The sequence below is a fragment of the Parasteatoda tepidariorum genome, chromosome 1, assembly GCF_982258835.1.
Source record: "Parasteatoda tepidariorum strain Cologne lab strain chromosome 1, Ptep-v5.0, whole genome shotgun sequence".
Taxonomy (NCBI): domain Eukaryota; kingdom Metazoa; phylum Arthropoda; class Arachnida; order Araneae; family Theridiidae; genus Parasteatoda; species Parasteatoda tepidariorum.
In genome coordinates, this window is record NC_141755.1 from 64,278,723 (window position 1) to 64,567,080 (window position 288,358).

At 28.5% G+C, this 288,358-nt stretch overlaps 11 protein-coding genes across 18 annotated transcripts in view; 4 read left to right on the forward strand and 7 right to left on the reverse strand.

The window, feature by feature from the left end:
* Positions 1–638: 638 nt before the first annotated feature.
* Positions 639–14,111, reverse strand: bora (aurora kinase A activator-like protein bora). Of its 3 annotated transcripts, none has more exons than XM_071179712.2 (10): positions 13,840–14,111; positions 12,955–13,216; positions 9,668–9,747; positions 8,161–8,264; positions 7,047–7,118; positions 5,439–5,495; positions 5,116–5,254; positions 3,246–3,330; positions 2,917–3,022; positions 639–1,197 (listed from the first exon to the last, which is right to left on the reverse strand). In XM_071179712.2, the coding sequence occupies exons 2-10, from the start codon at positions 13,204–13,206 to the stop codon at positions 761–763; spliced, it is 1,332 nt and encodes a 443-aa protein (XP_071035813.1). In that variant the 5' UTR covers positions 13,207–13,216; positions 13,840–14,111; the 3' UTR covers positions 639–760. The 3 variants fall into 3 exon arrangements, with proteins under 3 accessions (XP_071035813.1, XP_071035814.1, XP_042894667.1); XM_071179713.2 differs by having other exon boundaries at positions 13,489–13,884; XM_043038733.3 differs by having other exon boundaries at positions 13,500–13,857.
* On the forward strand, positions 14,100–24,564 carry LOC107440745 (uncharacterized). The gene is made up of 6 exons (XM_021146090.4): positions 14,100–14,289; positions 18,286–18,402; positions 18,544–18,685; positions 20,262–20,338; positions 22,490–22,594; positions 24,455–24,564. Exons 2-5 carry the CDS (start codon positions 18,288–18,290, stop codon positions 22,591–22,593), a joined length of 438 nt encoding a protein of 145 aa, XP_021001749.2. The 5' UTR covers positions 14,100–14,289; positions 18,286–18,287; the 3' UTR covers position 22,594; positions 24,455–24,564.
* Positions 24,565–47,685: 23,121 nt separating this feature from the next.
* On the forward strand, positions 47,686–112,756 carry Pisd (phosphatidylserine decarboxylase). Of its 4 annotated transcripts, none has more exons than XM_016053756.5 (8): positions 47,686–47,958; positions 101,887–102,053; positions 105,613–105,818; positions 106,923–107,159; positions 108,451–108,579; positions 109,247–109,391; positions 110,305–110,465; positions 111,907–112,756. In XM_016053756.5, the coding sequence occupies exons 1-8, from the start codon at positions 47,888–47,890 to the stop codon at positions 112,135–112,137; spliced, it is 1,347 nt and encodes a 448-aa protein (XP_015909242.1). In that variant the 5' UTR covers positions 47,686–47,887; the 3' UTR covers positions 112,138–112,756. The 4 variants fall into 4 exon arrangements, with proteins under 4 accessions (XP_015909242.1, XP_042894664.1, XP_015909244.1 ...); XM_043038730.3 differs by lacking the exon at positions 47,686–47,958 and adding an exon at positions 100,724–100,857; XM_016053758.5 differs by lacking the exon at positions 47,686–47,958 and adding an exon at positions 100,729–100,861.
* A 9,728-nt stretch (positions 112,757–122,484) lies between these two features.
* LOC107440747 (uncharacterized) lies at positions 122,485–128,558 on the forward strand. The gene is made up of 3 exons (XM_016053760.2): positions 122,485–122,640; positions 125,276–126,111; positions 128,036–128,558. Exons 1-3 carry the CDS (start codon positions 122,596–122,598, stop codon positions 128,349–128,351), a joined length of 1,197 nt encoding a protein of 398 aa, XP_015909246.1. The 5' UTR covers positions 122,485–122,595; the 3' UTR covers positions 128,352–128,558.
* Positions 128,559–139,417: 10,859 nt separating this feature from the next.
* Positions 139,418–147,759, forward strand: LOC107440748 (uncharacterized). The gene is made up of 3 exons (XM_016053761.5): positions 139,418–139,631; positions 144,297–145,099; positions 146,488–147,759. Exons 1-3 carry the CDS (start codon positions 139,584–139,586, stop codon positions 146,825–146,827), a joined length of 1,191 nt encoding a protein of 396 aa, XP_015909247.1. The 5' UTR covers positions 139,418–139,583; the 3' UTR covers positions 146,828–147,759.
* A 6,051-nt stretch (positions 147,760–153,810) lies between these two features.
* Positions 153,811–163,745, reverse strand: LOC107440750 (uncharacterized). Its single transcript, XM_043038729.3, has 3 exons — positions 163,675–163,745; positions 157,302–158,431; positions 153,811–155,103 (listed from the first exon to the last, which is right to left on the reverse strand). The coding sequence occupies exons 2-3, from the start codon at positions 158,351–158,353 to the stop codon at positions 154,788–154,790; spliced, it is 1,368 nt and encodes a 455-aa protein (XP_042894663.1). The 5' UTR covers positions 158,354–158,431; positions 163,675–163,745; the 3' UTR covers positions 153,811–154,787.
* A 13,976-nt stretch (positions 163,746–177,721) lies between these two features.
* LOC107440751 (uncharacterized) lies at positions 177,722–195,195 on the reverse strand. 2 transcript variants are annotated; one of them, XM_043038727.3, is made up of 3 exons: positions 194,898–195,195; positions 181,552–182,366; positions 177,722–178,432 (listed from the first exon to the last, which is right to left on the reverse strand). In XM_043038727.3, exons 1-3 carry the CDS (start codon positions 194,922–194,924, stop codon positions 178,108–178,110), a joined length of 1,167 nt encoding a protein of 388 aa, XP_042894661.2. In that variant the 5' UTR covers positions 194,925–195,195; the 3' UTR covers positions 177,722–178,107. The 2 variants fall into 2 exon arrangements, with proteins under 2 accessions (XP_042894661.2, XP_042894662.2); XM_043038728.3 differs by having other exon boundaries at positions 195,071–195,155.
* A 15,411-nt stretch (positions 195,196–210,606) lies between these two features.
* Positions 210,607–218,238, reverse strand: LOC107440752 (uncharacterized). Its single transcript, XM_043038726.3, has 3 exons — positions 218,020–218,238; positions 214,675–215,498; positions 210,607–211,769 (listed from the first exon to the last, which is right to left on the reverse strand). Exons 1-3 carry the CDS (start codon positions 218,041–218,043, stop codon positions 211,388–211,390), a joined length of 1,230 nt encoding a protein of 409 aa, XP_042894660.3. The 5' UTR covers positions 218,044–218,238; the 3' UTR covers positions 210,607–211,387.
* Positions 218,239–241,498: 23,260 nt separating this feature from the next.
* On the reverse strand, positions 241,499–262,180 carry LOC107440753 (uncharacterized). Of its 2 annotated transcripts, none has more exons than XM_087165511.1 (3): positions 261,589–262,180; positions 249,174–249,997; positions 241,499–241,891 (listed from the first exon to the last, which is right to left on the reverse strand). In XM_087165511.1, the coding sequence occupies exons 2-3, from the start codon at positions 249,872–249,874 to the stop codon at positions 241,519–241,521; spliced, it is 1,074 nt and encodes a 357-aa protein (XP_087021637.1). In that variant the 5' UTR covers positions 249,875–249,997; positions 261,589–262,180; the 3' UTR covers positions 241,499–241,518. The 2 variants fall into 2 exon arrangements, with proteins under 2 accessions (XP_087021637.1, XP_015909253.1); XM_016053767.3 differs by lacking the exon at positions 261,589–262,180 and adding an exon at positions 258,977–259,524.
* Positions 262,181–270,442: 8,262 nt separating this feature from the next.
* On the reverse strand, positions 270,443–276,417 carry LOC107440754 (uncharacterized). The gene is made up of 3 exons (XM_016053769.5): positions 276,271–276,417; positions 272,968–273,791; positions 270,443–271,109 (listed from the first exon to the last, which is right to left on the reverse strand). Exons 1-3 carry the CDS (start codon positions 276,328–276,330, stop codon positions 270,713–270,715), a joined length of 1,281 nt encoding a protein of 426 aa, XP_015909255.1. The 5' UTR covers positions 276,331–276,417; the 3' UTR covers positions 270,443–270,712.
* Positions 276,418–284,939: 8,522 nt separating this feature from the next.
* LOC107440755 (uncharacterized) overlaps positions 284,940–288,358 on the reverse strand; it is a 5,910-nt gene continuing 2,491 nt past the window's right edge. Inside the window, exons 2-3 of the mRNA XM_016053770.4 lie at positions 286,350–287,338; positions 284,940–285,466 (exon numbers count right to left, since the gene is read on the reverse strand). Coding sequence (XP_015909256.3) covers positions 285,193–285,466; positions 286,350–287,257 — 1,182 coding nt within the window. The 5' untranslated portion in view covers positions 287,258–287,338 and the 3' untranslated portion in view covers positions 284,940–285,192. The remainder of the gene's footprint in view (positions 285,467–286,349; positions 287,339–288,358) is intronic.

Here is a 288,358-nt window from a genome sequence, read left to right on the forward strand (position 1 = left end):
AAAATGTGCTTAACTTAAAATGTTTTAAATTATAGGTACACCACTAAAAACCCACCGGCATGTAAAGATTTAGAAAATATTATCTATGCACAAACAAATTTAACTGTAAAAATAGTTTTAACTGAGTAATAATAGTGTTTATAAACAATTTGAAATCTTATACATAATTTAATGCAGGAAATTAAAACATATTGTCAGATTGCCTCGGTTTATTTAACTACTAATCATGATAGCAGAAACCCTGCACATGGCAGCAGGCACTGCAGATTCTTTTCATGTCAGATTCCTAACTATCTACAATTATAGTTTATATCTGACTTTGTAAAGGTCATAATCAAATTTGAATCAATGACGATTGAGCTGCAGTTTGACTAGACTACTTCTAAGAGAAAAACTTAACTTTAAGAAGATCTGAAACAAACCATAATAGACATAACAATAAATCAAGTGGCACTATTTAATACAGAGTTTGTCAAATTATATTTAAAGATGAACTAAATTAATAACAATTAACAAAATGTGTATTGGATTATTAAGCATCATAAAAATTATTTGTGCTAGTTTTTATGCCATGCACAGAAATAAAAAACTTAGCATTTAAGACAAAAGATTAAAACACATAAGAATGAACACATAAGTGAAAAAGAATGAACACATAAGTGATATGTTTAATTTATAAACTATTAGATTCATACAAGTAAATTTTTGCCAAACACATAGTACAATATACACATAAAAAAATAATAATATTAACAATGAATCACACATTATGAAATCCTGGAGCAGGAGTGGAAGAACATGTTGGAAGCCATGGATGTGTTTTTTCAGTGCACGAGGTAGTTTGTCCAGTTTTAAATCCATCGAAAGATATGCTATCACAAATCGATGGACAAGTATTTCTGTACGACATATCACAGGCAGAGCTTGAAAGTTCACAGTCCTCCATGAGTTCTGTAACAGGAGTAATTCTGGATACAAGTGCATTGTTTACTTCTGAAAAATTCATGTTTTGTGAAGAACTTATACTCCCAGTTACATATCCTGTATCCTGCTTTTCAGAAGTGGATGCAGGAAAAGAATTCACTTCTTGAGATTCAGTTAGAAAACTCATTGCAGTTTCTGGTGCAGCAGGACAATTTTGGGGAGAATAATAGATTTCACTATTATTTTGTTCATCAAATGACTTCATTTGGACACCTGAAAATACCAATTTCCAAAATGCAGGGTTCATTCAATAATATTAATCATAATGAACATGTGACATTTTTTGAATTTTATTATTTGACATATTTTGTATAGACCTACTCTCACACTAATTTACCATAAAAAAAATTAATCTTTTTAGTCAATTTTTAACTGCTCTTGTGACAGTTGTATCAAAAGAATATCTTTTTGTTGATTAGTTCAATTTAAATTCGACAATTGGTTAGGAACTGAAAAATAAGTTTAAAAAATTTTGTTTGAGTTTAAATAATTTAATAATAAAAAGAAATGAAGAGAGAATTTCTGTTAATTTGAATTTTTAGTTAAATAAAATATTTTAAAAGCGGTCACTGAAATTGTGGATTCAAATTATTTTAAAAGTGGCCAACGGAAATTGAGGATTCAAATTATAAAAAGTTTCGTTGGTAACATTTAAACAGTTTTTCGCAAGTCCCCGATCGACAGCCATGACTTCAAACGAAAATGCACTGGCCGCATTTATTTTAATTTTAAAATCAACGCAGGGATCTTCGAAAAATTGTTTAAATGTTACCAATGACACTTTTTCTGATTGAAATCCACGAATACCGGTGGACATTTTTAAAATGAAATTCACGAATACTGGTGGCCACTTTTAATATAATTGAAATCCACGATTTCGGTAACCGTTTCTATATTAAATATTTTAAAACAATTCAGCGGTGATAATTTTAAAATAAAACAATTTAGCGTGACTAAAAGTCATTTGTCAACTCAAAGTCGGTATAATAACCATAAAAAAACCGCAGTGAAATCCAGCTCGATTCAAAAGAAATTTGCCAGAATTCAATAAAAAATTTGCCTTTTTTTTATTAAACATTAAAAAAAAATATTATAATAATAAAAAAATCACATATTAAAAATTGGTATATATATATATATATATTTTTTAAAATTAAAGAGGGTTTAAAGTGTTAGGAAATTTAGTTAACTGTTTTAATACGTAATAAATATAATGTAGAGTATATTAAGAAAAATTCGAATTCGCCCACATACTTTCGCGAGTTTGAAATTTGGGTCCATTTCTTTCTATAAGTTTTTGTTTTAAGTTTGGTGATATATATTTTTTAAATATATAAAATATAGAATATATTAAGGGTACTTTCGCAGGATCAAAATATGTTTTTTTTTTTTGCAGAGCTGGGTTTTTTTTAAAAATAATATATATTTTATAACAGATTAAGGAAAATTCGAATTTGCCTGTTACACACTTTGTTCGAAATTAGGATTAGGGCAGCATTTGAAATTTGGATTTTTTTTAAGACATTTTATTAATCAACCTTTTTTTTTTAAGATATTTCATTTTGCAACTTTTTTTTAAAGACATTTCATTTTTGCTCTCAAAAACACTTAATTTTGTTCCAGATAACATTTAATTTTGACTCGTTTGATTTTTTAAATATTCAATAAAAAGTCCAAAAATCCAAATTGAGAGTTTATTTCTGGATGAGTTTCAGAATCTTGAATTTCTAACAGTTTCGGAGTCTCTAACAGCTTCCGGAGATTTAGAGCGAAATATTCAAAAATGATGTTTTTCAACACTCGTAAACATTTTTTACCCACTGTAGTACTAATCAATTATGTTAAAATTTCTTTCTGAAATAAATAAAATCACTGGCTGGAAGCATAATTTTTTTTTAAAAAAAAAAGTACATAAAAGTAAGAAATGCATACTTGTACACAGACGATCTGCAGTAATGGGAGAAACTGGCGGTGACGACAAAATATTGCAGGATTCACTACAATTTGGTGGAGTTATTGGGCTGGATGAGAGCACATCCTATAAGGATACATAATTACATGTGCAATTTAATTAATAATAAAAAAAGGAAAAATGCTTAGAATATATAAATAATAGAGTTATGACACCTTATGATTTTCACAGATTGTATACAGTACGAAATGGAATAAACACAAATTACATTGGGTCATGCTTTTCAACTTGAAACTGCTTTAAAAAAGATATATTTATGACATATTAGGGGAAAAAAATAGATACATACTGAAGCCGGTGTGGAATGATTACTGTGCATTTTCGAGGTAGGTGTACTCCACAATCTAGCTCTGAAGAGATTTTTATTTTCTGTCCTAAGTTTGAAAAACAAAAACATGCAGTTGTTTTTATTAGAATTCAACTCATTACATAAATAGTTCCACTTTTAAGAGAAATCCTGTTAAGTAAATAAGATAAAAGTAAACAGTCACATCAGTCAAAAGCCTGGAATTTCAAAAGTAAATAATTAACAGAGAATTTTATGCATAAAATGTGCCCAAAGACATTGAATTTAAAGAGCAATAATTAACTTGAAATTTTATATATTGGCTGATGAAACAAATGCATAAAACATTGTAATAATTTATTTAGAACAAAATCAGAAATTATTGACATGGTAAGACACAGAAAGGACATAACTGGAAAAAAAATATGTATCTATATCCTATAAGTTTGCGAGCATTTAATCAACACCTTCTAGAAGAGAGGACTTTATATGGATAATTTTAGTAGTCTGAAGGAACAAAGTTGAAAAATAAGAAAGATGTCACAATGTTCAGACTACTAAAGAATCGGATTACTCATTTATCGTAACCAGTGTTCTAAGAAGTATTGGTTTAAAGCATCGAACGAGATGAGTAATCAAAACTTTAGTTTAATGTTAATGCAGTTTGTGAACTGAGTTTTTCTTAACATACAAAATTGTACTTAAAATTTACGGATCTGGGGATATCTGCTTTCAAATATAAAATTAAGTGAGGTTCTCATTCAATTTCAGAATTAAATTTCCCTCATTATTCCAGGAAAATGTGTACAAATTTCCAGATCACATTTTTACTATAAATGGCAAGATTTCATACAAAATACAGCATTTTTTACTTAGAAGGCAACAATACAAGTCACATATAACATTGTTTAAGAAATATAATTTCACTAGGATAAAGGTTTACCATGTAGATTTTGTAATACACAAGTACATAGACTACAAATAAAAGCAATATTTTGAACAATAACTGCAAAAATTCACAATGATATAAAGTTTATCAATAGTTCTTTTGCCACCATATATCTCATTTGTGATTAATATTGCTAAGAATCAAAACTATTTTGCACAGAAAGTATATTTTTAAAAAAAAAAAATAAAACTATTACCAGTCATTTTAAAAATATCTTTGAATTACAAATATAATTAGGAAATATTTATATTTAAATAAATAAATTTTTAGAATGGAGTTACAGTAGAATTTTCACAAAATATAATTATAATAGATGTCAAATTTATTTACTATAAACCTTAAAAGTTAATTATTGCCGTGAATTTAAAAGATTTTTTAATTTCCAGGTTTATAAAAGATTTTTAAACAACTTTTTTTCTCCCAAACTCAAATTTGCTGATTCTGTAGGAACCAGTAAAAAGTGGATTTCTCTACTTTTATAGAGAAATACTTTCACATGGAGCCATTCTTAAATGATGTCCAACCTTTTTCAATATTTTTAGTGCCACCCCCTCTTTGAAACAAAGGGCCACACTTCAGCATGCCCCTACCCTCTGTCACTTACGACAAGTCTTAGGTGACATTATATAACATAAATATATGTTTTCTGTCAAGAAGCAAAGCATTGTCATAAATATTACAAACTTTATTTAAAAAATTAACTATGCTTTCTAGTGACATTAGTGAATATAAAAAATAACAATGATTTTGTGAGTAACGTTGATTAATATTTCAACCAAAATGCGTTTAATCTCACTTCTTGTTAACCCTTTCACCCTGTTGTCCCAGTCTCACAATATTCCTCCCCTAAATTGTGACATTTATAGACGACCCCTATAAAACTTGAGATCTTTTCATTATTTATATTGAAGGTTCTCAATATACCTGGGTGGAGATATACATTCTTCCTCAGTTGTAAAAAGTTTCCGCCTTAAAGAAGAAGCACTTAAAACTTCTACTTCCTCTCTAGAGTTTTCTCGACTAGAGAAACTTTCTTCTTCATCGTTAAATGTGAAGTATTGACCTATTAGAGAAAAATAAAGCATTATAATACAAAATAAAAATCGTTGAATGCCAAAGCAAAATATCTGGAAAGAAATTAAATTTTGTAAGATTATTCTCTAATTACTAATTTATGTAATCTCATAAAGATATACACAAAATTGTTCTTAAATTATAAACTAGTAATAACTAAATAAATTGAATACCTAATATCAACTTCAGATCTACATCAGGTGGAATGCTTATAGCAGTTTGAGTGGCAGCTAAAAAAATAATTTGTTAATACAATCAAATTGTACTATAATCTTTGTAATAATTATTTAATAATTTTTTTAACAAAAAATCTATAATAGAATAAAAATAATAATCAAAAATAATCCTTAATACATCAAAATCATTAAAATACAAATATAAACAAGGTTAACATAAAACAAAAAGTTATTAGCATTTTAAATCCTTTAATTAATTAGTGAAAAAATCCATATTAATGCAGAAACCGTTACATGCAGTTAAAGAATATAAAAAAATATATATTTTATTATGAGGATAGTAAAAATTTGGTTAAATAAAATCTAGTGCACAGAAATTTTAGAATATATTGAAACCAGCTTTTGAAGTCTTAAAATTCTAAAGTCATCCTTGTATAACAAAAATACTGGATAAAAAAATATATAAAATAAAAATCTTACTTTTTTTTAATAGTTTAAAATGTATTTAAAAATTTATATAGCTAAAATACAAGATAAAGCATACATCTTATTAGTAACCTTTATTTAAAAATAATTTTTAAAGTCCTCAGCTAACTCTCTCAAACTTCATACGTTTCAGTCAAAGCATTTTTATCATTTCAGCAGCAAAAATCCTTCAGCCAGTATAAACTATGACAGAAATTTTTTGCAACACATAGAAAGTTCATCATATTGATTTTCGATAAGCACATATTTATTGCTTGTCAATAAAGATAAAACTTAAGCCAAATATGGACTTTTTTAGTTTTCAAGCTCATTATAAAGTTTCTATCATTAAAAAAGAATATGTAAAAATTGGCTTGATTTGGATTTATAAGGCAGGGTCAAATCTCAAAAAAAAAAAAAAAAAGAGATTTAGCTCATCTTTACCCGCTGATCTAGCAGCAGAAACATTATTCCACAGAAATCAAATCATAACTATTTTATACTTTACATGCAACTTTGTTGCAGTAATTAATTTGACAATCTTACTCCAGCAAGATTGCCACTCATCTCCAGAAAAAGAAAAAAAATTCCCTGTACGTATTACAGAGAATATATTAAGAGGAAACAATTACTGTGCTCTTGTATGAGCTATATTGAGATAACTATATTAATTTTAAAAATTGCTGGAAAAATTTAGAGGAAAAAAGGATCAGCTAAAAACATACTTAAATAATGCTATAGTAAATGAAATAATTTAGTATAGTTGAAATATCATCCTTCCATACCATTGGTCACCATTTTTTAAAAGGCAAAAATAAAATTCCTTGTATTTTCCCAGTTTGTAAAGAAAAACTCAAAATTCCCAGTATTTTCAAGGTTTTCCCTGTGGAGTAACAACCCTGTCCAGAAACATATGTCGAAATCATATTTTGTATTTCATTTACATTTATTGCATTCTTATTCAATTCAGCAACATGATTATTTTTAATGTGCAAAATATCTAGAAAAATTTTACAAAATACACTTGCAGAACTTAAAAACTTATTGCAGTCAAAAATAAATATAACTTCTATGATAGTGTGATGACACCTGTCCAAAATAATTTTTTACTTAATATTTTATTATGAAATGATAACTCACTATCACAGCAGCTAGTTACAGGTCGGTCATGCACCATGTGATTCATTCTTCTAACTTTCACATCTAACCTTCCTAAAAAGAAATGAAAGTTTGATAAAATAAAACTGCACAAGCAAATTTTAAGTATACATACCTAATATTTTTTAAAAATTTTTATATATGTATTAGAGTTAACTATTTTCAGATTACTATTTTGGAAGAAAAGAGCAAGCAATATTAATTATGCTCAATTTACATAATACAATTCAACTATATATTCACCAACTAAAAACATAAAGGAAGATAAAAATTTTAATCTATTTTTATGTCCAAAGGCATGTAAGACCTCTAATCTGGTTGTCGATTTTTCCTCTCAATCTCAGAAATTCAAAAAGCCTGGTACTTTTCGGTATAGCGTGATGAGCAAAACAATAAAGATTTTTTATACTTAAAAATTGCAACATGATAAATAAATCTATTGTTTTAAAATAAACAGTTTCAGATGTTGCATTTCTCGAAAGAGTTACTAAAAAGCTTCACTGAAACTCTTTTTGGTTTGTTTTTCCAGTCAACAATTCTCCAATTTTTCTTAAAATGTTTTGGGAAGGGGTCTGCAAGAAAAGCTGATTCATAGAATTATTAGGAAAAAAGCCTGAGAGTTGATATACAGAGTAGTATAGAGTATACAACTCTGTGCATTAGATGAAGTAGATAATATAGAAATGTATATTTTAACACTGAAATTTACTTTTAGCAAAATTAAATCATTTTATACAAGTTTGATACTTTAACAACACATATATTTAACACGCCACAATATATGATTTCAAATTTTTTATTGAAATTTACAAAGTTGCAAAAGCTGAACAATCATCAAAATCTTTAAATTTTATAAAATTACTAAAGTGCAAGGATATATTTAGTAAAAACAAGAAAATCAAAACAAATTTTTTAAATCCATATGATTAATAGCTACAAAAATAGAATATATATGATTTTTGATGTAAAATAAAAATAAAAGGATTGCATATGAAAACATATACGCTATTGTTTTAATAATATCTAGAATACCAAGAAAGTACTGGGGAAAAAAAGTTAATTTTAAAATCATGGAAAGTGAATAACCAAAAATTACCTCCACTATCAGAAGGATCACTCCAAGGAGATGGCACAATGCTGTTTTGAGAAAAAAATGTATCAATTGCTTCCTGAGCTTTCATTTCTTGTTCAGCATCAACACTACACCAAAAAAAAAAAAAAAAAAAACTTACATTAATATTAAATACTGCTTATTTTTAAAAACAAAACTTCAGCAGATTGCAAAAAACTTCAATTGTTTCAAAATATGTCATTTCATAGATGTTTATAAGAACGAGAAATCTGAGAAAGCCACAGAAAGAGTTTAGCTTTAATTTTCATAAACATTTTAAAACAGGTCAAGTTTCTAACCCTGAACAACATCAGGCCACAACTTTTGGGAGTATCCGTTTTATCAAGTAAACACTCAAATGATGGTTTAACATTGTTGTTTGTGATTGATCATTGATAGCCTACCAGTGTGAGCTTCCATACTGACTTCTTTATAGTCTTTACAATATGCATAGTCACCAGTAGACTTGGTAAATAACAATAAATAAAGGCTCCTCACCGAGCTTCCATGCTGACTTCTTTCTGGTCTATAAAATTTGCATAAAGTCACCAGTAGACTTGATAAATAACAATAAAGCCTCCTAACGGAAGTCAGTCTTAATTACTGAAAAAGTTTCTATTGCAGACTTTCAAGTTCTTCATAAAACCCATTGTGCGGCATGGTAACTAGCACAGCATGCAAAACATGTTTTGTGAAATTAACTATCCTCACTTTCCAGATCCTCAGAGACAGCTGAGTAGCTATGCGTACTAAATTGATTCCTTCCCTTTCCCAATTCCAACCGGTTTAAGTCCAGTGCAATGTGTATTTTCCTTATAGTAAAATAAGTAATCTTATTTTTCAGATAGATGCTTCAAAGCTCTTAATAACATAATATTTAAAATTAAAAAAAAAAAAAAAAAAAAAAAACAATTATTTTATTTCAGTGCATAATTTTATCCTTTTTTTTGGTACCAATAAAAAACTTTCTCATAATTTTTTCCAAAAAAAAAATTCATCTGCAGGAGTATACTTTACTTGAATGTCGAAAATTAAAGTCCTCAATTTTTTTCTAAAACAATTTAGAAAAATGGGACACAGTCAAAATAATAATAATGACAAACTTAGTAAAATATAAAATTCAGTAGAAATAATAAAAGTAATAAACTTACTTATAAGCAGTGACAGAAAGCACAAACTGGCAATTAGTATTTTAATGACTTAAAAGGGTAAAGACATAAAAAATACAAAAATAAAAAGGAATTAAAAATTAATCTCGATATTTATTATAATTAACTAAATGAATTAGAAATGATTTAATAGCATCAATATACAAATGTCGATAAAAAATAATTAAATAGGTTATTTTGACAATGACTAATATAAAATTTAAATAAAACATTAATTAGTATAAATTATTTTGTGAAGAACTTAAACAAATTCTAATGGTTAATAAAGATTGATAATAATGATGATGGATTTTAGGTAAATAATGATTTTAAATAAATATTACCAAATGTCTGGCATAGAAGTTTCGTCAATATCAGCAGGACAAAGAACAGAGAGCTGTTCTATAGACCATCGAAATGTTCCCTAAGTAGGATACAAAAATTTAAGATAAAACCTCTAGGTATTATAAAATTTGCAAACAGAAACAGTTGAGCTACTTAACAGTTTTTTTAAAAAAATGTCATAATAATCTTTCTTATTTTAACATTCTGACAAAAAAGTACTCATTTACAAAAAAAAAAAAAAAAAAACTGTAATTTTTTTTACATCAATAAATGGTACAAAAGAGATTTCAAATTTAAAAATATAACTCAATGGCAGGTTTTATGTGTGTCTTAATTTTATTAAAGAATATTTTAACTATTTTTTTTTTTTTTTTACTTAAACGACTTAAAACTCCTCATGCACCACAAAGTATAGCATGAGGCTTACAGTTGTAAGTAGAAAACAAAAGGAGAAAAATTTACAAATTTACAAAAAACAAAATTCCGCAAGGCCGCAAGACTTTCAATACTTTTGACCAGTTCTGATAAGACAGGTGGCCAACAAATAGAAAGACGTCTCAAATCAGTCTTTAAATTCATTCGGGCACTCGCATACAGACTACAGTGAAGAAGAATATGTTCAGCATCACCGCAAGCACAAATTCCACTGGTCTGCAGATGGAAACGAAATAAATATCTCTTAAAATTTCCATGGTTTGTTAAAATTTGGGTCAATTTAAAATCAGTTGCAAAGAATTTACATTGCAAACGGTGAAAAATGGTTGGAAAGAACCATTTCGTCCAAAGGGACCGAGGCGAAGCAAGAAATTCAGCATTCCAGCTCGCAATGATTTTATCTCTAGCGATGCGCTTCCAGTGAGAAGCTGGAACAGACACCCTTAAGTCTATTTCACCACACGTAGCTTCCCTAGCCAATTGGTCTGCTCTTTCATTGCCCAAAATACCGCTATGGCCACGAACGTAAGAAAAATGAATAGTTACGTTTTCAAGAGCGTTCAAAATCGAGTGAATTTCCACCACAAGATTCTCAGTAGAAATCGTGTCACGCAAAAGAAGAAGTGAAGAAAGAGAATCTGTACAAATGAGATATTTAAAAATTTGGTTTTCACTAAAAGAATTTTGTATCCACTTAACAACCAGGTTTATACACAAAAGTTCAGCCTGGAAAACAGTACATTCATTATGTAGTCGGTGCTTGGCAGTAACCTTCTCTGTTCCATTTTCATAAATTACAAAAGCAAGACCAACCCTTCCATCAAGCTTACTACCATCCGTAAAGCAGATAGTTTTATATTCCTGAAAAACATTATTTACATAAGGAATAATTATAACAGGTTTCCTGCATGCTGGGTGGGGCAAACATGAAATAGGAAGCTTCCCGTCCAAGGTTAGACAATCGTTGTCTTTTATCTTCTCCTTTAATTCAAGATTATTTAAGATAATTAAATCAATAGGCGGAAGACCAGCGATAACAAAGACCACATCATAACAGTTCTATATCCCCAAATAATACGTAGAAGAATTCTTCTAAGGATTCTAATATTTATCTTCTTTCTCAAAGAGTTTCCCCAAGATCCTGAAGTATATGAAATAAGTGGTAACAATACCTTGATTATATATTAATTTAAGAACATCTGTTTTAACCCCATAAGTATTTTTTGAAATTCGCAATAAAGCAAGAAGAAGTTTTTCACTTTTACTGGATACATAAGATATGTGCTGCTTAAACTGCAGTTTATTATCAACAATAACTCCCAAATACTTTATCTGCTTTACTTCTTCAATAGGTTCATTCCCAAGAGTCTACTGAATAACCCCATCCGGTATCGACTTTTTATGTATCATCATAACTTTAGATTTCAAAGGATTGAATTCCAGCTTATAAAGTTTCGACCATTCAAAAACGTAATCCAAGATATTCTGAGAAAGAACATCAGGAATAAAGAGCATCATTTTAACTATTAAGAAAATAATTTTTTTTTGAAACTAATATGAAAAAAAAGAGCACAATATTGTGGAAGAAATATCTTAAAAAAATTTCTTTACAGTCTTTCTTTCTCATTATATTTCTTCAGCAATAATTAGCTTCAGTTTTATAAACTTCTATGTTAATCTTTTACAGTCATATATTGCTGTGATGCAATAAAAATTGATAACTGAAAACTACCTAAACTATCATAAGAAGATTAATTTAAAAAAAAAATCTTTACTGTAGACAGGGAGTATATAGAGGCAATTGTAAGATAGAGAAGGAGCTAATGCAGACAATTTTTACAGATTTATATAAAAAGACATGTGTAATATACTTCTAATTTGCAAAATATTTTCTTTTCTCAAAAAAAATAATTTTGATGGAAAAAAAAAAGAATCATTATGTCCTCTACCACACATAAAACAGTAAATAAAAAATAAATGCACACCAATTGTACTCTTCACATTAATGCCGATATGAGTTCTGGATTTTGTCTTATGGCATCTTAACAGATAATTTCATGCATACCTTAGTTTAGTAAAATACAAACAAATAACAGGGGTCTGTTTAGAAGAAATTTGGGTCCGTTAACTGACCTTTCACAAAATATCTTTTCATAAAAACGGACCCTTCACAAAATATTTTAACTTAAAAACGGACCCTTCACAAAATATTTTAACTTAAAAACGGACCCTTCACAAAATGATTTTTCTTTTAATCGAACCCTTCACACATTTGTTTATCTTCATTATTGTTTTGTTAATTGAATAAACCCTTTCCAGGGCAGAAAACAAGAAAGATGGATGTAAACGAATTAAGTTTTGTCTTCGGCAGACGATTCTTCCATTATTCGTCCGAAATTAATATTCTGCGTTCAGCAGTATAGGCTAAATACCAAATATTTGTATGTTGCATCGCTAATTTAGAAGCAGCAATTGTTGTTTATTTTTTAAAATTTAGTTTTTTTAATTATAATTTTACAGTGTTGAGCATAATCTTGTATGTCTTTACAATTCAAAAACTCCTTGAAAAAGTTTTTTTTTTTAAATAACGGACCCTATTTGCACAAATTCATAAAAGCGGACCCTGATTGAAAGAATGTGAGTAATTTTTTCACAATTTCACGAAAAATGGACCTTTCATAAAATGTCTGGACAGACCCCTGAATAATAAATACACCAAATATTCAGAATGTTCATGACTTCTATTAGATATTATCATAGACATAGCTAAGAATACGGAAGTAGAATACGGACTAATACGGAAGTAGAATACGGACATAGTTAAGAGTACGGAAAATAATAAAAATCTTACATCATCTTTTTTATTTCTAGACAGGGTGGCAAAAAATGGAGAACATGAATGGAAATATAATGATTCAGCTTTAACATCAAAAGGATTTCTTAGACGAGGTGTGTTAGTTTTCTCCCTCTCAGTTGAATTCTCTTCAGAAATAGACATCATTGCGGACGTTGAACCTTTAAATGAAGCTTTCCTTTTTGGAGTTAAATCTGAAGATGTATTCATTAATATTGAGGAACAAATCTGCTTGTTTGCATTATTCATAGTATTAAACCTGAAATAAAAATTAAATAATGTTTTAACAAAATATTATAGGAAAATTCAACAAAAATATTCACATTAAAAATCTTCCTACAGCTATAATAACAAACGCCCCTGAAATAATACAAATAAATAACAATAGTATAAATAAATAACAATTTACAACTATTAATATCTTTAGCAAAAAGTAAAAGCATATTAAAACTAAAATAAAAAAGCTAATTTCAGTACAAAATATTATGAACATATTTAATATTAGCAACACGAAAAAATTAATGTCGTTACTTAAAGCATACAGGTAAAGTGTCAGCAGTTTGGAGACTGGATATGGAGTTCCGAGATTTTAATAGCAGAAAAAAAAATATTATATCTTCACAAAATAAAATGTCTGCTTGTAATCATAAAATTATTAATTCTGTAAAAAAAATTCGTATTTGAAAGTATAAGCAAATGAAATAATTAAATAAAAATCAAATTTTAAAAAGTCAACCAAAGCATGGAAGAATTAAAATGAATGATTATATAAAATAGATATCAACAAATCAAATCAGAGAATTAAAAAAAAAAAAAAATTCTTCGGAAAACTTTCTCAGTAATAGGAACACAAATTTAAAACCAATAAAATAATGTAAAAACCTGGTGAAACTCGAAATCAGATTTTCAAAATTTGAAATTTATGTTGATTTCACGCGACTATAAGTTGAAGTGTTTTATTTACAAAATGAATTTTTCAGCTTTAAACCATCCAAATTTTCGAACATGCAAAAAATAGTGACTTTAACTATTTTATTCGCAATCTCTCCAAAACTATCTTTTTTTTTCCTTTCTAAAATAATAATTTAATTAATCAAAATCTTAAGGAAAGAAATTTAAACTTAAAATGGTATGGCAACGTCAGAAACAATAACAATGCTCTGGCGCTTGATTTGACAACAAATAACGACAATAGTTGACTTTTTAATAAGATTTACTACTTTACTTTAAATGAGAACAATTTTCAGATTTTATAAATTATCATCAACAGTGTATATTTGTTTTTTAAACAAAGTTTTAGTTGTGCGTTATTAACATTACGACAATTATTGAGTAAGACTTTTTTTTAATAATTGCATTATGTAGAACATTCATTGCAGAAACATTTTGAAATTTGTATATCAATGTAAACATTATTTCTTTGCAATCGACTATAAATGTTTCGCTAACATAACAGTTCATCTCAATTTAAGAGTGAGAAGTAAGATTTGTACAAACACATCTATAATTGGTCCCAAGATAAGTTAACTTTTTTTTATAGTTTTCAATTTTGTTTGTTTAAATTTATTTTATTAAAAACAGTTGATTGACAAAACTTGGTCGTGATCTGTGACAGAATAATCACCATGTCTTGCACCCCCCCCCCAAGTCAAAAGGTGTTTATTTTATTTGCCTTTGACTAGAAATAAAAAAAAATTGCTATATTTTGAAAACAATTTTTTCAATCTATAGCAAATTCTAATATTGTTTTAAAATATTTACAAACTTTCAAAATATTTACAAACTTTTTAAGATAAAACTATGTATAGTAAAATATAAATTAGTTATTTATTGTAGTAATAAATAGTAATTTATTGCAATAAATAATAATAATAAGACACAAAAGCAGTGAAACCTTATTTTTAAAACAGTAACAGAAAATAACTTAAAATTTCCTCATTTACAACAAAGTCAAATGAAATATTTTTCATATTTTATAAAATATTTATTAGATAATTTACTAGTTGGATTAATATGAAATATAATATTTTTCATATTAATCCAACTAGTAAACTATGTAATCAAATTATTTTTAAATAATAAATTAATAAAATAGAAAAGAATTTGAAATAGTTTACAATGCATTGACAAAACACTAATGTGATATTACCAAGCTTTAGTGTCAACACTGCCTAATTTTCTTTTAAATCATATTGATGTAAAAACTGTTGAATTTGTTACAAAGTAAAAGTTAAATTTTTTCCATTATACTGCAAGAACTCACATACATTTCCCTTTTCTTGCATAAAATAAATAACACCTTATGTGAAACCGTTTTTATGCTAAAAGAATAATACAATTTTGTGTGGAAATGATGCCCTTCCTAATTTCTAGCACCCTGTCTTTTTTTTAGGTTTAAAATTAATGTTGTTCATGTTCTCTAAATTTTCAGTTGTCTCACCCTGTAAATAAGAGATATCTATAATCTCTCAGGATAAGAAATTATATATTATTTTTCGGTAATGAAAATCCTTTATTGTGAAAAAATGCTGACTAATATTAGCTGAATGTGTGTGAAATATGAAGCATTTCTTCAATGTCGTTATGAATGAGTGCCAATCATAATTTTGTTTTAATTTATTTTCAGGGATGAGATTTTTCCGCTTTTTAGCGGAATTCCGCTTTTTTTACTTTTGTATCTCGAATATCCGCCTTTTTATTAAAAACTGCGATTATCTAAAAGTTTCACTTTAAAAAAAAAATTTAGGTAAATATTTTGCCTTTTCGAAAAATTTAGCCGTTGAATTATTGTATTTATTTCTGATTTTCAAAGATAAACAGAAAATTCAACCTACATATCTGTCAATCCTTCCACATTTTTACATTTGTGCTATTTTCGCCACTTTTAAGCGCAGAAGATACGATTTTCATCATTCTTAGCCCGCCAGATGGTTCGTATTTTCGTAATTCAAACGTCGCTGCTTCAAACAAGCTTTTTAAAAGTCTCAAGCCCGGAATTTGCTAACATTTTGATTCTTATTCACGCAATTTGAATATTCTACAATATAATTCGTATATACGAGATTTAAAAATCCAATATCACTATATGTATTTACACGTTTTTAAAAACATATGTAACGATTCGTATTCACTGGAGTTTAAAATCAATTATCGCGATTCTTGTAAGAAGTAGGTTTTTTTTTAAATTAGTTGCTATAAATGTGACTGTTTTTCTATCAACAATTATTAGTATACGTATGTAGGCATATTCAAAACTTGCATTCTGTGCTTGCAAAGAAGAATGTGACAGAGGCAGGTAAAGAAAGAGAAAATAGGATTTGTGAAAAGATGTTTGAAGATGGGCTAACGACTAAATTAATCACCAATCTGTTTCCCCTCATTCACAAGCTGCATTACGAGAAATTTGACCTTGTTAAAGGATTTTTTGCTTGTTTTGTGAAACCTAAAGCATTTGCAGCAAATTAAGCACAAAAAAGAAACAAAAAAAAAAAGATTTAGCAAACAAAAGCAATTACTTAAAAAATTATTCAATTTTTTGTGGAAAAAAAAGTTTATTATTAACTCAGCACCAAAATTTAAGAAATAATAATGCTGCTGTTATTTATGATATAAAATGCGAAATTCTTATCATATGAAAAATAATTATCTAAACAGTTGCTGATTATCATGTAATTTTTTCAAACTAAAATAGCAATTTTTGTTGTTTGTTATCTTAAATTGTCAGGAATTTATTATTAAGCGGTTGCACACGCGTAAAATTTACTCACGTGGAAATTCAGCTTTTTTGTCTTTTGGCCAATCTCATCCCTGTATTTTTCTTGAAAATCTGGCTACAAACCCTGCCTGATGAAATTTTTGATCTAATTTATTTTTAAAAAAGAAATGATTCAAAATTTTTTAATGTGAAAGAAATGAGTTGCTTTACAAATTATAATATATAATTATAAATTCAGCAAAATTTGATTTCTATTATTTTTAACAATAATGCTAGTTTATTCAAGAATTGTATAAGTCAAATGTGTTTTTAACTTTTTTAAAGAAATTTTTTTTAACCATATACAGTCAATTAGCTATAACTCGAAGTACAACTCGAATATTACTATAACTCGATTTTTTTATGAGGTCCCGACCCTTTTATCTTCAATTTCATGTTAATTATTCTCGATTACTCGAATTTTACTCCCTCTAACTCGATTTTTTTTTGATCTTTTAAAGCAAGAAAAAAAGCCTAGGAGCTGATATCTTGCCCCTTCCTTTGCAACACACACACAATGTCTTTCGCATTCTTCATGGAGAAGCTAAAGCTGTCCCTCTTGAAGTATGTGAACAGTGGTTAAATGAAACGTTACCAAATTTACTTCAAGGATGCAGATAAAATAATGTTTTCAATATTGATGAAATGGGCTTATTTTTTACATGTCTTCCAAATAAGACTATGTTAAGGATGAAAACTGCTCAGGGGTTAAAATGAGCAAGGAACGTTTGACTGTCCTAGTTGGAGGAAATGCGTCTGGGACAGAGAAATTGCCCTTACTTATTATCGGAAAATACCGAAATCCCCGATGTTTCAAGAATGTAAAAACGTATCCTTTAGATTACAACTGTAACAAAAAGTTTTGGATGACATCAGTTTTAGTTGAAGACTATGTAAGAAAATTGGATCGGAAATTCTTCGCTAAAAAAAGAAAAGTGATACTCTTTATGGATAAATGCACAGCCCATAGAATTTGATAGCCCTACCTTATTTGAAAGCAGTAAACTTGCAGTTTCTCCCGCCAAACACAACAGCAAAGTTGCAGCTGATGGACCAGGGTATCATAACGTGCCTCAAACAGTCTTATCGTAAATGGCTTGTCAGAAAAATGATCTTAAATATTGTAAGCATTTAGAAGATTTGTAATTAATAAGCATTAATGAAATAATCCGACAATATTTTGAAAGTCCAAAACCGAAACTAACGGTAAGTCGAACTTCCGATATGTCGAAGTTTTTCGTCAGTCCTATCAGATTCGAGTTATCGCGAATTCACTGTACACACTTTACTAAAAATATTTTGAAAAAGTTTTTGTTATTAAGACAAATCCCAAATGTTGGGATCAAAAAAAATAGTGTTCAAGGGAAATATTAGGCTCTGAGAATTTTCTGCACTCCAGGTTATTACGACTTCTTAAAATGCCTTATCATGTTTTTGAAAATCTAACTAGTGTGTTAAACTTTTTCTTTCTTTTTTATAAAAATTTATTATTGTAATTTGTTGAGAAATCCTTATACGAAACAATATTTATGAGCATGATTTCATTAATATTTATTCTGAATTTAAATTTCTAGTTATGGCTGAAAAGTTCCAATCTAAACTACCTCTTCTTAAGAAAAGCATTAATAACAAATGGAAAAGTAAATGTATTGAGTTATTGGACGATTTGGAAAGCAATTTGTATAATTCTGGTAAGAAGTATATTTTACTAATGTACATGTTATACTTGTTTTTCAAAATAATTTATGCACATATATTTGTGAAATGTATAATTTATGAATTATTTTTATTGATTATGAAATTATTTACTAAAATATGTTTATTTAATATAGCTCTTGATAGTAATACTAATGATTTGCTGCAAACTAAATTACAATCTGAGTCAAGTTTTTGTGAAATTCAGAAAGAAATTGATACTCTGCAGAAGCAAATGAGTGAACTTGACACTAAAATACAAAATAAGCCTGATAAAAGGTTTGTTTGACATTGTTATGAATTCTGTATAAAATTGAAATAATTTAGTTTTTCTAAGTGAAAAAATATTGCTTAACTTCTACCTTTTCTGTTATTATTACTAATTTGAAAATGTCTTCTATTTTGTATGTCGTTAATTAATCCTTATAATTATTAAAGTATCAAATTGAATAAAATCTTTATTAGAATAAATAATTTGACCAATTTTTTTCTTTTGAAAACAAATCTTAAAAAACTTTTCAAATATAATTTAAGTTTGTGTTAAGTTTTTAAATAAATCATGTGACTAAATTGAATATTTTTCAATGAGATTAAAGAAAAGCATAATAAACATTTATTGATTATTTCATTATATAGACTATGCGACTCAGTAATTGATGTCATTAAGCGAAACGCGAAACATTATTTATTACTCATATTACTAAACACAATTAAGTAAAGTATAATTTTTCCTAATAAAAATTTAAAAACTTGTTAATCATAATTACATTTTCATAAAAAAAATTTATAAATATATTACAGGCATCATAATATAAAAACAGATAACTTTAGTTTAGGAATAATAGTTACCCTATTATAGAATACTAAAAATTAATTCACTTTGAATTTTTGAGTGTAGTTCATGCTTTGGTTTTAAATGACAGTCTAATTTTATGAATTTTGTTGCTCCTTCAATTCCTATATATAATAGGATTTAATTACTTTATCCCTTGAATAAAGGAATACCCTTCAGATGTGACAAATTAGAAATAAAATGTAGCTAGAAAATTGAAGAGATCACTTTTTTAACAAATTGAATCTGAATTTGAAAATTTATTTAAATGGAAAATGTAATCAACTTATATCACTTGATTTATTGCAATAATTTTTCCTTGCTCACATTGAACGCATAAACGATTTAAAAGTAATCTAGTCATCTGTCTTAACCTAACTATGTTTTTCATTTGCTATTATTTTTTGTTGTTAAAATATTCAAAAAATGTATTTTATATACTTCGAAAGTTTTTCACAATTTTCTCATAATAATTCCATGAATTTAAGATTTTAATCCAATTTTCTAATTTATGGGATTTATATATATTTTTTTCTTTGATAAAAATAATTTTATTAATTTATGAAATACTGTTAACGTTTAATAATTTTTCTTCTTAATTAAGGATAACTTTAGCCTTCAATTAAGTACTATACTTCAAAATTTTTTTTTAATTTCTAAACTAAATAATTATTGAAAGATTAAGTAACTAAATAATTATTGAAACATTAACTCATTATTGATATCATTAACTAAATAATTATTGAAAGATTAAGTGAAAAAGAAAATTATATGGAATTTTATGTAAAACTAGTTCAATGTAAATTTTTGTGGTAGATAATTATGTCTAAATTTCACAGTTTATCTCATTCCCATTATCTATAACATACACAGTTAAAAAGATTAATAAATAGTTTTGCAAAAGTTAGAATTATATTTTCCTTATTTATGAATTTTTTTAACATCATATTTCTTAATATGATATTGTATAAACGATTAAATGTTAAACATGAGTTTGATTCAATTGTTTTGATTATTTTCTAGGTCGGAACTTGCTTTATATCAGCTCATAACTAAACTGAGATGGGATTTAGAATGTCCAGAAAATCACATAGTAGGATGTATCCTTGAAGCTGATAATTTCTTTTAGATAAAGACTAGTTACATATTTTTATAAATAACTTCAGTTTTGTAAATAATATTAAATAAACCTTCAGAATCTTTTTCATTCAATATTGCTTTAAATAAATGTTTAGATTTAAATTTAAAAAAAAAAAATTATGGTTTAATATTTCATGGTGTATTCATTACTTTTACATAATACTCAAATCAAGCTTTTTCTTTTCACAATCTTTATAAGCTGCAAATGTTTATTTATTTTATTTTATTTATTAATTTATTATTTTTTTTCAATCTTAAAGCAAGACATTTATAATTTAATGGCGACACACAGTATTTGAGGGAAAATTTAGGAAAACAAATTAAAAAGTCTGATATTTCTCTTTTTGTGCAGTCATGATATTAAAATCTAATTAAGAAATGTATATTTTTTATCCATACTCATAATGAATATTGTTCTAAAATTTTTACAAACCCACTTTAAACATGTAATTAAGTTGACTTTATTAGTTTTTTTCTGATTTCATTAAATTTAGATAAAAAGAATGATCTATAAGGAACAAGTTTCTAACTTTTACATGGAAAAAAAATGTACTTCTCTTTAAAAAAAAAATTTTTTTTTTCATTTCAATTATCAAAACTATTCTCCCTTACAAATACAATCAAATTGATATTCATATTTTCTAATTAAAATTGATGTTAAGCATCAGTATTTATTAATTTTGCCAAGTTAAAATATGCCCAATGCAGATTTATTTGTGTTATTAATATTTTTTTAAATCATCATGATAATAGCATTGTTAAATGTGCCGAATAAAAGCTTAGTGAATGAATATATAAAAAAAATACTATCAACCTAGCCACTGTGCTGTAATGTATCGGTACTATTTTCCTATAGTGCTAAGAGGTTAAATCATCGCCTTTGTGAGAAATCTAAGAAAGCAATTGCAAATTTCAACTGGTATTATCTCTGTAATGATGTTCTGATTTCCATGTCATTGAAATCATGGCTATGATTAATGCTACTTTGCAACAATGATGTTGCGTAGCTTTTAAATAATTATGTTTTTAGTAAAATTCTCCATATTGGATGCTCTTTCTTTACTTGATAGCAAAATAACACAATAGAGAAGCTTTGTAATTTTTTTTTCAATTATATAATCAAATAAATTGCAACCTCTGTAGCAGAATTTACAGGGTGGATCTGCTGCACTATTCAAATTTGTCTGTGACCGCAATACAGTCAAACAGCGGTTATTATTGAAAAATTTCAGTTGAATCTAATATACATACAAAATTTGCAGATATAGAGTCCTGAAAAATTATGCATAAAAACTTCGCATTGGTTAAATTTAAGTTATGTATGTATACATCCCTTGAATACTAAAACAAAAAAATGAAATAAATCTCTATACAGATAAATCTGTAATCAAGTAACAGAAAGAAAAATTCTTTACTTTTTGTTCTTTGTGGTGGTATCTCAATTCAGTTTTTGAATTTTTATTAGAAACAAATCTGGAATTGTTTTAAATAGGAGTCTCAGTAATTTTTCTGTTTCTTTATTTGCTTTTTAAAATTAAGAAGAAAACTAAGTGAAATATAATCTGCAATTCCTGCTACTCTGCTAGACAGTTTCTATTACTGGTATTGCAATGAATCTAAATATTAGGATTGTTATAGTTTTGTGCATCCCTTTACTGATTAAAAAAATATAAAAGAAATCTAAATAAGTCGAAAATACATTAGAATACGATTTAAACCTATATTAAAGTTTAAAATAAAAACTTCCTCAATGAAAATATATATTTCTTTTTAGAACTGTCATATACTTTATTTATTTCTAATTTTAAATTATTTTAGTTCAATCTTTTTTTGTTTTGTTTAAATTGCTTTATTTTTATTTATGATTTCTGTAGGTTTCATAGTTTTGAATCAGTACTTACTAGCTCTGTGATGAAAATTACCTTACCAATATTATTGCTAATATAGATTTTAACTGTATTTAAATGTAATATATTATAATTATCATAAATGAATATACTTGCAACTGGTATTATGAATGCAGCAATAGTTTTAGAAAATAACTGTAAAAACCCTGACATATACCTCAAAAAACATAACTTGTGTTCATATGTTTCTTAACTTGCATTCAGTTGTTGCAGGAAAGCGTTTCCAGACTTTTGACATGGATACAATGAAACATTCTGAACAAGAAATAGTTGATAAACTGTGGGCAATTATTGATCCAAAAGAATGAGGTAATGTTTTTAATTTTAAAATTGTGTATAATGTCATTGATTTAAAAATATTTATTTTTCATTTCATATTTTCAATTTTGTGCAAATTTAAAAACAATTAATAGAGTACTGTAAACGAACAATTAATAGAGTACTGAAGTTCTTTCCAGCATTACTGTAGGTAACTTACTTAAAATAAGTTTTTGAAATATCACTAATTGTTTATATTTATTTATTATTTACTTAAAACAATAAGCTGCTAAGTTTAAGATTATAAAATTCATAATATGATCAAATATCCATGCACAAATAGTACTGTGTGAGAAGACATGAATTAAATAAACTCAAATAATGCCATATAAAAACCCTCATACCAAATATACCTCATTTTAATACCAAATATATTTTCTGTATTTCACAAGTTATTTTAATCTTGAAAAGAAATTTATAAATATCTGTCTATAGGAAAGGAATTTATACTTTAAAAATGGAAAAAAGAAAGAAATTCATGTTAGTAAATAAGAAAAAATTTATATAGGAAGCATTCATTTATGTTAGACTATAATATAATTTGACTAATTAGTTGCCTACAGCACAAATGACAGTATATGCAGTTAGGTTTCTTGCAGCATGTTGTTGATGTCTACTTTAGGCTTAACTTAATTTTTAAATAATTGTAAAAAATAAACACCCATTTAAAATCAAGTTAAGCACAAACTTAGCCTTGGAAAAGCTAAGATGTCAGCTGTACCCAAGAATGCTTGATATAGAAGTTTATTTGCTTCAAAAAATATGAAGACGGTAATAAAAGTGACATATTTCAAGCACCCGAAAATAGACTCACGGTCTCAAGACTAGCTAGTTGTTCATGTCTGAATGAGAATTGGTGTTTATTTAAGTGCTCAAAGCATGTATTTTATTACTAGTTTCATATTTTTAAGCAGATGAAGTTTTATAACATCAAATATATCTTTCTGCTTCAGTTTCTTGGGATTCTTCTTTAATGCCTCATGCAAATATAGTTTAACAATTATAGTGCATGCAAATATAGTATATGCAAATATAGTTTAACAATTTAAAAAATAAATTTGTCTCTAGCTGATTATTACTACTTTTGATTTTGCACTAATTTTATAATAGTTAAACTTATGTGCTGGTTACACCTTCAAGTAATTTTGTTTTTTGGTAGTTAAAACTATTCATAATTAGTTAGATAGCAAGCACTCTTCCAATAAAATGTCCTTCCCTTTCAACTTTTAGAAAAATAAAAACAATTTTAAAAAATAAAATTTCTTTATTAATTTGTTTTCTTAATTTTATCACTTAATCTTAACTTTATATTTTATGTATAAATTACTTAATTTTGTATTATATACAGTACAGAACCCGTTATCCGGAAATCAGAAAACCGGAAAACCAAAAAACCGGAACGAAATTCGATAAATTTTCCCGCCATTTTTTAAACAAAATTTTTTTTTCCTCATAAGATTTTCGGATTTTTCTTTCTTTTTTGAAAGATGTTCACCTTACCATCATTTTGGAAATAATCATTAGTGTATTATTTCATCGTTTTTTCTTCTTTTTAAGATTGTTTCCCAAAAAGAATTTTTTTTTAGTTGGGTTTAACAATAAAAAAACGGCTTTTTGTAGCGATTCAGAAAACCGGAAAAATCAGTTATCCGGAATAGCGATGGTCCCGATCGTTCCGGATAATCGGTTCCCTACTGTATTATATTATTTATATTCTATTATATATTATTAATCTTAAGGAATTTTATCCACTACTGGTTATTAGTGTTTCTTTTAACATAGTGCATATAGTTTCTATAAATATATTTCCATTTATGATGTATTTTAATGTATATTGTTTTTAATTTTCAGGTTACTCTGGCTCTGATCTGTGTCAAAGTTTTATGTACAGAAAGTTTTTTAGTTTTTTTAATATTTCATATTACTCATATTTACTTCAATAAAAATGTAGTTTTATTTAATTATGATGTAGTTTTAAAATCTTTTCTTCTCTGATAGCAAATCTACATATTTTTCAGTATTCAATGCTCTCCTCTTTATGTACCACATGCAGTTAGTTTTTGTTGCAGACTCATTGTATTTTAAAATCATGTGTCTCATAAATCATGTGGGCACAGTTCTTATTTAATATATATATATATATAGAGAGAGAGACAGATAACAAAATCATGTATTTAGTGACATAATCTTGACAAAACTTATGAAAAATTAACATGTAACAATTTAAATCTGTCGAAAATTGTCATGTCTTCGAAGTTGTTTATAAAAGATTTACTATTTATTTATATTTTAAAAGTTTACAGCAATATAATTTTTTAGATCCGAAGTCAGTTTTAGTTTTTTCTTAATTTGATTTTATATAAATCTTAAAGAATTTTAGCCACTACTGGTTATGTAATATTTCTTTTAACGAAGTGTGAGTAGTTTCTTAACATATATCTTTGATTGCTAGATGTGAATTTTATCTGTAGTTTAAATTAGGACAATATTAATTTTATTTAAATATTGTTCTTTAAGTTCATATATTATTACCATTTCACTCATATAATAAAGTTTATCTTTCATATGCCATTATAAGTTGTAGTCTGATAAGTTGTAATTTAAGTTGTTTTTAACAATATTTTTAAAATTATTTTTTTCAATTTATATACATAATTAATGTTACTATACCAATTATACTTAATTACTTAACATATTCTGGAAATTTTGTTAAAATTTATTTTTAACAAATGCTACTACTTTATCAAACTCAGTCCACTTATTGTCTGTTTAAAGGAATAAAAAAAAAATAACTGTATATCAGTATTGCAGATATCTCAGTTGGCAAAGTAGTAATTGCTGTGAAATGCAGCATCCTATAAAAAGAATTTTAGAATGTCAAGATATTTATTGGTATTCTTTTTCAGTTTTTGGTTGTAACTTGTTACCAAAACATGTTAATAATTTAACAATTTAAGTAATTATTTATAGTAGTTTATTATTTTAAAATAGAGTGAAAGTTGAAACTCATTAAACATGTTTGTGTCTTTACACATAAATTAGCTACCGTTTTTTAATAGAACTTTTTTTAATAGCTAAGTTGTAATTTAAGTTGTTTTTAACAATATTTTTAAAATTATTTTTGCAATTTATATACAAAATTAATGTTATTATACCAATTATAATTTATTACTGAACATTTTCTGGAAATTTTGTTAAAATTTATTTTTATCAAATGCTATTACTTTATTCAAAATCAGCCTACTTATTGTCTGTTTGAAGAAATAAAAAAGTGACTGTAAATCGGTATTGCAGATATCTCAGTTGGCAAAGAAGCAATTGCTGTGAAATGCAGCATCCTATAAAAAGAATTTTAGAATGTCAAGATATTTATTGGTATTCTTTTTCAATTTTTAGCTGTAACATGATACCAAAACATGTTAATAATTTAACAATTTAAGTAATTATTTATAGTAGTTTATTTATTATTTTAAAATCGAGTGAAAGTTGAAACTTATTAAACATGTTAGTGTCTTTACACATAAATTGGCTACCGTTTTTTAATAGAACTTTGCTTTTACTTTATTTCTTATTATTTTATCTCATGTTCTATTTTATTAAATTTTTTTAAACATTTATTTTCTACAAAATAGTATTAATCTAAAGTTTTTACTCTCATTCAAAATTTTAATGAATAAATAAAAATTTAAAAATAATTTAGGCAGAAATAAATAAAACAGTGAGAAATAAGTAATTGGTCACTGAAATATTCTTTTTATATTTGTTTGAATAATATGTTCTTTGAAAAAGTGCAATCCAGAGCGTAAAACATTTACTAGATAAAAACTTTCTTTCATAAATATTGTTATGGAACTTTTAAAATCTCTCCAGGATTTCACCTGCCTAGCTGACAAATTTCACTGTATTTAGTCCAGTAGTTTTCTAGCAACAAAGCTCCTGAAACTTGTTATTTATTACATTTTTTTTATCACCCTTTGAACCATATTTCTCTATAATGCTAATACAAACATGATGAATACATAATTAAAATCACAAAATGTGGTTTAAGAAATTTACTTTTTTATTGTTAATTTTTGAATGATGATTGTTCTTGTAACAGCAGTAACTAGAGAGACCAGCCACAAACTTGTAGCACTCGCTGACTCCTTGATCTGATTTCATTGTTAGTTTTTGATTCTTCATTAAATACTACTGTATTTTATCTAAACTTTGTATAAATTGAGAGACTCTTTTTAAAAATAGGCAGTGTGTAATTCACAACTCTAAATTGCAGTATTGAGTGGCACAGCTCATACGTTTGAACTGTTTCACCATATTGTTTGGCGCAGCATGTCCTCATTTGGACCTTGTGCCACTAAACCCTACATTCAATCAATTGAGTGGCACAGCAGTTTTAAGTCCTTTATTGTTACATGAACTTGTAAAATAAACACGAACCAAGGAAAAATCTAAGTTTATTTTTATTGAAGAAAGCATACTGACAATGTAAATAAAAATCTATGTATTCCAGGATTAAAAGAAAAATTTAAGTTGAATCGATAAGCAACGTCATTCAGCAGTAGATCTTAATCGTTTCATAGTAACAGTCAGTACAACATATCTATGAGCATTATCATAACATAGTCATTTGAAAATTTATAAAATTTTCCAGCATGTACTATTTATTTTATTTTATTTCATAACCCACCTTTAAAAGCTGACCTAATTCTGAGTTTATGACCATCAATGTTCAACTCCATAGCCTTCTAATTTTGAACCCAATCCAGAAGACAAAGATACTCCTTGATCAAGTATTGGGAGAAATTTTGCCTTCTTGGAGGGCGTTTTGCTAGAACGAACCCGCATTTGCGTTACATGGAGAGGAAGACCACGAGAACCTCACAAGGTTAGCCTTACGGCTAAGGGACTCTTAACTCTATTCGTCTACCACTGAGGATATTTCGCGTCAGCCCTGTGGTCGGTACAAGCCGGATGCGGATTCGTATCGACGAGCCACTGGCGGGTTTCGCACCCGGTTCACTTCATTGGAAGGCGAACACTCTACCCCCTGAGTCGTCACGGCTCTGGTTCAAACATTGGGACAAACTAGTCTTTGTGAAGGATTTTTTTTATGAAACTAACCCGCATTCGCTTTGCTTGGCGAGGATAACCTGCCACAGTTAGCACAATGGCAAGGAAGACAGCATTAATAGAATTAAATGATCTCATCGTTTACAAAATTTTTTTCGGCAATATTTCTGGCCAATCTCAGTTGAGTCTGCAATCATTAAAATGCCACTTTTTTGTAAATTATTAAGCTGCTTTAATACTAAAATAAGCTCTACATTTAGTATGAACCTGCGTAAATTAATAAGCAAAATTTTAAAAAGAAATATGTTTAAATGAACAGATCGTTTTAATTTTCCATTTCTGACCTACTTATAGCTCAGTCAGGTGGCCGAGTGGTTAGCGTGTCTGACTGCGGAGCCAATGGCCGCGGGTTCGAATCCCGCTCTGGGCATGGATGTTTCTCTCTCTGTGTTGTCTTCTGTTGTGTGAATGAGTGAATGTGGCCCACCCTATGAACGGGTTTGTGGCAGTATGGCGTGGGTAACGTTGCTCGCCTCCGTGACTTTGGTTCACAGGTGCCCACTGGGTAACGCTAAATGAGTAACAATTCCGGCATCTTCTATGGCGAAGAACGAAAAGTTCAGTGCCTGCCGCTATTAAAAAAAAAAAAAAAAAAATAGCTCAGTCTGTTTTTCTCTTTGTTGTCAATGTAGAAAGGAAATTGTCTCAGTTTAGTGACCACATGCATACTTTAAAGCGTTTTAAGTAACGCAGATTATGAAAAATTACAGCTTTGTTCAGTCGCCAAAAGATTTCGAACGCTTACTCAGGCTGTGCCATTAGAATGAAAATTTAACTTTTTTAAAGACATTCGGATTAAAGTTTTGCTAAAAATAAAGACTGTAAACGTATTGCAGTTTACCTTATCCTGTGAAAACCCCTTTGTGAAATGATGACAAGCTATACATATAACAAAAGTATTTTTTAAAAAAAGTGTTAGATTTAATTGCGTTTTGACGATAATTTCTCTTTGAGTCATGTCATGTAAAAAAAAATCATTTTAACCCATTTGTACGTCCTTATTAAAGAATGGCTCCTTTTTGCAACTTTTTTTTTTTTTTTTAGGGAACCAGATTCCTTAGTAATTCGTAAAGAACAAACATCATTCGAAAATTAATGTTGAAGAAGTGAATTTCTTAAACATCGTTTCGCGGTTTTTAATTATGTATTAATCACTTCTATATTATCATTACCATAGAAAAATTTAACACAGCAGCAATTTGTCGTGCACAGTTTGTCGTGAGCACAATTCGTCCCGGTAACAATTCATTGAGGGTTCAATTCGTGGCTGCATAATTCAGCATGGCCACAATTCGTCGTGAGCACTATCTATTATTTCCGATGAATAGTCTACAGGGTGGCCACCCACCTGGAAAACCTTGAAAACCTGGAATTATCAGGGAATTTTTTTATACTGGAAAAAACCTGGAAATATCAGGGAAATTTGGATAAAAACCTGGAAAAATCAGGGAATTTTAAAGAAAAGATGGAAATTTTTTCATTGATAATTTTTTTAATTTCACTAATTTAAATTATTTACTAATTTTCTTAATTTAAATTATTTCATCCATTATATCCACTTTTTTAACGGAAATGTATCGCCAAACAGTTGAAATATCATCAATTTAGCTATACTTTGCTTGCATCAAAATTTGCTCCATTACAGCTGTTAAACTAGAATGCCACATAAAATTCTCCTACTGTTGCTAAACGAATGCAGAAACCTTTGACCACTATGGGACTGTGCAATTTAAAAAAGATTCTGGTGTAGGTGGAAAAAGATTTAGGATATTAGCTTCTATTTTTAAATACTGTCTTTGGGCTGAATCCATTTATGGCTCAAGTTTGTTCCGATGCTTTGGTGGTAATTTTTTTTTCTATTTTGGCGAAATATTTTTGTATTTTTAACTTTATAAAATTCTCCAAAAATTAGTTGGTTATAATTGATAATAGATTTTGTATTGCACTCTTTTTCTGAAATTTTTTCTACTCCCATTCAAGGAAATCTGTGAATTATCTTTTCTCAGCAAGCCAACCAATCACACATTTTTTTACCATCACTGACAGCAATGTTTGTCGATAAATCGTTACAATTGTTGCATTAATGCTAATTTTTATATAACACATTTTTGAAAAATGGTTTTTTTAAGAACCAACTATATATTAATATTTAATTTTACTCTTTCGTTGGTCAAGATATGATTTTTGATTCAAAATTTTGTACCAAAACATTTGAAAAATAAATAAAAAATCTTGCCAAATTGTCAAAATAACATTTTGAATAAAATATTTTATAATATAGACACTTTTCTTGTACACATCCTACACTTAATAAGAAAAAAGAAACAAAAACCTGGAAATTTTAAGATTTTTATCTGGAAAACCTGGAAAAGTCAGGGAAATTTGAAATCTGATTTGAGTGGCCACCCTGAGTCTAGTAATTATAGCGAAAAAAAAAGTGATTTTTTCGTAAATATTTATATCTAAAATTTTTCTTGACAAAACGCTTTATGTTATTGTAAAGAGACCTGAAAACTCTCCTCTGTACACTTCCTCTTTTTTCAGGAAAATGAGAGGGATTTGAGGGAGATAATTGAATTCCTTCTTGACAAATAAGTGAGGCATTGTTAAAGATGCAATTTTTCACACTGAATAGAATGAAATCAATCTCGAGACAATCGGACCAGTAGTTTAAAAGTTATAAGTGTTTTATGTACAAAAAGTACAGTTTTATGTATAAAAAATTTTACTATAATTATACGCTTTACGTTAATATCCTCATACTATCTGGACATGCAAATTTTACGATGTAATTTTTTACTCTAAATTAAATGTAATCAATCCCAAGACCATCGGACTACTAGTTTGAAATCTTTCACTGTTTTCTTTATAAAAAGTGCAACTCAAAAATAGTACTTTTATATTAAAAACTCCATTTCAACTTTTAAAATATAATCCCTTTTCTTTCATATTTCGCCTCATTTCATTAAGTGAGAAAAAACGTAAAAGGAAATGATACCTCACTTGTCTGTATAGCAATAATTGATATAGATGCGTAATTGAGAGCAAGTTGAACACAAAACCCTTATAACTTCCTAACTACATATTTACCTTACCGATTCCTATTTTCTACCGATTCCTATTTTCAATTCAACATGGAAAACTGTGTAAAGAAATATACCTTGCCTGTTCAGATAGTCTCTGGATAACAATGTAAAGTGTGTACCTAAACCTCATTCGATTTAGCGTGCGTGGAAGAAAAAAATGTTGGAAACAGTGATTTACTTGTTTAAATAGCAATGTCAGATACGTTAACAGATAAAAGTATAAAATTGTATGTATACTTTTTGCATATAAACTCGTATAATTTCTAAACTATTAGTCCAACAATCTCCGGATTGGCCTCTGTAATGATTGATTGATCACTGAAAGACGAGTTGATCACGTGTCTAATTAAATAGTTAAAGAAGTATGAGAGTAGAAAGTATATTTAATCGTAGGTGACCAAAAACTTGAATGCAGTTTCAAGTTTTTGGGTTTCAGATATTTGGTTGAGTAGTTTCTAGAGCTTGGAAGAAATTCTCAAAACTTATAATTTTCATAATCTCAAATTTAATTCAAATTCGAAAATTTTTAACTAAAAAATATGTTAAATATTTTATGGTAACCACAGCTGCGTCATTTGTCTTTAATTACACTTTTTTTATTAATTACAAATCGTTAACGATTTGTATTTTAATTTACTCCAGATTGTAGGGGAGAGTGGGGTCAATTGTAACATTTTTTACTTAACTACTTTTAACTAACAAAAAATCCAACATATTATTAGTATTAATTGACAGACGAGTAAAGTAGACTATCTTCTACTAGAAAAAAAATACCTTATTTTAAATGTTATTATATCAGTTATTAACAATTTTTGACAGTCGTGCACTTGTTACAATTGTCCCCACTTACGGGGTCAATTGTAACAGTTCATAAATTCAACTAAAACATAGTTAATTGTGCATATTATCATAGTTGTGATATATATTCTTTATTGATCAAAATAGTAGTGATATTTTAGGAGTAAAAATAATAATGAGCAGAGACCTAAAGGGTTAAACTTTTAACTTTAAGGGGTTAAAAAATTTAATTTATGCTGTGAAAGGTGACAAATAAAATAATGCACATGCAACATAATATAAATGATATAGAAAACTATTGGGGGTTCTTAAAGAGTTAAGTAATGGTTTGTAAACATAAGATTATTTATTTTCAGCTGTTACATTCGTCCCTTTACTTATTGTTACAATCGTCCCCAAGACGCCATTTCAGCTTCATTTGTTTAAAACAATGCTAGTTAATTAACAAAACTAATCTTTTTTTTTTTGAAATATTACTTAAGGTGTCCACTTACATATTCGGTTAATAATTTTTATTTGTTTAAACAAAATTACTTTGTTACAATATAATATTCTAATACCAAAAAAAGTACTTAGGTAGCATGAAAATATCTTTTGTGATGTAACTCTTTCAAAAGTACATAAAAATGGTTGCCAGCAGGGGTGTACATGTAGATTTATTAAATACACCTTGTGCGCCACCTGGGAACCACATCTAGAACCCGACACTCGAAATTTTTGCTCTGTTACAATTGACCCCACTCTCCCCTACTATTTTGACCCCACTCATCGTAACAGAGCTCTAGAATGCTTTTAAATACCTTTTTTTTTAAAAAAAAAAAGATTTTCATAGTAATAGTTACTCTTTTACGTAATATCACGATTATTACTATTACGCCAAAGATGCATAATACAGATATAGATTTTATTCTAAATACTAACACATCTGTTTCTTACAATCGATCTGTTTTATTTATATTTTTCCTAATCACTATAAGCTATGTTATATTTAAGATCTTCGATTTGTCTTAAAAAGTTAGTACTTATATTGTTCTCATTCTAATAATGACTTATTCTTCCTTCCTTTCTTTCTTTACTTTTAAATATCTTTATCGAACGTATGGTATAGGCCCCAAATGATATTCGTGGCTGAAAAATGTCTACTTTTACTTTAAGAATCACATACCAGTATTGGAAATCGTTACTAATGTACTATAAAGTTTACTTTTCAAAGGCAACTAAGCTGGGCATTTAAAAGTTGGCAGTTGTCCCAGTTGCTTTATATACGCAATATTCATAGCAGAAAGAAGAGCAGATATTTATTGATTAGGAAGGAATGGTTATTAGTTAATGCATCAAGATTTATCTAAAGAAAAATCTTTTGTTGAAAAAAAAAGTGATTGTAAGGAAATTTTGAAGTAATAAAAGATTTATCTAATAGCTTGGTCAAAATTTATTAATGCTAGTATTTTATTTTCTGAACAGCTGACTCAATTTTGAGTTTACGATTGCAATGGGATTCTAACCCATGATTCGTGAACCTCTGAGGATATCTTGCGTCAACGCTATGGTCGAGGCGAGCCTAGAGCATAATTCGTATCAGCCAGCCACCGCTGGGATTCGAACCTGGGTTTACCTAAATGGGGGGCGAGCGCTCTATCACTTGACCTACCACAGCTTTGGTTAAAGTAATTTATTTTCATTTTATGACCGGCGTTGCAGCAGACACAATTCTGAGTTTACGACTATCAATGTTCAACTCCGTAGCCTTGTAATTTTGAACCCACCCCAGAAGACAAGGGAACTCCAGAATCAAGCATTGAACAAAAATGCCCTCATGGAGGACTCTTTGATGGAAACCTCCCGAAGTCAACTCGACGACAGGGTGACTGTAACTGTAATCTGTCACTGAGGATATCACGTCAGTACTGTGGTCGGTGCGAGCCGGGAGAGGAATTATAATTAACCAACCACCGCTACGATTCGAACCTGGGGCACCTCATTGGAAGGCGAATGCTCATTCCCCGAGCCACTGAGGCTCTAGTTTAAGTATTCGTCACCCTTTTATTATTAATTTTTTTAATAGTTTTTTCAATAATATAATTAATTAGCCACCTGCACCAACTAGCTGGTCCGCATCAGGGCCTGATTATTGCATAGGGCCCACACTTTCTGGGGGCCTCAAAAATTATTAAAAAGTCCACAATATTACTTTTCTTTTAAAATACTGAAATAAACAGTTTTTCTCAAAAAGGCATTTTTTTATTTCAAATTTTATTTACATTGTGATAAATCAAACTCGTGTAAACATTGCACTAATCAAATTCAAAAGGGGCCGAGCGGTATCGCCGGTCCAAACGCTCTGTTAAGCGTGGAGGTAGCGGGTTCGAATCCCGCCGTAACCCTGGATGTATTCTTTGTGATGTCTTTCTCTGAATTGTTCTATCTGTATTTTCTACTTGACAATGACTTATAAGCCTATATTGAGCACACAAGTCAGCAAATGTATGTAATCTCAATAAATCAATCAAATTCAAAAGTATAGCTGAATTTTAATGGGTGCAATTTTTACTCCAACGGATTAAGCAAATGCAACGAGAATGCATTTTCGCAATGTCTATTATAAATGATTAGTGTCAACAAGAACTAAAAGCTTATTTGTTTTCAACATGCATTTCGTTGATCGTGGAGACCGCCTCGTTTATTTATTTGAAAATACTTTTTGGATTATAAAGTAGAAACAGCGCATAAAGCAGATCTAATACAGTTAAAATAGGCAGTCATCTGTTTCTGTACCATAAAAAGTATTTTATGTACCATCGATCGAGACACAGAATGTAGAGTTTTACAAATTACTTTTATTTTATTTTAAACACTTCTTGAATAATTAGGTACGTTCAACGTATAAAGCTGAAATAATATATTTAAAATAGACCGGCAGTCGTTTCCGTACTGTAAAAAGTACAGAAATGGCTTCTTTCAAAAATATTGTCGGTTTGGACATTAATTCTTATATTGCTTAACGATGCTAACAAAGGGTACATTTTTTAGCGACCGGGAATCGAGATATCTTCGAATATACACGTGATGCGTGATACTTTATGGTGTTTATATTTTTGGGTGGCGCAGTTGGTTTGTCATCGGCCTTCTGAGCCCAAGTCTGCTGGTTCGATTCCCGGCCCAGACACCGGATTTTCGGGATGCAGAAAATCCTCAGCGGCCATGTCGAATGATTATGCGGCATGTAAAAGATCCCTGGAGTGCCTTATTGGCTCTTGGCATTTCCGGTCAAATTAAAACTCCTAGTGCACTTTAGCATCCCAATAAGAGTCTCGGTGCTGCCATCTAGTGTGGCAGAAACTAGAAGTCCAAATTAACATGACCAACGGTATCTCACCCATTGTGGTGGTCCTGAAAGAGTGGATACCACTTCTGGAGAACGCACTAGGTCTGCTCATGTGTGCGCACTTGTGCAGCTCATTGGAAATAAAAAAATATATTTATTTTTGATGTGACCTATGGCAGTGGTCCCGGTTTTTTTTTTCAGTTGACGATGTCATTCTGAATCTGTTCTTAATGTTCCACTAGATTGTATATTTGTATTTTGAGGAAACTACATTCTTTCAGGCACCTAGAGCCGCGATCCTGACGGAGGATCCAAACGATAATTTTTTTAACCAGTAATAATTATATTCATATCCAATCATCAATCCATAATCTTTGCGGTTAAAGTAATAAATCCTGTCATAATTAATACTAACAGATCAATATTAATAACAACAGCTTCTTTTGGTCAAAGTGAGAAATATCGCAAATTATTCACTATAACCGGTTATTATTAATAATAAACAATGAAGTTTGGTCAATGTGATTTAACGGTTTATATAGCATTGGGACATGGGTGTACCTCTTTGTATATGTGTTACGGTTAAAGTGATAAATCCGGTTATTATGAATACTTACCGGACAAAATTAATAATAACCGCTTCTTTTGGTCCAAGTGAAGAATAAAAATTTGAGATTTTCGTATCGTGATCTGTGGTAGAATACTAGCCCAACTTCCGGACAACGGCCCACTAGAAACTATGAAGAAGAAAAAAAATTACAGTAAGGGAAAACTCGGAAAAGGGATAGTTAAAAACAAAAAAAAAAGAATCCTTGATCTTGAGTTGAAATTTTCCCGAGGAATAAAAAACTACGTAAACTAAAAATTTTATTTACGCAAATTGATACAAATATAATTTTTTGAAAAGAAACTTTTTTTTTATATTGGAGTATTTTTCCACACAAAAAAATTTAATAATAAAGGCTTTCTAGAAAAAAAATGGAAATTTGTGTTTTCAATTAGGATTGCAATGAAGAATATCTATTTTTTATCAGTTCCATTTGTTATCAGTCCTCAACACGAAAAGAATATTACATATTTTTTATTCTTGTAAATCGTTTTAACAATTCGTCGAAGAAATGGAAATGCAAATCTATATCAAACTAAAAAACAATAAACGCTATCGAATATAAATCAAAGTTTAAAAGATAAGCTGAAAATCTGTGTAATGATTCAAATGCTCAAACCCTCGTTTTTTTTTTTTTTTTTTTTTTTTTTTTTTTAAATTTCATTAGTCATTAAAGTTTTGCGTCGAAAGAAAGTGCTAATTTTGATCACTAGGAAAATACGCTTAAAAGAGAAAAAAAGCCTAAACAAAATAGCATGAAAAAACTAATAAGTCTACATCAAACTATCATGAGTTATTGAATTTTTAGTTGTTTCATTTTCTTAAATTGATATGAGGTGGCACTCATGGACTCCGGCTTTTTGCTATTAAAGTTATAACTAATGCTTCTTCTTCTACGGCGCTACAGCCCACAATAGGTCTTGTCTTGCTTAACAATTGTTGTTTCAAACTTTCCTGTTTTTAGCCTAGGAGTTTCAGTTGGCAATTTTTATTATGGTTATATCTTTTATTACATCATCTACACATCTCTTTTTGGGTCTAGAGTTCGTGGGCTTTTAATTTATGATTTTACGTAACTAATGCTAATATTGTTAAAAAGTCGAGTAGGCCTTACTTTACCATGCCATGATAAATTGAATGAGTGCTTTACTTTAAAAAGGGGAATGAAATTTTTTAAATTCTTAATTTAATCTTAATAATTTAAGAGAAGTAAATATAATGATTACTAAATATATTACTGATTTATTAATTTGGATAGTAATTTTTAGCTAATAAAGTGTATGTTTGATGATGAAATTTGGCTGTAATAAAATTATTTATTATAAATTAGAGGATTGTTTATTACATATTTCCTTTAAATTATTTATAAAGAGTGAGAGATTCAAATTCAGAGTCTGTGGTACTATTAATTTTTTTGTTTATTAAATATCTACCTATAATACGGTAGCCAGTTATTTTGAGGCGTGTATTGATGTTACTACGCAGATTTATGTCCTGTTTGGTACTGCTTTTCTTTCGTTACAACCGTAAATTTCACCCCCAAAATAAAAATTAATGAGCAATCTGAAATATTGTAAAATGTGTTTTTTTTAAATAAAACTTTTTTAAAAAAAATAAGTTAAGTGGAGTGAAAAAGAAAATATAATTTTTCTGAAACCTAAAATGAAAAGTATAGGGCGAACTTCCGAAAGACGTAGTGAGGAATGTTTGGTAATGATTAGAGCCCGGATTTTGATGACCTAAAAAATCTCAATTAATGCCCTTAAAAAGTGCAAAAAATGCCCTTATGAACTGCAAAAAATGCCCTTAAAAGTGCAAAAAATGCCCTTAAAATGCGAAAATTGCGCTAAAAATGCCTTATGACATGACTTAAATAGAAGTAAAAATGTTGAACTAAAACAATGTTTTACTCTTTAAAATTATTATGAGTCGTTTCAAAAAATATAAAGCAATGCAATACTTGTTCTACGTTCATTAAAGTTTGACAAATATGTTTTATATCCAAAAATAACAACAAAAAAAGGAAAATATATTGACTCCAAAACATTTTCATTTTGTATAGAAACTTAAATGAATATAACAACTTCCATCTCAGAATATTACTAAATATCAGAATTACAGTGGATTATTAAATTTTTTTTAAATAATATTTTGAAATGTAAACGAGCGTCTCTTGTCTGAAAGCAAATTTTTATACCAGGAGAAGCTTCTTTCAACGTCTACTGATGTTATTGGTGCGTACTTGAAAAGGACGGTCACACTTACTGACAATTCTTCTTCAATTTGGAAAGATGTTGCTTCACCTGTTAATATCCTAGAAATTTTCTTCATTGTTTGGAAGCCAGTGTAATAATAAAAAATTATAAAAAATAATAAAAATTAGAAAAAGTTAGCAAAAAATTTAAAAAATGCTTTAAAATGCAAAATACGCCCCAAAATTTTAAAGAAAATGCCTTATAAATCTCAAAAAATGCTCTAAAGGACAAAGAATGTCCAAAAATGCAAAAAAATGCAAATGTCATCAAAATCCGGGCCTTAGTAATGATAATTTTTTATTTCACTGGTAATAAACTACTTGAAAGCCGTAATTTTAATTTTTTTTAAATTATTTATTTTCTTCCTTTCAGTTTTACGTCTGTATCGAAAGTAGTTGAAGATTCGGATGATGATGAAATGACGTTTACTTTTCCTAGCATCATTCAGAAAACAATTTTAATTTGCATTTTCATCAGGCGCAGTGCTCCGATTAAATTTTCTGCTTTCTACTTAGTTCTTAAATGGTCGAACTTTAAATTGGTGATGAATTCTATTTGGCGATAATATGACAATAAATTATTCTTATAACTGTGAAGAAACGAATGAAACTTGTATAATCTCCAGACACAGGGTTTTAAATGAAATTTTAGGGCTCTAGCTGATCAGAAATTCGTCAAAATTTCGATAGCAAGATTCTTCGATCGCAGTACTAAACTATCACTAAAACAAGTTTTAAAAAAAAGCACTATAAAAATACATAGCAGCATAAGGTTCAAGATTTTATTTTATATTTGTAGCAAACTGGTATTTCATGACTATTATATTATAATTTAAATAAAATATATCACAAGCTAGCATTTCTCATTTACTCTATCTTTAGGTTGGAATCAACCTTGAATACATAAGTAAAAAAAAAAAATTGTTTACCAACAAAGACACGAGATAAAGTGATAATCCTGAAACAATAAACAAATGAAATTAGAGCTAGAAATTTTCTTTTGGCCCTTGAGCTTTAGAACTACGAAACAATATTCTTGAACCCGTTTGAGTAATTACTTCTGTCGCCGTTTACTAAGCTACTCTTCTATTAAAGCTAAGTAATTAAATGTTCCGTGGAGTGAAAATAGATCGCCAATGACCATTATTTCTACTTTAATATCTTAAATAGAAAAGTTCAATTACGTGTACAAAAAGTTTAGGCAGAAATGCTAAAGTTAACTTTCTTTTCTGCTTAGAAGGGAGAGATTTTGATGTCTGGTTATGCTTTTGAAGAATTCTCTGTTGGCATTAAGTATTTATGCTTCATCGATTGTTTATTCATCTTACAATCAATTTGTTTCTCTGAATATGAAAGATCAGTTTGAAACTACGTTTTATGTGAAATTAGATATTCGTTTATTGTCAAATAGATATCAATAAAGAAATTAATGCAAAAATATTTTTATGGCCAAATAATTTAATAGGATTCGTGACCATTTTATATTATACTGCTTCGTTGCCATTCAAGGAATGCAGATTTAAAATATGAAATTTCTTCCTACATATGTAACCTCTCTTTTTTAAAATAGCAGTACTAAATAAAAATAAGGGAAAAAGAATATACAATTTATAGGATACGTGCGACCCTATATTAGTTTTCCTGTGGCCAACCATTTAGTTCTTTTACCATTCAAAGAACATATTCAAGAAACAACTCTTCTAAAACTTAATTTTTTTAACAATTATTTACTACTAAGAAAATGGCGCCTGAATCTGCCAATTATTCTAATGGAACTAAATGAAAACTTAATAAATAAATGCCTGGTATTTTCAGGCTCCCGCTAGAGGGCGTACTCAAGCGTTGCGATCGCGAACAAATGTTCGCTGTTTTTTGCAATTATATTCGAAACCTAACATTTTCGTAACTTTTAAAAGGTGAGAGTTATAATAACATATCATAACAGAAATGTTTTTACATATTCTTGATAAAATTTTTGTGAAATATAGATGCAGAGGAATTAAAATTATCTTGGGATTAATGGAATAAGTCTGCGCCAAAGGCAAACAGACATTAAGTATTCTAAGCAAGCTGATCAAATGATGTTTTAAACCGAGTCTTTTAAAAAATAAGCTGGCTACCTCGAAGTCGTGGAGTCCGTCTTTACCTAAAGTATTTTTTTTATTTTTAACTGTAGCTCGTGTTTGCTATGTAGTCGTGGCAGCTATTGCAAGTTTTTCCTCTTAAAAAATCAATGCAAAAATTCTTATGTTTTTTAACTCCTTTCATTTTGGAGACCAAAATTTAAGAGATTACTTTAAGGAAGGAAGGCAATTTATTCATATTCTTTTATATATATGTAATATGAAAACGATGATAAATGTTGTTAACTTCAGAAAAATGAAATGAAATAAAAATAGTTTACTTTTTCAAGTGAATTGAAAGAAAGAAAATTCAAACGAAAAACTTTCTGTGCATACTACTTAGAAAAAAAATTTAGATACTGATTTAAGTCTATTGCAAAAGTGATGTATCCCACGTTTTAAGAATTCAATAGGTATGAAAAAAAACAAAAAAAAAAACAGTGTTTAGAAACCACTTTTCAAGTTAACTGGAAAAACACGAAGCTAATTTTATTTTGAACACACTTAAAAAGAAAAAAATCTTTTGATGCCTTACTTTCGGAAATATGAGAAAAATTTAGATGATGCTAGAATCCTATTGCAAAAGTGGTATACTCTAGGTTTTAAGAATATATTAGGTTACTTTCGGAAATGTGAGAAAAATTTAGATGATGCTAGAATCCTATTGCAAAAGTGATATACTCTCTAGGTTTTAAGAATATATTAGGTTACTTTCGGAAATATAAGAAAAATTTAGATGATGCTAGAATCCTATTGCAAAAATGATATACTCTAGGTTTTAAGAATACATTTGGTTACTTTCGGAAATATGAGAAAAATTTAGATGATGATAGAATCCTATTACAAAAGTGATATACTCTAGATTTTAAGAATATATTAGGTTACTTTCGGAAATATGAGAAAAATTTAGATGATGCTAGAATCTTATTGCAAAAGTGATACACTCTAGGTTTTAAGAATATATTAGGTTAGTTTCGGAAATATGAGAAAAATTTAGATGATGCTAGAATCTTATTGCAAAAGTGATATACTCTAGATTTCAAGAATATATTAGGTTACTTTCGGAAATATGAGAAAAATTTAGATGATGATAGAATCCTATTGCAAAAGTGATATACTCTAGATTTTAAGAATATATTAGGTTACTCTCGCATATATGAGAAAAATTTAGATGATGCTAGAATCTTATTGCAAAAGTGATACACTCTAGGTTTTAAGAATATATTAGGTTAGTTTCGGAAATATGAGAAAAATTTAGATGATGCTAGAATCCTATTGCAAAAGTGATATACTCTCTAGGTTTTAAGAATATATTAGGTTACTTTCGGAAATATAAGAAAAATTTAGATGATGCTAGAATCTTATTGCAAAAGTGATACACTCTAGGTTTTAAGAATATATTAGGTTAGTTTCGGAAATATGAGAAAAATTTAGATGATGATAGAATCCTATTACAAAAGTTATATACTCTAGATTTTAAGAATATATTGGGTATGAAAAACAAAGTGTTTAAAAATCACTTTTCAAGTAGAAAGAAGAAACTAATTTTATTTTTGACTCGCTTCAAACGAAAAACTTTTTGCACATAACTTTCGAAAATGAAGTAACATTTTGAATGATGATCGAAGTCTATTAACCAAACAAGAAGTTCAAGAAAATACATTATCTATTTTAATTTAACATCATATTCCCTGTGTGTGTTTGACGTTTTTCATCAATAAAACCTGTGTAAACCTCATATATTTCTCATAAAATACTTCACGATGAGATTTTATGCCTTTAATACAATCTTTTTCATTCGGACAAATCACGATTCGATATAGATAAAACCGTTATACACATTTTACAACATTGACCTTGCCCTTGTCCTCCAACAATCTATCAATAAAGTAAATAATTTTGTTATAAATAGATTTATAGCATTACACAAAATTTTAAATTATATTTATTTGTAAAATTTTTTTAGAAAACTGTGAGAATCCTGTAACATTATTTTTGTTCTTAGATATCTAAGATAACCAATAAAAAACATGAACATTTTTCGTGAAATTTAGCATTAATCCCATAACTGAATAAATGCCAAATATTTTTATTATTGATTATCTATATGTGCACGTGTAACATATTTTATTATAAGTAATAAGGATAATAATGGGAATCTATCAAAAAATTTTGCAATATGCAAAAGTTTAAATAATATTTTTTTTTTATTAAATAACCATAAATGTCTTTATTTCTAACGTCAAACGATAATAAATTTTACTCTTTCTTTGTCATTATTTCCTTTTTATATTTAAATTTTTTAAAATAAATTAGCCTTTTTTTTTAATTAGACATATTCTACATTATTATACAAAGATAGTAATGGGAATCTATCAAATCTTGCGCATTTTGCAAAAGTTTAAAAATTGAATATTTTTTTTAATTCTTTTTTGGAATATTACCACAAATGTCGTTATTTATTTCTAACGCCAAACAATAATAAAAATTTTTACTCTTTCTTTGTCGTTATTACCTTTTTTTATTTAATTTTTTAAAGAATAATCTAGCCTTTCTTTAATTTGACATATTTCACACTAATGTACAAAGATAGTAATGGGAATCTATCAAAGCTTTCAAATTTTGCAAAAGTTTAAAAAATGTATATTTTTTAAAAATTTTCTTAGTATATAACCACAAAAGTCTTTATTTTTAACGTCAAACGATTATGATGAAACATTCTACTTTTTCTTTCTTATTCCACTCGTCTATATTTCTTTTTTTTAATTAATATTTTTAAAACAAATTAGCCATTGTTTTAATTAAACATATTTAACATTATATATTATATTTCATTATTATACAAAGTTGGGAAAGATGGAAATCTATTAAAAACGGTACATTTTGCTAAAGTTTAAAAAATGAATTTTTTTTATTAAGTAGCCACGAACGTTTTATTTAAAACTGCAAACGATAATGATAAAAATTCCACTCTTCCTTTGTCTTCATTTCCATTTAATATTTAAATTTTTTAAAACAAATGAGCTTTTTTTGAATTTATTTAAAAACAAAAGGGAGATAAATATGTAAAAATTTCGAATTGTTTCAAATTAAACAAGTGTTTAAATTCAAAATTAATTAAATTCTTTCGGTATTTGTTACTTCAAAAAAAAAAAAAAAAAAAATAGGATGCAATTGTGCGAGATGCACATGTTTTTTGCCAGCTCAAATTACATATATTTCTTTTTAATTTATATGAAAACTTAATAATTACCGACAAAAATTGGAACTCAAAAATCATGGATCTCGATTGTTTCCGAAGCACAATTTTTAAAACCGTGGAAGAAGCAAATGTGTTTTTGTCCTACGCATAAAAGTTTCGAAAATGAATCGTGCAAGTTTTGAAATCAAACTCTTGAACTAAAGTAACTCTTATTTAATTTGTTTTTCAATAACAAATTAAAAAAATTTAAAAATAATGTAAATGAGCTAAATGAAAAAAAAAAAATAATAATAATTTTATTTTTGTCAGACCTAACACAAAACACGCAGTAGAAATCTTCAACAGTGATAGGAATTAATTGCGAAAAATATACCTCCTGAAAATTTCATTTTGTGTGTGAACAATAGAATTATTTTTCTTTCCTTTTTATAACACTTAAGAAACGATAGCTTTTAAAACTTTTATATTATTTTACTATTTTCTTCTTCAGTTTGTAAATGTCGAAAAGTGGTAAAAATTTCGAAAAACCATAGAGGTCAGAAAATGAATGAAATTTGTGACGCCATCTAGCATAAATCCCCAGTTAAAAATTTGAGTGCTCTAGCCAGTAGGAAAGTGGTCGCAATTTCGATTGACGATAAATTTCCTTTAGCGATTATATTGAGATCAACACTGCTTGTGACAGTCAGTAAAGTATTGAAACTTGCATTGTTCTTAGACAGAGAGCTTTAGTAGAAATTTAAGTGTTCTAGCTAATGGGGAAGTGATAGAGATTTTTATTGCAAGTGAGAAATCACACAGTTGCGTCGATTTCTGTAAATGATAATAGAGGTAACGATTGTGCAAAAGCAAACAAAGATAAGTAATAAGCTTAAACTGTCAACAAACGAAAATAAACGTAGACTTCGTATTATTATTCATTCCGTGGTTTTTTATAATCAGAGTTAATTCAGAGAAGACACCTACCTCGCAACGTGATAGATAGTTTCATTGAAAAGAATTCTTTTTTTCAGCTGATTCATTGAAACATATTTCGGATATAATGTCACGGATTTAGGTAGTGTTGACTCAATCTTTTTTTTTTTATCTGATTTTTACTTCTTTTTTCAAAGGTGGAAAATAGAGACTGATTACTTCTAGAAATATGTTTCTAGAAAATTGCTAAAAGATAATTTTTTTTTTCAATTTTCAAGCATCATTTAACATGTTTTAGCGCCTGAATTTGATGTGTTTAATTGTTTATTACATAGGTTCCTGTCTATCTATCAATCTATCTATGTATATATATTTAAATAAGAATTCGCTTTTTTGCGTAAATACTTCAAAAAAACTATAGTGATTGAAAAACTATATTGCTTAATTAAAACAAAGATAAAACTTTACATTATTATTTTACACCGTTTATGTCAACGAGATCCGTGTCTGTAAGGGTGGTATTTTACAATCGAAATTTAAACTTTTTTTTCAAATTAGGTAGAGTACTCTACAGGGCCGGATCACCCGTAGGCCAGACTAGGCCATGGCCTGGGAAAATGGATTTTTTTGAAAATAAATTTTAAAAAATTAAGAAAAACAATGATTTTTTAAATTTTTTCAAAATGTTATGATTATTTTTTAGTTCTAATTTAATAAAATAAAGTAAAATTTAATTTATTATTATTTATTTTCATTTTAAATATTCTTTTTTAAATGAAAAGATATATAAATACTTTTATATTTCAATAAATAAATAATATACGAGAAAAAATTTAATCTAAGGGCCCCAAAAATTTAAATGGCCTAGGGCCCCGCTTACGCTTAATCCGGCCCTGGTACTCTATGCGTGATAACAATTCTAGTTACAACGATTTCCAACCGCTACAAGTAAAATTTATCGCCACAAGGAGTTTATCGTTAAAATTTTCGCGACTTTCCGAATAGCTAGCGCCTTATATCTTAACCATAGCTTTGTGCTGGTTAACAATGCTAACTTTTATCGTTTCGAGGTCGCATTAAGAAGAATTAATCACCCTGTTATAACCAAAAGGAATTAATCGCAAGACTAATTTTAATTTTGACGAGAGTGCTTAAATTAGGCGCTATGCACAGATCAAGCAGCGAAGCTCTGTGACAGATTGCCAATACAGGTTACAATTATTTCTAATATGTTGAAAACAAAACATAACAAATTTGATCATTATTCGCCGTAAAGTAATTGAAAGACACGAAACTGAAAAGAAATAAATGATGAAATAAAGTTTAAAAAGATTAAACTGCATTTTTGCGATTGGCGAGAAAAAAGGAAAGATTTGACTTTACGACCAATGGTTTGCACACTACATGCTAAAAAAAGTGTTTTTCATAGGGTTTGATAAATGTTTTATAATATGAGTGATTTGTTTGCTTGAAGCTCTAACCTAGTGGTTACCAACTGGAGGCCCGTGAACCAAAATATGTTAGTAGTCATTTTTTGAGGACAATTTTCGGAAAAAATTTATATGGGTTTAAAATACTTCTAAGTTTTATATCTTAATAATTTGATATCTGTTGCACATTAATTGCTTAATACATAGGTGCGCATTAAAGTTATTGCAGTCAGAATTATTTAATATGCAATTAAATATTTTTGAAAATCTACTTCTTATTTTAATTTGTAATTCAATACTTTGGTTTTGTACAGCTTGATAAAAATCTGACAGTAATATTTAATGTACCTTCAAACATAAAAGAGTCCTATATAAAATTTCGACAAAGTTGTGGCCCGCCATTTGACTGGTGTTTTTAATTGCGGCCCCCGGCCTCATATAAGTTGGAAACCCCTGCTCTAATCAATCAAAAAATCTTTTTACGACGCATTTTTATGAATTAATTATCTTCTTCTTATGCTAGGTTTTTACTAGTAAAATCAAGACAATAATTTCGTAAAATATGGTGATGACGTCAGCGAATTCTTATTTTAAAAAGTATATGAAACCACTTGTTTCTTATACTGATGCTTACGTTTTTAATGAGCGTTTCTGTAAACTTAATTAATAAGAACTCAATAAGAATAAATAAAATAATATTTAACTTAATTATGAAGCCATAGGAAATAGCAAATTTTTTAGAGAGTTTGAACTTCTAACATACAAATAAATTACTTTGTTCAATAAATTTGTACAATCTTTATCATTTCTAACACATTACAATAATAATATAATATACAGAACATCGTTCATTATTGCAATTTTAAATTGTTTCGTTAACAGTATTTCTGTAGATCACAAAATCTCATTCTTCCAGATAATGGAAACACTTGAAATTGAACTATAAGCTAATGTTTATGTAAATAATTTATTTTCAACTATTTTTAACCACTTTTTAATGTATTATTAGTTTTTTAAATAGTTTTTGCGAAATTATTTTTAATATAATTGAACAATTCGTAGATCTAGCAGGTTTTGGTTTAATGTAACTAAGGATTTTCGTTGAAGTGGTTCTATTTAGTAATTTATGTATTGATAAATGAATACTCTAATAATAATGAAACTTGTTTGTTTACTTTGTTATAAATAAACCGCATTCTAACTCAATCATAAAAATAAGCTGAATCATTAAAATGACAAGCTGAATCAGAAAAATTAATTTGCGCGTGGTTAAGTTGATCTAGTTGAGTTTATGCTCGTAGTGGATGGCTCAGAGAAGAATGCAAAAACTCTACATTAAATCTAATAATTTTCTTTTAGATGCGAAACTTAAAGTTTTTAATTTAAAATCCAATGTGTTTGTAGCTGCATTTTCAAGAGGTAATTAATACGCTATTCTTATCATGTTATCTTACATCATTTTAAAATCACTTGTTAAGAATCCCCATACTAAATGCATATTTTATATTATTGTAAAGAATATTGCTTTTACACTCAACTAATTTAATCTACTTATTAATTATTCTATTAATATGAATATAATTTTTACTTCTTTTTTCTCTATAATTATGATTAATTTCATTTAATTATTCATAAATACTTAAGTAAATTTAAAATAAATGAATGAGCTAAAATTTCTTTTCATGTGAGCTCATGTATTTACAAATGAATATAGCGAGAAATATTAATAAAATTAAATGCACATACATCATACAGAAACAGAGAAAATAAAATTAATTTTTTAAAATGGATTTTGTTTCAATTTAATTTATTTTTATTTTAGAGTTTGGATAAATAAAAAATAGCACACATAAATTTTTTTTTATTGATACAAATTGTTTTTCTGCAGCTTAAGATTTCTAATTCTAGAAAAATAATAGTAAAAAAAATATTACGCTATTCTTTCATTTTCATTTACTAATAAAAATTTCATTAAAAGGTGCACACCGGATTAAAAATAATCGAAGAAATATTTATTTTTTTTAATCAATAATCTGATTCAACTTTAAAAAATGATGTAAAAAAACTCATGATATCGCGCGAAAACTTCCAGGAAAAATAGGCAACATAGAATAAAGATTAGTTTCTTATCTCGCCAAAAGTAACCTATTCCGCCAAGAGTCAATAACGAAACTTTCTAAATTGCCGCTAGGTTACTGTTTCCTTTTACCATCGGGAATCGCATCTGTCAAAGTTATTTCACTGTTTAGTCAGCGTTGGTTCTGTTTTTAGCACGTGTGTTCGGCGTGCGTTCTATTGTCATAATAGATTGTGACCGTCTGTCAATCAGTAAACATAGAATAAGATTTATTTACATCGTTTTATTCCATGATATCCTTGTGGTATTGTCCGTGGTGGGATCTTAGAGAAAGAGAATGAAATCGTGGATGTTAGCTGTGATTGTAGCATGCAATGTGCAATTAGTACACATATCTAAAAGTTCTCAGTAAGTTAATAAATATATATTTTTTTCATAAATTAATTATAATTATTGTGACCGTATTTCGATTTTATATATTTCTTTTGTTTGTTTTTTAAAAAAAATTTACGGGTATTGACCTATTTAATGGGTGTTTACAAAAATGAGAAAGATGTTTTATTTTTACAGAAAATTAATTACTGATAAAAATTATAGCTCTGTTTTACAGAAATTACTTGAAAAAAAAAATATAGCTCTGATTTTAGTAAATTAATCTGAATCAGAAATATATATCTCTGTTTTACAGAAATTTAATTAGAATAAAAAAAATACATATGTTTTACGGAAAATTAATTGCAATCATAAAAATATCTCTGCATTACAGAAAATTATTAGAATAAAAAATACATCTCTGTTTTACAGAAAATTAATTAGATTATAAAATATATCTGTTATGCAGAAAATGAATAAGAATAAGAATATCTATATAGATAGATCTCTATTAATAGAACAATCCCTATTATTTAAAAAAAATTATTTTTGAAAAGTTATGAGTTGGATATTGTTTGAACCAAAATTTTCTATTTTTTTAATGAATTTTTTTAAGGCGTATTGAATTTACACCTGCTATATTTTTTACACGTTCAACTTTTTTATTACTGTAGAGTATATCATTATTAGTTTCATAAAGTAATACCTGGTATTTATAATTCTTAAAAAAATAAATTATAATTTTGATTATGCTATTCTTAACAATAATATTTAAGTTATCGTGGTTTTGAAATATATCATGAAATTTCATCGAGTTAGGGCTGTGTAGTTGTATCGTAAAAATAAAAATTGAAACAAATGTTATTACATTAACTTTCACCATTTAGTAATATTTTAATTCTCTTAAATTAAAATTTAAGATACATTAAAACTAAACTAAGAATTTAATTTAATTTCAAATATGACAAACATCGACTAGTGACATTATGGATAATTTGAAATTATATTAGAGTATTCTTTTCAATATATTTACATATTTTAATCACCACGCACTTTTGTATTTTGTATTTGAGTAAGAAAAAAAATAATTATATTAAATATATATTATATCAGTAAAAATGACTGAAATTATTTTGAGCTATATTAATTTATTAATGCGTAAGAAAATAAGTTTTATTTTTGATGAAAATATGTTAACTATTTTATCAAAACTTTTAAATTAGTTATAAATTGAAAATAAATAAATGAATAAATGGCAAGTTCAGTAATATTATTTTTCATTCAGTTTCATATTTACATTTAGTTTGTTTACATAGTTTTAATTATATAAATTGGAAGTATTTAGAGATGTATTACTTTGATTCGTATGTGAAGAAATAAGTTTTAAAAAATTACTTACTTTTTATGAAATATTACCATAAAAAATATTATATTATCAGCCTTGTTCCATTATTTATTAATGAAGAAATATTTAGAATAATAATTTTTTTTTGTTGCGCATAATTTTAGATATAGCGCATGAAAATATTTTGAGTATTATTACTTTGATTCCTTAATTGGAAAAAAAATTACTTTAAATGTTTATGAAAACATGCAGAACAAAAATTTTTTTCTTTAGATTCTTGATGACTCTTATTTAAAATGACTTTATAATCTGAATATGATCCTCTCTTTTCTTCAATCGCGCATCATTTTTCTAAGAACGCATCCTTTTATGTTAATCACTTTTTCATAATTTTATGTCCATGAATTTAATTTCGGGACGATAATTATATTTTAATTGTTAAAAATATATCATATGTAGTATAATTTATATGTATAGTTAAATATTTGTTAAAAGTTATAATTATTTTTCGTAAATTCCTTCGTTTTTCTCTCTTTTTCTTTTTATCCTTTTTGTCTTTATTGTGCTAGTGTTCAGTGATTATTCTGTTTTTTCTACCGATGATACCAGGACCTAACAATATCCACACCTACTGTTAAAAAAATTTGTTGTAATATATTTTAATTATTTGGGGGGAGAGGGACTAGTTGTCTCGACCTGCACCGCACCTTTAATTTTGAACTTTGTCGAGTAATATTTTATTAACCCTTACAATGTATCAAGTTTTGATTGATGGATTACACTGGGGGACAAATTTATACAAATGCTTGATCTTGCCTAATTTGTTGAATAATTTAAATAACGTATAGGTGGACAAATTTAATACTGTTCTTTTTGGTATTGAGAAAACAGCTTTCGATTCGGTCTAGAACAGGGGTTTCCAACTTACATGAGGCCGGGGGGCCGCAATTAAAAACACCAGTCAAATGGCGGGCCGCAACTTTCTCAAAAATTTATATAGGACTCTTTTATGTTTGAAGGAATATTAAATATTACTCTCAGACTTTTATCAAGTTGTACAAAACAAAAGTATTGAATTACAAATTAAAATAAGGAGTATATTTTTACCAGAGAAATTAATTTTTTTGCATCGTTGGTATGTTAAATTTCACAGAAACGACGAAATTAGGTTTTTTTAAACGAAAGAAAAGTATTTTAAACCCATATAGATTTTTTTACGAAAATTGTCTGCAAAGAAATGACAACTAATATATTTTAGTTCGTGGGCCACAGAAAAAGGCTTCGCGGGTCGAATGTGGCCAGCAGGCCGCCAGTTGGTAACCACTGGTCTAGAATATAAAAGAAACTACATTATCAATCTAACACTTAATAAGGTCCGTCGTGCATTCAGTCTAAAAGAGTTAAGATACGTAATTATAAATAAAATTTTAAAAATATGCACGCATTGTATGAACTTACAAAGCATGGAAACCTTTCTTCAAAGAGACCATGAGCTTGGTTTAAGAATGATTTAGTGGAATATTTATTTTATTTTATTATATCCGTAGTTGAACAGCCGACTTAATTTTCGGTTTACGACTACTAATGTTCAACTCCGTAGTCTTGTAATTTTGAACCAATCCAGAAGACTAAGAAATTCCTGGATCAGTACCCCCAGAGGTAATGATTTGTTATGGGAAAATGGAGGACTTTACGACTCGTCAGATTTAACGTGCATCAGTCACCATTTACTACACCGGCAGGCGGGGATCGAACCCACGATTAGTGGAATTTTCTCTATTCTCAATCTCTATTTTCGATTGAGAATAGCGTGTCTTGTGAAAGCGACAAAAAATTTTTTCTCTCGTCCTCTCGTCAGGGGATAGAGCTTTCGCCTTCCAATGAGGTGAACCGGGTTCGAATCTCAGCGATGACTGGTTGATACGAATTCCGCATCCGGCTTGCGCCGACCACAGTGCTGACCTGAAATATCCTCAGTGGTAGACGGATCATGGGTTTGAGTCTCCTTGCTGTCAGGCTAACCGTAAGAGGTTCTCGTGGTCTTTCTGTGCATGTAACGCAAATGCGGGTTAGTTCCATCAAAAGGTCCTCAGCGAAGGCAAATTTCTCACAATATTTGATCCAGGAGTACCCTTGTCTTCTGGATTGGGTTCAAAATTACAAGGCTACGTAGTTGAAACATTGGGTCGGCTGTTCAATGACGGTTATAAAATACAAATAAAATCGACTTAAGGGAATGGTGTCTGGATGTGGATGATCGGTACTTTTTATTGAACGAGAAAAAAAGGGAATGATATACATTTCATAAAAATTCAAGTTGATATTTTAAATTCAATTTGATGTAAATGTATATAGAAATTATTTTGTGGTAAAAAATTTATTTTACCCAGCAAAATTTTCTTAATTTTTCTTTTGCAAAAATTATTTTTAATTTTCCTTCTCAAAAATTATTTGATTTTTGTTTACCTAAAACTTCATTATTAAATTTGTTTGAAAATCATGTTTTATTCTTCATAAAATATTTTGCTTAAGCTAGCATTTAATTAATAAAAAATTTAATTTCTTCATATATATATAATACTAACAGATTCAAAGTTTTAATGTGATCAGTCGCCGATACGATTCCTCCTTTAATTGATGCCCTAGGCTCTAATTTACACAATCTAGCAGGCTTAAACGACTCTCTTTTTTTTTGGGGGGGGGGGGTTCTCTTAGTTGTAGCTGGTTAAAATTATGATACAAGATTTTATTTCTTTTAAAATGTTTACCTGATTTAAAATGTTTACCTGATTTAAAAAAAAGTCAAGAATAAAGTTGCTTTTTTTTTTTTTTTTTTTTTTTTTTTTTTTGAAGAAGAAAAATGCCAAACATGAGAGCGAGCTGTTAAATACCGTTGTATTGGAAAATCGTTCCTCGAGCTGTCGCCCCCGTCCCTTACCTCTTGGCCCATTTGTATAACTGGTGGGTCTAAAAGACCATAATTTACACTGAATATAATGTTAATCGTATTAAGCCATCAACATTTACGGACACAAATAATGTCAAAAACGAACGACAAGGTTACTTAAACATCGGCTTCCAATTTCTTTTCGGCTACGGAAGCCTGTATGATCAACCTTCTTTTTCGCGGAATCCCTAATTTATAATTCATGAGTTAAATAATAATTGTGAACGTATTAGCCGAAGAAAAATATTTTTAAAACATTTATTATGAAGTATTAAGTTTTATCTTTGTTTAAGCAATCGTCAATAATATCCAGAATAATAATCATCAATAATATTCATCTTGAGTTTATAAATAGTCTTAAAATTACGTTTAATCTGACATTTTGAATTCACAAGTCGACAGCAGCTTTCAGACTAGTTTTAAATATCTTTTTTTAAGGAAACATAAGCCAAAGAAATAAGCTTTTAGGAAAAGAATTAAGAATTTCGTTAAAACGAAAAAGAACTTAATCGATGCTCCTGTATTGTTGAATTTAATTAATTTATTTTGATATGTAAAGTTAGATAAGAAACACAAATCTAATTTTTCACAGTTTATATGACTTTATAATTTGTTACATTCTTTTTTTTTCACTTAATTTACTTAAATAATTTCATAAAAATAACCAAAGAATGAAATAAATAATAAATACAAACAATTATAGGTTTTGAAAATCATTGCTAGTTTAAAAAAAATATCCAAATTCTCGGAGCCCTGTGACCCTTCCCTGGAACCCTAAGGTTCCACTGAACACCTTTCTTGTACCACTAATTTACAACACAACTCAATTTGCCTAACCAGTGAAACTCGAGAATCACTTCGATGAGATGTGTTCTTCATCCGCCGTATTTACCAGATATTGCTTCTTCAGACACTATTTATGTAGTGAGGTTCATTTCCCATGCAAATGTCAAAAATTAACTACGTGGGTTGCAACTAAACAACCAGACTTTTTTCTGTTTTGTTTGGTATCCAAAGAAGCAAACGGGTGGAAGATGGAATTTTATTGATATAGATGGTAAATATTTTGAATAATTCGTTTTTTAATTTAACGACAAACTAATGGCCTTTTTTTTAAACAGAAAAAAAATGACGGAATCCTATCAATACTACTAGAATAACAAAATATAAGTTCGAACTAACTTTAGTGGTCCCATGACTGAAGAAGCCTAAATTTACGAAGAAAAAAGTTGAGATTTAATATTTCCATCTCAATTTCTTATGTTCAATAATTTTGAAATTAAGTTATTTTTACAATTAATTTATTTCAGCAATTATTTTAACTTTACAAGCATTTTATTTTTTAATTCATTTTATTTTTGCAAATATTTTTAATTTTAATAATTAAAAATAATTATCTTTTTTAAGTATTTAATACAGCACGTTTTAAAATGGGATGTAGCGTGCTATTTTTTCCTATTTTTTTGAAGATTCATGTCAAAATAATTATTTTTAGTTAACTCTAACGATGTAAAAAAATTAAATGAAATAAATGAATAAATAAATGAGTAAAAAACAGTAGTATCCTATACTATTTTTATGCAATTATGTACGTTGTAATCACATTGCATATTTGCAATGTACGTTGTAATCACATTGTAACACGCGTAAATTTGCCATTTACTTTTTGAAGATAGATACCAACGTTTATCGAAACCTTTAACTGAAGTTCTATTAAATAATTATCTTTATATCGTTTGTACTTAAAATTTACGAATGTTATCTTATTAACGATTCTAAAAAAAAAGTTGAATCTCGCAAACGATTTAAGCGACCAGGATTTTTTGACCTCAGGTTGCATTAAATTTTGCGCAATTTATTTTTGTTGATTTTACTCGCTATGAAACTTAAATTTATTAGTGGTTACATTAAAGTTCTCGCATTAATATTATATTACAAACTTTTTTTGTTGTTGAAAAATTAAAAATTTTGTATTTGAATGTAGTTTCGCCATTTTTAATTTTGATAATCAAAATTAATTATCTTTTTAAAAACTTAATGCAACACGTTTTAGAATGGAAAGTAGCTTTCCATCTAAGACTTCATTCAGTTTGTTTTTAAAACTTGAATGTAAATCAAATGGTTAAGGTGATTGATTATTGCACAAATGAATCTGAATGCATATCAGATCAGACTTGTAGATCAACAGTTGGAATGTTGAAGATTTAAACCACCAACCTTTGCAAAATGTTTTGTTTATCATTGTCGCATGCGTCCTTGGATCTATATTTAAATTTGAATTTGTGCGTAGCATATAAATTAATTAACTTAGTTAAAATATGTATATTTGTGAAACATTCTTTTTAACAACTGCTTTATTGTGCAAAGGTTGCCTACAACTAAATGATTGTTTCATGAAATTAAAAGTTCTTAAATTTTATGACTTTCTTTCATTTGTAAGCTTTGTGTTTGTTTGTGATTTATTGTTTAAAGACTTTATAAGCAATGCGGTAATTTATCCTTGGGCAATAGGAAGAAAGCTAACAGGCAAATTTGTTATCAGGAGATATAGAAAATTCTAAACAATAGGAAAATTGGTCGGATAATTACGCCGTAATATTCCTGATTTATGTCAGGGAATTCTATTTCAATTTATTGCATAAATATATGCGATTTCAATTTATTGCATAAACTTTACGATGCTTGTTATACATATCCGTGTTACAAAAAAATTATCTGTTAATTTATTTTATAAATATGCGTTTGATTTGCATTTTCAGTGTAACAAAAAAAATTAACAATGAATTAATTTCTTTAAACAAATATGTATCAACATACTAAATTATACAATATACGAATAAAACAACTCTGGTAAAATTATCGTACTGCTTAGTAATGACATTTCTGATTTAAAAAAAAACCCTACATAATTCTGATGATCAAAACCAATATTTTATGGTATTTAAACCATTCATTTGGTAATTCTTCTGTTCATATGGTAACAGTTTACTAGAAATTCTGGTTTTCAAAACTATAGTTCTTAATTACCACACATTCAGTAAAAAATACAAAACTGAAAAGTAAATTTAACTAAATAAATTGCTTTTATGTCATGCTATAAGGTAACATGATAAAATAATCAAATGTTGCCACATATACTAAATTTAATCATACATTTAAAACTATATTTTATTATTAATTTTACCAAAATCATTATCAAATCGCTTCGGTAAAAATTTCCATTCTGGTAGTTTTGACTATACTTTTTTTTCAGTGAAGATGTTTCGTTTTTGAAGGAATTTTGTTCATAGATCCTTATAAAATTTAATCATTAATTCCAATTTTATAAAACAATCTATTATTAAACAAAAATATGAATTTTTTATTTATTACTTTGAATTTATTACTATTCATTAAACAAAAATTAATAAATAAGGGGGATGATTGCTAGTTTCACTATTTTTGAAACATCTAATGTGTGCAAATCTGACTCCCAAATATTTTTTTTATTTCAATTAAGCTGAGTAAGTTAAAAAATTAGTCACAGAATTCAGTTATTTGTTATTTATTTTGAATTGAAATTCTGTTTCAGATATATGATAATATTTTGGCGAGGTTTGAAGAAAATATGTTTGGCACAATTTCATGTCACGTGTCGGACAATCAGATACTATATTTTGTAATATAGCTTAAAGATTTTTATAAAATTTTAATAAAGTATTTTTAATAAATTCACGTTGAGTCCAAACATATGTCAGGTACAGATACTTTTTTTTAACTAGATTATATAGATATTTATTGTATATTGTTTGAAATTTGCCTTTTGACAAATAAAGTAAAAAATTTCCGGTAGGACAAACCGGTGGGACAGAAAACTTAAAAACTAGTTTCATTGTCGTAGAAAAAAATAGCAATGGCGTCAATTAAGAAAAACATCAGGTTTCCATAGGCAATCTAACTGGTTTTGACGATTTCATCTCGTCTTCCTCACTAGTGATTTAATAGCTTTCGATAGCATTTCTCTTTCTCTCTCATTTTAATATTTATGTACGATCCTTGTGTGTATAATTTTTTTTCAGTTTTAAAAGTATTTTAAAAATATACATACATTCCCGGCGGTGATTACATAATACCCCATTTATACGATTGAATTATACTTAACTCATTAGTTATAAGAATACTTATATGGTTACTGTTTTTTCTTGCGTGATCGGACTTTGTGTTCCGCTATTAGTTTTAGTTATAATAAATTATTTGAAAATATTTAATTACGACTAGTTAAATTACTTTAAATACTTTTAGTTTTATGTCGTTGCTGAAGTTTTTTGTTGAGAAGTGTAACCTTTACATTTTTTGTTTTAGTAAAAAACACTAAATATGAAATTCCATTTAATAGAAAATAGAAAATTGACGTAGTAAGAAATGATCCATAAAATGTAAAAATTTCTAACTCACTCTTATCAGTTACTAACGCTGCATCTCTGAGTAATTTTTCGTGTTACCATGATAATCGCATTAGTGTAATTTGTGCGTGCGAGTTTCTTGGCTTTTATGGATTGGTAACTAAATATATTAAATAAATAACAATGTTTTAGCGCTCTATGTCTTTTAAATACAAAAATTAGCTGACTAATGGTAAGTAAAGAACTAATGTATCTGGTTTGATTCTAAGAGTATATGTTATTCTTATAGTTTGATAGCTATATAGAAATAATATAGTTTTATCGAATATTTTTACGTTATCATGTATAGTAAGATAGTTTAAAGATTGAATTTGTAAATTTATAATTGTAATATTTTATGTTAATAAATGCTTTATTTGAAATGATGTGTAACTCCAGAACAAAATAAATAATATCTCATACAAAATATATATTACATCAAATGTGAGACTTAAATCTCTTCTTAGTATATAATTGAAAATTTTATACTTAAAATATTGATAAGATAGCTAACTTGAGGCGACCCTTAAATTCACCCCACTCGCTGCTAATGTTAGACTATTTATCATCTTAAAAAAAGTTCTCTGATATTTTTTTTTGTTGCTTTTTTTAAAATTAATGTTCAAATAAATAAAAACTGAAAAGTTTAGAATAATTAACATTTATATTTATCAAATCTACTTGCGCAATTTATCAAATCTACTTGCTGTATCAAATCTACTTGCGCAACTTACAAACCCGTGTTGAAAAATAATTTGGAATCGCAAAACTTAATTATTTTTTAAATTTACAAAGGTTTTTTTTTCTCCATAAGTTAAACATAGCATCTTACATAGGTATTTCTCATTCCCCTCCACCAAAAAAAAACTCAGAATACGGCAGTGATCTTGATAATTTTCATTTAAAATAATGTCGCCAAATTGGCGATTTTTAAAAAAGTTGAATAACTTATTTGTCTGTTCTAAATCCCAGATAATTTTTCATGGCAAGATCATATCTTTAGTCTAAATTCATCGCATTTCTTCAAGTGTAAGGCACTTAAACTATAGCTTTTTTATTTTACTTCGCGACAGAGCTACGAAAACTGCGTTAAAGCAGAACTACTTTCGCCAGAATCGAAGTACCTGATGCCACCGCACTACTTTCTCTTACCCCTCTCTCCCCTTGCATCCAACATAATAGGTGCCATAAATTGGCAAAAATAATTATGGTTAAACAGACAAGATCGAACGTGAAGAAACAATTTTTCGCTAAAATAAAGAAATTTTTTAATTTTTATTTTTCTGGCAGGGGTCCGAATCACATGGGCTGCAGCATTATCCTATTAATTATACAGGAAGTTAAAAATCATGTTTCTTAAAATTTTGCATTCACATTTAAAAGTAAATGCAACATAGTAATATGTGCCTATTTTTTTTGTTATGGATAATTTTTAGGTCATAGTTTAAAAAATTATCTTCAACTTACTTAAAGACTTGAATATAATAGTAGTTTGAAAGAAAAGTTCTAAGCGAATTTTCCACATTCAAGCGCACTTTTTCCGAAGTCGTACTAACGTAAATAAGAAATTATCCTTTTTGATAATGGGAAATAAAACGCATGTTTTTTTCAATTTTATGCCAATTTTTACCTGACTAGAAACACGAATTCATTTATCTTTTTTCTAAAAAGGAAAATTATCACCGTGACCAGTATCATAGCAATCGTCCTTGCAATCAAATAACCATCTACAGTCCATTTACTACATCCGCTCGAATGAATCATGCAGACGTTACTTCTTGTTTCTTCATATTTTTTATTTTACTCAGTCACCAAAAGCACCCTTTTGAATGTGATAGCGTCGCGTGATTTGGAATGCGTCATTTTATACAGGCTCTTGACAAATTTAGATACCTTTCCTTTTACTTTTTTAGTTGCATTATCTTAGAACAAAAATGATATAATACTATTTTTTTTGTGTGGTTCTTATGAAATATGTCTTAATACTGGTGCTTAACTTTATCCGGGTTTTAATATCGGGAAGCATCGTCAGGAACAGTTGTCCGAAGTAACGCTCTACAACAGGGGTTTCCAACTGATTTTCTTGTGGCCCGCGAACTAAAATATATTAGTTATTTTTTTGGGCACAATTTTCGTAAAAAATCTATATGGGTTTAAAATACTTTTCTCGTTAATTAAAAACTAATTTCTTCATTTCTGTAAAATTTAACATACCAACGGTGCAAAGACATTTATTTCTCAAGTTTTACATCCAAGATAATATTTATTTAAATACAAAAATAATCGTGTATGTTGTTCTTTTTAATTTAACTTTCTTGTATTTTGTGAATATAATTTAGAATGTGTGTATCAGAAATTTTATCGAAGAAATTCTCGGATTTAAATTTTTGAAACCACTCATTTTGGACAAAAATATTTACACACACATTTGTAAATTTAAAATGTAAATATCTATTCTCTGGTGGTTGCAGCAGACAAACCTCAATTTTCTCATTGAATATTTTGTGTGCTACTATGTAAGTTTTAATTACCAACCTTTTCAAAGTTTTATCTCTTAACAATTAGATATCTGTTGCACATTAATTGTTTAACACATAGGTGCACATTAAAGTTAATGTAGCCCGAATTTTTATTATTTATTTACTATTTTTAAAAATATTATTAATAACAATTAAAAATCTACTTCTCATTTTAATTTGTATTTCAATACTTTTGTTTTGTACATTTTGGTAAAAATCTGAGTAATATTTAAAGTTCCTTCAAACATAAAAGAGTCCTACATAAAATTTTGATAAAGCTGCGGCCCGCCATTTGATTTGTGTTTTTAATTGTGGCCCCCGGCCTCATGTAAGTTGGAAACCCCTGCTCTACAAGTACTGAAACTAGAAGCTACTTTTTTTCGTAGTTTGTAGTGTAGTGTGCTATTTTTTTTAAAAAAGCAGTGTAGTGAGTTATGCGATACAGAAAGAAAAAAAACAGTCGTAAGTATTTAAATTCACATATTACAAACATTTTCATTTTACGAAAATAGATAATTAATCACTTTGCTCACACTTTCACATTCGAATGCACACTCTTGAAACATTGATGTTATTTAAAAGGAAGGAAACGTATTTTCGGTGTACTTAATTTCTTAGAGGAAATAAAAGAGCTTTAAACAATTAAGAAATTCCAAGTGTTTGATAATTTCGCATTTTTTAAATTAATTATTCGCTGTCGATAAAGGCATAAAAAATTAAAGGTTAAATGAACAAATTGGAAAGAATTATTTTTTTTTTTTTTTTTTTTTGGAATCGGAAGCTGGCTTATGTAAGCATGAATAAATATGTCTTAATCATTTCCTTATTTTATGTAAGCCAATTTCTTATTCAAAACCATTTTGAACATAGGCGTAAATTAAATTCTCCATCAAAGTTGGTCTTCTTAAAGTAGCGACGTAGTTACTAAATTCCAAAGTAGTTTGTTGTCACTACATTTTAAAAAAAAATAGTTGAAGTTGTAGTTAACTACATTTGTAACAAAGTAGTTAAAGTAAACTACACAAAAAAATGTAGTTTTACCGACCACTGGTCAGGAATTGTCAACAATTCATGATGCACTGCGATATATCTCCATTTCATTTAGTTTAAACCATTTTTTTGAACCGTATTGAATTTTTATCGTTGGCGACAATTTTCGCAATATTTTCATTTTTGATAGTATATGTTCCTGATAATGATCACTATATTATTGTATTTAGACTATTATCCTTTTCACTCACGACATTATCGTTCACATGATAATCACGTAATTATTGATGATAATTATCATACATCCAAGACCCGCAGTGGACTGATCGTTAAGACATGGTTCCCAGCAGATCACCGAAGTCAAGCATCACTGGCTATAGTCAGTGTGCGGGTGGGTGACCACTTGGATCAGTCTGCGTAGGGACCGAAAGTGAGCGGTATCGGTCCTCATTAAACTGTTCTACCGTAAAGTGCTCGAGTTCGCGTGCAAGTCGTCGGGCTACCGAACCAGGGGTGCCATCCCCTCTGCAAAGGTTCAAAATTGTGATGACATGTCTTCGGATCATCCTCAGGGATATTTCCCAGACCGTCGCCATTAGCCCATTGTGCGCTCTAGTGCGACGTAAATGAACTACAACTACAATTATCATACATTCGATATTTATTATAAAACATAGAATCAACGATATATCATGAGAATACATTTTCAAATGTCGTGATCCCTTCGTTTAAAAATATTGATATTTCTCAACGCATCTCGATATTTGTCTAGTTTAATTAATTAACATTATTTTTTACATAATTGAATATTTTCGTCACTCATTTGAAATATATTAGCAGTTACGATAATATAGTATTCCGCAATTATTGTAATCGATGATATGATAGTGTCGTTTTGATTATTAAACTTCGTCGAAAATTATCATATATTCGATACTTATCTTAATATATCGTGAGAATACGTTTTCAAAAATCGCTATTTCTATTTTTACAAATATTGATACTTCACGATATATCGTTCAGTTTATTGAAGATGCATGAACTTTTGATTTTAAGATTCTGAGGTGGTAGGTACTATATAGAGTGAAATTAAGTAAAAGTAACACAATAACAAATTGCAGAATAACACACACAAATAAAAATTTAAAATTAAGAATTTTTTTTTGGCGTTCAAGTTTTTATTAGATTTAGAGAAGTGGAATAACTGTGTTAAATTTCGTTGAAATAAAGGTATTGATTACACGTTGCACATTTATTGGAGTTTTGGAAATTCTCCAAAACTCATCGCATCGATACGGAGTAAAATTAGTATGAAAGAAGAATTAGTAAGGAGTAAAATTAGTAAGAAGATTATAAGTTTCTGTTGAAATACTATCGTAGTTCTAATTTTTTTACATTGTTTCAATAGTCTCTATTTATATGTTAAACCTCTAGAAGATTCCATTGAACTATCCGTAAATTACTAATCAAATTATATTGAATTAATGTAATGAAGTTTACAGAACCATTGTCCATTATAATAATAAAATACACACAGTGTTTTCAGATGTAAAAAGTGGCCATTGGGTAGCGACCGGCTGATAAACTTTTAATCGCCATTCGTTTCATTCAATCGCCTTCTTGCCGGTGACGACTGTTAATTTTACCTTATAACGTGTGAATTTAAGTTTTCATTTAGCTATTTAAAATGAGAACAGTAAATATATAAGTAATGTAACAGTAAATATATAAGTAAATAATACATAATACATAAGAACCGTAAATACATTTATAAGTAAAACAGAAATTTTCATTCAAGAGAATAAAAATAGCTATAATTATTTTTCTAAAACTAATTTTATATTTTATTATTTAAATTTTTATTCAATGATTATTTCTAATAAGCTAACTACAATAGTGAGAATGTAAATATTTATTCCTAAAAATTAAGCTGTTTTTTTTTTAAAATTCAAAGTTACTTTTTAAATTAGTCATTATTTTAACTATGATCTAAGTTAATTTAAGATATACTAATTTAACATATAAGGCATTCCATATGCATCAGTTCAGTGAAAATATATAAGGTTCCGTTGAAAGAATTGCCATTATTTATTTCACTTAAATGAAATACATTTAACATAATTCCATAAACATTTTATAAAATGTATATTTTTTTGTTTAGTTTGTGATTGATAATTAATAATATGTATTTTTGCATAATTCATTGGAAGGAAACAACTTTTTATGTAATATTTTTTTTTTTTAGTTTTTGATATTTTGCCATAAGTTTTATTAAAGAAAAAAAAACTTTTATTCTACCGATGTTCAAATGTTTTGAATTTCAATTATGTTATCTTTAGAATATTTGAATGTAATATAAAGTTTTTGTTACACCCCTTTGTTAGGAATCTTACGAAAGAATTTTCTTAAATAAACATGCAGTTTGTCGTAAAACAGTTTTTTTTCCTCCGGAAATCGGTAGGTAGATAACTTAGCTTTGCATTCCAAATAAAAGAATGTTCATCAAGCAAAAACTGTTTTTCCTTTCAATCTCATTCGTGTTCGGCGTTCCACAAAATAAGCTGTTCCGCGATATATCCGTTCTTTTGACATTTTTTTAGAAGTTTGTGTAGTAATATCCAAAAGTGGCAGACGATTTTCACTGTAAATCATTTGACCAGAATCCTTTTCATAGAATCCAAGGATCGCTCCATTTCAACGGGGAGAACAAATGGCCATCTGCCAAAAGGTTATTAACCCTTAAGTCCCAAAATCATTTTAAAAGTGAGTGGGTAAATTTCTGTATAAATCGAACAATAGGAAAACATAATGGGAATATTATATTTACAAATATAGAACTGCCTGAGTTCGTATTTAAATTAGTTTCTATCATTCTTTGGAAAAGTATCCGCCATTGTTGAGATATATTTAATTGCTGAAGCTCTTTAATGTCTTATAATGTTTGAAGTTTACTAGAATATAAATACTTTATTTCTTTGCGAACCGATAAATGTAGGTTTATTTATAAATCACGATAAATTTCTTTAAGTGTGAATAAGTTTGTGAATCTTGCGAAACTTCTTTGTTCTGTCATTCGTTGTGAATTTCATTAGAATAAAGTATGTAAAATTTATTTCAGAGAATTTGTTTCTCACCGTTGTTTTATTAGAACTGCTTAATGTACTATTTTTACGCCAGAACAAATCTGCTTTAGGATTTCTAGACATTGTATTCCAAAATGATATTATCACGAAGGAACCTATTTTTTCTTCTACCATTTTCGCAGTGAATTAATGTATTTAGTTGGAAGCTTTAACGAAATGCATTTATGATTCAATTTTCTTTTAAAGGAACTTGAATTAATGGGAAATAAATGTTTCTATACTGTTACTTTATGTGTCAGAGGCGTAAATTTACTGAGAGGGTTAATTAGTGATTAATATTTAATTAGTAATTAACCTTCTCAGTGAATATAGCTTCTCAGTGAAGGTTAATTGTAGTAATTAACCTTCTCAGTCATTAATAGTGATTAAATTTATATTTTTACTTCATTTTTCATAAGATTAATATTTTGATTCAAACTTTTTAATCACATTGCTGATTTCAAAGATGTCCTTAAATCTTCCGAAAGTTAAATACACACTTTAGAAAATAATTTCTTAAGTAAATTGTTTAAAAAGTTCTTTGCAAACGCTTGCAATGTAAAATTAGTTTAAATTTCTAATTTCTCTAACATCGAGGAAATATTTCTGTATCTAATAAAACATTTTAATTTGCTGTCTGACATATGATTTTTTTTGTTGTTTATTTTGGAAATAAAATGTTTGTAGGAAATGTTTAAACAGCAAAGCTTGTTTTTCAGCTTTGAAATCTTATAATTATACTAGTGGGCTGCGCCCCCTGCTCGCTAACGCTCGCCAACCCCCGAAAATTGCTACGCAATCTTATATGGTTTGCTTCGCGTACCAAGATCGCTTCGCTCTCTACTAACTTAGGTACATTGCAAATGCACACAATTCTAAGAATTCAAAACAATCATTCAAATCCATATAAAAAAATTACATCTTTTTAGTAAATACTAAGTCATTAAAATAAATTTGAATTCAAATAAATGACATGTAATTCGTTGAACCTATTAGAAATGTGCTATAGTATAATTCGTGATATAAATCAAAAATTGTCAAATAAATTCGTAATGAATAAATTCGTGAAAAAAAGCGCTTTCGACAAAATACTAAAATAGAGATCTATCGACAAAGACTACTCACTTATGCCTAGCTTAATAGTATGAGATTGCCGCAGTTGATGCTCTCTGGTTATTTCAGTTTCCGTTTTTAAAAGCGCTATATGTTGAGTCACCTCAGATAGATTTGGCATGTGACATTTTTAGCGGCAATCATGGGTCGATTCGCCGTGTAACAGAAATAGTAGCGTAAGCAAAACAAAGCAAACGTTGCCACCGGCGGAAAAGAAATACAGCCAAAATTTGGGAGCCACGTAAGAGAATTATATATATTAGATATTTAGATCTATTGGTAAACAGAAGTGATTTTTCTAAGTAATCATTTTTTAATATAACATTTATGTTCTTATAACGTTATATTGTTGAAACAAATTTGATGAGTTCACATCCGTAATTTAATATTTTCGCTTACCAAACGGAAGGATAGATTAACAACTTTTTTGTTGTTGCCTGCATCTCATTGTGCATGTAGCTGATCGTTAAGTTCTAAATCATTTAACAGATCTCTTTAAATGTAATTTATAACAGTATATTAATGTTATTTGCTCAAAAATAATAATTGTTAGACCACCTTTCTAAATAACTTTATCTTAAAATGTAAGGCAGATTTACATTATAATACTAATAAAAAAACAGCAATTCTCTTAGTTTTAAACTCTTGAATTAAAAGCGTAATAATAGCAGTACGGGAAAATAACTTTAAGTTAGGGATTCAAAAATATTTATAGAAAAGCATGACTTTTATTAATTTTATGCTGACTACAACCAAAACAATAAGGAGACGAATGAGGAAAAACTGGATCACACCACGTGATTTTCTGGCCAATAAAAATGCACCGACAACAATGGAAAACTGCGACATCATCATTAGAATTTTATCTATAGTAAGATTTTATGTTATAAAATATTTTTGTCTTCTTACAGATTTAAAACGAAAATTAGTACAAATTTCTAATTTCTTAAGTTGTAAGCAACTATTACAGCATCAAACTTAACAGCCAATTTTTCTGTTAGACTTATGGAGGGGCTCATTGGACTTACTTATTTTGGCTGACAAGGGGGTGGGGGCGCTTACATAAGACATTAAAGTTTCTTTATTGTCAAAGATCCCTTAAAAATTTAAAAAATAATTAATCAAAAAAAAAAAAATTTAAAATTTGAAAAGAAATATAACAGTTGAAGAAAAAAACTTTATCAAAATTTTTTTCTATATTTCAATTTATTTTCTTCAGTCCAACATTATTTTTCAATTCTATGTGGGGCCCTTCATGGACACACTGAGTCCTCAAGATATTGGGAAGCAAGAGAACTTTTAAGGCAATGACTTCGGTCATCTTTCTTTGTTATTCTACGTACATTTGTATTCGTTATTTATTTCATCTTTCTATTTGTCCATTAGAAAGAAAAAAAAAACATTATTGTTCAATTAGTTTTAACACTATTCTTATTGTTAGATTATTATTGCTAAAAGCTTCGCAGTTTGCTTATTTTCTCTTACAAGGGAGATGGGATTTAAAAAACACCAAAGTATCCGAACGGCCCTTTAAAATCGATGTGTGATTGTAAACAGAAGTGTCACGGAACGAATGAATGATGCATCATTTTGTATTTTTATTTCCTCATTATTTTCGTATTCATCACCGTCGCTTCTTTTAAGAAATTTCTAAGAAACTTATTTTTTAAAACTCGAACAACATAGAAAGATTATCAATTTATAGTTTAGTAGGCGTTGCTGTTAAACAAATACTACCTTAAATGTTGATATTGATTGTATCTCAAATTGATGTTTTTTTCCTTCTTTATATAGGAAATTAAATTCGTCTACCTTTAAATATACAATCTAAATTACTCTTTTCTTCAGGTTATATTAAAGTTACAGGTTAGTGTTTTTAGTCACGAAAGATCCATTACAAAAGAAAATTAATTTATTTTATTGAACCTGTTTATTACATGTTAAAACCTTATTTAGTTCTGCTTGATTTTTATTGTTTAAACAATCCATAACTTCAAAATCATATCAAAATAAGTAGTGTTTTTTTTTTAGTATTTAAAAATTAAGTTAATTAATACCCACGGGTTTTATTAAAATATGTTTTTGAAATTGATTAGTAAATGTGTTGCTCAAATTTTATTATGTAAGTCACGTAAGATACTTACGATAAAAAATATATTTATTGAACATGTTAAATAAATGTTAAAAATTTGACCTTTTCCTATGCGCTTTAACTTTTTTAACGAACATCTTTTCGAAAACTATACATTTTCGCAATGGTTGTTTATTACCCATAGGCAAAATGGTTCTTGGTTTAGACTTCATGGCTTTCTTACTTTTCAACTACAATAATCAAGAGTAATAGTAAACAGTGCGCATGCGACCGCTACTGTTTGATATTTTTTTTAGAATTCTTTTTTTCTCTTTTAATTTTGTTATGCATTAAGTTGGTGAGTTTATTTTTGAGATATGGGACCAGAGAGATCCCATAAATACTTCTTGAGTTGTGAATTAAACAGAATTTCATCCTTTGAACGATATTTTTGTTTTTATTGTTTTAATTAAGAATCAGAAATTCTAACCTACAGTTCAAACTGTATCGTTTGCAATACTAATTCAGGTGAATATCACAAATAAAGAGGGTCCAAACTGATTGACGCGGTCCCAAAAGTTAGAGTTGGAACAAGAAAAAAGAAAAAAACGATGCCAAGGCCTAACTTTCCGAGGTTGAAAAAGCCAAAGCCAAAGAACGTTCCAAAAAAAAAAAAAAAAATTAGACAACAACCATTTTGCCAAAGGGTAACAACATGTGATCGCCTTGCGGGGATCACAATTTTTTTCATTTTGTAGTGAATCGTATTTGTTTATTATTATTTTTTTTTGCTATTAAAAATTTTATCAATCTTTATTGATAACTATAGATTTAATAAACATATGTTTTTGAAAATGATTAGTATAATGTGTTCATAATTTTTTTATCAAAATCATCTTTAGTTCCTTTACAGTAAGATATTTATTTGTTGAAACAGTTCATTACATATTGAAGCGAGTAAAAAAGTATGGTCAAAACTACTGAAAATATGTTTTTGTAAATGATTTGTTTAAAGTGTTCATATTTTTTCAAAATCATTTAAGATCTTTTAAAGTAAAAAATGTATTTATCGAAACGGTGTATTACCAATTAGAAATCCGTCTTGACCCTGCGTGTTTAAACATTTTTCAGTGATCCCGCTTTTTCAAAAATATAAAACTTCTAATTGTGTAGCAAATATTCATTGCAATAAAAAATTACATCACTCAAACAATTACAATTTATATCAAGCTTTATTGATAACCATAGATTTTATAAAAATATATTTTTGAAAATGATTTGCTTAACTTGCTTATATATTAATCAAAATCACTGTAAAAATTTTCCAATTTACGGTAAAAATTAATTTATTGAACAGGTTTATTACATATTAGTAATCCGGCCTTTAAACATTTTTAAGTGATCATTTTTTAGAAAAATATAAATCTTCTAATTATGTAGCATTTGATTTTTTTAAATTAAAAATTACATCAATTCAAATTAATATAACCGTAGATTTTATAAATATATGTTTTTGAAAATGATTAGTATAATGTGTTGTTCATCAGTATAAGTATAAGTCACTTAATACCCTTTCCTAGTACAAGTCACGTGAGATCCTTTCGCAATAGAAAGTATATTCATTGAATCAGGCTACTACAGATGAATAACCTTTAAATATATGGTTTATAATGTTTCTATTACATATTACACTAACCAGTTTATTACATATTAATACAAGTGCGTAATTTGTTTTTGTGATTATCAAAGTAAATAGTATCGATTAAAACTAAAAACTAACATATTTTGAATATCCCAACGATTCATAGTTTTTTTTTAACAATAAAAGCATGACTACTTACCTAACTTAAATGTTAAAATGTAACTATTGCATTTTAAATATTTTAACTAATCTGTTAAAATGTAATTGTAGTTACATTTTTAATTTATAACGTGTCTATGGTAACTACTATTTAAATTCGTGTCATGTTTTAAAATACATCATGCATTCTATAGCCATAACCCTCATTTAGAACTTTTCATTTCCGTATAAACCAGACCATTTGAAATTGAAATCTAAAGTATGATTCAGTAATGGCTATATTCACGTATTATGTTCTAGTTACCGTTGAGTATGTCTAGAAAAAGTAATGGTGGAAAAGCATTTTTATTTTTATTCAACGCTACGTGTTGTTCTGAAAAAAGAAAACTTAACTATGAGAGCTGAATATAAAGGGATGAGCTTTCTAACGCCATTGTTTTAGGTCAAGGATCGAATATGGTAATATTAAGTAGTGAAATTCTATTGAATCTTCGCCCTTGGCGTAATATGTTCGTAAAACCGTCGCCAGAACGTCTATCGTATTCGAAAATCCCATTAAGGAGTATAATTATTGTTGTTTTCCTCATTTCCTTGTTTATTGATGATGTCACACTTTCTTGGTTCGCAAATGTCAACCCCAAAACCGGTTTTCCTAAACACTTATTGTTTTTGCTGGGTAAACTCAATAGCCCTTCTAAACCACTTTTTCTTTTTCAACCCTTGTTTATAAAATGCAGCTTGAAAAATTTATCTTTAGTTAGGGTAGAAGTTATTGTTTTTTATTTGTTAAGGCTAGACTAAATTTCTGAAAATAAATTCACATGAAATGATTGATTTTCAAATCCTTTTAAGGTCTGTTCAAAGATTTTTAATCTTGTCGAAAAGAAAGTGGTTGATAATATTCGCGTTACAAAAATAAGTAAATGGAATGTATGATGTTAATAAATAACATTGGAAAAAATTTCCCTCGAACGCATATATTTTTTTTTTTGAGAATAACTGCCAAAATTTTAGTTTGAGTTTATGTTACACGAGTATTTAATCAATAGTTCTTATTTATTTTCAACTTATTACTGGTTGATCCATGATTATTATCATTTGAAAGAAAGAGGATTATAGAAATAAAATATTACTTTTCCGTTAATTAGTATCAACATATTTATTTTTAGTTTTAATATTTGAAAAACGTAGTTATTAAATAAAACTTCTAACGGAAAACATACTTTTTGAAAACAAACAGAACATACCTTTTTTTTTAAAGATGCGGATGCAGAAACTCTAAAATTAGGAATTACCAATAATTTCAAACTATGGTTTCAATTAGCTTAAGTAGAGCAGAGATTACGAGACGACATACCTATGTTTAATTCTTTTCTATGTTTTTTGGGTAATATCAACTAAATTAATTGTGCAAATTTAAAGTTGGTTTCATGGAAAAAGTAACATTTATTGATTGTTTAGTATCGCTTTAATAGGACACCTGCAAGTGACGTAGTGTGGATCTCGATACTGATTGGCTGTTGAAACGTAGCATTTTGTTTATGTTTGCAACTGTTCTTTCCATTTTATTTCGAGTAAGCCCTGCCCGTCAAGTATGAATTCTCTTTGATATATTCTATATTCTTTCACAAAGGTTTCAATTCTTTCACTCTATATTTCTTACTTAACATAAAGACTGGCACGAAGCCACATAGAATGTAAACAAATTAATTCTGCATCGAAGTTTCCAGGTACACAAAACAAAAATATATCGCGGTTATAATAAAATAGGTAAACAAATTATAAATCTAAGTTAAGTAAAAGACGTAAACAAGAAAGAATTATTTATCAATAAATTCCATGTGCGATACGGCGCTGTACTCAATTAACTTCAAAAATATGGTCTCAATAGTTTAGCAAGGAGAGCGGTCGAAAGATCTGACCCCCTATTTTTAAAGCATAATTTCGAATAGAAATGTATTGATTAACAAATGTTTTAAACTGAATTGTAAATTTTGTAATCTGTAGCAAAAATGTATTTTATTTTTTCTGACATAAATTAGTTTTTTTTATTAAAGTGTTAATGTTATATTGCTGTAAATTTATTTCCTTTATCTGCTAAATACACGTAAATGTAAATTCACGAAAAATTCTTGATGAATTTTTACAACAATTTCTTTTTAATGTTATCATACATTTAAAAAACAATAAACTTTATCAGCCTAGACTTTAGAAGAAAAGAACACTAATTAGACTGAAAGAATGAAGGGAAGAGTCAAGCGATACTTAATTTAAAGACCTCGTAAAATTCAAAAGACTAGAAGTCATAATTTCTCAAGATATTTTTTCTGGAACCTTGTTTGTATTAAGTTTTCAAAATAAAGGATCTGAGGGCTTCCCTAAAAATGCTATCTTATAAATTAAAAAACGTATGTGTCTAGAACTTTTATACATTGATTAATGTGTATTATATATTTCCAATTCAACAAATAAAGATAATACTTAATTAAAAACATATCATTGACTTCAAAAATATGCAGCTGGAATAAAAAGTCGATATGTTTCAAGCGCTCAAAAGTAGAAGCCCATTCTCAAGACTTGTCAGACGTAAATGATTTGTAGTATATAACGAAATATATAAAGTGATTTGAAATATATAACGTTAAGTTGCTAACGAAAAATGGAAAATAAAGGTGAAAAACAAAACTAGAAAAACAGCAGCAGCAAGAGTGAAAAAAAAAACAAAAAAAAAAAAAACAGAACAATAAAAACCGAGGGGTTACACTTATTTGCCCCTCTCGGCTCCATTTTTTTTTTCTGTTCTAATTTTTTCATTTTTATTTTTGTTTCACTCTTTGCTATTGCGGTTTTTCTAGGTGTTTCACCTTTATTTTACGTTAAATCTATAAGGTCTCAAAGTCCTCCTTGTTCCCATAACAAATCAATACTTCTTGGGGTTCTCTAGTTCAGGTAAAAATTACGATCTGTGGATGAAATAATGGGTTGGGACGTGTATGTGGTTAAAGTCATATTTTTGGCCACAGATGGCGCAACTGAAAAACGAAAAACGAACCCACTACCTAAAATAAGCTTGGTTTCAAAAGCAGGCTTGCTGGATTGGCAAGTGGCACTAGAAACAACAGCAAAGAATCCACATTGCAATTATTTTTGTATGTATGCAATAATTTTATTTTTCAAATCGAAAACCTTATAACAAAGTTATACTTAAAAAAGAAATCAAGAACGTCGATTTAAATTGAAATGTAAAACATATTTAGATTTTTTCTTTCATTTTTTAAAGTTGCGAATTTGTTTAACGCTTATTTTCAATTTATTATTATTATTTTATCCGAAACAAGAAAAAAAAGCTTTAAACTTTTTCTTGCAATTTTTACGTCACGTTTTATTACTTCACTAATTGAAAACAGAGCATAAAAGAATTCGAACAAATAAATCGAATACTTTCACGTGAAGGTACAACTAATTTGCGTGCTCTGTTTTCGCATTTTTTATTTTTAATAATTTTTTTTACTATTCTTGGACACGTCATTATGCATTGAAACAACGATTTCCGTGTCAGTTCGACAATCATATTATATATTATTCAAAAGTTAACTACATAATTTTTTTTTCTGTCTCCTTTTTTTTCCTTGAGTAGATAGTTTATTAATGTTTGTATGTCGCATTTATAACATTGAAATAGTTTTTAAAGCGTTGGAATGTCAAAGGTCCTCATTACATTTATTATTCGATATTAGTCTCCCTAAACGGAGTGTTTCATAATCACTGTCCTTAATATATATCTTTTACAATCCTTGTCAAAAATGAAGTACAAAACGATGATCGTAAATTTATACATTTACGTTAACAGAAGAGTTATCTGACGAACAACTTTTGAAAAAAGCAGGAATAAAAATATCGAAACATACTTAATTGAAATTGGAAATGGAGGGGAGTTTCAACTACAAATTTTAGCCGGCAATCAAACTGGTTTTAATATTTTAAATTTCTTCCCGAATAAAAATTCGTCAGATTTAGACATCGCGTTTTCTTTTTCATTGCTTAAAAAATAATTTGTGACCTCATCAGAAAAACTCCGTTGTAAAAATAATTGAATTTTAGGGAAAATTGCACTTTTAAATGGGATAGTGTAGTTTGAATTTTTTTTACCTGTCAAGCGAGGAGGCTTGGTACATGGTACTTTTTATTTACGTTGCACTAGAGCTGCACATGAGGATGATCCGGAGACAACATACATATTTCACATCCAGTTTTTATAGGGAGCACACATTCACACACTCCATCCATCCGCAGATCGTAGTTTAGACCTAAACCAGAGTTCGATTAATCTCCGATCTAGTACCCACTGAGGTGTTGATTTGATATGGGAACTTGAAGGACTTTGTGACCCGATAGATTTAGCGTGTGAAAGTCACCATTTTGTACGTACCTCTCGGAGTTTGGCCTAACGCCCTACCAACCAGGATACTCCGGCTTCAGTCGAGGAAATAGATCCTTCGTTTTATAACAATTAAATAAATTTCCATTACTATTTTTTAATGATCAGTGATCGACAGGTTATTTTTGACGGTAGATACGTTAAAAAAAATTTGTGGCCTAGTACATAAATTTGTTTCTTTATAGTTTTTATCCTAATTTTCTCTAATTGCGATCGATAGAAAATCATATTTTAAATAATTTATTTGATTAATTTGTGCTTAAAATTTTTTTTTTTGCTGGCTCTGTTTTTGATTTCTTTACGCTTCAGGCCTAGACCGCTGTCCGTCAGTTGCTGACCATTAATACAGATCATAACCTAGGCATGGCTATTGAAGGCAGTTTTATAAGTCGCGCACCAGAAAACTATTAATCGAAATTAAAATCATAGAAATAGGAAATGAGAGATATTTAAACATTTGTTGATCAGTTACTCGTATTTGAGCAATGCCCTTAAATGGGAAGTTCCTCATAAAACTCAGCGCCCGATATATCATTGTTAAAAATTGAACAATATTTCAAGATTTGAAATTTTTTTTTAAATGATAATAATAATTTAGGTGAAATATTAATGTTTTTCTAAATTATGAATTTTCCTAGGAGTTCCTAGGGGGAAAAAATTTAAAAGACTCTACTTTTATAAAGCGACATCTCTAAGAAAAGGATAGATCCAAAATTATTCTTACTTAATATTGGAACAGCCATGCACAAATATTTTTTTTAATGCAGGTCAAATTCATAATTATTAAGTCAACCCAGCTCAGCTAACGAGTCCGTCCAATTATGTACTCGTGTGGGCGAGTTAATGTAATTACTATTACTAATTTTCTTACAGTCTGCTTTCTCATATTATAAACAATACGTGCATTTATTTAGAAATAAAAAATATTTTAAAAAAATTTCAGAAATACTCTTTTAAGCAGATTAATGTGGCTTTAACCAATAGACCATTCAGACATACATATCTAATGAAGTGTGGTTTTAAGGTTTGTTTTCGAAGGATGGAAAGTTTTCGTTATTTCGACATGCGAATACTTATTTTCGAGTTCACTGTTATTTTTGCTTAACGTTGTTAAATCAAGTGTAGTATCTTTTCGAAAAATTTAGAAAATTATTTTTATGACGTAACACAAATTATTTGTCATTTCATGAATCATAACAAATTGAGCATTAGCGATTATCTATCTTAGAGCTCTCAGATATCAACAGTCATTTGTATGGAGCTTTTAGTTAGTCTCAATCTTAATTTTTAGAAACTTACTAAACATTATGTCAACTTCACTCGGGCTGTATAAAAATAATTATTAATGCGTGAATGATTTCAATGGAGTATAGGAAATCCTGTATCTATCACTAAAATAAGTTATCAAGAGCGGTTAAAGTTAACCCCATCTTTACCTTTACACGGTCAGTCATTTCATTCTTTTGCCAAAATCAGAAACCAGTCATGCTTGTCAACTAAAGCATCTAAAAAAAGTTCGAAGATATTGTTCAAGGTCGAGATGAGTAGAATATTTTCTTCTTTGTCATTTAGTTTCCTACACAGTACACCAGTTTTAAATTACAATAAATAAGTGAATAATTGTAATTAGCGTTTGCTATTTCCAAACGAATTCTTAACTTCATTTTTATAATCGTTTTCAATTCCATTCAATGAATTACAAATTTTAATTACAGTTTAAATTTACAACCAATAAAAGCTCTATTTTTTTTATGTTACAAAAGGATTAAATATTTAATCACTTCTATGATTGAACGCCTTCTGGGTATGGTTGAATGGAACGAAAGTAATAAGAGTTTGGATTGAGTGAAAATTTTAATTAGTAGCTTTAGGATAATGATGCAAGAATCGATATTCTCCTTTCTCACATCCAGCAGTTTTTATATACATTAGGTATGAATATGTAACAGAACTACTTTGTAAATCATAATAAAAAAAAATGAAAATGATACATAATGACAAAACATAACTGTAACATAAATAATGTTATTCTAATGATCGAAAAATGAAAGAAGAAAATAAGGCAAACGATTTTTACTCGTAGAGATTACAAGTTTATTTACTTCAGGAAAATGTGTATAAAATCACAGCGAAAGTGAAAGAAAATAGGTCATCTTTTTTCTACCCTGCTTAGCTTTTGTCACTGAGCCACTGGGTCACAGTTTGAAAAAAAAAGAAAAAACTCAGTGTAATAATGCAACCTGAGGGGATCTTTTTTTACGTTAATATTTTGTTTATTTTATTTCAAAACAAAAAGCAAAAACTCCCCAACTTTATACGGTATACAAGTGACCATTCTCAAGGTTGATTGAATTATATTTTGAGTTTTTGATGATTGAAAGTTTGTGACGTAATAATATTCCTTCTTCATTGTTCCCAAATGAAGGTTTTCCGTTCCTATAATACATCGACTATGACGTAAGAATTATTTTTGTCTGTTAGATACATCGTTTGGAATTCCGGTATCTCTACGTAGTTATTCCTGAATTCCTTCCGAACATCTGCATGCTGAGGTGTAGGATGCTAGGAAAAAACTTCTCATATTGTTGCCTCTGAATAAAAAAAGTGTAATCTCTAAAAGGGTGAAGATCTCATTAAATTAAGAAACACACAAACATTGGAATGATGTAAATATTCATAAAAATTTAAATCCATATGTTAATTTGATTCTTTGTAAAATATTTTTTTGCGAAATTGCAAGATTAAATTTTGATTTTTCTAAATATAAAATACATTTAACTTTTAATGACCTAAAACTTGATTATTGAATTTGTTTGAAAACTAGTATTTTTTTCCATAAAATAGTTCACATAAGGCAAGTCACCTAATAAAGAATTTAATTACCTAATTAAAATAATGCTAGTAATCTAGAAACAGATTTAAAGTGATAATGTAGTTAATCGATTGATTGGATGCCTGAAAGAAGGCGACAAAAGTAAATAACTTGATTATGAAAATAAATGAATAAATAGATAAATAAATATGTAATAAACATAATAGTGTTTCAAAACCTTTTTAGAGAGTATTTAACTCAAATATAAAATATCTCAGCGAAGATTTTTTCGCTTCTGGAAAATAATTGTACGAAAAACCTTTTACGTGATATGTTAGAGACAGTTATATTTTCAATTCTTTTTCAAATAATTTCTTTAAAATATTTTATTTCTTTGAATGATGCTTTTAATTTTATATTTTTGTACTTTATAGTGTCAAGTAATGCTTATTGTTTGAAAAAAATCATATGAAGTCCCTTACGCCTTCAATTAAAAAAAAAAAAAAAAACTCAGCGGAATAGCACAGAATTTTGTAATTGTGCATCGGAAGTTCTTTCTAATAAGCAATAACTACAGATATTTTTTAAGAATAGTAAATAAAACGTTAACTTCGAAAACATCGTCAAAATTGATTCCATTCTTAATGGAAGAACTTTCATATTCATAAATTTTTCATTTAAATATTACACTTGCATTTTTCTATTATTTTTTTATTTTCCTTTTCATTTTTGCAGACGACATTTCCTTATTGATATGTCATTTCGTAAAAATAATAGTAATCAAGGCTTTATAATAGTTTTCTTTTTTAGTCTCTTTTATCATCCTTCTCTCAATTTAAAATAGAAAAGATGCATTATAATGTTTGCATCGAAAAATATGTTAATTTATATTTCGTTCTGAGATTTTTAATATTTATAAAATGTGATAAAAGGTCGGACGTGTTGAGGAAATTGTCTGACTCTGCATTTTAAAGCCATCCTTGCTATTTTTATGAATAATAGATTGAAAGAGATTATCAATATTTAGATTAAAATGTCATCTAAATGCATCACTGTTTTTTTACAGGTGTTTATAACGTTATCATGTTTTTTTACACGTTTATCTATTTAAATACAATTTTTGATATTAATTCTTAGAAATACTGCTGAATATTCGTGAATTACTCGTATATTAAATTAAATGATACTTTATTTTAGGGGTGCATTACCTTTTTGAATGAAGGGCCACTTGCTCAACAAATGAATGGCGGTAACTGCCGAAAATAAGACGGAAAATAACTTATATCTACGATGAAATTTGCACAACTTAACTGCTTCAAAAAGTGTTTATTTAAATGAGGGATTAGAAACTGGCGTGTGGTTATAATATCGTAGTTAAAGTAACGGGATCGGATCGTTGAAATCATGTGAAAAACATCGCAAAATTGCAATAAAAGAAATTGATGAGAATTATGATGAAATTAACAAAGGTAAAGCACGATCTGTTACGAAATCAGAAGTAAAAACGTACTTTCACTGAATAAACATACCCATACGGAAACTCTAACGGAAAAATATAGGCAGGAGAACAATTGAAAACCATCACAAAGAGTTGTAGTTTGAAATTTTTATTTTTGAGGAATTATTCGAAGGATTACTTTTCAAATTAAGATTAAGTTTAGATTAAGATTTAGATTTAGTTTTCGTAAAAATTTGTATACTTTACAATTAAAAATTTATTCGACCATTGGGTAAATTAAATAATAAAATATAAAAATAGTTTATTCTATTGAATTATCTAGGATAAACAAGTTTCATAATTGTGTACAATTTTTTTAAAATTAATTTCATTGGTTGATGAGACATTGCGAAATGCATAAGAAGTCAAATTAATAATAAGGGGAACAAATTTTCGATCACTCTCTTGCTTAAACTATTGAGACCATATTTTATAGATTGATGCTGCGTTCCTCCAAATTTTTTTAGTATCTACAGTACGAATTTGTCGAAAGAAAAAGATGTTGATCCAGATAATGTTCTTCCGTTTGATTTCGTGTCGTAAAATATCGTCTGCGCAAATCAATTTGAATATTTAAGGTTTTCCTTTCGTTCTTAATTTCCAATTCTTAAAATTCAGATAATTAGATCAAAAGGTATTTAGGATGTTTGTTTTTGAGCACTATATCGATAACTTAAATATCTCAACTACATATAAATCACTAGCTAAAATTAAGCTTGAATTTCATATTTCATAAATATTAGACATCAGAGGAGATACTAAGTATCTCAAAGAGTAACGATTATACATCTTTTCAATCTCCATGTTTTTTTTACAAAAACATTCGGCATACATACCAATTTTCCACTAACTTTCTAAGTCCACTAACTTTCCACTAACCTTCATAAGTCCACGAACTTTCTAAGACTAAAGTTTGTGGACGGTCTAAATTATAGAAAAAGTAAACAATGATGAAACTACAGTAGATTCAATATAACATTCGAATTTAAACATCTGCTTGCTATAATTCTTCAAAAATTATCTTAATTAATGGTCCCACATAGAGGAGAGCCGTGTTTCTATATTTTTTTTTCCAGTGTTATTACAATGTTACACCTGTTTATGATTTATAATTTAATTGTGCTAGAGTCAAATGCGTCCATACTTGGTAGCATCGCAGTAAACTTATATTACATACACAAGGTAACAGTATTAGGTCTATGTCTGACGCAAAAAACAAAAAAAGTAATTTGAGGAAAGGTCACCAGGGCACCTTGCATTCATGGAATTTATTTAGCCCTTTTGAGAAAAAATAAGGTTTTACATAATTTTCCATCTCAGTAAAACAAAATCATTATTATTTACCTAATTTTTCATCATTATGATTAAGTACCTAAAAAGTTTACATATTTTAAAAAATTATGTATTTTTTTTTATATTATAATTTTTTCCCTTTTTAAAAAAATACTGGTATTGTAGTTTTAAATGCCTCGATAACTTTTAAAGTGCGATGTAAAAATGAATAACATATGTGACGAAGTGTCTCGGAGCCGTTTCTCCGAAAATTGAGAAAAGCTGCGAAGGTTCCGGAAAATTCTGAATGAGAAATTTACAGGAAAAGGAAAATGTTAATCTACTCCTGAATTTTTTTCTTCAATGGTGTGTGACCGGTTGTTGCCAGGGCAACAGAAGTGCCTCACGGTGCATAGAAGAACAACATAATGGTGACATCATTTTCTTGAACGATTAATTTGTGAGCCTCCCGAAATAATGAGAAGTAGGGGTTCGTAAAGAAATAAATAATAACCGGTATCCCGTCGTGGCTTAAGTATTTTTCATGGAACTAATTGTGTCCCATGTGCCATGATCGGCAAGTATTGTTCCTTTTTATTTCCGGAAATAGGACCTTTTACCATTTGAATTTTATTTCTATGCATTAAAACATATTTAATTATACTGTAGTTCATAAAGTATTAACTTGATGAAGGTACTATAATTTAATTTAAATAGTTTTTTTTTTTTTTTTGCATTGCAAACTATCATATAATTCCGTTTCTGTTATGAAATGGATTTTAATTCGAAACGTAGTACTTGGTAATGCGTAAATCGTAATAATACTTTGTTATACAGCGAGCTAAAAATCGAATAATATTTGGTACTAAATATAAATAATACTTTGTACGATTGAACTTTATACAAACGAACTTTGAATTCTTAATTTAATACTTTGCACTTAATGTAAACAAATTTAAATGTGCAGATTTCGTTAATGCTATAAAACCTTCATTTGCATCAAAATATTATGAAGATGATAAAAGTCGACATATATCGCGTTTAATAGTTTATCTTTAATAGTTTATAGTTTATCGTAAATCGTTTATAGTTTATCGTTAATAGTTTATCGAGCGCTTATAAAGGTACGACTATATTTCCCAGATTGCGGCTACCTATATTTTAAGGGTCAGAAATCCAAATCAGTCGAAAAAAAGGTATGTTTGTACAGAGAGAGTACGTTTTGTAGCTGATTTCGTAACTTAAAATATTGTCTGCCCTAGTTAATTAGCATATTTGACATTATCCTTTTGAATTATTAAGAATGAGACCTATAGAATGTGAAGATCTGATCATTAGATACTAAGTTCGTTGGTATTTGTCTGTTTTTTTATTTTGCATACACTTCATACCATGTGCAGTTGCAGAATCATACTGTGAATAATTTAGTAGAAATTTGTAAGAGTAAGAAATTAGTTGTTATACAAAATTTCTCTTTACTTTTTTATTAACATATTTCATTTTTAGAATTTTAATTAAAGATGATAAGATGTTATAAATTATACGTTTTTTTACATATTTTGGTATTAACTTTTGCTCTGTATACTTTCAATTAACCAGCAGTAGGCATAAGCAAACACTAGACTTCATGGGGCTAGTGTGGCAATCAAATTGACCTCATCGAATTTCCAATGGAAGAATTGGTTGAAAATTTGTTTGTTAATTTAATTTTGTTGCGAATTGTTTTAATTGCTCCAGTATGGGAAATATCGCTAGGCCCGCACCCAGTGTGTTGTCCCTTCTGATCATTTCATCATCATGTTAAAACTATGGTTATTAAAATTGATTAAACCTAAATTTGGCACCATGCTATTAAATAATTCAAATTGAATAATGATTTTCAAATCTATTGATTCACATTCAAAATGTCTATCTTAGTATAGTTAAATACTCTATTGCAAATTAGCATTTTGATTAAAATATGTCAATATTTATTTTCCAATAATTTTTAGATTGAAATCGATTTTATTTTGGCTGTAGATTTACCTTTCTAAGTTGAAAATTAATTACTACCTAATAAATTATCAAGTTTGTCCACACTAGCCTCATAGTAGCTTGTCTACTTTGCTCCGTGTAATGGGCTAATGTGGACAAATCAGCCTTTTGTTTGAAAAAAAATTATTATGGAAAAATTAAACAATTCTGTTATGAGGGATATAAAGCAGAAATGCATGTAATCCTTTAAATTATTGTTAGCAAAAATACTTCACGAATTGAAAATTAGATTTATTATGTTTTTTTATTTATTTATTTTTTTTTTTTGCAAATTTATAAAAAATGCCCACATTACTCCCCCCCCCCTTCTCTATATTCGATGCAATATTTATGTTTTTTACTCGGAATTTTAAGTTCTTGAATACCAAAAGCCGTGATTTTAGTTCATTCTGTGTCTCATTTGATAAATATATTAAATTTTAAGCAAACTGTAATATGATTAAAACATTTCATTCCATAATTCCTTATTTGTTTCTTTTCTTCAGAAGTAGAATAATACATATTTTAAAACTTATAAATATGTATTATTTGAAATTATTTTCTTTACGATCTACAGTGTCTAAGCTTATTTTAAAAAGAAAAACATAAATTTTTTTTCTTCACAAAATAAACAAGCTCGAAATTGGATTTTCAGGCCTTCTGTATTAGATTTGCAAGTCAAATGCTGCTTTTCTAACAACAGAGCTGTCAGAATTTAAACGATATCACGTAAATTTTTTGTATATAATTTTATGAAATGTTGAGTTCAAACAGTACATCAATATCTCCTCCGCTTATAAAGGTGCGACTTCGATAAAAAATTTATTTTCGAACAGAAAAAGTTTAATTGATTAAAACCACTCTAACATTTTATTTGGTTTAGTACAGTTGGTATTGTACAGTATTTTATGTAGTCGGTCATTATTCTCGAAATGTTCAAAGCGATATGTAATCAAATATTTATAAGAAAATGCAAATAAGATAGAAAAACAGTATTTACGAAAATGTATTTCAGCAAAACTATGCTATACACTGTAAAAAAAATTACGGATCAAATTCTCGGTACTTTTTACTGTTATATCAATATTTACCTGAACATGTTACGAAAAAAAAATCTTATATACCGTAATTTGTATAGTAATAATTACCGTAAAATCACTGAATAACTCTACTTAAATAAATATTTCCATAAAATTTACGTTATAATATTTTTACGGTACAAATTAACTTGACGGATGATGCACCCAAAGTACTAATACTTTATACCTTAATTAGATCCGGAATTTTTTAATTTGTCTGCTTAAGGAATTTAATTTTTGAAAAAGATATGCATTTGTTTTCGAAAAACAGTAATGAAATTGAGGAAAAAAAAAGTATTGATTGAAGTGTGCAGCAAAACTAAACTGAAGAATTAAATAAGTGACGTAAACATTTAAGTTTTTTTAAAAATATAAGGCATATGTTACCGAAAAACTGTAATGAAATTGGAAAAAAAAGTGATGAGGGAAATCTATTGTAGAAGCTATAGTAAAAAATTGAATACAAAGCGTAAAAAATTAAATTTAAAAAAGATATTGTATCTGTTTCTGGTAATGTATAAAATTCCGACATTGTATACAATGCCTGGCGTTTTTAGGCGATGTATGATAAAGGGGAACTAATTTTTTTTTTACTTTTGGATTGTATGCAATTTGTCAAATGTTCTTTAGGCTTCGCATGATAGTATGGTTTGGTAAAAGCAAAATTACATGGAAACACGCAGTATTCCCCCCCCCCCTTAATTTTCTTAAAGAAAACATTACTAAATTGACGAATAAAGAAAAATAGCATTTCCTTTTTACAAAAAATAAATATTTTATGAAACACAAATTTTACTTTAATCGGCTTATTTAGTAATGTCTCAATAATATCCAATTAGGAAAAACTTCAGTGTAAGTAATACACGACAATGGCCCTTAAACTGGAAAAAACTTGAATGTAAGAATTTCTTTTTACATTAAATAATTAATACTGTCGAGAATATGGCCGCTTACCTTAAAAATACATCATTGCACACTGTAAAGAACTCCGAATCATATTACGGTATAAAGTACCGGACCAGCACTTCGGGTGCATTATCAATGAAATCTATTTTTTACCGTAAAATATTGTACCATAACTTTTTTAGTAATATTTATTTAATTACAGTGATTCAGTGATTTTACGGTAACTATTAGGTACTTGAAAAATTACGGTAAATCAGATTGTTTTTTGTTCCGTAACATGTTTCGGTAAAAATGGATATAACAGTAAAAAGTACCGGCAGTTAGGGTACCGGTATTTTTGCTGTAATTTGATCCGGCATTTTTTACAGTGCAGGACATATAAGCTATGACCCACACATCTTTGCCGGGTTATTAATCTAGTTATTCCGTTGATTACTAAAATTTTATGCATTTAAGAAAACAAAATACAAAATGAACCTGTTTATTACACCAAGAAATTGCTTTTAACCAATACTAATAAATCATAATCATGCTGATAAATATGAAATAATCATAGATCATACAAAACTTTTTCAATTTAAGGATTGTTAAGCTTGTTGGCTTCTATAATTGTATCCAGGGCTCGAAAAAACTCAGAAATTTTACCCGTCCCCGAGGACGGCTTGTCCAACAATGTACCCGTCCTCCTTTGAAACTAACCCGTCTCTTCTAAATGAATAAAAATATAATTTTCTCTTATTTATTGCAAACATTTATATAAATTGCACAATGAATTAGTAGTTACTAGGATTACAAATACTAGGATTACATTATACAGTAATAAAAGAAATACTAGGTTACTAATAGTAAAACCTAGCATTTCTATCATGAAATAATTTATTTCTTTGATGAAATAATTTAAGTAACAAAGGTTAAGTTATCTGTCAATTATCATGTCAATTTATGCGATGGTACTGTGTTTTTTAAATGAATCAAATATGACGTTTGCCAGTTCCACAATCAAGCCAATTATTTACAGAGGTTTCTGCACAGAAATCTGAAAGAGGTTTTCCATTTAGGTAGATGTTCATAAATGCGTTTAACGCTTCTTGTTTAAGACCAGTAAGTAATGGTTTTTTTTGTAAGTTCATTGCTGAAAAACCCCTTTCAAACCGCTGCAGTACTCCCCTACAGAGAAAACATCAACTCCACCATGCGCAGTATGTTGCTGTATTTCGAGATTAGAGGGTCATTTTAGAAGTGAGGCGCTAGACTCTTGTAAGATAGCAAAAATTTAAAATGTATCCCGAACATTAACGGGAAAATGGCAGTCCGCGCAGACATTGGATTCGAGAAATTTGTTGTCCGCGGGAAATTTTTGACCGCCGAGGACGGGCGGTTTTTCGAGACCTGATTGTGTTTTTTATTTAATTGTTTTTGTGTCCCTTATAGGTTTTTAATTTCAGGACTGTTAAGCATGTTTGCCTATTTGTTTTTACATTTATTTTGGGTGTAGTTTTTATTTTATTGTTTTCTGTCTCGAAAAAATTATTCAATTTGAGAACTGTTAAGCATGTTCGCTTATTTATTTGCTTTAGTTTTTAATTGTAGATTTTATTTCATTGTTTTTGTGTCTCTAAAACTTTTTCAATTTCAGGATTGTTAACCATGCTTGCTTATTTGTTTGTTAGGTTTGTTTTGATTGTAGCTTTTATTTCATTGTTTTTGTGTCTTTAAAAAATTTTCAATTTTAGGATTGTTAAGCATGTTTAGCTTATTTATTTGCTATACTTCGTGAGTGTAGCCTTTATTTTATTTTTTCGTGTTTTTAAAAACTTTTTCAATTTAAAAATTCTTAAGTAAACGTGTACTCAATAAAATAATAGCGTGCAATAATGCATGCGATTTTATCATTAACTATATATTTGGAAACACACAATAAAAGTTGATTGGCAGTTGCATTAAGAAAATTTCTTTTGTGTATTGCATTAAACTTAGTATTCCCGAGATTAAAATGGCAAAAACTTGGTTTATCCATGCACCATATCTGATATCCTAGTTACCAAGTAACCAAGAAACAACCAATTGACCTTCAAAGGGAATATAAAATGGAAAATATTTCTAATGCAAACTAATACGCCTCCATGTCCAATAAATAACATCGAAAAAACTAAACAATTCCTCGGCATCTCAACTCTATATCCGTTGGAAATGTCGTACTTCCGGAGACGGCAAAACAAAAAGAACAATTTTTTATTGTTTTCGCTATTGACTATGCCATTTCTCGGAAATAGATTTCGTTTTCTCAGACTCGATGGAATTTCTTTAAATCTGAAGTCAAAGAAAACTCTGCACAAAAAAATTATGAAATGTAATCAGATTAATATTACAAATAACTTTGTATTTATGTGAAAGTGACAAAAAGTTCTTGTTTGTAGTTATGGTATTTAATGCGAAGTTCGAAATGTGAATTTTAATGAAGCATTGGCTTGAAAAATATTGTCGTAATTTAAACTGTTAGTCAAATTTATATTAGTATAGTATTGTATACATTAGTTTAGTATTATAGTGGGCCGAGATAGCCTGGTTGGTGAGACGCTGGTCTCCTGCTCGTGAGAACGGGAGTTCGAATCCAGTCGGCCAAAGAATTTCCGTGTATTAAAGTGACCGGTGCACGTTAAAATTTGTCGTGGTCAAAAAGGCCTCGAAATTCCTATAACAAATCCAATACCTTTGGGGATACTGAATTGAAGATTGATCGTTCTCTCGTTCAGGTAAAAATTATGGTCTCCAGATGGATGAAAGGTGTATAAATGAGTCCTCCCTTTGAAACTGGTTGTGACGTATGTGTGTGGCAAAATCGTATTCTTGGCGATAGATGGCGCCTCTGAATTACAAGAAGTGCTCCCTCTGTCTTAGTACTTCCTCTGCCTTGATTTCAAGCAGTGAGTCGTTGGTATGTTGAGTCGCAATGGCTCAGGGGATTGAGCGCTCACCTTCAAATGAGGTGAACCTGGTTCGAATCCCAGCAAAGGCTGGTAGATTCGAATTCCGCTTACCGCTTACATCGACCAGAGTGCTGACGTAAAATATCCTCAGTGGAAGACGGATCATGGGATAGAATCCCCTTGGCTCCCTCAGGCTAACCGTGGGAGGTTCTCGTGATCTTCCTCTCCATGTAACGCAAATGTGGGTTAGTTCCATCAAAAAGTCCTCCACGAAGGCAAATTTCTCCCAATACCTGATCCAGGAGTTTCTTTTTCCTTCTGGATTGTGTTCAAAATTACAAGGCTGCGTAGTTGAACGTTAGTAGTCGTAAAGCCGAAAATTTTAATTTTATTGTTTTTTTCTTTCTTCTTTTTTTATGTAGATTATTAATTTTATTAACAGTCTTTCGTGGTAAAGAATTTCAATTCCTTTCTCGTATCTAGAATTTCAAAATCAATAACTGAAATAACACTATTTAAATTTTTGGTTATTAGTATGCGATTTTTTTCAAGAAGTAAAAATATTATTTAAGAATAAATTTGAAAAATGGCCCATGGAAGAAATGCTATAGTTCTTGGCAAAACGTTGTGTAGAATAATGAGTTAAGAACATTGTATTAAAAACAGCATATACTGTTGTATAATGTTATAATTGAGAGTTAAAATTAAAGTCAAAAATTTTTCTTTTGAAAAGGTTTTTTTTTTGTTTTTGGAAAAGTAAATCATAAAAAAATATTCTTCTATTGACGCACACGAAGTCTTTTGTGGCGTTGCATGTATTATTTATGAGTGTTATTTTAAAATAGTTCAGGAGAACCGTTCTTTGTTTACGTTTCCTATTCTTTCCCTTTTTAAGAACTGAATAGTTTCGAAATGCTTTACAGCCATGGTTTTTTCTTTACATCTCATGTTTTTTGTAGGCAGTTTTTGAAATTTCTAGTGATGTCACGTTTATACCTTTCATGATTAGAATAAATACTTATTATTATGCTATGAAAAGTTATTAAAATCTGTAAATGTGATGAAAACAATTAATTCTTAACTTAAATTTATTTTAAAAAGAGAAAGATATTTGCTATTATTAATATACATCAGAATGGCATATTTTAATTACTTATTTGATGTGCTGTTTTATCAACGAAATAGTATATTGTTTTTCAAAAATTTTAATGATACTGAAATATCTAGATATTGCGAAGCAAATACAAAGTGTACTGTGATCAGCACCCTTAATAAATGTTTTTAAAATCCTTGTGAAATATGAACTAATACAAATATCCTCTTTAGGGCCCGCAAATGAATGTTTAAATGAAAAAGAATGAAAAACCTTATCGAAATTTTGTCCAATCACTACCGAGTAAGACAAAATGAAAAACATCATACGTAGTTTGATTTTATTTTATAACCGGCATTTTTATGTCAGCACTGTGGTCGTTGAGAGCTGGAATCAGAATTCATAACAACCAGCCACCCCTGGAATTCGAACCTGATTGGGAGGCGAACGCTCTATCTACTAGCCACCGTGGCTCAAAGTAGTTTTATTGCCCGATGAAACTTGAAAGAATTTTTGAAAACTCCTCTGGCTATTAACTCCTTAACGATCGGTTAATTTTCAAGAAAACGGTCATAAAAGTGACTATTTTTTTTCTCACATATCACAAATACACGTATTTGATTAGTGCTGATATCTAGTTTAAAATAAACTATCTACAATTACCTTAAAAATATCCGGGTACTGCCATCTGGTGTGTAAAATGAGAAATAAAATGTTTTCCAGCCGAAAGAAATGAATTAGTTTTATTCTTATTGGCGCGTTACTACTGAACACTCCAGCCGTGAAATCACACGGGAGCGAGAAATAGAGGGCGAAACCTCACCCCGTCATTTTCACGGGAGCGAGAAGGAAGGGGTTAAACAGGCTTTAAAGCTGTTAGTTTCGCTTGTTTTCTCAGTTGCAAATAGTTTGTTAGATTTTGATGATTGTTTTTTTAATTCCTAGCATTCATAACAATTTAAGACCAGTCATTTGCATAGTTTTTTGATTGCATTTTCTAAAAACATTCCATTAAATATGTATTAAAAGTGGTGATTACGGTACATCTTTAATTAACGAGATTACATTTCTCATAAAGCCATGCCATGACTTTTCCATGCCAATTTAGATTAACGCGATATTATGAGACATTTATTCGATCGTTAGAGTTAATAACTGTAACTATTGCGCTTTAAAGTTAATGCTGGTTATAATCACTTAAATAATTTACCTTATCACCTAAAACCTAAAATTAAAAAAAAAAAGGAACACAACGGCTTATTGCTAATCTGACGATCAAATTTTGTTATCATCATGTTTTATACTTGAGATGTACTAATTAATGTGTGATAATAATTACTGAAGTTAACTTGTAGGCTCCGTTCACCGAAGCCCATGATTGCTTTTTATTCATCATAGTATTTTTTTTTAAAGTTTAATGTTTTCCACGAAAACAAGGAATTCAAGCTATAAGCACCACTTCAAATATTTACCTCTTCGCTAATTTCACTATCTGTTTAATTATTATACTTTTAAACCTAAAACCGCAATTTGCTACATGCCGGTAAAATTGATTACTTTTTACTTTTATTTCATAAATTTTCAACTATTTGTTTTTTGCGATATCGACACATATAAAGAATAATTTTTATTTTAAGATAATTATTCTTTATTCAGAAATATCGCATTTATAGCAATAGATGTGTCTTGATAACGACTTTTGCTTTTACCATTCTTGTTTCTCTTGAATTTAGTTTTTTTTAAAATTTTATTCATGTTTTTCATGTTAATTTGTATATATATATATATATATATATATATATATATATATATATATATATATATATATATATATATATATATATATATATATATATATATATATATATATATATATATATATATAGTGTTTTAATAGATTAATCATCGTGAAATAAACGTGGATTTGGAAAATAATTGACTTAACTTGAAAATTTAAACTTTGGAATACTGATGATAGGTCTCAATTAGGAGGAATAAATGAGACAAAATTTTACTCGTTAACAAGGCTTGCATCATTATAACAGTTTAAACTAGGTAGCGGTTTCTATTTTTCTTGAAGTAGGATTTTTTTTTATTTTTAAAAAGTTCAATATCAATGTTGAGATTTGTATTTGCCAACATAGAATCATTGTATTTTGTATCTAGTATTTTGTTTGGTACTTGTTTTGAATTGTGGCTTCATTGAGTTTTTTTATTGTTTTTAAAATAATATTTCTGATATTTTTCTTAAGTATAAATTAGAAACTCCGTGAAAACTTTTTTTTACGAATTATTAATAGATACAAATATTTGATAAGATAGACTTGATTGGATAGACAGGTTTCTAATAAAAAGAAAGCAATATGATATTTTTAGTATTAGTAATGTCAGATGTACTCGCTCACATTTTACTTGTACTTTTTTTTTTAAAGCTCCCCTACCCTACTGGTTTTAAAAGTTAGTGAAAAGACAGGAGCATGCTCCAACCTTATGGTGCCAATGCACCATAAGGTTGGAATGGTTGGTAAGGTTGGTAAGGTATGGAAAACAAAAATTAAACTAGCTTTGAAACTCTAAAACAACATAATAAAATATTATCAAAATTTAAGTTAAGTATATGAAGAGAGCGAAAAATCATTGTTAATTATTCTAACTAGATTCTACCTTACATAATAAGTAAGTGGCATTACTAAATTTTAATTTGACTTAACTGTCAGTGGGAATGATATGCCAGAATTTGATAACCTTTTATTTCTTTTCTCTGGTTTAAATAATCATTTGAAAACTGGTAAAATGTATCTCCTTAATTTTAACAATGATTTTAAAAATAAATGTTGCTTGCAGTGAGAATTGGATATTCAATATTATTTACTCACTTGTTTTGGTATACTTTAAACATTAAAAAAAGAAATTCATTAATGTATTTCTGTCTTTATACACCAGTGTTTCCCAAACTTATGACTTTTGTGTTCTCTTTCTAAATTTTTCGTAACGCTGTTTAACACTAATTAAAAAAAAAAGAATGTATTTTTTGCTATAAAAAATTGCACAAAGTTAAAAATCACAACTGGCTGTTGACACCACTAATTATTAACTGTCTCAACTCTGTTAACAAAAACCAATAAAAAAATACGTAAACGTAAATTTTCATGGCTAGCTTTGCTTTTAAATAAAAATTTTTTGAAATTTTCGTTTGTTGCAAGATATTTTGCATAAGAACGCGTACCCCCGCTAAAATGTTTCCGTACCCCTGGGGGTACGCCTACGACACTTTGGGAAACACTGTTATACACAAATGTATAATTTTAAAGATTTTTGCACAAATACATATTGATATTGAATATTGCTTTTTATGCATACCAAGTTGAACAGTACTATTTTATATTATACTAGGGGCAAAGCCCCCTGCTCGCTACCGCTCACCAACCCCAATGATTGCTTTGCAATAATTGTTTTTTCTTGGCAGAAAACAGTTTTTCTACTAAAGTTAAAAATATTCACTTAACATCTATGTACTAAAAGGAATTCTGTTTACTTACGCTCTTGCGCCTCTACTTCCCAATTCTACTGCGCTGATTTAGATCTCTTGGTGAACAGAAGTGATTTTTTTAATTATCATTTTTTTAAATAACATTTATATTCTTAATACATTATATTGTTCAAACAAATTTGATGAGTTCTCAACCGTAATTTAAAATTTTCGCTAATAATAGCAGTACTGAAAAATAACTTTAAATTAGGGATACAAAAATATTTAAAGGAAAACAAAACCTTTACGTCTTTTGTTAATTTTATGCTGATGACAACCTAAACAATATGGAAATAAATGGGGGAAAACTGGATCCTACCACGTGATTTTCCGGCCAATAAAAATGCGCCGACAACAATGGAAAACGGTATCAGATCATTATGATTTTATGTTATATAGAGAAATGAATTCTTCTAATTGACTTGGAAGAAGCTAAAACTTTATTTTTAAACTAGCAAAAACTAAATTTCAGATAGGGTCATAAATTGGGCTGCAAAGCAGTGGCGTAGCGAGCTTAACTCGCGCCCGGGGCACAATACCCTTTTCGCGCCCCCCCCCCATTCGAAAACCATATAATATTATATGTAAAATATATATGGTTTATATATAGGCGACTTGGATTATAGCAAATTAATAAATAAATAAAGTAAAATAAATAAAGTCATAGACTCAAGCTAGGCTTTAAATTTGTGACAAAAAATGTAGTTGAGAGAACAAGACTAGATTTTGAAATGTATATGATCATCTAGAATTAGTTCAAAAGATACCTATTATTTATTTTGCATATTTATAAAGAAATATTTTTAAAACACGCAGTTTTTAAACAATAAAAAAGTAAATATTTATTATCTCTAAGGAGATACATGTATTTGATAATCATATGATTATAATACATTAATAAAACTATTACTATGTCTAAATTTTCTGTGCTTTTGATGAAGAAAATGTATCAATAATATCATCAAAATTGATCATTTAAAATTTTTCTCTTTCCACTCTTAAAAATGCTAGGTCACTTAGGCGATCTGTCAAAATCAGTTTTAATTTGCTGAATGAACGTTCGCAGCTAGCAATTGATACTGAGATAGTCAGGAGTATTTGAAATGCCGCTCTCAGATTTGGAAAAACATCTTCTTTATTCGAGATTGATTATAAAAGTAAGAAATTCTAATGGAGTTTTAGGTTTAATTTCTTTTCTACTGCGGAGTAACATTTTGCTGTCACATATTTTGATAAAAAGTTCTATTACATTGAAATCTGTATTATAAAATTCACCCAGATTTTTACAATTTTTTTTCAAGGTCGTTATCAACATTATCCTTGTTATATAAATTTGACTAGTAGAAATCCAAATCTAGGAATAGAAATCCTAGAATAGAAATAGAATAGAAATCCTAGGTCTAGTAGAAATCCAAATTTGAAATTAAGGTCACTTAATCGTTTAAATCGTGTATACATTTCTTGGAGACGATCAAGAGTGCTTTTCATAACGCGAGAAATTTCACTTTCTGCGGAAAGACCACCATAGCCAATTCTCGAGGCACGTATTGTTGTATCCATATCCCATTTTTCACAAAGAGACTCTGCTTTTTCTATTACCTCTTTACAGAGCTTGTCTCAAATTTCGGCTAGTTCAGTCGCTAATGATTCAAGATCATGGAACACTTCTCTAAAATTCATTCTAGGATCTTGTAATCTGAGCTGCACACGATCAATCCTTCTTAAGATTTCATACCAGAAATGAAGTAAAGTTATAAAACTAAAGGTTAGTATATTTTGCAACAGAATTATAGCTTCACTTCTGTTGTCACTTGTAGTGGTAGTGTGCTCTGCTAACTTTTCTATTAGTTCTTTTATATTCTCTAGCTCATAGATGATAACGATAACTGCTTGAATTCTAGCGCTCCATCGCGTTTCAGATGTGTGACCTGCCATCACGGCAACATTATCGTAACATTGTGATCTGCAGTTTGTTAATGAAATTTCATCGTAATTTAATTTCTCTAAAATTGTATTTTCGATCGAGGCTGCATCTTTAGCATGCATTTCAATGAAACTCAAAAAAGATTCTTTGATGGAATCTTTTTTATTGATAAAATCAGCATCTACATACCTAGCGACTTGGGACATTTGTTCTCGATGAGAGATATCAGGAGTTGAATCAAACAAAAGTCCATAATATTTATTTCTTTTGATATCGTTTATTAGTTGATTTCGAACTGTAAATGCCAGAAGATGAATGAATTGATTTTGTATCTGTGGTGACAAATATGAGAACAAAAAATTTTCTGTTAACAAATTTTTTCATACTCTATTCACTTAATAATAGAAGCGTCGAGTAGATGTAGTAAGTAATCTTATTTGATTTATTACTTACCAAGAATGCCTTGAACTTGAAAGGTAGTAACATAGTGAAATGTACAATATAATTTATGCTGACATTTAACTTATATATAATATTTAATAACATTTCATTTTTATTCTAAGCAGAGCGCGATGACAAGGACGTGAGTTAAATATTGAAATATATTTAATATGAATATGAATTTAATATAATATTTAATATGAATTAGATATTAAATAATATGAATAATATTTATGAATTAACATTTATTATATTTCCCTGGCACTAATTTAAAATATATTTTCCAGAAATCAATTATAATAAAGAAAAATTATCCAGCAATTTTTTGTTTTGCTGACCATTTGGCGCCCCTTTGTGAGTAGCGCCCGGGGCATGATGCCCCCCCTTGCCCACCCCTCGCTACGCCACTGCTGCAAAGAGTAACAACTATCAATAAGACTAGAAAGAACTTAATCTCTAGGACGAATCAATCTTTTTTAAACTTCGTGATGGCAGTAGTAGACAGTAGACATCGTTCAGTTTCCCAGGCATTATTAAGTTTTTTTGATGATGTCACTCTGGGCCTTGAATTTGTTCAGCCCTTGGAGATTTCCTACGTTAGACTGGACTATTCTCGAAGCCTTATGTTCTGTGAGATTAAATTGATCCCGAGAGGTTTGGATTTTTTAAAAAGAAAAAAAAGAGTGAGAAGGGATATTGCCTTTTCGAAAAACTGATTGGGTTGCGATATTTTGAATCGTAACAATGTCTGCTGATTCCAGATTGTTCGATTGAACTAAAATGCGCTTTTTTTTCTTTCCACTTTGAAAATTTGATTTTATCTTGGCAAATGTTTTGTTTCGTAAAGTATTTTTGCTAGATTAAATGATTTTGTTTAAAAAATATTTTTGCTGTGCAGAATAAGAATACGAGGGATATATATTTCGAGATATTTTTATGTTTGCGTCCTTAAGCATCACTGGCAGCGGTCAGTGTGCGGGTGGGTGACCACTTGGATCAGCCTGAGTAGGGACCGAGGGTGTGGAGTATTGGTCCTCGTTAAACTGTTCTACCGTAAAGTGCTTGACTTCGCGTGCAGGTCGTCGGGCTACCGAAGCGGGGGTGCCACCCCCTCCGCAGAGGATCAAAATTGTGATAGCATGTCTTCGAATCATCCTCAGGGATGTTTCCCAGACCGTCGCCAATAGCCCATTGTGCAGCTCTAGTGCGACGTAAATGAACAACAACAGTTCAATCACATAAGCAAACATATTCAAAATTTTCAAATTAGAGTTTTAATGAATAGGAAGAATATTAAATACGAAATCCAGAAAACAGCGTTACTTAGAAATGAACTAAATACAAACAAAATTTACAAAGAAAATAAACAATATCAATCAAAAGAGATATTGATGTTTTACGACTACTAATGTTCAACTACGTAGCCTTGTAATTTTGAACTCAATCCAGAAGACAAGGGAACTCCTGGATCAAGTATTGGGACAAATTAGCCTTCGTGGAAGACTTTTTTGATGCAACTAACCCACCTTTGCCTTACATGGAGAGGAAGACCACGAAAACTTCCCACAGTTAGCCTGACTGCAAGGGGACTCTAACCCATGATCCGTCTACGGGTGAGGATATTTCGCGTCAGATCTGTGATCGGTGCAAGCCGGATGCGGAATTCATCCCGACCAGTTATCGTTGGGATTCGAACCCGGTTTACCTCATTGGAAGGCGAACGCTCTATCCCCTGAGCCGTTGCGGCCAACTCTATGGTTGCGGCTCGCAAATGACTAATTAACCTTTTCCGAACCGTGATCGAGCGATTCTCCATTCACGACCCACGGTATCATATATGAGAAGAGTTTTTCTGACTCGAGCGGCCCATGCTTACGTGGACACGATCTCAATTTGGTACTGTCGTATTAATACGTGACGCGTACTCTCGGAGCGTACTAGCCTGTGGTAGCGCTTCTCTCTCTTTTCATCAGTCCTCAACTGGTTAATATTTTTGAATAATTGTTTTCATTTTATTCTTTGAAATGTGTTAGACTGAAACTAGTTACTAATATTTGAATTTTAATGTTGTAAGGCTTTTTTAAATGTTAAAGTTTAAAAAATATTTACAACCTTAAGACTTTGCTAACTAGATTTAATAGAACACATTTCAATAAAAATGGAACAAAAAATGCTCAGAATATTAACTATTACTTAATAAAGAAGGAAATTGCTTTCAAATAATTTTCCATAGGTTAACAGTAAATCCCTTTTTTTTTTGTCCGGGGGGGGGGGAGATATTTAAAATTGAATATACTCCGTCTTTCAAAGATTTATATTCAAGAAATATATTTTTAGGTTAAGTAAAATGTGAAACATTTTTTTAATTTCAAAATTATTGTAACGCTATTAGCTTTGCAATTTGAATTTGCAATTTTTTCTGAAAATTTTCCGTCACTTTATACATGTGGAAGAGAAAAGAGTGTTGATTAAAAAATTGTTTTAATTTAAATTTTTTTATTTTTGTGGTTTTATTTAACAATCACGAAGCTTATCTAGCCAACCAAAGAATGCATTAAAAAAAGTTCAAATTTCAATAAAAATTTTTATGAAAATTCTTGGCAAGAAATTTAAATTTTTTTAGAGCGACATTTCTTAGGTCTTTTAAACTTAGTCGAATAGCAATTTGAAATAAGCGTTGTCTATCTAATGCTGTTGAATAGTATTGCAGCTAAAACAGAAATATAATTCCATAAATTTTTTTAACCCTAAATTTCTAAATGGTTCAACTATTAAATTACGGTTCAAGGTGAAAGAAGAGCTAAAGAAATTCTTTCATTCTTTTTTAGAAATCCAATTTTGCTATAATTTCATTTCCTGACGTCCTAGTCTTAGATAAGTTCAAACTTATTAAAATAGATTAAAGATAAGACCTGTGATGAATGATTTTAAAAGAACATTTATTCTTAAGTGAACTAAATGCGGAGAAGCAACAAGTTTTAAATTAATCTCGTTATGCAATTTATTGTTCCGGAATCAGTAAAATTGTACGATTTAGAAGATAGGGAGTTATAATTTGTTGAGAATTATTTAAACAACTGATCCAGTTCAGAAACATTCAAAGATAGTAATTTTATTGAAGCTGTTTGGTATATTATCTTAAATTCAGAAAAAAAATTCACTAAGTTAATTGGTGCTTTCTTCAGGGTTTCGAATAATTGGAACAATACTTCGATAGCTAAATACTGTTCAGTGTTTAAGACACTGAACTATCCATGTGAAGGACTGGGGTTTGATCCCCAGAAGTGGCTTTGAAGCTCACACAGTTTCAGATTGATGGGTACCAGTTTATTTGGGAAGTAAAGGCAGCCTGTGCGTATAATGCTGACCACATTGCCACACAACTATGCCGTTGGTCACGAAAATATGGAGCCTTAACCTCCAATGACCTCTTGGTCCACAACCGGCTGTTGCGAAAATGCTTTGCTTTAAATTGCGTCTTCAAATGTAAGTGCATTTATGTGAGCTATTCAAGTAACAAAATAATCTGTCTAAACTTTTCGCTTTATCATAGATTTTTTAATTTATATTTTATGCTGTACTAATCAACAAGGTGATCCATAACCAACGCTGTTAATTCATATTTTTGAAACCTTGTCAAATATGCAATCTAAGAAATCTACATATTTGGAGTATTAAATTTATATTTAAGAAAGGAAGAGTAAATTTTTTTTATCAAAGCTTGATGAATGATTAATAAGGATTTTTTAAAAAAAAAATTGATTCAAAAGAGTATTAGAAACCCGTAGAAGTTTCATCCAGCAGTTAAACTGGTTTTCCATAGCCACCTGTAGTTTGCGACTCCTAATAAGTATATTTTTTTAGTCTTCATCAATAATTCTAAAAATATGTGTTAAGGACAGTGAGTATGGAACATCTTGTACGTGGTGTCTAGTAGTAATTTTCCGTTCTTTATTTCTCATCCCATTTGTTTATTAAAAACAGTGTAGTTAGATCAGTTCACACGTAATGCATTTGTCACTAGATATTAGTTGAGCTTTGATAAACAAATAGTCACCATCATAATAAGTTCTGACAGTAAACATCGTAAAGGAAGTTTATCGGCATAAATATAATTTCTCAATCTTAGACATATACACCTTGATTGTTAGAAAATTTATTAACTATTTTTTAACTCATTTTTACAATTTGACCAGGCAGTTTAACACCTCAACAAATATTTACCGATATTCTGTTTTTCTACTCCAAAACCGTCACATGAGAGTTTCCAAATCGGGAAAAATTTATCATCATTTCTGATCGATCTTTAAATATTTGATTAGAAGGCTTTGATCAACTTTTATGGGTTTTCCTTTATTGCGGCCAACCATTTTTACGAGACAGCGAAGTAACATTCCAACTTATGTAAGTATTGGAACAGTTTCCCTGAAAGTAGAATAAATATTTCCTCTTTTTTTTTTGCCGTCTGGAATTTTATGCCACCAGCATAAAAAGAATTTTTATTTACTACTTACGTCTTGGCTCCTTTTTAGCAGCTTTCAGATTGACTTGATAGCCTTTGGTACTTAGGATTGGTGCCTTTGTGAATATGCATTTTCCTTCAAAATTTTCAAGATTCAAGTGATGTTTTCAATTGAAAAGTATAGTTCGTTTGGGAAAACGTAAACTACTTTATGTTTATCTTTTAGATTTTTATAAGTTGTCAAGATACTACAAGACTGAAACATTTTATTAAAGCAGATTCAACTTTATAACAGCCGAAGATTTTATTTTTTTAAAAACCGAAAAGTTGATATAGTTCGCCTGCGGGGAAAATTTAAAGAACTACAAAGATAAGAATTATTAGCAGTTAATTCAGTACTTTTTTGTCTTTCTTCAGTGTTAATTTTGCTATAATATAAATTACATATTGTGATATATTATTGTGATATATCAGCATTTTGAGTTTTGCCAACTGAAAATAAATTGAAGGTTCCGTTTCTTTTAATATGGGATGCATAGTGATATATATATTTTACTTTGATATATGTATATATTGTGATACATATGTACATATTGTGATATATGAACATACTGAGTTTTGCCAACTGAAAATAAATTGAAGGGGGGGGGATATTTTGTTGTTTTTTAATAAAATTGTCGTTTCAAATGTTCAAAAAATTTCATATGCATTGTACAAAACGCAAAATAAAAAAAGGTATCACTTTAAGTAACTTTTGTTCTAACTATCAGATTTTTACCAACGAAATGCGAATCTTAGTAGTTTAAAAGGGTGACCTCAATTATGTTAATTTAATAAATTGATGCTGACCTTTAACTATTACAAAGAAATAAACACAAAAACGAACATTCCCAGAATTAACATAACTTTTTTTTAATAGATTTTGATTTTTGACTTTCAAAATGGAGGATATCTGGAAATTATAATAGTTCCAGCAGGAAAGCTGTCGAAAGTTCCCCTTAACCTCTTCATTACCTCGGTTCACATACGTGGACCTTCGCTTCTTATCTTCTAAAAGCACGCCATTAGAAAATTTATAGTTTTACTATCACTGAAAAAATTCGTAAGCATTTAAGCTTTCTGGTGATTTCAATAGATGCAGAACATTCAAGTTATTTGGGTAGAATTCCACATAAGTAGAAGGGTTTTTCCAAAATTGACTATAAATCCATACGCTCGAAAATGTAAATATGTTTTAGATATTATATAATTTAGTTATTCTGAAAATAAATATTTTTCTTTTGAATAAATAGTTCTGTGATCTGTATGAAACTTTTAAATTTATATTTATTTAATAATGCAGTCAAGAATATGCAGGTCCATATGTGTATGACTGTGAAGTATTAAAGTGAAATCTCATAGTATTATAAGTATTTAATTTTATAGTTTATATTTAGATAATATTTTTATGTGTATTTTAATTTTTTAACATCAAGGTACATACATACATTTAATAACTTTGGAGTTTTTGTGTTTTTTCCCCATGATTTTGAAATTTTATCTCCAAGAATTAAATATTTTTTTATAATTAATATTAGATTCGTTTCAACAATTATTTATTTTGCGTGATTTGCATAATTAAAATCGTTTTGAAACTGAGATTTAATGCAATATTTCCTTTTACTTAAATTAAACATTGTAGTTTTTAAAATTTATTTTTTATTTTAATTAATTATAAAAATGTATTCATCAGTGTAACAATATGTATGTTTGTTCCTACTTTAGAATAGAAAAGAACAAAATATTTGAATTTACCATTTGAAGTATTTATATTATTTTTTTTAACCCTATTTAATAAAGTAATAAAAAATTGCAAAAAAAAACTATTAAAAATTATTTTTTACATGGGTAAACTAAATTTATAATTGTGTTCAAAGATTGTTCTATCTTCTATCTGTGAAAATTTTTGCTTAAAACATTCCCGCGATATGGTGAAATACGTAAAAAGTGCGGTTAACATTAAGGGACCCAAATTTTCGACCCCTCTGATTGAACTGTAGGGAACAGATTGTGGCTTTCCTTATGTTTTAATCTTGGCGAACAAAGGTATTCTTTGGTATTCTTTGGCCAAGGTTTTAATAGTCAAAAACTCAAATCCTTCGAAAAAAAAAGTATGTTTATTCAGAGAAACTAGTTTTTTGCTTGTTTGTCAGATTCCGTAAATTAATAAATATTTAACACTAATTAATAGTATATTTGATTTGAGGTTGCCCCTTTAAACCATTATGATTAGTGTTTAGTCATTGGAAATCCGATCATACAACAAAAGTTATTCAGAAAGATGTTTATTTATTTATTTTTTATTTATTTTTATTTTGCATATCATAGAAGAATGATTCTTACGTGTAATGAAGGGGTATAGTGAACTACTCCAAGAAACTTATATTCTAAAATAATTTAATTTTTATGAACTGTTGAGGCTTTAAAAGTTCGAAGGGCTGAAAGACGCATCTTAAAATAGAATACAGCAATCCAAAATTTCAAATAAAATGTTGACAATCATGACTTATAGATATGGAGAGCTGCTACACGAAAGAATAAAGCGTTTTTCTTGTTCAGAAATAACTTGAACATTGCTGTCTAATTTAATGTTTGGGGGATCAGAATTGGTCTCACAAAATTCAAATCATGCGATTTAACGTAATTAGATTTTTGTCTTTTATTTCTTCTCTTTAGCCCTGATTCTAAGGTAAGCCCACAAACCTACAATCTACCATGATTTAAAGGATAAAATTGAGTGTATCTTAAATATGCTGTTTCATACATAAACCCTCAGGGGCGGCATTATATCTAATGTTTTGTGGGTATCTCTTACTATTTATAATTATTTTAATTTTTTTTTAAATTATTGACAAATAAATTTATTTTGCAAGCATATTTCATAAAGAAACAAATAAATAAAATTACTTATGACATTCAGATTCTTTAAATACAATTCAATTTATAATGTAGGAACTGGTTTCTGCAAATTTTAGAAATCTGAAAACGAGTATAATTTTAAAAATTATTATGACAAAATAACGATGACCACCAATTAAATTCATGGAATAATTTAAAACGATACTCCCCATTTCCGTTTTTTATTTCATTTTTTATTTATTTATTTTTTTGTCATATTTAGAATTATTATTATATACGGAATTCAAAAAGTAAATTTGCTTTCATTTATTCAAACTCGTTTATCTAAGAATAATTTTTACAAAAAATGATTTATGAAATTTTGAAAAATTATTTATGAATTTGAAGGAAATAGAAATTTTTTCAGGTATATACAAACTTTCATCTTTTTTTGAAATGTAACGTAATTTAAAATGGCAGAACTAAACATGAGAACTAAAAATTCAAAAATACTATTTTTTTTAAAATGTTTTCTTCTTTTTCTGGAGCTATTATATATTTTTTTATAATCATTATTTATTTTTCACTTTCAATTCAACAAATATTTTTATTTATTTATATGGTGTCCAAAGAAACGTTATCTTAAATGACAAATTCCAATATTTGAAGTAAATCGGTTAAATTGAATCGAATCGAAATAAAAGAAAGAAATGCTTTTCGTACAACATATTTTATTCTCATATATTTATTTTTACTTACTATGGTTTATATTTGTTCGATATTTAGTTGACTGGAAGCTAGATACGAAAATTTTTACAATAATACTCCTTAATTTGTTAAGTGAAAATCTAAACTTGAAGCATTTTAAAAATTCTGAAAATGTATGTAAACTTATATAGAAAAATTTTTTTTTTTCGAAAATATATCAATTAATAAAAGGAAATTATTATTTATTCATATTATATATTAAAGCAATTAATGTGTCGTTCGCTCATATAAGAGAATTTATAACTTGCAAAGTCACTTTTCTCCAATGTGTTCGCCAAAAAATCTTTTTATTTATTGAGCACCGAAAAGATATTTCGAACTAAATTCGAAAAAAAACTATATATATAAATAAAATAAAATAATGAAATTCTTTATTTTTCATACCTTTTGCCTAGATGGCAGCACATTTCAGAATTAGAAATTTCACTACTAGGCAGTTCGAAATATAAACTGAATGTAGCTGAAAAACGGAGATTTAAAAGTAGATATTTTTCTTATGATTTCTTAGTATTTAACGAACGTAATCTGAAAAAACTTGAAACACGGAGAAAGAGTAATTAATAACTTGTTAGTATGTTGACATTTTTTAATTTTATTTTGTTTTGAGACTATATCTTGGTCACGCGAAACTCATAAGAAAGTGAATTATCTTCATAATATTTTAAAGGAAATCATTTGCTTGTGATATATATCAAATTGAGTATAAAAGTATTGTGTAATTACTTTTTCTCAACTTTACTCCTTCGAACTTTCAAGGTTATCTTGTGTTGCGCATTAATGCATGGTTATCTATATTGGCAAAAAGTGCTTTAGTTATCATTCCTCCATCATTTTTGATCATTTGTGTAACAACGAATTTTATTGACTCTGTGACTAAAGTAATATTATTGATGGAATTCCTCTTTAAACTAGTTCTATAACATTTTATTATAAATATACTTTTTATTATGAATTGATTTTGAATAAGTTTATAAAACTTATTTAAAATCAATTTTTTTTTACTCTGTTACCATTAGCTAATATATCTAAATTATAAAAAGTAGTAAGAAAAGTAAAGGTGGAAAATTTCGTTGCATAAAAGTGATAGTTAATATTTTTTATTTATTAATCTTGTTTATCTACCTTGTTTGAAGGCAACAAAAAATACTTTGACAAAAAATAATTTGATTTTAATAGGTGATTTCCACTCTTTTACAATTAGCTTATAAAATGCTTCTAAATACTAAAGTTAGTAGAGAAACTAAAGTGACTTACTTCATTATATAAAAGTGATTGATCTTGTTTTTTATTTATTAATCTGCATTTGAAATTACATTGTATTGAAGTTATGCTCTATGTTGTCTATCTTTGCTTTGAGCATGCAAATATTCATGTTTTTCCTTTTGATTAACAAATTAGCTTATAAAATGCTTCTGAATTAAGAAAATTAGTAGGAAGAGTAAAGGCGAAAAACTTCATTAGATAAAAGTGATAGTTCATATTTTTTATTTATTACTCTAGTTAGGAATTATGTTCAACGTTGTGTATCTTTGTTTTGTGTTATGTAAATATTTATGTACGTACATCTGATTAATTGTTATTTCTGTCTTTTTACAGATTAAATTACCATAACAGTATGTTTGCTGTCTTCTCTTATCCCAGTTTACAGACTTTAGGAAAGACATCCTTAAGTACAAACTGTATTTTGTCGCCTTATTCAGAAGTTACTAAACGCCTTTTGATTGATTCCTCTCTGTCATGTCAAGCACAGCATTATGCAAGAAGTAAGTAGTATTAATGTGTTTGCTACTGCTTGTACCTGTAGTGTTTTGAAAATTTGTCTCTATAAAACAATTTCTGATAAAAACACTTAGTTCTTTTATTGATAAAAATTATCATTAACTGATTGCTTTAAGAGAAAGAGGTAGCATATTAGTTAAAAAATTAAAGAATGGTTGCATAAATTCACCAAGAACATTTGACTTAAATACTTAAATTTGTTAATGGAAAAAGAACACAGTTTCAGGGCAATGTTATTTCAAACTAGAGAAAGGGAAGCGGAACGAGAGCAATTTTAAACTAGGAAAAAGTAGTTTAAGTGTTATGTAATTTCAAAATGGTTAGTTAGTGTAATGTTGTGGAAATCTTTAATTCATTCAAAAAGACATTTAAAAATGTCTTTTTTATTGTTTTGAAATAAAATTTCAGAAATTAATATCTGTGTGGTGTTAAAAAATATGATATATATTTCAAATATAAGTATATATGAAGAGCTTTGGGAGAAATAGGCTTTTTCCAGTGAAGAAATTGAGGAATCTCTTTTTAAAAAGTATCAAATATTAAAAAATGTTTTTTAACTATTTATAATTTCGATTTAGCTTAAAAAGTAGTTTAATTTCCGAGCTATTTTTTACATAATTTTTATATGAGTGAGAATTGAAAAGCAATAATTAGAAAGGAAAATAAGTTTTAATGAATTTTTTAAAGAAATTAAATCAACTGTTTCTTTCAATAATTTTTTGCAAAGAATTAGGGTAGAACTTAATTTTATAATGGTATAAAAAAACTGTTAAAACATCATATTCACAACTACAAATGGAATATTGCATTTGCAATTAGAATATTAATTTTTATAACCAAATGCTGTTAAGTATGAAGCATCTCTAAAATAACGTGCTAAAGATATTTCTAAATTTATTTTAATTAAAAGTCCCTAAGTGTATATATGAAATAACGGTGGATCCACACTGATATTTTTTAGTTAATTACGAGTCAAAACAGCATGATTAATGAATATATATATATAAAATAAAATTTTATTTTAATAATTTTTCTTCTTTTTTCATTAATCTTTATTATAATGTTTTCTCTATATTTTTAAATTGCTCTATGAGTTCTATATACTTGCAGCTTATGCACAGTAAATAAAACTTATTATTTTTCTTAATTTTCTTTGTTTTGCTCTCTTTTCTTTTTCTTCTCTTTTCTTTTTATATATATATATTTAAAAATAGCTTTTATCCTAATTATTAAAAATTATTACAATAAGTTATATAAATTTTAAAATTTTATGTAAAACAACTGCTAAAAATATCAAAATATTTTTTTTAAAATAAATGGTACAAAAAAATTTTTATAATCTTTTCTAACTTTATGTACCTTCTTATCATTTACATTTAAACTATTTTTATATTACTTATAGCTAAACAACTATTGACATTTTTAGTTTCTTCCATTTCAACCAGTTTTTTCAGTTTTATTTAATTTCTTCAATTTGTTCAATTTTCTTCTGGTTTTTTGCACTTTCTACTTGTTTTCTTTTGAAGTTTTTTCTGAAAGAAATTACGACCCTGTCTGAAAATATGGTATCCAATGAATATTATTTATCATCTGAAAATTTTTTTTCGTCTTTTCTTAGCTTCAATATTTTCAAATTAGTTCTTTATCGAATAATAAAAAGCTGGATTATTTATTATATAAAAAAAAAAAAAAACCTGTTATTTTTAGTTGACTATTAAATGTTGATCTTTAAAGCTATTTATTAATTTAAACCTTTCTCTTTTTATTAATAAGAAAAAATACATAAAATGTTTGTTATTACAGAATAAAAATTAGAAATATTTTGGTCATATTTTAGTTGCCCTTAAAGCATCAATTTCATTAAATTGTCTATCTATTTAAAAAAAAACAATTAATCAAAATATAATGAGATTGTAATAATAAATACAATAATGAAATTATAAACCGTGTGAAAAGAACATATAAAACATGTAGTACTTATTCTTCAATTTATTCTATAATTTGCAACAAGTTATTTTTAATTAGTGTATTTTCATAAAATATTTATTTTTTTCTTTCTCTGCATTATGAACAGTTATATAATGATAATTACTTAAATTATGAGTCATTTTAACAGTTAAATAATGATAATAAATGTTTTGTCACCATAAATATTTTTCAATTTACTATATTTGTTTGGATTTTTGTATTTTAAAACTTTAAATAATAAATATGTGTTTGTATATAAATTTATTATCTCTGTAGTTAATATTTATAAATATACTTTTCTTGAAGTAAGAAATATTTTGGATCTTCATAATCAAGTACAGTATAATTTTGAATATTTACTTTTAATTTACTCTCTAAACATATGTTTACATTATTTGTTTACATCTCTGACTATATTTAGAGAGTGTTCTTGCAACTGTGTCTTTTATTTGTAAAGTTACTTATTTTGCATATCAATGACCTTTGAACTATCATCATATTAGTCCCAGTTGATTTTTTGCTGACTTCTGTCTGCATTTTAGTCTTTCTTTCATGTTTGTAACTCTTAGTGAGAGGCTGTCTAAAAATTGTTCTCTTTAAATTATCATGATTGCTACTAAAATTTCTATGTGTTGGATTATATCCACATCTTTTATATTATTTAACCCAGGTTTGTAATTGATTTACATTTAAACTTGTCATAAATGAAGTTTCATGCATTTGTTAATTATAGTTAGCAGAATTGGTAGTAAAATCTTTTTATAATATTGTCAATAAATGTTTTCTTTTTGATTTGATACTATCTGGGGGAAAAGTTTTTTTTCTTTCACTCTCTTAAATAAAGGGGAATAAAGTAAAGTTCCTTTTAAAATTTTTCACTTTTTTGTGATTAAAATTTTTATAAAAATTGTCTATCAAGTTTTTTTTTCTTTATCTACAATACAAAAAGTATTAATATTAAGTATTATGTGTAAAATAATAAAATGGGCAAATCAACATTACCTTATAAACTGTAATATAAAATAATATGTGTATAATCTCTCATATCAGCAACATTATTTGTAAAAAAACTAAGCAATGTCTATTGGAAATAATATAGAATCTTTGCATTGTGATTTATATTACTGAGTTAACATCTTTATACATAAATTTATTATTTTTATAGAAATGTGAACCATAATGTTTATTATATTTGTAAAATGTTAGTTACATTTAGAAACAAAATAAATAAATAAATCAAGAAAGAGACAATGATGAGTAGAGATTAAGTTTTATGATTGAGAGTGACACATTTACGTTTGTACTATAAGTGAAATATATTTCTTTTTTCCCCGTTTTCTTATTACAGATATGATCTTTAGTGCTTAAAAAGATCACCTCTTAATAGATGTTATCGAATCTTTGGTGATCTGAAATAGTTTTTATTGGATTAGCAAATTTAAATCTCAAAAGTTAAATTTTTATATATTTTTTTTTCTCCTTTAAAATTGTTAATTTAAAATGGTGTATGTATTTTATAAATTTTTTTTTGTTGTTAATGCTGAGATTTGTAAACATCTTTAAATTGTTTTTTAGAATCAAGCACAACAGAGCAGGCCTGGCAGAAAGTGAAAGTGAATCCTTTAGTACATTATATTAGGACTTTAAAATGGACACCCATTCCTCTTGGGTTAGGATTTGCTTTCATAGCTTATCAACAGTTCAGACATGTTAAGAAAAGAGAGACTGCAAAAATACTTTCTTCGCCCCATCCATCTGATTTATTAGCTTCAGATGTACATGTAAGATTTGATCTATGTTTTTTAGCTTTTATATTTAATTTAATTGAGAACCTTTAGTGAATTAGTGCAAGTTTTTAAGGCATGTATTGTTTTTCTGTAATAATATTGACAAGAATTAATTTGTTGTGACAAAAGGAAATCCTTTCTTTACTCATTCTAGGTAGACAGACTTAGAAGTTTTGATAGATTTAGTTAAATATTCAGATTTGTTTTAGAAGTTTTCATTGAATATTGTTGGTCTAATTTTTTTTTGATCAACTTATTTATAAAAGGTTTATGCGCATGCAATTTTTATTTAAATTTTACTTAATTTCATAACATAATAAAAATTAATAATTAAATTAATAATAAAGAGAGTGTACCCGAGAAAATATTTTCTGATTAATTAGTTTGATGTAAATGACAGATGCTTTATTTTAATAGTTTACTGTGTAGAAATAAATATTTAGTTTTATTTAATGAGTTTAATTTGCTTAGAACTTTGATGAATATGATTTTTTTTGTTTTGCTTACTAACAACATTGAGTTTATGAACTTGTGTTCATCTATAAATTGTATAATTAGCAGATTAATACTTTACTTCTCAATTTGAAGTAAACGTAGAGTTTTTAGTTATGAATATGTTGAGTTAAATGTATATTTGAATTACAATAAATTCTTAGCATTTTTTTTATTGTATTCTGCTGTGCAATGAAAAAACAACTTAAGTGCTTCATCATAGATTTTGAGAAAATTGGCTTAACAGCTATTTTCTCTATTGCTAATGTAGTAACATTAAATTCAAATTTCACATAACTAATAAAACAAAATTTATTTTTGGAAAAAAAGAAGTTTTTTTTACAATAAGTAGTTTATTTTATACAAAAGTGCCAAATATTTAAGAATCTCAAATTTTAACTTTTGCCGTTTATGTTGATTTTTGCATTGCTGCACAGCAGGATTGTTCTCTTTATCAACTTTTCTTACATCTATAATCTTTCTCTACATCTTCAATTTTCCTTAATCTTTCTTTTCATTCAAAGTATATGTAAAGCAATACAGATTTCTTTCATTCTGATTTTATATGATTATAAATGTGTAAAATGTTCAATTTTTTCTTTTAAGGTTTCTATGTATACAATGTTACCTCTTCGAGCTGCTTCACGTTTTTGGGGCTGGTTGCACAATTTTGATTTACCAAAACCAATTCGCAGACCACTTCTCAATGTATTTGTTTCTACATACAATTGTAATTTAAAAGAAGCTGTTATTGAAGATATTGATGCTTATAAAAGCCTTGGGGATTTTTTTAGTCGTCAATTGAAGAAAGAATATAGACCAATATATCCTGGAAAATGTCTAGTGAGTTATTTTTTTCAGTTACACATTGCTAATGAAATTAATTTTCTATAAAAAATGCTATTCTACACCATATTTTTACTTTGATTTCATTGACATTTTGCTTTCTTTTCCTCTTTGTCTTTGTAATTTTAATTGTTTTTAATGCTTTGGGCAAGAAAGAATTTTTAAAAAATTTAATTACCAATTACACAAAGTTTTTCACATATTATAGCAAACGTAATATAATGTTTTTGTGTAGTTTTTTCCCCTTCAATATCGAGAGTAAAAAAAAGGTGAATTCTTGAATTTCAAAAAGTAAAACTTATAGGGTATAAAATGTCTGTTATATATATATATACACATTTAAATTCCACTTTTATCCTCCTTAATGCTCTTCATCTTAATTTACACTTTTAATGTTTAAAACTTTACATTGTTACAAAAGTTTGCATAGTATAATTTACCTGTTTTATTACCAAATAGTAACAGTTATTCTTACATTCTCCCAACGAATTTATTGACAGTAGTACCAATAGAAGTATGATAAAATTAATTTAATTAATATTATGAAATCAATTTATGTTACCAACAACTTGTCTGGGCAGTGTAGGTGGACAGGGTGCAATTGTGACCACATAGCCTTAGTATCCATGACCATGGCCCTTCTTCTTCTTGCTTGAGCTTGTCAGTGGCACCTCTGCACATGTTGCATTTTGTACCATGCTCCAAGCCCAATTTTTCCTAGTTCCATTGTCTTGGGTCGCCTACTTTATTTATATAGTCTGACAGTCCCTTAATGGAATTAAGGTGAAGCTCTTTATGATATGGATTGCCTAAGGTAGTGAGGCGCGTAAGGGTGAGGGCATCACATTCGTATAGGATGTGATGTGCTGATTCTACCGCTTCACGGCATTTCTGACATGACCATGGCCCTACAACTGGTTGTTGCAAAAATGATTTATCTTTTAAACTTTCGTTTCAGATTTTGGGAACTATCTTATAATATTGCTTATTTTTGCAGCTAAATTATATTTGAATCAAATGCTTCACTAATTCCTATCTAGTACATAATATCAAACATTAATTTTTGCTACTTTTATTTATTTGATTGTATCCTGTTCATTTTACTATAATTAGGAAATTTTTTTTAAGGAATTTTATTTTGTCAATTTATTTAAAAATCAAAGTGCTCAAGCTATCAGGTTTAGTGAATATTGTCTTTATTTCTGCTTTAATAAGTAAAATACTTAATTATAATTACACATCTTTTAGACCAAAATTACTAAAGAACAGAACTTTTTTATTTCGTCAGGTCAGTCCTTCGGATGGTGAAATTTTGCATTTTGGCAAAATTGAAAATGGATTAATTGAACAAGTGAAGGGTATAACTTACTCTTTGAAATCTTTCCTTGGAATGAAATCCATGGATGCAGAAGATATGGTAAATATTAAGTTAAGCTTTTTCAATGAGAAAACAATTTTGATTATTATAATAGGATTAATTTGATTGTGTGTAAGCTTGCATATTTATAGTTTGGTATGCATAATGTTACTCACGCAGTAGTCTTTTTTGAATTTAAATAAAGAGTTGACTGAACTAAGATTTAATTTTATTTAATTTATAAAATTATTTATTTAAGTATAATTTGAATTTTTTTTTTAAATTCTTGCCTGAAAGTTTACTTTAAGATCTATGAGTGATCTCATTTTTTAAATGATACATAAAAATACTTGTTCTCTTGCTTATATTTTTTCTAAAAATGATTTATTTACCATATATTTTTGATACTGAATATCTTATTGCTTTTCATTATTTTTGATTGGATCAATTTTTGTTTTCAATAAATTATCTTTTAATAGTTTTTTTTAAAAATTATTTCTCTTTACAGTTAAAAAAATTATTAGAAATATGTTATTAATTTGAACAAAATCTATTAAATTTTGGATGATATATGAAGAATTATTTAGGAATTTAAAAACAAATATTAATAAAAACCACTACTGAACTGTACTCTTGTCCCTGTAATTTTTGTGTTACTGGATATGAAATGTTAGGACCCGAAATGTTAAAACTCTTTCCGACTAATTTATTTTTAAATCTTTTACAGGTCACTGATGAAAAATATCATAAAAGTCTGCTTCACAACAAAGACAATGTTTTGTATCACTGTGTTGTGTACCTTGCTCCTGGTGATTATCACAAATTTCATTCACCCTCAGAGTGGACCGTTCACCATAGGAAGCACTTTCATGGTAATTATTTCTGATTAATCTTTATTGTCTTTAAAAACCTGTTCATTGTTTCAATCTATTGAAATGTAAAATTATGCTTTTTGTAATTACAGGACTTTACAGGAAGTTGGAATTCGAACATAATTCTAAACATTCGAACATTATTCTTAACGTTTAAACATTATGCTTAATTTATTCTAACAGACCTTTATTTTTTATGAAACATTTTTTTCTCTGTGTAACTTCGTTCAATATGACTTCGGGGGAATTGTTCTCATAATGAATATAATTTTTAGTGCAAGTACTGCTAAATTCATGTTTTTTTAAAAAAAAGTTTAGTTGAAGTTTAATAACGGACAATGATTTTTATGGATTTTTAAATTTGGATACAATTTTTAGCCCAAAATTTTACAGTAGCAAAATTATTTTTGAATACATGGGGAAAATACGTGTAAAAATTTACCTTATTTTTCGTCGATTTTAAAATATTTTTAAATTTCACAAATTAAGTCTAAATTTTAATAAAATAGGTACCTCTCATAAAAACCTAGACATACCCCAGATTCAATTTACGCAGTTTTGTATGAAAATTTAGTAGCTATTCAGGTTTATTTAGGTAGTTTCAACAATTATGTGAGGCATGTGACCTTTTTTTAGTTAGTTTTCAGATAATTATTAAAAAAAGAACAGTATTCCATATTAAAGTATAAGAAATAGGTATTACAGTATTTTTTCAAAGATTTAGAATTTCTTCTAAAGTTAAGTTAGATTGATAGGAATATATTTACAGTTCTCAATGCAAAACTTGAAACTTTTTTTATGGACTTAACTACACATCATCTCATATGATCAAATCTTAAAACATTTTTTACTATTGTTATGTTTTTTCCTTCTTTTTTCATAACAAAAGTTTAATATATTTGTTCTATAATAGGTGAATTATTAAGTGTTCATCCTGGAATTGTAAGCTGGATTGCTGGACTTTTCAATATCAATGAGAGAGTTGTATATACTGGGGAATGGCAACATGGCTTCTTTTCACTTACTGCTGTTGGTGCTACAAATGTTGGTTCTATTAAAGTCTATTTTGATGAGGTACAGGATAGAAAATGATTTTTATTAATAATATGTTATGCTAAAGTACATGCTGCATGCTAAAAACATTATTTATTTATGTCAGAGAAAGTCTTTTGATTTAATTGTGTTTAATAAATGCACTTTTAATATTAAGGAATGATTTCTTCTAACAATAAAAATATTTTTAAAAAAATTAATGGGGCAAATTTGCAAATATTGTTTGGATCAATAATAATGAAATAAAAAAATTATGTTCTTTAAGTAATAAATGTATTTTTTAAAAAAAAATTCAGTGTACTAGCTTGTAAATGTTCAGTTTTTGGATTAATGAAGAGGTAATATAAAATGAATGCTAATACTAAAAAACTATTCATTTTAAAGTTGATGGCTATGCTTGAGTTCTTTGGATCTAACAAAAGTATCAATAACATTGATTAGTATGAAAATTTATTTTACTAGCTTACAATTGTTTATTTTGATTAAATTTGTTAATTGATTGTTCTAAAATAGCCATCTATTCTAATGGATAAATTAATTTATTTATCATATTCTTTTTTGAAAATTACAAATACTTAATTGTGCAATCCATAATTTTTTATTAATGATTTTTTATCACCATCCTAAAACAAACTTGTGCTTTTATTCAGATACAAGCAATCGTTTCCACATGATAGTCGTTGAAAGGACTAGACATAAAATTTATGTGTCCACTGGGGCAGGTAGCTTTCCACTGTTAAAAGAAGAAAATTTAAAAGATGTCAGCAGTTTTTGGTTGGCAAAATGAAACAATAAATAAAATAGATAATAATTTCTGGTACTAGAATAATATAAATAAAAAAGATTAATACTGATGCACAAGACAGAACATGCGAGTTCGAATTCAAAAAAAGGAATTTAGAATTTGAATATCCTGGATTCTGGTGACTCAGGGGATAAAGCGTTCGCCTTTGAGGTGAATCGGGTTCTAATCCCAGTAAGGCTGATCGATATGAATTCTGCAACTGGCTTGCCACAGTATTGAAGTAAAATATCCTCAGTGGTAGATGGATCATGGGTAGGAGTCCTCTTGCCGTCAGGCTAACCATCGGAGATTTTCGTGGTTTTCCTCTCCATGTAATGCAAATGCGGGTTAGTTCCATCAAAAAGTCTTCCTTGAAGGCAAATTTATTCCAATACTTGATCCAGGAGTTCCCTTGTCTTCTGGATTAGGTTCAAAATTACAAGGCAACGCCGTTGAACATTAGTAGTCATAAACCCAAAAGTTGGGTTGACTGTTCTAACCACGGTTATTAAATATAAAATAAAACATCCTGGGTCCTAAAGATTCTTAGTTTCCAAGTCTAGCATAATCACTTGAATACAATTATAAAAGTTTCTTAAAACTGTTATGGTACTTTATTTTGTGAAAATATTATTAACTTTTTGAATTAGTAAAAATAATGACACAATTATTTTTCAGACTCTTCAAACAAATCAGAAGAAGTGTGTGAAAGGTACATTTGAAGAAAAGCATTTTAATCCTCCAGTAAACATGACTGAAAAAGGTCAACCCTTTGGTGAATTTAATTTAGGTTCTACTATTGTTTTAATTTTTGAAGCACCCAAAGACATTACATTTAACATTGCAGCTAGACAAAAAGTAAAATATGGTGAACTCATTAGTCTATGTAATAATTTTCAATCATCTTAAAACAATTACTTCATACTATTTAAATGAATCATATCATCAGTTTTGAGAGTGTTAGCTACATCTTTTTGAAATGAAAAACTCATTAAAAATGTATATGAATTTCTTGAGTTTACTTGCTTTCAAGGTTGGCAAAAAATCATGATTTTCCCTTTTTAAAAAAATATTTTTTTCTTCCTATCAAATTGCTGATAAAAAATATTAGTAATGCTTAATACTATTCTAAAATAATATTATAATTAAAATATTTTATGTTTCCTACTAAAATGCTTACAATTAATTACTCACTAGAAACTAACCACTGCGTAAAATCATAATAATTTTCATTTAAGTTTAACACCCATATGAATTGCAATTGAATTTCATTATTAATTTACACTAACTACATATTTAAAAACACTTGTATTTAAATAAATTTGAAGCAAAATGGACTTGATTAAAACATGTTTTTTTAAGGTTAATTATTTTAAAAATAGATAGTGAGAATTTATAATTTAAAAATTTCATGCTACTTAAATCTAAAAAAATCCCCTTAAATCTAATTAAATTCAGCTTTTTTATTTATTATTCAATGTTGATTATCAAATAATATTTTAAAATAAATTATAATAAAAATTACAACTTTAAAGATACGGTAGAGCAGCGATTATCCAAACCCTTATTATCTGAATGTCCAACTATCCAAACTATGTCAGAATTCGTTTTTTAAAATTTTTTTTTTTTTTAAAGTTAAGATACTTTCAACTTATCGAAACATTTTCTAAATTTAGAAGAAAAAGTAATAACCATTACATCTGAATACCATATTTAATTTACAACCTTTTTTAGCAGCTTTTTTATAGTAGCCATGTTATATTATACATGTATACATACATACATGTATTGTTATACAGTTAAACCTACATACCCCTGTAGCTCTCTTCAACTGAAAATTATCTTCCAAGAATGCGAGCTTCATTTTGATAGTCTACAATGGTTGGAATGCGGAAGAAAATAAAGAAAAATGTGATAAAATCAGTAAATTACAAAAAAATTTTAAAAAGCCTAAAGATGATTTAAAAAAAATTCAAAATGAAAAAAATAAATAAATAAATGAAAAATACTTAAAAATTGAAAGAAAAAAAAACTTTTAAACATGCCAGAGCTATTTTAGACAGTACTACCAGTCCTAAATCTGGAAAAAGTGTGAAGGGAAGTTATAATAATCATTTAAACTAGATTTTAAACAACTTTCCAATTATCCAAACCACTTTCGGTCCTGAGCAGTTCAGATAATCAACGCTCTATTCATAAACTATATTGTGTAAAAAATTAAGTGATTTAAATCGCAATTTAACTCATGATTTGTATCAAATGCCGACCTTGCATGCTTTTGGTGTAAAATTATGTAAATTATTTTTGGAGCATCTTATTAGGTAAAATTGGGAGCACTTGGATGCTGTGAATCACTTTTGGGTCAGTAAAATTCACTTTTTTTATATTTATTGTCGTCAAATGACTGAAATTTTCATTCTCTACATATTTTTGTAAACTCATATTGTATGTGCCATCGCCTTAGCTCATCTGTGATATGTACAAGTGTTGTGTCTTTATGCTTGCCTAGTCGTTGAAAATGAATTTGAAAAAAAATAATAATTTTGTGTTGTATTTCAGTTTTGTCACACAAAATATTTGTGAAGTTTGTTGAAATATTGTTAAATTTAGAAATTTGTTTTGTGTTGTATTGAAGAAGGTGTCACATCTCAGTGAAAATACTTTTAATTTGTTAATAATTAATTAATTTGAAATTAATTAATTATTAACAAATATTAATTAATTTGATTTAAATTAATTAATAAATTTTTTAATAATAATTAATTAATTTAGCAAAATTAATTAATTAATTCCGAAATTAATTAATTAATTTTGGAATAAGCATGCTTTTTATGCAGCAAAAATCAAAATGCAATGTTGCACCACGTTTTTAATGTTAAAAGTTTGACAATTATATGCCTCAGTTAATAATATTCTAAAACTTTGATTACCTGTATCTGTATAGTTAATTGGCCTGAATGTTAAAAATGCTGGAAATAATGATTTCAAATGTAATTTAATTTTTTAAAATAATTATTTTTTTTAAATTCATTATTGTATATATTCTGGTTAAAGTTTATTAAAGAAAATCATTTAGGATAGTTTTTTTTATGATCAAAAATGAATTTAGAAACTGAATTTTTATTCCTTTTGCTTTGTTATCTTGGTAACAAAGCAAAAGGAATAAATGCAAAATTTTAATAAAATATTGTTTTAGTATGTTTGGATAAGGATTTCAAATTTTAATAACATATAACATTTATTCTATTAAGTATATTTTACATAACTAATTGGGTAAATAATTTTTTATTTATTTTTTAAGAAAAGTATTTTTTTAGAATAATAAAATTTCTGGCTTAAATTTATTTTTAAAATTTTAGTTCAGTTACTTCTTTTTGTTGCTCGTCATTATTTCATTTAATAATGAAAAGTATTTACTTTTGATGCTTAAACAAATACTAATTGTGCATGTATATTCCTGTTTCAAAGGCCAGAATAATTTTTGTATGCATTTCTTACTGTATATATGCATGAAAGGTTTAACTAAGGAAACAAAAGAAGATGCTCTTCTTAAACCTTTTTTAATTTTCTGATCTTCTTGTTGCTACAAACTGTTTTAAATCCTGATACTTTCATTAAATTTTAATAAGTGGCTTTTTAAAAGATACTATTTTTTTAAACAAATTAATTTCAGCTTCTATTTTAATTCATTGAGAAAATGTTTAGCGTATTCTTTGAGTTGTTATATGTTATTTTTGTTTGTTAATTAATATATATGCTATTATCATATAATATTAATATATGATAATAGCATATATATTAATTTTAAGTGTTTATGATTTTTTAAAATTCTTTTTTACTAGTTTCTCTTGACAGGTGAAATTAGAAATTTTTACTCTTTGAATTAAAGTAAAAAGAACTAAATTTGAATTCCTGCTTCTTTTTTTTTAATGATTATTTTTGTTGCCATAATAAAACCATTAACAATAATCTATTAATTACAGTGACACTTGAAAATGAACTCAATTGTAATACGAATTATAAGTTATGTGTAACTAATCATAATCGAGTGAGTATTTAGTTCATCCGTAATTTTGAGATTATTATGATAATTTTTATGAAAATATTAAAAAAAAAAAAAAAGGTTTTTGTTAATAACAAAATTTTTAAACAGTTCTTATCTTTTCAATCTAACAATTATTTTCTTAAAATTATTTTTTTCAATTAAATATATTTACACAGAGAAAATACTATGATCTATGTAAAGTGTATCTGCTGTAAATACTTTTCATTTGAATATTTTGTTATTTATTTCATTGTTGATTAAATGAATATTTAATATGCAAGAATCAAAAGAAACAAAAAAAGAGTATTTTTTTTTGTTTTTGTTTAAGCTTTATTATTTGAAATTTTAGTATAGTTTTTATTAATGATCATTAAATCAATTTGCTTGTGAACGATTTTTAAAAAAAATTTAATTTTAAAGTTTAATTTTTATCAAATATCAAAGTTGTTGTTTTCTTGTAGTGAAAATTGCCTTTACCAATAAGTAAAAGTGGTTCAGAAACTAACAAATTGGTGTACTATTTTACACAGATGTTTAACATTGTAATATTGAATATTTACACTCATGGCTTTGAGCATTTTGTGCTTTATAATTTCAGCAAAAGCCTGGGCTTGCACCAAAACTTGTTTGTTTATCGTTTAATACGAAGAAAAAAGGTCTTACCTTTTTGAATTTTAATTATGCCCCCCAGCATTCATCATGTTATGCAAACTCTTAGGTTAAGATTTTTACCACTTGCCTCTTAATTAAAAAACGGACTAATCAGAAATATAACTTAAGAAAAATTAAACTTTACTCAAATATATAACTTCCAAAATATAACTTCAGCTTCTCATATTAGACAGTTTTTAATGCATTAAGAGATGTTTCATTTATATTAAGTTGTGTTAATTATTACCATGTGTATATTTTCCATACAATTTTGTGTAATAAAAATAAGTGCTTTTAAACACATTCTTGAAAATTATGTCTCGGTTTAGTGAGCAGCTGTAGCATTAGCTTTGCTTATACAACTGAATGAAGTAAATGTTATTATTTTTATTTCAGTTCTCGATTTACCGGTTTTGTTTTCTAGTATTTGCTCAAATATGTTTTTTTTTTCTTTTCTTGTTATAAATTATATAGTAAGCATTAAACAGTATCATTAGATTTTCCTTTTTTTCAGTATTTTTACTGAATTTAGTTTTTTTTTTTGTTGAGGAAAGTTTCTTTTTGTGTTTAAAAAACCCTTTTAATTCATTAATTCACTTTAAGTTTATTAATTGCACATGTGTTGACGAACATGCTATTTTAGAGCAGTATGATCCATGTTTAATGAGAAGCTCTGGAAGCTTTCCGAATCTGCTTGCTTGCTGAATCTGAATTCTAGGTTGATGCAAAAAATTTTCTTCCAGATATTTTTAACTGGGAATTGAAAATATGTATTTTTGTAAGAAATAACACGATTGAATGTTGATGTTTAGCTTTATAAAATTTTGTTTAATTTTTGTTGTAAAGTACTTTAAGTATTAATTAAAGATGTTTAATAATTTTAAGTATTGATAAGTGATTTTTTTTTTCAAAAAAGTTTTTCTTTCTTTTTGTTGATATTTTATGCTTTAAGTGTTTTTTAAAGCTCTTCAGTGAAAGTAAAAAAAAAAAAGCCGCGAGTGTCTTAAACTTGAGGCAGAGCTTTAATTGAAACTATAAGTACTACTGAGCCATAAATTATAATCTGGGCTTTAGAATAGGCAAATAACTTAAATATTTTAAAAATCATTGAACTTTTTTAAAAATTGCTAATTTAGGGATTTTTTTCATCTAGATAAAAATTATCAAAATGAATAATTCTCACCTTTTTGCAAATTAGATCTTCAAAAATTTTGTTTACACGAAACGGTGGCGTTTCTTCATTGTGGTGTTTTGTGCCATTTTCAGAATTAGTATGGAGGACATTGACTGAAAATAGGCTTAAATTGACCTAATAGTCATGAACAACTGATTCAAATAGCATCGTAGTTTTGAAAATAGCATATTATTCCACCGGCTGAAAATAGGCTTAAATTGACCTAATAGTCATGAACAACTGATGCAAACTCATATTAGTTTTGAAAATAGCATATTATTCCATTAGCTGAAAATAGGCTTAAATTGACCTAATAGTCATGAACAACTGATGCAAACTCATATCAGTTTTGAAAATGGCATATTATTCTATTATTTACTATGAAGATTGTTATTGCATTTTGGAAAACAGCCTTTAATCTGAGAAAGGGGGGAGTTGCTTACTAAAAGAGTACACTCTTAATCCACTTATAATATTCTCTATAATAAAAGTCTATTTTCCACATTAGATGTGGTATTATATGTAGGTTCCTTCTGTGTTTTTATTTTAATTGGATAACATGTTTGAATGCAAGATGGGTTGGAATCAGTGTTTTCAAATTGTCATAATTAGTAAAGAGAAGAAAATTGTATATAATAAATTGAAATTTATTTGTTTCTGAATTAAGAGTTAAATGAACATTTTATTTGACTTAAAATGAAAAAGCAAGTTTTTGACTTTGCAGCTGTGATGTGCATTTCGTATTAAGAACCAGAGTTCCTTCCTTTTTTTTGTAGTAGTTTACATCTTTATAAAAGTTGACTGCTGAAGCTATTGTTATCTAGTGCGAAAGATTCGAATTCAAATATATTGTGACTACTAGTACTTGTCCTAGTTTTATGTGAATATGACTTAAATTTCATTTGTTTTAATTATAGTAAGTATATGAATTTAAGTTTTTATTAATTACATTTTTTCCCTCTTTTTTTTAAAAATGAAAGTGCATGATTGTTGTTTTCAATAAAAAAGAAATTGATTTGAATCTTTTGTGTATTTTTACAATTTTGTGAATAATGTTACCTAATGTGCACATTTATATTTTTTATTTATGTTGATACATTTATAACTGACATTTGATTCATTCCTTTTTTGATAAGGAAAGATATGTATTCACTAAGTGAAAATAAAATGTCTGCTAAATTTTGTTGAAGCATTATTTTTCTCTCAGAACTTCCTTTCATTCAAACACTAGGCCTAAATATTATAAGATCTATACATTTGAGCTGGGAGGGGATGCATTATTTTTGTACTCTAATTCTAACGAAGATTTCGAATATTAAAGAAACTGATACAAAAATTTTAAAAATCATTAATTTCTTCTACAAAATGATTTCATTCTTTACTGTTCATTAATTTCTAATTACTAGTCCTGCCACATATAGAAGCACGCATTAAGCAATCATAAAATATAAATGAAGTAATTTTTTATTTTTTTCTTCAAATTCTAAATTATTTGGTTAAGAAAATTTCATGCACCAAGTTTTACTAAATTGAACTTATATGGAAGAAAATTTCTCCAGAAAAAATGAAAAAGCGGTACAAACTTTTTATAAAAATGACTATAACTTAACCAGATTTCTAATTTAAATTAAATATTAATTCATTATTTAGATGAACCATGAAGGTAAGTGTGTAAGATATAAAGAAAAAAAAACTTGCTTTTAATCTTAATTTTAAGTTTACAAATGAGCTAATAATTATCATTTACTCTTCTAGGCTGTATCTTTCACAATATGTAAAATGCAAAATTGCCTTAAATCATAATTGAAATTATATAGCACGTTATATAGCGTTTTAGAATTTTAATGGGTTTTAAGTCTCAAAACTATGTAATTTTGTACTGAGCATTTTTTGAAAAATAGTTTATTATTGCACCCTTGTCTGTTTCTAGATTTTTAATATATATCTTTGTTTTTGCGTAACTAACGTTATAAGAAATTTTTAGCATGAGATAAATTAGTTTAATCCATTTTAATAACAAAATAGTAAATTTTAAAACATCTAAAAACATTCAACTGTAAAGTATAAAATTGCTATCCGCACAATTTATGTTATACGCTTTTAAGAAGCCATCTATTATCTGAAAATCTTATTTCTCCAAATCAAATTGAGGCAAGCTTTCAAATTCCAACGGTATAGTGCTGAATAATAATGACACTCTATCAACTTAAAGTTTGTTAAGAACAAACATTAAAAAACGAAAATCAGAAATTTCTCCTAAAATCCCGAGATGACGTGGGAGCTTCGTTAAAACTCTTTTAAGTAATTTAAATAAAAGAAGTTACTAGATAAAAATTTAGTACAGATTTAACTTTGACTTCATGTTTTTTGTGTGCTCTAAAACAAAATTTAATGAAAAAAATTCGATAATATTTTCTAAAATAGCTAGCAAAATAAAGAAAATGTAATAAACAATAAAAAGACGAATTTTAAGACACTGTAATTTCTCTAAAATTTTTTTTTGACATTATTAATTTCAATTTAAAAACTAAATAATTAAAGGAATGTAATATGTTAAATTTTAAGTCGAACTTCAATCAATTTCTTATTTGCTTATCTCATTAAGAAAAAAAAGCCTGTTGTTATGACCAACTTATATATTTGCTAAAATACAAATTACATAGTACAGATTATTTTGTATGCCTCATCTTAAGTAGAATTTTTTTTATCACTTTGCGCTATACAGTTATTTATCATTATGAAAGACCTATATTTATGCAAAAATGATTCATATACTTTTATTTTTAATTAGTTTGTTTTATTTTAAATTTTATTTTCTTAAAAATATATAAATTTAAAAAAAGTTAAAAACCGCTACAAAAAATGTTTATAATTTACAGCACCTGATTAATTCTAAAAATAATCCATGAATTCTTATGTTGCATGTTGCTGTATCGTGACGTGGGCGACGCTGCTCCACCGCCGTGGCTCCGCCACAGGTTCCCACTGGGTAACGAGAAGAGAGTAGCAGTTCTGGCACTCCTGGCCAATGGGACAATACATCCTAACTGCCTGCCATTAAAAATATATATATATATTTTAAATAACTGCGGTTATTCACAAAATTTAAAAATTTTTTCCGGAATTTATTGACGGCACTTTTAAGAGCTCATTGTATTAATCGTATCTCAACACCAAAAATGAATTCAACTACTTTACCCAAAAACGGTGTAGTGAAACATTAACTATCTTTGGTGTTTCACTACGCCAAGTGTTATTGAAAGACCAAGCGTGATTTTTATACTACTTGGTACAGTAGTCGCCCCAATTTTTGTTATTTAGTTACTCTAAAATTTATAATTAGTCAGTAAAGTTATTTTTACGATACACTATAAAGCAAGAACCTAAATTGCATGCATGTATGAATCATTTTCAAAATGAGCAGGCATTTAGAAAAAAAAAATTCTTAAAAAAATAAATATTCGAATATTAACTTTTAAAACTTTTAGCAGCTATTGTGATGATTCTTGTCCATAAGAAACTGCATGTCAATTTACTTGAAGAGGTTCAATCGAAAAAAAGGAAATGTTTACATACGTAAAACTGAAAAACGTATTTTGATTTTGCCATTAAAAAAGTCAAATAAACATTAAAACATTATGATGGTAAGTGAATAAAATATCCTTACCTTTGTCAATGCTTTATTTTTTTTAAGAATACATCAAATAAAATGACTTTTAAAATGGCTACCTTATCCGAAATAAGATCATCAGGGCTCATTTTTGTAAAGTCAACAGAAATGATTTAATACACTATTTATGGCAACAAAAAAGACCATAATCCTCGGACAACATTAAAATATAATGGTTACTCAAAAGTAATTTTAAAACTGTAAATTTGATAAGCTGTGCTGTATATTACAAGTAACATAATTTTCCCAACTAGATAAATTAAAATTAATTTCAATGAATAATTGATTTAATTTCTGTAAAATAAGAGACAAAGAAAGCTGGGACATTAAGCTGTATCAGACATATTAAAAAGGTATACCGCAGGCATTATGTATAAGATACTAATTTCCGTGCATCTATATTTATTAAAAATATATAATAAATTAATTTGAATGCATAAAAATGTTATTTTGACTTTTATTTCAGTAATTAAAAGAACTTAAAGTCATGTGATATCAAAAGTGCAAGTTTTATGAAAATGAACCATCTAAAATATCTTTTTAAATAATGAATTCATGAATGGAGTGAATGCATTTGATCTTGGTGTAAGCCTTCTCATTCATTTGGGTTTAGATTTAACAACACCTTTTAAAGTGTGTATGACAGCTCGATTCTGTATTAACTTGTAATAAAATACAATTTTTTCTCGTCAAATTCGGAGAAGTATTATACAGTTTTTGCATTGTAAATTTGTAAATCTTATTGCTTTAGAACATTTTGAATTGCAATGCCTTTGATGACGACGTTTCACATCACTTCTTTAATGTATAAACAACAACTTTAATTCGTAAACAACAGTAGAAAGATATTAAATGTTCATCCACATAGTAAAATTTTCCACAACTCCTCATAAAAAATGACTACCTGGAACGATTTATTGCAAAAGATGCATCAGTATTTCAACTTTATCAGTATTTCTATCTTAAGTTTTATTCAAGTTCTATCCTTCAAACGGTTAAGATCGTAACTTAATACAAAAAAAAAAAAAAAAAAAAAAAAAAAAAAAAAAAAAACGAAATTCTAAGTTATTTTGGGTGTACAAATTTTAATTATCAACTTTATGATCATGTTGATTAAGATCTTATGCAGATGCAATGGGATGCATTTGGAATGTTTGATTGCTTGGAAAAATTTGGTATAATTTAAAAAATTATTACGTTTTATTTTGTAAATATCGTTTAAATTATTCATTCTGTTCTCTTTATCGTTTAAATTTTTCATTCTGAAAAATGATTACAAAATTCAAAATAATTTAATACTTAAGTTTCCGATATTTCAAAGAAAATAGCATAATACATATTGCAGAAACCAGTACTTAGCTAATTAAAAGTATGTTCTATCCCGAATTAAGTTCGATTTAAAAAAGTTAGAGAAATTGAAAACAAAAGAGCATATCACAAATCAGAGAAAATATTATTTTGGACAATTATTGCCAAAAAATGCAATAAATTGGAGCTGCCCTAACAAAATATTTTTGATCCAGGTTTAAATATGGAATAATTTAAGAAATTTAAATTCAATAAAACATTTTGATGAACCTAAAATTCTTTTTATCAGAATGCTTTTGTTTTACTTCCAAAAATAGATCATACCACTATAACGATATATATCTCATTTCCCCCCTACGCTTTCAATTGCATATTTTATCAACACCTGTACTGATGTATGTAATGCAACGGGCTTATCAGCAACTGATAATTATTGAAAAAGAGAGATGAATGTTCTACACAATGCAATTTTCACTTTTCAATAAAAAAAAACTTCTCATTGTATGAAAGACAACAGAAATGAATGCCGAAGGGTCTACGCCACCACAATCACCAAATTTTGAGGTATATGCACTCTTTTTTTTACTTGTCTTGTTATTATATTTGTTCGCTAATTTTTTAAAAATTCATTGTATCTTCTTTTGAAAATAATATTGTTGTGCAGTTTTAAAATTTTTCTTTAAATTTTACTATATCTCACTCACGTATTTCAGAAGTGATGGCGATATAGGGGTGGAAAATGATTCCGAAAGACCTAAAAGGAGTCATAGGGAAAAAAAGAAAAACAATATTTTTGAGAGTAATCATGCCAAACTTAATATTTTGAAATCTTTAGGGATTTAGTAATGATATTTCCGAATTAAAAAATTTATTCTTGGCATGCCTCTCTAGGTCATTACTGCAAACATTTTGCGGAAGAGCTCCCAAATTTTCATCACTGCCTCTGACATGTTTATCACATGTATTCTTATGTACGAGTAGTTTGTAATTTGCAAAGTTCTTGTCAGGCTTGTCTTGACTTATGTTTCTGAAGCTTGGACAATTACAAAACTGGAGGAAAATTGCATCTCAATATTTGAGAGAAAGATTTTGCGGAGTATACTTCAGTGGCCCCCATCCCCCCCAAGCTCTTGGGCGCATTCATCCCCCCAAAAAAAATTTGCTAACTTCCTCCTTCCATGTTAGCTTGTTCGAAATAGTGCTACTTTGCTTGCTCATAATATGACAATGCTTCTTTTGTTTATGTACTTAAAAAAAATTCTCTCGTCTAAATTCTCCCCCAAACTATTCGTTTTATTTAATGTAACCCCCCCCCCAAGCTTTAAGTGGGCGCATCGTGCGCCCACCTTCCCCCTGATGGAGGCCCCTGGTATACTTGGGGGTATAAATGGAAACAATAACTGGAGAAGGAGATTTAACTTTGAACTGTACAAGATTTATAAACAACCTGATATTATTAAATACACAAAAATAAATAGAAGGAAGTGGATGGCCTACGTGATTTGAATGAGTGATGACAATACAATAAAAAAGATATTGCTTTTTAGACCCACTGGAACAACAAAGCGGTGAAGGCCGCTGTTGAGATGGGCTGATTCGGTGGAGTCTGATTTTCTTGCAATTAATGAAAAGAAATTGGGAATGAAAGATAAATCGGAAGTCTTCATGGAGAAATCTTTAAAGGAAGGCATTGGCCCACATTGGGCTGTCTGGCCAACTATGATGAGGATGAATATGTACGTGAAGCTTGTTATTTTTGTCACTTACAGTTTTTAATCACACTCCGTTCCCTTTGCTCCTCATACTGTTAGAAAGAGTTTCTCAAAATTCAGCAAAAATGTGTTAAAATAGCTCCAAAACAAATAACAGTCGAATTTGAAAACCCCATGTATTCAAAATTGAAACAGCATGTACTCATTTTTGAGCAAAAGGTTTTTTCTCAAAGGTGATATGAAGGGGAAAATGTGTGAGAGAGGGTTGATCGGCTGCCGGCAGCACTCGAACCAAGGACCTCTGAGCTCGTAATTTGATCTAAACATTATAGTTGTACCACCTAGTCCAGGGAGAATTAGGAAATTTTATATAGTAGCTGCATTAATAGCACATCATGACAAACAAATTTCCAATTTCAATGGTATAATTTCAAAGGGTTGCAATTTGGAAAATATGATCCTAATAGCTTAGTCAGGAGATTGGCAATTTTAATTTCACTTTTTGCTCATTTCGCTATAACTTAAATACTTTAAGGCGAATGGAATATATAAAATTTCCTTATTCTCCATATACAAGGTTGCATAACTATGGTGGTTAGAGCATCCTACAACGGTTTTGGTGGTCTTGGGTTCGAAACTTATCGGCAGCCAATGAACGTCTCTCTCTCACCCACATCAATGTTTGAGACTATGCTTTCGGTTCAAAATTTAGTATATGCTATTTCGAATGCATGAGGCTTTCAAATGTTTCTAATTTGTTTCGAAGCTATTTTGATGAAATTTTGCTATTTTTTCAGAAATATTTTCCTTTACAGAATTCTCCATGAATGATGCGCAGTCATTTTTTTCTAGTTGTGAAATAAAATTTTTCTTCGAAAAACAATAAAAAAAGTTTAAAACCCTTTAAAATAATTTATTTTATTATAACCCTAACCCTTGATAACTTCCTTTTGTAATTTTAAATTTAACTCAAAGGACAAGTGCTGAGTTTTTTTTTTCTTTTTATATTTTCTAGAACTGGATGACATACAGGTAAACAGGGATAGACAGATTTTCAATTTTATACTATATAAGCATCATCTAGACACCTATAGAACAGCTTTTTTTTTTAAAATAAAAGGAAAAAATTATAATTCAAAAGGTGGAATAAAATTTTCTAAACTTCTTACGCTTTTGAAGAGTTAATTTATATCATAGTATCAAGTTTTTTTAAGCTTAAATATGAACATGCTCTTGTTGTAGCTTGTAAATAACAAAATATTAGCTTATTATCAAATATTATAATATTTAATTTTTAAAAATAAAATTTTAGAGAACGGATTTTGTAATACTGTTCGTAATAACAACTCTCTCAAACCATTTTTTATAGAAATCTGTTTACTGATTTTATATTTATATTTGCATTTAGGCTACTCATACTCAATTACAATATTACTTTCGATTCCTTTTCTATTTAGGAGATAAATAATATTTTTTCTTTCATGTAGGTACCATTTTCTGATGAAATCTTTCGTCCCAGAACCATCTCAGATGTTGTGAGTCGAATTAAAAAAGATAATGTTAAGAACTCTGTTAGGAGCTTTAGTTATGACCCAAAGTCAAATGAAGATTTGGCAAAGTTGGGAAAAGATCTGAGACAGATAGCTGTTGATTTTTCCAACGAATCCAAAAAACACGTCGATGGCGAGAAGAGTGCTAAAACGAAAAGAATCCTCCAGGATTTAATCCCCCTGGTGAATGAGAGATATGGAATATTTTTAAAAAGAGTTGAGGATTGGAAAGAGTTAAGGGTGCCTCTAATTGAAAAGTTAGATAACTACATTAAAAAGCTAGACAGAAACTTCAAATGGAGTACATTTGTTAGATTGATAGCATCCACTGCTGATGCTACAGGCTCAGTTGGTGGCTTACTTTTGCATCCTGATTCATCATGGGCAAAGTATGCTTTTAATGCTGCTTCTGTTTGCGGTTTGTGTGGACTTATTTCTACAGTTTGGGAAGTTGCTTCATCTAAACAACTTCTTGATGAAATATGCGACAGTAGAGAAGAGGATTACAAGTTGTTTGAATCAGTTGTTCGCTGGTTTGAAGAGAATAAAGATTTAGACTTTGCTGTCCAAGACATGTTTCCTTACGGGATTGATAAGGATGTTGCTTTGCAGGTTCAAGAAGCTTCGAAAGAATTGGAAGAGTACATTAAAGTGTTTGAATCAGCACTTGTGTCGAACGTCAAAAAGGATGCTGAATTGTTGGAAAATAAAGATTTCCTTTATAGCCTTCAGCTGTTTTCTCGTAGTCACGTTGCAAGTTTGTGGTGGAATAGGTATATGTAATATTTGTTTTATTGTTAGCATTTAATAATGTTAAATTTGCTTTAGTTTTTAATGTCCTTCGCATTAATTACGAGGCCGTTAACGAGTTAACTATTGCATTGACAACAAGCATTCAAAATACTGTTTACTTTATGCTGTTTTATTTGGTTATACTTTGCTGTGTTATTTAATTTCATTAGGATTTTTAAACTCACAAAAAAGCAAACATCAATAACAAATCATCGCAAAATTTTAAAAGTTTAAAAAAAAGGAAAAAAAAAACTAAGATGCTTTTTTTTGTAAAGTGCGCTTCTTGCTAACAGTATGTAAACACGAAACAACTAAAATGTAATTAAGAAAAAGTGAATTTTTTTTATTTTCTGATTTTATTAAGTATTTCGTCTGCTCCTATTTTTCCTGAAATCACTAAATATAAAGAAATAAAGTAAAATAAAAATACTGACAGGCAAATATTGCTTTGCAAATAAAAGCAATTGTATACAATCACATTTGCCCAGTTTTATACAATTACATAAATTTTTAGATTCGATTGCATTCTATTCGATTGTAAACAATTGTATTAAAAAACTAACGATAAAACTACGGTAAAGGTTCTAAGAATTCATGTAGCAAGACTAAGACTAAGTAAGTTATTCAGGATTTTTAATTAAAGATATAAAACAACTGACTGCAAAGAATGAATGTTAAATTTAAGAAATTGACTAAAGATCAGAAGCGGGAGTCTGTTTATCAATCAAAATTTTTCTCTCTGTTTTGTGCCACAAATGTTGCCAAATAGGATTCTTGTGCGTCTAAACCCTCTACTTAAAATTTTTATCACGTGTATTTCATTATAACAACTGGAGGGTCGGGGTGATATAATAATAAATTGTTTAGGAGAGTGTTTTTAAAGGGCAATTTTGGCGAAAACACTACGATTTTCATGTTACACAATAAGATGTTTCTGTGTGTGGTGATGTTGTGTTATCTAGTGGATATTCTTGAAAATTAACTAACTTACAGTACTTAACTGGTAGGAACAGATCAGTTTTATATAAAAATGACTTTAGAAAAAGTGTGGCTTAACACGACAGGGTTAGCCTAAACAATTTACCTTGTTTCAGAGGACTGTTTGTATACTAGTATGCGTCGTTCAACGACGGATGTTACTTGGAAAAATGCACACACTCACCAATTTTCTGATTCATACTACAAATTTAATGTGTGCGCCTTTGACCACCCCAATGATAAACCATAGTTCTGTCCATACGTTCAATAGTGTATACGTTCTATAGTGACGCGTTTTTGCAGAGTTGTTTGCATTGAGGGAATATAAGCTTATTCTTTACAATTTATCATTAGGAAAACATAGCTTTATACCTCAGAGTTCGGCATTGGAGACGCATTAGCTTTATTGTCCACAATTTGGCATTGGGGGAACGGAAACTTAATCCTTAACACTATATGGTAGTGGGAGAACGTAAGCATTGTCCTTCACAATATCAAGTGTGAAGGACAATCAAAGGAAGAGGAATCACAAGTGTTTATGTATTCCGAATATTAACAACAGTGTTGGAATGCTTTATTGCTATTATGACAAGCATTATTGATAAAAACGTGCCATACTGAACATACATATGAACTGAGTTGGTTTACCACTGGTATATGCGCTGCGTGAAAAATGTGCCCACATTAAACATTTGTTGTACATATCAGAAACTAGGTGAGTATTCAATGTATGGTTCTTTTCCATGTACTTCACGTCTTATTAGTTCGTTATATACTTGTAAGCAAACAGTTCCTTGAAACTGGATGAAACATTACATGCATCATTTAACATATCTATGTATAGTCAGAAGAACTTTAGTTTCAGGAGGATTCGTTTTTTTAATTTACCATAATGATATTGTATTTTACGAGTTAATTTATTTTCAGGATAATTTTTCGAAAACATCCCATTCAGCTTGACATGAACAGGATGACATTGCAAATGGAGTTCGGGCAGATGCAATCACTAGTTTTGCAAAGCATTCCTGCATTGCCATTGGAGCAGCAGAGGCTGACTTCGCTCCCAGTGGCAGGCAGAATAATGCTCAACTGCCTCACCATGTATGATTCTTGGACATACATCAAACAAGGTTCGAAATCCATGCATTCTGATAAGTTGAGAAAACTCCTTAATGTTATGAAAAGAGAAATGGAAATCATTGACGATGTAGTTGAAAAAATGAAACCAGTTGATTTTAGTTGATCTAGCTTCCCATTTGGAAATATCTTTTAGTGCGTTTTATGGTTTATTTTGTCATAACAATTAAACTTATTGTTAACCTTAACATGATTAATATTCAGGAGATAAAACTGTGATATGAAATATGACTAATCTCAGCAGATAAAATTGTGATTCAAAACACGTCTGTGATAATCTCTATATAAATAAAATATTTCATTTATTGAGTAACTGTTTTGAAAATAAATAATTCTCTTTGATTTTTGTAACAGAAAAATCGTGCAAAGTTTTCAGATAGCCATTTTTATTTCATTTAGTAATTCTGAATATTTCTTCCTACCTTTGTTATATTTCTAATAAGGCAGGTTATATTATGCTTTGTTACATTTCTAATAAGTCATAAGGCAGGTTTACAAATCCCACTGAACAACTGGGGGTTCTATCATACAGAATTTGCTAAATGCATCTCATTGGTGTGCATGAATCGAAAAAAAAATGATAAAGTACACAATTTTGTCCCTTGTGAAATTTAAAAAAATATACTAGCTCATCTTTAACACTAGAAAGACTGAAACTTAGTATACTGCCCAAAAGTAGTCAAAATGACTGGATTGAGAATGCGTAAAGAAATTTGTTTAAAATTAATTTTTAATATTTTTAGTATTATTTACTGCTATACAACAAGTTATTAGTAAATATTAACAATAAAAAAATTATATGTTGTATGAAAAGTCACAAAATTCTAAGAAATTGCGTCATTATATACGTTATTGTTTTTCTAATTGAAATTAAAAAGCAGTCAAAATGATTTTTTCGAGCAATCTAGTGTTAAATTGATTGAAATGATAACAAATATAATGGTAATGGTAAGTATAAATTAGATGAACGTAGTCTCATTAGTTTTAAAAATGTGCAAATGAAACATGATCGTAATTGGTCTTAACTGTCCATTCCGCGTTTCTTTTAGACTCAGATTTTCTGTTTTTATTATTTTTAAGCCCAGTTATAAAATATTTCATCTTCATACTATAAATCATCAATATTGTTTCATCAATATTAATATAGTTTTTCTTAAATGTGCAAGATGTTCTATAACCACCGCCTTTAGTCTATATTTTTAGAATCCCAATCAAATGAAGTGAAGAGAATATAAATACTCAAAAATTAGAATTATAGCGAAGGGAAAAAAAACGAAAATGTTATAGAAAGGTAGTGAATCACAATTTATAAAAACAAGATAAGAATTATTAAAACCAGTTTGGTTGCTAGATGAAACTTGAGTGTTCGCTTTTCGTATCCTCTCAACTTCCTCCTTAACACAAACAGGTTTTAATTATTTTAGTTAACAATGCATCCTCTTTTGATGTTGTTTTTTTTCCTTAAATATTAATTTGCGAAGTTTCTAGTATGCTTTTTTTTCTTCATATTCTTCAAAGGTTCTAAAAATTACACATTGAGATCGGTCATTCTTTAACACTCCATACAGAATAATTTAAAGTATGCTTTTGGAAAATCACTTAGAACTGAAATTATTAATTAAATTTTAATAATAAAATTGTGTTGAAATGATTCATTGAAATTTAAGGATATAACTGAAATAACTGTGAAATTTAATGATATAGTTGAAAAAGTGTTTAAAAAGTGTTTAGTATTTAAACCTAATTTGATAGAAATATGATATAGAACCTAATGAAATAGAACCTAATTTGATAGAAATATTCCTTGGGGCAAGGAGCTATGCTCACATAATTGCTTTCAGAGAATGTGAAATTACGAATTCTGTGTGTCAATACAGATTCGGTGAGACATTAATTTCAGATACATATATTCAAGGAAAATAGAAATTTTTCTGCTAGACTAGGCACTTTTGTTTACCTTGAAGTCTAAGAATAAAGCAGGAAGATTCACATGTTTTTGTGTGCGAATGCATTTAGTTTCAAACATTCGAGAAACATTAATGGTTCCTAAAGTTTTTAATTGTATATGGATACAGGAACTTTCGATTTGCTTTCCATTGTTGAGATGTAAACAGAGAATATAAATAAAAATTAAAAACTCTAAGCGGGGCAAAATATTTAAAGAACCTGACTGGAAAGAATGAAAGATAGTGGATGCAAAGGGATTTTTTTTTGGCTTAGAACCGTGGGAGAAAAATATTCAGAAAAAAGACTTTGTCATGAGTGAATCGGTTGTGTCAAAAGGAATATCAACACGTTGAAAGTAAACTATTGAAATACAGTTGCTAAAAGAAGGAATGTCTGGAGAAAAATATAGGAGAATAAAAGGGATCTCCATGGGCTGTCGAAACATTGAGAACGGAAAAAAAAGAAAGTTATAAGCATTACAAACTGCATTGCTACTGTAGGGCACTACACTACCTCATACTATACTATATAGTATAATATAATATATATATATAGTATAATATAATATATAAATACTATACTGTACTATACTATACTATACTATACTATACTATATACTATACTATACTATACTATACTATATACTATACTATATACTATACTATACTTCAAGAATTTTCATCATAAAAGATATAAGTCCCAGCTGTATAATTTTACAAAAATTTTTGACAGGGTATTTCAGAAGAATGCGACGAATTCTGATTATTAAATGCTTGTTAAGTTTATTAGACAAATATGTATGTCAATATTTAGGCTTACTAGAGCATCAAGAAAAAATTCAAAAACTAGTACTGATAAAGTTTCTAAAAGAATTTTTAAGCTTTCCAATTCTTAAAAAAAAAAAAAAATCACGTTTGAACTAAGCAAAGCAGTGAGTTTTCGAATACAATGAAACCTCTCGTGAGCGACCACTCTCCGTTCCACAATAAAATGGTCTTTAATAGAGGTTTGTCTTTCTTAGAGGTTACCTTCATTGACAAATATATCAATTTTCACAAGTTATTTAAATTTTACTGCGTGTTATTTTTCTCGGTGAGTAAGTGTCATTTGTGTTGACGTCATGAAAACTGGATAGATGAATAAAATTTAGCGTCAATACTTAATAATTATGCGCAGAAACAAATTTACCAATTACGAATGATAGAACTATTTTAAATAAATAATCAATTGTGTTTTTTGTTTAAGTTTGCGCTTAATTTTATGTGTTAAAATTTAGTTTTGGAAGAGGTTTGTTTGTTCGCGATGCTTAGTTCTTTCTAAAGTAACTTTTCTTTTTCTACTTTAACTTTCAACTCTATAAAAATAAATAATTTATCCAGTGTTCCCCAACCTTTTTATTACCGTGGATCTGCCAACGTTTGATAATTTTAGCGCAGCCCGCTGGAGGGGGGAGGGGGTTGATTGTTTATATTTCAGATTATATTGATTTATTAATTTTAATTTAATTGTATGTAAACATGCCTTCAAAATAAAATACAGTTATACCAGAAAATAAATATTAAGTGATTTAACATTTTAACTTACTACAACGTTAAATCAATGAGAACCCTGAGCTTGTTTCTTTGCAATGAAACGGTTACATCTGGGGGTAATCAGAGACAATGATACATTACAAACATTAAAAAAATTATGTAATTACCTTCGGGGCGATTTTCTTAAAATAAAATTTTAATGGAACACAGACATTTTTAATTTGGGGTATGAACCTGGGAATTTAAATTCAGTTTCAATGAAATGGGCGACCCGGTACCATTTGATCCATGGACCGGTACCGGTTCGTGGACCGGGGGTTGGAGATCACTGATTTATACCATTGTCTTTAGTGCATTCTGACTGCAACATGAGGTTGTCAATCTCTTTCAGAGATCAAAAAGAGCTCTCTTAACTAAAAACCACTCACAAATATTTTGATTACATTTAACTTCTTATACAATTACATTTATCTACTTATTCGTTTTGTTAATATTCTTTGTTTTGATATATTTTCGTGTCTCCTTATTTGATCTTTTCCGCATTTGGTGCAGACGTTTTTTCGGTCACTGTAGAAGGTTTTGATGGTCTCCCCATCTTCAACAGAAAGTCTATGGAAAAAGCTCAGTACCTCCCAAAAGTGTTCGCAAATAGAAGAGGTTGTTACAGAGAGGTGGTCTATCCACGAAGTTTCACTGTATAATTTTAGAAACTCCACTAGTTTTTTAGGCTTTCACAAGAAGCCTGTAAATATTGAACCAAGTTTTTGATTATCCCCCTTTATTATTTAGACATGTATTAAATATACTTTTAGCTTTCCACGATTTCTCTTATTTTTCTGTCCTGCAGTGGACTGATCGTAAAGACACGGTTCCCAGTAAAACACCGCATCACTGGCTGCGGTCAGTAAGCGGGTGGGTGACCACTTTGATCATCCTGCGTATGGACCGATGGTGCCCGTCCTCGTGAAACTGTTTTACCATAAAGCGCTCGACTTCACTCACAGGTCGTCCAGCTACCAAAGGAGAGCAGTCATCCCCTCTGCAGAGGATCAAAATTACGATGGTATGTCTTCGGATCAACCTCAGACATGTTTCCCTGACCGTCGCCAATAGCCCGTTGCGCAGCTCTAGTGCGACGTAAATAAAGTACCTACTTACCTATAATTTCTCTTCTTTCTGCTTATGATCAATAATGCGACTTTATTTAAATAGAACCATATTGAAAACTTCACCTTTTTTAATAAACCGGAATAATAAATTTTAAAGTTGTTATTCAATTTTAATGATTTGAATAATATTTCTTCAACGTGCATTTCAAATGAGTCCAAGTGTGCTGGGAATGCGATTCTATAAGGTGATCTAAATCACGTAAGAATCATGAAATCGCTTAACAAGTATCAAAAAACCTATCTGATTTACCTTGAATACAAATCCAAGAATAATAAAATTTTTTCGTTCCCATTTAATTTTTTAATCCAGTGATAAATAGTATTTTACACACTTGCTGATAATCACATAGTCGTTTTGGTGATTGCACGAAATTCTATCAATATCTAGCTATATTTTAGAAAATATTATATTCAACATTCATCATATCAACGGACTCTGAATATTGATATTTCCACGTGTTACAGAGAAATTATAAAAATTAATCTTAACAAAAATTTATTTGCATTTAGACATTTTTAAGAAAAATATTAAGTACGCTGAATATTGAAATTTGCTGGTGTACGAAAGAAATAATGAATTTTAATAGCTATTTCTGAGCATTTACCAAAGCGACCATGCGATTGTTGACATTCACTAATATCGGTCATACAGTAACAGATATTTTTTATTGATATCAGTATATTAAAAAAACATTTCATCACTGTTTTTTTTCACCCCTTAATCCGTTTGATTTCTATTTATCTTTCCCACAGTTCTTCATAGTTAGGAATCATCTGAGTTGGTTAGTGTTTAAATTTTTATTTCTCAAATTTTGCATTTTGTTATTTCGAAAGACATATTTTAAAAGAATGTAATAATTTATCTGACTTACAATTGAGCTAGAAACACTTGAGTTACAAACATATTCCTTATCTACCTTTTAAAGAAGGTTTCGGAATAGTGTTAAAAATACTATTTAAAAAAGCGCTCATACTCATTAAGTTTTTCATTCATGAGTCAGTAACAAATGAAATTCTACTGATTGAAAACCTTCGCTGATTCCATTCGCTATGCGATTTTCAGGAATAAAAGGAGAACTAAGTGGAATCAAATAAAAACGAAACAATCAAAACCAAATTTTCACGAACTGAGGGAGATAACAGAGGAATCCAACGGTATTTTTCCAAAAATAAATTTCAGATAAAATAAAATATTTTCTGTAGCTACGGTGCCGAGTTTTCTAATTTTGTTAACAAAATTTAACTCTGAATTTTTTCCATTTACTTCCCCAAAATATTTAATTTTGTAGAACTCTGATTTTTTGGCTGATCAATTTCATAAATTTACACTTTAGACACTTTTTTATACGCTTTTTTTTTGAATTACGAAAAATTTTGAGGGAAAGAATGAAAATGGAGAAATTTTTGATATCGATCATTGTAAGTCAACCAAAATAAGGCGAGTAAATCATTTTCATTAATATTCTAAAAGCAACTTTAAAACTTTATTAAAAAAATATATTTCATAAAAAAAGATGGTTAATGCTAGTGGAAGCAATGCAGATATCTATGGTTACCATAGGTTTATGATGTCTTGTCATACACTGAAGAGCCAAAAAAACTGGTACAGGCATGAGTATGCAAATAAAGGGTAAAGGGGTATGGAGCCAATCAAAGTACAGCGCTGCGATCGGCAACGTGTATATAAGACAACGAGTGTCTAGCACAGTTCTTATATCAGTTACTGCTGCTACAATGCCAGGTTATGCAGATTTAAGTTAGTTTGAACGTGGTGTTATAGTCGGCGCCGGCGCACGGGAGATGGGACATAGCATCTCCGAGATAGCAATGAAATTTGGATTTTCACGTACGACCATTTCACGAGTATACCGTGAGTATCGGAAATCCACCAAAATCCGCAGACATGAACATTATTGAACATATTTGGGATGCCTTGCAACGTGATGTTCAGAAGATATCCCCACTCCCCTCTTACTCCCACTGGTTTATGGACAGCCCTGCAGGATTCATGGTGTCAATTATCTCCAGCACTACTTCACACATTGATCAAATCCATGCCACGTCGTGTTGCGGCACTTCTGCGTGCTCACGGGGGCCCTACACGATATTAGGCAGGTGCACCAGTTTTTTTGGCTCTTCAGTGTATAACTGCTATGCAAATCTTTATGGTTACCATTAGGACTGGGCTATAAATCGATGTATCGAGAGATATCGATTTAACGCATATATCGGCAAGACGATACAGCGAGTTTCATTCAAGGCGATGCATCAGAAATCTGATTTAAGCCGTCGAGTAAAGACAACGAGCGCAAAACGATATAGCGATATAAGACACGCAAGGATATAAGATAACGATATAGCGATATAAGACTCCTCTCTTACGTTCCGATGTCGTCTCGCGCTGTGGAAGACGATGTTCGTTTCGTTATGTTGAAATGGCCTTGATTGGTGAGCTGTAGAATCAGAATCAGAGTTTTGAGAACGCATATCGTTATATCGCATGTTCCTTTTCGCACCTCTTAGCTTTTTTTTTTGTCGCGACTTTTCTTGTAGATTATTTTCAGTGGGACTAACTTCGTGATCGCCGATGTTACCTTGTTCTGAAGGCAATCTATTATTGAAAAGAATATATAAAGAAGAGTTTCTTCATTAATTAGATAAGTTTTTTTAAAAAAAAAACTTTTTTTTATTTTTAAATGTGAAAATTATCGGCAATCTAATTTAGGCGCCCATGAAGAATTGAATTTGTCAGGTTATTTTTTTACTTTCTTTTAATTTATTAAAAACTTTTTGTATGAAACTTCTAATAATTTAATGAGTTTTTATTACTGATTTTAGATTTTTAAATGTTGCTGTTTTTATTTTTAGAAATAAAGTTAAAACAAAATTTATTTTTGTCATTTGGATTTGGACATAAGTCAACCAACTTTGTTTATACAAAAAAATGAGAAAGGTTTGCGTACTTTATTCATTTTTTAAAATCATTTAGCGCTTTGTTTTATTAGAGAGTATAATAATTTTTAAAAAAAAATATTCTTTTCATATTATCGAATATCACAATTTTCTTATTTTTAAGAAATAAAATCTTACTTTGTTTTTCGTTCATAATTCGGTCATTATTTAATTTAATTTATTTATTTATCTGAAATGATAAGGTCCCGCAGTGGACTGATCGTTAAGACACAGTTCCCTGCAGATCACCGATGTCAAGCATCACTGGCTGCGGTCAGTATGCGGATAAATGACCACTTGGATCAGTCTGCGTAGGGACCGAGGGTGTGCGGTATTGGTCCTCGTTAAACTGTTCTACCATAAAGTGTTCGACTTTGCGCGCAGGTCGTCGAGCTACCGAAGCGGGGGTGCCTCCCATCTGCAGAGGATCAAAATTGTGATGGCTTCGGATCATCCTCAGGGATGTTTCCCAGACCGTCGCCAATAGCCCATTGTGCAGCTCTAGTGTGACGTAAATAAACTATAATAGAACTATAATAACTGAAATGATAATAATAAAAAATAGTGTTTTAATAGCGTTTTTTTTTTCTAAAATTTATTTAGCACTTTGTTTTAAACATACAAATAATTTTTAACGATTCATTTAGAAATTGAACATTACGATCGAACTTAATAATTATGTAATTATTTATGCATAATGGTATAAGAAAATATTAATTTGTAAAAAACGCTTTAAAAAAAGTTTTTAACACTTTGTTTTACGCGTATTATGAATTTCTAAACAAACATTTCAATAAATATTTTAAGTAAGATTTGAACATTGTAGTCAATTTATTTAATATCTTTCTTAAGCAAAACATATATATCTTCAAATTTATAAATTGATTTAAATCAATCTGAGTATGAAGTTTTGATAGAAATCAGACTTTCTGTGCCTTACAAGTAAATGAAATTCAAAAATACTATGTCGCGATACATCGCTATATCGCGATGCAAAACTGACGATGCATCACGATATATAATTTCTAATATCGCCCAGTCCTAGTTACCATAGACCTATGGATACAATTTTCTATGGTTGCCATAAGAATATGTTGTCGTGTTATATAAATGCCATACAGATCCCTATGGTTACCATAGGCCTATGATATCCTGCCATACAAATTTCTATGGCTGCCATAGGCTTATGGCGTTGTGTTATATAAATGTCACACAGATCTCTATGGTTACCATAGGCGTATGGTATTTTACCATACAAATTTCTATGGAACCATAAGTTGCCATAGATTACCATAGGTTTCTCTATGGCAAATTTTCCTAACGCTCAAGATGCTCTAACACTGCCGCGAAAACTGTCAAACAAGTTTAATTAGTTTTACTCTGACGAGAGGAGTGGAAATATTCCATTCTTCTCATTTTGTTATAAACAAACGATTTTGTGTTGTATTGAAATGTTTTAAAAACAACTTTTCCTTATAATAAGAATTATTTACAAACGTTGTACTGTAATGTATTTTTTATACTTTTAAAACACTGTATTTTTTGTTTTGCTTTTTCATTTTATTACGAAGGCGAACTATGTCGAAGAACTTATTTATGTCCATGTTTAAAATGGTTTGAATAAAAAGTTTGACTGATTTAAGTATGAGTAATTAAGATGTATTTATTCATGCTTACATGACCCGATTTATTATTCTAAACTATTTTTTACTAATTGTTCTTTTAACCTTCAACTTTTTATGCTTTTCTTAACAGTGAATATTTAATTTTAGAAATGCTAAAAAATTACCAAATACATTCGATTTTGTTAAGTGCTTAATGCTTTTTTCCTCTTGGAAATAAAGTACATCGAAATTTGCAGAGCAAAAATTTTTCTTCTATTGATATAACATTAATGTAACATGAGTAACAGTGCGTCTAAAAAAAGAGGATCACTCTGAATAACTTTGGATTTAATGATAGGATCTTCACGTTCTATTCTCAATCTTAATGGTTTAAGGCGGTGACTTCAAAGAAGCTAATTAATTAACGCAGACGATAATTTAAGTTACGAAATAAGACACAAAAACGCACTTTCTCTGAATAAACATACCTTTTTTCAACGGATTCGGACCCCCAAAATATAGGGGATAGTTGCAAATCTGGGAAATATGGTCGCCATAGTTTGGTCAGGAGAGCGATCCAAGCGGACCTCTTAATGTTAACTTTACCCTTTTTGCCTATTTAACTATATCTCGAGACATTTTTAAGCTAATTGAAATTTTTTTATATACAATTACAAAGTTTGTCTATTCAAAGATAATTCCCTGCAAAAAAAAAAAAAAAAATTAGTAAATATTTATTATTTCTTATTATTTTACTGAGTAATAGTGGAAAAAAATTTGAATTGTAAGGAACACAAAATTTTACTCAATTTTAAAATATCTAATTTTACAATGCAAAATTTGAAAGAAATAGGTTGAATTGTTCCTGAGAAATCAAATTTTAAAGGATTCTTATATTTAATATCGTCTGTACTATATTATATTCTATAAAACGGTAAAAATTTATTAATAATCAGCACAAATGATACTATTTCATGCAATTCGGTTGATTCTTTAATGTTTTACGAATTATATAAATGCAGAAATATATACTATTCTATAAGGAAGAAGAATATTCTACAACTGTTGCAGTTCTGAACGATCTGAAAAAATATTTATTCATTGGAATAAAGTAAGAAATGTTGACTTCACTTTAATTTGTAATGAATTGAAGACAAAAAAATGTATTTTACCGTATTACAAACATTTGTAATAGTATGCGATCCCGAAATCGGAAGTTGTCAGTTGCAAGTTTGTCGATAATACAAGTTAAAAATTATTGAGAAATTTTTCTTAAAAAATGTTTGGCATGTTCTGTTTCAGAAAGATTTATCAATGTTCTGGGGAGTTTTTTCAAGTTCTTCTGCATTTTCCTTAGGGAAATTTTGCTTCTTATTTGCTGCTAAGAAAATGGCTTCCGACTCTGCCAATGATTCTGATGGAACTAAATGAAAACTTTATAAATAAAAGCCTGAAATAACCTATCCGCTAGAGGGTGTACTCGAGCGTTGTGATATTCGAATACAGTAGTTTCGCTACTTTTGTAGCTCTACTTTCGACCACTGGAAATATTTATTTAGAAATTGAAAAAAATTATTTAAAATAATGCTAAAAGAACTATCATTAAATAAAGAATAATGGCGTCATGTGAAAACTATAAACTAGATCCTTTGAAAAATCAATTGCTATCGATTTTTAATTATTTTAAAGTTGAAGAAATTTGGAGCGGGCTTCAAAAGCTCCTTGTTGCAGAACTCACTCAATGTTTCGTTTTTGAAATCAATTCTTCCTCTTATATTAGCGAAACAAACTTGTAGATAGGTTACGTCATTGTTGTTTTTTGATTTTTTCATGGAATGAAAAACAAACGATAATTCCAAAGCAAAAGATTATTAAAAACGCACTAATTCTTTCATAATCATGTGTAACTAATTAATCACATAACTCACTAAAACTATGATATAGAATACAAAAGGGAAATTAATTTTAGTTGTTTATTGGTATTATAATTAGTTTCACTTTCTTTCAAAAGTACAATTTTTATCACACATTCGTATCTAAGTCGAGATATACTACAATGGTTCAATCATGATGATCTTTTAAAAGAGATGTTCACGATAAATAATTCCTTTTTTGTTATATTTTTTATCGTTGAATGGACATGAATTCGAACGAGTTTACACCAAATTCTCCATCTTTACAGGTAATGATTAATAATATTTTATAATATTGAGTGGTTTTTAACAATAAGATTGTTTTATAATTTATTCTTTTTCAGCAGTTTATTTGCACTTTTTTTTTAAAATTATCTTTGCTCAGGATGATTAGCCATTTTACAAATTAAGAAAAGGATTGTTTAAAATTTTCAAAATATTTATTAGGAGAAACGGGAGTTAATGGGGACATGAGGCTAAAGGGGATATCTTGATTATTTTTTTTATATATAAGTAAAATCTCCCGTGTGAGATATTGTAAATTGGAACTCTGTTGTACATTTTTATGTATATTTGAGTAATCACAATGTAAATATTTTAGTAGAAATTTATAAAATAAGCGATTTAAGGTGTGAAAGTAATTTTGAAATTTTCACTTTACTCTTTTATTTACATATTTTATTTTAAGAATTTAATTTGAAGATGTTATAAATGATATTATTGTTATTTTATTTATTGATTTTGTCATTTACTTTTGCTTCGTATAATTTCAATTAATCAGCATTAAGCCTAAGCAAACTAGTGTAGAGATATAAACGATTTGTGGCAGCAAATTTTTTTCTTATTAAATAAAAAAAAAAACAGTGTTGTACATTATGTAGGAGAGTGAAATTTTTTTATAGATTTCGAGATTGAAGATTATGATGTTCAATTCCTAAGAAAAAAATGCTTATAGTTCTTCTAACCATCTTTAGTTTATCCAGAAAAAAAAGCATTTCTCAAATCTCAAGAGAAGAAATAGTTACCAAACTTCCATTGCCCTTAAATACCCGGACTGCATCTCAATACAATTTTAATATTGACACTCCAATTTTTTTGATAAAAAACTTCAAAATATTTATCAAATAAGTTCAAATATGAATTCATTCAAAATTTCTTTCATATTATATGAAATGCTTTATGAAAATTTAGTATTTTAATTAAAATATGTTAATACTTACATATAATAAGGCCTAGATTGAAATTACTTTCATTTTGATTTCAGATACACCTTTTTGAGTTATAATAAATGACTTAGCAAGTTATCGTGGTTTTCCACGCTAGCCCTATGTATTGGAGCTAGTGTAGTCAAAAACAGCCTTTCTTTTTAAAAAGCATTATTACGGAAGAAAAAGCTTTACAACTTTTTAAGTCCAGATTAGGACTGGGCTATAAATCGATGTTTCGAGACATATCGATTTAACGCATATATCGGCAAGACGATACAGCGACTTTCATTCAAGGCGATGCATCAGAAATCTGATTTAAGCCGTCGAGTAAAGACAACGAGCGCAAAACGATATAGCGATATAGGACAAGCAAGGATACAAGATAACGATATAGCGATATAAAACTCTTCTCTTGCGTTCCGATGTCGACTCGCGCTGTGGAAGACGATGTTCGTTTCGTTATGTTGAAATGGCCTTGATTGGTGAGTTGTAGAATCAGAATCAGAGTTTTGAGAACACATATCGTTATATCACATGTTCCTTTTCGCACCTCTGAGCTTTTTTTTTTCTTTGTCGCGACTTTTCTTGAAGATTATTTTCAGTGGGACTAACTTCGTGATCGCCGATGTTACCTTGTTCTGAAGGCAATCTACTATTGAAAAGAATATATAAAGAAGAGTTTCTTCATTAATTAGATAAGTTTTTTTTTTAAAAAAAAAACTTCTTTTTATTTTTAAATGTGAAAATTATCGGCAATCTAATTTAGGCGCCCATAAAGAATTGAATTTGTTAGGTTATTTTTTTACTTTCTTTTAATTTATTAAAAACTTTTTGGATGAAACTTCTAATAATATAATGAGTTTTTATTACTGATTTTAAATTTATAAATCTTGTTGTTTTTATTTTTAGAAATAATGTTAAAATAAAATTTATTTTTGTCATTTGGATTTGGACATCAGTCAACAACTTTATTTATACAAAAAAACTTGAAAGGTTTGCGTATTTTTTTCATTTTTTCAAATCATTTAGCACTTCGTTTTATTAGAGAGTATAATAATTTTTTTTAAAAAATATTCTTTTCATATTATTTGTTAATTAGCTAAATATATTATCGAATATCACAATTTTTTTATTTTTAAGAAATTAAATCTTACTTTGTTTTTCGTTCATAATTCGGTCATTATTTAATTTAATTTAATTATTTATCTGAAATGATAAGGTCCCGCAGTGGACTGATCGTTAAGACACGATTCCCTGCAGATCACCGAAGTCAAGCATCACTGGCTGCGGTCAGTGTGCGGGAGAGTGACCACTTGGATCAGTCTGCGTAGGGACCGAGGATGTGCGGTATTGGTCCTCGTTAAATTGTTCTACCATAAAGTGCTTGACTTCGCGTGCAGGTCGTCGAGCTACCAAAGCGGGGGTGCCATCCCATCTGCAGAGGATCAAAATTGTGATGGCATGTCTTCGGATCATCCTCAGGGATGTTTCCCAGACCGTCGGCAATAGCCCTTTGTGCAGCTCTAGTGTGACGTAAGTGAACTATAATAACTGAAATGATAATAATAAAAAATAGTGTTTTAAAAGCGTTTTTTTTGTCTAAAATTTATTTAGCCTTTGTTTTAAACATACAAATAATTTTTAACGTTCCATTTAGAAATTGAACATTACGATCGAACTTAGTAATTATGTAATTATTTATGCATAATATGTACAAGAAAATATTAATTTGCAAAAACGCTTTAGAAAAAGTTTTTAACACTTTGTTTTACGCATATTATGAATTTCTAAACAAACATTTCAATAAATATTTTAAGTAAGATTTGTACATTGTAGTCAATTTATTTAATATCTTTCTTAAGCAAAACATATATATCTTCAAATTTATAAATTGATTTAAATCAATCTGAGTATGAAGTTTTGATAGAAATCTGACTTTCTGTGCCTTACAAGTAAATGAAATTCAAAAATACTATATCGCGATACATCGCTATATCGCGATGCAAAACTGACGATGCATCACGATATATAATTTCTAATATCGCCCACTCCTAGTCCAGATATAAACTAGAATGCAGTAGGACGTTAAAACTTTTGTTAAAAAAGTACTTCAAAAGTTAAAAATTATATTTAATAACGTTTTTTAACAAGTTTATAAAAAATGTCCACACTAGCAGTCCTCTCTTCTATAAGCCCTGTAGATCGCAGCCATTTATGAAAAAGACTTTACCAATCCAATAAAAAATGGCAACTTTGATTTTATTTTAAAATTTATGGAATATATCCCAGTGCTTTCATGCACAAAATTTAAATTTTTCAAATGCACATTATTTTAAAAGTTCGAACCATTATCCAATAAAAATTTTCGTTTTCTACCACACTCTTGTTAGATAACAAACCAATGACTCATGATAATCTTTATTTATAATCTTTACTGGTTATCTGGTTTACTGGTTTTTCGGTTATTATCTGACCAATGTCAGATAATAACCGAAATGACTTCTATTTCGGACTGCAGTCTGTTTCCTTGTAAACAAATAGGTCAAAATTTCAGATTAAAAAAATTGATTGCCTTTCATTTTGTTACAGTTAGTTTTAAGAATTAAATTAAAAAATAAGATTTGTTAAAAGTAAATATATAAAAAAAGTTTTGGATTTATTGAGTAAATTTTGAGTGATAAATATATCAGTAAAAGATATCGATCATTTGATTGAATAAGTATTCTGACAGAAATAGAAAGCAGAATTTTTATCCAATCAAATACTTGAAAAAATTTAGAATAGTTTATTACTTCATATAGAGAGCGGAAGAACAAAACAATTCGGAATGTACAGCATTTATGTACAGCACTTAATGTACAGCATTAATTATTCAGATATTTTACATTGATTTAGTATTCACCGAATATGAATATATTAATAAATCTTAACCCGTCCGGATCTCAATTACTACCTCGTTATTGTATAATCCTTATTTTAATATGATTCAGGGCATTATAATGGTCTTGTATAAATAATTTTATTTTACAGCTTAGAAAGGTTATTACTATACAATTTAAAGTGGCCATAAATTATAATAAGGTACTATAATATGGTGTCAGTAAATTTAACTATAGTTGGTTCGATGTGTCAAATATCGAAGGGGGGCGTAATTTAAAAAAAATATCAAATATTGTTTAAACATGAACCGATTTCTCTTAGAATATCCTGAATTAAATTGCGTATGCTAGCATTTCTATTTGATTTTGTCATTCATTATACATTTCGTCCTCGTTTAAATTTTCTTTATTTGCTTTTTGTTTTGCTTCTTTTTTTTTAAAATTATTATGTATATAACAAAATTCGCTTCATTTATTGTTCTCTTTGCCTCAATTTTTTTAAATTTTTTTTTAAATAAATTTAACTAATGTGATACGAATTATTGTCATCTTTATTGTCATCTGTATCATCTGTATTGTGCAGTTATGAATTTTGTAATGGTTTACTCACGTGCCGAGTTTTGTGCGAGCTAGACAGTCGTCCAGATGTGGACTATACGGTTAAGGGTTTTGCAAACTTAGATACGTGTCCACGTCTGGAAGAAAAGAAAAGAAAAAGAAAAGCATTTCTATTATCCTTCAACAATTAATATAATGTAATCAACCTTCAAACTGTCTATTAGAGCAAAAATGCCCCGTTACATCTATATTTTAACTTATTTTCATTATTATTATTTTTTTTCTTCAGATGGAGTTTCGTCCGCGACGCTTTTCTGACATCTCTGACTTGATGAGAAAGGAAAGATTTCAGAATGATTTAATCCATTTCAAATTCGATCGGACGACAAAAGAGAAAATACGTAAATTGGCTGAGTATATCTTAGAAACAGAATCCAGAGATAATGGTCTAGGAGAACAAAGTCACGAAAGAATTAAAGTTTTCGACGAGTTAAAATACCTGTTTGACGAACGATTCCGAATCTTGTTGAAACGAGTGGAAGATTGGAAACTTGTAAGAATTCCCCTCATTAAAAAGATTGAAGACTACATTGAAAGCTTGGATAAAAACTTTAAACTTAGCTCCATTGCTCGGTTGGTAGGATCGACAACTGACGTTGTAGGTTCCGTCGGCGGCTTGCTAATGAGTTCAGATAGTGCAAAATATGCTTTTAACATAGCATCAGCGTGCGGTTTGCTTGGAATTTTCGCTACAGTGGCGGAGATTACCTCTTCCAAAAAGATCTTGGATGATGTTAATGATTCTATTGAAGAGGATTACAAGTCATTGGACCTTATTGTGAAATGGTTTCATGGTAACGAGGATTTAGATTTTGCAGTTCAAGATTCAAGGATATTTCCGTATGGTGTAGACAAGGACATTGCCCTTCAAGTTCAAGAAGCTTCACACGAATTAGAAGACTATATGAAAGTGTTTGTATCAGCTTTAGCTTCCAATGTCAGAAAAGACAGTGATATTCTTGAGGATATAGATTTTCTACATGGTCTTCAAATGTTTACATGGAGTAATGTTGCCAGGTTATGGTGGAACAGGTAATGCTACTTTATAATATACTCAGAATTTAACTTAATGTGTAATAAGTAAAGTAAACATGCACATGTTATTTGACTATTAAATAAATTAGATGCAAATGAATTGGTTATATTATGCCTTTCATTCCATACATATGTATGAAATGATGCATAAAAATGCTGTAATATTTAAAAATTAAATTAGTCGAGGTTCTGAATTTCAATTCCTTGTTATTTTAAACTTTTTGTGCTAAATTACTTCATATTTTATTATATCACGGATGTTGAACTGCCAAGTCATATTTCAGATGTGTGCGGACGTCCCACAGTGCTCAATTCAATAACTTTGTAGCTTTGAACTGTACTCAGAAGACTAGGAAACTCTTTTAAATCTAACTTGTGGGGGTTAAGAGAACTTGTGTTAAGAGAAACTAATCTTTATTTTACGCTTCATGGAGATGCCCATAAATACATTGTCTACCATGCTATCCAGACGGCATTATAACTTGCTCATCAATGTTGGTGTTTTTTAACCAACTGTGATCGATGTTTGACTGGTAAAAAACAGATTATAATAAATTGTGTGCATTAAATAATTACTTCTTATTGGTCCATTAGGATTGCAACTTAAGTATACCCGACATTACGATTATTAGGTTTATCAAAAGTTATTCTAAGTATTTGATTTCATCTTTCTATATCGTTTATTATGATTGGTGTTTTAGTTTTTTCATTGGTATAGGTTCAATAATGTGGCACATGAAATTTTTTGCTCTTCAATAAGCAACCCATAATGGTAATTGAGTTAAACGGCACTTATTTGTAATTTGATCAAACAATGCTACATCTTTCCATTAAATTTTGGTGTGACATTGGGAGTAATTGGGCTTTTAGCATTTTTATATAGTTTTTCAAATGTTTAAAATAAAGCACTTATATATAGTTTATACTAAATAGTATAATTTTTTGAAAAGCAGTTTCCGCAGTTTGCTTAAAAAATATTTATTTATGATGTTTTGAATGAACTCTTGTTCAGTGTGGTGCACAAAAAGTCTCAGGGTTTTGTAACACGCGTACACGAGAGAAGAGTTTAAGAAGTTGATCTTTTTAATAAGATTTTTCAAAAATCTGGAATATTTATTAGAATAGGTAATTATTTCTATTTATAATGATTCATTTATTTATGTTTTTCAAAATAATTTTTCCCAAATATCTTACAGTTATTCATTTATGCATGTTTTTAAGATATGTAATTTTCAATAAACATCTACTATTATTTGTTTATATATACATAAGTTTTTCGAAATAGTTTTCAAACAGCATCTTACAATTATTCATTTATATATGTTCATTTTTAGGATAATTTTCTGCAAACAACTTACAGTTATCCATTTACATATTTTTTTCAGGATAATTTTCCGCAAGCATCCCATCACCCTTGACTTGAATAGAATGATGTTGCAGATGGAATTTGGGCAAATGCAATCTCTAGTCTTACAAAGTATTCCCTCCTTGCCACTAGAACAACAGCGATTAACTTCCTTGCCGGTTGCCGGAAGAATAATGTTAAACTGTTTAACCATATATGATTCAATGTTTTACATTCGCCAAGGAGCAAAGTCACTACATTCCGATAAATTAAGGAAACTTTTGAAAGAAATGAAAAGGGAATTACGCACAATCGATAGTTTAATTGAAAGAATGAAACCTGCTAACTTTAGCGAACAAGTTCAAGCAAATCTGAGCTGATTTTACTGATATTAAACTTCACGAAGCAAGAAAAACAAATGGTAACATTTCAGAATTTCCAACACGAATATGGTTTAAGTTTTCTGAGAAAAATACTGCAATAAGCATGTTCTGGATTATTATTAGTTTCTTTGAAGTTTTATTTTCGCATAATTGATGTTGTTTTAAACCTTTTGCATTACCTTTCAATAAATATTGCCATTGATTATCTTCGTATTGAACCAAAATATAATATTTGATGACGAAATCCTACAGGATGAAGAAAAACTGTCCAATCATTTTTGAAATTAAAAGAAATGAAACAGCTTGAAATGTTGCTTGTGCGTGTTGTAACTACTCATTTTTCCTGCAAGAGGAAATAAAAGTACTAAGAAATACAGAAAAATCATGAAAAAACTTCATAACACTGACATAACACATCAGAACTCGTCGTAACTGCAGGCGTAGCGTGTAAGAGGTGCACGCTTTTTGTTTTTAGAAAACTGTTCGTTTATTTTAAGTTTTATATATACATTACTATATAAATGAACATACATAGAAAAAATAATCATGCATATATTCATAAAATTTAAAATATACGAAGAGTTTTCAAAAAACAAAAGAATGCCCCCTTTGAACTTGTAACACTTGAAAAATAAACCAAACAAGAGGAAAAACTACATACGCAAATTTAGTGAATTGTTATGTGTTCTTAGTGCTACAAGCATAATAACTTGGTTATCTTTTAGTTTTAGATGTAAAAAAATGAAATTAGTTTAGTTTTGGATGAAATGTATTATTTAATTAGATGTATTTAATCCTCTATGCATTATAACCCATTTCCTTTAGTTAATGACTTAAGTTGAAATTTCTATGTTATGTTGAAACTTCCATGTTGTCAGATCACAAACTTCTTGAGTAATTAATAAAATCTAAAATATATAAATCTATAACAACAGAATGAAGAGTTTATATGTCTGTATGTTTCTCTTATACCCCCAGAACCGTTTGTTCTATCGCCCTGAAATTTGTACGGTGACTGCAATGAAACCAGTGATTCTAAAATTCGTTCGAAATTTTAAATTGTTATGTGTTTTTGTAATTAATTGTAATTAAGTTTAATTGTTGTTGTTTAATTGTAATTAAGTTTTATGAGTGGGTGCAACTTTTTTTGAATTGCCTTATTAGTTTTAAAAATATGACTAAAAGCGTAAAAAGTTAAATTAACATTAAGGGGTACGAACTTTGGATCGCTCTCCTGACCAAACTATGGGGACCATATTTCCCAGATTGCGGCTACCCCCTATATTTTGAAGGTTAAGAATCCAAATATGTAAAAAAAAATATGTTTATTCAGAGAAAGTACGTTTTTGTGTCTAATTTCGTAACTTAATTAATAGTTAGCACTAATTAATTAGCATATTTGAGGTCACCCCCCTGGAACCATTAAGATTGACACTTAGTTCGTGAAAACCCGCTCATTAGAACGAAAGTTATTCAGGGTGATTCATTTTTTTTTTGCGAACTGTACAATGTATTATGTTATATTTGACACTGATTAAAACTGCATCATATTGGGAAGCTTTAATCTATATTCAATTGTAAAATTGTTTTTTATGGTCCATCTAAAGAGATAAGTCACGCGTTAGTGGTGAATTTTGACTATCATGAGTTAGCTTCAAGCAACAGTTTCATGTCAAATGATTTTGAACAGAGTGATGGGAAGAGCAAATAAAAGCGTGTTTTGCTTAATCTAATAACGTAAAGTCACCGGGAGGAACAAAATGTAATAAATTTAAAAAATGGAATTATTTTAGCTTTATAAGTAGGGTTAATATATGTCTTTCAGTTTAGAGCAGAATTTTGTTGTGTTGTTCAGCATTGACATATTGATTGATTTCTTTTTAACACCCCGAAATGAAGACCAGGCATTCAGCTGGTGTATAATAATAAAATGAAGAAGAGTTTGACTGTCTGTGTGTATCTGTGTTTCTCTTATAATTCCAAAACAGTTTGCTCTATCATTCTGAAATTCGGGTAGCGGTTCCAAGGGTCAAAATTTGCTATAAATCGTAATTCTAATTTTTAATTAATTAGTCAAGTATATTCGCATGAAAAATTATTTTTTTTTGGCGTAGAACTTGCCGATCATAAATATGAGACTGCAGACGATTTCTCTCTCTTTCAAGTATTTGAAAGGTTACATCAGTGATATTTGCTAAGTTAAATCTCTCATGGAAAAAAGAGGTTTTTTGCATGTTCCTTAATATTTAAGTAACTTTAATCGTTAAACTCAATGCATAACTCATATAATCAGAAATTCGTCTAAACTTAATGATCAGCAGAAACATGATAGTACTTGCGGATTACGTTACTAAATTAGTATTCTTAAATTGGGAGAAATTTAAAAAAAATCGCCATATATTGAAGCAAATATTGCCTAATTAATTTTTGTAATAAGCAAGACTGGTAATGGTGTAGTTCTAATAAGTAATAAATGTACAAATATAGGTATGATGAGTTATATTATTATCATATTTTATGCCTATTAAAACTGTACCGATACTTGAAAGTTTTTATATGGATACTGTAAAAAGAGATTTCTTACAGTCGTATTTGAAACTGGTTTCATATTCAAAAGCAACATTATTTTTGTCAAAGAACACTCCTATATGTTAATATTCATAGAAAATTTATAAAAAGTATTTCTTTTGCCCAAAACAAGTTCAGAGTACGTATATCTCCAACACAAGGGTGGATACTTTTTATAATTTTTGCAATGGGAAATTTATTTGAAACTCGCTTCAAATTAAAAACGAAAATAAATTTCTTGAAAAACTTTTGCATGCTAAGAAATATTCATATAAATTTTATAAAAGTTATTCGTTTTGTTCAGAACATGCATAACGCTAACGTAAGGGAGGATACTTAGGTATTTTTGAAAAAAAAAATTTGTATTGCGAAATTCACTTGAAACTTTTTTCATTTTAGAAATGTGCCTCAAATATATAAAAAGACATCAATCATATATGTTAAGAATTCTTTATAGACAATTTAAAACAAGAATTTGTTTTGTCGAAAACTCTCGAAGTTAGAGTATAGCTAACAAATGGTTGGGCATTTTGTGATTTTTTAAATACATTTTTACAATGGTAAATCCATTACTAATTGTTTTCATATTAAATGAGAGTCAATTTGGTATGAAACACTAATATATGTTACATATGATAGAAAATTTATGAAAAGTATATTCTTTTTGCCTCAAATACTCGAAGTTCAAAATATGTATATCAGCAACATAATGGTGGATACTGCAAATCCATTTGAAACTGGGTTCATATTAAAATTGGTCATTCCGTTTCTTAAAAAACAATCATATATGTTAAGAAAGATTTATAAATTACTTATAACAAGAATTAATTTTGTCACAAACTCTGGAAATTCAGAGTATGTATGTTACTAACATAAGAGTGGATATTTTGCAATTCAATAAATAACTTTTTGCAATGTAAAAGTTATTTGAAACACATTAGATACTGTAAAATGACTGTAAAATACTCAAGAAATATTCATATATGTTAAGAAATATTCATAGAAAATTTATGAAAAAAATTTGTTTTGTCCAAAACATTCGAAATTCAGAGTATGTATATCGCTTAACATAAGGGTGCACACTTTGGAGGTTTTAATAATTATTTGAAATGCGGAATCTATTTGAAACTGGTTTTATTTTAAAAAGTGATCGTCAATTTCTTAAAAATCACTTATATTTGTAAAGAAATATTTCTAGAACATTTATAACAAGAATTTGTTTCTTACTATACATTCGAAATTCAGAGTAGGTAGCATACTAAAATAAGGGTGGGACAATTAGCGATTCTTTTAATATTTTTTTTTGCAATGAGAAGTCTATTTGAGACTGGTTTTATATTAAAAAGTGAGCGTCAATTTTTCAAGAAATACTAATATGAGTTAGAAATATTTATATAAAATTTATAAAAGAATTTATTTTGTTCGAAACTTTCTAAGTTTAGTGTATATATATGGCTAACATAAAGGTTTATATTTTGAGAATTTTTATAATTGTTTTGTTTTGCAGATTTCTTTTGAAACTTGCGTTTTATATCATATAAGATTATGTAAGTTAAGAGATGTTTGTAGAAAATTTGAATTTTATCGATAGAACATTGTCCAAAACATTTAAAGTTCAAAATATGTTTAAAACTGACAGACATGTTTACAATTTGCAAATTTGTTAAACTTTTTTGTTGCGAAAAATTCTTTTTTAATTGGTTTTCGAAAAATAATTTCATTTTATAAAATCATTTTAAAATGAAGAATTCACCAAGGTACGTATAAAAAAAGAGAAATAAGCTCGAAAAATGTAAAGTATTTTAGATTTTAATTTTATGTTGTTTATGTTAATTTTACTTTAACGCATCAAATTTTAAAATTATGCTATTGATTTTATTTACACAAAACATTCAGTATCATTAAATTTTATTTTTACGCACTAAAATTTAAATTTTTCATTTCTTTTTAAATTTGTAAAAGCTAGTACATTTTATACGCACAATAAAATTTCTTTATTAATTTGAATTAATTAATTTTAATAATTTGATTAATGCCTTTAATAAAATTATGTTTTTACTTTTAATGTTCACATAATTTAATTTTGATTTTATCAAAGACAACATATTCTAGGATATCTTGGTTTCACAAAATAAAAGTTGAAAACTTTTCGCAAAACTCTAAATTAAAATTATTTACTCTATAAGTCAGAGATATATTTCTAAATGTTTAACCTTTTTACGAGTAATTAATTGCTCAATACATATTAAAAAATTTGAAAAGACTTAATTAAGACCTAATTAATAGAACTTTAATATATATAGAGAACTTTTAGTTTATATTTGAATTCTCGAGTAATTAAGTATAGATTACACAAAATATTTTTCCATGCTTTATTTTAATTTCATACTATGTAGTTACCAAACATTATAAAAAGCAAAAAATAACAATATAAACTTAATGTAAAACATCACAGTCTTATTTAAGAAAGTAATCCAACATTTTTTTCTTTGCAATGAAGTATAAATTGATTAAAAATTCAGTCAATAATACTACACTGCAATAACAATAAAACAACAGACCTCTAAATTTAGATAACTTTGTGCATGATTTGGATTTTGTAAAAATATAAATTTTAGTGTTTATTAATGTCTTACTTCAAATTTAAAAAACTCACTTTTTTTCTGGCTAAGTTTCGTCCTTCAGACTATCAATCAAACAAATTTCTTTTTGCAGCATATATTATCATTTGGATTACAGTTTTAATGTAATACACATTTTGTTACATATTATATCATATTTTTAAAGGAAACTTAAAATTTCACATTTTCATACATATTTTGTTGCTACTGGACATTTTACAATGCCATAACATCTAATAGAATAGAAAGAAAAAGTATTATGTGATGATTTTATTATTTTTCTGAAGAAAAATTGTAAATTCTTAGAGTGAAATTGAAATTTACACAATGTGAATTCAAAGCAAATGTTTATTTTACAATTTTGGGTGCTTTAGAAGCAATGTGAAAAACAAAAGTTCTTTAAAAGCAAAAAAAGAAATTCTTTAGAAAAAAATATAACTTAGAATAGCAGGTAATCTAATTTCCCAGTACAAAAAATATTTTGCAATAATAATTCTATGATGCAAGATAAAATTTATTTGAAATTAATAATTCTGAGCAAAAATTAACAGGTCAATCAATTTCGATCTCAGATGAAATAATTACCATTTTTCCAAGAAAGAATGATCAGAAAATTAAAAAAAGAAATACATCTTGAAATAAGGATGAATAATTTCTGAAAGCAAACAATATCACAATGCTAAATACTATTTTCAAATGACAAGATAGACCGACTCTGTGATACTAAGAATTTATCTGAAATACCATTTATACTTTTTTCTTCAGAAATGTACAACTTTTGTCGACAAATTGAAGTTTAATCCAAGCAAAATAAAATAAATAAAATAATGTAATATTAAGCATAATTTTAAATTTATTTTTTATTAATTTTTCTTTTAATAAACAGCCCATTTGTCCTTTATATATTTCCATATCTTGAAATTTTATGCAAAAAGTAACTGCAAGCTGGGAAAGTAATTATATGCACTCAAAAGTTTAGTTACGTAGTATGTAGAATATGCAAATCGTGTTTATTGATTAATATTACTCTTGAATAGTTTTATTCCTTTTTTTTAAGAAATTCATTCAGTCAGACATTTTACACAAAGTTACCTCATTTGATTGACACACAATCCATTTTCTACAATACAAGTTTCAAGACGCAAAAAAATACAAATATAACGAATTATCTCAAGAATTCAGAAACATATAATCACGTACTACAAAAATAACAATAGTTGTTAGTAAGTTTTGGCTCTTTGGCGCCAGTTTTTGCTTCCCGATTTAACACATACTCTCAGTGTAAACTCTTATATACAAACATACGAAAAAGAAAATAGAATGCAATAATGCAATCTTAGAATATTTAGATGCTTAATCTCTCTCTATACATATTATTAAGCACAGGTATTAAGTATATCCTGAAGTATATCATGCATTGAGTACAGTAAATTAAGTACACTAAATTAAGTATATATATATATATGCGTATATATCAAGTAAAAAATATAACATATGTGGTAAAAATAACAAGAATATCAAAAAATATAAGTGAATATATAATATACAGTTTATAATTTAATGAAACAGAATAAAGAAATGTGAAAAGGAAAATCATCAAACGAATTAAGGTTCACGTAAGAACTATACGCCATCTTGATACAATATATTGTTTTTATTCTTCAGTTCTCTCTTCAAGGAATTTTTTATGCATTTTTAATATTTTTTTGAAAAATATTTTTATGTAGTCAGTAGTATTTTTCATTCATTTTTTTCAATTCTTTTTTTCCTTTTCTTGGCTAATTTTCAGTCTTTTTTTTTAATTTTTTGCTGCTTTTCAGTTTTCTAAAATCTAAAATCTTTTTTCATTACCTTTTCACTTTTTCAGTACCTTTTCATTTTTTTCAGTATTTTTTCTTCTTTTTTAATTATTTTTTTTCTTTTTAGCACTTTCTATTTTTCTAAAAATCTTTTTTTTCTTTTTTTTCTTCTTTTTTTTCTTCACTTTTTAGCATTTTTTTTTTTAAATTTTTTTCTTCGTACATATATTTGTTTATTTTTTCAGTATTGTTTCCTAAAATATTGTTTTTCAATTTCTTATTATTGTATTTGTCATAGATATATCCTCTACATATACATAAATGTGTCCCTTTATGAAAAAAAAAATGTCAACCTCCTTATTAGGAACAAACTATCATCAAAATCTCAATAAAAGTAATTTACAAAAGTTATTTACTTAAAACTAAAAATGCGCTAAGAATTCCCATTAGCCAAGTTAAGTTAGGGATTTCATGTTTTATTTGAATCATATATTCATTTGAAACAACTTATTAATAGCAGTTTTGGCTAAAGAAGTATGGAAGTTTAAAAATGCAAATTTCATTCAAATTCATGAATTCATCAAATGATCCGTGAGATTATATATTATCAGAGCTTTTACAGATGGACAGACGTAAGGTATGATACAACAATTAATAAAAAAATTGTTACATATATAGTTATTGATTGTTGTTTTCATCTAGAAAGACAATTTTTTTAATCTGACATTTTGATTAAATATGAAGTGAAATGTCTCCAATACTGATGCCATAAACTCAAAATTATATGCAACATAACATAACATAAATAAGTAAACAAAATTCTACAAAATCATGTTATATGCATCGGGATGCAGAATATATAATATATAAAAATTATAAACCAGAATCAATCAGATTGATCATTGGTAATACTGATACTGAATACGTATTAGATAAAAATCATGCATTCAGTATCAGTATTATCAATGATCAATCTGATTGATTCTTAGAACAAGATTTGTTCAACTTCAGGTCTTTATATTCTGAAGACAAAATACGATGTAGCCGTTTCAAAATTCTAGTTTCTTTCGGTTCAATTTTAATACTTAATTCGCAGAAAGCGTCAAAAGCAATAATACTGCTAGTAACGAAAATTGCTAAGGCATTTGCAGTGTAGTTATGTGACAATGGCAATAACGTCACAGACATAATAGGCCAAAACAGCTTATCTATTTTGACAACAGACTTCATTTCGGCATAGAGTTTCTTCTTCTCAGCTTGCTTTGTCGACTTTTTATTCTCTAGGCTGTAAAAGAAAAAGCAATAAGAATTAGGTAAGTATAATTAAGTTAGGTTTTAATTACGATGAATTTTGAATTTCATGATCCGCATAAACCCTGCTCAGCAATCCGCTTTCAAAACGTCCTCCTTGAACAATTGCCCTCATATATCTTAAATATAAGCCTACCGAACACGAAAAAAGGTTATTTTTCTACGGAAGGAGTTTAGATAACCACCGTCTCTGCTACATTCCCACAACAGAAGGAAACATCAACAAAACACAGAGAGAAACATCCATGAATTGAGTAGGATTTAAAGCCGCAACCATTGTCTTCGCACTCAGGCATGCTGACCGTTCGAGCACTTGGACAGCGACGATAAATCATAAAAAGCATTAACTAATAGAGGTGGTTTTGTCATGTTTTGACTGTGTTTTTGAACTTACGTATTGGACACGCTCACTGAGGGGACATTTAACATGAATATGGTTTAACATTCTGGATAGTCAGGTGTTGTCTCTTGAACAACATCTTCATGTTGGCTGTTGATACCACAATTTTTAAAGATTACAACAGAAAAGTTACGGCTGGAAGAATATGATACTGGTTTTACGAACGTTCACACATTCTACGGTATCTCTATCGGTCTGCGTAATCCCCTGTCTTGAACACATAGAAAATTTGTGGAAGGAGTTGGAACAGCGGATTAAGCGAAACTTCAAAATCAGCTCCGCCAAAATTTGGTTGATCTAAGAGATCGAATTCTCAGTGAGTGTCTCTAACTGGATACAATGCAACCACCAAAAGTTGTTGGTTCACTTCCTATAGAATTTATGCGATAGTCTAGAGTCAGAGTTACGCGATATTAAATGTTGTTCTTTATAATTTCTCTTGGCGTGACTAATATTTTGACCGGTGAGCTTAGTAATGTTTTTGGCACATTGATCATGGAGCCAATAAAAATATGTACTTATTAGCATTCCCCGGTATACATGGTGGTAAAAACCCCTTAAATTAAAAAGCGCTGTAAGCGTAAGTAATAAGCAGAAATCTTGCAGACACGGAAGTGTCAAAATGTAAATATATGATATATATTTGCTATTAAATGCTTCTTTTTTAAATGTCCTTGATGTTTTGAATGATTGAAAAATCCACTGAACCCTCGATACTGATTGACGTTCTTATTGATTATTGAGCTTAAACACACCATGTTTTGGTGCATCGGCCGAAAATCGTACACGGGCCATCCGAGGGGCAGGCGAGCATTCTACCACTGAACCAAATGGATTGAACTATCAACAATAGTTATCTTTTAGTTATCATTAATTCAAACTTATACTGTTGGTAGCTGCTATAATGCACAATGTTGGTAGCTATATATTGGTAGCTTATAACGTTGGTAGCTGCTATAATGTTCTCTGCTTTCATCTTAGGACTTGAATCGACTCGCTGTGGTAAAAATTGATTGTTTAATCGGATTGCATTTTTTTCCAATAATGTTTTGGGGAATCTTATTACTGCATGCGATTTTTGATTGCGTAAAAATTGCATGCGAATGAACGAAGACCTGATTGATAAGTTTTTTGCTTGTAAAAAAATCCACTCATTCTCATGCAAATTTTTTGCATCTAATGAGAGCGGCCCCTAAGTAGTTCGGAATTCATTCAAATGTAGTGTTTGCAAAGTTACGGTTTCGATGTCAGTAAAAGTTTATGCTCATTTAGGCAATTAAGGGACATGGAGAGGAGACCAGGAGGTTTGAATTCGCAATCTTCGTAATCGAATGATGATGTCAGGATGTCACTTTTCACGAAGCTCATTGAACAAAATCTTAGGGAGCATTCTAACTGCATCTGATCTGCATATGCGATCACACAAAATGCGATTCGCACATGCTTGTGCAGCTCCTCTCACACATATACTAGATCATATTGTTTCGAAGTATTTGCACATGCGTGCAGGGTAATTAGATTCATTGTTAATTCTCGAAGTTAATTTAATGCACCTGTTACATAACTAGCAAAAACGTCATCGTTTATCATCAAAATCCTTAGAATCAATAGCCAAGGTAGAATTAAAATGATGGAAACAATTTTAGTTTTCTGGTGAAAGAAAAAGGTGACTGACTGATTCAAAAGTGACTGTGATGACTGATTAAAAGGTGACTGTTACGTAGAATGAGAGGTAAGTCTTTATAATTATTAGTTATTTTATAAATACTTACGTTTTCCACCACAAGTTTGCAAAAGTAGATTTTGAGAAGTTCCTTGCTTTTTTTATGAATTCAGTGTTGTACAACAACTCGTGTTTTTGATAAACATTTGACAAGTATATGATGCTAAAAATTTTCGCTTCATTATTTTTTGCATCATTGATGGAGGTAGCGTTTTTGACATTCTCTTTATCCATTTCTATCTCACGCAAATGCTTCAGCATTTCCTGGAGTGAAACTTTATCATAGGTAATGAATCTATTTATCAATTTAGGATCAACGACAGTAATGCTGCATGAACGACCTCTGGACCCAAATTTTTTTTGCGAGTGTGAATTCAAGATTTGATAGCGACGTTCCAGTTCCTTAAGTTTGAGTTGCATTTTCGCAGACATTTCTTCTTGACAAGCAAGGATATCTTTTAAAATATCATCATTGATTCCAAATGGGAAATTTTTTTCAATAATGTCGCTGACAAACTTGCTTTGCTTATCGCTGTTCATAGCTTCAAAATTATCTTGATCTAACAAGAAAAGGTAAATAATTTTTTCCACCTTTGATTTACTATAATATTGAGATATAACATCACATAAGAAGCTCACAGAACCAATTACACCCGAGGCTGTCAGAATTTTGATTCCCCAATCAGGTATTATTTTTAAATAATCAGTACCTAAAAAAGCTGCGGAGCCAAAAACGCCTGCAGTGGAAAGAATTAATTTTAAAATGGAAGCCTTTTCCGCAACGTTTGCAATAGAACTTTCGCATTCCTTCAGCAAATCCATTGTTTTTTTTCTGTGAGTTCGCCATGTTTCATATGTTTTAAAGAATAATTTAATTCCTTCGTACATTTTCTGTTCCCTTATTACACTTTCTAATTCGAATTCGAACAGTTCCTTTTCCAGAACAGACTTAGACTCTGTTAAATGTTGAAAAAACATACGTGATGAATTATCATTCCATGATGAATTATCATGCGATGTATTATGAAAAGGTAATTTTATGATTTCATCATCAGTAATTTCATCATGCCTAGACTCGATTTGGTTAGCTGCATATTCCATTTTAGAGGAGTCCCCAAGGATAGTTTTGACAGAGGAGACCAGGGGCAAGTCTTGAAAAGACTTTTGAGTTAAGACAGCCTGAAAAGAAAAGAATGTATTATTTATAGAATTAAGCACATAAGTATCAGGCTACCTAAACTAATGAATTTAGGTAGCCTAAAATGAAATGAATATATTATTATGCACATCGGCATCTGGCTACTTAAACTAACGAGTTTAGGTGGCCTAAAACGAAAATAATTTATTATTCAGCATATAAGAATCAGGTTACCTAAACTAAAGAGTTCGTCTAGTCTGTAACGAAAACAATATACCATTTATGGAATTAAGTACTTAAGTATCAGGCTGTCTAAACTAACGAGTTTAGGTGGCCTAAAACGAAAAGAATATAATATTAAGCACGTCATCATCAGACTATCTAAACTAAGGAGTTTATGTTGTCTGTAGCGAAAAGAATATATTATTAAGGAAATTAAAAAAAAGTTAAGGGAAATGTTAAGTTTTTTAAGATAGGTCAATTTTGTTCACGCAGTGAAAGAACTAGGACTGAACTTAAAATAAAAGGTATGGACTATAAATTTACAGGATTGATATAATAACTATTGAAAATACTTTTTGAAATACATGACCAAATACACGTTTTAAAGTTAATCTTCCATATGATGTAGTGCAATTCTGTAGTTGACTGTAAATTCATATACTTTTACGGAGTGCTCTTGACGTTCTTAATGTCTTCGATATCCTTCAATCTTGTTACTTTAAAAATATTTTTCTGAAATGTATAGTGAATGATCTATCTCCAAAACCTCTGAAATTTCATAAAAATTTCTAAAGAAATAAGGTTTAAGGTTTTTGAAACCATTAAAATGCACTAACTTCAGCATTAAAGAGCATTCCGAACAAGGACTTATTTTGTTTAAATAAAAAACTCCAGGAAACGGAATCTGTAACATATTATTTGATTAAAAAAACTTCGTTTGGTATAAAAAACACACAAATTGTAAATAACAATCACATGTTTCAAGCGCTCAAATATAGATGCCCATTTTTAAAACTAACCAGGCATGAAAGAGGATAATCAGAAGTGATTTGAAATATGAAATGTAAAGTTGTCAACGAAAAATGGAAAATAATGGATAGTAACAAAATTAGTAATATCCCAATCAAAAATATGGATGAAAAAACAGAACAGGAAAAACCACTGTGACCAAGAGAGGCAAAGCTGGGTAAAATGCATTTCAGCGCATTATGGACAGGTGGTGATGAACTAATGACGTTAACAAGGGAATCTGCATTCATGAGAATGAAACACGATTCCATGGCGTCTAGATGAGCTGGCCACCTATCCATAACGCACGTAAATACATTTTATCCTGATTTGTCTCTCTTTGTCACCGTGATTTTTCTTGATCTCTTTTTTGCACTTTTTTGCACTGTGGTTTATCTAGTTTTGTGTCTCATCTTTATTTTCCGTTTTTCGTTGACAACTTAATGTTTTATCTTCACAACTTTTACTATATTTACAGCTTTACGTCTGGTATATCTTGAAAATGCGCACTTTTTTTTTGAGCGCCTAAAACTTAAATATAAGTTATATAAAAAACGAATGATTTACAGTAAAATAAACTAACTCTGGAACGAATGATTCATAATAAAATAAGTTCATGGGCTAAATAATACTTATAAGTGTTGGAAAAAATGAAGAAAAATCTAGTAAAAATCACTACTTTGAAATTTTTTTTTTTTCTATATTAAACGGATATCGTTTTTTTTGTGCTTCTAATATCATAAGCAGTAATTTTAAATAATCTGTTATAATTTATTTCTATGTTTATAAGTCTTACTTTAGTAAATCTTTGTTTAATTGCACTAAGGAATAAAGTTTTTGTTGCATTTATGCAAGTGCTTGACCTTACCTAGTTCGGTGTGGGAATTTTAAATCAGAAATTAGCTTTGTTTGAAGAGCTACATATTTGTGTTTAAAATCATATTTTTAGTTAAGTTAATCTTTTATCTTATTTTATATTATAACCGTCGCTCAACAGCCTACCCAATTATTGGGTTTACGACTACCGATGTTCAACTCCGCAGCCTTGTAATTTTGAACCTAATCCAGAAGACAAGGGAGCTCCCGAATCAAGTATTGGTAGAAATTTGACTTCGTGGATGACTTAGTGATGGAAAAAACCCGCATTCGCGTTACATGGAGAGGAAGACCACGAAAACTTCCCAAGGTTAGCCTGACGGCAAGGGGACCCTAATCCATGATCCGTCAGCGACTGAGGATATTTCTCGTTAGCACAGAGGTCGGTTCAAGCTGGATGCGGAATTCGTATCGATCAGCCATAGCTGAGATTCGAACCCGGTGCACCTCATTGGAAGGTGAAGGCTCTATCCCCAGAGCCATCACGGCTGAACAAATGTACAAGTTCATAAAAGACGTATAAGATTACACGCTGTTGACTGCTCATTTGTAAAAAATCATTTAAGGTAAGAAACATAAGACTTTAATCGCATTATAAACTGAAGCGTATTATTACCTTCTTTTATCCACTTCCTACGTAGCAGAGAAGTGGGGACACTCAGTATTCACTTGACGGAATTCAAAAAAATTGGTTTGGAATATTTAGTAGAGAATTGCTTGTAAAGATAAACCGATTGCAGATTTGAAATCAGCAATGTGAAAATATCCGAAATCACTTGCAATAGAAAAAAAATTGTTTCCCGGCGTTGTCTATAATAATAAATGGAAAAGTATGTGTGCTTCTTCTATAATTTCAGAGCCGCGGTGGCTCAGGGGATCGAGCTTTCGCCTTCCAATAAAGTGAATCGGGTTTGAGTTCCAACAATGGCAAGTCGATTCGAATTCCGCACCTAACTTGCACCGACTACAGAGATGACATAATATATCCTCAGTGGTAGACGGATCATGGGCTAGAATCCCTTTTGCCGTCAGACTGACCGTTGAAGGTTTTCGTTTTTTTCCTCTCCATGTAACTCAAATGTGGGCTAGCTCCATCGAAAATTCCTCCACGCAGTCAAATTTCTCCCAATACTTGATCCAGGAATTCCCTTGTCTTCCTGATTGGGTTCAAAATTACCATGCTAAACATCTTTAGTCGTAAACCCAAAATTGGGTCAGCTGTTCACAACGGTTATAAAAAATATATAATTTCAAACTAGGGTTATGTTTTAAACATCTTCTAGTAATTACATTTTTATTCAATATTGTTCTATAGAACAGCTTTCTCAGCAGAGTTTTGTTACAAACGAAGTGTATTCATAATTATTTTAAAAAAAATACTTGTATAATTAGGAAATTATTTTTATTTGATTTAAAAAATGCCATATTCTGTTCAGTACGTATAACATTTTTGAACAAACAATTAAGTAAAAAACTGCTCAATAGTTTTTCTTCTATTTTAACTTCTTTGTATGAACGGGATCATTTTCTGTTCAGGCTGAAAATTTTTTAATTATAGCTTGCATCATAATGACGCAACATAGTTTCATTAGTGTTTGTTGTGTCATTTTGTTACGAGTTATCTCTGAATGTTTTAATCACGTGAAAATCACTCTTTTAAAAATCTTTTGATCTAAAAAAAATATTTTTGTTTGAAGATATACTCGTGTATGCAAAACTGTATTTCAAATACTGCTCTTTACCATATTTCAAACTCCCAGATTTTTCAAAGCTGGTTTTGTGTTTCGTTTTATTGATAAAAAAAAATACCGCCTTTCCTTGCTACTGTTTATTTTTTTTGTTTTATTTTTTTTTTTTGTTTTACAAAAAAATTGAATTGAGTAAGGTATGAAGTATACCTTTCAACGATACGGTAAATCAAATTTTATGTCTCATAAGGAAAATAGAAATTTCTATGAAATAACTTTTTCGTTTTCATATTTTTGAGACAGAGTAATAGTTTTAAAGCAAAACACTAAAATGGATAGCTATTGAACATTTGGATGAACAAACAGAAAACGAATTTAATAAAAGCGAATCAAAATACATAATAACGAGTCATGAATCTGGTACGCGCACCCCAGGGGTACGGGAACAGTTTAGCGGGGGTCTTGCGAAATATCATGAAAATTTACAATTACGTATTTTTCTATTGCCTATTTTTTTGCAGGGGTTAACAGTTAATGATTAGTTGTGTCAACAGCCAGTTGTGATTTTAACTTTTGTGCAATTTCTTTATAGTAAAAAATATATTTATTTTTTTATTAGTGGTACACAGCGTTACGAAAAATTTAGAAAGGGTACACAAAAGTCATAAATTTGGGAAACACTGATATAACCAAACTCAGAAGACTCTATTCACGAGAGTCCTTGTTTTTATTTCTCGTAAAAGTATCATTTTCCCTATGGGAAGTTTTATTTCTGTTTTCGAGAGCTCTTGAGAACTTCCATTCTTAAATGAAGTTTTTATTTTATTTTATTCCGTTATGAGGGAGATTAGTTATTGCTCAGTTCGAAAAATAAATAGCTTTTTTAAAGTTTTTTCGATGTAGAATTATAAAGATTCTTATCAATATAAGTTTTGCATTCATTCTCTCAGAATATGCTCGTTGTCGTCACTGTTTCACAAAATTTTCAAAATTTCGTTTCTCATAAACTTAACCAAAACTGTTTCTGGAACTAATATGAAATTTTGCACATTTCTGTAGAAATATTTCGGGAATAGTCTGATATAAAAATGTTATGGATGCGGCTGCTAAGTTGTTGAGTTATTTTATGTCTCATTTGAAGATCGTTTTTTTTTTTGTTCCACCACTATTTAGTGCTTATAGCAAAAGCTATAAGCATGAAAAAAATTTTTTTTTGCTGCAATACATCCGTAGATCTGTTTTAATTTCAAATAAGCTTTGAAGTAATTAAATAATAGTTTTAGATAAAAAAAAATTAAAAAGTAAAGAAAAAAAAAAGAAAAAAGGAAGAAAAAAAGGAAAAAAACAGGAAAGAAAGAAGTCGAAATAAAGTATTTGTATGTAATATAAATCAGAAATAATTAAAATAAATTCCTGAAAAGAAGCTTGTTGTCACAGTTATCAAATGCATTTGTGTACGCAAATTCATTTTTTTTTTGTGAATAACGCAGAAAGAAATTGTTGGCGTCATAACAAAAACTGCAAATTTCATAAACTAGTATTTTTGAGACCAAGTTAAAGGAAATAAAATATTTTTTTTCACATCATTAACTCAAACTAAAAATTACTTGTTTCCTTCAAATTTTCGGGTTTTAAGCAATTTCACTCGCAATGTTACCTATTATATTAAATAAAATAAATGAAATAAAACTTTAACAAATGAAACTTACCTTTACTTCGTTTGACTACATGAAAAACTCAATTGAATATGATGTTTCTCAAAAACAAAGTTTGATAAGCTTTGACTAAATTGATAATTTATTATCGGTTTGAGTGATATTTTCCATTATTATCAACGATTTTCTAATCACGCATTGTTTGATTTCCACGAATTTTATTGTTTCTCAACAATTTAATTCTGCGAATATTTTTAGTACTAGCGAATCAAATTTGTTCGAATTTGTGTAACAAGAGATTCCTCTACGGTTAATATTATTATATTATTATTCTTTTATTATTATTAATTACCATCATTAATTATTATTATTTTATTATTATTCTTTATTATTATCATCATTATTATTTTTTTATCTACTATATTATATTATTATTATTCTTTTAATTGTGATAATGTTCTATTATCGCAACGTTTAATTCTCCAGTTTAGTATACTTAAGTAGTGCTAGTAGTATAGTAGTATATAGAGAGTATTTTTAAATGAAATTTATCTATTTTTTTTTTGTGCATGTTTGACTTAATCTCATCGACTTTCCCTTTTTTTTCAAATCATATAAATTTTTATTTTATTTTTGTAATTTACTTTTCAACACTCTGGGTTTAACCCTTAGTTTTCAGATGCTTGCTCATTATAAATATTCTTATTAATTACTAAGGTAATTATTTCTACAACCTCCATATACGTATTTTTGTCTTAGGAAATATGAATCATGTGCAACAAAATAACTGAATTTTCTCATTTGATCATTTAATATACATATTTTTTTAACTAATAAACATATTGATAATCTATCAGGTTTTTTCTTCTTTTTTTTCTTTCCTCCAGACGTAATCTACATGCTTAAATTGTGCAATATTTATTTTTCTTTATTATTCACTTTATGTTACGTTTTGCAAAATCTGTTTTTCTTTACTATCCACTTTATATTTTGCTCCTTTTTAGGGTGTGCAGTGTTTTAATTACTAAAAGATCCTTCCCCGTTTTTCTTTTACTATACTCGTAATATATTTTATTTTGATTTTGCACCGATGTCTTCTTACACTTTCCTTCGGAGCAAACGATCCTACCTCTTTTAATTTTGTTCTTTTTAGTGAGATCACCTTTTAACTTAGTTTTTTGTATCAGTGACATCACTGTGACTCTTTTTTCTATTGCCTGAATGCTGAGAGCTAATGGCTGTTTTTAAGGCACTGCATGGCCACAAGGAGTAATTATTGATCGGTTTTAGAGAAATTAATTTGGAGTGCTACTAAGAGTAATTATGGAATTACCAATGGCTTAGAGAAAAAGGAGACATGACTAGAGATAATGAAATTGGCTCATTTCTAAAAAAATTATGAATGTATTAAAAATAAGCACTTGATCGAGATTTATGATGTAAAATTTATCGGAAAACTCACTGCATAAGGAAAAGAATAAAATATCAATAAAAGTTCAGCTGCTCAAATATTAGTTCTTAATTAAATTTGAAATACATATTTATTAAAAAAAATCAACTGCACACAAAATATACTTTGGAGTAAGAGGGAAGAAAATGGATGGTGGCAGAATTCGGTAATATAATTTTATTTAATAATTCTATATTGCTGGAATGATGCGTGTAATTCGGTATAAGTAATGATATTATAAAACAATTATTCTATGTTTTACTGCTCTACAACAATACAGAAAATTAAGTAAAATTATATCACTGAAATATTCTATATTATACAAATCTTCCCCTTACTTATACCGAAAATAAAATACAACGCGAGATAATAACAGAAAATATAAAATCTAATATTATATATCACCAAAACCAATGCAAAATAATATTAAGTATATTAAATATATTAATAATTTATATTGAAATTATATTATATATTAATATATTAATAATTTATATTAAAATTATATTATATATTAGTATATTAATATTAAATATATTAATAATTCAGTGAAAAAAAATTCGCGAATTACTATTGATTCAAATTCTTTAAAGTTAAAGCTTTTTTCAGATATTTAGTATATTTAAGATCCTTTTTTTTATTTGAGGAATTTGGAAAACTTTTGTGACTGTGTAGTTTAATTACGCCCCCTCAAATGCTTGCTATGATGATATGATTTGGCTAATCCTTTATGTGGAGAGTTGTAAGAAAAGTTTTCTTTTTTTTGACATATGGAACATTTCTTTTTGTTATAAGTTAGTAATAAAAATTAAAAAAAAATTTTAGGTGGTGCTGCTATCTACATATGAAAATTATAACTATGATTTTTAAGTGCTTAAAATCGAACATAGATGGCAGCAGCACAAATTTAAAAAATAAATTTTGCTTTGCGTATGCCTTATAGAAAATAATTGGTGAAATATATTAATTCTGCTAGTTATATCCAAACCAAAGAAAAAATGCGGAACAGAAAAACATAGCAATATGAAACATGCAATATAATGTCACAAATTAAGAAAATTATTAGATAAACTATAAAAAAAGTTCCGTAAAAGTTTGATTTGCTTAAAATAATAAATAACTAATAATAAGTAACTAATTATATTTAGATATTTAATAATATTTAGAATAATTATCAATGATAGATTAATTTAAAATTATATATTACTTGTTATTTCTAGTAATTAGTAGCTTATTTTAAAAAAATATAGTTTAATTGAAAATTTGAAAAACAAATGTTTGTAATAATGATTTGTGTGAAAAAAGTTTTACGAAAGAAAATATGGTTACATTAGTGCTGGGATAAAAAATTTCTTAAGCACAAATATAAAAAAATAATGAGAAAAGCAATACAGCTGTTTAGATGCTATTAACAAGCATAATAATTTAAGACAATACAAGATTCTGCATTTTGGTACAGACTGATCCATATTTACTAGAATCATCTAAACGCCTTTGACGTGTGCCTTTTACATTTTTTTCTTATTTATTTATTAATTAATAATAATTTAATTTATTTCAATGCTGAATATACACATTTATATTTATGATATTCACAATTACTCACTTCAAATTAATTTAGGAAGAAATACAGAAAACAGTTATATGTGAAATTCTTTTTTTTTTTCTCTGCTTATGAAGGAATTTATCATAAGGCAAAATAATATTGACAGGATTACATTACGTCGAGATTACAAGTTACAAGGATTTCTTACATCGCTATCACGCATGTCACTTCAAGGAGGTATGTATTATCTTTTAATATTGTTAATAAATTTTAAAGTCCCTGAATTAGAGAGGCAGATTTCTCCACCATTTTCGGAGAAAAAGTTTGTCATCAATGCGGAAGAACAACAATATTTGTCAATTCATCGCTGCAAAAGACTCGCTCGCATTGTTTACTATTACTCTTGAACACAGTTGAAACACAGTTGAACACATTCTCATTGAACACAGTTGAACACATTCTCATTAAAAAAAATTAGCCATATAATATAACATACACTGGTGGACAAAATTAAGAAATGGAAAACATTTTCCCAAATATCTCAAAAAATACTGAATATAAATAAATGAAATTTGGTATGGATATAGCTTATTCCATGATAATAAAGTATGCAAAACAAGAAGGAAAGTGCCATTTACTGGCAAGACCTATTGCCAATAAATCCAATGTAGTCTGAACTTAAGGATAAAAGATGACAATAAAAGTGAAGCTTGTACAGTGTGTGTTGCCTCTAGTATGGTGTATGGTCCCCCTGACACACAGACAGCATGCACAACGAATATGCATGCTGTCAATAAAGGAGTTAAGGAGGACTTGTAGAAGACCCTCCCATTCTTCCATCAGAGCAATTTTTATCCCTAGAATGGTTCTGGGGGGAGGTTGGTTCATCGCAATAACTCTCCCAAGAGCATCCCAAGCATGCTCAATAGGATTCAGGTCAAGGGATTTGACTGGCCAATCCATTCGTTGAATATCCTCGCTTTCCAGATACTCATCAACCATGAGAGCCCTATGAGGTCGCGCATTGTCGTCCACAAAAATAAACTCAGGGCCAACAGCGCCCCTGAAAAGACGCACATAAGGCTCTAGGACCTCCTGCCTGTACCTCTGGGCATTCACGGAACCATTGTCAAACGCATGGAGCGGTGTGCGGGTATCTTGCATGTGCGAAAATGCTTTCCATCGCTTAATTTTGTCCACCAGTGTAATTAGATATATGTAATTTAATAATTTCAAATTTAGTGTTTTCAATGTAAAGTTATATATATTTTTTCGTCTTTTATAGTTTCAGTTACAGCTCTCTTCGTCTCTTATAGTCTTAGTTACAGCTTAGACCATTAGGGACATTTAGTTTGTTTGTGATTCTGCGTTGACATTCATATTTTGAAGATTTTAGTTAAATTTTTATTTTAAGTATGCGTCTTCGTAGCACTACTGACTCTAATTGCTCCGATTAGTCGCCTTGTTGTCTGATTTCTAATATGTGTCACTTCTAATGGAATACCATCAAGTGACTTGGTGTGAGGAACTCGATCTTCTTGAAACGTGGCATTTGTTTATGTTAGCAACTGCTCTTTCCATTTAATTTCGAGTAAGCGAAGCACAACAAGTATCAATTATCTTGAAGTGATACATTTTATATTCTTACACAGAGAATCTTTCACGAAGATTTTAATTTTGTATATTTCTTACTTAACACAAAAATTGGCATGAAGATATGTGGAACATAAACAAACTTTTTTTTTCGAATGTCAGGCACTGAACTTTATTCGTTTCGCCTTAGAAGATGCCAGAGGTGTTACTCATTTCGCATTACCCAGTGGGCACCTGTGAACCAAAGTCACGGAGGCGAGTAAAATTGCCCACACCACACTGCCACAAACCAGTACATAGGGTGGGCCACATTTCCACACACAACAGAGGACAACACAAGAGAGAGAAACATCCATGCCCAGAGCGGGATTCGAACCTGCGGCCGTTGGCTTCGCAGTCAGGCGTGCTAACCGCTCGGCCACCTGGCCGGATAACCAAACTAATTATGCATCGAAGTTGCCAAGTGCACAAGACAAAATTATATCATGGTTACAATAAAGTACATAAACAAATTATAAATCTAAGTTAGGTATAAAACATAAATGAGAAAGAATTATCATTTCAATTAATTCGATTTGTGATACGGCGCTGTATGTAATTAACTTTATGTTAATTCATATTCTAACTTAAGTGGAGAAACTTAGCTCAACTTTAACACGTCATTTTGCTTATAAACGATCAGCTGAAGCTGACGTTACAGGTCACATGTGTGAGTATCCGTGATCTTGCAAGTTTTCATAACATTTTTGATAAAAGCATTTGATTTCAAGATTGCTTCCTAATGCAGTTTCAAGAAAACAAAGACTTGCACTTAATGGAGCTTTAAACTTCATCAAACTGCTGTAAAAACATGGAAAGTTTTTTTTTAAATTTAAAAACAACAATTAATAAAGTAAAAATACTAAATTCAAGTGTTACTTTTTTGAATAAAGAATAAAAATTTACTTATTTGTATTTATTAAACAAAAATAACAATGTATGTATTTTTTTTCTCGTGTTTTTCTTTCTTTTGGTGAACACAAAATGTTCATCTAAAACAATGAAGATAAGAATATATTTGTAAACTGTTTTCATAATGGGATAAAAGTTTATGTTGTATTGTCTTTTGTTTTGGAATAAAATAGTTATACAGTGATGTTTGTCACGATTTTTTGTTTGTTAATTATTGTATATTCAAGAAATTAAAAATTTCAAAAATTAAAAGTTCTTATAATTTGCTCTGCAACTTTGTGATAAATATTAGGGGGGCCAAGTAGTGTCGTTTTAGTGCATCTGATACTTGTTATCATGATTTTATTTTTAATCAATAATGTATTCACCCTCGTTAGCAACAACCTTTCAATACCGGGCTCAAAATTAATTGAAATGGATTGAAAAAAAAATGAATTTGTTTTTAAGACCTAACGAATAATTAATGCGGGGAAACGACATTACTTTCCGATCCCAATAACATTAAGAATTATATGGGGGTTGGCAAGTATATGTGCATTGATAAAACTATAACATACAAGGTTTAAAATTTTTTATAGTTGCACTCAAATGCAATGAAAACAAGAGGATTTATTTAGAATTTGGTTATTTTTAATGTTTTGAGAAGTTACGGATTTTTTCTTTAGTGTGATACGAAACAAAAATTGTTTTTCAGACATAGATAAAAAAATTTACTCCTAGATTGTAATTTTAGAAAAAGTGTTCTGTGTTTTCACGATTTAGACTTCTGTATTTTGTTTTTCTCTTTATTTTTTTACTATTTTGTTCCTTGCATCTGTTATCTCCTTTCTAATACGATGATGATATAAGTCAAAGTTTAATGTTTTTACAAATAGATTAGTTAGAATTTTTTTAATATTAGTTTAATTTCATCAAAATGTTAGGATATGATAGCGAATGTATTTTTTTTTTTGACATTGACGTTATAAATTGTTATCATCATTTTTTTTTCATTGCTTTACTTTTAAATTTGCGACAGAAAATACACATTTTTTAAAATTTTTATCGTGTTTAAAATACTATAATAGTAAAACAATGATAATAGTAAAATATTTCTTTGATTAACTTATTGTTTAAAATTTAGCTGAAGAACATATACATTGTGATAAAAAAAAATCAAAATCAATACAGAAAGAACTTTGTTTAAAATTTTATCTGTAAGTTCCTGTATATTTTTTGCGAAAGCATGTTTTGTAAATGTGTAATATAGCTTTTTATAGCTAATTCATCAATACCAGAAACTTGACTCCGAAAACTGCTGAATCTTTTAATTTTTTTTAAAAAAAAAGCATTGTTTAAAATGTTTATATATATCATCTATTCTTTGGGAGAACAAATTATGCATAACTGTGTTCGAAATGCATGAAATTATGCATTACGAACACAGTTCTGCATAATTTCTTATCAGCGACATACAAGCAGTTGAATAGTTTTTTTTTCTTTACGAATTGAAGGAAATTTTGTGATAACAGGGCTGCCAAAATAGTAACTGATGGTAGTTAAATTTGGATCATTAATACTAAGGACAGCTTTTAAGAAGTGATGAAAAAATGTATGTTTCATCGTTTCATTCTTGTATTCAATGACACATTTCTTCAAATTCAATTTACGTGAAGCACAATACTTTTTATTTCCTTTGTTTTGAATATTAAATGTGATTAATATTTTTGGGCAAAGATTTTTTTTGAAGTTTAGAGTAGCTTTATAGACAATTATCGAATCACTAAAAATTTTTGATGGTCTTACGGAAAATTATTTCTGTAATATAACAAAATGCTGACAATTTTTAAAATATTAAACGCGTTACTGGTTTAAACCCCTGAAAAATGTTGACAGATGCTTTTGGATTTTGTTTCAGGTTTTTCAGTAAGGTAAAATTTCAGATTCTGAAAAAATAAAGTTAAAAAAGCAATCTATGCAATTTCAGTGGAAGAAAATTTAGGAAAGTAAGAAATTTGGTTATTTCAGAATTATTATCCTTTATTTTCAGAATTATTACAAAAAGTGACATTTTAAAATTCAAATAGTAAATTTATTTTAATTTCGAATAAATCTTTAAGTAATGCTACAGTTTCATTATTAAATATATTATTGCTTATACTTATATTTTCAGATGGTAAGAACGAAAAAATATTTTTTGAAAGTTAAAAATTTCTACTGAATTCAAATGAAAATATAATTTTTCAACTATATAGTGTGGTTTTTATTATAAAGATTCATAATGTGAATAATGTATGATAATTGTTAAATTACAAATAACTAGAGTAAAAGGAGAGATGACTACATAAATTATTTTTATAAAATATGTTTTACGAACTATCAATTTCAATTGAGATTTTGTAAAATTGGCTCATTTCTAAAAAAATATAGGAATACATTTAAAATTAAAAATAAACACTTAGAAATGATTAATAATATAAAATTTAGCGAAAAACTTCATATAAAGAAAAAAAAATTAATGAAATTTTTGCTACTCAAGTAATAGTTCTGAATTAGATTTAAAATGCATATTCTTTCATTGTTATATGTTTTACTGCTTCTCAACAATACAGAAAATTAAGTAAAATTGTAACTCCGAATTATTCTACTACCATCTAAATCTTCCCCTTGCTTATTCCAAAAACAAAAAACGACGCAAGATAATAATAGAAAATAGAAAATCTAATATTGTATAGCATCAATACCAACGCAAAGTAATATTACGGCGAAAGCAAAATAATATTAGTTTGTTTAGAATCTAATGCTATAAAGTGCAGAAAAAGCAGCCACCTTCTGTATTTTTCTAATATTTGAAAGTTATGCAAGATAACGTTAGATTTTTCTGGTTTTCTAATGTTATCTAATATTGTATGCTCCTTAGGTATTAATGATACTACTATGTAATTGTAAGGAAATAAATAGAGATATGACAAATTATAAACCATAGCTTGTCAAATATTCAACTCTACAATCTCAATATTTTTAGATATTTTTTTATTTCTTTTTTATTTCCAATGAGCTGCACAATCGGTCTTGCCGAAGAGCAGACCTAGTGCGTTCTCCAGAGGTGGTATCCACTCTTTCAGGACCATCATATTGGGTGAGATACCGTTGGTTATGTTAATTTGGACGTCTAGTTTCTGCCAGACTAGATGGCAGCTCCGAGACTCTATTTGGATGCTGAAGTGCACTAGGAATTTAATTTTTCCGGAAATGCCAAGAGCCAATAAGGCACTCGGCATTTCCGGGAAAATTAAATTCCTAGTGCACTTTAGAAAGAAGAACGTCCGGAAACTAGACGTCCAAATTAACATATCAATATCAATATGTTGAATTGGTTTTTCGTGTAACAAAAATTTCGATAGTGAGTTCGAATACCCAGTGAACGCTGCTGTTTGTTGACTGATGGCTCTATTGGTTAATCTTCTATCTGTGATTTGGGATTCTTGATGCCCACCAGAGAGCCTTGACGTTTATTTAGTCAAGGAATTTGACTCGTCGGGGGCTCTGAATGGTCCAACTTGGTTGAATACCCAACTGGTCTGGTTACAAGGACGTACTCCGGAAAAGACTCCCGCATTAGGCACCACTTGGCGCAGGTAAGAACGAACACTTTGAAAACAACAAAAAGGAGAATTTCGTAATCCTACCTCCTATCAATGACTTCAGAGCAACGTGTAATTCTATTTCGTTGGTTGAGGAGGAGATTGGTTGACGTTGATCATTATTTTAATAGTGTTTAAATTTTTTCTCTGTCTAAAAAGTGGTAAAGAAAAATTAAAAAAAAATCAACTAAACTTAGTTTTTATCATTTTTATCGAAGTAAAACCAGAAAATTTTATTTTATTTTATTTCTAATGGCAGATTATGAACAGTTACGGCAGTAAACAATTAAAAAGAAAGAACACAGAGTACAGCAAAAAATGCTGAAACAGAGTTTATTAATCTAAGACAGTGTTTCCCAAACTTGTGACTTTTGCGTACCCTTTCTAAATTTTTTGTAACGCTGTGTACCACTAATAAAAAAAATGAATGTATTTCTTTAAAAATATGTCTATTTTTCCTTCTTGGTACAAAGTTGTGTTAATAAGCTTATTTGCATCAGTGAGAAGGATGATATTGTTTTTGCTGTGATAACAGGATAAAAATTATCTTTTATAAAAATAATCAAAATAAGTTGAATTTATTGCAAACCTTTACTATAAAAAAATTGCACAAAAGTTAAAAGTCACAACTGGCTGTTGACACCATTAATTATTAACTGTTAACTCTGCAAAAAATAGCCAATGGAAAAATACGTAATCGTAAATTTTCATAGCTACCTTTGTTTTTAAATAAAATTGTCGTTTGTTGCACGATATTTCGCATAAGAACGCGTACCCCCGCTAAACTGTTCTCGTACCCCTGGGGGTACGCGTATCACACTTTGGGAAACACTGATCTAAGATATCTCTAGCCTCCCAATAACGCTCGGCGAGAAAAGTCTTGCCTAGAGCAGGACAGTGGAGTAGATGTACGGAGTCCATGACCTATCCAGACCAGCACAGAGTGCATATCGTGAAAGAAACAATTTTGAGTCAATAAAGATGGTTTGTTAGGCAGTCATGTACGGTGGCTAGGCAGAATTCAGCTACTGCTCTACGCCTTGAGCTATTACACAAATTTGGGATAGCATTCAAACCAGAAAACTTAAGCCGCTGAATTTTTCAGAATCGAAAAGACTTTTCAGAATGGTTAATTTAAAATATACAAAAATGTTTTTTGTGAAAGATGTATTAAAGGGTTTGATTTTTCTCTTTATTATCTGCCTATGACAACATAATAATGACTCATTATCAGACCGAAACTGTTTATCTAAGTGATACAAAAGATTTTGAAGTCTTTCTTTATTATCTATCTACGACTACTTATGTTATTATTAAGTTGTTCTACGCTATTTATAAACTTCACACTTATTATCCTTCCTACCTTCGCACTTTTATGTGTGCAGTTTCAGTTTTAAACTAAAAATTTCTTTTTGATTTAATAAAAATGTCTTAAAACTTCTATTTAAAATAGAGTTTTGGAACAAGTAGCTTCTAAGAATGGCTTTTAAAGCGAATGTGATAAGTGATAAGATTTTTATATTGTAGTATTTGTCTCACTAGTTTAACAGCTGTGCAGTTATTTGCTTTACCAGTAGTGATACAAAAGCAGAAGGATCGATTAATGTATTATCTTATATCTATTTTGCTGCGAATTGTGTTTCATAGTTATTTTTTTAATAGTTATGGCAGACAAAATTCCTGTTTTTTTATACTTTAAAGAACACTGTCGTAGAAATTTGATAAATTTATCGGCAGTTATTACATTAAAAATATGACTAAGCGAAACGTTTTCTTATCTGTTAAAATACGAAAAATGTTTTCCACAATTTTTTGATAAATCAATTTGTTATGTTCATTTTTACTGTTACATTTTGTACAAAAAGTAGCTGATAAATTGATTACATTTTTATCTTATGAGATTCCTAGTAGAAAGGCGTGTGCTACGTTAAGCAAACAATGTAAATTTTTATCTTCTCTCCCAACTGCTGTTTTGTAAACAGTTTCTAATGAAGAAGATGTTTTTCATCTATTTTTGTAGATAGAAATCGCTCAATACTTTTGAGATAACTACTGATTAGGAAGAAAAAATGTTTGCCGTCATTGCTAAAATTGTAAAAACAGTTTCAGTTCTTTAATTACACAATAACTGAATCGAGCCACTTGGCAGAGAGTTAGTTCGACGTAAGGGTTCTTACCAAGAGTGCCAAGCAGTGTCCAATGCATAAGCATTTTCTGAAATACCTCAAGCACTCGGAAATAAACCTGATTTCTTCTGTGGATTAAACTTATCAGAGATACCTCTGAATGGATGTAAGCTCTGGCCAAATTCGTTTCTTAAAATAACTAATACCGGTCATTGTTAAAATTTTTATAAATTATTCTTCAGTAGCACTATATTGTAGATGCAAACAGAAGTTAATTATTTTGTTTAAAACAGTTTGTCTTATTTTAGTCATACCACCGAGCTTAAATGAGGTATTGCGGGTATTTGTTTGATATGGTTTTATTATGATATTATATATATATATATATATATATATATATATATATATATATATATATATATATATATATATATATATATATATATATATATATATATATATATATATATATATATATATATATATATATATATATAATAAATAAATAAATGCAAGAAAACACAAAGAAAGTTAAGAAAAACAATAAGTTTCATTTATTGCGCTTAGGCTGCAAGTAAACAGAACTCATTAGATAAGTTCAAAATGTAGAATAAAACAAAGAAAAATTATATACATATGAAAAAAAAGGGGGGGGATAATAAGTAAAAAAATAACAAGCAACAGTTTAAAAAAAAGAAAAAAAAATGAAATTTTATTTAAAAAAACTGGGAAAAAAATGTTGTTTGTTATTTTTTTACTTATTATTCCCCCCCCCCCTTTTTTTTTTCTTCATATGTTTTCATATGTTCATAATACATATAATACATAACACACACACACACACACACACACATATATATATATATATATATATATATATATATATATATATATATATATATATATATATATATATATATATATATATATATATATATATATATATATATATATATATATATATATATATATATATATATATATATATATATATATATATATATATCATAACGTCGTTGCCGAGTGGAAGGATTAAAAAGAATTTTTAAAATAGGGATGATATAACTTAATAACATGAATTTCATATTTTACTTTTATTAACGCGAATAAATTATAAACTTTATTTTTCAAATTTTATTAGAAATTACAATTCTATTTCAAATACATTTTTCTAAACAAAAGCAGTGCATTTACAGTTTTTCAGAACAATAAAATTCCAGAATATAGGGCGAAATTGAGAAATTTCTCTTCTAACCATTTTATCACAGGACACTTTTTAAAAATTGGAAGTTTTAAGCAGTTAAAAAAGCTGTTGATACTAACAATGTACAAAATACTACCTTGAAATACATTTTCCCGAATACTATAAAATATTCTTAATAATTCCTAGTAAGCTTTGGATTTATTAAAAAAAAAAGTTATGACCAAATGTAGATGCTGACGAAAAAATTGGCGACGGGATGACGAATGGCAGAAATTTTTTAAATCGCCATTTGTTATATTTAGTCGCCCTATGTTCGTTGGCGGCTGTTAGTTTTGCCCTATATTCTATAACATATTTGAAGATATTTTTGGCAAAAGAGCACTACAAATTTCATAACAAAAATTATATTTATATATCATTTTAAAAGAAAAAAATTCCTTTACAACACAAAATATCACAATTCATTTCGATTATGAAATGATCTTATTAATTTTCACTACAAATTAGATTTAAGTACATAGTTTATTTTTAATATTAATTAGAATGACTCACATTTCATTTTTATTATGAATTAGCACATCATATTATTTTTTTATTATAAATTTGCATGCATTTTTATTATAAACTTTCATAAATTCTTATTATAAATTAGCATATTAACTATTTTGAACTGTCGTCTAATAATTAGAATATTCCTTTTTCTTAAAGTTTTGCCTCACCTTGTATGATTATTTGCTCAATAAAGAAATGATTGTTATACATCCAATAGCTTGGCAATGGCGAACTTCTTAAACTAGGTGAGTCAAAAGCTTAATATATAGTCCAGTTTTACAGAATGCCAATTACAGTTAGAAATTAACAGTCAACATATTGCGCTTAGTTGGCTTAAATTATAATTACTTGGTTTTTCAAAAAAATAATATTGTTTTAGCATGTTAAGAGAAAAAAAGTAGAAAATTTCAGAGAACGACAATACTGATTATTATTCAAAAAAAGTAGGTACTAGGTAGCTTAAACAACCAATTTTTTTTTTATATTATACTTTATAATATCCTTAAAATAATTAAAAACACATGAAAATATCACACATTAAAGAATTTTTTAAACAAAAAAATGGTGTTTGTAATATTTAAGACATTATCACCATTAAGGCATTAATATGATTTTAGAAATAATGTAAAAAAGCAAATACTGCAATGAGAAAAAAAAAGTATAGTCCATACTACCAGAATATGGTAAAATTTATCGTGTTTCTGGCATTGTGGGAGCAATAAAAAGCTCGGTAATTTTAATCGAAGCTCTTTGGTTGTGATTTTGGTAAAATTAACAATGAAATATGGTTTTATAATAAGTGATACAATTTGGTAAATAAGGTAAAATATGGTAATTTATTATGATACCTTAAAACATGGTATATAAACCATTTATTTGATTAAATTTACTTTGCAGTCTTGTATTTTTTCTAAATGTGTAGTTATTAGAACTATGATTTCAGAAACCAATCCGACAAACCATTACGATATGAACGGATGAGCAGTTTAAATATCAAATTTATGTTTTTTTCTTTTTTCTTTTAAAATTTTTTTTTATTTATTTTTAATAAATTTATTTATTTTTTAAATTTATTTTTTATTAATTTTTTTATTTATTTATGTCATTACTATGCAGTACGGTAATTTTTTAAATTTTTTCACTGTGTACAGAATAACAAAAATTATGCAGGATGAGACGAAATATTGCTTTTAAAGAATTAAACTCATGTACATTATCAGCAATGAAATAATATATAAAATATCAGACATTTAGAATGGAAAGACACATTAGCAAGAACTGTTTTAGTATTCCACTTTCAAAGGCAGAAAACGGTGAAATCGGAATTTTTACACGAACTCACAACAGTGTTAAAAAATCAATACCAAAAGATCGCTGAATCGATAATTTCATTTGAATCATATTTCGATTAGTTCGCCATTACCAAGCTAGCATTGTTACTATCATATTCCTGCATCATATCTACGCATGAAGTTGTTTACTTCTCTCATCCGGGCCTTGGTGTTTTTAAGCAATGTCTCGTATAGAGAATATTTTTTATCCTTAACTACAGTATTGAATTCTCTATACGCATAGTGAAAGTCCAGTAGAGTGGTAGTTTCAAGTGCATATTGTGGAATTGTTGAAGGAACAAATTCCATTGCCATTCTTTTTATGCGTGGTTCACGAACATTCATAGCTGTTTCGAAAAGTAAGGAAAGACCAAGGCTGTTTTTCCCCACGTTTGATGGCGTCGTAAAATTGTAAGGATCATCACTTCCGTAAAATCTGCAAAAAAATTAAAAAATAAATAAATAAAGATACACATTTTATTTAAATTAAAATTAATTTCCAATTAGAATTCCCCGTCAATTGCGGAACTGAAGATTTTTTTTGTTAAGAACCATTAAATTAATTCTATGATCATTAAAATTTGTTCAGTAGCTCTAGAGATATTCAATCAAATATGAAAGTACTCTTGAAATTTGAACAACAGTTTACATTAAAAGGCTAGAGTACTAAGTGCTCAAAAAATATACATGTTCACGAAAAAATTGCTCACGTAAAAAGATGGAATTCATCAATCCAATCCTTTTTATTTACCTGTCATAATCTTCTTATGGCACACATTAAATCATAAAAATATTAAGTGGATAGGAAAGTAATGTTGTTTCGGTTTCATTTGATATTTGTTATCCAGATTTTATTTTTAATCAATAATGTATTCATCCTCGTTAGCAACAGCCTTTCAATTCCAAAAAATGGATAGAAAAAAAAAAGAATTGGTTCCTAAGATTAAGGAATATATAAAGGACCGAAACGACATTACTTTCCGGTCTCTCTAATCATTTTGATAGTTTTTCATGGAGATATAATTAAAACATTCAATCATGAAGATAACTCTTCTAGAAATAATATTTACCTTAACAAAGTTAAAATAAAGCAATTTTCGTAACGATGAAAATAGGCAAACACTTTTTAATTTTATCATAATAGGTATTTAAAAGAGCCTTTTAATTAGCTTGCAACTTACACTTAATTAGTATAAAGTTTCATAAAAATTTCAAAAGTGACGATAACAATTTTATATTTAAAATGATATGAAATATCAAACTAACATTACTGCCACGAGATACTAATTCAAAATGTTTAAAAGTAAACATACAGATATGATTACTAAATTGTTTTGTGTTCTAGGCCAGAGGTTTCCAAGCTTTTTTCATCAACGTATTACCTACAGCTTATAAAACTGTTCACGTGCTATCTAAAATAAAATAATTTATAAATATTAAATAAGTATTTTTTTAATATTGGAAATTATCGAATTTTTATAATTTAATAATCATGTGACATAAATTGATAAAATGAAAATTGCATATTGATTTTTTAAAATTATACATTTTTATTGTGATTTTATTATGATTTGAACGAAATATTTCATTTTTGCTGCTTTTCGAAAATGTTTCTTCGTCATAGAAACTACAGTTTTCTATGCAAAACGAGTTTTCTATGCTTTACGATTTTGTGCTTTTCTTAAAGGTCTTTTCAAATAGTCAAATCTGTTGAAAATAAAGTTTTCTTCATATACTTGCTCAAAACAGTTTTCCAAAATGATTTGAATTTTGAATTAAAAAAAAAAGGAATGATTTGGCATTTTTCATAAAAAGAGAAGACAGATTCTTTATTGTCTGCAAAATAAGATTTGTGCCGCTTTCCAGTTTTTCACAGCAATCAAATCAGTTATAAAAGGTTTTCTTCATACACGTGTTCAAAACTGAGTTCAAAAAAAGTTTAAAAATTGATCTGGATTTCGAACTTTTAACGAGAAAACAGATAGCATTTCTCATAAAAGAGAAAAAAAAAACATAACACAGATTCTTTTACGTATGCAAAATGAGATTTGTTCGGTTTTCCACGATTTCGTGCAGTTTTTCACATCAATTAAATCAGCTGAAAATAAAGTTTTCTTTATGCATGTGTTTAAAACTGTGCTGAAAACAATTTTAAAAAATGATTTGCATAGTGCATTGAAAATTAGGAGAGATGACATTTTTCACAGAAAGAGAGGACATGGATTCTTTATTGTCTGCAAAGTAAGATTTGTGCCGTTTTCCAGTTTTTCACAGCAATCAAATCAGCTGAAAAATGTTTTCTTCATACACTTGTTCAAAACTGAGTTTTAAAAAATTTTAAAAATTGATCTGGATTTTAAACTTTTAAAGTAAAAAGAGATAGCATTGCTCAAAAAAAAAAAAAAAAAACACAACACAGTTTCTTTTACGTATGCAAAATTTGTTCGGTTTTACACCATTTCGTGCAGTTTTACAGTTTTTCACATCAATTAAATCAGCTGAAAATAAAGTTTTCTTTATGCATGTGTTTAAAACTGTGAACAAAACAATTTTAAAAAATGATTTGTATAGTGCAATAAAAATTAAGAGAGATGACATTTTTCATAGAAAGAGGGAAAAAATATGTGACATTAGATTCTTTAATGAATTAAAAACGAGATTTGCGTTCCACGATTTTAAGGGGTTGTACAGTTTTTCACAACAGTCAGATCAACTGAAAATAAAATTTTCTTTACACACATGTTTAAAGCTGTGTTCAAAACAACTTTCAAAAATTATTTGCATTTTGAATTTAAAAATCAAACAGCGATGGCATTTCTCATGAAATGAGAAAAGAAAAGCATGGTATAGAATCTTTTACGTATGCAAAACGAGATTCGTGTTACACGATTTTGTGTGTATAGTTTTTCACAACAATCGAATTATTTGAAAACGAAGTTTTCTTCCGACACTTGTTCAAAACATTGTTAAAAACAGATTGAAGAAAAATAGATATGAGATAACTTAAAAAAATTCTTTATCAGCGAGGATATCAAAGCAGTCGGTGAGCAAACTCATTAGTCATAAGAAAGCAATAAAAATGTCAAGGTTTTTTAAAAACTGATTTTTACACTGTGAAAAATTCTGGTAATAAGTACCGGCGCTTTGGGTGCATCATCCGTAAAATCCATTTTTGCCGTAAAATATTTTATCGTAATTTTTACCCTAATATTTTTTTATTAGAGTGATTCAGTACTTTTACGGTAAATATTACGGAGAAAATTACGGTGTATCAGTTTTTGTTTCGTTACATGTTCCGGTAAAAAAAGTATTTTACAGTAAAAAGTACCGGCACTCTGAGTGAAGGTATTTTTTTACCGTAATTTGATCTCGATTTTTTTACTGTGTAGTTACGTGACTAATACTTTTTTGACCGCGACATTCATTTAAAAAAAAATCGTATTTTAAACTAGCGGAGCTTTATTGCGCATGACCTGCATTTTTTCGACATTCCAAAAGTGGCCCGCATACTATTGGTTGGAAGCCATTACTCTAGACACTTCAAATGCATATTACCTTTGATGATATCTCCCTCCTGTTTCACTGTTACTGAATAGAAAAAGTTTATATAGGAATGCCGGGTTCTCTAATACTGAGGGAGCTATGATAACCACGCCAAGGAAGAGCATTCCAAATCCGTATATACCAGATCTATAACCAGAAAAAAGATCCTCAACTTGATTTACTAAAGCTTCATTCTTCTTACTAAAGAATATTTGTCTTATATTTTCATCTAAAACCTCTCTTTCGGTGACCATTTTCCTCATTTCATTAAATAACTTTTCCTTTTCCAGACACATTTTTAATAATGTTCGGACTTTGTACGTTGTGTACAGTTTGTTTCCTAGAAGATATGCTAAGCAACAGTGAGGTACATATTTATAAAAACATTGAAAAGCTTCCTCTAAGAAGGACGAAATCGAGCTCAGGAGGGAACTTGAAGTCTCATTTCCAAATATTGAATTTAAGCTATCTGCTAAATGAATTATTGGAGGTAAAAAATTCAAATAGGCATTGATAGTTGAGTTTTTCTTCTCCTTTGTACTTAAATCCATCAGCAGATCAGCTATTTCTTCAATTTTTTCAGTCCACTCTGATGTTAGTACTATAAGATCTTTTGAAGGAGGGCTGGGCAATTGAGGATGTTCAAGTTCAGGGTCATTAAAAGCTTTCTTAAAGACCAGACAACTTAAAATGGTGATAACTTCATACAAACTAAATTGATCAGTCTTTTGTTGTTGTCTAAACATTTTATTATTTGGTACTGACTGATTATTCTGATATTGAGAAGGATGAGATTCACTAGCTCTTGTGTTAGACTTTTTATGCACCTGCAAAAAAAAGGGTATAACATGTGTATTTTATAAAAATAGGAAATTAAAAAGTTATAATCAGATTTGTAGCTGCGCATAAATTGCACGCACATAGAACATTTAATATAAAGAAATAACATAAATAGAACCAAAAAAGAACTTAAATAAATAAAGGAAAGCAATTAATATTTTTAATACAAAAATAAAAAAATAAATAAAATAAGGAGAGTTTTAAACGAATAAAAATTAAACAAAGGAAAATTAACCAAGAAAAGTACAATTTCTTTTTCAACCTGCACAGTTATACCTGTAAAAAGTAAGTGCTTTCAGATGCTATATTAATATTGTCACAGCAGCATGTGCCGACACAATATCGGGACAAAACAAGAGACTGATTAGGTAATATATAATTTAATCAAGCAAAAACAACACAGGAATTGGAAATAAAATGCACAAAATAAACACAGATAAGCGTTATTCCTTCCAGTTATAACTTAAATAGTTAGCAAAAAATTATCAACACAGATTTTTCTTCTCTCTGTTTATTGTAGAGTTTATCATATAACATAATTAACAAAAAACGGAAACTGAACTAAATTAAACCGACCCAATATAAAGTAAAAAATATGCAGAAAGAAACTTCAAAAAATACATTGTTCTGACATTGAAGGGGAACGTCCATAATGTTTATAATATCAGGGAAATACTTAAAGAGTTTTCACTGTAATGCTAAAGCATGCGAAAACGAAGCATGTTTATTAAAGCGTAGTAACATGGCAAGACTTACCAACCTAACTGACTAATTACATAATGAGGTTCAAATACTCGTTGACGATTTGTTGATGTCGTAGAGCAGTGTTTCCCAAAGGTACGCGTATCCCCAGAGGTACGGGAACAGTTCAGCGGGGGTACGCGTTCTTATGCGAAATATCTTGCAACAAACAATTAATTTCAAAAATTTTTATTTAAAAACAAAGCTAGCCATGAAAATTTATGATTATGTATTTTTCTATTGGCTATTTTTTACAGAGTTAACAGTTAACAATGAGTGATGTCAACAGCCAGTTGTGATTTTTAACTTTTGTGCAATTTTTTATAGTAAAAAATTAATTCATTTTTTTATTAGTGGTACACAGCGTTACGAAAAATTTAGAAAGGGTACACAAATGTCGTAAGTTTAGGAAACACTGTCGTAGAGGAAGATACTGTTTAGCAGAACTAATTTATAAGTTTATAATACCGGTTTTAAGTAACATAAGCTCACGTGATCTTGTTATGATTCAATAATTAATAATGAGAACAAGCAAATTAATAATAATAATAACAGTAAGAATAATTATTATAATAGTAAAATAATTAGCAAATATAATTATGTAATGTAAGAATAATTATTAATTGTAAGAATTATTATTAAAATAGCAAGAAAAATTATTATTATTATTCAGTTAGAACTATAAATATAATCGTAACATTGATATGATAAACAAAAGTAAACAAAAATATGACAAACTCTGTAGATTTTAATGAATTTTTTGTTTTCTTTAACTGTTAAAAGATCTATTCACTGTGAGTTGAAAAGATGTCCTTCCTCATTGTGACTCGAAACTTTGGAAATCGTGTAGAGATGATGTCCCAGTGCATTGTCTCTTTAAGTATTAGATGTTCAAATTTATGATACATAATTTATTCTTAATCAAGCTGTATTTTAGGAACTTTAAATAATCAATAGCAACGCTTATGTGCTTGATTTAAATACCGTTTTGTTTTTCTATTCCTTTGATTATACTTTTATCAATGAATTAATATTTTTTTTTATCCTTTAAATTAACTTCAAGACTTTTAACGATTTTCAGAATATATATATATATATATATATATATATATATATATATATATATATATATATATATATATATATATATATATATATATATATATATATATATATATATATATATATATATATATATATATATATATATATATATATATATATATATATATATATATTATAATCTTCATTTAGAAAACAGTAAAAGTTTTCAACGCTTAGTTTAATTAATGGCGATAAAAATTAATTCGTATCCTACTTCAATTTTTTTGATGTTGATAAATCTTACTGTTTAACATTTTACCGACTGATAAGAAAAAAAGTCTTCTGATTGCCATTGATGATAAAAATGATTGCAAAATATTCAATAGAGATTGCATAAGAATGTCTCAATCTAATTTATAGAACGGCATCCAAAGGAATATTTAAAAAATATCAAAGCAATATTTTTATAATTTTTTTTACTGATATCAGATAACAATCAGATATAAGTACAATTTTTTTCTCAAAATATCTAATAGAAGTAAAACAGAAATTAAATTGTTGTATTATACTTTTAATACTCTTGTGTAATCTTTTTGCTTCGCAACTATGCTTTCTACGATTCTTTCCACTTCATAATTTTTAATTTTATTAAACAGGGAATCTTTTATTTTACTTCAAATAATTGCCACTATTTTTTAAAAAATAATAATTCACAGTTTCATGCGTGAAAAATTGCTGAAAAGTTTTATACATGAGTTACCAAAACCTTGCTGTTAGTAACAGGGGGTTCGAAACCTAATTATTAGCATAAAATTGCAATTAGTTGCTCTAATGACTCTTTTTATATCTATGTCAATGACAATTTGTTTATTCTGTTATAACTTTTAATAGTAATAACTAAAAAATAGCTTAATGAAGTTAATAATTATCGAGAGTTTTTCTATTTATTCATTTAATAATAATAAATGCCAAAGTAATTATCGATGCTGACCGTCAATTATGTAATGATAATTAATAATGTCAGAGATTTTTTTTAATAATAGTTGATATTTTATTTTATTTTATAACCGTCGTCCCAATTTTGAATTTATGGCTACCGATGTTCAACTCCGTAGCCTTGCAATTTTGAACCCAATCCAGAAGACAAGTGAATTCTTGGATAAAAGTATGGTGAGGAATTTGTTTTCGTTGAGGACTCTTTTGAAGGAACTAACCCGCATTTATTCAACACGGAGAGGAAAACCATGAAAACTTCGACGATTAGCCTGTCAGCTAGGGGACTCTAACCCATGATCCGTCTATGACTAAGAATATGTTGCGTCCACACTGCGGTCTGTGCGAGTTGGATGTGGAATTCGTATCGACCAGCCACCGATGGATTTCGAACCCGGGTGACCTCATTAGAGGCGAGTGCCCTATCACTTGAGCCACCAAGGTAAGAGCCTACCCAATTTTGAGTTAGTAGCCTATATTAATAATAGTCGTTAAGATTATTAATAATAGCCGATTGAATACTTTTCATTTGTTGTTCATAACAGTTACAGTTTATTAATAATAACCGGCTACTACTAATAATTTCTGGCTATTTATAATAATTATCGGTTACTAATAATAATTACTGGTTATTATTAATTATCAATTTTCACTGAGAAGTAATAGCTAATTTTTCAGTATTATTTATTACATTAAAATAAAACTGGTTACTTTTACCGCTGGTTACTATTTACGATGACGGGACTAAGAATTACTTTAACCTTTACCTCAAAATATGTACCAAAAAATGGTGACAAGGACACTTGTGGATGAATATGGTGACACACAAAAATGGTAACACTTTCAAAGAAGCAAAAATTTGTCAAAAAATCGATCTTTTACATTTTATATTTTTGAAATCTGGGCATTTAACTGAACATTAAAAAAAAAAATTCTGGAATAAGAGCAAAATTGATGAAGTTATGGCCATTTCAGTTTTGACCACGCCCCTTTGTTTACATTTTCTTGTCTGCAGGTAACTGTCAAAATTAGTTTCGTTTAAAATTAGTTTTAAATTAGTTGAATATTTTGTTAATTTTTGAAAAAAAAATTAAAGTATATAATTATTAATCTAGTTCATTAGACAATATTTATAGGCAATTATATTAAAAACAAGAAATATTTGTTCAGAAGTAAAATTTGCAATGAATTGCAATTTTTTAATTTCTTAAATTTTGAAATATTTTTTTGAAATTTCGTATAAAAGTTGTTTTTAACAATATAAATGTATTCTGAAAATTTCAAGCAAATCCTTTGACAATTTCAAAAAAAAAAATTTGAAAGTCCCTTGTCGCCTTTTAATAAATAAAATAAAATTCTCATCACAATATTTATTTTGTTACTATCAAGCAATTAATCGGCATTTAAACAGTCCATTCACCCTAGTTATTAATAAAACATGCTTAAATCCTGTTATTTTTGATAAGAATCCTAATATTTAATTTATTAATATTTTATTAATTGTTATGATTTTTTACATTTATAGAAACACTTCTTTTTATGTCACAGATTTAGATTTTAAACTTTGAGAGATAAGAGTATTATTGGATTTTTAAAATATTTTGATTTTTCTGTGATTCAAATTTCTATGATTTTTATTTCCAATAATTTGGTATTATATTTCTATTTGCTATATTTTTAATAAAAAGTATGATTCAATTGTTATTAATGCAGTTAAATTTTAAATATTGTACTTCTTTGTTAAAATTGCATCTAGTTGGACCATTTTTTAAAAACATCGATAAAAAGTCATTAAGCAAAAGTAACAATTTAAAAATAAATTGATTTCAAATAAATGTTTTTAACTTAAGGACTTAACTATTAAATCACTATTATACTATTTCTATTATACCATGGTTGTTAATCGATTAACTAAATTTTGAGATAATTAATTTACATTTTATGCGAACCATCTTTTATAGTTTTTAATTCAATATGCGTGCCTTGCAAAATGTTGCAAAATTGTTATTATTTGTAAAGTTATTTACTACTCAAAATATTTTAAAATATTCTTATGAAGTTTATATGAAAACTCTAAATTAATACTAATCAATAAACTAAGAACTGTCTTCTAAGGTTGTTAATCCAATATGCGTGTTCTGTAATAAATTATTAAATTGTAAAGTTGTTAACCTTTTGTAAAGTTTTTACTATTTAAAGTATTCTTGTAAAGTTTATATGAGAAGTCCAAGTTAATATTAATCAATAAACTAAGATATGAAATAACCAATTTAAATTTCATGCAACCCATCATCTACGGCTGTTAATCCAATAAACGTGTATTGAAGTAAATTGTTAAGTTGTTTATATTTTGTTATGTTGTTTATTGTTTAAAATATTCTTATAAAGTTTATATGTAAGCACTAAGGAAATACTAATCGATTCTCTGAAGTAACTAATTTTCATTTCATGCAATCCATTTTTCATGGTTGTTAATTTAATATGTATGCTTTGCAATAAATTGTCCCCATCTAAAGTTTAAAAGTATCTAGTAATAATTGTATACCATTTTTATTTTTTTATTGAAATGTATATGAATGTAGAATGTATAAATAGCAGTTTGAAAATATCCTTATGCTAAAAGAATGTTTTTCAACACAAGGTAATTATTGCTTTAACACACAAAATGATTTTTGCGAAGTTGTTTATTATCTGAAATATTTTTAAAGATTCTATTATGCTTATGTGAAAAATTAGTAAGATTTAATAAAATCCGTGAGCTTTTATTTAAAAAAAATTACTAAGATCTAAAATAACTAATTTCAATTTTATACTATCCATCCTCCATGGTTGTTAAGCCACTATCCTTCTCGCAATAAGCTGTTGGGTATCTAACATTTACAATTATACAATAGTAAATAGTAGTAGTTTTCAATAATAGTAATTTTAAATAGTATAAATAGTAGCAATAGTAGAGTAAAAAAAATTTAAATTGTGTCTGAATTTTTTATTGAAATGTTTACTTATACTATTAAAAATAACTTTAATCCTTTTTTTCTAGTAAAAATACTCACACTTTTAGGTTTTTGTAGACATGTCATATTTATATGTTAATCCGACCTATAATCCGTAGTAATGATAATGAAGAATTTCATTAATTAACAAAAATGGATTTAACCAGTCTCTAATGAAAAATAACTAACAAAAGACGAAACCTAACAATTGCTTTTTTAAAAACAAATAATTACTTCTGTCAGGCAAAAAAAAAAAAAAAAAAAAAAAAGAAAAAAACAGATGAATAATTTTCAACACAAGGGCATTATTGTTTTTTTACCCAACATGATTTTTGAAAAGTAGTTTTTTGTTTAAAATATTTTAAAATATCCTATTAAAATTGTGTAAAAAATTAGTAAGATTTAATGAAATCCATGAGCTTTAATTTAAACAATTCACTAAGATCTGAAATAACTAATTCACATTTTATACTACTCATCCTCCATGGTTGTTAATCCACTATCAATGCTTGCAATAAGTTGTTGTGTATCTAACATTTACAATTATACAAATGTAAATAGTAGTAATTGTAAATAGTAGAAATAGTAGTAATCGTAGTAGAAGAAAATTAAATAATGTATGAATTTTTGATTGAATTGTTTACACATATCATATTAAAATTAACTTTAATGCTTTTTTTCTAATGAAAATACTTACACTTTTAGGTTTCTGTAGACCTGTCATATTTATATGTTAATCCGATCTGTAATCCATAGTAATGATAATGAAGAATTTTATTAATGAACAAAAACGGATTTAACCAGTCTCTAATTAAAAATAACTAACAAAATATGAAGCCAAACAATTACTTTTTTAAAAACAAATAAGTAATTTTGTCAGGTAAAGAAACAAAGAAAAAAAAACAAATGAATATTTTTTTACACAAGAGCATTATTGATTTATCACCCAAAATGATTTTTACAAAGTTTTTTTTAATCTAAAATATTTTAAAATATTCTATTAAGTTTATGTGAAAAATTAGTAAGATTTATTAAAATCCACGAGCTTTCATTTAAACAATTCACTAAGATCTGATATAACCAATTTGTATTTTATACTACCCATCCGCCATAGTTGTTAATCCACCATCCATTCTTGAAATAAGCTGTTGGGTATTTACAATTACATTTAAAATTGTACAATTGTAAATAGTAGTAATTTTAATAGAAAAAAATTTAATTGTGTATGAATTTTTTATTGAAATGTTTACATATACTATTACAAATAACTTTAATCCTTTTTTTCTCGTAAAAATACTCACACTTTTAGATTTTTGTAGACATGTTATATTTATATGTTAATCCGATCTATAATCGGCAGTAATGATAATGAAGAGTTACATTAATTAACAAAAACGGATTTAACCAGTCTCTAATTAAAAATAACTAACAAAAGACGAAACCTAACAATTGCTTTTTTAAAAACAAATAATTACTTCTGTCAGGCAAAAAAAAAAAAAAAAATTATTAAATTGTGTAAAAAATAAGTAAGATTTAATAAAATCCATGAGCTTTAATTTAAACAATTCACTAAGATCTGAAATAACTAATTCACATTTTATACTACTCATCCTCCATGGTTGTTAATCCACTATCAATGCTTGCAATAAGTTGTTGTGTATCTAACATTTACAATTATACAAATGTAAATAGTAGTAATTGTAAATAGTAGAAATAGTAGTAATCGTAGTAGAAGAAAATTAAATAATGTATGAATTTTTTAGTGAATTGTTTACACATATCATATTAAAATTAACTTTAATGCTTTTTTTCTAGTAAAAATACTTACAGTTTTAGGTTTCTGTAGACCTGTCATATTTATATGTTAATCCGATCTATAATCCATAGTAATGATAATGAAGAGTTACATTAATTAACAAAAACGGATTTAACCAGTCTCTAATTAAAAATAACTAACAAAATACGAAACCGAACAATTACTTTTTTAAAAACAAATAAGTAATTTTGTCAGGTAAAATAACAAACGAAACAAATGAATATTTTTCAACACAAGAGCATAATTGATGTATCACCCAACATGATTTTTACAAAGTTGTTTATTATCTAAAATATATTATAATATTCTATTAAGTTTATGAGAAAAATTAGTAAGATTTATTAAAATCCACGAGCTTTCATTTAAACAATTCACCAAGATCTGAAATAACTAATTTGCATTTTATACTACCCATCGGCCATGGTTGTTAATCTACCATCCATTCTTGAAATAAGTTGTTGGGTATTTACAATTACATTTACAATTATACAATTGTAAATAGTAGTAATTTTAATAGAAAAAAATTAAATTGTGTATGAATTTTTTATTGTAATGTTTACAGATATCATATTCAAAATAACTTTAATGCTTTTTCTCTAGCAAAAATAAATACACTTTTAGGTTTCTGTAGACCTGTCATATTTATAAGTAAATCCGATCTATAATCCATAGTAATGATAATGAAGAATTTCATTAATGAACAAAAACGGATTTAACCAGTCTCTAATTAAAAATAGCTAACAAAATACGAAACCAAACAATCACTTTTTTAAATACAAATAGGTAATTTTGCCAGGTAAAAAAACAAACAAAACAAATGAATATTTTTCAACACAAGAGCATTATTGAATTATCACCCAACATGATTTTTACAAAGTTTTTTTTAAATCTAAAATACTTTAAAATATTCTATTAAGTTTATGTGAAAAATTAGTAAGATTTATTAAAATCCACGAGCTTTCATTTAAACAATTCACTAAGATCCGAAATAACTAATTTGCATTTTATACTACCCATCCGCCATAGTTGTTAATCCACCATCCATTCTTGAAATAAGTTGTTGGGTATTTACAATTACATTTAAAATTGTGCAATTGTAAATAGTAGTAATTTTAATAGAAAAAAATTAAATTGTGTATGAATTTTTTATTGAAATGTTTACATATACTATTAAAAATAACTTTAATCCTTTTTTTCTCGTAAAAATACTCACACTTTTAGGTTTTTGTAGACATGTCTAGGACGGGGCGATATTAGAAATTATATATCGTGATGCATCGTCAGTTTTGCATCACGATATAGCGATGTATCGCGATATAGTATTTTTGAATTTCATTTACTTGTAAGGCACATAAAGTCAGATTTCTATCAAAACTTCATACTCAGATTGATTTAAATCAATTTATAAATTTGAAGATATACATGTTTTGCTTAAGAAAGATATTAAATAAATTGACTACAATGTACAAATCTTACTCAAAATATTTATTGAAATGTTTGTATAGAAATTCATAATACACGTAAAACAAAGAGTTAAAAACTTTTTTTAAAGCGTTTCTTACAAATTAAAATTTTCTTGTACTATTATGCATAAATAATTACATAATTATTAAGTTCGATCGTAATGTTCGATTTCTAAATGAAACGTTAAAAATTATTTGTATGTTTAAAACAAAGTGCTAAATAAATTTTAGAAAAAACAAAAACGCTTTTAAAACACTATTTTTTATTATTATCATTTCAGTTATTATAATTCTATTATAGTTCATTTACGTCGCACTAGAGCTGCACAATGGGCTATTGGCGACGGACTGGGAAACATCCCTGGGGATGATCCGAAGACATGCCATCCCATTTTTGATCCTCTGCAGATGGGATGGCACCCCCGCTTCGGTAGCTCGACGACCTGCACGCGAAGTCGAGCACTTTACGGTAGAACAGTTTAACGAGGACCAATACCGCACACCCTTAGTCCCTACGCAGACTGATACAAGTGGTCACTCACCCGCACACTGACCGCAGCCAGTGATACTTGACTTCGGTGATCTGCAGGGAACCGTGTCTTAAAGATCAGTCCACTGCGGGACCTTATCATTTCAGATAAATAATTAAATTAAGTTAAATAATGACCGAATTATGAACGAAAAACAAAGCAAGATTTAATTTCTTAAAAATAAAAAAATTCTGATATTCGATAATATATTTAGCTAATTAACAAATATGAAAAGAAAATTTTTTAAAAAAAATTATTATACCCTCTAATAAAACGAAGTGCTAAATGATTTAAAAAAAATGAATAAAATATGCAAACCTTTCAAATTTTTTTGTATAAACAAAGTTGATTTACTTATGTCCAAATCCAAATGACAAAAATAAATTTTGTTTCAACTTTATTTCTAAAAATAAAAACAACAAGATTAAAAAATTTAAAATCAGTAATAAAAGCTCATTAAATTATTAGAAGTTTCATCCAAAAAGTTTTTAATAAATTAAAAGAAAGTAAAAAAAAAATAACCTAACAAATTCAATTCTTTACGGGCGCCTAAATTAGATTGCCGATAATTTTCGCATTTAAAAATAAAAAGAAGTTTTTTTTTAAAAAAAACTTATCTAATTAATGAAGAAACTCTTCTTTATATATTCTTTTCAATAATAGATTGCCTTCAGAACAAGGTAATATCGGCGATCACGAAATTAGTCCCACTGAAAATAATCTACAAGAAAAGTCGCGACAAAGAAAAAAAAAGCTAAGAGGTGCGAAAAGGAACATGCGATATAACGATATGCGTTCTCAAAACTCTGATTCTACAGCTCACCAATCAAGGCCATTTCAACATAACGAAACGAACATCGTCTTCCACAGCGCGAGTCGACATCGGAACGTAAGAGAAGAGTCTTATATCGCTATATCGTTATCTTATATCCTTGCGTGTCTTATATCGCTATATCGTTTTGCGCTCGTTGTCTTTACTCGACGGCCTAAATCAGATTTCTGATGCATCGCCTTGAATGAAAGTCGCTGTATCGTCTTGCCGATATATGCGTTAAATCGATATGTCTCGATACATCGATTTATAGCCCAGTCCTAGACATGTCATATTTATATGTTAATCCGACCTATAATCCGTAGTAATGATAATGAAGAGTTACATTAATTAACAAGAACGGATTTAACCTGTCTCTAATTAAAAATAACTAACGAAATACGAAACCAAAAAATAACTTTTTTAAAAACAAATAAGTAATTTTGTCAGGTAAAATAACAAACAAAACAAATGAATATTTCTCAACACAAGAGCATAATTGATATATCACCCAACATGATTTTTACAAAGTTGTTTATTATCTAAAATATTTTATAATATTCTATTAAGTTTATGTGAGAAATTAAATTATGTGAGATTTATTAAAATCCACGAGCTTTCATTTAAACAATTCACTAAGATCTGAAATAACTAATTTGCATTTTATACTACCCAACCGCCATGGTTGTTAATCCACCATCCATTCTTGAAATAAGTTGTTGAGTATCTAACATTTACAATTATAATATTGTAAATAGTAGTAATTGTAATAGAAAAAAATTAAATTTCGTATGAATTTTTGGTTGAAATGTTTACACATATCATATTAAAAATAACTTTAATGCTTTTTTTCTAGTAAAAATAAATACACTTTTAGGCTTTTGTAGACCTGTCATATTTATATGTTAATCCGATCTGTAATCCATAGTAATGGTAATGAAGAATTTCATTAATGAACAAAAACGGATTTAACCAGTCTCTAATTAAAAATAGCTAACAAAATACGAAACCAAACAATCACTTTTTTAAATACAAATAGGTAATTTTGTCAGGTAAAAAAACAAACAAAACAAATGAATATTTTTCAACACAAGAGCATTATTGATCTATCATCCAACGTGATTTTTACAAAGTTTTTTTTAATCTAAGATTCTTTAAAATATTCTATTAAGTTTATGCGAAAAATTAGTAAGATTTATTAAAATCTACGAGCTTTCATTTAAACAATTCACTAAGATCTGAAATAACTAATTTACATTTTATACTACCCATCCTCCATGGTTGTTAATCCATCATCCATTCTTGCAATAAGTTTTTGGGTATCTAACATTTACAATTATTCAATTGTAATTAGTAGTAATCGTAAATAGTAGAAATAGTAGTAATTGTGGTAGAAAAAAATTAAAATGTGCATGAATTTTTTTTTGGAATGTTTACATATTTTAAAAATAATTTAAATGCTTTTTGTCCAGTAAAAATACTCGCCCATTCAGGATTTTGTAGACATGCCTAATGCCTAATTTGTATGTTAATCCGATTTATTATTAGTAGTAATGATAATGAAGAATTTTATTAATTAACAAAAATAAATTTCTTAAATAGTCTCTAATTTAAATTAACTAACAAAATACGAAATCAAGCAAATTCGTTTTTAAAAACAAATAACTATTTCTGTCAAATAAAAAAAATAAATGAATGTTTTTCCTGATAGTCCTACGTTAAAAAACATCGCGTCAATCCGTACGCCTAAAACAAGTTGAACATTTTTCTTGCAAGGATATTATTGCTATATCACTCAATGTAATTTTTATAAAGTTTTTTATCATTTAAAGTATTTTAATTAAGTTTTTTTATGAAAAGTTATTAGGATTTAGATAAGGCCATAAGCTCATATTTAAAATGATTCACTATTAAGATCTGAAGTAACTAATTTACGTTGTATACTACCCATCCGCCATGGTCGTTAATCCAACGTCAGTGCTTGCAATAAATTGTTGGTTATCTAACAATTTTACTTGCTTAGTAGTAAATATATATTGTGCATAAATTTTTACTTGAAATTTTTTTTATTGAAATATACCTAATTGAAAATAACTTAAATGCAATATTTCATGTAAAAATACTTACAGTTTTAGGATTTTGAAGATCTGTCATTTTTTCTGTTTTTCCAACCTATAATCCGTAGTATTGGTTACGAAGAATTTTATAAATTAAAAAAAATTTTTTTTTAGTCAGTCTCTAACGTAAAATAGCTAAAAAAGAACGAACTTCAAATCCATTTCTAAAAACGAATTATTTACCTCTTTAAAACTCAATAAGTACTTGTATAATGATACTTTTTATTCATTGAGGAGATAGCATCTGTTCTTATCAGTGAGTTGAGGTGAGGTTTTGAAAAGTTATCATCGGCTGTTTCAAAAAACAGCGCCATCTATACTTCGTTTCACCTAAAGTTGACTATCCATTTGTTATTTCTACGCCTTTGAAAAGTAGTTCTTCGCTATTTTGTTATTAATTACACTTTAAATGTGCACGCAAATATAAATAAATGTTGTTTAATAAGAAATATATATCTCGAAACATGTTTAAGCAGTTTTATCATGTTTAAATGTATTTAACTTATAAATACCTACTCAGAAAAGCGAATGTACAAAGAAGGAGGTGTTTTAGTTTCCAAAGAGCCAATTGGCGCTTTGGTTATGGGGCACGGGCGCGTGACATCACGATCTTCGTTTACAATCAATTGGGTGGCGAGCATTCTAATGTAAGTCTATGGGATTTTGATGTCATTTTGGATTAAATTAGCAAATTTTATATTTTCCTTAAATTTTTGAAGTATGAAAGGTCGATTTTCGTGTAGAATAGAGTTCTAATAAACTCTATAGTAAGTTTTGGCTAAATTGTGACAGTCTTTAAATGAAAAAAATTCAGATATTTATGGGTGGTGAGTAAGTTCTGTTTCATTTTGCAGATGTTGATTATTACGATACATACTATATATAATTGTTGATGTTTTTGATTAGATCTTAATAAATTAGATTAAATGTGATATCTGCTTCATAAATAGGTCAAAATAATTGTCAAACTATTTTTTGCAATGTGTTGATATAGCTTTGTTTTATGATTATTAACTTCTGGGTGGCAGAATTGAAACTTAAATATTTTGCAGACATTTTTAGCAATACACTTTATTATTTTATTCTTATATCTATTAAAAGTAGAATTAGTGCATTTTTATGGAAGTCCCAATAATAATAATATATTTTAGTTAGGTTTTGATAATTGGTTAAAAAAATCGTATGTTCTGCGGGTGAGTGTGCTTTCTCCTTAAAAATAGTTTGTTTTTAATCAAATAAGAAATAGTTGTTTTTTACGTAAGAGATTAATTAAGTATAATGCCTGTATTATATATAGGTTAAAATAATGTTAAAAAAAATTGTTTCAGTGTGTTTAAATTGCTTTGTTTTTGTAAATAAACTTCTGGGTGGCAGAGCTCTGAATGAATGGATTTTTCTGATATTTTAACTAATGCACATTATTATTTAATTCTTTTGTTTATTAACAGTGGAATTTTTTTTATTTTTTGAAATGTCCTAAATCTATTATAATAATTTAGTTAGGGTGTAGATAATATTTGTTAAAATTTTTTTGATCTGCAGGTGAGAGTGTGCTCTCTCCTTAAGAGATGTTTGTTGTGATTCATGTAAGAAACAGTTGTTGATTTCTTACATTAGATATTAATTAAGTATAATGCCTGTATAATAAATTGGGATAAAAAATGTTCTACAATATTTAAATTGCTTTGTTTTTGTAAATAAACTTCCGGGTGGCAGCTTTGAGTGAATGGATTTTTCTGATATTTTTACTAACTGACATTATTTAATTCTTTTATTTTTCAACCGTAGACTTAATGAATTTTTTTAACTGTTCTAAATTTCTTAAAAATGTTTCAATCCAGTTTTGCTAAAATTTGTGAAAGAAGTCTTGTGTTATGTAGTTGAACTTCTGGGTGGCAGACCTTCGAATATAAGGATTTCGATGTTATTTTCACATATACACAATATTATTTAATTATTTTGTCTATTAAAAATAGAATTAATTTATTTTAGTCATATATACTGAATATTTTCAAACGTTTTAATTAGGTTTTGCTAATATTTGAGACAGAAGTCTTGTATTATTTGGTTGAGTGTATTCTCTGTCACAATAATTTGTTTTGATTCATATTAAAAATAGTTTTTGAATTTTTACTTAAGATATTAAGTAAGTAGATAAAATAAAATGATTGTTTCATAAACAGAGCAGAAAATTTTGTTAATGTACATTAAAATTGATTTGTTTGCATTAATAAACTTCTGGGTGGCAGAGCTTCCAATATAAGGATTTTGCTGATATTTCACAAATACACATTATTATTTAATTATTTTGTCTATTAAGAGTAGAATTAATTTATTTTAAGTATGCATAAAATTTTTTAGTTAGATTTTAATAATATTTATAACAAAAAGTCTTATTTTTAAGTGAGTAGGCTCTCCACTTAAAATTACTGTTTGTTATCATTCATGTAAGAAATAGTTGTTATTACATTATTAATTAGATTATGTATAATGCATGTTTCATAATTCTCCCTCACACTTGTTTCCTTTCGATTCAAAATAAATTGTGAAGAAGCAGATGGAATTATTTAAAGCAAGCTATGATGAAATTAAAAATATTATTCAATTGAATCTTTGAAGAATGCAGAAAGGCTCAGTGGGGCTTTAGTGCGGAAACTTGTTTCTTATTTAATATCAAGTATCTTTCCGCCTATTGCCCCTTCTAAGCAGCATCAATCCTAAAAGACACTCATGAAGACTTCTTTCAAAATTAAGTCTGACTTTAAGATACTCCACAATACGGTGATAGCATAGTATGAAGGTGCGTATGTTTGTATTGATTTCTATGTATTGACTTTTTTCCTTTAAAATATATTAGTCATTATGCATGTTTTCTCTAAACTGTCTATTAAACAACATTGAATTTAAGGTAGGATTTGTATGCTTATAAGACATCAATTGTAAATAAAGGGGAAAAAACGAAAAGGTAAGGAAATTTAATTAATAATTAAAGGTTTATTGTAAAATAATTTCTATCCTTGCTTTCAGAATTTTAGCTATATTATATTTTGTAACCCAATTATGTTGAAATAATAATTTTTCTTCAAAAATTATTATTTAAATAATTAGTTGAATATCCATAAAGTACATTCAGAAGAGGTTTGAGAAAAATATATAATAAATATCCTGCTTTAATTTTTTTCTTGTTTTTAAATAATGTGTTGAGTTATTATTATTTTTTTTAATTCATCGCCACTTATCTTATTTCAATGCATATAATTTCAGGATAAAAAATCTCAGCTTTGACATAAGCATGTGAAATATTCATGCAGTTTTTCTTATAGTTTGTATTGGGTGATAAATATTTCTTTAAAAACTAAAATTTATGTATCCGCTACTCTATCTCAGGACTATGATGCTTAGCGGTGAGTTCATTGACCAACATTATATTCAAATGTTTTACACGCACGAGTGATTGTTTAAAAACTACATGTAAGAGGTACGCCTCGTGCATGTGCGAATCGCATGTTAAATGTATACCTGTTATTTGTTCTTCTAAGAATATAGTGTCTGTTTTATTTACAAATTTTAGCTCCCCATTTGTATAACACCCTGTTGATATGAATGAAATAATGTAAAATTTATTGTATTATATATTCTATATAGTAATTAACTCTTCTTTACCTGAATTTTTTTCCTCGTTAGCTAACTCTATCAGAGATGACTTGTATATCATTTTTTTAGAATTGAACCTTTATCAATGATGATGATTTCTTATGCAATTGGACTGGGCATTAAATGAAATAAATATAAATTATAATACATCATGATTGATAAAGGTTCAATAATATCGATTATCACTAAATGTCAAGTTTACTTCTATGTTTTGCAAATTTATTCAATTTCTTTTATTCTTGCCACTTTATACATTTTCAATCTAAGAAGTTCAAAGAAAAAGTTCACACATTAAAGTGTTAGCATAGGTTATAACACTACTAAGCTAGAATGCATAATCATACAGGAGTAAAAGTATCATAAAATACCATTTTGATAAAATATTTGGAAAGGCAACACTGTTTCCCTTTTTAAATATTAAAATTTTTGTATTTTTTAATTTAAAAACATCAAAATTATTGTAATAGAATGTGATGATAACACTGTCTATATTTAATAATAATTACTCCAATTAAATAATAGCTTCTCTCTCTTTCTTTTTTTAAAAAAAAAAATAGTTTCATGTTTCATTGAAATAGATAAACAATGAAAATATAAACAAAAATAATCAAATCTTCGCTTAAAGACTATCATAGAATTAAAAATTAAAAAAAAGACATTTCTATGTACACAGCTTAATAGTGAATATTAATCGGTGATGTCTTATTTAAACACCTTTGAGTTGCTCACTGCTGTCAGGCTAACAATCAACTTCCATTTGAATTTTCCCATTACATAAAGCAAAATATATTTAGTTTAATTCATATGTCTAATAAGTATGTTAATTCCAAGTGTATTTTTTTGAGTTTCAACTGTTTTGAATTAAAAAACATAAGGGAGTTTTAGTTATATATTCTTCGTAAATAATTCAAATGCTGTATAGTTTTATTTACAAAGAAATATCCTTCATGTTTCAAGAAAAGGTTAATCAAAATTGTTTATTTTGCTTAATAAGAGGGAAAAAGAATAACAAATTTTAAATAAGTTATAATGCAAATGATTGATCACACACACACACAAAAAAAAATCACAAAATAAGCGATTTGCCCCTTTACTTTTTAGGATCAATAATCTCACCAAGAGTATTTCAATGGATTATGTGATGATCATCCTTGTCAAACTGACCATGGAGTTAGAACATATGCCAGAAGTAATAGTTTTAGCCATAGAAATATGTTACCAGTGTACATTGTGGGGAGGTAGATAACTTTACAGTATTATATTTGAGATAAAATTTGCTAAATAAATATATGTGATTCAATAACTTTTAGTATTAAATGTGTGACAGAATATTGGATATACTTTCAATAATTTATATATTTGATTCATATGTTAAAGTGAATAAAAACTTATACATAATAACATAAAACTAAACTCATACAAATTATTTAACTAAGAAAATCTTTAAACACTAATGTAAATACTCTTAAATAGGATCAGAACATAATTTTTTTTCATTTAAAATGTTATTTTGTGAGACACTCGTGTACAAAAAATATTTTTTGTATTAACTCTGCTTTAATGACTTAAAAACACACACCAAAAATACAAGATCTTTAATAATAATGTTAATTTTAATATATGTACAGTATTTTGATACGTGCATAGTAAGTATATTAGAGTAGCAAAAACAACATAAATAACATGTAAGAAGTAAACAACATGGTGATCCTAGCGGAATCCACTATTTACTAAATAAAAATGGAATAAATGAATCATAAATCTATTCCAATTCAAAGTTTATAAGACAAGTTTTCTAAAAAAATAAGAGTTAGAAGTACCATTCAAAATAAAAATACCATTAAGAAAAGTAACACGAATTAATAAGATTGATTGTCTATGATATACTCAAAACTGTGCTTAATGTATGGGTGATTCTCACGAAACATGGAATTCACTGTCCCTTGCTCCAAGATCTAATACTGTAATATTAAGGGAAATTTTTTTTAAAAAAATTTATAAATAGCATTGCTGCTAGCATTTTAAAATGACTTTGCATTAGCATTGACTGCTTTGTATACTTAAAAAATTTAATTGAATATCAAAATGTCATTTCCAATAAATAATAACTAGCTTCAAAACTTCCCATACATCTTTCAATATCTAATTTTTTTTATCTTATCCTATGTAAGCATTTATAGAATATACGCAGAGGGTATTGTTTACTAAAACTTCGTTTAAAATAAATTTTTCTGTCAATAATTTCTTTGTCCCATGAAAATGTGTCATTTTCCTGGCTACTTTTATTTAGTGATTTATAACCAAAGTAGATAGCACCAGGAATAAATATCTTATGTTAATAGATTGATTAGTTACCCTCCTATCTGAACATGTCTTGTTGCATGAATAAAGAACCAATTTTCTGGCTCAAAATCTATTTCAAAAATTTTTTCAAGGTGAGTAGGTTTTTATGCTGTCATTTTCCTGGCTTCTTGAAATCATTAATGACGAAAACTACATAGATTTATTTGAGTTATTTTAAGAAATACTGTTGTTTTCTGCAAAATATAAACGTCTTCGGCCAAAATATTAAATTAAAGTAAAGTTATATGCTATAAAATTACGAATTTGTCATTTTCCTGGTTGTCATTTTCCTGGCTTATGAATGCCAAGACATTGAAGTGTTACCATAAATTCTTTTTAACTGCTAATACTGTAAAGAGGGAAAGCAAATATTAACCTAATACCAAGTTTATGTATGATTGTAATATGCTTGTATGTCATCAAAGTTATTTATTTATTTAATGATTGATTATTATACAAAACTTTATTCTGTACATACAGGCATCAGCAATAAAAATTTTTTTGTTTCTTTCTACAGCGGACAAAAAGAATCAATTTAAGCAATTTATGGTTCATCTAACATAAAGGCTTAAGTTGATTTACTTACTATTAACTTAAAATGACTGTTTTTTAAACTTTTAAGGTAATATGTCATTTTCCTGGCATTCAAGATTTGGTGAATTTCTATTTTTTTTTCTCGAGCAAATGCCAATAAACTACACTGCTGTATATCAGATATTAATAAGTGTAGCTAAAGAAATATACAAAAAAATTTTAGATTATTTTGAAGACTTCAAATTTGAAGAAATTTTTTGGTCTGAATTGTCATGTTTCGGGAGAATCACCCATATATCACTTTTAAAATAAATAAAAACATAGACACACAAATAAAACACTAAATCTTAAATAATAATATTAATTTTAATGCAGATATTCCATGCATTTATTTCTTATCAAATTGTGCCATAACATTACAAATCACACGAAATACATATACAAAGTGACAAAATATATATTCTCAAATTGCAGCATTCAAAAGGAAATTTTCCATTAAAACTGCATCAATATTTCACGGTTAGTATAATATCTTTTGAAAATTATATGTAATATCCTAAATAAATTCAGAATATAAGTTAAAAACACTTTATTTTTAAACCTCGCTATGTTAAGTCTATGACACTCTTCCCATCCAAATCACCTGCAATTGATTGTTTGTTTACAATCAATGCCCGTGCCACATGTTTTATCACTCTTTCGAGTCTGTATGTTGATTGTCTGATTTCTTACCCTGGCGACTTCCTTTTTGCAATTTATTTATTTTTAGCTTGTTTTTTAATATTTATTAATTTTTATTTTTTTTTGAAATTCCATGTTTATTTTTTTTCTCCTAATCACTTGTTTTTTTTTCTAATCACTTGTTTTCTAATAACTTGTTTTGATAGCTTTTTTTTATCTTTTGATTTTGTAGCCGTTAATTAAACTTTATATCGGATTTTGTGGTTTTCTTTCGAGAAAGAAATAAGACGTTTTTAAAAAGATGTTTCTATAGAGAGGTTTCTTTTAGAGAGGCTTTTTAGGTTAGTTTCTTTGTTTCATAGAAGCAAATATATTTCAGAAAGTAAACAAATAAATTATTTATATAATAAAAAAATTTACAGAAAAAAATGTGATTTCTCTACATAAAAAAATTACAGTAAATATTATAAAACATACGTATGATCTTTTTTATGATCAATGTTGTCAGGCCTATGAAGATTTTTCTGTCCCTCCACAAAACACCAATGAGGAATGAATTAAAAAATATAAATCTATAGGAAAAAAGCGCATACAAAAATCTAAAGTAAAATATTTATGAGCATCTGTGTATTTTTCTTCTTTTTTTATTTAGATTTAATAAAAAATATTATCTTTTTAAAAATAATTTTGTTTCGTTTAAAATTAGCTTCGTTTAGTTAAAAATATTAGTTAAAAATATGTTTTTTAATTTGTTTTTAAAAAATTATAATAAGAAATCAGCTTACAATTAATATCTCAAATCAATTATTATTAGAAATGCTTTAAGAAAATTTTTTTCTTTCCCGTATTTGTTCAAAATTTTAGTAAGATTCTTGGTATATATACTAGTACATACAATTGCACATAATAGTATATATATATATGTATACTAGTATTCATAAAATATTCAACTAATTATTTCATTATATATTATAGTTTTGATTCTTTCTTTATGCTACCATGTAGATTTTTTTCCGATAATATACTAAACTATTTTGTTTAATTTTTATTGGTGCCTAAGTTTTTCTTTAAATAAACACTTGTTTTAAGTAATTGCTAAGTTTTTTTTTCGAGTCTCAGAATTATAGCCATTTAGCTGATAAGATTTCGAGAACATTTTCAAAGTTAAAATTAATCAGTGCAAAACGTCTGACTGATCTTAGTACATAAGTTCACCCTTTTTTCTAAGATTAAACAAATGAATTATATATTTATTTATTTTATTGTTTCCTATTTGTTTGGTCTGTGAAAAGTAAATAAATTTATGTGCAACTTAGAATACCACAGCTGTTTGCTTTTTTTTATTTGAACAAATTCTAGCCGCATTTTTATTTTGATGTTTGAACTTATATATTACACAGGTAATTTTAAGAAAGCTTCTCTTTTAAAAGAATATGTTGAAAAAAATTACTTTAGTTAAAATTATTTTCTTATTTAGCATGATTCCCAAGATATCATTATAGCATAATTTGTTATTAGGAAAATGCTTTATTTTGTTAAATAGCAAATACTAGAAATTGAAATTTGTAGAAAGATTCTGAAACCGTACCAATTTTAGAATCATCATCTGATTTGAAAAACGTAATAAAAATGCTGCGAAATCATTTTAATTTAGAAGATAAATAACATCATTTAAGTTACATTTGTAACCAATTCATTCATATGCCAATTCAGCCAATTCTTAGACAGTGCAAGATTTCATATCAACTTAGATAAGAAAAAACAGTATAGTTTATCATGGTTGCCAAACAATCTTATCTCATAGTGGAAATTCGACATACAAAAAAAATTACTAAAATTTTTTTTGTTACACACATACTTTTCACTTTACACACATAACTAGTCCCTTATGAAAAAAAAACACAATTGAAACAAAAAAAAAATAAGCTACACACTAAAAAGATATAGTTAATGAAGAAATAGTACTAATTCGTGTAGGAGAAGTGTAAGAAATTGCCTTACTGTTAGTGGCACTAGCGATGCGTAATTAATTTTGGAAATTATAGGTACAGTTTCAGTAGATATCAAATTTATTAATATAGATGCAATATACTATATTAATATATTTGTACATGTTATAACTGTAGAAATTTTGCTGAGAGAGTTTTTTTTTACGGTTCCTTGAAGGGGGGAAGTACTGGAGAAAATCGCTTGGTAGTAGTTAATTTCAACTAAATTGAGTCATTCCAAATAATACCGAATACAGTAAATCATTATTTACGTTATTAAATTAAGTTAAGAAAAATCACCGGGAAGTGCAAAATAGGATACTTAGATAGAAAAAATTAATTTTAGCTTTATTAATTGTATTAATTTGTGTCTAGTTTTGTGCATGATTTCGTTGTGTTCTTCAGGATTGATTTCTTTCTTTTTTTTCTTCTTTTTCACTGAGTATGAAGAACAAGTATTCAGTTCGCCTCTAATAATAAAATAAAGAGTTTGTCTAGGTTTTTTTCTCCTATAACTCCAAAACTATTTATGTTAGAGTCCGGAAATTTTAACAGTGCCCGTTGTACTTCCCGTCCCCCCCCCTCGGTTCTAAAAATACTTTAAAAATTTCAATTGGAGGATTCGAATGGAATCATCACATGGAATTCATTGGTCCGAAACTCTCCATTAATAAAAATGAAACTGCAGACGATTCCATTTTTTCTGAATGTTTTTAAGATTACATCATTGATATTTACTAGATTATAGCCCTCATTAAAAAAAGCAGTTTATTGCATGTTCCAAAATACTTAATAGTGTTTTATTTGATTTATAAACTTAGTGATCAAAGTGAATGGGGCAGAAAAATGGATTAGGTCCCCAAACTGATATTTCTAGAGTTATCAGAAAGCACATTTTTTTTTCGTAGTTATACTTTTAAAACGTGTTTCCATTAAGCTCAACAATTTTAAAACATTTGTAATTGAAAAAAAAAGTGAGTAAAATTAATGGAGAAATAATACTAATTTATTTAGGAGTGTGAAACCCCTTATACAAGCAATAATAAAATGATACTTGATCAATTTCGCTTATCAGATCCAATTAAAGTTTAAAAAAAATAAGCAACGTAATAAAAAGCAAAATTTATGGAAACATTATACTTATTCGCTAAAGAGAAGCGTAAGCTGTAACTGTAATTTACGTCAATGATGCTTGTGATAATATTTTCGAATTGAAACAAAAATAATAAGGAATGAGCAAGAATAATAATTGAATTAATTGAAATAGAAAAGTGAGCAAAATAAATGAAGAAATGGTACTAATTCATTTAAGAGTAAAAAATGACCATACTATTATTAACACAATGATACTTTATTAATTTCGATTATCGGAACCAATTAAAGTGAAAAAAAATAAGCAACGTATTAAAAAGCAAAATTTATGGAGACATTATACTTATTCGCTAAAGAGAAGCGTAAGCTGTAACTGTAATTTACGTCAATGATGCTTGTGATAATATTTTCGAATTGAAACAACAATAATAAGGAATGAGCAAGAATAATAATTGAATTAATTGAAATAGAAAAGTGAGCAAAATAAATGAATAAATGGTACTAATTCATTTAAGAGTAAAAAATGACCATACTATTATTAACACAATGATACTTGATTAATTTCGATTATCGGAACCAATTAAAGTGAAAAAAATAAGCAACGTATTAAAAAGCAAAATTTATGGAGACATTATACTTATTCGCTAAAGAGAAGCGTAAGCTGTAACTGTAATTTACGTCAATGATGCTTGTGATAATATTTTCGAATTGAAACAACAATAATAAGGAATGAGCAAGAATAATAATTGAATTAATTGAAATAGAAAAGTGAGCAAAATAAATGAATAAATGGTACTAATTCATTTAAGAGTAAAAACTGACCATACTATTATTAACACAATGATACTTGATTAATTTCGATTATCGGAACCAATTAAAGTGAAAAAAAATAAGCAACGTATTAAAAAGCAAAATTTATGGAGACATTATACTTATTCGCTAAAGAGAAGCGTACGCTGTAACTGTAATTTACGTCAATGATGCTTGTGATAATATTTTCGAATTGAAACAACAATAATAAGGAATGAGCAAGAATAATAATTGAATTAATTGAAATAGAAAAGTGAGCAAAATAAATGAATAAATGGTACTAATTCATTTAAGACTAAAAACTGACCATACTATTATTAACACAATGATACTTGATTAATTTCGATTATCGGAACCAATTAAAGTGAAAAAAAATAAGCAACGTATTAAAAAGCAAAATTTATGGAGACATTATACTTATTCGCTAAAGAGAAGCGTAAGCTGTAACTGTAATTTACGTCAATGATGCTTGTGATAATATTTTCGAATTGAAACAACAATAATAAGGAATGAGCAAGAATAATAATTGAATTAATTGAAATAGAAAAGTGAGCAAAATAAATGAATAAATGGTACTAATTCATTTAAGAGTAAAAAATGACCATACTATTATTAACACAATGATACTTGATTAATTTCGATTATCGGAACCAATTAAAGTGAAAAAAAATAAGCAACGTATTAAAAAGCAAAATTTATGGAGACATTATACTTATTCGCTAAAGAGAAGCGTACGCTGTAACTGTAATTTACGTCAATGATGCTTGTGATAATATTTTCGAATTGAAACAACAATAATAAGGAATGAGCAAGAATAATAATTGAATTAATTGAAATAGAAAAGTGAGCAAAATAAATGAATAAATGGTACTAATTCATTTAAGAGTAAAAAATGACCATACTATTATTAACACAATGATACTTGATTAATTTCGATTATCGGAACCAATTAAAGTGAAAAAAAATAAGCAACGTATTAAAAAGCAAAATTTATGGAGACATTATACTTATTCGCTAAAGAGAAGCGTACGCTGTAACTGTAATTTACGTCAATGATGCTTGTGATAATATTTTCGAATTGAAACAACAATAATAAGGAATGAGCAAGAATAATAATTGAATTAATTGAAATAGAAAAGTGAGCAAAATAAATGAATAAATGGTACTAATTCATTTAAGAGTAAAAACTGACCATACTATTATTAACACAATGATACTTGATTAATTTCGATTATCGGAACCAATTAAAGTGAAAAAAAATAAGCAACGTATTAAAAAGCAAAATTTATGGAGACATTATACTTATTCGCTAAAGAGAAGCGTAAGCTGTAACTGTAATTTACGTCAATGATGCTTGTGATAATATTTTCGAATTGAAACAACAATAATAAGGAATGAGCAAGAATAATAATTGAATTAATTGAAATAGAAAAGTGAGCAAAATAAATGAATAAATGGTACTAATTCATTTAAGAGTAAAAAATGACCATACTATTATTAACACAATGATACTTGATTAATTTCGATTATCGGAACCAATTAAAGTGAAAAAAAATAAGCAACGTATTAAAAAGCAAAATTTATGGAGACATTATACTTATTCGCTAAAGAGAAGCGTAAGCTGTAACTGTAATTTACGTCAATGATGCTTGTGATAATATTTTCGAATTGAAACAACAATAATAAGGAATGAGCAAGAATAATAATTGAATTAATTGAAATAGAAAAGTGAGCAAAATAAATGAATAAATGGTACTAATTCATTTAAGAGTAAAAACTGACCATACTATTATTAACACAATGATACTTGATTAATTTCGATTATCGGAACCAATTAAAGTGAAAAAAAATAAGCAACGTATTAAAAAGCAAAATTTATGGAGACATTATACTTATTCGCTAAAGAGAAGCGTACGCTGTAACTGTAATTTACGTCAATGATGCTTGTGATAATATTTTCGAATTGAAACAACAATAATAAGGAATGAGCAAGAATAATAATTGAATTAATTGAAATAGAAAAGTGAGCAAAATAAATGAATAAATGGTACTAATTCATTTAAGAGTAAAAAATGACCATATTATTATTAACACAATGATACTTGATTAATTTCGATTATCGGAACCAATTAAAGTGAAAAAAAATAAGCAACGTATTAAAAAGCAAAATTTATGGAGACATTATACTTATTCGCTAAAGAGAAGCGTAAGCTGTAACTGTAATTTACGTCAATGATGCTTGTGATAATATTTTCGAATTGAGACAAAAATAATAATTAAAATGAATGAGCAAGAATAATAAGTGAATTAATTGAAATAGAAAAGTGAGCAAAATAAATTGAGAAATGGTACTAATTCATTTAAGAGTAAAAAATGACCATACTATTATTAACACAATGATACTTGATTAATTTCGATTATCGGAACCTTTTAAAATGAAAAAAAAAATAATCAACGTATTAAAAAGAAAAATTTATGGAGGAATTGTATTAATTTATTAAAGAGAAGCGTAAACAATCACCATACGTCAATGATTACGCCTTGTTTACGTCAATGATGCTCATGATGTTTTCGAATTGAAACAATAAAATAAGCCATGTACTAAACAAAACTAAAGGAGAGATAATGCTAATTTTTTCAGACGAAAAACCAAAAATCGCCATACTATTATTAACTCCAACGTTGCTTAACTAATTTCGGTATTATGCACTACTGGTATTATGATAATAAGTGCAGTTTTAAAATGTACCAAACATATTTAAAAGGGTACAATTAGTACATTTGGTGCCTTTTAAAACAGTAGCAATATTGTTGAGTTTTAATATAAATACTGTGAAAAGAAGTTTTTTATGGACCGTCGAAAGGGATAAGTATTCGAGAAAATTGCTTGATTGCGGTAAATATTTATTAAATTTTCACCTCGAACAACACCATCATGCTAAATGATACTGAATGCAGTCTTTATTATGATATGATGAATCTCTAAAAATATGTTTTGCTTAGTGTAATAAAATAGGGATAACAGCAAGGACAAAAAATAATAATAAATAAATAATGGAATTATTTTAGCTTTAATAATTGTTTTGGTTTATGTTGTTCAGTTTTTTGTAGGATTTCGTAGTGTTTTGTTAAATACTGTTTATTAATTGTTTTCCTTTTTTTTTATCCCGTACGAAGAACACTAAAAAACAAATTGTACCTATATTTTTCAGATTGTCTAAAATAGAAATTTAATTCTGGAAAAATCTAAGTATGTTTAATTAATGTTAGAACAAATGAAACAAACACAGTTTTAGATTACTTTATAATATTTTAATTGCATTTCATTAAGCTAAAAATAGGAATTTTGCAAAACCAAATACCAAATTTTGTAAACGAGGATTGATGAAATAAAAGTTATATATAGTTATATATATATATATATATATATATATATATATATATATATATATATATATATATATATATATATATATATATATATATATATATTACTACGCATTACATACAGATACATTGTCTTAAGTAATTTGAAATACATTTCAAATAGTTAATGCACGAAATTTTTTAAAACTGAATGATGTTTAACGATTTAAATGATAAGAAATCATGTAACAAAATATAAATTTCAATATCTTATAAAATAAATATACTTTCAACTCTTATAATAAATAAAAATTAACACAGTTTTTTAAAATTTTTTCTCCTATTAACTCAATCAACTTCCATTTTCACTCAATAAGAGAAAAGTTTTTTCCAGGAAATGAAACATACTTTGAGATTTTGTATTTCCATTTCTTTAATAGAGATTTGTCAGATCTTTATATTAATTCGTGATTTTTATATTAATCTGTACACCTTCTTGCTATTTTTGGAAAGGAATCAAAATTTGCACAGAGAAAGAAATTCTGGTACAATTACCGTAGTGTATGGTAATGACATATCTGGTAAAAAAAATTCGCCCTTCAAGAAAACATTTTAGAATAATTTTAATTTTGAAAATGACCAAGGGAAATAGTAATTTTTATGGTAAAAAAATTCTTCATTTAACAAAATATTTTTTCATAGTATATATTCATATACAAAATATATTTTCATAATATATATTCATATGCAAAATATTTATTTTTAGAAAAGACTAAACGAATAGTTATTTTATTTATATACAGAGAAATAAATTCCGGTAAAATTGCCGTGCTGTAGAGCAATAAAATTCCTTATGAAAAAATCCCCATAATTCTGGTTAATATAACCATAATATACGGTATTTCAGTCATTCTTTTGGTAATTTCTCCGTTCATAAGATAATTGTTTACCAGAAATTCTGGTTTTCAAAATTTTAGTTCTTATTATCGGAAATTTATTAAAGAATACAAAATTGAAAAGTTAATTTAACAGAATAAATGGTTTATATGCCATGATATTAGGTATCATGACAAAATTACAAAATTGTATCAAATTTACCAAATTTTAATACACGTTATAAAGCCATATTTTATTGCTAATTCTACCAAAATTGTAACTTAAGTACTTCGAGAAGAATTATATAGCCTTTTGTTGATCCCAGGAGCCAGAAAAGCGGTAAATTTTACCATATTCTAGTAATTTTGACCGCACTTTTTTTCTCAGTATGTACATATTCAGGATGGTCCTTATGAAATACCATGCATACATTTTGTAAATATTCACACTGTAGTACAAAAAAATAATTATAGTATATACAACGAAGAGCCATTACATTATGACCACCCTCTATCTATAACAATGGGCTCGCCCAGGTTTTCATGGTTTCTCGCCCAGGAACAATGTTTTCATGGAGCACATTAGGACCCATAATCCTCATAGAACAATCCCTGACGTCTGCAAGCTTCTTGAACATAGTTGCAGACCAGGTTCACCCATTCATGGGAACAGTTTTTCCTGTGGGGGATGGTGTTTACCAACAGGATAATGCACCATGTCATATGGGTCGAATCGTCATGGATTGGTTCGAGGAACATTTCAGTGACTTTGAAGTCATGTCTTGGCCCCCAATTTCACCTGACCTTAATCCAATAAAGCCTTTGTGGTCCTACTTGGAAAACCAAATTTGTGCTGCCACGGTACCCACTCGCAATGTGAGGGAATTGCAGAACCAGTTGGTGAGCGCTTGGTACCAGATACCTCAGACTACCTATCAGCACCTTGTGGAATCAATGCCACGGCCGGTGTCAGCAGTTTTAAGGGCTAAAGTTGGTCCTACATGTTATTAGCAGGGTGGTCATAATGTAACGGCTCTTCGGTGTATATGTGTGCATGTGTGTGTGAGAATTTGTGACTTCGTGACATTTTTACAGTGAGTAGTTTTTTCCAAAAATCGGCTACTCTTCTTGATTCTTAACAGTTAGTCTGCTTGATTTCAATTATCGACTGCCAGTCTTCTTGATACACATTTTAGCATGAAGCTGTTTATTTTTTGCAAGCGTAATTCTGCACTTGAAGCTAAGTTTCTAAACAATGCTGAATTCTTATTACTGACTCCATACATTAATTCTCTGCAAGAGAAATAGATAAAAATACAATCCAGTGCGCCGTAAACGTAGGGAGTAGCAGATTTGGTATCCACTTTTACCAGACTCTTAATTGTTGTTTTTGAGCCTGATTCCAGGATATTTATGGCAGTTTCTGGAACTATGGCGAAATCTATAAAGGCTGAAGACTTCGACAGCTCTGTTACATCAATTACGTCAATTCTTCCAGTTCTGAGTGTAATTTTCGGAAACAGGTCTTGTATCAAATTTCTATTGAAAATAAAAAACAACAACATTATTTTAGAGGGAGAAAAAAAAATGAATATCAATTGGAAATAAAAATGCTAATTTTAAACCTGTATAGAATAGGTATCCACATGATCATTTCTTTACCCGGATTCACAAACTATACATTGAGAACTAAAAATTTGGAATACCTTGCATTTCATTTTACTCTTATGTAAATTAGAGGCAATAATCCAGATAGTTTCATTGTAAAACAGAGAAAATATCTGGAAGACTTTTTTTTTAAAAATAATAATTTAGTTTTTTGTATATTTTTGACTACAATGCTTATATGCTTCTACAGTGCTTACTTAATGGGAATGTTTCGGTAAAATTATGCTTTTTTGAATTAAGAAAAAATTGCATTGTTTTATTATAATGCAAGCTATAGAATATATGTTGGTCATTCATATGTAGGTTATTCATACGTTAGTTATTCGTTCATTTTGTTGAATTTGATTTAAATGCATTAATTTTTTTTCCACTCAGCAAAAAATGGATGAGGAAAATTAGTCAAGTTTTCAAGAATGTCCAATTTTCTGGTTTTCATATACAATCAGGACCAAAAGTACCCAGCACCCACCTAGAAGTGGGTCAAAGCATAAGGTGAAACGTAACACGTAAAGTAAAATAAAGCAAAAAGTAAATAGTTAAGAAGCAAAGCAAACTGTATAAAGTAAAGCGCAATGTGTAGAGTAAAGTATGAACTAAAGTAAAGCGAAAATAAAGTGAAGCGTAAAGTTTGAAGTAAGTAAAAAAAAAATTGTTAAGCGTGATATGTTAACTACATTAAAACGCAAAGCGTAATATAATAAGTAAAATAAAGGGGAAAAAAGTAAAAAAATGGAGTAACAGAGAATAAAGGGAAGTAAAGCTTAAAGTAAAATATAAAATATAAATTAAAGTGTAAATTAAGCTACAGTATAGTGAAAAGAAAAGTGAAGCGTAAAATAAAGTAAAGCGTAGAATATCAAGTACAGCACAAAACAAAATAAAATGTAAATAAATGTATAGCGTGAAGGATTATGTAAGACGTGAAGTATGAAGTAATGTATAAAGCAAATTGTAAAGTAGAGTGCAAAGTATAAAGTAAAATTTCAAGTAAAATTTAAAGTTAAACGTAAAGTACATATAAAATAAAGTGCAGCAAAAGGAAAAATAAAATAAATAAATAAATATTTGTTCAGTCCAAAGAATTAACCATAATTTCGCGTAACAGTGTAATTATTCGGAATCAAAAGAACTACCTAAAAACCGATTTTTTAAAAATTAAAACAATTTGATAATTTTGCAATAACTATTTCAAAGCGCATTTTGTTTAATTCCTTATTAATTAATTCATACTTATTAAGCTTTGGGTCACCAAATGTACCACTCAAATTTATTCGAAAAATTGTGACTTAAGGTCAGTTGGATTATTTGTGGAGAATTTGTGAAGATTGTGAAATTTTTAACGAATAACTATTTAAAACACTATTTTTAAAATGGTTACCCCTGTTTAATAAATTGCAACAATCTATATTGCATTTTATTGTCATTAAAACATGAAGTTATTAAACAATTTTGATTACGAAGTAGTTTTTAAGAGCGTTTGCCATCAAGAACATTTATTATAAGAACTTCACGGACAAAACTTTGCCTGGGAAAAACTTCAAGTTGACAAAATTTGACGTGGACTAAACTTCGCGTGGGCAAAACATCGTGCGAATTCACAGCAAATAAATTTTTCCCTATGCAAAATATAGTATCTTTTTCTAATTATTAGTAACAATGAGAGGGAAGCACTGTATAATAAAAAAATGATGATTTTTTTAAATTAAGAAATGATATTTTAAATTAATAAAGAAACTATTACTGATGAAAAGTTTTGCCCACTTCATATATCGTCTTGTTTTATGAACGTAAGATTTTCGTACATTTCTCTAATTTTTAACATATACTTATTTATGTAGTTTCAATAGACGTTGCATATAAAATAAACAGTGTCAACTCAATATTTATTTGAAACATTTTATTTCTATGAACATTTCTTTCAATCCCTTCATTAATTCAAACTGCACTAGATTTGCGCGCTGTAAAAAAGGCCAATATTTTTTTTCTGAATAATTAAGGTAAAATTAGATTTCAAATTCAGCTATTCGTAACTTAATATTTTGCAGCACAAATTTTGTAATATTCCAGTTTTGTTGAAAGGCCTGGTGATATATTCTTATGAAATTAAAACTATTTATATTTGGGCACATAAGCATTGGGTACATTTTCACCTGAGCAACTGTAATGTTATTTGATTTAATCAAGTTTTTGCCTTCAAGGAAAAAAAAGATCGAATTTTATTTTTTAATGAGAATTTAGGTAATATTTAAACATTCTTTACACTCTTTTATTCGAAACACTTTGCGATTTCCTACTGTTAGCTCATTAATTGCAGCTGTCTGTATTGATTATTAAATATATTTGTCGTGGTACTGCATTTACTGCAAACATTATAAGATCAGTTTTACCAAATTATATTCATGATTTTTCTCAAAATTATAAAATATGCCGTTTAATATTTAAATGGTCAATATTTAATTGATTGCTTAATTTAAATTGAAAGAGATGAAAGAGAAAAAGTTTTTTTTAAAATTGTTTAATAAATCTTTGTTAAAAAGCTATTACACAGAAGGGAGTTGAAAATTTTAGATCAGCGAAGTTCTGTCCACGCGAAGCTATGGGTCGGTGAAGTTATGTACCCACAAAGTTATAGAACGGTGAAGTTTAGTACCCGCGAAGTTATGGCTCGACGTAGTTTTATACCCATGAAGTTATGGATTGTCAAAGTTGTCGCCACAAAATTTTGTCCAGCGAAGATTTAACCGCAAAGTTTTGACCCGGAATCCATTATTCTTACCTTTGGTACCATTTCTCTCCCAATGTGCTTGTACTAAATGTAAAAATCTTTGTCAAAAAGTCAAATCTTTGGAGCATGAAAGGATTGGTAATTAATGCTGATGCGTAGAGAACAGCGAACGTTTTAGCTCTAGCACTGTGATCCGATAAAGTTTTTTCAACTAAATCCACAATTCTGTCATCCCATTCACAAAAGTAAGCGCTCTTCACCTCCTCATTCATTTCTTTCGATTGATTAAAAAATTCTTTAATTTCTTCCAATGATTCTTTACACCTTTGGGTGGTTTTCAAAAGTTTTCGCAAAACCCACCATGTACCCATTCTTTGTCCAATTGATGTTAAAAATCTCAAATATATAGATTGCGGAACACAATTCCAAAACACATGAGATATCATACCCAAAACTGGGTTTGTGTCATAGGCCTGATTTGTCAAATTTTTGGATAACTCATTATTAAAAATCATATCGATGTTTTTAGCTAAACTAGCCATTGAACTCAGTAAACTGATAGATTCAGATATCATAGAAATATCATCAAGTTTTTGACTTGTACCTCTGAACACCATTATGAGTTCTGCCAGATTTCTGGAATATGTATTAATGTTTCTTAATAACAGGTTTGTGGTTGTGGTAGGTATATTAGCGAAGTTTCTTTCTATCTCAGCGTAGTAATCGCCGTGAATGGTCATTTCATCTCTCATTATCGCATAAACTAATTGAATTCTGTTAAGTACTTCTCTGTCGTTACAAGGTCCTTCGTTTCTCCTGAGTTCCAGTATTCCTTGATTATACAACTGTATTTCTCTTACTGTATTCCCAGAAACCTATAAAAATGTATTATTTAATAGATTAAGATATGTTCGATGTGAAGAAAATATTACTACAATATTACAGTAATTAACACAAAAAGAGCTAAGATAATGAGAGAAAACAACTATTGCATCCTGTATAATACAATTTTAAACGAAAGTTACTAAAATATAAATGAGTAAGCTAAAGATGGTTCTTTACAATGCATATGTTGCCCGCAATGTACCAAATGTAACTCACAAATCTGCAATTTATACAATGTAAAGTAGTAAAGTATATAATAGTTCTCAAATTTCATTCTTTACTTTAAAATTCCAACCAATTTAATATATATATATATATATATATATATATATATATATATATATATATATATATATATATATATATATATATATATATATATATATATATATATATATATATATATATATATATATATATATATATATATAAAACAAATGACAAAATAATATAAGAAGGAAAACTATAAATGGGAAAAAACCAACAGTCTTCTTCACGACACATCTAGTGGTATAATTTAATGCGATATTTCTGAATAAAGAATAATTATCCTAAGATAAAAATTATTCTTTATATGTGTCGATATCGCAAAAAATTGTTTTGTTGAAAAATAGCATGAAATGAAAGAAAGCAGTAACCAAACTTACCGCCGTGTACAAAATGCGGTTTATGTTTAAAAGTAAAATACTAATAAAACAGTTAACAAAATTCGCAAAGAGGTAAAATCTTTAAAGTTATGCTTATCGCTTGAATCGAATAAAATAAAATTAAAAAATATATTTGATCGAAAATTATTTTTTAGCAAGTAGCATATTAGTGCTGCCATCTATGAGAAAAACAAGTAAAAAATTTTAATTCGAAAAAATAATTTAATAAAACCCAAAATAAGAAGAAAATGTTTTTTATTTTATTACAACATTTAATCCCGGATAATCTGGTTATTATCATAAATGCATGGAGATTAATAAAAATTTATGCCTTTTTGATTTATATTCTAAGAAAAAAAATGAATCTACAAATAAAATTACTCAAATAACAACTACAAATAAATACTACAAATAATACTACAAATAAATACTACAAATAAAATACTCATAAAATTCATTCCTAAATAAAATTCTAACGTAATCCCGGTAAAGGAAATGAATTTTTTTTTTTTTACATGGGTAACAAATAAGCCTCAATTGCACTTATGTAAAAACAATTAGCACAATTAACACACAGCAATTAGTAGTATGTTAAAGAACACGTGAGATAAGAAGTAATGCCTAAATTATATCTGAAACAAATGAGAGGCCATAAAGGTAAAAAATAATATGTAGATAAGGTATGAGCTAATATAAAAATATGAATAAGAATAGAATAAGGTATGAACTAAAGATTCATCCATAAGCGATGTCAGTTTTAAAAGGGTGGGAGAAGGTTCGTGATACGAAGTAATGTACAAATAATATATGAAACAAATAAGAAGCCATACAAATACAAAATAATAAATAGATAAAGTATGAGCTAATACAAAATATGAATACGAATAGAATAAAGTATGAACTAAGGCTAAGTAAGGGTTTATACAAAACTGAAAAGTAAAATTTGATCTTACCATTAAAAATCAAGTGAACATTAAAACAATAAATTTGAAACAATTGTTTTAGTAAATAAAGCAACTTCACTTTATTAATGTTTTATCTTTTTAGAATACAGCAAGAATAATGGAAATTTTTAAACTGATTAATTTATTTAAAAATTCTACATACAGAAAGTCATAACAACAATTTTGCCAACTGAGCAGAAAAAAGGTAATACAATAATTACATTAAAAGTAAAAAAATTCTTAGACAATATTAAAATGCTTGATTTTTAAAACCAAAGTAATTTTTAATTATATATTAGATAAGCTTTGCAATAGATTACAGAATAAACAATTTTCACAACAAGATAGATTTTTAATTGACTAGATAATTTAATTACTAGATGAACTGTAAATAGTAATTTTCAATTAAAGATTGATTTAACTACAGTTAATAAGAAGAAAAGAAGGTTTGGACATAGCACTTAAGTTGTATCTGAAAAAGGTACTACACATGCGTTATTTTAAAAATTCTAATTTGAACTCATTATACATTTACTGAAAACATACTATAAATTAATTTGAATACTTAGGAAATTTAATTCAGCACTTAAAACGTTTTAAAGTCGTGGGACATGAAATGTTCAAGTATTAGGGAGACTGGAAAGTAATGTGGTTCCGGGACATTAAATATTCTTTAGTCTTAAAAAGCAATTCCTTTTTTTCGATCCATTTTTTATCCGGCAGTAAAAGGTTGTTGCTAACGATAGTGAATATATTATTGATTAAAAATAAAATCTCGATAACAAATATCGAATGCACCGAAACGACATTACTTTCCGGTCCCCCTTATGTTTTGAAAATATCCACAAATATTACAAGAATTAATGAACAAATAAGAAAGATGAACGGGTACGTGAATGGGTGTAATTAATAGAACTTACTTCGATATCTCTTATGTTGGCCATTCTCGTTCACCTAATAATTTAAGGAGTAACAACAAATAAAAAAAACGACGAATTCGGTAGGAATTAAATTTTGATTAACATTGAAAAAGTTGAGAAGAAAAAAGGAACAAATGTCAAAAATTATATTATCACTTGTTTCAAATTCAACCAATTAGGAGAAAGGGCGATTCTCTTCCTAGATATGAGATATCAAAAGGAATGATTTACAATATCTAATCGATTGTCATTATTTTTGATTAAAAAATAATCTACGATTCTCTACCTTCATGATTAAATATTCAAATAAATGATTATTTTTAGAAGTGCTTGAAAAATTTATTTATGTTTTTGTTGCTCTCTCTCTCTCTCTGTATATATATATATATATATATATATATATATATATATATATATATATATATATATATATATATATATATATGTAATAAAAAAATTAAATACTTTTGTATTAATAAAAGAATTAAAACTCTTTCGTTTTCATTAAATGTCTTTGTTAAAGAATAAACGTCGAGAGATTCTATTTTGGGAATTCAAGGCTGAAAACATACCATTGAAATATAAATAGATTTATATTTCAAAGGAAGAGTTATTTTTAGAATCGTTCCCTTTTTCAATTCCATATAAGGAAGCAGAAATGATTTTCCTTAATGCGTAAGGATACAAGGAATGTACGAATGTGCCTTTTTACTTCAAATCTATGTTGGTATAAAACGTAAGAGCGCATAGTTTTGCGTGTCCTTTTCATCATAATGTGATCCTGATAAGCTGTGCCGGAATTGTCCGGAGTCTTGTCCATTCCCCTCCCGTAGGGAACTTGGACGTCCACTGTTAGCAATGCCAGCCTACATTTAATAAACCTGTTTAGAACGTCTGATGGCTTATGACTGCAATTATTTCAAGCTAAATACAACACTAATAACAGGGTTGGAGCCCTGTTATTACAAGTCGGCAGCATAGTTGCTTGCTGAGGAAATCTTTGACCGGCTGTGACTGCTACGTTGAAATTTTCCATCAACCCCGGAGGATAAAAAAATCGGCAGTGAAAAAAACGTTGAAGGAAGGAAGGATGGCGATTTTCCACCCGTACTACTGGTACCTCGTCACGCCTGGAATGCTGGAGAGTGTCCCCCTGAAACCAGTGAAAGTATCCCATCCGATGACCCTACAATTCCATAGTGCCACAAAGTTGGAAGAAACATCAAACATGGTAGTGATTCGACACCGAGTGATCCTACAATTCTTACTACTCAAGTTGTGAATTAAAAAGTGATATATTTTGTGTCTCTCATCAAAGAAAAATAGATGAAGGTCAAAAGAAAGTGTGAATGGAAAGGATTTACTGTAGATATATTTTTTTTTCTCTCATTTTTTTATCTGTCTCAATGTTATGCTTAAATATTTTGTTAATATTAGATATCAGTAGTAATCTAAATATTTTATTTTGAATAATGGAATAGAGTTAGATTGTATTTCTTGTGTTTATATATTTTTTTTTATATATAATATTATGATATAGTATTGTATTTATCGTGCATCTGAAATGTTTTTAAAGGAAATAAATGTGATTCAAACGTCAATTAAATTAGTGACGGCAAACAAAATTAAGTTATTATTTAAACTTTTGTTTCCAAATGATTTTTCTAGATTAAACCGTAACAAAATTTTAAATTTTTCTGAATTTTCTTTTGAACCAAACGATGAAGAATTTTCAAACAAACTACAAGAAATTTGTAATACTTTCAATTTTTCGGACTTAGTCAAAATTTCAGACATTTTAAATATTTCCAGTGAAGGAAATAAAGATGAAATTGCCAAACACATCTTAACTTGTTTATGCAATTTCAATTTTTAAAAAAAAATCGTTAGTATTGGAAAATCCCTCTGAAGATGAGGATGAAACTAAACAATTTCAATGTAAACAAACTCAAACTGATTTTGAATCACATTTACTAATTAAAAATTGTGTAAGTCAATTTACACAAGCTAGTTTAAATACTAAAATGTATGTTGATAAAGAAATACAAACTCATGTTTATACTGATAAAGATATGGCATCCTATAGTCAAAATTCTAGTAATGATTTAAATAATAGAGAACCTGAAACTAAATTAATAGTTAATTTCGCTGATGTTGAAGCAGTTACTCCTATTTTTAAAGGAGAAAAACACGAAAATATAAATTCTTGGTTTGAAAATTTTGAAACTCATGCTACCTTATTTAAATTGTCTGATATGCAAAAATTTTTATTTGCTAAAAGATGTTTGAAGGGAAATGCATTAACTTTAATTAGAAGTGAAACTCATTTAAATTCTTATGAAAAATTAAAAAATCTTTTGCTTGAAGAATTCGGACTTAGTTGTAATAGTGCAGAAGTACATGCAATGTTGCAAAAAAGAAAGCAAAGGTATAATGAAACACTTCAAGAATATTTCCTAAAAATGAAAGAAGTTTCAACTCAAAGTGATATTGATGACTTAGCTCTAATCACTTACATAATTCAGGGAATACCAGACCAAACAAATAATAAATCAATTCTTTATGGAGCCAATAATCTTTTTGAATTTAAACAAAAACTTAAAATTTATGAAAAAATTAAAAGTGACTTAGACAAAAATAAATTTCAAAATAATAAGGGACCATTTATGAAAAAAATGGAAAACCCAAAATATGACATAAAGTGCTATAAATGTAATGCACCAAGACATAAAGCCCCGGCTTGTCCTAAAAATAAAAGTGTAACCCCGAATGTGACAAAACCCAAAATACATCATACTACACAGGAGAACCCATTGAATCAATGTAAATATTGCTCAAAGAAAGGACTTTTGAATCAATTTCACATGGGCTCCTCGTGTGTAAACAACCCTAGCAATGTTGTTGAAATGAACGTTCAAAATATGACAAATAATCAATAGCAATTAATAATATCCGGATATAAAGTTGAAAATGGATATATAGTTAAAAATGAATACCTAAATGGAGGTAAAGTGGAAAATAAATACCTAAAGGGACGTCCAAAACAAAATAAAAATGAAAAAGTTAACAAAGAGATATTGTTGAATGTTGATACCGGGTCAACATTGAATGTAATACCAAAAGATTTGGTGTTAAAATTGAATATTCCTATTAAAAAATGTGAGGAATTAAATGTTACCCAAACGAAAGGTCAACTAATACTTAACAAAATTTGTGAGTTTCCCCTTAAGATAGGCGAAATTGCTAACTCAGCTAAGTTTTTTATAATTGATACTGATTTACCATATGCTTTATTAGGGTTGCAGACTTGCAAAGATTTTTGTTTGTCTATTGACTGTGTCGGGCCAGTTGTTACTCAATTTGGTAAGAGATTGATCACCTCTGCTAATTCTAACAGTGACAACTTATCTTTGCACATTAGACAACAAAATTCTCAAAATGTTAAAGTTAAAAATGTTGAAAAAATAAAAGTTGAAGATGTTTCAGTTAAAGTAAACATTGAAAAAAATAATGTAAAGGGTAACAAAAATAAAAGGAAAAGGACAAATAGGAAAAAGAAAAAATGTCCAAAAATTTCAAATGATTCGGAGATAGATCTAGGTAATGGATGCATACATTATCAGGTCAATATCGACGAAAAAATAAAAAATGAGAACAAAATAGAAAATGTGGACTTAAAAGAAATTTTAAAAAGTTATGATGATATTTTTGCAAAACATAAACATGACGTAGGAGAAATTAGAATCGAACCACAAAGAGTCAGGTTAACATCAGATTTACCTATATCTCTAAGGCCTTACAAAACATCCCCAAAACAACAACAGGAAATTGATTTACAAACAGAAGAATTGTTAAAAAATAACATTATAAAAGAAAGTTCATCCCCTTATGCTGCCCCTGTAACTTTAGTCTTTAAAAAAGATGAAAATAAAAAGAGTCGTTTATGTGTTGACTTTAGAAAATTAAATCAAATTACAAAAACAGATTCTGAACCTCTACCTTTAATACAGTCTTTAATTGAAAAATTATCTAATAGTTGTTATTATTCTAAAATAGATTTATCACAGGGATATCATCATGTTCGTATTCATCCTGATGACACTGAGAAATTAGCATTGGCTACTCACAATGGTCTATTTGAATACTTAAGATTACCTTTTGGCTGGAAGAATGCGCCAAGCATCTTTCAACGTACAATTCGTAGAATTTTAAATAAACATAAAATTAAATTTGCTACAAACTACTTTGATGATATCATTATATTTTCTAATTCTTATGATGAACATTTAACCCATCTTAAAAAGATTTTTGATATTTGTAAACAAGAAAACTTAAAATTAAAACTTTCAAAATGTTCATTTTTGCAAAAACAAATAGAATTTTTAGGATATGAAATAAGCAATGGAATTGTGTCACCCGATAACCATAATATTGAGGTTATTAAAAAATTATTGCCCCCTAAAAATGTAAAATCATTGCAAAGATTTCTCGGATCAATAAATGTTTACAATAAATTTATTGATAGTTATGCAAGTATTCGACATCCTTTGAATAACTTGTTAAAGAAAGATGTAAAATGGGTGTGGTCAGAAAAATGTCAACAATCTTTTGAACTTTTAAAAAATGCTATTATTTGTAAACCAATTTTGAAAATTTTTAATCCTAATCATGAATGTCATCTTTTTGTTGATGCATCGTTAGTTGGAATTGGTGCTGTGTTAAAACAGACAGATGAATGTGGTGTATTGCATCCTGTAGCTTTTCATTCTCGTTCCTTAAGGGACTATGAAAAAAACTATGCAATTACAGAACTTGAATGTCTTGCTATTGTAGATTCTTTAAATAAATTCCATCATTATCTTTTTGGCCAAAAATTCACCATACATACTGACCATGCTGCTTTAGTTTGGCTAAAAAATGTTAAAAATTTAAATGGTAGATTATTTAGATGGTCATTATTGTTAAGTATGTATGAATATGATATTAAATACACAAAAGGTTCTACTAATTTTGAAGCAGATTGGCTTTCGAGAGATGCAACACATTCACTTGTCAAAATTAATTGTAACAATAATAATGTTCATGTTTCACATTTGTTAAAATTGGATGAAATTGTTGAAGCTCAAAGGAAAGATAACTTACAAGGTAATTTTGTTGATATCAATAATGTTTTATGTGTACGTAAGAAAAATTTTACTAAAATAGTTGTTCCATTTTCGTTGAGATTAAAAATTCTGCAAATTGCTCATGATAAATTTAATCATCCAGGAGTGCAAAAAATGATAAACTTGATAACCCCTGTTTATTATTGGAATAACATAACTTCAGATATAGCAAAATTTTGTAGACATTGTCATACGTGCCAATTAAATAAAAAACCGCGACAAAAAAGATTTGGATTATTACAATCCTTACCCCCTGTTAATCAGTCATTTGACTTGCTAGCAATAGATAGTGTTTGTGGATTGAATTACTATAATTCAACAAAAAAATATTTAACTTTAATTATTGACCACCTCACAAGATACATTTGGGCTTTTGCATCAAAATTCATTAGCTCAGAAACCTATACAAATTTTTTACATCAAATTTTTCAAAATCAAATTCCTAAATCCTTGTTGAGTGATAGAAACGCTGCCTTTACTTCTTCTCATTTTAAAAAACTTTTGAAGCATAATAAAATTCAACAATTATTGACAACTGCACATCATCCGCAGTCTAATGGCAAGGTAGAACGCCTTGGTCAAGCAATAATTACGAGTTTAAAATGTAAAATCAATGAAAAACCTACTAAAACTCCCTGGCCTACTTTGTTAAAAGATATAGTTAATACTTATAACTTAACTCCCCATTCTGTAACAAAATTTCCACCTGCATACCTCATGCATGGTAGACTCCCCTATGAAAATCCCTTAAAGGAAAAAATCTATCCACCTGTTGAGGAAGCTAAAAAAATAGCAATTCGAAGAACTAAAGAATATCATGAAAGAAATAAAATCTATTATGATGCTAGATTTTTAGATATAGATTTTAAAACGGATGAATTAGTTATGTTTGAAGAATTTACTTATCCTAATACGAGAAAGTTGTCACCTCCTTTTAGTGGACCGTATACAATTCTTCAAAAAATTTCAGAAACTAATTACAAAATAAACAAAAAGAATAATTTAAGTAAACAAAATTTTGAAATAGTACATGTATCAAAGCTTAGGAAATATCACAACCCCAAATGTTGAAATTAAATCATGAATAGAGTCCAAAGGAAAAGAATTTTTTTTTACTTTCTTCAAAGGAAGAAGTAAACCCTATATTTTTGAGAGATCCGAATCACGTGTGGAGATGTTTACCTCTACATCATTTTGATATGAGGGCGATGTAAGTTGAACTTTTTTTTAATTCTCAGTAACGTGAGAAAAATTTTTATAAACTATTTTTATATTGTCCAATCTGGATATCTCATTTTCCCTCTGCTTCATGAAATTCTGTTTTCCTCCATTTTAACGGGGAATACAGATTTTCATAAAGTAAATAACCCCTATTAACCACACAGAATCTTAAATTCTTAATAAATGACACTTGTTGTCCAGTTCGTTTTGCATAAAAATTTTGTATATTTTTGTGTGAAAAATTTTTTTTGAAAATTTTAGTAGATTAGTTATGTAAATATTTCATTTTTCCTTCTGTTTAGTTACTAAATAGATAAATTGCATAATCATGTTTTTCATATTTTTGTCATTGTAAATAATATTTTTTCTTCTCATAATTGAAAAGATGTTGTTTGTAGTAGGGAAAAAGGAACAATCGTACCAACCTAAAAATTTTAAATTTAAAGTATTCTAAATTTTTTTATTTTGGCTCACCAAAAATTTTTTTGGGGGGGATGTAATACAAAAATTAAATACTTTTGTATTAATAAAAGAATTAAAACTCTTTCGTTTTCATTAAATGTCTTTGTTAAAGAATAAACGTCGAGAGATTCTATTTTGGGAATTCAAGGCTGAAAACATACCATTGAAATATAAATAGATTTATATTTCAAAGGAAGAGTTATTTTTAGAATCGTTCCCTTTTTCAATTCCATATAAGGAAGCAGAAATGATTTTCCTTAATGCGTAAGGATACAAGGAATGTACGAATGTGCCTTTTTACTTCAAATCTATGTTGGTATAAAACGTAAGAGCGCATAGTTTTGCGTGTCCTTTTCATCATAATGTGATCCTGATAAGCTGTGCCGGAATTGTCCGGAGTCTTGTCCATTCCCCTCCCGTAGGGAACTTGGACGTCCACTGTTAGCAATGCCAGCCTACATTTAATAAACCTGTTTAGAACGTCTGATGGCTTATGACTGCAATTATTTCAAGCTAAATACAACACTAATAACAGGGTTGGAGCCCTGTTATTACATATATATATATATATATATATATATATATATATATATATATATATATATATATATATATATATATATATATATATATATATATATAACAAAATAAATAAATACAAGAAAACATGAAGAAAATTAAAAAGAACAATAAGTTTCATTTATTGCGCATAGGCAGCAAGTAAACAGAATTCATTAGATAAGTTAAGTTCAAAATGAAGATAAAACAAAGGAAAATAATAGATATAAGAAAAAAAAGGGGGGGGGATAATAATAAAAAAAAAGGATGAAATTTTTAAAAAAAACCCGTAAAATAAAATCTTTTCATCAGCCCACACGATTATATATATAGCACTCTTTCATGCGGATGTACAGCGTTATCTTTTTTTTTTTTTTTTAATCAGTTGTTAGTTATTTTTTTTCATTATTATTCCCCCCCCTTTCATATATATATTTGCATCCTCTTCACTACTGAAGCATGAAGGAATATAGCAAAACTACTTCGATAGACGGTCCACATTGAACAGTAAAATTGCTATTTATAACTGGCTCATTGCCTTCGTCAAGCTGTTGCTTCTCAGTCTCAATTACACGCATCGGGATCCTGCGCACACTCGACCACTAATAGCAACACAGGACTGACCACGCATATAACCGTGAACTTGATACAGCCCTCACGCAGAAAACTCGACTTTTCCAAAACATGCTCAAAACTCGGTGAACTTAATACAGCTCTCACCACAAGCGGTCAAAATCCGGTGAACAAAATACTGCTTTTGGGTACCTTTTGACAGATGAAGGTTGGCATGGTTGATAACTCCCTTTCTTCACAATGAGATAAACAAAATATGAAGCTATTTCAAAACTTTTTTAATCATTCAAACCACGCAAAATAAATAATTATTGAAAAGGATATAATGCTAATTATAAAAATTAATAAATTTATGGGGGTAAAATTTCAAAATTATGCAAAAAAAAAACAAACAAACACAAATGTGTATGTGTGTACCTTTATATATAACAATTAATTAAAATACACATAAAAATCTTATCTAAATGGAAGTAAAATTAAATACTCATAATACTATGAGATTTCGCTTCTACACAGTCATAAATTTCCCATACGTACCGAGGTACACATACATGGATTTGCACATTCTTGACTGTATTATTTATAATTTTGAAAGCTTCACACATATCACAGAATTATTCTTTCAAAAGAAAAATTATTATTTTCAGAATAACTAAATTATATAATATTTTTACGTTTTCTAGCGCTTGGATTTAGTGTCATTTTTTGAAAAACACTTTGCTTATATGGAAATACAAATAACTAGCCCCAAATAATTTACATGTTATGCATTTATTGGTATCCTTAGAAAGCTTAAACGCGTACAAATGTATCAATAAGGGTAAAAGTATAAATTTTCTTGTAGTGTGTTTGGTGGTTGTTGTTGTTGTAGTTCATTTACGTCGCACTGGAGCTGCACAATGGGCTATTGGCGACGGTCTGGGAAACATCCCTGAGGAAGATCCGAAGACATGCCATCACAATTTTGATCCTCTGCAGGGAGGATGTCACCCCCGCTTTGGTAGCTCAACGACCTGCAAGCGAAGTCGAGCACTTTACGGTAGCACAGTTTAACGAGGACCAATACCGCACACCCTCGGTCCTTACGCAGACTGATCCAAGTGGTCACCCACCCGCACACTGACCGTAGCCTGTGATGCTTGACTTCGGAGATCTGCTGGGAACCGTGGCTTAACGATCAGTCCATTGCGGGACAGTGTGTTTTCAGAAGTTAAGAAAGTGTAAAAAGAAAGGGTAAGGGGTGAAATTATGGGAAAAAAATTACGGGGAAAAAAACTCAATGTTATTAAATGTATATATGCACCTTAATGCAAAAAAAAAATTTAAATGCACATTATCTAAATAGATATTATAAATAGATATCTAAATAGATTATATTATCAAAATAGATATTATGAAATTAAATACTTATAATGAAATTTCACTTGAATCACAGTCCTAAATTTCGCCATACGTACCAAGGTATACATACGTGGACCTGCATATTCTTGACTGTATTATTAATTTAATATAGATTTAAAAGCTTCATTCAGATCACATAACTACTACAGAATATTAAAAAATATTTGTGTTTATAATATTTAAAAATATTTACGTTTTCGAGCGCATGGATTTAGCATCATTTTTCGAAAACCCCTTCTGTTTATGGGGAATTCTAAACAAATAACTTACATGTTCTGCATCTATTGGAATCATCAGAAAGTTTGCATGTTCACGAATGTTTCAGTGAGGATAAAACTATATGTTTTCTTATAGCGCACTTTTAGAAGCTAAGAACCGAGGTAATGAAGAGGTTAAGGGGAATTTTCGACAGATTTCCTGCTGGAACTATTATATTTTCCAGATAGCGGCTAACCTCCATATTTTGAAAGTCAAAAACCTAAGTCTGTTGAAAAAATGTAGGTTAATTCTGGGACTGTTCATTTTTGTGTTTATTTCTGTGTTATAATTAAAGGTCAGAATTAATTTCTTTCTTGAATGTGCTTCCATTTTTTTATTTTGTTTATTTATTTTTGGAATCGCTTAATCAATTGAACATCTTAGTGAAAGCATGCGCCATGTGACATTTTTAAAAAAAAATTGAAATTCATCTGGGAAAGATATTATTTAACATTGATTAACTAAACACTATTACTTTTTGATAAATTTCGCAGTTCTTAGGAATGCTAAGAAATATAAATTCAATCAATTAGAAAGTTTCAGAAAAAAAATTAAAGAACGTATATTCTTTATTTTTCAAACATTTTTGAAATGTTAATTCTAAGTAAATTTAATTTAAATTTATTTATAGATTTACATCCATTATTCAAATACACTATAACAATGAGATACCTGTCAGTGAGGTAATGTGGTTATCTTGATTCTGATTGGTTGATGAAACGTGGCATTTGTTTACGCTAGCAACTGTACTTTCCTTTCTATTTCGAGTAAGCCAAGCCTGAAGGTATCAATTCTCTTAAGCGACACATTCTATATAATTTCACAAAGATTTCAATTCTTTTACTATACATTTCTTATTTAACACAGAAACAGGCATGATGTGCCATGAAGAACATAAACAAACTAATTATGCATCGAAGTTGCGAGGTACACAAAACAAAAATACGTCATGGTTGCATTAAAATACATAAGCAAATACTAAATCTAAAATTGGTAAACAATGTAGACGAGAAAGAATTATATTTAAACGAATTCGATGCACGATACAACGTTGTATTTAACTGACTTCATGTTGATTAACACTCTTACTTATGTGGGGAAAATTAGCTCGACTTAATCCCCTTATCTTTTTTTTAAATAAACAATCAGCTGACTTTGAGGTCATAGGTTACGTTTCCGTGTATCAGCGATCGTCTTCTGCTTGAGATGCAGGTAGCCAATTGTGTCTATGTGACACTGAAGCACTTAAAACTGACCTCGGTCTTCCTATTATTGATTTGTGAATATTGTTTGCTTTTAGCCTATCAGTTATGAAATATTTTAAGGCTGATTTTCGAACGTCGTAATATGAAATGATACTTTTTTTTGCTAATAATAATCTATTTTTATAACTGCTGTGAGTTTGCAACTGTTACTCATGACTGTCGGGTCAAGTTTGGTCTATCTAAAATCAGCGCTGTCTACGCTTATTTTGAAAATAGCGCAAAACGTCAATAAGTAGAAAAGCCACAGCTTTGTAAAAATGAAAAGCGTTTGTGGTCTAATTTTTTATTTAAAAACTTACTCTCATGCTGCATTACCTGGGCTCATAAAAATTTGCAAATACTCAGAATACGGCAGTGATCAAGTGTAAGGCAGTTAAACTATGCCTTTTTTTTAATTTTTCTTGGTGATGAACTTGGCGATAAAACTTGCTTCGAAAAACAGCGTTAAGCAGAAAAAGTTAAACTTCCTACTTTTATTGCTTAGGGTTCTAACAAGAAAGGTACCAGAAATAGCACACATGAAGCAATCTAAATTGTTTATTATGCATTTATTTCTTTTTCTTATGAAATAATATGTAAAAAAAATTGTCTATTTCGCTTTGGTTTCATCAAATGAGAAAAAAATGAACAAAGTTTGACGAACAATACAAAAAGCCACAGTTTTAGTTTCTAGCACTCAAAGAAAAGCTGTAATGTTATATTATATATATACGATTGTCATAAAGAATCATCTGGGCTTTAGAAAGGATATATAGTAAAATAATAATAATAGCTTAAAACACATATTGCTTAAATTTTAAACTTTTTAAAAATCTCCAATTAGTGAGATGCATAGATAATACCCAGATAAAAATGATCAACATCAATTAATAAATCTCAATTTTCTCTAATTTCAATTAGCTCAGGTAATGTAAAATTCGAATAACATCTTAAACATTAATAAATTAGATTACAAACTTTTTTCAATTTTACAAAAGTGTGCTTTTTCTTCTTTTTGACGTTTTGCGCCATTTGTATAATTAGTAATGCTGACGCTGACTAAAAGTAAGCGAAAATTGAGAAAATATACATAAGCAGCTATTCCAAATTCATAGCAGTAATATAAATAAATTTAGGGAATTTACTACCCAAAATCGTAAAATTTTTATTCTAATTTTAATTTTTTTTACAAACTATTTTTTGTAATTTTTAATTTCTGATTGAAGCTCATTGAAATAACGAAAATGTAGAAAATTCTTTAGGGTGGAGTTCTACAGGGGATTCTACAACAGTGTGTACTTGTCGTTCTGCCAAACGCTCTGTAGTGTGGAGGCAGCGGGTTCGATTCCCACTGCAACCCTGGATGTTCCCGTGTGATATCCTCTTCCAATCTCTGCTACCGGTTCTTCAATTTGATTACGGCTTATAAGACGTATTTTGCATTCATCAAACCTTAAAATGAAGATTCCTATGAATATGTAATAGTGAATTAATAAATAAGCTGTGTTCTGGGTATATGTATTTGATTTTATTAGGCTCCATTTTATTTGAAGCAAAGTTATTAATATAAGTCGTAATTTAACAAGTAGTGTAAATCTTACTCTTATTTTTTTTTAAATATGCTTTTTATTGTATAATGAATAGCTTTAATTTGCCATAATGTTTTTTCTCAGTCATAAAGAATTCTTGAAATTCACTAAATGCTAAATTTTCAAGTATTTTTCTTTTCTTCTTATGCATACATTTTTGAAATTTTGGAATGAGTAATAATGATTACTACACTAAGATTAGTATTTCTGATTACTACAGTGATGAAGGTCGAGATAACCAGGTTGCTAGGGCGCTGGACTCTCGTTCGTGAGAACGGGAGTTCGAGCCCAGCCGGCCGAAGACTCTCTTGTAGTAACTGGTGCACGTAAAACTGGTGCATGTAAAAATTACGATCTAATGATGAATGAAAGGATATATGAATGAGTCCGACCTATAAACGAGTGTGACGTATGGTTGTAGAAGAAGTTTGAATTCTTCTCCATGGATGGTGCCACTGGATAACAAGAACAATAGCACCCTGTGCCTTCATGGCCAACGACAACAACTACAATAAAAACTTTTTTATTGTTCCTGAAGTGGCTAGGAAAAAAAACATTTTTAAGAAATCTGGGGACATAATCAAAACAATCACATTCAGTATGATCGCTTCAGAAATTGATAGCATTTCTTATAATTACCTTTCACTTCCTCTCAATTTTTTTTAGCGGGAAGGAAGACTTTTCAAAACGTAGAATAAACATTGTTTCCTATTTATTTTCTCAGAATTAGTTGTGAAATTATTTTTTGATTCAATGAAATCGAAAATTTAGAATAAATGTTATGCAAAAGAAAGATAAAGATGAAAAAAAGATTTTTCCCCCTTTTAGAGAATATGTGTTCCTCATAATCTTTGTATGACGGACGATGTTTCGATCAAATGATAAACTTAACAAATAATTGCTAGAATACTTATCTTGCAAAAATCCTTGAAATGCCCTTAAAAAATATAAAAAAATGTAGATTTTTCTTTAAATAAACAGGAATTTCTAATTGAAATATTTTTTTGCAATAACTTTACATATTATATTAAATACTTATATTAAAAATAATCGAATTTAATTTTTATCAAAAATATATGTTAAAGGGGAAAAAGTAAAAATGTAAATACGGAAATAAAGTTACCAGAAATATTAAAAGTTACAATATAAAAAGGAAAATATAGTAGAAAAAATTTATACAAAATGATTCGATACCAAAAAAATCATAAATGTAAGAAAAATACCTTAATATATCTATCAAAAAACAATTTTTACTACAAATTACCCTAAATTCTCAGACGATGTGTTTAAAAAGCAGTTAGGTATGAATTATTTGTGAAAAAGAATAAAACAACGTAGCAATAATACTTTTTTTTAAAAATTTCATGCTAGCTGAATTCCCGTTCTTTTTAAGGGGTGAAACAAAAGAAAATAGTCAATAAATTAATACTGAGCAACAATACCAGGTCAGGAACAAATTTTAAGAACAAAGTTTTAGTAATTTATCTCAACAAAATAACAATTGAAGCCAATTCTTGTCAGTCAAAATTTATCAGACTCAAGCTACTTTTTACAGTACTAATCCTTATCACGGGGCTGTTAAACCTTCTTTCATAGTATCTTTATTAAAACTGCACAATATTGATTCAATTTTAATAGGTATCAGATGTATTAATACAATACAATAGTCACCAAATTTACTAACATAATTCGATGTATATTTAAACTGCAACAACTACCATAACCCCAATAGTGCCTATTACCACATCTAATAGAACATCATTGGCGTCAATAATAGTATGGCGATCTTTTACGTTTCTCTGGAACAAATTAATGCCGTTTTTAGATTAATTTTGCTTTTGCGAACATAGCTTGTTTTTTTTAATTTTATTTGGCATGTATTACCAAAATAAGAAAGCATCATAGGAGTCACTAATAAAGCGGTGATTTTTTTACGGTTCCCTTCCTTAGTAGAATAAATGAATGAGTTTCTTTCAAATAATTTTACTCTTTAGTAGGTATATTGTTTATTTTTTACCTCAATTAATACCTGTTGCAAAAAAAGAATTAAACATCATTGGCAAAAATAATAAATTGGTTAATCTGGTAGGTTCTGCTAGAATAAATTAGTACGATGTTTTCATTAATTTTTCTTTTTGATACGTAGCTTATATTTTTCAATTTTAATTAGTACATGTTACTGCAATTACTCAGGCATCATTGGCGTCAATGATAGTATGGTGATTTTTTACTCTTCATTTATAAGAAATAGTACTATTTTCCCACTAATTTCGCTTTTCAGTATATATCTTATTAACTTATTTCAATTACCGTTAACTTTGAGTTATTTAGTTTCATAGAAATATGTTTTAAAAGTGCAATTAAGAACAAAATAAACACGTCGTTTTAGATAATTTTAGAAATGCTAATGTGGTGACGTAGTTTGTCTATTGATAAATTGAGTTTTTGAGTTATAACGAATAAAAAAGAACAAAACATTACATGCATTGCACTTTCTTTTTTATCATCAGTGATATAAGCTAGCAAACGTCAATGATGTCGTCTTTAAAATAGTTTTTGAAAAGGTATCGTCTGCTGATTTAATTGTATCAATGGCTAGTTCAAAACCATGCAGAAAATTCTATTTTTCAAGCTCTCTCCCGAACGATATATTTAAATTTTGACAACAGTTTTTAGGATTGGGGTAAAATTACCCATTTTAATCACTGATCAAATCTCAGGACGCTGGTAAAAACAGTTCTATAATTATAAGAGACATACACAGACAGGTTAACTCTTAATTTTTTATTATTGATTTTTATAAGGGCATTCCATAAACATGCATATCATATATATTGCCTTAAAATCAAAATATAATTAACTCAGACTATTCAATAAAGATATAAAAACAAAAGCAATCTTATTATGATTGCGAATTAGGCTATGAAAATTGATTAAAAATTTTTAGAGATTAATAATCATTCATAAGTGATAGCATAGGTTTGAATAAACTCCTATAATTATCTATTGCCTAATTATTTAGAAATACTGTTTTATCTAACTGTTGCATCGGTCAGCTGTTTAGATCCCTTGCATCGGTTCATAAATATATGCATTTTTCGCATATGTATATCAGCTTTCTTGGCCATATCTCTTAATAAGTCTGAATGTTGATGTTTAACTCCATCTACAAGTTCTTTATAGGATGAATAAATACAAAAACAATTCACGGCTCCTAAAAATAGGTGGGGGATAAATTTTAATTTGACTTTAATGATGTTCTTTGAATCAACTTTTGAATCAGAATCTTTTAGCTTAGCTTCAATTTCAGGAGCAAGCTTGATGACTTCTAGTGGAATTTCTGGTGCTGCCAAGGAAAGTTGGATCAGCTTGATTTCGGTATTCCAGTTTAGTGACTTCCATGCCGACGGAATGAACTCCTCTCAATGATCTGTTACACACAGAGAAAAAATGTTTGGTTGTCAAGAATGCTATCTTTACAAAATCTGTTTTTGGCATTTTGAACAATGAAGAAGTAAGAGAGTATGCATATAAATAAATAAGTAATTTAATTACTAAATAAATAAAATAAAATTAAATATGAAAAAAAATTATAAAATGAAAAATACTTTTGCCAGATCGTACAAGTTACCTCTAGTCGAGACAAAAACAATAAGTTCCTTGAGTTTAAACTTTTTACATCAGTTTCTAGATGGAAATCACCAAATGGGATTTAAAAAAATGTTTCTATAAAACTAAATAACTTTAAATCAAAAATTGTTTTTTAATAGAAAATAATAATCTATGTAATGAAAAGCAAAATTAATGGAGAATAGTACAAAATTATTTAGGTGAGCTTAAAAAGTTATCTTACATATGATGATCTCCAGTTCGCTTGAATGATGCTTAATTAAATTTGGTATTTATTACCCATTGGCAAAATGGGTCTTGGTTTGGGTTTGATGGTGTCCTCACTATTCAACTACAATAATCAAGAGTTATAGTAAACAGTGTGCTTGCGTTGCAATGGCGACCGCTGCTGTTAGATAATTTTTTTAGAATTCTTTTTTTACTTTCAATTTTGCTATAGATTAAGTTGGTGAGTTTACTTTGGAGATTTGGGACCCGAGAGATCCCATAGATACTTCTTGAGTTGTGAATGAAAGAGAATTTCGCACGATATTTTTGTTTTTATTGATTTAATTAAGAATCAGAAATTCTAACCTACATTTCAAATTGGATCGTTTTCAATACTAATTCAAATACATATCACAAATAAAGAGGGTCCCAAACTGATGGACACGGTCCCAAAGGTTAGAGCTGAAGCAAGAAAAAAAAGATGCCCCATGGCCTAAACTTACCAAGGCTGAAAAAGCCAAAGCCTTACACACAAGCGGAAAAACGAAAGTATTCAGTTCGCAAACGGAAGCATGATGCCAGTCCCTAACAAAAGTACCAAAGTGGTTGAGAGAATTGTTCCCTACCGAAGAGCGAATGGCGACTCTCCGAACCCCTTTCATGCAAATACGTGAACTGGGTGTTGATCATCAGTTAGGGATAAAAGGATCCATTCTCAACGTACCCAATAACTTGCAAAAGACCGTAGACTGTTTTCCACGCAATATAAATGATTCATTCCCTATTCATGTAAAATTGGAAAAAACAACAACAACCTAGATTTCTAATTATATTTTTGTATGAACTTGTGAATCCGAAACCGGTGTCTGCTTATAATCTCCACCAAACACCATTGTACCAATCCGAAAAATGCTAATATTTATCTTGATTGGCTGTTCAATCTCTATTCAGTCATCAAAAGAATTTACACAGAATGTGTCTGAGATGCATTTGTCTGCGGAATTGTGTACTGAGCAGTTCAGGATTAACAGGTTAAGAAGTCCAAAATGAAAACACAGAAAAGTTCATTTTCCGAAAAAAAAGAAAAAAAAAACAAACAATTAGACAGCAATCATTTTGCCAATAGGTAACCTGTGGCAATTACAATTTTTTTCATTTTGTAGTGAATTGCATATATATATTTTTTTTATAAATGATATATTAATGTGAATTATAACGACAATAGCTTATAATGCAAATATTGTGCATCATTTAATGTCTAAAAATAAATCTCAATATTATAAATGAAACTTGTCCCAGATTTTTGACAGTGTTTTATCTGATTTCGTCAATTTTTAACATTTTTATACAGGTTTTGACGCATTAAGTTAAGAAAGAATTTAAGAAATGGATAATTTAAGCACTCTTTAAAAGCACCTAGTGAAAAAAGCACCTTTAAGGGCTTTTAAAAACCGAAAATAATAACCTTTAAGCACTTTTTAAAAACGACAAGCACCCTGTAATATGATTAATATTTTTAATCATACTGAATTTATTAAGACACTAGCTGACCCGGCAAACGTTGTTTTGCCAAATGAATTATTTCTAGAGTAGGAAAATATATCTTATTAATTGTAAGTGTGTGCGTAGGTGGTATGTGAGTGGCAGAGGCATGGAGCGCTGTGAACGATGACGAAAGGTGAAAATAACAACACACCAAATAATAATTTTTTTTAATTTATTGTAACTTTTTTTTAATAAATTGTATATACTACGAATTCCGAAAATATTAATCTCTTAGGGCAATAGAGTGTACAATATTTTTTGTTATTCCGTCTTTAGCTAACACAAATAAACTGGATGGTTTGCCCATTTGAGAGCATTCCACGTATAATTGTCCGTGTGAAAAACATGGTGTGCTCAAATCTAAGCCACAAACAGACATTGTTTGGCCTTGAGATTTATTAATAGTCATTGCAAAGGCCAATCTAATGGGGAACTGAATGCGTTTAAATTGAATTGGCACATCTGTGGGCATAATAGGGATTCGTGGCAGTAATACACTCTCACCCCAGAATTTGCCATTTAAAATAATGACTTCGATAACGTTGTTCATTAATTTTTTAACGACTAATCGCGTGCCGTTGCACAGCTGTGGTGGGTACAAATTACGAAGCAAAATAACCGGAGACCCAACTTTAAGTACTAAATTATTCGGTGGTATGCCTGGTAAATCCAATGAGTTTAAAAACTCTGTTGGAAAATATGCAGCTTCAATAGGATCGCAAACTGCATCAACGGATTTATATTTCACCTAGTTACCTGGCAATAATTGTTGTATCTTCAGATTCAATTCGTTGACGTCCACACTTTTTGCTGCTAAAATCGTCCTTTCTGCAAGCCACTCATGATTAATGTATTGCGTGTGTAAATCTGGAAATATTAGGTTAATGAGAGCATCCTGTGAATCAATGATTGTGCAGAAATCGTCCGGTAATTTTGTGCATCCAGTTTCATCCTTAGTAACTTTTCCATCACCGATATCTAACAATTGTTTTGAGAATGTTTCAGCACATGGATACTTGGCAATAATAATGCAAAGATCCTCAATAGCAATCAGTGCTTCATTGTACATAGCATCGATGAATGCTATCGTTAGATCGTTGCAACGTGTGCGATGGTGATACAGTATATCATCAGTCATCAAATCTTTGTGATTATCCCATAAAGTTTCGATTCGGTCCGGGAAACATGTAGTTAGTACTATAGCGAATAGTAGACGAATTTGCTTTGCAGTACAGTTCAATGCTGCTTCAGCAAGCATACATACCCACTGGTTGTCGTCTTCCATCAAGCAGAGTGTAAGGCATACATCTTTATACGTTGGATGCTGATGTCCATCGACTTAACGTATATCTTGAAATGACAATGAGCCGGTGACATTAACCAACAACAGTCGATGATAAAAAGCACTCAGTCTGCCTTGGATTGACTGTAAATACTCTCCCCAAGGCGTTTGATTTGATTAAACCGGAACATACTTCAACTGGTGTGCCTTGTTTGTGGGGTGTCCATTTTTTTGTTTGAGCCCATGTGGAATAGTGTGGTACTTCTGAGTAGAGTAATGTCCATGCAAAGGCACCAAAAGCATCCGCACGATTGCATAATTCAAAAAAAAAAAATTCGGTTAGTGTAGTTTTTGGTGGATTTATAGCTCGGTCAATCGCTGTCTCGTTCGTGAAGTATGCGCTCTGACCGTTTTCAAGATGGACGGGTAAATGAATAACGGTTGGATCATGAATTGGGAATCCAAAGTTATGCTAAACAGCTTCATTGGAGCTTATGTACCGGCCAATTTGGTACAGCGTTATTTCGTCGTTGTTATTCACTGGAAGAGCAGTCACATTGGTATTTTCAACTCGAAATACTGCCGTATTATATGCTGTCTTTATTCACATACTTGCAAATATATTTGATGCTCTTCTTTTAAGGGCGAGCATAAGTATTAAAGTTTAATATGACTTGTTGCAATATGCGTGAATATTACTTTTGATTAATTATGTTTCTATGTCTGGTTTGGAATAGTTTAAATAAAGATATATTTAAAATATACGTTGAATCTGTCCAAAAAATGAAAAAAAATTAGTTATAAACCTATTCTCATACCTACTGAATATACATATAAAATTTTATCAAAATCGATCCAGCCGTTTAGGAGGAGTTTAACCACTAAAACTGTGACAAGAGATTTTTATATATATAGAAGTAAGGAATTAAGCAAACTAAGAAAACTTAATTTATATTATTAATGTTAATTTGGGAATAGCTCCAAATTAATTTTTATTTAAATTTGTTACAGTTCAGTATTTTTTTAAAACAATGACTTAAAAAAATTCAATAGTTTTGGAAAGTAAATAAAATAAGTATTGGAGGTAAAAATTTTCGTCAGAAGTAAATTATTTAATTATAATTTGGAAGTTTATTTGTATTTTGGTTTATATCTGAAACTGTAAAATAGTTTAGTAAATCCAAAATAATTTTGTACGGTTTTTTTAGGGGGTACACAGCGTCCAATAAGGCTTTCAAAAAGGGTTGCTCATGCCCCCTCTCGTCGCTTCACCTAGAGCTTTGGGGCTAGTGTGGGCGAACTTAATAAATTAATTAAGTAGTTACTAATAAATATTATTAATAAATTAATTCAGAAAGCTATATCTAAAGCCAAATTTATCAATGTAAGCCTTATTGGAGAATAAATATTAACACATTTAATTTAAAATACTAATTTATTATAGAGTATTTTGACAATATTAAGAACGAAATTTTGAAAGTAAACCAATTCATTTGAAAATCTTTATTCAACTTAATTGATTTGAATAATATTTAATTTTTTTCTATTTTATCAAAAAATTTGATTATCAATTTTAAATGTATATTGGAGAGCAGTCTTTGTAATTCTATCTGTTCATGGCGATCGAAGCTTGGTAACTATTTCTTTTTTAGTTTAAATTTGAAAAATGTCTTTCTTTTCGAAAAAAAAAAGAAGGACGCATGATTAGATTAGCAATGTCTATCTTTTTTAAGAATAGAGTATCATAATTTCTATATCTACGTCTACATTCTATATCTACATTAGCTTTACGAAGACAGGTGCTTGTTTATGCTAGCTAAATGCTGATTAATTGAAACTGTACAGGGTCAAAATTAATAGAAAAATAGATAAAAATAAAACAGTATAGTTTATAAAATATTATCACCTTATGTTGAAATTCAAAAAATATATATGTTAAAAAAAAAGTAAAGAGAAAAATTTGAAAGTTTTTCTCTTTTTTACCTTGAAAACCTTCTTTTACAAATTTCTTCTAAAATACGATTATGATTATGCAACTACGCATAGAAGAGGGTAACAGTGTTGCCAATCAATCCCCAACCTCACAGTGGAAATTTGACCGATTAAAAAAAAAGTTATTTTAAAAATGTTTATATTCACTTTACGCCCATATCCAGACTTAACTAGTCCCCTACAAGAAACCTACTTACTATTAGTGACGCAAGTGATGCCTAATTGATTTTGTAAATAGGCACTATTGATGCAGTTTTAATAGATAGCAAATGTACTAATATAGAGGCAATGTATTATATTAATATATTTTGTAAATGTTATAACTGCAGCAATACTGTGCAGTTTTTATATAGATACTGTGGAGAGAGGTTTTTTACGATCCCTTGAAAGGGATAAATACTGGGGAAAATCGCTTGATAGTGATTGATTTCTACTAAAATGAGTTGGTTTCAAGCAACAATATAATTCCATATAATACCGAATACAGTAAATTATTATTTTGATGGGATTAACTTTTAAAAATATTTTTTTCTTAAATGCTTAAGCCACCGGTAAGTACAAAATATGATACTTAGATAGAAAAAAGGATTAATTTTAGTCTTCTTAATTGTATTGATTTATGTCTAGTCTTGTGCATGATTTCGTTGTGTTCTTCAGTATTAATTTTTTTCTTTTTTTTCGTTTTCACTGCGTATGAAGAACAGGTTTTCAGTGATCCTCTAATACTAAAATAAAGAGTTTGTCTATAATTTTCTCTCTTATAACTCCAGAACTATTTATGTTAGAGTCCGGAAATTAAGACAGTGCCCGTTGTACTGCCCGTTTCAACCCCTCCGTTCTAAAAATACTTCAAATGAATCGTTCGAGAGAGACGTTTCACACATGGAATTTTCACATTGGTTCAGAATTTTCCATTAATAAAAATAAAACTGCAGACGATTTTTCTTTTCTGAATGTTTTTAAGATTACATCTTTGATATTTACTAGATTATAGCTCTCATCAACAAAAGGAGTTTATTGCACGCTTCAGGATACTTAATAGTGTTTTATTTGATTTATCAGATAAACTCTATGATCAACTGGAATGGGTAAGGATAGGTGAATTACGTCCCCAAATTAACATTTCTAGAATTATTAGAAAGCACGTGTTTTTTTTTTGTTCATAGTTATACTTTTAAAAAGTATTTTTATTAAAGTCAAAAATTTTAAATAATTTGTAATTGAAAAAAAAGGCAGCAAAATTAATGGAGAAATGGAGGAGTAAAAATTCATCATACTATTATTAACGTACTGATACTTGATTAATTTTGATTATCGGAACCAATTAAAGTTGACAAAAATAAGCAACGTATTAAAAAGCAAAACTTGTGCAGAAATTATACTAATTCACTTAAGAGAAGCGTAAGCAATCACCATTACGTCACCATTTACGTCAATGATGGTTGTGATAATATTTTCCAATTGAAACAAGAAAATAAGCCATGTACTAAAAAACAAAATTAATGGAGCAATAATTCAAATTTTTTCAGAAGAAACACCATTCAATGCCATTTCCGGTCAAAAAACAAAATTCTTCCTTCAGGAAAAATGTTTAAAAAAATTTTTGTTTAGAAATTACCGAAGGAAATAGTAATTTCATGGTAAAAAAAATTCTTCATTTAACAAATTATTTTAAAATAATTCGTATTTTTAGAAAAGACTAAAGATATAGTGATTTTATTTACATACATAAAAAAATTCTGGTAAAATTGTCATGCTGCATGGTAATGACATTTCTTGTAAAAAAAAACCATAATTATGGTTAATAAAACCAAAAAATACGGTATTTCGGCTGTTCTTTTGGTAATTTGTCCGCTCATAATACAACGATTTACTGGAAATTCTGGTTTTCAAAATTTTATATTTTATTATCACACATTTAGTAAAAATACAAAACTGAAGACTAAATTTAACAGAATAAATGGTTTTTATGCCATGATCTAAGGTATCACACCAAAACTATCATATTTTACCACATTTGCAAAATTTTATCACACATTATTAAACCATGTTTTATTGCTAATTCTACCAAAATCATTGCAGAAGCACTTCGATAAGAATTATATATCGTTTTGGTGTTCCCATGGATCATAGAATTTTGACCATACTTTTTCTTCTCAATATGTATATATTCAGGATGGTCATTATGAAACACCAGCATAATTTTAAATATTCCCACTATAGTAAAAAAAAATAATTACAGTACATATATATATATATATATATATATATATATATATATATATATATATATATATATATATATATATATATATATATATATATATATATATATATATATACAATGACAATTTTAGAATGAGTAGTTTTTTTCAAAAATCAGCTAGTCTTCTTGATACATATCTTAGCATGAAACTGTTTATTTCTCGCAAGCGTGATTCAGCACGTTCAGCTAAGTTTCTAAGCAATGCGGAATTCTTATTACTGACTCCATACTTAAATTTTCTGCAAGAGAGGTAAATTAGAATACAATCCAGTGCTCCATAAGCATAGGGAGTAGCAGATTTGGTTTTCACTTGTACCCGATCTTTAATTGTTAATTCTGAGCCTGGTTCCAGGATATTTATGACAGAAACTGTGACAAAATCTATAAAAGCTGAAGACTTTGACAGCTCTCTTACACCAATTAAATCAATTCCTTCAGTTCTGAGGGTAATTTTCGGAAACAGATCTTGAATCAAATTTCTATTGAAAATAAAAAAAAACATTATTTTTAATAGCTTAACTACATTTGTGCATGTGCTAAATGTACAAGATATTTAAAGTTTCTAACCTTAATATATTGAAATTTTTTTTTATATAATGCCCACCTGGAGAATGACCTTTCGTCATGAAGGCATCTGAAGGACAAATTTGTTGGCCACTCTTTCTGGTTGCTCCCACAGTAAGAACAGATAATACAGAGAAGGAGAGAACATCAATGCCTTTCCCGGAATTCGAACCCAGAACCTTTCCGAAGCAAGGCCAGTTCCCTGACCTCTATACAGGCCAAGGGAGTCATGGCCATTGTGGGCCAAGGGAGTTATGGACCCCATAATTTCGATTTCAAAGGCACGTTTGTTTTAATATGGACCAGTATTGTGTACCAATGGACTTCGAATTTCAGCCCTAAATCGAATGCTAGTGCTTCACAACGATTGCTCAGTGTCTTAATCTTTCAGCCACTGCAGTTCAAAATTAGTCGATAGAGTCTTCCAAGCGATAAAGTTTTCACGTTTATCGAGGAGAGAAAAAAGGGAATATCAATTGGAATTTAACATGCTATTTTTAAACCTCTGTAGAATAAATATCTACATGATTATTTCTTGACACGGATTTAAAAACTCTACATTAAGAACAAGACATTTGGAATACCTCGCAGTTAATTTTACTCTTATGTAAATTAGAGGCAGTAATCCAGATATTTTCATTTTAAGACAGATAAAATATCCAGAAGACTTTTTTTTAAAATAATAATTCAGTTTTCTTGCATTTTTGTCTACAAATATTATATGTTTCTACAGTGCTTACTTAATGGGAATGTTTTAGTAAAATTATACTTTTTTGAATTAAGAAAAAATCGCACTGTTTTATTATAATGTAATCCATAAAGCATTTGTTAATTATCCTTATGTTGGTTATTCATACATTTTGTTCAATTTGATATAAGTGCATTAATTCTTTTCCCAGTTAACAAAAAATGAATGAGGAAAACTAGTCAAGTTTTAAAGAATGTCCACTTTTCTGGTTTTTATACATAATGAGGATCAAAAGTACCCGGCAATCACCTAGAAGTGGTTCTGTTGTTTTAAGATTTGGCTTAATTCCCTTAATTTCTGTGGTTGAAAACATATATATGAGAATTCTGGATAAAACTGCTCTTCCAACTCAATTGAAATACTTCGAGGGAAGTCAATTTCTTATTCAGCAGTATAACTTCTCTATTCACACGTCAAGATGATTTGACAAAGTGGATATTCAGAAACTGGACTGACTAGAAGTCCAGGTATTGATTAAAATTGAGTCTCAATCAAATTCCCACAGAACATCCTTGGGATGAATTTGAAAGCATAATATGAAGTTAGCAATGAATGCTTGGAAGTCAATACCTACGGCTACGTATCAAAAACTGGTGGAATATTTTCCCAGATGTGTGCACGTTGTCCTCGATGCAAAAGAGAAAACAACATAGTAATAGATGCCTTATAACACAAATCCGTACCCCTGGATGCGAGGATACTTCAAGCCAATTAGTATATGTTAGGTTCAAAATTTGGTCAAACCTATTTTTTTCAAAGCTAACTTTATAGGTAGGAAATCGATGTGAAACCATTTCGTGAAATAATTTTTTTCACGAAATGGTTTCACATCAATTAGAAACTTCTTTAAAAATTACTGTGTATCACCTAATAAACAACTACACAGATATTAAAATAATCTTTAACCAAATAGAGTGAAAATGGAAGTTATCGAACTGGCGAGAATTTAGAGGTATTTGTTTAATCTAAATGTGGTGTTTTATAAATGTGATGTAGTTATTGCATTTATTTGAGTCTTAATTGACTTTCACTGCCTATATTAAAAAAAGCAAGGGCTGCAAATGTTTTGGATGTTGCCCTTAACGTAACATAAAATAACACTTGATTAGTAGTTGTTCGGAAATTACCCACTGTTAAACTTGTAGAAAAAAATATGTGGACTGATTTATTGCTGCTTGAAATGCAACTGCAGAGTTGAAATTTGACATGCTGAAAGAGCCATTTTAGATTATAAATTTAATACGAGTTTCTTTTAAACTCTAATTTGTTCGAAATTTATTGTAATTAACAAAATGTAACGTTAAGTTGAACCCTCAAAACAGTGGTTGCGGTGGGGCTTACGATTTTTTTTTTAAATTTAGAGAGATTTTTAAAGGACGCGGATAAAATGCCTGTGGTTTATTCAAAATTCACCGACATTTGAAGGCAAAATTTATATAAAATGAATGTAACAGATAAAAAATTAACTGAGACAATAACAACTAATATAAGTTAAACTTAATATTTCATTTCTTGTCTTTTTATGCAAAACCGTGGAATTGGTTTTGATTTTTCTTAATTATTTTATTCTATTCTTTTTCCTCTTATATTCGTCAAGTCTTTAGAAAAATTACGCTTTATTTTTTCCCATTTACATTTTATCTTTGTAAATTTAGTACTGACAGTAAAACTCGATATGAGGTCAAATATGTCGATGGACATATGTACAATATTTATGTCGAAATGTTTTAAAAATATAAAAGTTTTAAGGGAAATGAAAATCTTTTCTCAGTTAAACTATTATACAGAAGTGTTATCGTTATAGATTGTTAATAACTGATTTATATTATTTAACTGGATTACTGATTCAATGCTTCGAACTTAAAGCCAACGTTGGTGATGAGCTGTGTTAAGTTGAAGCATAAGTAAAACATAAAATATTATATAAAGTAAAGAGTGTGTGAAATAAAAAAATAAAGTAAAATCAAAAGTAAACCGTAAAGCAAAGTAAAGCGCGTTGCATAAAATTAAGCGTAAAGTAAAATAAAACGTGAAGTAAAATGAAGTTAAAAGTAAATAGTAAAATCAAGTAAAATGTAAAGTAAAGTAAAGCCTAAAGCTTAAAATAAAATAAAGCGCAAATTATAGAGTCATGTATAGAGTAAAGTAAAGTAAAGATAAAGGGAAGCGTAAAGTTTGAAGTAGAGCTTAGAATATAAAAAATTGTTAAGCGTAAAATGTTAACTAAATTAAAGCGCAAAGAGTATAATTAGTAAAATAAAGTGAAAAAATGAAGGAACAGGGAATAGAGGGAAGTAAAGCTTAAAGTAAAATGCAAAATAAAAAGTTTAGTATAATGGAGTACAGTGAAAAGTAAAGTGAAGCATAAAATAAAGTAAAAAATAGAATATTAGGTACAGAGCAAAACATAAAATGAAATGTAAATAGTTGTATAGCGTGAAGAATTATGTAAGACGTGAAATATTATGTAAGGTGTGAAGTATCAAGTAATATATAAAGCAAATTGTAAAGTAGAGTGTGAAGTATAAAGTAAAATTTAAAGTAAAGTATAAAATAAAGCGTAGCAAAACGAAAAAAAAGTAAATAAATAAATATTTGTTCAGTCCTAAGAGGGAAAAAACATGTTAAAATAAAGATATATTTATTGAATTGAATTCCAGAACTTTACTTCCTCTCGCCTCAAACTAAGAGCAGACAAGTTGCACTCGTATATGGGTGATTCTCACAAAATACGACAATTGACAGTCTTTTGCTCCAAGATTAAATACTATACTACTAAAAGAACTTAAAAAAAATAATAAATTGCTTTGCTGTTAGCATTTTAAAATGACTTTGCATTAACATTGACTATTTTGTATATTTAAAAAATTTAATTGAATTTCAAAATGTTATTTTCCTGGCTAGTCACAAACAATATTTCCAATAATAACTAGGTTCAAAACTTTCCATGAATTTTTCAATATCTAATTTTTTTTATCTCAACCATTGTAAGCATTTCTAGAATACATGAAGAGGGTATCATTTACAAAATCTTTGTTGAAAATAATTTTTTCTGTCAGTAATTTGTTTGTCACATGAAAATCAGTCATTTACCTGGCCACTTTTTTTTACTAATTTATAAGCAATTAATACTAATTTATAAGCCAGCAATTAATATCTTAGGTTAAGAGATTTTTTAGAATACCATCCTATCAGAACATGTCTTATTTCAGGATAAAGAACCAACTTTCTGGTTCAAAATCTATTTCAAAAAATTTTACAAGGTGAGTAGGTTTTTATGTTGTCATTTTCCCGTCTTCTTGAAATCATTAATAACATAAACTACATAGATTTACCTGAATCATTTCAAGAAACTCTGCTGTTTTCTGCGGAATGTAAACGTCTTAGGCCGCAATGTTAAATTAAAGTAAAGTTAAATGCTGCGTAAAATGGCAAATTGTCAACGCAATAAAGTTGTAAAATAAAATGATTTGAAATATTTTGAATTTAAATAATATAAAAAAAAAATTCCGATGTAAATTATTTCAAAATTAATCTTACTATGTTATTTCAAAACATGGGGCCTAAGAACAACCAACTTTACATTTACCACTGTCAACTTTTACATTTTTTTTTGTTTTTGAGAGAGAATATTTGCAAAAATATGCAGCCTAAGCGAATCGCTCTTAGTAGATCAACATCTCAAGCACGCAAAAAGAGTGTTTAAGAAACATCTCGGAGCAACCGGAAAAAGACTTGAAACTAATCGAGAACAGAATGCTTTAGCCCGTTCCTTAGAAACATCTGAGCAACAGGAAAGAAGACTGTTAACAAATCAACTACTCACTACTCTAATTAAAGTAAAGTTAAATGCTGCGTAAAACGGCAAATTGTCAATGTCATACTCAAACCCGTTTTTCTTTGAAGCAGCTGGAATTCGCTGCTCTGGAAGAAAAGTGACGCTACCAGATTTAACGTCGCCAGCCGAGCCATTATCAACAGGTCAAACAAACCAATCGAAAAAATTTTTGGCGAATACAATTCGTGTTTCCAAATGACTTCATTCGATGCTACACGTATCGTGAACGAGAATTATATGCCAGCATTCAAAGTGCAAGGACAAATTTATCATCTTGCAGGATCACTTCTGCCATTGCCTGGAGCAGATCATAAATTTCTAAAGATTTATTTCATGGATAACACAAATGATTAAGTCAATCAATGTTGTCAGTTAAACAATTGCACTAAGCAAGAAATTGTTGCCACATTACAAAATTTTTTCGATCAGCATAGTCAGTTAATTAGGCTGTTCAGAACTGACCTTGACAAAATGCCATCCGATAATTACAAAGTTGTTATTAGAACTGACAAAACACCTGCAGACCACCACAAAGGAAAATACAATTGAACTTTTTCACAATGTTTTTCTAAATATCGCGCAAGATTACAAAAATCTTCAGTGGCTCAGCGAACGTGCTGTATTAGCAGCAAAAAATAGCGATGTACATGACATCAATAATCACATTCTAAATAAAATTCCAGAACATATAAATCCATCGAAACTGTGATAGATCAAAACGAGGTTTTAAGCTTCCGAGCTGAATTTCTGAATTCACTTGACTTGCCTGGTATGCCGCCGCACGTTTTAACATTGAAAACTGGAGTACGTATCATTCTCCTCCGAAACATCAACCTACCCAGATTTTGTAACTGTACGGGTCTTTCAGTGAAAAGAAAAATGACCGATATCTTCGAAGCTGAAATTCTAAATGGCAAATTTAAAAGAGAAGATGTTCTGCTACCGTGCACTCCAATGATCCTCACAGATATGCCATTTGAATTTAAAAGTTTGCAGTTTCCGGTGCGACTTGCTTTTGCCATGACCATCAACAACGCCGAAGGACAGTCACTACAAGTATGTGATCTGAATTTGAAAAATCTATGCTTCTCCCACGGACAGCTCTATCTGGCAACTCTATGTGAAAACTCACGTGTCGGAAGACCTTCTAATTTATTATTGTACGCTCCAAACGGTAAAAAAAAAAACATTGTTTATTCAAAAGCACTTGAATAAACCTGATTATAACGAGCCATGCCAAATAATTTTTCAACAGTTAAATACATTTCTGACCATAATTAAATGCAAAATCTGAAACATCTGTGAAAATGGAAGCAAGACTGGTTATCGATCGACTACATACCTCTCAAGCCCATTCCTCTGACATATCTGAGCAACGGCAAGCAAGACAGGTTACCAATTTAAAATACGTTGCTCAAGCCCGTTTATCAGAAACGTCAAAAAACAAAGCGAAGTAAGAATAGAAAACTCACTTCTCTATTCAAACGCCGCCAATATGCTGGTTTAAATCTTAGTGTATTGCACTATGATCCAATAACTAATTATATTCTTTATCTAAGTCTTCATAGGAAAAATGGATCATTTATGAGTGTTTTTAGTGCTCTCAAATTTAAGAATGAAACAGTTGGAATTTGCTGTTTTGGTGGAAAAGTGAAACTAACAGATTTAACATCGCCAACCGAGCCATTATCAACGTTGTTATCGGGTCAGCAATTGAAAATTTATTTGGCAAATACTATATATCGATACAATTCGTGTTTCCAAATGACTTCATTCGGTGCTATGGCATATAGACAGCCAGATTTATTTATTACATTCACATGCAAGTCTGCTTGGACTGAAACTAAAGAGCTTTTGTTACATAGGAAAACATCATCGGATCTTCATGATATTACCGCTCGTAAGTTAAAACAAAAATTGAGCTCTATACTTGATCTCATTGTGAAGTGTCATGTTTTTGAAGAGTCACGGTGTTTGATGTATTCTATTGAATGGCAAAAAAGAGGATTGCCACACGATTTGGCTTATTGAAAAAATCCCCCCATGCCAAATTGTTCATCTCAGATCAGCAGAAATACCTGATGTCGCCATTGATTCAGACTTATTTCAGATCATCTTCCAAAATATGTTTCATGGTCCGTGTGCATCACCATACATGTCTGTTTGATAATGCACAAACGATACCCTAGAGATTTAACTGCTGAGACTATCACCGTTTTTTATCACCATTAAATAAAATTCTCATTTCAAATCATAATCGCAAATCTTATTTACACACTTAAATACAAAATTACAATTATAACTGAAAGAGTTGCAACGCATGCAGGGTACAGCTAGTTGCTTAATGAATTTTTGTTAAAGAACTATTATACAGAAGGGAGTTGAAAAAATGTTTAAGTTTTAGATCAGCGAAGTTTTGTCCCCGCGAAGTTATGGGTCGGCGAAGTTACGTACTCGCGAACTTATGGATTGGTGAAGTTTAGCACCCGAAGTTATGGTTCGACGAAGTTTTATTCCCATAAATTTATGAATTATTGAAGCTTTAGCCACAAAGTTTTGTCCAACGGAGATTTGACAGCTAAGTTTTGACCTTAAATCCATTATTTCTTACCTTTTGTACCATTTCTGTCCTAATGTGCTTGTACTAAATATAAAAATCTTTTTCAAAAAGTCAAATCTTTGAAGCATGAAGGGACTGACGATTAATGCTGAAACGTACAAAAATGCGAACATTTTAACTCCTATATCCTCCTCAGACAAAGCCTTTTCAATAGAAGCCACCAGTTTGTCATCCCATTCACCAAAGAAAAGGGACTTCACCTCTTCATTCATTTCTTCCGATTTATTAAAATAATTCTTAATTTCTTCCATAGATTCTTTACACCTATCGCTGGGTTTTGAAAGTGTTCGCAAAATCCATATCGTACCCAAACTTTCTCCAATAGATGTAAAGAATTTCACATATATAGATTGTGGAACACAATTCCAAAGCCCCTGAGAAATTATACCCAAAACTGGGTTTGTGTCATAGGCCTGGTTTGTCAAATTGCTGGATATCTCATTATTAAAAATTATATCGATGTTTTTAGCTAAACTTGCCAATGAACTAAGTAAATTGACAAATTCAGCTATCATAGAAATATTATCTAGTTTTTGACTTGCCGTTCTGAACACCTTTATGAGTTCCGTTAGATTTCTGCAATATGTATTAATGTTTAGTAAAAACTGGTTTGTGGTTGTTGTAGGTATATTAGCGAAGTTTCTTTCTATTTCATCGTAGTAATCGCTGCGAATGGTCATTTCATCTCTCATTAGCGGATAAATAAATCGAATTCTGTTAAGTACTTCTCTGTCGTAGCAAGGTCCTCCGTTTTTCCTGAATTCCAGTATTTCTTTATTATACAACTGTATTTCCTTTACTGTGTTCCCGGACACCTATAAAAATATGTATTATTTAATAGGGTAATGGATTATGTAATAGATTATTTAATAATTAATAGATTACTTAGTAGACGTATTCTACTTGAAAACAATATCACGATAATTAACACAAAAATAGCTACGCAAATGATAGAAAACAACAATTTCATCCGGTATAATATCATTTTAAAGGAAAGTTACTAAAACATAAATTAGTATGGTTCCTTACAATGTACAAATATATATATATATATATATATATATATATATATATATATATATATATATATATGTAACATAAAAAGCTTTTATTAATCTTTTTATGTTAGTTTCTTTGCTATAAAACAACTCCTACTTTATTACTAATTAATTATTCTATTTGAAATACTTTCTCACACTTTTAAAAGCCACATCCTGTTTCTAAATCTATTTTTAGCCAAAGTATGCATACATTTAAATAAAGATCTTTTTTCCCTTTTAAGCCGTGGGAATCACTCGAGCAAGTTCATTAACCAATTGTAAGTTCTGAGATTTCCCTCTTTTCCCTAAATAGAGACATTTTAGGATTTTTTGCAAGATTTTCCCTACCAGAAAGACTGTTTGCTGATGGAGTAAACATCACTTTTTCGCTCTCACTCAACTAAGAATGTTCAAATAAAAGTTACTCTGATTTAATTAAAATCCTGTGTCTGTTTTCCTGCTCGGTCCGACTGCAACATTTTACAAGCCGACAGGATATTAAGAACTGATGAAACGGGCGCAGGATAATAATTGCTAAAATGCTTCTTCAAAATATAATTCAAAAGTGAAAATAAAAATACAATTGGCGGAATCATAAAATTGCTGCTGAACTGACATTGTTCGTGAAACACATATTATTCTTTTGAAACAGGACTAAAGGAATTTGATGCCAAAAATAATTAAAAGAAGATTTTTGGGACTTCTCTTTCAAGTATCCATTGGAGTGGTCTCAACTGTATTTTAACAGTGCCTGACGTCTTCGTTCCCGTTATTACAGAAGTGGATCTCAACGCTGCCTGGTTTGATTCTCCCCCACTTGAGTGCTAGAAGCACTTTGACGGAATCCCATTTGTGTATATCAACTTGATGGAAATGTCATCATATAAAATAATAATAAAAAGAAAATGATTTTACGATAGGTTTGTGCAACGCGATGCGTCATCAGAGGTCAGATAGTCTGTCTGCTCATATGTTCAAAAACAAAACCTTGAATGGTTTTCAACCTCCGTTAACAAAATTCTCAACTGTTGGTGCTATGTGTTCAGTGTGTGAACTTTAGTGGATCGTGCTTAGTGATGAAAACTTGTGAACAAAAATAGATGAATGCTATGAAAATCTTCTTTGGGGGGATTAATATTTTACACATTTTATATCAATTATACTTACTTGACAAATCGTGCTCTGATATTTTTAATGATTGATATTAATGATGAAATTTTTAATTGATTTTTAATGGTGAAATTTTTAAACGTGAATGCTTTCTAATCATTCACGCTCATATCTCGAAATTAAAACAAACAATTTATGGCTATTTATATTTTGATAATATTTCAATTTATTGATATTATTATTCAATGGTTTACCATATTATTTGTTTAAATTAAATAATATTAAAATTTAGTATTACCATCATATTTTTTTTCTCACTTTTGATTCAGTATGATTATAATTTTAATTATTTAAGGAATCACTCTTTTTATTGCATTATATATCACAGTTTTTTCCCTTTTAAGCCGTGGGAATCACTCGAGCAAGTTCATTAACCAATTGTAAGTTCTGAGATTTCCCTCTTTTCCCTAAATAGAGACATTTTAGGATTTTTTGCAAGATTTTCCCTACCAGAAAGACTGTTTGCTGATGGAGTAAACATCACTTTTTCGCTCTCACTCAACTAAGAATGTTCAAATAAAAGTTACTCTGATTTAATTAAAATCCTGTGTCTGTTTTCCTGCTCGGTCCGACTGCAACATTTTACATATATATATATATATATATATATATATATATATATATATATATATATATATATATATATATATATTATAATGAAGATAAAAACAAGGAAAAATTATAGACGTAAGAAAAAAAGTTGGGGGGGGGAAATAATAATTAAAAAAATAACAAACAACTGATTACAAAAAAAAAGATTGAAATTTTATTTAAAAAACCGGAAGAAAAAGAAAGATATAATCTTTTCATCAGCCCACACGATTAAATCCGCAAGAAAGAGTGCTTTCTGATAATGTATCAATATAGCCAAAGCAAAATATATTAATACAATAGTGTGAGGAGCACTCAAAATTTTTTTTTGTAAAATTTGTAATTTTTGTAAAAAATTTTTTTGAGTGCTCCTCACACTATTGTATTAATATATTTTGCTTTGGCTATATTGATACATTATCAGAAAGCACTCTTTCTTGCGGATTTAATCGTGTGGGCTGATGAAAAGATTATATCTTTCTTTTTCTTCCGGTTTTTTAAATAAAATTTCATCCTTTTTTTTTTTGTTTTTTCTTGTAATCAGTTTTGTTTGTTATTTTTTTAATTATTCCCCCCCCCCAACTTTTTTTCTTACTTCCATAATTTTTCCTTATTCTTGTTTTTATCTTCATTTATCATATATATATATATATATATTTTTATTTTTTTTTCTTTGGGGGGAGGGGGTCATAGTATTAACCTTAAAAAAAAATCAATGTTAGAAATACCGAACGATGATCTTTTACCATCTAATGCCTTCAATAGTCTGTAAAAATTGCATATCTGAGAAGTTTTGCCACAATTTGGCAATCTAGTGGGTTGAGAGATGAAATATGATATAGGCGTTTATGGTCACTATCTGGCTAGAATGTGATTATACCTGTTTTCGATGCTTATGAAATATGTTAATTTTATTTCTGAAAAAATATGAATAAATGTTTTGAAGCAATATGATTTATAATTAGTTAAAAGTTTGATTTGTTCCTGATGTTCTCTAACTTGCCTTTTATTCTTTTCTGCTACAATTAAAAAAACAACAACATCAACGTAGGGAATACTGGACAAGGATCTACACTTAATTGTCAACATATTATACCGGATAATCTGGTTATTATTAGAAATGCATGGAAATTACCAAAAATTTATGAATTTTTGTTATATATTCTAAGAAAAAAATTATCGTACTTAAAACATATAAAATTCATTTCTAAATAAAATTCTAGCGTAGTCCCGGGAAAATAAAAGAATTTGTTTTTTTCCCATGGGCAACAAATGAGCCTCAATTGCACTTATGTAAACAATATTACACAGAAATTAGTAGTATGCTAAAGAACACGTGAGATAAGAAGTAATGCACAAATAATATATGAAACAAGAGGACACAAAAATACTAAATAATATATAGATAAGGTATGAGCAAATATAAAAATGCGAATATTAATAGAATAAGTTATGAACTAAGAAATGACCATGAACGATGTTAGTTTTAAAAGGGACGGAGAAGGTTCGTGAGATGAGAAGTAATACACAAATAATATATGAAACAAATGAGAGGCCATAAAGGTACAAAATAATATATAGATAAGGTATGAGCTAATCTAAAAATATGAATACAAATAGAATAAGGTATGAACAAAGGATTGGTCCTTAAATGATGTCAGTTTTAAACGTTAGGGAGAAGGTTCGTTAAATTGTGATACTTAGTTGAGACAAGGTAAAGTAAGAGGGTAATAAGTGTGATATCTCACGTTTTCATTAAAATAAAAATACAGCAGAACTATAATATTTTCCTACTATTTTTTTTAATAACTTTTTCATCAGAATAAATACACATCTAATCTTTGTTATAGTTTCGCTTACAAACGTAATTTAAAAATGTAGATAAAATTTAAAAATAAAAACAAAAATATGATAAGATTAATTACACCAATTTTGTTTTTGAACCGATAGTGCCTGAGCAGCATGGTCACGTATTGGGGAGTGTGGGTAACTGGAAACTCTTCATGTGTTGAAGGGAATGTTGTGTTATTTCTAATGTCACTTGCTAATGCAAGCAAGCCTGCAAGCGTATTTAAGGCCGATGGTGCGTTTCTTGTGCTGGAGAGGCGCAATCCATGACCAAGAATACGAATGTTCACAACAGAATGCAAATGTAACATGTTTAGGTATAAATGTTCCGGGACCCTGACAGCGGATTCCTTTTACACTTATCTGTTGCGGATTTTTTACAGTGTATTTCCCCTTCTGTTACCAAAGTTCAAAAATGTTTATATAAAAATATAATAAACCTGAAACCGAAAACTTCGCATTTTTAAGCACTTAACATTACGTTACTAACATGTAACATTAATTGTTTTTCAATATTATTATTGTTATTACTTTGAAAGATAAAACTATTTCATCTTTGTTACTATTATGGAAAAATTTATTAAATTTTCTACCGTATATTCGAAATGTTTGATAACATACGCTTTTTTCAAATTAAAAGTACTGTAAATCACTGAAATTGCTTTTTGTGAAATTACATAGGGGAAAAAACCTTTATATATAGTTGGTAACAAAATTTTAAAAAAATATCAGGGGGTAAGGCTTTCAGTGGAGCTAAATTTTTAAAGTATTTGTAATGCAAATTACTGAATTTTTGTACCTACTTATATTTCTCTTAATAATCTTAATAAGCAATGAAATACTAAATAAAAATTTCATAAATTAAAGTTGTAAGACTTATTCCTTACAATACTGTCAAATATTAAGATTTAAATTAACGAAATTTAATCAGAAAAATTAGTAATTTGCAAATATAGAACAAAACAAAATTTACATCGATAACCTAAAGTTCCTGAGATAGAGAGAAAAAAATATTTCAAAGTAGCATAATTTGATTTGTATTCTTATGAAATAAAATTGAAAATGTTTTTATTACATCACTAATAAGTGGAGTCAAAATGCTGATTTGCAATAATTTAAAAAGTCCTTGCTTAATGATGATATCTCATAATCTCTAACTAAATGCAAATATATGATCTAGTTAGTAAAATTCTTAACATTGGTTTAGTACAGATTTTTTAATAATTTTTAGTTAAGAGTAGTAAAAAATTGTGCATTTTATTTCTGTTTAATAAATGTGAAATACTTATAAAAACAATTTTAAATAAATTTACGGGAGTCTTCTCTTCCCATATGTTACTCTTTGTTTAACTCTGCTATGTAAAAAATTGTGGATAAAGTAACGGTAAAAAGTACCGGTACTCAGAATGCTGGTACTTTTTACCGTAAAATCCATTTTTCCCGGAACATGCTACTGATAAAAAAAAAATCTGATATATTGTTATTTTTACACTAGCAATTACAATAATATCACTGAATCACTCGAATTATATAAAAATATCACTGTAAAAATTACGCTACAAAATTTTATTTTAAGATTTATTTTACGGATTATGTACCCAAAGTGCTGGTACTTTATTCCGTAATTTTCTTTAGAAATTTTAACAGTGGGTTACCATGACATAGTGGGAGAGTAACAGAGGAAAAAAAAATCTGCTAGTCAATTTAATTCGACAGGTTATATTAAAAAAAAAGAAGAGTTTATACAAAACTGAAAAGTAAAAATTGATCTTACCCTTAAAAAATCAAGTGAACATTAAAACAACAAATTTGAAACAATTAGTTTAGTAAATAAAACATCTTCACTTTATTAATGTTTTATCTTTTTAGAATACAGCAAGTACAATGAAAATTTTTAACCCCTTCCTTCTCGCTCCCGTGAAACTGACGGGGTGAGGTTTCGCCCTCTGTTTCTCGCTCCTGTAATATTTCCGGGCGGGAGTGTTCAGTAGCAGCGTGGCAAAAAGAATAAAACTAATTCATTTCTTTTGCCCGGAAAACATTTTATTTCTCATTTTACACACCAGATGGCAGTATCAGGATATTTTTAAGGTAATGAGGAACCTGCATGCGTTGGGTAATCGCAAAATGTTGATTATTTTAAATTGTCTATATCTTAAAACTCTCTAAAGTCAATTCAGAATTTAAAAAATTGACCCCAATATTAAAAAAAACTTAACTTAAAATTAGCCCAAAACGAAACTAACTTCACGTGACACAAAATGAGGCGGGGTTTGCTTATGACGTCAAAGTATAGTAACTCAGCGAACGGGAGGAGTTAAACCGAAGCTTCCTATCTAGAAATGTGTTATAAAGACGTTTTAATTGGAACTGCGTTTTTTAAAAATTGTTTTTCTTTCATGTTTATATCATATATATAATAGTTTAAATATATATGTAGTGTATATCAGTTGCATCCTCCCCCTTGAGAAAATTTTTGTGGACACCTTTCAGCATAATGAAATAAAATTGAGGAATGAAAAAATAAATGTCGAAACTACTTTTTTTTTCAATAACTTTTGAAATAAATCCCATTTTCTTTATTTATACTGATTCATTTTCATTTATATTTGTCTATGTATAAAAGTCTGAACTGTTTTGAAAGTTTTTATTTAATGAGTTGATCCCAACTAGAGGGAATGGAATGAATGGTATATGGCCTCGAATTTAGGTAAATTAAAAAAAATTTCATTTTTTATTATTAACTTCTAAGATATTTTCCTGAATATTTTTTTGAAGAAATGTTAATAATGCTTAACTTTGATAATTTTTTCTTCCAGATAAAATTATTTTTTAACTTTTAAAAAAAAGAACCTGTACACCACTGTTCTAAGAATAAAATCCTTTCATTTTGAAGAATAAAAATAAAAAAAGAAAGAAAGCGATGTGAACAGCATTTCATAAACATTTTAATTCTGTATAATGAATTATTTATTCAGAGAAGCTTATCAAGCAGAAAAACAATCTTATAGAATTAAATTATAATTAAGTAAGTTATTGTAAAATGGTCTTAGCAACAGTATAATCATCATCTCCTAGAACAGGGATGGGCAAACTTTTTTGGTCGTGGGCCAAAAATCTAGAAAAAAAAAGTTTGGTGGGCCGAGTAAAAACTTCTGAAATAAAATAAAGTCAATTCATCATTGAGTGCATGCCACTCTGCATCAACTTTGCGATTTTTAGTCGCCATTTTGGGATAAAAAATGTTTACAAATAACTCAAAAAGGCAGTAACCATTTTATACATTTAATAATTTCACCATTATTTACAATGACGTTGCATGTTTGCAACCTTTCCATACGCAGTAAATTATGTTACAGCTCGAGCCGGCAGAAAAATCCGTTCGTTGGAACTTAAAACGCGTAGTCAGCCTCATGTGAAGTACAATTCACCTACTATATTAGATTCCATATGTCTGCTCCTCGAGAAAGACAAATACTAGTTGGAGCTAATCTACAGCTATTCTATAAAGAACTTTTGCTGTCAACATTTTAATAGTTAAAGCTGTTTGTGCTAACTATTTTAATTAATTTATGTTTTGTAGAACAAAAATAGAGAAAGTGAAAAGGTCATCAGTACTTTGTTAAAAAAGAAATCAACAAAAATAGTTTTAAACAAAGTAGATATATTCGCCACTGATCGGCTAGTTAAAACTCTGTCCGCGGGCCGGATAAAATCTTCCGCCGGGCCGCAGTTGGCCCGCGGGCCGTAGTTTCCCCACCCCTGTCCTAGAACTTAGGTGGTATAACGCAGTAGTTGCAGACAATTTGCGAGTATTTTTTTTCATCGCGTTTGATGGCTTTACCCCAAATTTGTCTTTTTTCTCCTTTTGGTACACTAAAAAATAATTTATTTGGCGTGTTTAACGTAGAACTATTGCCTATGGTACAATGCAACACTTGTAGTTTTTGCTTGGAGCCATTTTTCAGAATTTATACTCGGCGCGGCATATGCTTTCCCCGTTTCGAAACATGATGGGAGTCGTGGTTGTACTATACTTTGACGTCAACAGAGCGGATGGGAAACCTAGCCGTGGTTTAGGGAGTGGGGCTAATCGAGCGATTTTAACTATTAATAACAAAATAACTAGTTATCGGACCGGTCTGAAATTGGTGTCTATCTTTATAAAATGGCATGATGTTTCATTTTAAAACATAAAAAAAAGCATGCAGGTTATTCATTGTAGATAGTTAGTTAATTTTAAACTAGATGTCAGCACTAATCAATTTTCAGGGATAAAAAAATAGGCACTTTTATGACCGTTTTCTTGAAAATTAATCAATCGTTAAAGGGTTAAACTGATTAGTTTATTAAAAAACTGTACATACAGAAAGTCATGACAACAATTTTGCCAACTAAGCAGAAAAAAATAAATACAATAATTACAGTAAAAGTAAAAAATTCTTAGACATTATTAAAATGTTTGATTTTTAAAACCAAAGTGATTTTTGAATACATATTAGATAAGCTTCGCAATATATTACATATTAAGCAATTTTCACAACAAGATAGAGTTTTAATTAACTAGATAATTTAATTATCAGATGAAATATAAATAGTAATTTTCGATTAAAGAGTGATTTAACTGCAGTTAATAAGAAGAAAAGAAGGTTGGGACTATAGCATTTTCGTTGTATCTGAAAAAGGTACTACACATAAGTTATTTTTAAAATTCTAATTTCAACTCAATATACATTTACTGAAAACATGCTATAAATTAATTTGAATACTTTGGAATTTTATTTGAGCACTTAAAATGTTCTGAAGTCATGGGATATGAACTGTTCAAGTATTCTTGGTGCACAAGGGGGGTTGGAAAGTAATGTCGTTCCGGCCCATTAAATATTCTCTAGTCTTAAAAACCAATTCCTTTTTTCCGATCCATTTCGATTAAATTTAGATCCGGCAGTAAAGGGTTGTTGCTAACGATGGTGAATACATTATTGATTAAAAATAAAATCTCGATAACAAATATCAAATGCACCGAAACGACATAACTTTCCGTTTCCCCTTATATTTTGAAAATATCCACAAATATTACAAGTATTAATGAACAAATAAGAAAGATGAACGAATACATAAATGGGAGTAATTAATAGAACTCACTTCGATATCTTTTATGCTGGCCATTCTCGTTCACCTAATAATTTAAGGAGTAACAAAAAAATGACGAATTCGATAGGAATTAAATTTTTATTAACATTGAAAAAGTTGAGAAGAAAAAGAAACAACTGTAAAAAAATTATATTATCACTTGTTTCAAATTCAACCAATTATGAGAAAGGGCGATTCTCTTCCTAGATATGAGATATCAAAAGGAATGATTTACAATATCTAATCAATCGTCATTATTTTTGATAAAAAAATAATCTATTAATCTTTACATTCATCATTAAATATTCAAATAAATGATTATTTTTAAAAGTTTTAGAAAAATATATATATGGTTTTGTTGCAATATATATATATATATTAGTTAAGTTTTTTTATTATTCCCCCCCCCCTTTTTCATACGCCTATAACTTTCCTTTGTTTTACCTTCATTTTGAACTTATATATATATATATTTCTGGAATTGTTTAATAAATTGAAGATCTTAGTGAAAGCATGCTCCATGTGACATTTTTGAAGAAAAAAAATTGAATTTTTCTGGGAAAGACATTATTTAGCATTGATTAACTAAACAATATTACTTTTTGACAAATTTCGTAAATCTTATTGAATGCTAAGAAATATAAATTCTATCAATCGGAAAGTTTCAGAAAAGAATTAAAGGCAGGACGTGTATTCTTTATTTTTCAAACATTTCTGAAATGTTAATTCTAAGTGAAATAAATTTAAATTTATTTATAGATTTACACCCATTATTCAAATACACTATTACAATGGGATACCTGCAAGTGAAGTAATGTGGGTATTTTGATTCTGATTCGTTGGTGAAACGACATTTGCTTACGTTAGCAACTGTACTTTCCTTCCTATTTCGAGTAAGCCAAGCCCGAACGTATCAATTCTCTTAGTGACACATTCTATATAATTTCACAAAGATTTCAATTCTTTTACTATACATTTCTTACTTAACACAAAGACAGGCATGAAGCCATGTGGAACATAAACAAACTAATTATGCGTCGAAGTTGCCAGGTACACAAAACAAAAATATATCATGGTTACAATAAAAGACATAAACAAATAATAAATCTTAGTTTGGTAAAAAATGCAGACGAGAAAGAATTATATTTAAACGAATTCGATGTGCGATACGACGTTGTATTTAATTGACTTCATGTTGATTAACAATCTTACTGAAATTTAGCTCAACTTAATCCCCTTATCTTTTTTTTAATAAACAATCAGCTGGCTTTGAGGTCATAGGTTACGTTTCTGTGTATCAGCGATCGTCTTCTTCTTGAGATGCAGATTACAAATTGTGTCTACGTGATATTGTGTCTCCGAGCTGTCTATACGCTTGCTTTTAACATGGCGCAAAACGTCAATGTGGAAAATGAAAAGCTTTTGCGGTCTAATTTTTTTATTTAAAAACTTACTCTCATGCTGCATTTCCTGGTATAAAAATGAAAATTGCAAAACCCAGAATACGGCAGTGATTTTGATAATTTTCATCTATTTTGAAAAATACAAATTAGCGATGTTTTAAAAAAGTTTAATAACTTATAAAATATTTTTTATCTGCTCTCTAGCCTAGATAACTCTACACGATAAAAATATAAATATATTTTAAAGCCACCGCATTAAATCAAGTGCAAGGCACTTAAAATATGCCTTTTTTATTGCACAGGGTTCGAACACGAAAGGCACCTGAAATAGCACACGTGAAGCAAGCTAAATTGTTTTTTATGCACTTATTTCTCTTGGTTATGAAATGATATGTATAAAAAAGTTGTCTATTTCGCTTCGGTTTCACCAAATGCTAAAAAATGAATAAAGTTTGACGAACTACACTTAAGGTAATGAAACAATACTTTTCGAAGCTCTTTCGCCAAGTGAAATACAAAAAGTAACTCTTTTAGTGTCTTGCACTCAAAGCAAAGCTGTAATGTTATACTGAATATACCATGATATACTATATATATCATACTATATATGTCATACTATATATACCGTAAGGAATGATGTGGGCTTTGGAAAGAATATATAGCTAAAAAAAAAAAAGCTTAAAACACACACATAGCTGAAAAGTTGAAACTTTTTAAAAATCACCAAATTAGATAGACGCATAGCTAATACCCAAATAAAAATTATTAACATCAATTAATAAATCTCAATTTTCGCAAATTTCAATTAACTCAGATAATGTAAAATTCGAATAACATCTTAAACATTAATAAATTAGATTGCAAACTTTTTTTAATTTTACGAAAGTGTGGTTTTTATTCTTTTTCACGTTCTGCGCCATTTTTAGAATTAGCAATGATGACGCTGACTATAAATTTGAGCCAATATGCATAAACAACTATTACGCGAATTCATATCAGTACTATAGATGAATTTACTACTGTACCGGTAACTGCTGGGTATTAATAAATGATGAACAGACAAGTGATAAAAAAATTAAAAAAAAAAACAAAAAAAAGGATTATGGCCGGGTAAAACAATATAGGTGTACATATTTAGCGTTGTGCTGCAATTTGCAACCCAGAAGGAAATCAATTTTTAAAAATCCAAGAAACGAATACATTCTACAAAAAAAGACATACCTCTTCTCCATAGAAGTTATCTCTCACCTAGGAAAAATAAAACCACTAGTCTGAATGAAGGAGTCCAGTTTTTGCACTGATATTTTTGTTTTATTGAAGATTTCTAAGACTCTTTATCACAACCTCTTAATATTATCATAAGAGGCACAGCATCAAGAATATGGGTACTATTGGGTAGCTGGAGCGGAAGACTGAACCATCAGAAAAGGCATCTTGCAAAAAAACGGATACGATCTGTGGGTTCCCTAACTCGGTGTCAGCAAATCCACATACCACGGTAGGTGTCGACCATCACAATCAGCATGCTCGTGCATCATGGTGAAGAGCAATAAATCAAAAAAAAAAAAAACTGCTGGAAAAGGTTCAAGCAGAACATCTTCAAAAAGGAACAGCTGCAGATATTTTTGGAATTTTCTTTAAAAATAATTCAGCGCTATAACAAAGCAAAAAAATGGCCGTGAAGGAGTCCATCAATGGCGGTGTTAGACGCCATGTAAAATCCGAAACCCTTTCCTCAATTGAGGAGGGAAGTGAAAAAAAAAGCTCCACGAAGGAGTCCATACGCTAAGAATCAACTGAATTCGAAATGCCCCGAGCGTCTCTTGCGCCTCGATATTTATCCTCTTGCTTAAAGTTAAAGTCAAATTACTTATTTTCCCAAAAGTTGAGATGTTATCCCAATTATTTTACCAGCGTTACGGTTAAGGAACACATCTCAGATTTTGTACGACACGCTGACATCAAAGATACCGGCAAACAGGTGTCTTTTTTCTAAGAAAAAGGGGTAGGGCTAAAGGAATGTGAACAGAGAGTCAAGGGGAGAAAGTCCCCATTGCACTACAGATTAAGGGGCGAGAAGAATTAGATCAGCAAATAAGGATTTGTATCATGAATTAACGAAATTATACCAAAATTAAATTAAACTTGTGACTTGATGTCACAACTACCCAAAATCATAAAATTTTTATTCTAATTTAAATTTTTTTTAAAAGTTATATTTTGTAATTTTTTATTTATTATTGAAGCTCATTGAAATAACGAAAATATAGAAAATTTTTTGGGGAGGAGTTTTACAGAGGATTCAACATTAGTGTGGTCTTGTCCCTCTGCCAAACGCTCTGTAGTGTGGTGGCAGCGCAGCGGGTTCGATTCCCACTGCAACCTTGGATGTTTTCGTATGATATCCTCTTCTAATCTCTGCTATCGGTTCTTCATTTTGATTAGGGCTTATAACACGTATTTTGCAATCATCAAACCTTAAAATGAAGATTCTAATGAATATGTAATACCGAATAAATAAATAAGTTGCGTTCTGGGTATATGTATTTGATTTTATTAGGCTGTATTTTATTTGAAACAAGTAATTAATATAAGTTGTAGTTTAACGAGCAGTGTAATCTTATTCTTGTTTCTTTTTAAATATGCTTTTTACTTTATAATGACATAGCTTTAGTTTGTCGTAATGTTTCTTCTTAGTCATAAAGAATTCTGGAAATTCGCTAAATGCTAAATTTTCAAGTATTTTTCCTTTCTTCTTATGCATACATTTTTGAACTGAGCGATACTGATTACGACACTAAGATTAGGTATTTCTGATTACTACAGTGATAAAGGTCGGGATAACCAGGTTGCTAACGTGCTGAACTCTCGTTCGTGAGAACGCGAGTTCGAGCCCAGCCGGCCGAAGACTCTCTTGTAGTAACTGGTGATTGGTGCACGTAAAACTGGTGCAGGTAAAAATTACGATCTGTTGATGAATGAAAGGATATATGAATGAGTCTGACCTATAAACGAGTGTGACGTATGGTTGTCGAAGAAGTTTGAATTCTTCTCCATGGATGGCGCCACTGGATAACAAGAACAATCGCACCCTGTGCCTTCCTGGCCAACGACAACAACTACAATAAAAACTTTTTTATTGTTCCTGAAGTGGCTAGGAAAAAAAAAACATTTTTAAGAAATCTGGGGACATAATCAAAACAATCACATTCAGTATGATCGCTTCAGAAATTGATAGCATTTCTTATAATTACCTTTCACTTCCTCTCAATTTTTTTTAGCGGGAAGGAAGACTTTTCAAAACGTAGAATAAACATTGTTTCCTATTTATTTTCTCAGAATTAGTTGTGAAATTATTTTTTGATTCAATGAAATCGAAAATTTAGAATAAATGTTATGCAAAAGAAAGATAAAGATGAAAAAAAGATTTTTCCCCCTTTTAGAGAATATGTGTTCCTCATAATCTTTGTATGACGGACGATGTTTCGATCAAATGATAAACTTAACAAATAATTGCTAGAATACTTATCTTGCAAAAATCCTTGAAATGCCCTTAAAAAATATAAAAAAATGTAGAATTTTTTTTTAAGCAAACAGGAATTTCTATTTGAAATATTTTTTTGCAATAACTTTACGTATTATATTAAATACTTATGTTAAGAATAATCGAATTTAATTTTTATTAAAAATATATGTTGAGTGGGAAGAAGTAAAAATGTAAATACGAAAATAAAGTTACAAGAAATATTAAAAGTTACAACATAAAAGGGAAAATATAGTGGAAAAAATTAGTACGAAATGATTCGATACCAAAAAAATTATAAATGTAAGAAACATACCTTAATATATCAAAAAACAATTTTTACCCCCAATTACCCCCTAACTAACAGAAGATGTATTTAAAAATCTAAATATGGCAATGTAATTATTTCACTACTATTTGTATAAAAAAGGTAGTATACAGCAGTTAGGTATGAATTATTCGTGAAAAAGAATAAAACAACATAGTAATAATACTTTTTTTAAAATTTCATTCTAGCCGAATTCCCGTTCTTTTTAAGGGGTGAAACAAAAGAAAGTAGTCAATAAATTATACTGAGCAACAATACAAGGTCAGGAACAAAACTTAAAGAAAAATTTTTTGCAGTTTATCTCAACAAAATAAAAAATTAACTATATTCAGTATCTTTTGTCATGATACTTTTGATTGAGGCCAATTCTTGTCAGTCAAAATTTATCAGACTCAAGCTACTTTCTACAGTACTAATCTTTATCATGTTGCAGTAAAACCTCTTTTCACAGTATTTTATTAAAACTGCACAATATTGGTTTAATTTTAATAGGTATGAGGTAAATTACTACAATACAATAGGTACCAAATATGCTGACATAATATTTTTTTGCAATAACTTTACGTATTATATTAAATACTTATGTTAAGAATAATCGAATTTAATTTTTATTAAAAATATATGTTGAGTGGGAAGAAGTAAAAATGTAAATACGAAAATAAAGTTACAAGAAATATTAAAAGTTACAACATAAAAGGGAAAATATAGTGGAAAAAATTAGTACGAAAATGATTCGATACCAAAAAAATTATAAATGTAAGAAACATACCTTAATATATCAAAAAACAATTTTTACCCCCAATTACCCCCTAACTAACAGAAGATGTATTTAAAAATCTAAATATGGCAATGTAATTATTTCACTACTATTTGTATAAAAAAGGTAGTATACAGCAGTTAGGTATGAATTATTCGTGAAAAAGAATAAAACAACATAGTAATAATACTTTTTTTAAAATTTCATTCTAGCCGAATTCCCGTTCTTTTTAAGGGGTGAAACAAAAGAAAGTAGTCAATAAATTATACTGAGCAACAATACAAGGTCAGAAACAAAACTTAAAGAAAAATTTTTTGCAGTTTATCTCAACAAAATAAAAAATTAACTATATTCAGTATCTTTTGTCATGATACTTTTGATTGAGGCCAATTCTTGTCAGTCAAAATTTATCAGACTCAAGCTACTTTCTACAGTACTAATCTTTATCATGTTGCAGTAAAACCTCTTTTCACAGTATTTTATTAAAACTGCACAATATTGGTTTAATTTTAATAGGTATGAGGTAAATTACTACAATACAATAGGTACCAAATATGCTGACATAATATTTTTTTGCAATAACTTTACGTATTATATTAAATACTTATGTTAAGAATAATCGAATTTAATTTTTATTAAAAATATATGTTGAGTGGGAAGAAGTAAAAATGTAAATACGAAAATAAAGTTACAAGAAATATTAAAAGTTACAACATAAAAGGGAAAATATAGTGGAAAAAATTAGTACGAAAATGATTCGATACCAAAAAAATTATAAATGTAAGAAACATACCTTAATATATCAAAAAACAATTTTTACCCCCAATTACCCCCTAACTAACAGAAGATGTATTTAAAAATCTAAATATGGCAATGTAATTATTTCACTACTATTTGTATAAAAAAGGTAGTATACAGCAGTTAGGTATGAATTATTCGTGAAAAAGAATAAAACAACATAGTAATAATACTTTTTTTAAAATTTCATTCTAGCCGAATTCCCGTTCTTTTTAAGGGGTGAAACAAAAGAAAGTAGTCAATAAATTATACTGAGCAACAATACAAGGTCAGAAACAAAACTTAAAGAAAAATTTTTTGCAGTTTATCTCAACAAAATAAAAAATTAACTATATTCAGTATCTTTTGTCATGATACTTTTGATTGAGGCCAATTCTTGTCAGTCAAAATTTATCAGACTCAAGCTACTTTCTACAGTACTAATCTTTATCATGTTGCAGTAAAACCTCTTTTCACAGTATTTTATTAAAACTGCACAATATTGGTTTAATTTTAATAGGTATGAGGTAAATTACTACAATACAATAGGTACCAAATATGCTGACATAATTTGATTTATATTTAAACTACAACAACTACCATAACACCAATAGTGCCGATTACCACAACTAATAAAGCATCATTGGCGTCAATAATAGTATGACGATTTTTTACATTTCTCTGGAACGAATTGTAATGCCATTTCTCTATTAATTTTGCTTTTTAGTATGAAGCTTGTTTTTTATTTTATTTGGTATGTAATACCAAAATTAGCAAAGCATCATAGGAGTCACTAATAAAGCGGTGAATTTTTTACGGTTCCCTTAGATCATTGTTTCTCAACGGGGGCGATACCGGGGCGGTAGGAGTATGATGAGGAGCGGTGAACTTGTTTTGGGCAGCAGGGGGCGGTGGGTTTGTTTTGGGAGGTAGGTTTGTTTTGGGCGGTAAGGGGGGACTGAGCATATTTTGCCATTCAAATTTTTAAAGTCCCAAATAAAATTATTAAATTACTATCGATTTAATTAATGAAATTAATCTAAAATTAATGTTAAAAGAAAGATTAAAACAATGCATTAAATTAAGATTATCTGATTCACCATTTATACCAGCAATAAAACGAACTTATGTGATCTATATTCTCGAATTCAAACCAGTGCAACGCATGAATCAGTGGTTTCTGCCTCTGACTCATACGAGCCATTTGGCAAAAATTGAAATGCATGTGCTTTCAGTATGAATGTTTGGTTTGACCCATGTTTTGTATGAGGTTTTTCATTAGCTTCCTCTTAGCTTTCCTCCCAGTTTCGATTCAATTTCACTTTTATTTGGCTAGGAACGTGCGAGAACAAGTTCTTTATCGTAAGTTATTTATTAATTTGGCAAAATAGTTTATTTTCTTTTACCGTTTCTATTTTGCTGCCTCCAACAATGTCGGTTAGCAAAAAGAATTGTGTCTATACAGTGTCACGTACTTGAAGTTCGAATTTGTTCAATCGCCGTTGAACTCTCAACTATCCATGTGTTTACTTTGATAGAAAGTTTTGTCTAATAAAGCGATGAATGAAGCAAATTCTGTTTGTAACAGAATTTGCAAAGAATTCATCAGCCCAAACTAAATAAAGATCTGTCGTTTTTCACCAACATCCAACACAAGTTTCTGATTTCACCTTCGTTCCCAGGCTTACTAGCAACCTCATCCCAAAAATGCCCATCCCAAAATAGTTTGATAGCCTCTTATAATACATCAAAATTAAATGCTAAATCTGGGAATCTTTCATATCATCAGCGAAGAGTTGATACTGTTGGCTGTCAAGGAAGTTTTAGAAACAGTTTTACACTATCCAGCTGCATCCAATGTAATCAAAAATATCCCATTAAGCAATGATTAAGTGCAGCGATGAAATGATGAGAAGGTTAAAGACATTGAAGTTTCTTTATGCAAACTTTTGATAGCCAACGTATTTTCCCTTCAAGTTTATGAGTCAATCTTGCCAAGTAATGAGGTTTTACTGTTGGCGTATGTCTGGTTTGTTAAAGAAAGAAAAATTATTCAAGACATGCTTTTTGCAAGATGCTTGTTTGTAGAAACCAAATGTGAATCTATTTAGAATACTACCAAAGATTATTTTAAACAGAAAAACATTCCTCTTGCAATTATTATCTCTGTTGACACTGATGAAACTCCTGCAATAGTGGGTCGACATCGTGGGTGTATCGCCCTTTTGAAGAGGGATTGACCAGATATTTTAGCTGTCCGCTGCGTATTTAGTTGGAAAAAATCCCAGCGGTCGTTTGCATCAGTCATTGCAATATGTCGAGCTCGGCTGTTACAAAAATTCGCAGTAATGCTCTCAACGATCGATTATTCGCAAGCTGTGTTAAAAAAAATACAAACAACGAATTCAATCGCTTGCTACTACACGCTGAGATTCGCTGGCTTTCCTAAGGCACCTGTCTCAATAGGTTTTAGAATCTTTTTGACTTTGTACTTGAGTTCCTCGAAGACAGAAATGTAGTTTTGAAAGACAGATTGCTAGAGTGTAATATAGAAGTTGCATACATGATCGATTTATTTTCAGAATTTAATGGTGTCAATTTACAACTTTAAGGTCACAAGCCTCAATTTGATCACTACAAAATAAGTTATTTCTACCTTTTTAAAAAATCATTTTGGAGAAACAAAATTTTGGTTGGAATGGATTTAGCCATTTTCCAATCTTATCGGATCTTAAAAAGAATAGTGAAATTCCCTCTGATTATACACAAGATTATTGCTAACACCATGAATCTTTACACATGGACTTTTCCGACAGTTATAAATATGTTTTGTCCCTGGAAGTCCCTCAATGGGTTATGAATTTTTTCTGAATATTGAAACAGCAGAGGTTCAGATTCAGGAGGAATCAGTCGAACTTTCAAGGTACGAAACTTTGAAATGGTGATCATCTCACAGAATTTTGGCTTCAAGGTAACACCACTTGCCTGGACTATGGACTACCGTTAAAAAAGTTTAAATTGTCTTCCTCCTACCTTGGCGAACAAAGATTTAGTGCTGTGACGGATTAAAAAAAAAAAAAAACGAGGGAACTTGTGTCTTCATCTCACTAAAAATATTGAACCGAATGTTAAGAAACTGGTTCTGAACCATCAAGCACAATCATTCCACTTACAAAGTTACTTGATTGTTTCGTTGATAATAATTTTTTGAGTGAAAAAATTGTTTTTGGGTGTTGTTTTCATTATCTAATTAAGAATAAATTACTCTTTTTGAGTAAAGGTTTCTTTGCAGCATTTTTTTTATAATACTATATTTTGATAATAGCAAATAGACTGCGATTACCTGCCGGGAGAAAAATATCGAGTTAACGTGCACATTAATTTTTTTAAAAAAACCAAGCAAATTTAACTCCTACAAAAATTGCTTAAAAATGTTGCCTCTTATAATTCAGCACCCCCTCCAACCCCCTTGCTTCAAATAGCTGGATTTTCTCAAAGGGGGCGTTTAATTTTTTTTACTTCTTAGGGGGACGGCAACGTTAAAAAGGTTGAGAATCTATGCCTTAGACAAATAAACGAATGAGTTTTTTTTTCCAAATAATTTTACTCTTTAGTAGATATATTGTTGACTCCCGGTGGCTGAGTGGTAGTGCCTCGCACTCCAGTGCCACAAGTCCGGGATTCGATCCTCGGGCCAGGCAAGGTTGACTCAGCCTTTCATCCCTTCAGTGGGTCGATAAATGAGTACCAAGCATGCTTGGGAACTAAAAAACTGGGGGTTCCGCGTTCGGTTGACCACCTGACCGGCTCTGTTCCTGCACCCCAGAGCCCAAGGTCAAGAAAACTGAGATGGGCACAGTCGGCCTTGGCGCTCTATGAGCTGTCGTGCCACTGAGTTTAGTTTAGTAGATATATTGTTTACATTTTACCTCAACTAATATCTGTCGCAAAAAATTAATTAAGCATCATTGGCAACCATAATAAATTAGTTAAGGTATACGCTTCTGCTAAAATAAATTAATACAATAATTTCATTAATTTTGCTTTTTGATACATAGCTTATATTTTTTCATTTCAATTAGTACCTGTTACTGCAATTAATCAAACATCATTGGCGTTCAACGATAGTATAGTGAATTTTTACTCTTCACTTAAACAAAATAGTATTATCTTCAGTTTAATTTTGCTTTTCAGTACATATCTTATTTACTTATTTCAATTACCGTGAACTTTGAGTCATTTGGCTTCATGGAAATATGTTTTAAAAGCACTATTAAGAACAATATAAAAACGTTGTTTTAGATAATTTTAGGAATGCTAATGTAGTGACGTAGTTTGTCTATTGATTATTGAGTTTTTGAGTTATAACGAATAAAAAAATAACAAAACATTAAAAAACATGCAATGAACTTTCTTTTTTATCATGAGAGATATAAGCTAGCAAACGTCACTGATGTCGTCTTTAAAATAGTTTTTGAAACGGTATCGTCTGCTGATTTAATTGTATCAATGGCTAGTTCAAAACCATGCAGAAAATTCTATTTTTCAAGCTCTCTCCCGAACGATATATTTAAATTTTGAAAACAGTTTTTAGGATTGGGGGTAAAATTACCCATTTTAATCACTGATCAAATCTCTGGACGCTGGTAAAAACAGTTCTATAGTTATAACAGAGATACACAGACACACACACACGATAACTCTTAATTTTTTATTATTGATTTTTATAAAGGCAGTCCTTGAACATGCATATCATATATATTGCTTTAAAATTAAAATATTATAAGTTCAGACTATTCAACAAATATAAAAAAACAAAAACAATCGTAACATGATTACGAATTAGGCCATGAAAATTGATTATAAATTTTTAGAGATTAATAATCACTAATAAGTGATAAGCTCATAATTGAATAAACTGCTGTAATTATCTATTGCCTAATTATCTAGAAATACTGTTTTATTTAACTGTTGCATCGGTCAGCTGTTTAGATCCCTTGCATCGGTTCATAAATATATGCATTTTTCGCATATGTATATCAGCTTTCTTGGCCATATCTCTTAGTAAGTCTGAATGTTGATGTTTAACTCCATCTACAAGTTCTTTATAGGATGAATAAATATAAAAACAATTCACGGCTCCTAAAAATAGGTGGGGGATAAATTTTAACTTGACTTTAATGATGTTCCTTGCATCAACTTTTGAATCAGAATCTTTTAGCCTAACTTCGATTTCAGGAGCAAGCTTGATGACTTCTAGTGGTATTTCTGGCGCTGCCAAAGAAAGCTGGATCAGTTGGTTTCGATATTCCAGTTTAGTGACTTCCATGCCGACGGAATGAACTCCTCTCAATGATCTGTTACACATAGAGAAAAAAATGTTTGGTTGTCAAGAATGCTATCTTTACAAACTCTGTTTTTGGCATTTTGAACAATGAAGAAATAGAAGGTAAGTAAGTAGGTATGTAAATAAATAAATAATTTGATTAATGAATAAATAAAATAAAATTAAATATGAAAAAAAATTATAAAATCAAAAAATAAATAAAAAAAAGATAAAAGGAAAACAAAAATAAATAAAAAAGTAAAATAAGAAAAAAATTAAGAAGTAAAAATCAAATAAAAAATAAAATACGAACTGAAAATAATATAAAAAAAAATAAATAAAATGAAAAAAATAAAATAAAAATAGATAAAAAATGAAAGAAAAGATTGAATGAAAAATTAATATAAAAAGTCAGCAAGCACAAGCTTGAGCGAAGTACGTCAAAGCATTTGAAATAGGAGGGCATGAAAAGTATTAGATTTTTCTTGGATTAATACATAATATAAAATAAATAAATAATAATATAAAAGAAAATAAAAAAAATGAAATACAAAATAAAAAAAAATGAAAAAAAATAAATAAAAAGCCCAATAAAAAGCTAATATAAAATGTAAGCAAGCTTAAGCTTATGGGAAGTGCGTCAGCGCATTTGAAATAGGAGTGCACGAAAAGTAATTATCTCAGCCCATAGCACATGGATCTTTTTTTAAAAGAAAAAAAAGGAAAGAAAGACGTGTGAACGGTATATGCTCTCGCTTTAGAGAAAACGTTTAAGGTATAATAAGCACACAAAAAATCATGGATATCAGTTAATAGAATATTTGTTAATCAATCCTATCACATTTAGTAATCAGGCTTAATACCTAATCAGATTTTTACGTAATAAGTGCCAATATTAATGGCATTAACTGTTGACATTAACTGTTCATATGCTAATTCATTCATTAACTGTTGACATATGCTAATTAAACAGTGTTAACTATCACTCAAGTTCACTATAAACCATGTTCACTATAACGGGGTTTGACTGTAGTATTCTTTTAAAAAAGAAATGTATTTTTAAAATTTTTGTTCCTTAAGAAATATTTCTTATTAACTTTTTTTAAGTTTTAGATTTGCTATTTATAATTACATAATATAAAATGATGCAGACATTTATGCACCCAATTATTTAAAAATAGTCCAACCATTATTCAATAAAATAATAGAAAATAATAAGTAATTAATCAAAATTATATTTTGCTGGAAATTATCTTAAGATTAACGAATTTCACAGTTGTTTGCAAATTTTTTTCGTTTGATTTTCTTTATAATTTCAGAGATATAGTAAAACTCGAAGAAAGTAAAAATAATATTTAGAGGCTTAAATTTTCTTCCATCTAAACTGTTCTCACAATTTTTACCATATGAACGGAAAAATTACCAAATGAATGGTATAAGTTGGTTTTATTAACCAGAACTATGTCTTTTTTTTTTTTTTACCAGAAATGCCATTACCATACAGTACGGTAATTTTACCGGAATTTCTTTCACCGTGTTTCAGTTCACTATTGGATCCTTTTCGATAAAAACCAAGAAATGAATGATGTGTCGTAATCATCACCGTGAACATACGTTTTGAAAGATTTTAGTAAAAAAAAAAAGTAAAAAAATGTTCGGGGTCACTGAAAGCGAGTGAAAACGAATACGAAATTAGAATCTTACGAATTACTACGAGATAGACGGGACTGAAACTTGAAAACTTGTTTTTAACTCTTAGCTCAAGTGAATTACAGTGTTTTAAATTTTTAAAAAAAAATGGAGATCTTACCGAAAGACAATTTTAATTATTTTGAAAATACTTAATCTTTCAGAGTTTTGCTTGTATGCAATAGATTAATAATTCTTACCTATCGTACCATTCCTTAGCTGCTTCAGTTTTGGAAAACTTGAAAATTTTGCACAATTGCGTCACATTTCCTCGTAATTTGGGATTACTCTGAATACTCGACAAAACAGCAGTGGTGAATATTTTCGTGTCTTCTTGATAATTTGACAAAACCTTTTCAACCTTCTTTGCTATGTTAACATCCAATCTAAATCCATTTGGAAAAATCTGCTTTATACTGAATTCCAAATCTTCAGTTTCTTGAATCCATTTCTCAATTTTCGCGAATAATTTCGTGTCTTCTTCGTTCGCTTTTAAAATCTCACGCATTGTTATTTTGTCGTATGAAATATCTGCAAAAGCTGCTACTAATCCCATGTAGGCGAAGTGAGGCAAGCATTTGAAGAATATTAGAGATGCCACTCCCAGAGCTCTAGAAACACCAAAAGCCTGAATTGTTATCATGTGTGAAATTTTATTGTCAAATATGGAATCAATGTTGTAAACTAAATCCAGAATGGAGCCGATTAATCGGCTAGTGGTCACGATGGTAAATCTTCTATCCAACTCACATGCGCTAGAGTCCAGGACCCCAATAAGCTCTTTCCGTTTTGCAAACCATTTTGCGAAACTTTCTGTCAGCCTTTCACTTGATTGGCGTAAGTCAGGAATTCTATTATCAAGTTCATTTAAATCATCTCTTGCAAAGTGGTGATAGTTGTCATAAAAATTCGCGAAGAGGCTTGCAAAATGGATTATAAAATCTGTACTTCCTTCGTCAAATGGATTAAAGTTATCCAACTCCTGTTGATCTACCTGATTGATGCGTTCTTCTATTCTTAAAACCTAGGAAAAAATTCATAATCGTATTACTAAAAACAGACCTTAACAACTTGGAAAGAGAACAAATAATATCACATTCGTTAGTTTTAGTTCTACGAGTATAATAAAGAATTTCTTCAGCGTCGAAATATGAATGAAAAAAAGAAAGAACACAGAAATACAGAAAAGAATTGCAAATAAGTCAAAACAAGTGAAAAAGGAAAACAAAACAAAAGGGGTTGATAAATATGGAAAGGAACAAAAGAAGAAATAAAAGAAGAGACTGAAGAAAAGGTGCGATGGGGTAAAGGAGTAAGGGAACGATCATAGACATACCTTATTTTAATACTGTTTTTATTAACTTCTTTTCCTATTATGGGTTTGGTTTGTCAATTTTTTATAAAATTTACTCCTTCATGTAAATTCATTCGAATTCGGTACTCGTTTTATAGATTTCGTTTTATGTTTTGTTCTGTTTTTTTCTTTGCATTTTATTTTCTATTTTTTACGTGATCTTAATTACTTATTCTATTCTATTTTGCTCCAAAATTTTTTTTGAGTGCTCTTCATTCTATTGTACTGATATATTTTGATTTGGCTAAATTGATACAATGTTAGAAAGCGCTTCTTTTTGCGGATATAGTCGTGTGAGCTAATGAAGAAATTTTTTTTCTTACCAGATTTTTTAAAATTTTTTTAAAAATCGTTTCGTCCTCATCTTTTTTCCTTATTCTGCAATATTTCCCTCTTATTTAGTGTAAAATGAGTAAAAAGTATTTTATTAATTTTTAGAATATATTGCTTATATAAGTTTTATTATTTTCGCCATCAAATATTTTTTCAATAAATATAAAATTTTCGTTCTTCAAAAAGAAGAATTAAAAACTATGAGGGACAAAAAACTGTGAAAATGGACATTATCAAAAATGAAAATAAATAAATAGGCAAACATCATGAATACTGGCGAGTCGTTAACAAGGAAAGAGCTTTTCAAATTATCAAAACCTGTTTCGTTGCCGGTATAAACTGAGAGAAGGTGCAAAACAATTTAACATACAGATTTTATGAAACTGTTTTTTATAATTTTAATCACATCTTTTTATGATTTTTCTATTATTTTTTTCATTTGCTTATAATAATTGCCCCTTCAATTGGAAATACCTTTTTTAATTCTTTTTTGAAAAGTATTCGGAAAATATGTATTAAGTGTGGGAATAATGAAACACCCTGCATTCTGCCATGGCATCTAAGGAATTGCCAGGGGTCAAAACTGTTAAACATAATTTTAGAAGAAGAATTTTTAAAAACATCATTCGAAGAATTATTTGTTTTTTAGAAGAGTTATTAGAGTTATTTGATGAACATCATTAGAGAATTTGTTATTTGTTTTATTAAACAGGTAAAAATATATTTTAGATACAAAACAAAATGCTATAGAGTGGTAAAATAAACTATTGATATGTAGTTTAAAATAATGAAGAATGCTGTAGAGAGATAATGTAGAGTGTATTTTGAAATAATGTAGTTTAAGATAATGTAATGTAATTGATTTTGGTCGAATTTTGCATTTTGCCATATAAAATTACATTCTTTAAAATTATGCAACAATCATGTGTCTTACAATTCAAACATCTTCAAATATTATAAAAAGTGTAATAAAAAGATAAAAATAATGAAATAATAAAAAATAATAAAAAATAAATTTTTGTCTGGCATACTCTTTGGATAAACAAATTTTATAATTGTGCGCAAAAATTTTTCAGTTTGCTTCAAAAGTACTAGAGATATGGTGAAATACGCAAAAAGTAAAATTAACATTTAAGTGACCTTAAGTATGAATCGCTTGCCTAACCATACTATTGGGACCATATTTCTCAGTTTGCAGCTATCCCTTACATTTTGACAGTCAGAAATTTGAATTCACTGAAAACATGGCATGTTTATTCAGAGAAAGTGTAATTTTGCATCTGATTTCGTAAATTAGACTATATTCTGCGCTAATTATTTGAGTTCATCATATTTGAGATCACTTTTTCAAACCATTTAGGTTGAGTTCTAGAATGGGAAGATCCAGTCATTAAATCAAAGGTTATTCAGAGTGGTCCGTTTCCACCCCTTTAAACTATCATATTATTCCTATTTGCTACAATCTCAATATGAGGATAAGTTAAACCCTATTGCTTATTTAACTTCTTGAATTTTCTTTGCGTGATGATATGGTTCAACTTGAACAAAAAAAAAAACTTCATTTTTTTATTATGTTGCAGCAACAATTTTGCAAATTATGGTTCAAAGATATTGTCATTATGTTTCAAACTTTTACCTATTTTTTGAATGTTTAATCAAATCTATTCTCTTTTCTAAACAGACGCAAAATCTTAACAATCGTGTTAAAAATTTCATTTTTCTAAAATTCATATTAATTATATTTTGCTCTAAAATAATACATTTTAATCAACCAAGGACTTTAAATGATTGTAAAAAGTAAGTTAGAAATACATACCAGGTCTCTTTGAGGATTATTATTTTCACCTTCCATTCTGATGTACTGATCCACTCTCATGTAAAGAATACCTTTACCAAGTGGCAATTATTTTATGAAACTTATCTATAATAACCTATCAGAATTCAGTATTTTATTGGAAGAAAGAAACAATGGAAATCCTATCTCATAAACTAAAAGAAAATTATTATTTATCTGATAATTTTTAGTTTAGTTACATTAAAAAAACAGTGAATAGATAATATAAAAAATTGTGTGATTTTTAAAAATTTTTATTCTTATTAAATTGTTTAAAAATATTTTAGTATAGCACACAGGACGAAAACGATTGAAATCAAATGATTAAACACAGCTCTAGATCAATGATTCTCAACCTTTTTTTTTGTTGCGGCACACTTTTAACGATTTCGAAATTTGACGGCACACAAAGAAAACAAATTATATTAAAAGTTGTTTAATTACCTATTTTACACTATGTTAAATAGTTCGTGATGATAATTGTGAATGTGAAATAAAATAATATGTACTACAGAAGCACATTTATTAAGGGATTAATTATTTCTTTCGACCAATTTCTTATTAGTTCGAAACAGTTATTTATTTTTTTGCTAGTTATTAATTGTTAGCTTCTTTTCTATAATTATTAACTGTTAGTTTTTTTTTACATTAACTGTTATTTTTTGTGATTTCTTGCTAAATAGTTTTTTTTGTTAATTATTAATTGTTAGCTTAATTTTTGTTAGTTATCCTTCGTTAATTTGTTTTTTATATATTATATACTTTTCTTTAATTTAAACTTTACTCATAATAAAAAAAGCATCATAATTTTTATTGTATCATTTCTAATATTTGGCTGTATATTTTAAGAATTTAGCGGAACAAAAGTGCCGCGGCACAGTGGTTGAGAATCACTGCTCTAGATATATAAACGCGGTTCTGACGAATTGTCTTTTTAACCACTTATTTAAATAACTCCAGTAAAATAATATGTGAGTTGTTCAGTTTAATTGGGATTCAGGAGAAAAAATCCTAAAGTCTTTATTCTTTAAATTTCAATGTAGGTATAATTTTGTTAAAATTTTTATTCATTTATTTAAATTTTTTAAAGAAATTTGTAGCTGACACTCTTTGCAATACAATTTGTGATCACTTTAAATGATATACATAACGTGCATCTTTTTAAAAAAGAAATATTTTAGGAACTTATTGAGATAATTTAAAAACTTTGCTTATAGTAGGTTTTATTCGTTTAAATAAATGTTTCGCATAAATTTTATATTTAAGTATAATTTCTAGTCAAAGATGGCGATGGGACTTATCATTTTACCGTTATTTCAAATAGAATGTCTCATTTTCTGTTGTTGTACGTTATTATATCTTTAAATGTAATGTTTTACTGTTTTTCTATCATTCGTTTTTTTATTTTCCGAAATATTTATTTTTAAAATTATATGGTGATGCTTTTAAAAACTCTGATAATAATGCGTAGCGTTAAAAAACTTTCTTTAGATTATTAACCCTTTAAAGAATCTTTTTTTAGACCAACACATTAAGGTCTTTGTATACAATAAAATACTATCAGTATCCCAAAATCAGTTATTTTTTTGCTACCAATCATTCTTATTTAAATAATTTAATTTAAGAAGTATAGAAAAATACACATCTGCGAAATTATATTCGCTTGTAACTTTGAAAAAAAACACAAAAAACAATATATTTCAATTTTATGGTGAATTGAACACTGTTAGAAATTTCTCGAAAACAAATAGTTAAATATCAATATATTATTTAGTTTTTATTTAACTATATTCAAACAAATCAGTCAAATAGCCATAAATAAGATAATATTCAAACTGTCGACTGTGAGATAAACCGTTTATTTATTGCTTCCGTCTAATATGGTTAAAGAACCAGAATTTTATCAAGCCAACTAGGAACCAACCTAAGGAAGCCATTTAGTTCCTTGCAGCTGGAAAAGCTAACAGCCAGATGCCGAGAGCTAATCTGTCAATCTCATGACCGACGAAACTGACGTTCGAGTCCCATTGTCAAAATCAAAATATTTCCACCATTTCCTTCTACCAGGGACTAATATAGGGGATGCCTTAATATAGGGGATTGCCAGGCACTATGCCTTCTACACACGAGGAGTGTCCTGCACTCCCCAATTTGTTACCCTCGACCAGTAGAATATGATACTTCCATTCACGCATAGATAACAGCACCGAAACTCTAATGCCCACTGTCTAATGCCACTGCCCACTGCCTATGTTCCCCAACCCCCGGTCCACGGACCGGTACCAGTCGGTGGATCAAATGGTACCGGGCCCCCCATTTCATTGAAACTAAATATAAATTCATAGGTTTATACCCCAAATTAAAAATATATGTGTTCCATTGAAATTTTATTTATTTAAAAAAAGGGACCCCGAAGGTAGTGACATAAAATTTTTAATGTTTTAAATAGTAAAAAGAACAACACCGAATTCTTTAGATTAGTTTTAATAAAAAAGAAAATCAATCCTCATAACTGTAAATATCATAAATAAAACACGAAAGCGAGGCGTGAAATTTACATGGGAACTAGTGAAGAACAGTAACAGCAACCAAAACAAAGCAACGGAGTAAACTGGACATAAGCAATACACTTCGGGTGTCATTGTCTGCCCCAAATGGAATCGTCTCATTGCAAAAAACAAGCTCAGGGTTCTCATAGTTTTAACGTTCTCGTAAGTTAAAATGTTAAATCACTTTATATTTTTTGTTGTTGATGTAACTGTATTTTATTTTGAAGGTATGTTTAAATACAATTAAATTAAAATAAATCAATCAAAATAATCAAAAATATGAATAATCAACTCCCCCCCCCCTGCTGTCCGCGGTAAAATTATCAAACGTTGACAGGTCCGCGGTGATAAAAAGGTTGGGGTACACTGGCCTAAAGGACAATAGGCATCCAATGTGTTGTTATATTTCTTTTTTTCCTGGTTAGAAACTATGCAAGTTGAAAATGTTTAAAGAACCATGCAGTTTTGTATTCACGTTCTTTTTAAAATCGTACTAGTTGTAAGCAGTTTTCAAAACTGTAAAGGTAAAATAAATGTTCTTTACCTTTAATTTTGTATGAACAGACAGGTTATTTTACAATAGTTTTAGAACGAAAATTCTAACCGTGTAATGCTATCTTATGTTGCTTTCTATTTATTTTGATTTTTCTAAGTTCAATATCTTTAGTGTTCAATATCTGCGTCTCTTAGACTTGACTGTAATCAGATTATTTGTGGATTACAGTATACAGAGGTGGCACCAAAGTTAGACCAGAAAGCAAAACTTTTTATTTTTGATCCAACGAGTATATACTCAATCATAGAAACTAGTTATGACGAATTTTCATGTTTATCTGAGGGGTTACAATAGAAAAGTGACTGAATAAGGACTTCTGAAAAACTACTGTATGCAATTTGTCCAAATTTTACACTTAAGTATGAATATAAACTGAGTTACATTCATTTTAATTTTTTACTGTATATAATATATACTTTTTTTCTCTGGAAGAACTCTTTAAAAATATCTTATTTATATTTATCTAGATTATTTAGAAAACGTATTGTCTAAAATTCAGTATGCTATTGGTGCTGTGAGGCAACTTAAACTCAGTCAAATTGTTTTAAAGAAGATTTTATAATGGAAACGATGTAAAACATATTCAATATTATCCCCTAAAAAATCATTTATCACTAAAAAATTGATTTTAGTTTTTAGAATGTAAATAGCGCGCATAAAAATGTGTACTTCTAATAGGATGATGGTTTAAGAAAAAAATGATAGCAGTTTTCTTTATAATACGACTTATTGTAGCCTAAAAATTAAAAAGCACAACTTTCAACTTTTTTTTAAAACCAATCCCATTTCTCTGGATCGCGGGTTCGCAGTGGCTCAGGGGATAGAGAGTTCGACTCTTAATGAGGTGAACCGGGTTCGAATCAAAGCGACGGCTGGTAGGTACGAATTTCGAAACCGTCTTACACTGTCCTCTTACTTTTTGATTTTAAGGTGTTTAAGTTTATTACTCACTAATGCTAATTTTTTTTGTTTCCAAATCTTAGTAATAATAATTATTTTAAACTTTTTTATTTAAACACATATATTTAATTTTATAACTGTATAGTATTATCCTTCCGATAGAAATATTATATAATATAGAAATATTCCGATATAGATTAGCTTAGTCTGAAATCTTTGGTCTGACAATGTTTAACAGTGAAAAACATTTCTTTTAGGCTTAAAAATTTAAATAAAATTGATTGGAAATAAAAAATCCATTTTAATTTTCAATTAATCATGCCAAATGAATGTAAAAACTAGTTTTAACTTTTTAATGTGAATACTCGTTAATTTTTTTGTGCTGTCATCGTGTCTTCAACAGCGCCATATAATTGAATTATTTTTTTTCAAATTTATTTTTTCCTCAAAAATATATTACTACTGACCTGTAAATTATTTTAACTTAGAGAAAATTATAAAAGTTAAAATTCGCTTCATTCTGGTAAAAAAACAAACTTATAAATGAAATTTATTGGCTATCTGTAGAACGTTTTATTTCCTACACAATCTCAGAAATAAAACTCTCACTTTTGACAACTCAGCAATCCCTGAGCCAAATTTCGTTAGTTTTGAAAATTATTTCTTCCGAAATTGTGTGATTTGTGACGAAACGTGAACTCTCAAGTGGACGAATATGACCAGAAAATGGTTTCGTCAAAAACGAAGAAAGTTTTGTAAAATTTGAGTATCCATTTCTAACAGTGCACAACGATTATAAAAAATAGCAAATAAGTGCACGATTTGATTTTATCACAAATGCTTATATATTTCGATAAAAACTAAGTGAGAAAAAAGCATATTTTCAATTTTATTTTGATAGTACATGCAATACTTAACATTTTAATTACGGATTCACCACGAAACTCAATTTTGTCAAAACTGACAAATGCTCTAAAACGCAACCGGCTGGTCGCTGGTTTTGGTTACTTTTTCTATAATTAATATTTAATTTTCAAATACGTAATATAAGTTATCAAATACATAATTTTTTAATACGTTTGGCTGTGACTTCTTTGTTCTCCACTAATTTCAATTTTTGTTTTATTTTTAGTATGTTGTTATCTTTCTTTTGAACTTATGTCAAGATAACGTGATAAGATGCGTTTTAAAAAGTAAAGGTAAAAGTTTCGCTTTGTAACACGTAATAATCTCTTCGTAATTGCTATCACTGTAATTGAAAATTATATTGTCCATATCATATAGAACTATTAATACGAATATCAAATATTTATAATCAATTTTTATTCAAATTTTTGGATAATTTTTAACTAAACCGATTCATCTTTTCAAAGAAGGTTGTTATTTAGTTTTAAGCTTATAACATGATTTTGTGTATTCTTAGAACTTTATCAGTTTTTAGGGTGATTTGTTTGACGCAGTTGTTTCAATGCGAATAAATTACTCAGTTCATAGACAAAATAATTTTATTGAATTTTTCAAGAGCTACTCAATTGATTTCGCTCAAATTTTGTGCTTTGCCATAAAATGTGCATTCTTGAAAAGATGTAATATTTGTTCAGTTAAATTCAAATTTTTTTCAAATAAAAAAATAAATAATAATTGTTAAAATTATTTTTTGTTTGTTTTGTTTTATTATCTCAGGATAAAAGAATTTTATAATTGTGTGTTCAAGTTTTTAGATGCTTTTAAAAATTACTTAAGATATGGCGAAATACGCAAAAAGTAAAATTCATATTAAGTGGTCCAAACTTTGGCCAACTCTCCTACTAAACTATTAAGACTATAATTCCTAGATTTCGGCTACTCCACATATTTTGAGGGCATGGGATCCAAATCCGTCAAAAAAAAGTGTGCTTATGCAAAGAAAATACATTTTTGCGTCTAATTTAATAGCTTAAAATATTGTCGGCCCTTTTTAATTGGCTTATTTGAGGTTACCTCTTTAACCTATTTAAATTGAGTCCTAGTATGAGAAATTTCGATCCTTAGATGAAGAATTTAATTAGGGCGTTAAATATTTTGAACTGAGCATATTAACATAAAAACATACACAGAATAGAATTTATTTTTGAAAAATGTTAGGTTAGTTTTTAATTTTACTTCTTTCTAGAACATTACGACGACATGCGTTTCTAAGACACATACCACATAGTAGCTTCCACTTTATATTTTTTAGATTAGTAATACATCAATAACAATATATTTTGCACTAAGAAGATAGCTTAATAAGATAAGATGTGTCAATAAGAGTCAAAATAATTTTTTAAAAATTTTTATTCTTTTTTAAATATACAGTTCTGTAGACAAGCCAGTAGAATAAACAAAATATTGCATTTTCTTAGTATTTGTAAACTTCACAATGTAGTTTTAACATAAAAATTAAATAATAATTGTACCCTTTTAAATATATTGAGTACAAACTTAATATGTAAATGAATATACCTAAATTTAAAGCTATATACTACCGCAAGTTCTCGTTATTAGTTACTAGAGCTTACATTTATTGATGTTCAGTACAATATATAAAATGCTGTATTGAAAATTGTGTATTTATTTGAAGTTTGTAATTCTGTTTTATTATTCAAAAATATTGGTTTTACCGGCATCCAGTGCTTATAAATTTATAAAACATTATTCCAATAAATGAAATTTACCACTTTTTCTCGTCAGATTCGATTTAGAGCTTTAATTTTTAAACTTTTTTACCCCAATACCACATCTCAGGTGATAAAAGTGTGATGTTTTTTTAATTATTTTTTGCATTTGATAGTTATTGTAGTTATGATATTGTAGTTTTGATAGTTATGATAGCTATCTTAAGGAAATTTCTTTCTAGAGCTTTAAGTCTTTGTCATAAATTATTTTCTTCCAGTTCAGCTTTGCTACAAAAAAACTAACGCATCATACTTATTGATTTTAAAATTTCAGTTTTAAATATATATATATATATATATATATATATATATATATATATATATATATATATATATATATATATATATATATATATATATATATATATATATATATATATATATATATATATATATATATATATATATATATATAAATTTTTTTTTTCTTTTTCAGTAAAAGTTATGTTTTCAGTAAAATTGAATAATAGCAATTAGTGAGAATTGATTTATGTTTGACTAACAAGGGAAACTAGGGAAGTGTGACTCGTCAATTTTAAAATAAACTAGTGGGATGTATGCCTTATCAGGAATAATTTTAGGGGGCAACATTCGTTTCGGCCCATAGAAGGTTCTGTGAGAGATAAAAAATAATTCAATATATAGAAAAATCGGTATTTTATTACTTCAATGCAGACTATTAGTTATTGTAATTATCTCATACTCCAATTAATTTTGTGGTACTTACTTTCACGTTCTATATAATGCATATTTATTCTCAAAATTGATTTCGAAAATTTTATATATCTGTAGTTTTTCAGAAAACCTGTTAGGTTAATTTAAAAAAAAAAAATTGACATCAAATTTCAAAAATTTTCCAAATTAATTGGAATATGTAATTGCAAATCAATCAATTAATTAATAATTAATTAATTAATTTGCTAATTGATTTATTAATTAGAAAATTAATTAACCAATTAATTACAAATTAATTAGAGTATGAGACAATTACAATAACTAATAGTCTGCATTGAAGTAATAAAATATCGATTTTTCTATATATTGAATTATTTTTTATCTCTCACAGGACCTTCTATGGGCCGAAACGAATGTTGCCCCTTAAAATTATTTCTCATAAGGCATACATCCCACTAGTTTATTTTAAAATTGGCGAGTCACACTTCCCTAGCTTCCCTTGTAAGTCAAAGTGTTTATATAAGCAGATGAATTATATTTATTCAAGAAGCTGAGATACTATTTCTTTTGAATTTAAAAAAATTAAACTGATCAAAAAACATTTTATAATAATTCGGTATTCAAAAAGAAAACAAATTACTATGAAATCAAAATAAATAAAAATTAAAATAAGTAAAAATTGAAATAAATAAAAATTAAAATAAATGAAAATTGATATAAATAAAAATTGAAATAAATGAAAATTAAATAAATAAAATAAATAAATAATAAGTATAGCAGCTGTTTTTGATCAGTATTGCTTAAGGAAGTTTTAGAATAATAACTAGGAAGAATATAATAACTTAGGAGGCTAACCTCTCTGCTCGCAGCCACTCACCAACCTCGACGATTGCTTTGCAATTATGTTGTGTCGTATAGCATGAAACAGATTTATCTACGAAAGTTGAAATTATTCATTAAAATAAATGCAAGATAAAAAATTCCGTTTGTTTACATTTGCGCCCTTCTTCCTCGTACATTAAATATAAGTCGTACATGTATTACACTATGCATGAAGCTGTCCGTAAGTTCTCAAGTGTCGAATCTCATTAACGGCAATAATAATAAGAGTGATGATAAGGTTATATCATAGATATACTTTATAATTAGGAAACAACTCTTTTAACTTCAAACTCTTTGAGAACAATCAAAATTAAAAAGGTACCAATAGCAGAGTAAGATAGGAAAAAAATATTACTTTTAAATTTGGGTTAAAAAAATAGTTCACAAAAAAGATACCTTTACGATTTTTATTAGTCTCAAGTTCATATCAACCAAATAATATCGAAATAGATGATGGAAATGCCCACCATGTGATTTTGCGAACCATAAATACGTACCGACAACAATGGAAAACTGGGTTTAGATATAGAAACATATTAGATTCTCTAGAGCAGTAAAAAAAATGGTTTTGTAAAAATAGCAGACGATGGACTACTCTACATTGCTCAACTGTAGGCAGTTGATGTAAAATTTTATAAAGCAAATACTAAATGCTGAAATCTGATGGTTTCACTTCCTCAATTGAAGCAATGACTTCTGATTGTTGGTCCATTACATTTTTGAAATGAATCAACGGAATCGAGTATGGCGAATCTTCTTCCTGATATAGATGAAAGGAAGATTCATAAATGTTCAAAACATTGAAAATTATTCTGACAAGTACCGGTGCTTGAGAAAGAAAATGTTGTGGAACATCAAATTTCTTTTTTCTCACAATTTTGTGTGCGTCCAGATCTAGAGGGTATTCCTGAGATATAAGTCTGTGAAGAAAAAAAAGTAAAAATATTTTAGAAAAATGAACAAAAAGATAATTTTAAAGATATCATTATAAGTAAATAGCTAAGTAAGATAAACCTAAATACTACATGTTGTCTCAAAATACATAAAAACAGAAGATAAACATATGAGATAAAAGAGTTTTTAAGTAAAAGAAAAAATTGAAAATTTAAAAATTACTGAAAATTTAATTAAAAATCATGAGTAGGTATAAACTCCTTGTCATCTTATACGGTTATATCTTTAAAAATAAATCAATACAATAGTGTTTGCAGAAGATAGCATAATTGTTGTTAGCTTTATCTATGGAGATTACTGCAAAATTCTTTCGAAATTGCTTAACAGTAGTTTAGTTTGACAGTTGGATGCATAAAGTATTCTGATAAAATTTATTAGTTAGATGCATAAAGTATAGATGATAAAATTTATTAGTTGGATACATTAGTTAGATGCGTAAAGTATTCTGATAAAATTTATTTTGGAATAAATGTGAAACAAATATTTTAAAATACTAAATAGAATCGGCGTAAGTAGAATAGATATTAAAAAACTACAAGATCCTATTAAGCCTATCTTTTCCTTGCGGTTTTGCTATCTTTTACAAAATAAATTACAAAATAAATTAGGTTGAAAATATTTTATTGTTTAAGTTCTTAGATACTTTTTGCATTTAAAATAATTTTTAAAGAGGGAAAAAAATGACTCTCTAAAAATTGGAAAAAGAGAAAAAATAAAAATAAAAATTATGAACACAAAAAATTACTATGTTTTTATAAAAAGCAAGTTTTGCTATCAAACACTTTAAAGTCATACCTAATAAGCAGATACAGAGTAGTTTTTAATTGGAATGAAAACAAAAGAAAATACCTTTTCGTTAAGAAACTTGCAACAGCATTTTGTAGAGAAAGTTTCAAAACACATTTTGTAATTTTGTTTCTTGGTAAATTAAAAGTCATACCGGTGATTAATGAAAACAGTACAAAACACACCACATCATCACTAAGCTCTAAAGAGTATTCTTGTAGTTGAGAGATTACTTCTTCTTCTACAGATTGGTGGGAAATTTCATTCTCAATCTTACATTTAAGACTCTGCGGCAATTTCTGAACAAGGCAATTAAACAATGCACGTTCATCATTGATGTTGGCAACCATATCAATTAAAAACTTTTTATCTAACATTGTTTCAGCAACAGTTAAAGCTACATTGCACAAACTGCATCCAAACTTGTAACCTGGACCTATAAGCAACTGTCCAATGGATTCCATTATATCAAAGACAGACATTATTGATCTAGCAATTAAAAAACGTTGATGAGTTTTGTTTAGCTTTTGTATGTAAGCTTTTGACTCATCTAATAAATGAAGTCTTCGTGATTTCCACATATCGAATGCATTTAAAAACATTATATACTGTTCGTTGGGTACCTCACACAGTTGTGTTTCAAAAGAAACATTTGGGTAACAATACGTTCCTAAGTATATGAAATAAAGTGTCAACACCCTCAGGCTTGACCTATTACTTCGCTTCATTGATTGCCGATTTAATAGTTTAGTTATTCTGTCAGTGTTGAAGCTAGATTTAGTATTGTAAGGAAACATAGTAACTAATTCATGAGTCGTCTTCAACCGACCGCGCAATCCATTGAATATTAACAAATAAAAAACTAGCCTGTTTATCTTCATACTAATGTTATTGTTTTTTCTGGAGTCAACACATTTTGTATTTGTTGCTGAAGCATTTACTGTAGCTTTTGGCACTTTGTTAGGAAACATTAGACTTGTATTCGTATCATTTTATATTTCGTGCATTTCTTTGTAGTTAAGCAATTCCTTCATGAACTTTTTTAGTAGTATCTACAAGCAAAAATATATCAAATTGTGGAAATTAATTGCAATTCAAAAAGGTATTTGGTGTTAGTATTTACACTCTAAAAACTATTTATATAAAATTGTGAAAAGTTGAGTTAGATAAATTTTTTGTCGTCTTTCTTACATTAAAAGTTACATTCAATTTTATAAAATGTAACAGTCATGATTTTGTTTTAATCCTACAATCTTTAAAACCTGTTATGTAACCTATTAGGAAACTGGAACAAGAATAACAAGAAATCTATATCAGATCAGTATTAAATATAAGTTTTCATAATTAAAAATGAAAAAAAAAAGGCTATAAATACGATTATGGAGTCGTTTTTTTTTCATCAATCAAAACAGAGACAAAAACATTGACATTTAAAATGATTGGAAACAATTAAAAAAAATAATAAAATGCAGTGAAATTTGAAATATTTTTTAAAGGATAGGCTAAAGTACTTGATTGAAATTTTTAATTTTAGTATACAATTTAAAACTCGTAATAGAATACCAGTCACAAAAAATTATATCAATATAAAAATGCATAAAATATTCGAAATGCTTATAATTATAATTTTTTTCCTGCATTTTTTGACTTTCGAATTTTATACAGTTATTGGAGAACTACATAAAAAAAACTTTCTGTCACATTTTATAAATATTTCGTCTGAAAGATTTTGTTGAATTACCTGAAAGAATAGCCAAAAATTCCAGAAACGCTACTTATAGCAATGCTAAATAATCTTACATACTTGATACAATTTTTTTGAAATCCCCTTAATACTATTCGATAGCAATTCGCTGCAATTTCAACATAGTTGTGAAACATTCAGTTCTATTATTTTTAATAAGGTATAAATTTAGTGCAATTTTAATGATTACCACTTAATACAGTTTCAGGATGCAAAACGCAATGGATTTGAAGTATTCAGTTTATAGTTTTTAGATTATTTCTAAATATTAATAAAATATTGTGTCATATCTTATAAAGTACCAGTGAAAATTGCTTAAAATGATTCA

Coding starts and splice junctions, on each gene's coding strand:
- bora (XM_071179712.2), bottom strand. CDS start 13,206: ATGAATAATGCAAACAAGCAGATTTGTTCCTCAATATTAATGAATACA. Junction 7,119..8,160: donor TGATCCTTCTGATAGTGGAG/GTAATTTTTGGT, acceptor ATTTCTTTTTAG/GAAGGTTAGATGTGAAAGTT. Junction 5,496..7,046: donor TGTAACTAGCTGCTGTGATA/GTGAGTTATCAT, acceptor TTATTTTTTTAG/CTGCCACTCAAACTGCTATA.
- LOC107440745 (XM_021146090.4), top strand. CDS start 18,288: ATGGCTGAAAAGTTCCAATCTAAACTACCTCTTCTTAAGAAAAGCATT. Junction 18,403..18,543: donor AAGCAATTTGTATAATTCTG/GTAAGAAGTATA, acceptor TATTTAATATAG/CTCTTGATAGTAATACTAAT. Junction 18,686..20,261: donor CAAAATAAGCCTGATAAAAG/GTTTGTTTGACA, acceptor ATTATTTTCTAG/GTCGGAACTTGCTTTATATC.
- Pisd (XM_016053756.5), top strand. CDS start 47,888: ATGAAATCGTGGATGTTAGCTGTGATTGTAGCATGCAATGTGCAATTA. Junction 102,054..105,612: donor AGCACAGCATTATGCAAGAA/GTAAGTAGTATT, acceptor ATTGTTTTTTAG/AATCAAGCACAACAGAGCAG. Junction 107,160..108,450: donor TATATCCTGGAAAATGTCTA/GTGAGTTATTTT, acceptor TTATTTCGTCAG/GTCAGTCCTTCGGATGGTGA.
- LOC107440747 (XM_016053760.2), top strand. CDS start 122,596: ATGAATGCCGAAGGGTCTACGCCACCACAATCACCAAATTTTGAG. Junction 122,641..125,275: donor CACAATCACCAAATTTTGAG/GTATATGCACTC, acceptor TCTTTCATGTAG/GTACCATTTTCTGATGAAAT. Junction 126,112..128,035: donor GCAAGTTTGTGGTGGAATAG/GTATATGTAATA, acceptor ATTTATTTTCAG/GATAATTTTTCGAAAACATC.
- LOC107440748 (XM_016053761.5), top strand. CDS start 139,584: ATGGACATGAATTCGAACGAGTTTACACCAAATTCTCCATCTTTACAG. Junction 139,632..144,296: donor CAAATTCTCCATCTTTACAG/GTAATGATTAAT, acceptor TTTTTTCTTCAG/ATGGAGTTTCGTCCGCGACG. Junction 145,100..146,487: donor GCCAGGTTATGGTGGAACAG/GTAATGCTACTT, acceptor TATTTTTTTCAG/GATAATTTTCCGCAAGCATC.
- LOC107440750 (XM_043038729.3), bottom strand. CDS start 158,353: ATGGAATATGCAGCTAACCAAATCGAGTCTAGGCATGATGAAATTACT. Junction 155,104..157,301: donor GCAAACTTGTGGTGGAAAAC/GTAAGTATTTAT, acceptor TTTCTTTTACAG/CCTAGAGAATAAAAAGTCGA.
- LOC107440751 (XM_043038727.3), bottom strand. CDS start 194,924: ATGACAGATCTTCAAAATCCTAAAACT. Junction 182,367..194,897: donor ATCTTCAAAATCCTAAAACT/GTAAGTATTTTT, acceptor TTTTTTTTGCAG/GTGCATAAAAAGTCTAACAC. Junction 178,433..181,551: donor GGAGGGAGATATCATCAAAG/GTAATATGCATT, acceptor ATTTTTTTGCAG/ATTTTACGGAAGTGATGATC.
- LOC107440752 (XM_043038726.3), bottom strand. CDS start 218,043: ATGGCCAACATAAGAGATATCGAA. Junction 215,499..218,019: donor CCAACATAAGAGATATCGAA/GTAAGTTCTATT, acceptor ACATTTTTATAG/GTTTCTGGGAATACAGTAAG. Junction 211,770..214,674: donor GGAGAGAAATGGTACCAAAG/GTAAGAATAATG, acceptor TATTTTCAATAG/AAATTTGATACAAGACCTGT.
- LOC107440753 (XM_016053767.3), bottom strand. CDS start 259,000: ATGGCCAGCATAAAAGATATCGAA. Junction 249,998..258,976: donor CCAGCATAAAAGATATCGAA/GTGAGTTCTATT, acceptor ATATTTTTATAG/GTGTCCGGGAACACAGTAAA. Junction 241,892..249,173: donor GGACAGAAATGGTACAAAAG/GTAAGAAATAAT, acceptor TATTTTCAATAG/AAATTTGATTCAAGATCTGT.
- LOC107440754 (XM_016053769.5), bottom strand. CDS start 276,330: ATGAGAGTGGATCAGTACATCAGAATGGAAGGTGAAAATAATAATCCT. Junction 273,792..276,270: donor ATAATCCTCAAAGAGACCTG/GTATGTATTTCT, acceptor ATTTTTTCCTAG/GTTTTAAGAATAGAAGAACG. Junction 271,110..272,967: donor GCTAAGGAATGGTACGATAG/GTAAGAATTATT, acceptor TATGTGTAACAG/ATCATTGAGAGGAGTTCATT.